The sequence below is a fragment of the Rhamphochromis longiceps genome, linkage group LG11 (genome assembly GCF_057381845.1).
Source record: "Rhamphochromis longiceps isolate RC_006_pf linkage group LG11, R_longiceps_female_GT1.1, whole genome shotgun sequence".
Lineage (NCBI taxonomy): Eukaryota > Metazoa > Chordata > Actinopteri > Cichliformes > Cichlidae > Rhamphochromis > Rhamphochromis longiceps.
The window spans coordinates 33,857,325-34,123,764 of record NC_140567.1 but is presented as its reverse complement, the minus strand read 5'-3'; the positions used below and the strand labels follow the sequence as shown (position 1 = coordinate 34,123,764).

The 266,440-nt window shown below is 41.0% G+C and overlaps 6 protein-coding genes, 3 long non-coding RNA genes and 1 pseudogene across 11 annotated transcripts; 7 read left to right on the top strand and 3 right to left on the bottom strand.

The window, feature by feature from the left end:
* Positions 1–22,904: 22,904 nt before the first annotated feature.
* LOC146659652 (uncharacterized) lies at positions 22,905–47,909 on the top strand. Of its 2 annotated transcripts, none has more exons than XM_085423769.1 (3): positions 22,905–23,884; positions 29,550–29,620; positions 46,202–47,909. In XM_085423769.1, exons 1-3 carry the CDS (start codon positions 23,131–23,133, stop codon positions 46,334–46,336), a joined length of 960 nt encoding a protein of 319 aa, XP_085279895.1. In that variant the 5' UTR covers positions 22,905–23,130; the 3' UTR covers positions 46,337–47,909. The 2 variants fall into 2 exon arrangements, with proteins under 2 accessions (XP_085279895.1, XP_085279896.1); XM_085423770.1 differs by lacking the exon at positions 46,202–47,909 and adding an exon at positions 30,394–30,659.
* Positions 47,910–58,501: 10,592 nt separating this feature from the next.
* tmem106ba (transmembrane protein 106Ba) lies at positions 58,502–68,877 on the top strand. Its single transcript, XM_085423768.1, has 8 exons — positions 58,502–58,659; positions 60,812–61,013; positions 61,782–61,845; positions 61,989–62,148; positions 62,405–62,545; positions 63,719–63,768; positions 63,854–63,907; positions 67,671–68,877. Exons 2-8 carry the CDS (start codon positions 60,824–60,826, stop codon positions 67,789–67,791), a joined length of 780 nt encoding a protein of 259 aa, XP_085279894.1. The 5' UTR covers positions 58,502–58,659; positions 60,812–60,823; the 3' UTR covers positions 67,792–68,877.
* Positions 68,878–71,929: 3,052 nt separating this feature from the next.
* Positions 71,930–75,820, top strand: seraf (Schwann cell-specific EGF-like repeat autocrine factor). The gene is made up of 5 exons (XM_085423767.1): positions 71,930–72,603; positions 72,837–72,932; positions 73,339–73,443; positions 74,536–74,631; positions 75,048–75,820. The coding sequence occupies exons 1-5, from the start codon at positions 72,183–72,185 to the stop codon at positions 75,158–75,160; spliced, it is 831 nt and encodes a 276-aa protein (XP_085279893.1). The 5' UTR covers positions 71,930–72,182; the 3' UTR covers positions 75,161–75,820.
* Positions 75,821–75,831: 11 nt separating this feature from the next.
* Positions 75,832–104,323, bottom strand: vwde (von Willebrand factor D and EGF domains). 2 transcript variants are annotated; one of them, XM_085423766.1, is made up of 31 exons: positions 103,952–104,323; positions 102,287–102,477; positions 100,200–100,431; positions 99,637–99,711; positions 98,696–98,925; positions 97,996–98,085; positions 96,709–96,856; positions 95,632–95,843; positions 95,467–95,540; positions 95,095–95,368; positions 94,780–94,976; positions 93,515–94,320; positions 93,114–93,250; positions 91,633–91,797; positions 90,220–90,324; positions 87,522–87,636; positions 85,887–86,143; positions 84,510–84,729; positions 83,545–83,682; positions 83,270–83,467; positions 82,615–83,010; positions 82,151–82,246; positions 81,946–82,041; positions 81,743–81,838; positions 81,513–81,608; positions 81,189–81,284; positions 80,421–80,516; positions 80,239–80,334; positions 79,316–79,411; positions 78,567–78,664; positions 75,832–76,473 (listed from the first exon to the last, which is right to left on the bottom strand). In XM_085423766.1, exons 1-31 carry the CDS (start codon positions 104,025–104,027, stop codon positions 76,459–76,461), a joined length of 5,217 nt encoding a protein of 1,738 aa, XP_085279892.1. In that variant the 5' UTR covers positions 104,028–104,323; the 3' UTR covers positions 75,832–76,458. The 2 variants fall into 2 exon arrangements, with proteins under 2 accessions (XP_085279892.1, XP_085279891.1); XM_085423765.1 differs by having other exon boundaries at positions 75,834–76,473; positions 95,632–95,846; positions 103,952–104,318.
* A 1,919-nt stretch (positions 104,324–106,242) lies between these two features.
* On the top strand, positions 106,243–200,151 carry LOC146659648 (uncharacterized). Its single transcript, XR_014913672.1, has 3 exons — positions 106,243–106,349; positions 106,525–106,556; positions 200,044–200,151. It is a non-coding gene; the product is annotated as an uncharacterized LOC146659648 (long non-coding RNA).
* Positions 200,152–200,273: 122 nt separating this feature from the next.
* Positions 200,274–202,414, top strand: lg11h7orf78 (linkage group 11 C7orf78 homolog). Its single transcript, XM_085421914.1, has 4 exons — positions 200,274–200,626; positions 200,799–200,883; positions 201,020–201,159; positions 202,278–202,414. The coding sequence occupies exons 1-4, from the start codon at positions 200,441–200,443 to the stop codon at positions 202,362–202,364; spliced, it is 498 nt and encodes a 165-aa protein (XP_085278040.1). The 5' UTR covers positions 200,274–200,440; the 3' UTR covers positions 202,365–202,414.
* Positions 202,415–224,723: 22,309 nt separating this feature from the next.
* On the top strand, positions 224,724–225,974 carry LOC146659646 (uncharacterized). The gene is made up of 3 exons (XR_014913670.1): positions 224,724–224,800; positions 224,871–225,523; positions 225,598–225,974. It is a non-coding gene; the product is annotated as an uncharacterized LOC146659646 (long non-coding RNA).
* A 598-nt stretch (positions 225,975–226,572) lies between these two features.
* Positions 226,573–227,298, top strand: LOC146659645 (uncharacterized). Its single transcript, XR_014913669.1, has 3 exons — positions 226,573–226,648; positions 226,803–226,908; positions 227,135–227,298. It is a non-coding gene; the product is annotated as an uncharacterized LOC146659645 (long non-coding RNA).
* A 6,500-nt stretch (positions 227,299–233,798) lies between these two features.
* LOC146659644 (uncharacterized) lies at positions 233,799–236,132 on the bottom strand. The gene is made up of 4 exons (XM_085421912.1): positions 235,400–236,132; positions 234,719–234,916; positions 234,328–234,538; positions 233,799–234,060 (listed from the first exon to the last, which is right to left on the bottom strand). Exons 1-4 carry the CDS (start codon positions 236,130–236,132, stop codon positions 233,799–233,801), a joined length of 1,404 nt encoding a protein of 467 aa, XP_085278038.1.
* Positions 236,133–248,966: 12,834 nt separating this feature from the next.
* Positions 248,967–250,087, bottom strand: LOC146659643 (uncharacterized; annotated as a pseudogene).
* Between the last annotated feature and the right edge of the window lie 16,353 nt (positions 250,088–266,440).

The following is a 266,440-nucleotide window of genomic DNA, read 5'->3' as shown; positions in this document are numbered from 1 at the left end:
AAGCACCTCTATAAAAGCAGAGGTTTTGGCAGGTGGTCTTGAGCTTTCAGGTGAGTGTTAACCCAATCCCACAGTCTTCCTAGGAATGGCTGTCCCAGGAAATTCGCCCTGTGGTCAGACTGTGCAATGCCCAGAGAGACGGGAACAAATAATAATAATAATAATAATAAAAAGATTTTTTAAAACCCAGCTCATGTCATCACCTCAGCTATACCCCAGATGCTGCAGGACTCAGCATGTTAAGTATTAAGGTTCATAACAGTACAATAAGAATAAGCCAGGAGAAAGCCTCTTCTCTATAAAAAGAACATGGTAGCACTACTTAGGTTTAGAGAGTTGCATCTGAATAAACCACAAGACATTTGGAACAATGTTCTTTGAACAGACAATACCAAAGTAGAGAGGTTTGACTATAATACACAGCTCCACATTTGGAGAAAACTAAAAACAGAAAATCAGTCCAAAAACCTCACAGCTGTGATTATGCAGCAAAACAAAATCTTAATTGAAACTCAATGAAACCAGGAATCAGAAACTTAAAACACCAAAACAGCAAATCAATTGAAGTAGGGAGCTAAAAAAAACAACAACAACAAATTAATATAAACTACAAGCCAAATAAGTCCATAATAACTGAAGCTAAACATTAGTAGAATGATCATAAACCTCCTAAGACCCGAACTCTTCCACGGCATGCATTTTTAATCTCTCTTTGATATTTGGGCTGAATGGGACCTGATGAATGTAAAAACAAAGAATTACCAGATTTTCTTTTTTTTAACCTAATTTTTGTTTCTAAGAAAAATGAGAGCCACATATGAGGATATTCATTTAAAATTTCGATTGAACAGTAGCAGTATAATAATAATAATAATAAGAAGAAGAAGAAGAAGAAGAAGAAGAAGAAGAAGAAGAAGAAGAACTTTATTTATAAAGTGTTTTCAAACAAAGTGCTGTACAACTAAAGAGATGAATAAAATAAAAGCGATACATAGCAATACAGGTAAAAGACACAATACAAGTTAAAAACAATAAAAATTTAAAAACTAAAAGCCATAGAATTAAGACATGTAGGATAAGGTGAACAAATGTGTCTTCAACTTAGTTTTAAAATCCTCCACAGAGCATGCCTGCCGAATATCTTGAGGGAGGTTGTTCCACAGAAATGGGGCACGAAAGAAAAAGCACGCTCTCCAATTGTCTTTTTTCTGGCTCTAGGAACTTTTAGAAGGCCGGAGTCCTAAGATCGTAGAGCACGAGATGAAACATAAAGGTGTAAAAGGTCGGAGAGGTATGTAGGTGCCAATCCGTTTAAAGCCTTGTAGGTGAGCAGCAGGACCTTAAAATCTGCTCGAACCTGACAAGGTAGCCAATGCAGAGATCTCAGAACAGGGGTCCTGCTCAAATTTCCCAGTTTTTGTTAAAATGCGAGCAGCTGCATCTTGCACCATCTGTAGACCTCTAAAACTTTTCTTTGGTAGGCCAGAAAAAAGAGCATTGCAATATTCAATACGGGAAGACACAAATGCATGGACAAGAACCTCTGCAGTGTCGCTTGACAAAACTTGTCTGATTCTGGCTATGTTCCTCAAATGATGAAAGGCGGTCTTTGTTATCTCTTTTACATGAGATTCAAAGGAGAGCACCATGTTGAACCACACACCCAAGTTTTTTACCTTGTTCCTGCAATTTATGACACTGTCATCAATTTTCAAGATGAAATTTTGGGACAAGTGCTGAAATTTGTGTGGCCCAATGACCAAGAAATTATCCGATAACCAGCCCTTAATTGCAGATAAACAACATTCTAGTTTAGAGACTTCAACACAATTTCCAATGGTTAAAGCAACATAAAGCTGCAGGTCATCAGCGTAACAATGAAAGGTTACATTAAAAGAACGTAAAGGAACACCAAGAGGCAGCAGGTACATAGAAAACAGCAATGGTCCAAGTACGGAGCCCTGAGGGACCCCATGCCTCACTGCACAAGTCTCGGAAAAATCATTTTTAAAACTAACAGTCTGAGACCTCCCAAACAGGTAAGATCTCAGCCATGATAAAACATTTCCTGTAATTCCAATAAAATGTTCAAGCCTATCCAGTAAAATGCAGTGATCCACAGTGTCAAACGCAGCACTTAGATCCAGCAGTAATAAAACTGAAGTGCGATCATTGTCTGCATTTACCAGCAGATCATTTACCACTTTGACTAAAGTTGTTTCTGTGGAGTGATTCGGTTTCCAAGCCTGGAGAAATATTTCTAGTCTGGAAGATCTCCAGTGACGCTCTGCTTTTCTACAATTTCTTCTCAGGTTCAAGAGCTCCTCATTTAACCAAGGCATAGGGTTCGTTTTTTTTTTTGTTTTTTTGACATTTCAACTTCCTTACGGGAGCAACAGAGTCCAGTAGTTCAAGAAGTGTATTATTAAGATTCGCAGTCAAGGTGTCCACACGTAACTCCTGGGTAAAAATAGGGTTCAACACATCAGGTAGATGTAATTTAACTCCAAGCAATGCTTCAGGGCTAATATAACCCCTCTCAGAAGCTGGAGATTTAGGGATTAAAATATCAAATAAAATTGCTGAGTGGTCTAGAATAGGTAAAACACAATTTTCAGTCATTGATACATTCAGCCCGTAGCCCAAGACAAGGTCTAGGGTGTGGCCCTTACGTGTTTGCCTAGACACAAATTGTGTGAAGTTTAAGGAATCAATTACATTTAAGAAATCTTTGACCAGGGCTTTATCCTCACAACACAGATGAATATTAAAGTCCCCCACTATAAGAATCCTTTCATAGTGAGTGATAAAACATGTCAAGAAGTCGGAAATAAACAAGTCATTATATTTAGGTGGACAATAGATGACTATAATTAGAACCACGGGACAGCCTAAAGTCAGGAGTTGGGGCTCAAATGAGGTAAAAACACCAGGACTTTGTATTAGTTTGCATTTAAAGCAGTCTTTGATGATAGAGGCTACCCTGCCTCCCCTCCCAGACAACCTGGGGGAGCTGAAGAAGCTGGCATCGGAGGGGCAAAGTTCCAGCAAGGGTGCCACTTCACCAGCGCGCAGCCATGTCTCAGTTAGGAGCATGACATCCAGCTTATGAGTACCAAAAAAGTTCCGAAGAACGTGAGTTTTATTTGATACAGATCTTGCGTTTAAGAGAGCTAATTTAACTCTCTGTCCATCCGTGGTAGCAGGCAGTATTTGTAGGTTGTTCATATTTGCTCCACCTCACATAGAACATAAAACATAAACATTGCAGAACCAAGAGATGGCGTGGGGATGGTGTTCGCTCTGTGTTGTAGCGTCCTAATGAGACCCAGTTTGTGCTCCAGTGGATGATGAGAGTCAAACCTTAAATACTGATTCGTATGCGTAGGTTTACAGTACACGTCAGCTTTTAGATGTCCCCCATTACTGATGGAAATCTCACAGTCTAAGAACCTGCTACTTTTCATATCCTCCCTGGTACATCTTTCGCCATCTTACAATGCTGTGATTGCAGCCATTCCCCAACTCTCTGTGAATGGTACTCATGGCCATTGATCAGTGGGCTTTGATCAGTGGGTTTTGGTCAGTGGTTGTTGATCAATGGTCATGAGAATTTGCATAATTATGATTAAGGAACTGACCTCCCAGCCCATTGTTCCTTCAGTGGGCTGGTTTCAGTCATTATGCCAATGTACTGTTTATAAGATTGGGGAAACCTACAGTCAGCTGAGACTGAAGAAGTCACTTGGATGAGTGACGAAACGTTTCTCCCACAAAACGCTACGTCCAGATGAACAGAATCAACTTTTGGAGATTTATTTACCTGGATGATTGAGCATGCATCAAGACGAAGACAAAAATTAACAACTTCAAGCACTAGAAAAGTCATTAAACACATTAAAAAAGAAGCAAAAACAAATTCAGCAAAATCCAAGACTATGACTATGTACGTCAGTATCATGGTAAAGAACCACTTGAGTGGCATTTTGCGAATTGATGTCCCACTCTGCTTTTAAGGGTAGGTAAGGTTAAGTCCCCAGATATCCAAAGGAGGTCAGAATACAAAGATTGGTCTATCAGGTCCCAGGAACCACGCTGAGATGGTTCAGTGATTTGGAGGGATGTCCAATCTAGACTGATATCTCTCTGTACGGTCATCTGGGGCGCATCCACCTGGTTTAGGGACCCAGAACATGCTGGAGGGAAAAAATATCTAACCTCACTTAGCAGGCACTTATTGAAATTACCAAGGAAGATCTAAAGCATGAAGCAGAAGGATATTTAGGCTAACCTGCTTATCCTGAGGACATAACACTTGTGTGCCAACTCTCTTTGCTGAAGTTGCACAGAACAGTAATGAGATTTCAACGTGTAGTACAGTTATGTGAAAATGATGCAAAGCAATCAAAATTATCTATTCTTTGTGACAATGTTTGAATGGGAAAATATATTAGAAGATACCATAACTGATGATACTGACTAATACAGTAAATAACTAATAAAACGATCAAAATCTGTGTTAAAACCTCTTTCCGATATCAGACAAGAGGGATACACGATTATGGCCAAAATAATTATCACAGTTATTCTCATCCATTATTCACTGATTTTTTTCGCCTGCAACGTTTTACATACAGCATAGGTGGTGCCATTTATGCGCACACACACACACACACACACACACACACACACACACACACACACACAATGTGTTTTTAGACCTGTGGTCAGTGGTTTAGGGGGCACTCGATTTTTCTTTTGTTTCACAATTTTAAATTACTTGAATGCAGTTATTTTAAGCTGCAAATATTTTGCCTTTGTTTCTGGCATTAGACAATTGCTTCTACAAAGGTTTTCATTCTTTATTGACACTGAAGGTCATACTTCTTGGTTGTTTCTGTGCTTTGTGTTTTTGCTCTTTGACTGTAGTTAACGAGCGTATGGATTTGTATGTGTATGTGCTATTAATTTATGCAACTTATGATGAACTTATGTACTTCTGTCCTTCTTTGCCAGGACACTCTTGTGAAAAGAGATTTTTATTTTTCCTTGTTAAATAAAGGTTTAAAAAAATGTCTATTAGCATAGCATGCAATTTTAAAATCTTGGTAGGCTAAAATCGTGATCAAGTTTAAAATGTGATTAAATACGCAGGTGTAACTGATGGATATGGCTTGCCACCATGGTATTGTCAGCTCAAAGTGGCAAACTGTGGCTAAAAATGAAGCCATGGCATACACTGTAGTTCCACCATGGCTACTCGAGGTCTTTGCTTTGCTTTGAATATTTTTTATCTATATTATCTGAGCAATAACATAACAAGCTATAAGGTAGAGAGAGTCCATTTTAGCAATCTGTCATTTTGGAGTAATTCAGCAATTGGAGTCTGCAAACCAGGCCTGCTCCAATCAGCCAACAACTCAGCACTCCACCCTCTCACTCAAATATGGTAACATGGTGTTCCAAAAAGTCCAGAAACCCGTGGCTGATGTATAAGTTCATGGTTATGTCCATCTTTTATATACAGTCTATGGTCAGCTGGTAGCAGGCCTTAGAGGAATGCACATCGGTCTGACTGACAACCAAGAGGTGGTGAGAAAATCAATAAATAGAGCTTGTATAGATGCACAGACAGGTCTTTGTAAGGCATCCTGCCCCGTAAGCCCTGTGTTATCTTGAAACATGTCAAAAGAAAACATTTCTGCATAGTCACAGACTAAATGTTGCATCCTATGTATAGGTTTTTCTCACAAATAATATCTGGATGTAACAACACTGTAATCAGCATTTAAATTAGCAACTGAAATTTATTAAATACATTTCACAGTTATTCCAACTAATTACAATTAAATTGAGTTTATACTTGAGACTAGTATATAAATAGAACTAGTTGTTGCCCAACACTATCATATCACTTATTTGAGTATAGGATGCATGTAAACGTATATAGCACAACAATTGTTACCTGGTTTAAGAAGAAGAAGTAAAACCTAGTCTAGTCTATTTACCACAAGGAATAATGACACTTGAGCTGTCTGCTCCTGTTTGCCAGATAAGAGCCACAGAAATGCAACATTTCAACCAGGAATTAACTAAATACAATGATTTTCCACATTATGGTCTACAGTATGTTTCTTTTTCTCCGTCTGCTTGAGTTAAAGACATTTTTTTCAGTGCATAATAAATGTCAAATCTTAGCAGATAGTGGGACACATGACAGGGAACTTTAGGGGACAGTGCAATGACTTTTATTGTACTCAAGTTACATAGAGTAGACTTTTAGGTGTTTAAAATAAGTTGACAGCATAACAGTAGCGTTCAAAGTGTCAGCTATGACGTAGCCCCTGTCACTGCTATTGCCATTAAATGTCAGCTGTGAGCTGCGCAGTGGAATCAGTCAGCCAGATGGAGAAAAACAGATAAGATGGGGCAGATGTGTGTGAAACTGGCAGGCTGAAAATTCACCACCAGCCACCACCTAAAGGCTGCCAGACTAATCTTCATCAGTAAATGACAAATGCATCTACTCTACAAATCAGATCTGTCATTTATCTAATTACTGACGGGCCATCCTTCCATCAAAAAATCTCATTTGTAAAGTAGACAGAGTAGTGAAAGTAGCAACCTTTATCTCCAATCCACCCTCACAAAAAAAAAAAAAACAGCCTGCAGAAAGTAATCACAGGAAAACAGCAGCCCAGCAGTCTGACAACACATGGCTCAACACATCGTATCACAACACAATCAACACTTAGCTTCAGTAACTTGCCAAGGACAGACGCTGACTGAAATTTGAATGGCTTGTCAGACCATTATCTAGCTGCCAACTTCAATTGAGGCGTGCCTTTAAAAGACGCTGGATTCCCCCCTCCATTCATCAATAATGGCTGTCCTTATTTGAGACTTCTTTTCAATGACTGACATTAAAATAATGCACGGTGTGTCCTTACTTCATTTTTCTATAGGTCTATTTGGTCAAGGCTCTGCTGTCATGAGAAAACAATAGCAGGCATCTATGTAGTTCTCTCTGAATACAAATGATTCTTTATGATGCTGGTGGGTTTGGGGTTAAGTTCGTTCAGAGCTCTTGGTCAGATGTGGGTAGGCATGAGAATTCGATTCTTTTATCAATTCTCATTGGCTCCCCTTTACGAGTCATCACAAAGACTTTGCAGCATATCAAAGACATTACATTTCTGCAAATTAATTGCATGCTGTGTGGTCAAATGTTTGTGCATGGAGGTATTTCCCCTCTTTGTTGTGATCAGTGTTGGGGTCAAAAGTAGTAATGTGCAAGTACACAGTAGTAATTATTCAGCAATATGGCAGCTGCCAAAACATTCCAACATGTAGGTAACATGTTGGAATGTTTTGACAGCTGCGATAGTAGTTTTTTGGGCCAAAGTTTCAATACGAGAGTGGATTTATCAGCTAATGCTAGTTAGCTTGGTTAGCAAATACAATACTCACCAAATCTGGAACTCAACCTTCCTGGATGATCTATCTTGCATCAAGACATGATGTTTTATATATATATTATCCATTACAAATGATAATATAGGTAAAAAACAATCTCACATTGACTTACATCAGGGGTGGGCAATTCCAGGCCCTAAGGGCCGGTGTCCCTGCAGGTTTTAGATGTGTCCTTGAACCAACACATCTGATTTAAATGGCTAAATTAGCTCCTCAACATGTCCTGAAGTTCTCCAGAGGCCTGGTAATGAACTAATCATGTGATTCAGGTGTGTTGACCCAAGGTGAGATCTAAAACCTGCAGAACACTGGCCCTCGGGGCCTGGAATTGCCCACCCCTGACTTACATTATACATTTATAAATATAGAATTATTTAAGCTTTTTGTTTGTTTTTTAAGCAGTCACGGATTAATTTGATTTTCACTTCGTTTGCTTCCTCTTTAGCACTGGACCTTAACTGATTAGGTTCTGAAACTAAGAGGTTCTTTGTTAGACTAGACACTGAAGACCACCTGATTAGGTTTGTTTTCTAAAAACTACCTTGTTAGATTAATGGAAAGAAGGTGGTTTAGGTTAAAGCATGCCTCATTTACATCAGTAACCCTGTACTGAAAATGTTGGCAGTGACAGCGCTGTCTCACAGATGCTATTAATGTGGTGCATCATGTACCTTTGATGGCAGTACCCTTTCATGTAACTGAGACACACCACCTGCTTTGATAAAACAGCATTGGACACCCCAGGAATGGGAATGGGCAGATCTGACTGAACAATTAGTTTTTGGAAATAATGAAAAGACAGATGAACAGTGAGGAATTATGCTGTTTGAGGCACGTTTATTATGAGACATTTGTAATTATTTGTTTTGACATATAAATTTTGAAACTGACCCAAAATATATCTTTTTAAAAAAAAAAAAAAAACAAAGAGCATAAAACGTTGCTTTTTTCTAAACATACTGAGTTTTCAATACCAAAAAGATACATTTTTGACAGAATGTCCCTTTAAAACAAAAACAGAGCGCACATGGTGTACTTTAATGTTCTTCCAAAGCAAAATGAGAAGGCAAAATGAGAAGCAATAACAGAACTGCATGAGTAAGAGACTGAAGCCATTATGAATAAATCCAGCATTCACAATAATTCACCTTTCAGTTAGATGAGGTATTTTTGTCATAATTTCTTCACTCAAGGCTGTTATCATATGTTCTAGTGTCATCTAAAGAACTAACCACTGTTTGAGTAATTTTTTGATGAAGCCTTTTTTATTCCTATCATCTTGTCAGGTATTATGGACAAATTGCACCATCCGGTTCTTATAACTGTAAAATAATTGAAATAACTTAGATAATCAAAATAATAATAGACAATTTGTTCTGCATAAACCTGTTTTTCTAGATAAGAAGGGCACATGGAATCAAAGGAGACCTATAATAATTTTCCTTATTTTCTGACATATGTATAATAATATATGGTGGACATTCACATTAAACCAAAGCTTAAAATGTAAGTAATCACCATGAGCCAATCAGGATAATGTTGGTTTAAAGAGAGAGGCACTAAACATGCTTGTTTTAGTCAGAAGATGAACTGAGGTGCTGAGGGTCCAGTGTGAGATAAATAAAGATTTTTCAAAAAAGGGGAACCATATAATCTAATCTTGAAGAGTCCAAAAATAAATATATGGAATTAGAAATGAGCATATTTGGTTCCCATATAAAGCAGCTTATTCTGTGCACATGTTACTGTGCCTGCATCTGAAATTAAATATATTGACACGGTATATTTATATAATGTACACCCACATACAAAAATCACTTGTGTGCATGTTTATGGCCATCCGTAGGCTTAATGTGGCAGATTTTTGCATGAGGTGCTCCTGACGTGACAGGTGCACACTGCATTTTTTTTTTATATAGTGGTTCTTTTATCTTAAACTCAATATTAAATGTATTTATAAGTTAACATTTATTTATATCAATGTATATAAATTATAATTATAATAATTGATATAAATCCATAAAATAATTACTTCTAATCCACATATGGAAATAATTTGGCAAAATGTGCATTACTCTCAGATCACACAATACTTTTCTACAACAGACTACCTTATTCAAGCTGTATTGTTCAATCTGCTGTTAATTCACCATTAACTCAGTGTTTCTTAAAGTTATGTTTAATTATTCCTACAGTATTTGTCTCAACACCGTTTCCTTATCAGGATTTGGGGTTTTCCTCAAGAGAAAGCACTGAAAAGAAAGCATCAGTACTGAGGCCACGTGTGCGGGTGGGTGATTATATTTATTTGCAATATAAGGCTTACTGCATGCGATATAAATTTGGAAAAAAAAAACACGTGTAACACATTTCTTTATAGGTGTTTTCTTTTATGATTTAATTGCAGGTATAATTTATTCTGTGAGGAGATAAATATGTTTTTTAATTGTGGAAACTCAGCCTGCCCCTTGCTGCAATTTGACAAGCAGCAGGTATACGTGGAGAAGAGAGGAGATGATTGAGATAATGGCAGAGAAAATAAAATCTCTCAGCAAGAGATTACAACTATTAAAATTGATTTATCAAAAACAATGCACCAAAAAAATATTGTTGCACTTCTGGTAGTGAAAAATCATTACTCGAGGAGTCCATGCAGCAGGTTATTTGGGAATCAGGGTGAAGTACAAGATGAGGATTTTCATAACAGTATGACATCATCAGGTTACAGACCCCCGTCAGTACAAATGCTTGATGGACCCTCGCCAGCTTGTTTTGAGGATCAGACTTTTTTTTTCCTTTCTTCAGTAATCAGATATATCATACAGGAATGTGTGCATACATGTCTACAGAGTAGTTCAAAATTGTGAGACACTACAGTCCAATTTCACTAAAACCTTTAAAGTACCTTATATTAAATGGAAAATTAAGCTATCAGAGCTTCATTAAAATAGCTTCAATCAAACAGACTAAAAATGATGCTGAAACTAAAGTGAAACTTTCCAAAAGTAAAGATTAAACTCAGATCACAAGCTGACATTAAAGTCAATTATAAACAAAATAAAAGTGAAAACTAACTGGAAAATAACTGATTTAGAAATGAAAATCAATTACTATTTGGGATTATAAATTAAAGCAGTACTTTTTAAACTTTTTTGTTAGGTCCCCAACCGACCGGTACCAGTCCGTGAGTCGTTTGGTTCCGGGCCACGAGAGTTGAGGCTCGGGTGTGAAATGTATGGTTTTCAGGGTTTTTATCGTTAACTCTGTTTCCCTGGGTCTTTTCCCGTGTTGTAGTTGTGTGTCTTATTTTGAAAGAAATATTTTCACGCTACCATAGCGACCAGAGAGCATGATGTTACTCTCAATGTTGTTGCCGTATTTTAGGAGGACGCTGCTAATAAAGTTACACAATTACACAGTGAATTTGCATTTATTATTATATTTACAAAATACCACAGTTTTTGTCTTGGTCGTATCATTTTATTTTGTTGTATTTATCTGCGACACCTTAAAGGCTGGTCCGTGAAAATATTGTCTGACATTAAAGCTGTCCGTGGCGCAAAAAAGGTTGGGGACCGCTACTCTAGACCATTACACGACCAGCAGCCTGATGTTGTGTTCATAAGACAAAGCGTTATACAAATAGAGGCCATAACAGGCAGAAAGGATCCATGCTTTCACCTTGTTTACTCCAAATTTGGACCCTACCATCTGAAAAAATCTAGACTCAGTAGATCAGGCAAAAGTTTTTCAGTTTTCTCTTATTCAGTTTAGGTGATTCTGTATGAAGCCTCTGTAGTGTCAGTTTCCAGTTCTTAGATGATGAGAGTGGCACCTGGTGTGGTGTTCAACTGGTTGTGTGCTCAGAGATGCTCTTCCAGATACCTTGGTGGTAACAAGGGGTTATTTGAGTTACTGCTGCCTTCCTATCACCGCAAAGCAATCGGCCCATTCTCCTTTGGCATGAACAAAGCGATTTTTCACCCAGAGATTCGCTTCCCTCTGGATATTTTTTTCTGATCTTTCTCTATATAAAATAAAGATCTTTGTGTGGAAACCAGTAGATCAGAGGTTTCTCTAATACTCAGATCATCCATTCTGGTTCCAACCATGTCCAATTCAGAGTCACTTATCATTCTGATATTAACTTCAGCAGGTCATTGATACAATGTTTAAATACCTTAATGCGTTGATTTGACTGGCTGATTAGATGGTTGCATTAACGAGGAGTTAAACAGGTAACCAAATAGAGAGGGCGCTGAGTGTAACTGGTAGCCACTAAGCACTTACTGAGGCAATAACGCAGATTTTAAAAAACACAGTAACGGAGGAATAGACTGAATTCAGCTGTTGCCATGAGCTGGTGCAAAATTTTAATACCAGAAAATCTTATTAGGATATCAATCAACATAGTTTCATTTAATTATTGATCAAGATATTAAATTTTAGCTGTGCATAGATTTTAATCAAATTATGCACAGATTTAATTACATTTTTCAAGAAATAATAACATTACTGGGTGCTACAATCCAATATTTGGAAAAATCTAACAGTACAAAGGTGGCTTTGATCAGACCATCAGTTCTAACTGTTAACATTTTAATGAATGATAAAAATGAAAAACAAAGGCAATAGATTTAAAAGCTGAAGCTTGAATATGTGTTTGTTTTAAAATAGGTTGATTACTTTATTTGTAAATTTCAAAAAACACTATTTTATAACTATTTTATAACTATTTTTATAAATTACAAAAAAAGGTAATATTAAAGATATTAATATCACCTAGTGACATTTTTCTAAAATAAGTAAGCGTTTTAGATGATTAAAGCTGATTTTCAGGCTGGAGTGCTTAAAGGTTACTGGTTTTAATACACCTCAGCTGTGTAGCGTGAAATTAGAGCATTATTATGGTGAATTTGGGTTTGTTTACATCCACAAACAGAATACATTTATATGCCAACAAAAAATTATCTAGGTTATGCAAATAAGTATTCCTGCATTACAGAATTGTCCTGTCTATCAATGGGGTTTCATCCTCTCAGTCAACATCTTGCAGAGTTGGGAAAACAGCCTCCAACTGAGTACAAACCGAAGGGCAGAGAAAATGGACTTTCTATAAGTATAGTTATTAGTGCTAATCTCTGTGTTTTCGCTGACACTGAAACATGCCTATAATGCTGTGCTAAGCAAGTATTCAGAGCTGGTCAGCCATTTAATCTTCTTATCTGAGTTGTATTTGAGTCAGAACAGTTAATTTTTATGTAACTCACCCATTTAAATTTACTTAAGGCTACTCAATGCATTATTAAGCATTTAGTTGAACTAAAAAACACTACCAGGCAGGGATTTCAAAGTTAAGGGAAGTGCATAACGTTAAAGCCCACACAAAGAAACATAAAAAAAAAAAAAACTACCACCAAAAAAGAGATCCACCCAGCATGTTTTGCTTCCAAGGAGCCAGACACTTTTGTAATGTTTTAAAATGGTGTAGAGCAATAGTTTTCCAGGCTTTGTCTTTGGTTTTTTTTTTTAACATTGGCTGCTTTTTCATTCATTTTCAGCCCAGTCTTTCCAGTATTTTTTTTAAATCACTTAACACAGACCTATGACTGGATGCACACTGGATGAACCAGGGTATGAACGTATTTGTATCTTTAGACACTTTATTACAGCCTGACGCAAAGCATGCAATTTGTTATTTGCACAGACAACACAGTTTGATCAACAAGATGATTCCCAAAGAGCCATTACCCAAACACTTTGGCATACATCAAAGTTCATTGCATATCTGCACATACCTACCATGGATTTACCTCCCCAAAACACAAGTCTCAACATTATTGAATGAGTGTGGAATCATCTTGACAGAGAACGGAATAAAAAGCAGCCAAACTCTTAAGAAGAAGAGCTTTGAATGTCCTTCAAGAAGTCTGGGGAGCTATTCCTGAAGCCTGCTTAAAAATTACAAGAAAGTGTGCCTCCTACACAGCCTGAAAGTCCAAGTTCACGCTGTGTTAGAGAATAAAGGTGGCCATACCAAATATTGTTTTTCAAACTTTTTCAAAATGAACAAACTCTGTTTTTGTCTTATATAGTATGTTGTCATGTTTTTTTGCACATTTTTTTTAATTTTACTAGATTTTCCTAGCAAAATATAAATAAATAACAAGAGGCTCAAGTATGACGGACTATTAGTGTAATAAATGTGGGCTATAGATGCCTGTGATTTATATATATATATATATATATATATATATATATATATATATATATATATATATATATATATATATATTTAGGTATGGTATTTTGTTTTGTTTTTTTAAAACATATGAGCTCTTGCCAAAAATACTGCACTGCTATATGTTTTTTTTGTTGTTTTTTTTGTTTCGTTTCGTTTTTTTTGTCCCGTTTGGATCTATAGCCATCAGAATTGTTGTCTGAAGGCCAAGAAAGGTGCCAAGCGGATTTACTTTACCAATTGGATCATCATGGCCTTGCCATATTGGTCCATTTGATTGACCTTCATTATAATTATGTATTTATTTTATTTTATTTTCGGGACAGACATGACTGGGGGATCGGACAGTGAGAAAGAATTAAAGAAAGAGAGGAAAAGAAAGAAAAAGAGGGGAGAAGAGATGGTGAGAAAGGGGGAAAAAATAAAGCAACCCCCCCCCCCCAAAAAAAAAAAGAAAAAAAACACCTGGATCACCTGTATGGGGATAAGAAAAAACAGAACAGAAAACAAATAAAAAAGAGCAACAAATAAATACAACACAATCACAATAAACTAGCTAACAGTAGATAACAGTAGATACTAAGTATTACATGTTATTGTGCAGTATGCAAGATCGACAGCGCACAATGTGCTTTGAGGTAGCAGCCAAGAAAGGTGAAGTTTGTGTCTGTGAACACCCGTGTGTACACCTGTGTGCACACAGTTGTGCATCAGCATGCTTGTATTCAAAAGGTTTCTCCATGTAACGATCAGCTAGGGAGTGTGGGGAGCCATAGCCCCATTCCCCAGGGAATGAAGCAGGTATGGAGGAGATCCAGGCCCCAGACATCCAGAGGCCCCAGAATACAAGGACCCAAGGAGGACCACCAGGGGGGCAACCGTGCCACCCTACTGGGAAGAGCTGAAGGAGAGCCCCAAACGAGAGGTCACCCAGCAGCCACGGAGCCAGAGCGGGTTGCAGTGACGTGCCCACGGGCTCTGCACTGCTATATGTTAATATGAACTCAATTTTATCATTTGGTGCCTTTCACCTAATGTTGCTCAAGTACTCACTGTGGTTTATAAGAACTGGATATTTACATTTTGTTTTAATTATTGGTGTTAATTCAAATTAAATTTTGTATTACCATTGAATTACCACTGCAAATTACCAATTCACCTGGCTTATCGAGCTAGCGTTAGCTGATAACTTCCCAATTTCACCCTCTTGTCCAAACATGATTACGTCAAGTATAGAAAAAAGAAAAAAAGACAGCAATGCCCAAAATAGCAACTGATGTCAGACAAAGACACAAACTCTGTGGTTTGTTACACCAAAGTTCATCTCACAAGAACAACTGACAATCACGTATACCGATTTAAGAAACTACACAAAGATTCATCTCATTATTTTTATTATTATCTACTCCAGTCCAGGGTAGATTTTGTGTGGGTGATAGCATGACTCACAAAGCAGAGGACAGTGACAGTGACATCAAGGCTTATGTCAAACGCTGCAGCAAGGCTAGGGCTCCCTTAAAGCTGGGCCTGGAGAGGATGACTCAGGAAGCGGAGACGGGACACAATGTAAGAACACTTTGAATTGTCAGAATACGGTTAACTCTGAAATTCATAACCATGATGCAGTATGTGGCACAAGGCATGAGTGCATCACTTGTGACACAATGAGATCAGTTTACATCACCGACTGAAAGACAGAAACGAGCTCTGGGATGTGAACTTGAATACTCTCAGCTTTGTTTTAGCAGCTCTGAGTGGAAACGCAATAATGAAACACAATAACAAAAAGTCTTTCAGTGAAGTTATTATTGCAAACCAGCTCAGTAAGCTGCACCACAGTCTATTGCCAGCATTAGAAGCTGAATACACTTATATCTCTTTTCAAATTTAAAGTAATTGAAACTAACTAATTGTGCTGATTATTTTATTGGAAAAGCAAGAATTTTTGTTTCTGTTTTGTTTGGTAGAAAATTAATTCAGTCAAATCTGGTATTCATTTTTATAAAAGTTTATATTTGGCAGCAACAGGCATCAGTGGCAACAGACCTTTTAATTTAGTTGAGGTGAGGCGGGACGCAAAGAAAATGTGCAGCTGATGTGGACAGGCCAAAGAAGCTTAAAAAGAGCACCTTAGATGAGATTAATCAATTGGATGTATAGACAGCTGAGCCATCAGCTGATGAGGCTGGCATTGTGATCGCCTGATCTGCTGGGATTTGTTGACTGCCTGAACAAACACTAAGCTCCATTTATGTCTTTGTGCCTGATATTATGAACATTTTGAATGGTTTATGTTAATGAGTAATGTCTACATAGCTGCTTTGGCACTTGTGTTTTGATATTGTCACTCCCACCAGGGATAAAAACAGACTGGGAGAATAATAATTCCCTGTGGGTGAGCTGAGACTCCTACCCGTCAGCTGCAATCCTATATAAGCAGCAGCCACAATAACAATAAGTAGCAGCAAGTGACTGCTAATATTACATCTAATTTTTGCTTCAGCACCACAAAAGGACACGTTCAGCACTGTAGATAAAGACATCGTTCTACGTAAAGTTAGATTCAGAGTTTCAGTTGGTTTATTGTATTTCCTTTGTTGGTTTCCTGGCCTTTGCTTCCTTCGGTAGATTATTCACCCATCTGTGTGACCTTTTAAGCAAACTTTCCAATACAATATGCTCAGTAAGACATCTGTTCAGCAAATCAGCTAGAGCTGACACTACTTAAAGCCATGTCATTGTTGTGAAGATAAGATATGAAACTTCATTGATTGTGACCAGAATTACATTTGTGCTTCTCCAAAAGCTAGATCATGTGTTCTAATTAAGGAGACCTAACCGGCTTGAAGAGGTGTCCTTTCCAGTGGCAAAGCCTTCTCTTCTTTAGTTAACCATGCCTGGGTCATGACAACTTTCCTCCAAAGACCTCAGTGGTCAATGATCTACAATAAGACAAACTGTCTGCAGGAAGAAATTCAGGCCTCCTCCTACTCATGTACAGATCAGGCAGTCCTGAATAAGAGCAAAGGGTCAAAGCAACAACTTGCTAAAATCAATGTTTATGTGACTACTGTGAGAAAAAAAAAGAAAACAAACAAAATATCTCTATCTACACATACATATACACACATATACACACATATATATATGTGTGTATATATATATATATATATATATATATATATATATATATATATATATATATATATATATATATATATATATGCTGCTAAGGTATACAATACAAGCGCCACTGCAGAAGTCTTGAGAGACCCCTCAGTTCTTTGAGAAAGAGCTATGAAAATAGGAACTAAGTGAAGCAATTTATTGAAACATATGCAAACATACACAGATATACACTATATAAAGGCAAAAACAGACTTGGTACAATTGTAACAAGCTTGAAATATTTGATATGACGACCTTCTCTAACACAACCGGAACTCTTTTAGGCCTGGACTCTGATGTGATTAAGCCTTTAAGCAGACTCCAGGAATTGTTCTTTGGGCTTCCTGAAGGACATTCAAGCTTTTCTTTGGATTTTGGCTGGTCTTTGTTCTAATCTCTCTCAAGATGATCACACAGTACTTCAAAAAAGCTGAGGTCTGTGCTCTGAGGAGGTCAGTCCATGACTGACAGTGTTCCACTGTGTGTTTTTTCTATCCAGGGATGCTTTTGCTGCGTTGGCAGTGTGTTTGGGATCATCGTCATGTTTAAGAGATAAGTGGCTGACAATCAGATGTTTTCCAAATAGTATTGCAAGGTGGATCAAAATTCCAGATCCCCGTGACCACTCGCTGAAAGGCAGCATCAAATCATGGCATAGCCTCCACCATGTTTTACAGATGGCTATAGACACTCAGTGATGTCACTCTCTACCAGAGGTGTGGACTCGAGTCACATGACTTGGACTCGAGTCAGACTCGAGTCATTAATTTTATGACTTTAGACATGACTTGAAAAAATGTTCTAAGACTTGTGACTTGAATTGGACTTGAACCGGTTTACTTGAAAAGACTTGATATTTTACCCCAAATATAAAATTTAACATGCATATTATATAGAGATTGAAAATGTGACGTCATTCACGGGTAGAACCGCAAAGGATTCTGGGAACTCGTGGCAAGCGGTACTAGCGCACGCAGGCTTTCAATTGAAATCAGTTACACAGCGATAAAAAGAAACACAAAAATGTCAAGAAGCTGTTGTGTTATTAACTGCAATAGCCGGTCGCATGACAGCCACGGGAAGCCGACGGGTAAAGAGATCGGTTGTTATCGGATTACGTCGTTGAAGAGAAATTGTTCGAGCCATGTTTCCGAAGTAACAAAGACGCGACGGATGGCCTGGATTGCAGCCATTCAAAGACAAAATATAACGTCCCAGAACACTCCAGCTCACAGGTTAGTCTGCTCCAAGCATTCCCACAAAGGTCAGAGTTTTGTAGTAGTTAATACGTCATTTTTCTTAACATAATTGGTGATATAGGTTACAAGCAAGTCTGGCGCTGAACAGAAATTGTCGCGCTATGCTCCTTTGTTTATTGTGCATAAATAGTGAATTGTCCTGACACAATATTGTGTTTCGCTTCTGTTATTATGGTACATTGACAAAAACATATACTTTTATTCACAGGATAAAACAGGTTTTTTGTATCACTAATTGCCCAGTACAATTACAGCATACAGTATTATTGTCACTGCTACATTTCTGTGATGCTACCAGAAATTATTTCCACTACTAATTAATTACCATTGAGCTCAAAGGTCCTATTAATAAACGGTTAACGAATGTGTATTTATGACGACGATTTGTGAGACTGGTAAACTTATGATACGTACGATGGTCTTTACTTTCTACACGGTGCATTTCAAGGTCCTGCACCCATCCGGCGGTAAACTGTACCTGGGCTTGTTGCAGTGACCTGAAGTTACTAAACTTCATGAGTGTACAGTGGGGCAAAAAAGTATTTAGTCAGCCACCGATTGTGCAAGTTCCCCCACTTAAAATGATGACAGAGGTCAGTAATTTGCACCAGAGGTACACTTCAACTGTGAGAGACAGAATGTGAAAAAAAAAATCCATGAATCCACATGGTAGGATTTGTAAAGAATTTATTCGTAAATTAGGGTGGAAAATAAGTATTTGGTCACCTCAAACAAGGAAAATCTCTGGCTCTCACAGACCTGTAACATCTTCTGTAAGAAGCTTTTCTGTCCCCCACTCGTTACCTGTATGAATGGCACCTGTTTGAACTCATCATCTGTATAAAAGACACCTGTCCACAGCCTCAAACAGTCAGACTCCAAACTCCGCCATGGCCAAGACCAAAGAGCTTTCGAAGGACACCAGGAAAAGTATTGTAGACCTGCACCAGACTGGGAAGAGTGAATCTACAATAGGCAAGCAGCTTGGTGTGAAAAAATCAACTGTGGGAGCAATCATCAGAAAATGGAAGACATACAAGACCACTGATAATCACCCTCGATCTGGGGCTCCACGCAAGATCTCATCCCGTGGGGTCAAAATGATCATGAGAACGGTGAGCAAAGATCCCAGAACCACACGGGGGGACCTGGTGAATGACCTGCAGAGAGCTGGGACCAAAGTAACAAAGGTCACCATCAGTAACACACTACAACGGCAGGGAATCAAATCCCGCAGTGCCAGACGTGTTCCGCTGCTGAAGCCAGTGCATGTCCAGGCCCGTCTGAAGTTTGCCAGAGAGCACATGGATGATATAGCAGAGGATTGGGAGAATGTCATGTGGTCAGATGAAACCAAAGTAGAACTTTTTGGTATAAACTCAACTCGTCGTGTTTGGAGGAAGAAGAATACTGAGTTGCATCCCAAGAACACCATACCTACTGTGAAGCATGGGGGTGGAAACATCATGCTATGGGGCTGTTTTTCTGCCAAGGGGACAGGACGACTGATCCGTGTTAAGGACAGAATGAATGGAGCCATGTATCGTGAGATTTTGAGCCAAAACCTCCTTCCATCAGTGAGAACTTTGAAGATGAAACGAGGCTGGGTCTTCCAACATGACAATGATCCAAAACACACCGCCCGGGCAACAAAGGAGTGGCTCCGTAAGAAGCATTTGAAAGTCCTGGAGTGGCCTAGCCAGTCTCCAGACCTCAACCCCATAGAAAATCTGTGGCGGGAGTTGAAAGTCCGTGTTGCTCGGCGACAGCCCCAAAACATCACTGCTCTCGAGAAGATCTGCATGGAGGAATGGGCCAAAATACCAGCTACTGTGTGTGCAAACCTGGTAAAGACCTATAGTAAACGTTTGACCTCTGTTATTGCCAACAAAGGTTATGTTACAAAGTATTGAGTTGTATTTTTGTTATTGACCAAATACTTATTTTCCACCCTGATTTATGAATAAATTCTTTACAAATCCTACCATGTGGATTCATGGATTTTTTTTTTCACATTCTGTCTCTCACAGTTGAAGTGTACCTCTGGTGCAAATTACTGACCTCTGTCATCATTTTAGGGGGGGGGACTTGCACAATCGGTGGCTGACTAAATACTTTTTTGCCCCACTGTATGCACTCACTCCAAGAACCGTATGATTATAAATATGCATATAAATATGCTACGATGAGATAGCTGACTTCATCTAACTAGCAAATGTTTTCCAGGCTACGTTGGTGATGCAGTTTTTTTTTAAATGATATTTTAAAAAAAAAAAATCATTTATTTATGTATGATATTTTTGTCATGCGATTTTAAAGCCGGTCCTACAACCGCATCCAAGAATAACATGCAGCTTATCTCAGAACTGTCGGTGAAAATTATTCTTGGAGCTAGGTTTAATTGAGCTGCATTTTAAAGAGGTGCAATTTCACAATTTGTGTATATTTTCTAAGTTCACTATTTTGTCATGTGTTGAGAAAAACACAGATTTAAAAATTACATGGTCTAATATTTACATTTAGCATATAACTGCAACATGCTTTTTTTCGTTTTTTTTTTAAAGACTCGAAAGGACTTGAAATTCAAAATTTCAGACTTGTGACTTTACTTGGACTTTTACACCAGTGACTTGAGACTCGACTCTGACTTGCCTGACATTACTTGAGACTTGACTTGAGACTTGAGGATAAAGACTTGAGACTTACTTGAGACTTGCAAAACAATGACTTGGTCCCACCTCTGCTCTCTACTGACCTCCTTTGTATTTAATGATGAGGATTTGAAACATACATTTCAAATTTGTATTCTCAATAAGAGCTGCTGCCACTGATTTTCAGTCCAGGGCCTGTTCAAATTGGCATACTTCATGTTTCTTTTCCTTAAGAATGGCTTCTTGACAGTCAACCTTCCACTGAGATTTCTGGTGAGGCTTCGGCAGAGGTACCACTTGCTGGCCAGCCATCTGCTTAGGGAACCAGGCCAGCAAGGGGGCCCGGAGGGCTGAAATAACAGGAGGAGAGAGCTGACCGCCCTAAGGGGGCCCAACTTGACTCTATGCTCTTCTGTTGCAAGTGACAAGGATGATTTAGTTAAAAACAAACATAACGGCAACAAAGAAAGCCACACAATGGAAATGACGTGGAGTTATTCTTCTGGGAGAAAAAAACGTGAGAAAAAAATGAGAGAGAGGATAAAAGAAAAGGAATACAGATATGAGTAGGGATGGGTATCGTTTAAGTTTTATCCGATACCGGTGCCAAACCGGTACTTTTGAAACGGTGCCGGTGCATAAACGGTGCTCAAACCGGTGCTTAAAGAATGGAGAACACAAAATTGGTCCAAAAACCTCTCATGTTCAGCTGTTTTTTTGTAAAATGATAACAATGTTAGCCTTTTCTGCAGCTATGGGGCATATATGGTATCACTCTTGGCTGGAAGCAGTGCTTAAACAATGGAAAAACACAAACTTTGTCCAAAAACCTCTCATGTTTAGCTGTTTTCCACTTTTTCTTTGGTCATTTTAACCTTTTTGGCCAGGGTGAAGGGAGCATCTGCCATCAAACAAGAAGACAGCCGCATGTAACTACTACGGTGTTTGCTAGTTCACCTTACATGCATTAATTTAATAACGTGGTTAGCCTACTCAACGTAAATTACACACGAACAACATTAAGCTAGGGCTGCTCGATTATGGCAAAAATGATAATCACGATTATTTTCACTGAAATTGAGATCACGATTATTTGACGATATTTATTTAACCCTTTAAGACCTACCATAGAACCAAGTCCACCAGAGCTTATATTATTTTTTTTTTACATGTTGTAGTGCCATTTGTGGGAGCATTTCAAGTTGCTATACATCAATACAACTGTTATAGCCCATATTTTAATAATATGTATGCATTAAGTCCATAGTAATTACATAAATTGCAAAAAAGTGCAATAAACTACAAAAAAAATTGAAAATCGCTTTTGTTTTGTTTACATATATTTCTACTTGGAGAAATTTAAGAGGTTTATCCCTCAAAACTTTAAATACAATAAAGTTGCAAAAAAATAGTTTCCCACCACAGGAAATTTATTTTGAGTGTCTTCATAGTTTTATTTTGGAGATACAGCAATTTTTATATACTGCAGGAAAAACAAAAAACAATCCTATGATGCAAATTTGCAAAGAAAACAGCATGTGCATCATTTTACTGTGGGAAGTGTTACGAACAGCTGATAGGAACGGCAAAGCGTGTTTCTGGAATATTATGTTTTTGTTCCTGCAAGCGCTTTTTATGCAATTTTTGCAAAGCTATATGTGGAACGAAACCGTGACCTAGGACAAGCTGATGGCATCAGATGTAAGTACAACTCCTCCGGTTTCATATGCAAAACAAATTATTGCGCTAGCTTACACGGTTCAGATTCTACAGGGATTTAAAAATAGTTACGCAAAACGGAGCATGCTGCTCTGACCGGCTTTAAAGGGTTAACAATAACTTTTAAAAAAATTATATAAAATGGTGTGCAACACCACTGAAGTTTTTTGTTTTTTTTTTTAAACTCTCTTTTCAACCAACGGCAGTCACTCTCCAAATAACTTCTGCTTAGCTTTCCGAGCTTCCCTCGGGTCCTCTTAATCAGCGGTCTCCACCCTTTTTTGCGCCACGGACTGGTTTATGCCCGACAATATTTTCACAGACGGCTGTCATGTATTGATATGGCTATGTCTTAAGGTGATGACCTTTGAACCGGATGTTGTTGTCCGAAGGAAGCCCCGTTAAGCGGCTAGTTGTAAGATGGACAGTGTTCAATAAAGCAACATAAAGACCGTGCTTTATGTCCTGATTCAATTCAGAGTGCTCTGCCTAATTTAGTAATAAGGTGAGCATACAACAATGGCGACGAGGACGACACGGACCTGGATTTGTTTTTGTGAGAAGTAGACCCAGCGGCGGCACGGGGTTAGCGAAAAAAAAAAACTTGTGGGCTAACATGGAAAAGTCGGGTATTCAACCGTTCGCCTGCTACACGGATCCAGCTACGCTCGGACCGAGATGGACGCGCTGGTTAACATCCTTCGAGTTGTTTGCTGATGGGAAAGGTCTTATTTTGACGGATGATGCTACAGACGCGATCAGACAGCGGAGACGCGCTCTTCTACTGCACATGGCCGGACAGGACGTGCAGGACGTCTTCTCCACTCTACCACAGACGGGAGAGGCAAAGGATTACAGCGCTGCGGTGACTGCGCTCAACACTTACTTTGTTCCTCAAGTGAATGCAGCATATGCACGCCAAACTTTCCACAAATTGTCCCAAACACCAGGTGAGACTGTGCAACAATTTTGTACACGTTTGAGGCGAGCTGCAAAAGACTGTGACTTTCAAGCTGACAATGATAACCAGATACGGGACGCTATCCTGAGTAAATGCACTTCTGAATATGTACGGAGAAAGCTGCTTGAGGAGGGTCCAGGCTTAACTCTAAATCGCACGTTAGAGGTGGCTTCACACTGTGAACGTGTGGAGGAGCAGATGGCGGCGATGAGCGTCACCGGGGAAAAGAAAGGAGAGGACACGGTCAGCCGGATTTTTACAGCAAAGAAAGAGAAGAACAACAGACCAAAAGGAAAAATGAAAGATGATAATAAAACAGAAAGACAGTGTTACAGGTGTGGTTATACTGACCACATGGGCAAAGATCCCAAATGCCCAGCACGAGGACAAACATGTCACAAGTGTAATGGTAAGGACCACTTTTCAAAAATGTGTCGTACAAAAAGACAAAAGAAACAAAATGTGAATGCTGTTGAACAAGATGATTATGCATTTACTGTAAATGATGATAATATACCTGAGAAACTTACCTTTTCTGTTGGGGGAATAGAGTTGAAAATGTTAGTTGACTCTGGAGCTACAAGTAATGTGATGGGAGAAAACATATGGGAAAAGCTAAAAGCTGAAAAGATAAAATGTCACTCATGTGTACCCAAAGAGCAGAGGAATTTATATGCATATTCCTCAGCACAGGCACTCACGGTTAAAGGCGCATTCAGATGTGAAATCAAGATTGGTGACAGGACTGAAGAGGCTGAATTTATTGTGATTAGAGGTAATGGTGAACCACTCCTGGGGAAAAAGACTGCCATAAAGTTAGGAGTGTTGAAAATAGGTGAAAATGTGGCGGCTGTCACAGATTTAAAGCACACTCTTAAAGAAAAGTATCCAAAAGTGTTCAAAGGAGTAGGAAAACTAAACACCAAACAGATCAGCCTGTACATTGATCCAAATGTGAAACCAGTAGCACAGCCACTGAGGCGCATACCTTATCATTTGAGGGATGCAGTGGAGAAAAAGATCAATGAACTAATTGACATGGACATTATAGAACGTGTAGAAGGACCTACACCTTGGGTAAATCCTGTAGTGGTACTCCCAAAGAAATGTGACAAAGATATCAGAATGTGCTTAGACATGAGAAAAGCAAATGAGGCAATAATCAGGGAAAGATACCCCATACCCACTGTGGATGAAATCTTGCAAGGACTAAACGGCTCTGCAATCTTCACCAAACTCGATCTCAAGTGGGGATACCATCAACTAGAGCTTACCCCGGAGTCAAGAGAGATAACTACATTTGCAGTGCACAACGGAGTATACCGGTACAAAAGGCTAATATTTGGAGTCTCATCAGCTAGTGAGCAATATCAGCATGAGATTGCCAATGCACTAGCTGGCATTGAAGGAGTTGAGAACATTTCAGATGACGTAATCATACGCGCGCCAGACCAAGAAACACATGATAAGCGCCTGCATGCTGTGATGAAGAGACTCTCTGACTGTGGCCTGACACTAAACTCAGAGAAGTGTCAGTTCAACATGGACAGACTCGTGTTCATGGGAATACTGCTGACACAGAAAGGCATCGGCCCGACTGAAGAAAGAGTGAGAGCTGTGGTGGAAGCCCGAGAACCGAAGAATGCTACTGAGGTGAGAAGCTTTCTTGGACTGGTAGGCTTCAGTAGCAGGTTCATACCACAGTTTGCTACACTCTCTGAACCACTAAGACGTTTAACTCGAAAAGAAACTATGTTTACATTCGGGCCAGAACAAAAGCAAGCATTTGAAAGACTAAAGACTGAGTTAGCCAGAGCAGGTACCCTAGCCTATTTTGACAAAGAAGCCCCAACCAGAGTCATAGCAGATGCAAGCCCTGTAGGCTTGGGCGCAGTGCTAATACAAATACAGAACGGAGAAGAGGTACCAGTGTGCTACGTAAGTCGGAGTTTAACAGACTGTGAGCGAAGATATTCTCAAACAGAAAGAGAAGCCCTAGCACTGGTATGGGCATGTGAGAGACTACATCCATATGTGTATGGCAGGAAGCTTGACCTCATCACAGACCACAAGCCATTAGAGGTCATATACAGCCAGAAATCTAAACCTTGTGCACGCATAGAAAGATGGGTTCTCAGACTGCAACCATATGACTTTAAAGTAGTGCACATTGCGGGAAAGCAAAACATTGCGGATTCACTGTCAAGACTGCTGGCTGACACCACATCAAAAGAGATACATAAGCATGAATCTGAAGAATACGTGAGATTTGTTGCAGTTAATGCTACTCCAAAAGCACTCACGACAAGAGAGGTTGAAGAAGCCTCTGCTACAGACTCAGAATTAACAGAAGTGCGAAGAGCTATTGAAAACGGACACTTTGAAAAATGCAAAACATATGCACCCATTGCAAATGAACTGTGTGTCATCGGCTACATAGTTTTGCGGGGAACTCGCATTGTATTGCCAGAAAACCTCAGAGCTCAAGCACTGTCACTAGCTCATGAAGGACATTTAGGAATTGTTGGAACCAAACAGCATCTCAGAACAAAAGTTTGGTGGCCAGGGATGGACAAAGCTGCAGAAAAGTTTTGTAAAGCTTGTCACGGATGTCAAATAGTAGCCAGACCAGATCCACCTGAACCACTGAGAAACACACTTTTACCAGATGGACCATGGCGAGATGTGGCGGTAGACTTACTGGGACCACTACCTTCGAACCACTCAATACTTGTACTGATAGATTACTACAGTCGGTACTATGAGTATGATGTAATGTCATCTACAACTGCTGAAAAAGTCATCGACTCTATTGACTGTATATTTAGCAGACATGGGCTACCAGTTACAATCAAATCTGATAACGGCCCACAGTTCAAATCTGAGCTGTTCAGAGAATATTGTGAAACTAATGGAATCAAACATATAAGAACTACACCAAAATGGGCTCAAGCAAATGGAGAAGTGGAACGGCAAAATGCATCATTGATGAAAAGAATCAGGATCGCACAAGCCGAAGGACTTGACTGAAAGCGAGAGCTAAGAAAATATGTAACAGTGTATCGCAGCATTGAACATCCAACCACGGGCAAAAGTCCAGCAGAACTACTGTTCAACCGCAAAATGAGAGGAAAGTTACCGAACATCAGTGAGGCAAAAACAACGGAGTTGGACGTGCGTGACAGAGACGCTGAACAGAAGGGAAAGTCAAAGACTTATGCTGATGAACGAAGGGGAGCTGAGTATTCAAAAGTTGACTCGGGAGACACAGTGCTGGTTCAACAAGACAAAGTGGACAAGTTTACAACACCATTCAACGCAACACCACACAAAGTTGTAAGCAGAACTGGAAACCAAGTCATTATTGAATCACCAACAGGAGCTCGCTATCACCGGAATACCACACATGTGAAGAAATACGAGACGAATGAGACCAGAGAAGGACACTATGACACAATACCTGAAAGGGAGGAAGGTGAAACACCCACAAAGACTGACACCTTCACTCCAACACCACAAGAGGGCTCCCAGGGGCCAGAGAGACCAAGTAGATCACAGAGGGCTAAAAAGATACCCGAGAGGTTTCGTGATTTTGTGGTGAAATGAACTATAGTATGTTAAGGTGAAGAGGTAACTTAAAGTTGGCAAGTTTCAAGTTCATATGTGTATTTTGACATGTATATATTGAAAAAAGAAAGGTACATGTGTGGTGAGACAGTTAGATTATATACTTGTTAGAAAGTAAGACAAGAAGAATGTTCAGTGTTGAAAAAAAAAAAAAAAAAGACATCAAAGTTATTACAACTAAAGTTTGAGTCTAAGGAAAAGGGGGATGTCATGTATTGATATGGCTATGTCTTAAGGTGATGACCTTTGAACCGGATGTTGTTGTCCGAAGGAAGCCCCGTTAAGCGGCTAGTTGTAAGATGGACAGTGTTCAATAAAGCAACATAAAGACCGTGCTTTATGTCCTGATTCAATTCAGAGTGCTCTGCCTAATTTAGTAATAAGGTGAGCATACAACAACGGCCTTTAAGGTGTCGCGGATAAATGAGGGAGGGGCTAATAATCGGCTCAGTCATTTTTAATGATCGTTGAAAGCCCAGATCGTAATCGTGATTAAAATTCGATTAATTGAGCAGCCCTACATTAAGCTACTCACGCAGAGATGAACGGCTGCTGCTGCCATCATCATCCGTCATCATTTCTGCTACACTGGCAGGGCTAGGGGCCAGGACTCTCCTCTTCGTGTTTTTGGGGGATGTTGCTAACTCCGGGTCCGATAACAGGCAACCCACCCGGAGTAGATGTGCACGGTGTGAGGTCTCGCAGCAAGCTATCAAATACGGCGCATTTCTCGGCTTTAAAAAAAAACGCTATGCGTCGCCAGGTGTTTCATCGAATTTGAGGTGTTACCTCCTTTGACAGTATCACAGTATCAGCTTAAAGCACTTGTTGCAGGCTGCTGAGTTTGCATATTTTGCTGTGAAGTACAGCCAGAATTTTGACCGCTTTGCCTTGGGCATTTTTAATCTGTAGCTCTGCTCTAAAAGAACGTACGTACCTGGCCCCGCCTACTATCCTCGGAAACGTAAAATGATTGGCTAGAATCTAAAGTGTATCACAGCTCAGGAAAAAAAAGCACCGAAATGTGCGCTGCTTTTCGGTCTAGTTACTACCGTTTATGTCAGAACCGGTGCCATAATGGCACCGGATACCGGTACCCATCCCTAGATATGAGGGAAGCAAATAATAGCAAATAAATATATTGCTAAATAACTAAATGCATCTAATTTAGCTTAAAATGTGGGGGAGAAATGTTTCAAGGATATTTCAAAAAGCATCGCATCATTCTTTTGCTTTCCTCTGACATTAAACATTAGTTAATTTAGCCTGCAGAGCAGCCTAAATTAGTTAAGTTACATGGCTGTCACATGACCCGTCACAAGACCCAGTTAAATGCAAGTGGCCAAGACTCAGAGTTGGGACATAAGCAGTCATCTCTGCAGTATAATTGCCAGGTTGAAACAATGTAGACATTAGTTTTATTAGCATTAACACTTCACAATACTTTTTCTTGGGGATTGTTAAAATAACCATAGTCGTCTCTGGTGTGGTCACAAAAATGTTTTACTTCTCATTTTATAGGACTTTTGTTCTTGGGGTGTCAGAATATTTTTAACATAATGGTGATGAATGCTAGTTGAATGGGTGCCTTGTTTAGACCCATCAGATCCTACATCACCACTGGGAAGGAACAAGCACAGTGAGAGAAGCCGTCACAGTGATGAAAAGCATTAAAAGAAATAAGATTACCGGTAATAAAGAAATCAAAAGTACAACTGTTTGTGTTCTCACTTTAATCAGAATCTGTTGTTATATTTGTGGTTTAGGCAAAGACTAGAACACAATTTCTATCTATCAATGGAGAAATCAAGGTCGTTCCCAAGGATTCGAAAAGATGTTTTTACAATTGAAATTCTGTTCTGTTCTTGTCCAAAAAAAGTATTAAAAATTAAAAATGAAAACATGCAGCTTGAAAAACAAAAACCTATCTTAGCTCAGTAGATTAGTCCTGTCATGACTTGATTTCAGGTTTGTTGGAAGTGACCCAGTCATGGTTAGTAGGAGTAGCAATAGTTGTGTTGTTAACATGATGCTGACCCCAATGAGCAGCATGCACATGGACAGGTGGTTGCAGAGAAACAGATCTCATTCAAACTTCTCTTCTGAATTTACTTGAGCCCACAAAGCATAAAATTAAATTGTACTTAAAATTTCAGCTCAGCATCTGTCATAACGCACAAATACCCACATCCTACATTAAACACAAAGACTAAATGGCTCGTTTACAGTTACAGTATACAGAGATACAACGAGCCCTTGAGTAACAAAAGATTAAACTGAGCCAGACAGATTTAAGTTATACACACCAGTGACCTACCAAATGGATGTAATACTGCAATCCTCTGCAGCTGGGGGGGGGGGGGCTGTGTTTGATTTAATGATCTCAACTTTATGAAATTGATTAAATGCATTCTGTGAAATGATGCCTGTGCATTTTTGCCCCTCAGACAAAGCTCCTGTACTCATTGCCTGGGGCAGAAGGAAGCACCAGAATCACCAAGGAGAGTGTCACACTGAGGTATCCAACATTAACATTGACACAGTGAAGTTTTTTTTTTTCTATCAGTGACTTTAAGCAGCAGAGCTCAGCTAATGATAAGACCAAAGAAGAATTTGCTACTCAGGAAATTGAAGGGCAGAAATGCCAGAAAGGGAAAATCTAACATTATGATAATAACAGTTCCCTGATTTTCATAGTATAAAGTTGTTCTTTAAATGCCCAAAAAAGTTAAGGTGTAGTTAAAATGTGCAGATATGCAAAGCGCTTTTATAGAATTGGACGTAATTTATCTGAATTTCAGAAGCGGGACCACACCTCATACATTTTCCTTCTGGTTTTATGCCTACATATGCCTTCCTGCAGTGCAGACTGGTTGTTGTCATTTTTGCCGTCTCAGTCCCAGATCTGTTTTTATTCCGTCTTTCTCTTTCAATCTAATCAACGATGTAGTCCCTGCTAGTGAATTGTATTTAATGTAGTTAAGCCCCACGATTTGGCCTTCTTTGCACATGCTTACTGTTTCTACCTGACCACTGCATGGTATTTATTTCAAACAGCTAAGAAAGAATGGATGAATGTACTATATCTCAATTTAGCAGGTTCATCCATATTTCTTAAGCTGACATCTGAGATATTTAGACAAACTATCTCTATAAGTCTCATCAAAATAAGTCGGTCTCTGATTAGTTGACCTGTAATCCATCCTAAAGAATGTCTTAGTTAATGGCTTAATAAGATGAATCCTGAGGTCAGAGCACTTCCTAGGATTTTAAAGGTTTTTTTTTTCCTAGGTGGATCACAGAGGGGGACATGCCAGCAGGGAAAAGAGCAGCAGATATGTCTAAACATTTGACTAACAGCCATATGGCAAGATAAATCTTTGGGTTCAATTTCATAAAAATAAAAAAAAAGAGCATCTGTTGTGATAAACATGCACAGCAAGCTAGATGATATCGACACTAATTTTTCTTCCTCTCTGGCTACAAATTGTGTGCATGCTTTGGCATCTCTTACACATACTTTTCTTTCCTCATATACACCCCAAACCTTTGCAGATATTGATTATGTAACAGTGCCAAAATGGTCAAGCAATTACTTTTGTGTCATTCACAGATGTGCCTTTTTAGAGCTACAGTAAGACATGACAGCACATTTACAGAAAGCTATGCTAGCGTGATATTTAGCACCAGCAGCTCTTAGGCATAGAGGGAAATGTTATAAGATGATGGTGGCTGTCGTAGTGGCTCCCTCCATTATGGGTTCACCTCAGTAAGGATGAGCGTGAGTTTGTTATTTGCACACTTAATTCTTTATTATCAAAATTTTCTATACACAGTTTATCCTTACTCCACTTAATATGCCCGGCCATGGAGCATTGACTGTTCGTGAATGCACGCAGCCCTCAGTTGTGTCTCTGCCTCCATCTCTGTACCTACTATATAAGAAGAGAGCAATATTAGCTGAAAAGACACCCTTCTCAGCTGGCACTGCTCCCAAACCACACACCTCCACATCTACAGCAAAGCCAGGAAACCACACCTCACTGTCACAGTGACTTATACTGGTTTTCCTGGCTCAAACCATACTATGCAAACCAATTTTTCTATGCAGTAAAAACCCTGCTTGTATGAGGTGATGTCATGAAGTACCAGGACTCCAACTATAACAATCAGAAACCTTAACTGATTTGAATTTGATCGTTTCTTTAAGGTCATCACATCTGGGCTAATTTTAGTCCTGTTCAAGTCCTGTTCTATCACCATGCACTTTTGAGTCTGTAATAAGTGCTGGATTTCCTCTGATATGTTAAACAGCTCTTAATTATTTATTATCATTATTATTTTTAATAATTTCAGGAAAGGAACAGGATGACAAATCTGGTGAGAAGGGTGGATGGTAATGGAACATTTTATATGTTTGGCGAGAGAACTTTCAATTTCATGCACAGCATGATGGAAAGCTGGCATGAAGTGCAGTTCATCTAGTTTCCATTGCATGTTTTTCAGGATGTTACAGTAGAATCCTATGTTAAGACTCGAGGTGTGCCACCAAATAAATGTTAGATAATAGAATCAAAGTCAAAGTCAACTTTATTTGTCAATTCTGCCACATGTACAGGACATACAGAGAATAGAAATTTCGTTAATAGAATAAGCATGCTCCAGTAGCCAAACAGCTGTTGCAACTGGTAGTCTCTTGAAACAGCAGCAGCACCACCCTGAAGGTTAGATTGGTTAAATTGAAATCAGGTAATGTGGTTATGATTTCTTTAAAATGGCAGAGTCCCCTAACTCCAAGTTCACATCCTCCCTCAGGCAGTTTCACTGATGATTTTAGCACTGCCTTTACAATGTTACAAGTGATCATCATGACAATAAAGGAAGCTGTTTGCTACTTCTATCAGTGAGATTGGTACACATGTTATCATTTGTTGTTTTTGACAGCAAAATCTGCTCCCCACCCCCCGGCCCCGCCACCCCACATCACAGCATGCACATCTTCCCACTTATTTTCCAAAATTATTTCCATAATTTTTATTTTGTTGAAAAGTGAGTTTATGCACAAGAGCTGAAGATTGAGATAGAAATTCATTGTATGAATGTCTGAGGGTGTTGCTAGACGTAGACTCTTTCTGGGGTTTTTACCTACAGACTGTAGGTTTTCACCTGCAGCGTTCACAATAATCTATTTCCATTTGCTTCAGACTTATTCTATATTTAAAGTGATACCAAAAAGTTACTTTGTTTAAGCTAATGTGACATTTACAGAAAGGAAGTTCCACCATATCCATGGCTCACATGTTAGTTATGTGGTCAAATTAAAAAAAAATTAAGTTTAAGACATCTAAGAGGAGCAGGGAGTGTGCCCACACACACATTGTTGCTCAGTGCAGCAACATAACAGACAACAGTAATGTCATAGTGTGAGAGGAGAAAGGGTGAATCTTTGCTATGTGAACGTTTACCTATTTGAAATTGTTTTGATTAAAAGGGAGCAGTATTACAAAGTACTACTTCCAAAGAGTCAAGAGACTCAGAAAGATGCAAGCACAACAGAACTAAGTCAACAGATAGCTCCAAAGTAAAGAAACAGTCTATGATGTTGAACAAAAATCAAATAAACAAAAAAAAATACTGAAAAATCTGAAAGCATATCTTACATTTAAGTATACTCCATCCAACTGTTGTTTAGAGATTTAACTAATTGTCTTGCTACCTGGTTTAAGGGTATAATGATAGCCATTATTGGTGAAGGCCATCTTGGTATTGTGGAACTGGATTTGATGAATGACGTATGGATCAAGAAACTGCTCTAGCATACACTGCTTTAGCTTTCATTTTCTATTTTAATTACATAATCCATCCACTTTCGATGTGAAAGAGTATTCAACAGCTTCGTTTTCACTCTCAGCTCTCTCTTTTAACCACAACAGACTGACACAGGATCCAAATTACTACAGATGAGTTTGAATCAGCGTAATTGTTACTCTTTGAGCAAATTTAAGGTCACTAAAAACTCATTGCTCCAACCTTTAGGGACAAATAATGTCCATTAATGTCAGTAAACTCATGGACTGAACATACACACACACACACACACAATGGACAACTGTACCCTCAAACACACAATAATAACATGGAGTGAACCACCACTCACAACCACTAGCACTTTATATAGCCTCTGTAGAAACTATCCTCACCCTCACTTACCTTAACTGCACTACTGTATAGCTCTGTAATAATCATTCTGTACATACGATAATTTTTAACCCTACAACTGTTTACAACTTGCATAGTTCCCATTTCTGTATAGCTGTATATCTCAGATTCCTGTAAAGTTATTTATTTCATATTCTGTATAGTTTTTCATATTTATATCCTGTCCATATCCTGTACATAGCTTGTACTCACTACAGCCTGTACATACTTATAGTTATAGAATATTCACAACATACTTCATACCGTGTACATTATAACATACCATAATAGACCCATTTCTGTAATATACTTACATATCTATATTATTGCTAATATATATTGTAATATATCTATATCACTAAGCACTTCTGGATGGATGCAAACTGCATTTCGTTGCCCTGTACCTGTGCATGTGCAATGACAATAAAGTTGAATTCTAATTCTAATTCTAATTCTAATTCTAATTCTAAACTCAGTTACTGGATGGCTGATGGACCAGCCAACCGAGAAGCTGACTTCAATACATTACTAGGATACTAACTCTGTATATACTGAAACCAGTTTCCACATTTCTCATAATGCTGTATAATAATAATACGACACAGACCAGACCTTCAAATGCATTAATTTCCATTTTAATAATGGAAGCGTCCTTTTAAACTTAAATGTGTAGGTGGCAGGAACAGGTAACATGTTACTGTTTAGTTTGGTTAACTGCTTTGAACCTGGATAGATGATAGGGCAATTAATAATTGCATCTCCTTCCCAAGTTTTGAAAGTGAGAGTTAAACCCAGTGTTTGTTTGTGCTACAATGTTAGCAGCTAGCTGTTTATGTTCCAGACAGCCAGTAAGGGCTTCCCTGCCCTCAGACTTAAAGACATTTAGGTTTGGTCAATATCGTTCCATCTCTGGTTTTAGACAAATTAACATTTGCTGCCAGGAAGCTCTTGTTTCACTTACAGTAAGCTAACATGTTCTTCTGCCCATCTATACTCTGCTACTGTGTTACATGCACCACTCCATCTCTTCCCACTCAAACACATCCATCTATCTCCAGTTGAATTGACAGTATCCTAAGGAGAATATGCCCGAGGTCCATTTCCCAAGCAGATATATAGATATATATATATCCAGATATATAATCTCTCCAGTGAGTGCTGCATCCACTCCAGGGTCACCTCCCAGTTGGTCATATGAACCCTTAAAGTAAGGCATCCAGGAGGCATCCTGATCAGATGAAGCAACAGAGGTTTGACTCTAAAGTCCTCACCCTAACCTAAAGCTGAGCCCAGATATCCTATGGAGGAAACCAACTTTGACCCCTATTACCCCAAACCCCATTTTTTCAGCCTCTACCCAGACCTTGTGACCACAGGTGAGGCAAATTGAAAGCTTCCTCTTCAGAATGAACTCTCTCTCTGAGCTCACTGCAGTGTAGGCAAAGAAGAGAAAACTAATATGACCACAAATGAGCGCAAACTGCAGTAGAGACTCGTACACTGTGCTGAAATGAAAATGTGCATAAATTAGGTAAATAAATTCATTCCCCCCCCCCCCCCCCCCTTTGGTTTCTTGAAAAGGTGAGGGGTTTCATTCCCAGCCCCCCGTTCTTCAGCAATCAGGAAATGTCAGCATGTGTTACAACCATCTGAAGCTCCAAATACACACCAGAGAGTATATTTCTATATGAGTGCATTAAAACCTCAAGACTTTTGTGTGAAATGTTGATAGACTCTTTGGACCCAGAATACAACCTAAACAGGAATGAAGTAGATACTTATGGTTAGGAAAAAAAATCTTAAAACAACTGAGGAAATAAAGAATTCAAAGTAGGCTGACATTTTTAAAGTAAACAAATTCCTTATACAGTAGCAGTGGATGAGGATTCATCTGTCTACACGTGTAATAGTCCTGGCTGGTCTAAAACCGGGACATGGGACAAGATATGTAGAAGCAAGAAATCTTTAAGATGAAGGTTTTACTCATTCCAGGCGATCAGTTGCTGTTGACCTCATCAAGCGGTTACCGGTCAAAGCCAATTAGTCTGATGACACACAGGAAGACGAAGAATTTCCATCACAGGGTTGTCACTGTGTAAAAGGCTGATACTTTATTTAGCTTGACATTGATTAGGTGCAGTGTTCCACTCAGACTTGACTTTCACCTTCCTATACGAGACACAACAATTTAATCAATTGATGAACTCCCTGATGCGCAATAAAGCCTCAGCAGAAAAGCCGGCATATTAATGCAATCACTCATTTAGAGACATTTATTTAAGACTCTTCTTTATAAATAAGGGCTGTTAATTTGTTAGAAGTTACTAAAACAAAAACACGGGCAAGACAACACTAGTAGAAACCCTGTATATGTATAATCTGTGAAACATTACAATATGAATTACTCAAATCAGAGTCCGTGTAACTGTGAGTGAAGTTCAAAGGAAGCAGCTTTTTTGTAAGCTGAAAGTAAAAATACATCTAAGCTTCTAAATTAAAAACATGATGCTCGTGTTTAAGATCAGTAAGGAAGACCTGTCCCTTATTTTCAGTCTCTGTGGTCTCCTGGTGATATAGGCTTTGCTCGCTGGTCTCTTTTAATCAATTTCCATTTTCCCTCACTGTCAAAATCACCTCATCTGAAAATTAAACATCACTACTCTCTTCCTGCCAATCAGCCTCACAGCCCTTGTTCTATAATTTTATTGTAATCATCCATCTTCTTGTCTTCTGGGTTGTCTGGGACATTTAATAATCTGCTTACTTTCTAGACCAAGGTCATTACAGTTAAGTTAAACTCAACTAAAAGTGGGTGTTAAAGCATATTTAACATTTGAGACAGAGAATGAACTAGCATTTATATAGCGTTCCCCTAAGCTTACTCCCCCTAGGAGCACTTTAGCATACAAGCCATGCATTCATACATTCATACATAAGATGTTTATCTGCGCTAACAATTCTAGCAAACTTAGACTCTCCAAATATGACATAAAGTATCTCTAATAAAGTAAATAGTTCACAAAAAAGACATGCAAACCAGACGCCAAAAGCGGTGTCTGAAACACGCCTGAAACCGCATTCTCTGGACTCAACGTGTATACTATCTAGAAACACATTTCTCAGTAATATGTATTTTTTCACTTGCACTACTTACATCAGAATCACTTAAAACAAAGAGATTTGCACAGTGGGATATTTCTGCTTGTGCAGTGTAAAATGGTTGCACAGGCTTATAGTATGTAGAAGCCATATGATAGAATACTTATTGAGGTTTTGGACACACTCAAAACACTTGCATACTATTTTAGTTTGAGGTTTGCTACAAACAAATCCTTTTTTTTTTCATTCTATGTCAGTTGAACAAAAATGTAACATTAAGACAACATGATAAAAGCAACGAAATGAAAAGGAAAAATTTAAAGAACACAATCGCTATGATGTGCTGAATACACTCAGGTCTATCAAACGTGTGAAGAAGTCCATGTTTTTCAGAAAAGTGCATTTGCTTTTCTTGTGAGGTATCAGCATTATTGCACAGGCATAAAAATGCGTAGAGAAAATTAAAATTATTTCCAGATCCAGACAAATTATAAAAATGATAAAGATTAAAATCATGTATTTGTGAAAGTTTCCTGCTTTTGTAGATCCACTGTGATCTGTAAGACATGTCTAACGAGACATATGTTGAAATAGCACTTCTTTTTTAAGCTATCCTGGGTTGTTTATCATCTTTTATAAATAGATTGTTCATTAAATGTAAACATTTACTTTTACATGTACTTTTTACCATTTAAAAGAAAAAAAGAACACATGCAATCATGCCTACTTGAAATCAGATTGCATTATATATTGCCCATTAACTAAAGCAAGTTTGACACCACTGCATTAGTTAGTGTCTGTGTGCATGAAAAAGTTCTCTGTTGAATGTACCCTGCTCTTTTAGAGAACTTTTTCTGCAGTAAATGATTTGGCAAAACCAGCATGTGCAGCTGGAGACACAGTTCAAGCTTCTCTGAAAAGGGCATATGAATTAAATATTGAGCACGAGCAGAATTTTTCTGTAATTAATTTGATTAGAATTAAAGATATCTCATTCTGGTGTGTCAATAAAGTGGGTCTGATTTACAAACAAGATTTTCCAAAACTTAATTCATTCATGTGGGTGTAAAATAAGCCAGTTCAAACAGCAACCCTAAACACGACTGTCTCACGTTCACGAAGCACATCTAATTGTCTAATCTAACAGCTGCCTACCCTGTGAAGCTACAGCCTCTTCCTCTTCATACAAGCATAATCATCCAAGTAAGAAAATCCCAGCAAGCTGATTCTGTTCATCTGGAGAATCAACTTTTTGAAAACACTACATCCAGATGAACTTTCTGGTACAGGCTGTAAGATTTTTAAAATTTTTAATATCTCACTTTTCAGATTTTTTAGCCAAATAAGCTATTTAAAAGAACATGCTATAGTGAATCAAAGTGTGTACAAAAATGGGGGAAACATCAATCATCAATCATTAATTCTGCCAGTTCAAATGCTGATTTATAATTACTAAAAAAAAAAGTTCATCAGTGTTTCATTAATTTTTATCAAGCTTGAAATGTAGGTACTTCTTTGAGGTATGCACTGGAAGTCTTACTGTATTTGATTTCCAGTGGCAACCTTTCTATTAGCACTCCAAACAAACTCCTATATGAGGAGTCACAGCAAATATGGGTCAGTGTCGTTATCAGAAGCAACCAAAAAAAGGGGGCTGAAGCAGAACGGGGTCAGATAGGACTGCTTTTTTGGTGGCCACTCTGTCAAGCTACTCAAAATAGAGGAAAGAGTAAATAAATAACTAAAAATCGACCCACATGCCCAATCTCTGCCTCTGCGTCAAACCAACATAGGTTCCTGGCTGCTGATAGAAGAGCTTCTACAACACAGCAAAACTGCACCTATTATCAATTATATACTAAAAATGTAGGACTAGGGCTTTACAGCTGCCTGGAATTTATGACGTTTTATGTTAACAGGCAGTGCAGGGTGAAATACAATTCCTCTTATGAGCTACACCAGACTGAGGGTTTTATAATTTTCAACTCCACTCACACTCACTTTGTGGTAAACAACTCTTGCTTTCGGGGTGTGGCAGAAAGACTTGGCACATTGCAGTTGACATCAGAGCAGAGAGAAAAACTTGGCAACCGCACGTTGTCTATAACATTATTGGAAAAATTTGACCTAGACAGATACTGATGATACTAATGTAATTAGACTGGAGGAATCCAGAGGGTATAATGTATTAAGAGGACCATATGTGTGACTTTAGAAAGCTAACACTCAATTCATAATTAACTGGAGCAAACAAGAAATTTGCTGTAAATTTCTTAATAGCTTATCATTCAAGACAACTGGCATGGGGTCTCTTCAAAATATCCCTGTTTTGAAAAAAGATCACGTTTTATCTTAAATAAATAACTAAATAATTACTAATTTTTAAAGCTATCTACACAGATAAATTTAAACAAAAAAGACTTGCGGTACAGTCACACAAACCAAAAAGCCAAAGCCTTTTACACAGTGCCAAAGTCCAACCAATAACTCACAGGAAGGTATTTTCAGAATTTAAAGTCCTGCAAATTAGCCCATTCTTCTCAAAGCTCTCTCCTTGTCTCTATTAAAGCCCAGTTCTTGGGGTCTGATGTTGTTAACTATTTGCTAATTTAATGAAAAATTTAAAAAGTAAAGAAGAGACATGAGAAACACTCTTCAATCACATTATGAATGTTAATGCTCAATATTTTTTACCACCACCGGGAACTCTGCAACGCACCTGATGATGTTGGGAACGGTCAAACTCCACAAACACGATGATGAGCAGAGGCTTGAAAAGCATAAACTAGTAAATAAATGATTAAATATACATATAAAAAAAGAATCTGTTTATGTTTTGTGTATCTGAAACAAAAAACTAAATATCAGCTGATATATTGGATTTTACATTAAATCACTTTGAAATCATGTATCTGGATTCTAATATATCTAGTCAGCAGCGTAATGAGAATCCCAGCTGATGGGTTATCATAAATGAGAGTATGAGAGTGACGTGAAATATTTTATCTTGCACAAATTTATATTTTGTTTAAATTTGTACCACTTGTTGTCATTGCACAGATTTTGTATCAAGTGCACCATGCAAAAACATTGTTGTGCGTCTGGTGTTGATGCACCAATACTGTTCTTGCTCTAAGAAATGAACGTTATTCTCTAAAGACCAAAACAAAAAAAGAGTTTTTCTTGCAACAGTATGTACGACTCCCTTTCTAAGCCAGCAGTATGTGGCACATCAGGTTGAATTTAATAAAGGTCAGGACCCCTGAAACATCCATTTCTCGATCACTAGAGATGTACTTCTCATGCATTTTTGCTGTTGCTCAGTTGCTGCTGTTTGCACTGTTCTGTGAAGTGAGCAGTGCATACCATTGTATGCAATGAAAAGATCAATGGAGTTGATACTAAGATGTTAATGTCCATCGCTCCTGCGTTCCAGTGGGACAATGTGTTACATAATGCAAATATACCATGGTAATGGCTGAGAACTGCATTAAAAAGCATCAGCTTCAGTCTAGAGTCAGGAGAATGACTCTTTGTGAGTTTGCTTGTAGTCTTGAAATGAGCTGACCTTTTCTAGGGAATAACAGCTATTTCATGCAGGTAACTGCTCAACAAACTCAAGTCTCCATACAACAGTATGTACTACTCCCTTAACAAATCAGAACAATTTGCCTCCTACAGGCATGATATAACAAAGGTCAGGACTTGTGAGGCATCTGTTTTTCATAAGAGATGTATTTCTGATCTGCTTGTCCTCTTGCTCAGTTTTGCACTGGAGCTTATTCATTTTCTCTGGTCAGAAAAAAGTTTGGGCTGTTCTGTGAAGGGAGCAGTACATGCCATTGCAGGAAATGTTCAATTCAGCAGAAAAGTAGATGCATCTAGTAAATGATGCAAGTAGTAGATGAAAATTAATATTGAATTAGACCATTAATTGAAAAACATTGCGATTTTTATATACTGAATATCTATATGGGTTCGTTATTAGCAACCATCATTCCTGGGTTTCACGGACTCACTGAATGCAAATGTATAATGTTAAATAACAAACTGATTTTTTTTAAAAAGCTGACAGCTGCTGAATAAAAGGATCATTAAATTTCGCTAGTCTGGTTTCTGAAGGAGTTGAGGGTTTGAAGTTTAAAAACTAGTATACTTTCTCTGAGAAAGTTTCAACAGAAACTGAAGTTTTCAAGCAAAAGTACTGCTCCTTTCATCAGCTTGCACTTGTATCTGTCTGATATGAGTCTCACGTTAATGAAGCTCAATTTTAAAATTGACTTCCTGTTCTTGTTAGACACTTTGTGTTGCTCTGTGTGCACAGGACAGCGATTTAAGTGAGATTTCTTATTCCCCCACATGGAAAAACATTTCTTAGAACACAACTACTCTAACAAGGTTCAGAAAAAAACCGTGGTCTGAACAGTTTCATAGCATAACTGGAAAAAGGGTTTTCTAAGGTATCGGGTAGTACAGTGGACCACTGGAACACAGTGCTGACCTCCATGTCTCTGCTAGATATTCCATTAAAAACTATGAATGATTTTTTCATTGTTATTGGCATTTAGAGAATTTTGGCCAATTTCATGTTATATCAGATGAAACAAAAATCAATGTTCTTCAAATAACAAGCCCATCTCAAAGAGACCAAAACTTCCGAGCAGTAATATTTTAACAAAGAAAACTGAAATGGAGACAAATATGTTAGGCTTCAATTTTCCAAATTGCTTTACGAGCTCACCCTGGTAACCCCAGTGAGAAATATTAAGAAAGTGAACTTAACTTTTTACTGCATAAATGTGGAAGCCTAAAAGGTTTTGAGCCCTTTTTATGATACCAAATTGAAGTAATTTCACATATACCAACAGCACTTCAGTTATTCATGTAGTTTTGAGTCACACTCTTACATTTCCTACACTACAGCAGCGGGGAGCAATCTCTGGTAGTTACACCAATCTTGCTGCTGCAGCCCTGTTGTTTGAAACGCCTGTAGGAGCGACCCAGAGACCCTCTCGCTGCTGCCATAGCAACTAGCTAAAAAAAAGCAGCCTGACCTGATGCTAATATGATTTGACAGGCAAGAATGTGTGTGTGTGCATGTGTGTGCATGTGTGTGGGAGGCCTTTTTTTTTTATTATTGAGAGTACATACTTTCCTGTGTGTGCATGTTCTCTGTGTGTTTCAGTGTGCATGCATGCCTGTGTTTGTATGTAAAGCTCATTAACTCCTCAATGTGCCGTTGCTATGCTTCTTAGCTGAGACTTAAGCAAAAATGAGAGCGGAGACAGCCCTTAGTCCTAGCACTCACCCACGAGGTTAGTGTTTGTGAATATGCTGCACTTAATACTCAATCGCTGCAATTTTCTGAAGTTTTTTTGTTCATGTTTTAAAATTATACAGTATGGAAACCAGTGCTTCAGCACAAAATGACCCAAATGTATCCCCAGTGATCTGATAGTGCTGTTGATCAATAATTACCCCCACTCCAACTGTGGACTTATTATTTTTAAGCTTTGATTAATGGAGAGCATACCAATTGCCCATAGGCAGTGTTACAATATACTTTGGTCCTGTGTTATATTTATCTACATTTTGTTACTTTAGTTGCCATAAACAACCACTTAGAACCAGTTTATTTACTGCCTGCCAAACAAATAAAAGCGAGACTCCTGTATTTCTCAAGCAGGGCGTTTGCTTCATGAAAGTGACCCTTTTGACAGTGCATGACACTAAGCCTGCACTCGCACCTCTTTTGAACCACCCTCATGAAGCAATCCCTTCCCCCAGACATAGATCCCCATGCAGCTACAGCAGTATACATTTGCTAATCCAGGGGACTAAATTACTTTCTGAGAGACAAGCAAAATAATTTCAGTAAAAAGATTTTAGAGGCCATGGCTGCTTACCCGGGTAAACACTGTTTTCCTGTAGTTGCATTCCTCTAATCTTTATGGAGCAAATCTAAAGTTGATGCGATACACACTCACAATGTCCACAATTACAAGAAATGCCATAATTTCTCCTCTGTAAATTCCCCATTTTCTAATATATCCAATATTACTTGTTCTTGTAAAACTGCATGCTACATTAACAGAGCAAATGCTGTGAAACAAATAAAAGATTACTCCCACGAATAAGTGTGAATCAGTGGATGAAGCAGAGTGGACGCATAGTGCATTTCACTTTTGGTTTTAGACTTTTTTTACCCATTACTACAGATAGGGATCTTATTTTCTTTTTTTCTCCCAACAAACTGCTGCCAAAGCAATACTTCTTCCATCTGAATTTTACATGAGATCTTCTAAAAACTGCTGTGAAAACCTTGTTAAGCATTTAGATTTGCCAAGAAATCAGGTATCAAGACAAAATTCTCGCTTCGTTCTCTGTGCCTGTGTAATCCCTGATCCCTATTAAGGATGGTGGATCTTTACTTTACAGGATATTTTTAAAAAAAAAAAATAAAAATTGTGGTTACAGGAGAGACATGACAATAACAAGATTACATAAATGCATTTGAATTGGCTGTAGGTTACAGAACAAGACAACTCTGTGCACAAAAACCCAAACATGACCGACAGTTACCCAACCTGCTTTGCAGCAGTGCTGTGTTCTGTTTCGCCTCCCCCTCTCCTGTTCCCAGATCGAGCTGCAATTTGGTAAATTAAAAGGTGATCAAGGGGATTAGAGTAACTACAGACTGTCACATCCCATTTGCAAAACTAACACCAAAATAGCCCCACAGACAGAATAAAGAGCCTTTTATTGAATGTTACTAAACCAGCTGATGTAGAAACAGTATTCTACTTCTTGATCTTTAAGCTATCTTCTCTCTTATGTTTTACAGTAAATCTATACTATAAAGAAAATATGTCACACTTAATTATTACAGTGTGACATGCAGGAGCACACTTGTAAAATGAAAGCAGTATTTTTTCCCCACAGTCTTAATACAGAAATCTTCAAGATTTCAGATCTCCACCAAAACCAACAGGATTCAATTTGTACCCAATTTTTTTTTCAAATACATATAAATACAAAGAAAACTTTATCAATGAAATACTTTTTGTGTTACCTGTACTTAATTTTATAATAACTTTCTTTTTCCCTCCCCTGATTGGGACACCAGCGGTGGATGATGAAGTCAGTGTCTAGCTCCACTCTGGGTACTTTTTCAGGCAACTGAAAATGAAATTTATTTTAAGTAATATAGTCAGCTCAGAGTTTTGTAAGTTGGTGCAAACTTTGTGTGCTTATTATGAATTTCTCCTTGACCACAATTTGCAGTGCAGTCAAAAGTCTGGAGCTTTCTCTGTGTTATTCTAGCAGCAGTTGTGTAGCTTTCAATGTTCCACAGCAAGAGTAATGCAGTGCAGACTGGATGATTGGCTGGGTAATTGACCTTAACCTGTGTAGGAACCTAATTAGACTACTCTGCACTTGTGATTGCTCCCTAGAGCACTGAAAAACAGCTTAAGACAGGAAATGATATTACTGGACCATTTCCCCCTTTGATCAGGTAATTTCTAGTTCTTAATACAGTACACACAATCCAGACAAACATCAAAACCTCCCAGTTTAGAGTTGGTAAGTCTGTAGCGTGGCACCAAAAACCAAAAACAAACAAAAGAATGGCACTTCTAACCCCCCTGGGTCTTGGACATAAGGTATCTGGTGGTGTCAGGTAATGGCCATAGTAGACAGTAGACAGGGTTTACTGCACTGTGTCACAAATATGTGTTGAACCAGACTGGGCTCTGGGAAGTTTAGAAGCTGGCCAACAAACAATTATCATTTGACAGTGGTTGTGATGCCGAAGGTGGCAGTACTTAAAGTTTGTCAGGTTTAAATGAGAATGGCTACTGGTGTGAAAGGGGAAATGATCTAGCTCCAAATTTAACTAAGCAGCTTTAAGTCTATGAACCTGAATGAAAATGACAATTAAACTAATAACGAGGCAAAAAAGAGAAAGAAGTGATGCAAGTGCAACAAAAAGGGCCTAATGGAATATGAACCACTGGATTGGGTTGTGGCGATTTTTAGAGACTAAAGATTTGGAAGCGAGCTGTTTTCCAGGTGTGGAAGAAAGGCTGCATTGTAAAAATGATCAGGACACAGAAGCTTTCCTTTGACCATGGTGCTTGACATATGCGGTTATGGCTCGCACTCCCAACTCGCCATTGGGAGTGAGAGCTCCCAAGACAGCTGTCTTTTGCTAAATCTAACCAAGTAGCTTTTAGTTTGTGGTGCAGTGGATAAAAGTGACCTGAACAGGACACAAACAGTAGTCTGCCACTCTTCCAACCTCCTTACATCAACTTTGTAAGTCTATCAAATAAAGATTTTATCTCTAAATGCCCAGCATTGCTTCTCTCCCCAAAAGAAACCCTGTGTAAAGTCTGAAGAGAAAAAAAATGTGTTAAGTGTGCATGTTCTACAAAAAGGTTTTTGGTAGATGTAGACATGAATACCAGTAATCAAGATTCCCCAGTATTGCATGAAAATGATTATCAGTGTTAGTGACTACACCTTTCAGTTGTTAATTCTGTGGCTGATCAAGAATAACCTGCAAACATACTGCAATTTAGACCCATATTTACATTCTGACTAAAGCCTTGTCCAGCAGAGATGAGAGTATGTGCTAAATTTCTTCTTTCCCCCCCATCTATCACCTAACCCTCATAAAAATATCTTTCTGATATGGAAATATTTTTAGCTGTATTCTTGCCAAGATGTTTTCTGTTTTATAAACTAAACCATCAGATTGGACTCCAACACCAGTTAATCAGAAATGCTGCATGCAGCTCAAAGATGTCATGCTCTATAAGTGAGATGGAAAATAACCATCAGTCTCCAGCCTCCAGACAAAATTCCGGCAAATTCTGACAGAAGCTGGTACGCAAATCAATCAGCCACTTTGGCAGGCACCCAACCATTATATGATACCATTCCTGATTCTAAAAATCAGGACAGTCAGCTTGATAATGCATTAGTGGTAGGAGGATGAAGTTATGCACTTCATGCTCATGAAATATTAGTGCCAACTGCAACACGGCAGGACTGGTCCCTTCAGTGGGTGTAAGAAGGATGTTTTTTTTGCCAGAGTGGGACAGATGTGATCACTGCTGGCTGAGCTGGCCAGAGTTGAATCAGAGGTCAGCTGCGCAAGACAACAGCATCAAAATGATGGTATAAATTGCCCGACTAGATTGCCTTCGAATTATTTGACAGACTCCCTGCTGGGGTGTAGCTGGCCTCTGAGGTGTCACAACACTGGCACTGATGAGAGTTGGTTAAGCGCCTGGAAGCATGCAGTAGCCCAGTTGGAGCCTATTATTCAATCAATCTTCCCCTGGGTTCATAATAAAGAAATTATTCTGATAAAGAAGGCAGGAGTCCCTTGTTCTCAGATATGAAAAAAATATAAATTGCATAAAAAAGTATCCAAGTTTTTGTTAACTGAACTGTTATGAACGTGTGTGTTTGTTTGTTTGCACAATGAATGTTTTTACATCTTATTAAATTTTCAAACAACAATGGCAAAGATATCAAGAAAGCTCAACTGGAAACTAGAGGCAACAAATGTTTGTTAAATGTAGCCTCGTAAAAACATTTTGCTTCAAATTTGCCATGTAAAAGATTTCCCATTTTACAATGTAGCAAGAAATAGATTGTCCTCAAGAACAAGAACCTTCCCAAAACAATAACCTGACACTACACTGATATTGATTTCTTGTGTGAACCTTTTTCTTTGATTCTTCTTTGCGTTATTATTTTATCTGACCTCTTGTATTTCTGTGCTTAGGTGGGAGTGGAGAGTTTGGAAATAGGATGCATCTGTTTCCTGATGGACAGCATCTGTATTACATCCCATGTCAGAAGAAAAAACAGGAACCATTTTTATTCCAAAATTCCTACTAATTCCATTCATGGTGAATGAAATTACACACACAGTGTGTAGCTGAATCAAACATTGTGCACAGATGCAGGGCCTATGCTTCAGTTTATTTCTATGTGGTTACTGCATAATTAGCATCCCTACCAAGAATCCATTTCAAAACAGCATGATTTTGTGTTGAGTAATCCCACTTTATGGTAATTATTGAAATGTGTCACCTCAGGCTGTATACACCAGTCACTCCATTAGTTACAACTTGCTAGTACCAGGTTGGACCCCCTTTTGCCTTAAGAACTGCCTTATTTCTTCATGGCATTCATTCAACATGGTGCAGGGAACATTCCTTAGAGATTTGGGTCCATATTGACATGATAGCATCACACAGTTGCTGCAGATTTGTTGACTCCAAATCAATGATGGGAATCTCCTGCTCCACCACATCCTGAAGGTGCTCTATTGGACTAAGATCTGGTGACTGTGAAAGGCATTTGATTACAGTGAACTCAGTCTGGGGGGAGTTCTTTTTTTCTCCTCATCTTTCCTCATGTTGTGTATTTTCCATTGTTGTACCTCTCTGACCTGTCTTCCCCGTGTGATGTTTGTGTAATGTATGTATGGTCGGAAGGGTAAGATGGTGCTGGCACAGCTGGCAGCCTTAACCCAATTTCCCTCGGGATGAATAAAGTATGATCAATCAATCAACACACTGACATGTTAAAGAAACCAGTTTGAGATGATTCAAGCTTTATAATGCAGCAGCCTCAACTGTTAAAAGGCAAAATGAATCCATGTTTTATGTTGTTTAAGCCAAACTCTAACCCTACCTTCTATATCTGAAATCCAGAGTCAAGAGACCAGTCAATATTTTTCCAACCTTGTGTTGTTCAACTTTCACGAGCCACAGTCAACTGTAACCTCAATTTCCTGCTCTTAGCTCACAGGAGAGGTACCCAGTGTGGTCTTCTGCTGTGGCCCATTGGCTTGAAGGTTCAATGTGTTTTGCATTCAGATATGCTCTTCAGCATACTTTGGAAACCGCATACCAACTGATGCCTTCCGATCAGCTCAAAGCAGTCTGGCTATTCTCCTCTAATCTCTGAGATTAACGAAGCATTTTCATCCAGAGAACATCTGCTCACTGGACAGTTTTTCTTTTTTAGACGGTTCTTTTTAAACCCCAGAGATTCTTGTTCAGGGAGATCCCCAGTAGATCAGCAGTTTGTTAAATACTCAGATCAGCCTATCTGGCACCAACAACCAAGCCATGTTAAAAATAATTTAAATCACTTTTTCAACGTCAATGGGTTACTTTGACAATGTCCGCATGCCTAAAGGAATTGAGATGCTGCTATGTGATTGGCTGATTGGCTGTTAACCAGCAGCTGAACAGATATAGCTAACAAAATGACAGCAACAATGGTAATGCACAGAATCCTTTTGAATAAGGTACCACAACTCCTTGTCTTAACTACTGTATGTGTGTACTTAAATACAAATACCCATTCTGAGCCAGGAAGTGTTTTTTTTAACTCAGCAATCAAGACATGGTTATTCGAATAAATAAATAAATAAATAAAAATCCCCCATAGCCTTGTTTTGAGTAGTTTCATGCAGGAACTGTATATGTGGAAAAAAACCTCCATTTACCCATGACAAGAGGTTCATGCTTGTGACAGTGTGACAGGATGTAGACATTAATGGTACCCCCTGCAGCTCAGCTGTAATGTTAGCTAGCTGCATGCTGCCTTCGGGTGGTGAATGCAGACAGCAGAAAGAAAGTACTCAATGCGCGAACCTTTCATAACAATGTTTTTGGATTTTGTTGAGTAAGCAGGTTATGTTTTATGGACAGATACATTGCTGCTGATTTTTTAAAAGCTACTTTTTGATGCTTCAAGCATTGCAATAAAAGTGTTGTTCCATCATATTCTAGAGATGTTAGACATCTGTATAGCTGATCTCCAAAACTTGTCAACTCACAGTAAAACTATATAAATGGTTAAGTAACAATTTAAGTAAAGTGGGAAAACTTGCTAATTTTATTTCGAAGCTGTTTGGAGGCATTTATTTTCTTTGCATCTGTTTTGTTATTGTCCACAGATGTTTCATCACATCATTACAATGTTGCTGACTTCTGAAGTTTGTCCCTAAACAATTTTTATTATTATTGAATCTGCTTTAAAACAAAATCGATACTTTTTAAAGGTACACATATATTGGAGTCCGAGGGAACAGAAACTTTCAGGGGCAGATGTTATTTATCCAGTTTTTAATGGATTGAACTATTTACTGAGGTCACAGTGGAACTAATTTAGCCTCCTAAGACCCGAACTCTTTCATGGCATGCATTTTTAATTTCTCTTTGCTATTTGGGCTGATTGGGACCTGATGAATGTAAAAAGAAAGAATTACCTTATTTTTGTTTCTGAGAAAAATGAGATCCACATAAGAGGACATTTGTTTTAAATTTCAATAGAACAGTGGCAGCATAATGTCCTCGTAAGTGGATATCAGGCCCTTGTAGAGAAAAATGTACTATTTTGTCTAGACAACCAAAAATGTGATGTCCACATACACTCAACAAAAATATAAACGCAACACCTTTGTTACTGCTCCCATTCCCCATGGGATGGACGTAGAGACCTAAAATTCATTCCAGATACACAATATAACCATCCCTCCCAAACAGTGGTCACAAATCAGTCCAAATGTGTGGTAGTGGGCACATCTGCTATATTGAGATAATCCATCCCACCTCACAGGTGTGCCACATCAGGATGCTGATCTGACATCATGAGTAGTGCACAGGTGTACCTCAGACTGCCCACAACAAAAGGCCACCCTGGAATGTGCAGTTTTTTGCGCTATTGGGGGTCTGGGGACCCAGAACCGGTCAGTATCTGGTGTGACCACCATTTGCCTCATGCAGTGCAACACATCGTCGCATGGAGTCTATCAGATTGTCAATTGTGGCCTGTGGAATGTTGGTCCACTCCACTTCAATGGCTGTGCGAGGTTGTTGGATATTCGTGGGAACTGGTACACGCTGTCGTATACGCCGGTCAAGCACATCCCGAACATGCTCAATGGGTGACATGTCCGGTGAGTATGATGGCCATGCAAGAACTGGGACATTCTCAGCTGCCATCTGCCCTGAACAATGTGAACCATGATTCATCCGTGAAGCGCACACCTCTCCAACGTGCCAGACGCCATCGAATGTGAGCATTTGCCCACACAAGTCTGTTACGGCGACGAGCTGGAGTCAGGTCAAGACCCCGATGAGGACGACGGGCATGCAGTTGAGCGTCCCTGAGACGGTTTCTGACAGTTTGTGCAGAAATTGTTTGGTTGTGCAAACCAATTGTTCCAGCAGCTGTCTGGGTGGCTGATCTCAGACGATCTTGGAGGTGAACCTGCTGGATGTGGAGGTCCTGGGCTGGTGTGGTTACACGAGGTCTGCGGTTGTGAGGCCGGTTGGATGTGCTGCCATATTCTCTGAAACGCCTGTGGAGACGGCTTATGGTTGAGAAATGAACATTCAATGCACGGGCGACAGATCTGGTTGACATTCCTGCTGTCAGCATGCCAATTGCACACTCCCTCATTGCTTGTGGCATCTGTGGCATTTTGCTGTGAGACAAAACTGCACATTCCAGGGTGGCCTTTTGTTGTGGGCAGTCTGAGGTACACCTGTGCACTACTCATGATGTCAGATCAGCATCTTGATGTGGCACACCTGTGAGGTGGGATGGATTATCTCAATATAGCAGATGTGCCCACTACCACACATTTGGACTGATTTGTGACCACTGTTTGGGAGGGATGGTTATATTGTGTATCTGGAATGAATTTTAGGTCTCTACGTCCATCCCATGGGGAATGGGAGCAGTAACAAAGGTGTTGCGTTTATATTTTTGTTGAGTGTATGTGGACGCCAGGTCCTAGAAGGTTAGCATTACACACTTTCAGGAGGGGTGTCTCAGACATTTAGAAGGACGTTCATGCATTCAAGCATGATATATCGATGCATGTTATACTCTTAATTCATGTATTTTTGTCATGACAGTCTATATAACCTTATCAAAAAGTGGCATTTACTGTATTCATGTAGGCTTTATTTGGGGAGGGGGTCATACTGAGACCAAACTATTTACTTTTGAAGTGAAAGATAAATAAAATGTAAAAATTATAGTCACTTTCAGTTTGTCTTTCTCCCTACGATAAACCCCCAGTTGATATCAGCATTTAAACATACGACAGATAACATTTTAAATGATTGAAAGTTAAATGATCCTAGAATCAAAGGATGCTACATGAATGCAAATGTTAATTGCTCTGGGCATTTCAGTTTGTATGCAAGAAAAGTATATACATATTTTCCTGTTTTACACCATTTGAATTACTAGCAAGTTTCCTAAAATAACAATGAACAATTCTGTTGTTTTTGTCAGATTATATTAAATGCATAACTAATAATGGATAATGTTTTATGTTTTAGGAAATAAGATTTTATTGTGATAGTTGTTTCTCCCAGTAGTTTATTCTTGGAGTCCTCTGGGATGCCACTTGGTGTTCCTCAGAAATTAAATGAGATTTAACATTTCAGTGTTTGTTGTTTATTTCTGCTGTCACTGTTCAGTGTTTCACCCTTACAGCAGCTCATAACTGTAATCGTGTAAGCTGTAAGATTTCAGGAATTTATCCCATTATCTGTAGAACAGACTGGCATCATATGTTCAATCATGTCAAATAACTAAAGTGGCCTATTGTTGTAGGGTGCTGTCAGCCAACAGGGTGTATGTTTTGACATGCTGGATGAAAAGACACAGGAAGCTTTCAAGAGCAGAAATCCACAGAGTAACTCAAGGATTCATTTTTCTTTTTCCTTTTTTAGGTTAAGAACAAGTTGACACTGGACATCAAATACTACAAACTCAGAATATCCTCTACTTCACCTCTGCAAGATGGAGTTTTACACATTCCCTGTGAAGCCATGCTTCTAGTTTGAAGTGCTGACACCTGAAGTAGGCTGACGTGTCCTCACCACTCGCTCCCCCTTATCGGGGACACACAGGCAGCTTCCTCACACAGCAGCCTGGACCAGCACTGCCACTTTTAACCTGCTTCCTCAGACTAGCACAGCAGTGTTTTCATATTCCTCACGGTGATTCTGAATGAATTAGTCCTCTCTGTGTACTACACGACTGTATTGGTACTGTGAGTTGCAGCTACAGGAGAGGACTCTAAGATTAGGGTAGACAGACTTCTGCATCAATAGACAGGGCAGGATGTTGACCTGTTTGCCCATTAGCAGGCATCAAACTGATAATAAGAATGTTGACAGCACATCTTCTTATTAGCTTAGATTGTTGGGTATGTGATGGTATCACATTTTTTTACAATCATGCCTGGTTTGGTTTGTTAATCAGAAAGTGACACAAGCTATCTGCAAGAAACAATCATGCCACACAAGCAGAGGAAGACTGACATCTAATAACCAGGAGTTACCCACACTTGGAACGCAGAGTACAATAAAAATTAAACCACAGAGTAACACAGCGTGCAGTTATGCTCAATTTGTGGCATGTTCCACTATCATTTGTAAGTGGAATGAACACCAGAGGAGATAGGAGTGCTTTTCATTATGCCAGGCTTCAACATGAGCTAGTGAAAATCAAAATTTAAACATGCCTAACCTGGTGAGATGAAAGATTAACAAACCTAGAAAACTATTCCGCAGTGGATCGGATCAGAGACAAAATAAAAATGCAGTGATGGCCTCATTTCGATGCAACTGGAGCTCGGAACAATGGCTGATTTCCTGCCAAAGTGCCGAGTGAGTTGACAAACCCACCACCACCTACTGGCACAGAGAGTAGCTGGTGGTAATTTCTAACCCAGTTAATAATAGAAGAGGAAGTATTCTGATTCCAAACTCTTGTATCAGCAACAGCAGGAGATCTGCACTCCAATTTCTTGAGGACATTTATTCCAGTCCTCAGCATTAAGTTAACGTTGTCTCTTGCTGTACATTGGCTGCATAATTATTGTGGAAATCAGGGGGATTCACAGCCTAGATGGCTCATAGAACATTTAGAAAATAGACATGAATGCATGTCATTAAAAACATATTTTCTCTAAAACAGCAAATCCGTATTTAGGCGGATATTCAGGGCCACTGTTGATGCTGATTTCTGTCATTTAGCGCTGGCATTATGGTAAACTTGCTGATGATGCCAAGTAGGTCGTTGTTAAAGCCAACCTGTGTCAAACAGTATTTGCTGCTTATTTTTAGCACATTTTGAATGTGACTAGCAGATGGTTGCAGCACACGGCACTGTACAATGACTCATAAGTGTCACTCAGTTAAACAATCAGAGAAAAGTGTGCAGTACAAGCACGGAAACAATATGTGGAAAATCTGTATTGTCCTAAAATCAGTAACCCAGATCCAGCTGGTATTCAAAACAAAGACTGACTGGCATTTGAAACCTTGACCCAAGTCAGTTTGCAGCACAACTGGTGCAAAAGCATTCATTTTTACTGCACATTTCTGAAATCTCCCTCACTTTACCAGGTTATGTGTTATTCAGAGTGGATGCTCTGAACTCATGGAGATTAAACAGATTAAATAAAATCTGTTATCACTATAATTTGATGTTTGCTCTCTGGCATTAATAACCATGTTGTTGACGAGAGGATTCACCAGCCTCACTATTGCTGAATCATACATTCACACGTGGCAGCACAGTGCCATCATCTGGTTGACAGAAGTGCTGTAAAATCACTGAATGTGGTTCATGAGGCGAGTTTAGAGTCTGGATACAGGAGACGTTTCATCATTTGTTCTTTGATGTCCAGCAGAGTTATATTTCAAGTTTCCACTGAGACCATTATTTCAGGTAATTGGTTTTTATGTATTTGGAATGAGGCTGCAGGGATCAGAATAACCAAGAGGGGATTTTTTTTTAAGTATTTGGGCCACTGACAGCCTTCTCCATCAATCAAGCTCCCCATTGAAGAAAACAGGGTGAAGCACACCTTGGCTAACAAGTGGATTTTTTTCTGTCTTGCAGTCAGTAATTTTAGAATAAAGAATTTAACACTGGAGGAGGATGTTCATGGGGGTGGAGGGCTCAGCTAAAAAATACTTTTCATGCAGACTGTAAAATGTAAAATTTAGGAACACGGGGTTCTAACAATCAGCTCAAGACACTTCTATTTTTGTTTAGTAAAAATGTTCACAACACAGCAGTGAAGACGACACTGTCATCAGGGGTGTTGTTTATGGTGGAGCTGCTGCCTCTCCTCTCTGGTACACAGCAGCCAGCAAAGAGGTGGCACCACGATAAAGACACCAGTGAACCCGGGTGGAGCGAAAGATGTTCTCCTGTAGTTAACAGCACTGCACGCTACTTACAATCAAAACCTTCATGGTTAAAAGAAGATGTTTTTCATGTTCTCGAGTTACTGCATTCACAAACGTAGGTGTGCACGCCATCTGCCTGCCTGCCCAGTAGGGTGACGACAGTACCCCTTTAGCCTTTAGTGGCTGATGGTTAAAAACAATCTTTTCACCTACAGCAGAGTACAAAACCATTTCAGTTTATCTGTAGATGTTGGCTGCTTTTTCACTCATTTTCATTCCAGTTCTTCTATATGACCATTTTCAGATGAACCATTATATGGTCAGTTCTTGCTCATTAAGAGTGACAGTCTTGACTCTTGAGGGAAAAATTTCTCACAGAACCTCATTTACATTTTCCAGGAACTCGATCCACATCATCTGAGTCACTGTGTTTGGAAAAAGGGTTCTGGGATGGCTTTTCCTCAGACCACTTGTGCTAAATTTGGACTGCATAGTGTTTAAACAGGTTATGCATTAATGTAAAAAATAATTCTGCCTGGTTTGTAAAATGAAAATTATTCAAAGCAAAGTCTACGTATTATAGATTTTTACATTTATTTATATACATATATACACACACACACACACATTAGTGGTTACTGGGATTAAATACATTTACTGTAGTGCTGCACTTAGAAGCATCTCAAATTCATACTTTCTTCATTCTATGTCAACAATACATAACATTAACATTTTCATGCTGTAAGACAAAACATTCAAAAAGATGAAAACAATCAAAGGAAAAAAAAATACTAAACTAAATAAGGTTAGAAACACAATCAATAGTGGCACAGAGATGCCTTACATTATAATTCTGCAATCATGCTCTATGGCATCTATTAAAAATGCTGAACAGACCCAGTTGATTCTGATTTTGAGTCAAGATGGCAAGAGGAAAAGATCTAAAGAGCTTTGAAAGAGGGCTCAATGTTTTATCACAAAAGCTTCAGTCACAAAGACTGCTCAGCGTGCCACTGTTTCAATAGGAACAGTGATTAATGTGACATCTGCACTTAAGATGAAAGACATCAAACATCAGCTGTGGCCGACAGCAGACATTTGATCACAGTGATGCACTTGCATGAGTGCAAAAATGTGACGGGGGGGGAAGCAACAGTTTCTCTAGCCGACAACAATGTTACTTAAACTCAAAGTTCACTATTCTGTATGGAATACTATTCAAACAATTTCATACATATACATTTAATTATGTAATATTGCAGGAACAGGACTTTCACTTGCAGCATACTATATTTACAGCTTGGCAGTAGCATAAGTGAAAGGATTCAGATGTGTCTTCTGTAACATAATTTTCTTTACATTATATTTTTTAAAAATGCCCTTATTTTTTTATACTTAAACTTAAAGTATCTAATAGTACTACTTGTTCCTATGGAGAGCATAGATTGTGTTGCAGTAATATTACTGTGAAATTTGTTTTCCCTTTTAAAGTTTGCCTAATCAACTTTAATACATCTGAAATAAAAATATAACATTATTATCATAAAAAAATATATATAAAAAATTATGTTTTTATATTAAATAAAAACAATTTTTCTGCCTTAGTTTTACTCTTCTGACATTTTGGTTCATTATATGCAGTGGATGTTTTATTTTTTAAATTTTAGATTTCTAGTAATAGATACTATTACTTTAGGATGGACGGGAAAGATGTCATTCTGCCTAACAAATACTGTTACCTTAATAGACTTCAAATGAGGCGCTACTGAAATAATAAGTTTGCAAAATGCTCTTAACTTCAGCCACTTAATACTATAAAATGCAATTTCAACATTTGCACATCCACAATAATAAATGTTTATACAAAACCCAGCCTCTCTGATTACCACAGTCTGAGAATGAAGTGCTCTGTTGGGATAATATGAGGTCTTAAAGATTTGATGGGCTTAATTGTGTAAGACATGTGAGGAGAAGGATTTGAAATTCAATTCAGTGAGACAATGAAGAGAAGCTATTATGGGAGAAATATGGTCTCTCTTTATCATCCCTGTTAGTACTCTGGTTGACCAACTGGTAGTTTGAATTTCAACAGTCCAGCCTATAACTAGCAGCATCACTCTAAGTCAGGATGTTTATAATTTCAGAGCCACTGAACAGATGAAAGCAGTCTGACATTTTTGTTTAATATGCACTTTGAAGGACACATCCTGGTCAAAAATGACTTCAAGATTTCTAACAGTGTTAACAGAGGTATTCATATTATGTGGTTAGCGCTTCTGTAAATTTTGTTACAGCCCTTTCATATGTAAAAATAAATAAATAAATAAAATAAATATGTAAAAATTGTGTAGTTTGTTTGTATATGTGTCTTTCTTGCTGCTGTTACACCCAAATTTCCCCTTGTGGGACAATTAAAGGATGATTCTATTCTATTCTTCTATTCAGAAAAGCATCTTTTCCCCCACTGCTATGTAATCTATTATTTTAAAATTAAATGTTATTAAGAAATGTTCAGACAAAAGACGGTTTTCTGGGGGAAAAGTGGTGGGTGGGCTCATTTACATCTTGAGAAAAGCCAATTGAATCTAATAATGAATTGATTACAGTGTTAAGGCTGTTATTTTCAACATCTATGTGAATGTTAAAATCACCCACTGTAATTATTTCATCGGAACTGAGTAATGAATCAGATAAAAAGAGAAGACAAACTCTGAGTAAGGATGACAGATAAAAACAACATGTATTCTTGTAGGATCTCTTCCTTATAATATAAAGTGACTTGAGGTGATTGCTAATTTGGTGCTGAATTAAACTGAACAACTGTTTTTTGAGAGAGAGTTAGGGTGTGCAGGCTTGGCTATGACTATCTAGATCCTTGGTTTATTACTTTAAAAAAATAAATTAAAAAAAAAAGCTGGTGAAAAACTGCTACCACTCCTCCTCACCCTGTGCTTTAAGGTTGGCAGTAAGAATGACTCAGGGGTGTTGATTTATTTAAAATAACATTTTTATCTTGCTGGAAAATGTTTGACTATTTATTTGTTGAAGTGAATTCTTCATTAATAGAACACATCTGTTCGAGTGCTTGTTAATGCAAGTATCTAATGAGATGCAACACTTAGCCACTTGATGCATAACACATACAGACACAATCAAGAGGACCTGTTGAAATTCAAACTGAACATCACAATCACAGGTGATATAAGTGACTTTGATTGGGGCATTGTTGTTGTTGGTGCCAGATGGTCTGAGTTTCGGAAACTGCTGATCCACTGATTTTCCTAAACAGCTCTCTTGGGTTTGTCCAGGGGGCCTGTAGGGCAGTACTTGGATGTGGACCCAAGTGCAGAACAGACACGGAGACAGCAAATTGATTCTCACAAGCCTTATTATTAACACGGGGATAAACTTGAAACACGAGGAAAGTATGCATGGCGTGGCGAAACTGAACAAATGAGAATACAATTAGCAGGGAAACAGAAGAAGCTGGAATCTTGGAGATTACTGGGTCAGAGTGGCTTACTTGGAGACAGACGGTGGCAGGAGGACAAGCTTGCGTGTGCAAAGGGGAGTTATTCCTGAGCGGAGGTGCGTGAATCCTGTAATCGAGACCAGTGTCCAGAGAATGCGAGTGGCTGAGGAGTGGGATGGTGACGTGCCGAGAACACTGCAGGCACAAAGAGTTAGTTGACGAGCTGGAGGAGAAGAGATGGTGACGCTAGTCTTAAATACCGTCTCGCTTATCACTGAGAAACGGGGTCAGGTGAGTTGCACAGGTGAGACGATGAGGGCTCCGCCCCAGGGCGGATTCTGCAGTCATAACAACAACAATGGAAAGGTACCGGAAGCTTACCCAGACTATGACAGGGTTTACAGAGGATGGTTCAAACAAATTAAAAATATCCAGTGAGCAGCAGTTCTCTGGTTGGAAATGCTTTATTGATATCAAAGGCCCGGTAAGAATGACCAGGCTGCTTTGACCTGCAGGCAGGCAAGAGCAACTCAAATAACCACTCGTTACAACTGAGGTATGCATAGCATGTAAAATATGTCAAACATTGAAGCAGATTACAGATTACAGCAGCAGCTTGTCAGAACAGAACAGAACAGTGAGCTTACAATTCACAGACTCACTAAAACGGCACAACCAAAAAGTAGTCGGGTCTGATGACTCATGGAACGGTCAAAATTTGGGGTAAACAGGATGAAAGAATAGATCCATTCTGCACGATTCAGGCTGCTGGTGGTGGTGTAAATGTGTGGGGGATACTTTCTTGGCATGCTTTGGGCCTGTTAGTGCCAACTAAGCATTGATTATACCATGTCAATCTATGCCACAAATAATAGAGGCAGTTATTAAGGCAAAAAAGGTCCCAACGCAGTACTAGCAAGGTGTAACTACTGAAGTGGCCAGCGACATGATGGTAAACAAGTCAGAAAATAAATATAAAATGTTTTTTGGTTTGTTTGTTTTTTAAATTTCAGGGATTTTGTTTTATTGTTATTGTTGTTGTTTTTTATTTAAATATTGTACAGCGATGGTAACGACTATTAAATCTCAACTAAAATGTTTTTTGCAACTTTTCACAGTAAGTTGCAGTATCTTCACGTCCTACCAGGGGGCGCAGTTTATGCGTTGTAACTGACATTTTTGTCACTAATTGTGGAAGTAACTGCTGTTGCTGCAGCAGTATACCAGAAGACTTCTTCTGGTATAATGACCTGAACAAAGGCAGTTCATAGTTCATAGCATTACACAAAGAACAAACATGTGTTATTTGAGTAATGACTGGGTGTGGCCCAGTGCAGCTTCACCTCCAGCATCCCGTTTGTTTGAACACAACAGTGCAGACGGATAAATCCACCATCATCGGCTTGCCCAATGAGAAGAGCGGGGGGCGTTCCTGGCGTTATTTCTCCGCTGGCGAGTGAACCACAACAAACAACGGAGATACACCGGATGGCAAGTAAAACAGACTAAAACACACATCAGGTAAGCGGTTAGCGGAATGTTAAACGAACGTCTGTTGGATATTTAACGACTTCGACGACTGGCGAACCGTCGATCCGGTTTTAATTAAATGTCTGAATTACGTTTGGCAGCCTACAGTCGACGCAGAATACGGGTTTTCAGAGTGTGTTTACATTTTTAAAAAAATGTATAAGCTAAATGTGCCTATTGTTTGTAAAAATAAAGGCGTAAAAGCCGCTTTCCACCGGCCGGTACTGTGTGTCCTCGGCTAGCCTTAGCAGCTCAGCAGTAGCAGTAACAGCATGGCGGCCTTTGCTGTGTGTCGTGTATGTAGACAACAGCCTGGGTGAGTCTGGAGCATTTCTTTATAGTTTTATGTTGAGCAACCCTCAGATGAAACAGCGTGAATATCCAACGGTGTGGAAAAAGGCAACTCAAACATGACGGTGCTATACGTGTTGAGAAACACCGGCCTACTTTACGGTTTAAAACAAATACCTAGAGTTCTTTACTATGAGGATATTAGTTCAGGCAGAACTGCCAGTTACTGGTCATTTACTTAAGTGTACTCACATGAAATCTTAGTATATTTGAAACTATAGCTGGCGTATTAATACTTCAGCAGTTCTTTGATATTAGTGTATGACAGACCAATATTAACCACTTTATATAACACGTTTTCTTATATTATTATACTTGAATATGGCACTGTGCTTATTTACATTACATTATTATTTACAACTGCTGAGTAAGTAGTGTTTTAAATACCAGAGAAACACATGGGCCTAAATTCCAACTATTTTATCATCAGTGAGACCGAACACAATACAGAGACACAGAGCAGGCAGATAGCAAGTGTGTGACTTGCATGTCCAAAGCCCCCACTGGATGCCATTGTTTTGACAATACATAGTCAGAAAGCCATGCCAGCACTGCTAAAATGAGCAAATAACCTAAGAGAGCTGGACAATTTGAAACTGGTTGTACTGGGAAAAAATAAAATGCACCGGTACCAGTGCCCAGCAGCATCTGTTTTAAATGAGCACAGCCCTAAAAATGCCTCACACTGCAGTAAATGTACTTTGGAAAATATGGAGCAGATTTTTCCTGTTCAGTGAACACGTCTGCTAGTCATTAGAGTCAGATTGATTTGACAAAGCAGTCTTAAAGCAATAATATCATTAAAAAAACAGATTGCTCACATATTTATAACCTTGAAGAAACACATCACACAGCAAAGCATATTTATGAGTCCTCAAGTTATGTCTGAATTATGACTATTAATTCCTAGTTATGGCATTCTATGAATGTAAAGCTGTAGTACTATGCAAAAGTTAATTTGCCCATCACTTCTTCATATTTTGTTGGAGAAATAGGAAATAGGTAGAGCAATTAATAGGGGTTTCCAGTTACATCATAGATTTCTCACTGTAGTCCAAATCAAGCATAACTTGAGGCAATTTACTCTCTCAACGGTCTCATGTACTAAGTTTGTTTCAGTCTATACAAGTTAATATTTTATACTTTAAAAAGAGCAAGTAGGTCAGTATTTAGAGGTTGGAGAGGTAGGTGCTAGACACCATAGTTTGCACCAACTCCCGTTCCCTCCTCCCCCGACAGGAAAGACTTGTTGTATCAATTTGATTGGATTATTATCTATGTATCAGTATCTATTAGAAAGTACTCATTTAGGGTTGGGTTTTAAAAACTACTCATTAGATTTAGGAAAAAGACTGGTTTGAGTTAAAATACAGCAGTTCCCGCTTCTTTTAAAACTCTGTTACTCTGTCACTGTGACAGTAAAGTCGTACTGACGGTGGAGAAAAGAATGTGACAGTTTGTCTGCGTGACCATGAGCAATTCAATTACTGTTTCATTCCTGTCACATTTTGCCATGAGAGTGGTCTAAATATTTAACTTACAAATGTGTTAGTTAAATGTATTTTATACAACATTGAAAAATAGAGAAGAATAGAGTCTATGTTTGAATTCCAACAGATTTACAAAAGACTTTTGTGATGAAGTTTGTTTCCCTGGGAAGTGTTTACTGGGATACATCCAGATCTAATTTTACATCCAAATGGCTCTCTGGCATGTGGTTAGTCAGCATGGCGTGCTGAACTTGTGCAGAAGTTCCTCTCTCTGTATGTTCTTTTTTTTCTGCTGATTACAGACAGCTGCAGCTATGGGCAAGACCCAGTCACTCTTAGCTAAGCAAAAAGACGAGAGTCAAGATGCTCTGACGGAGTATGGGGGGAGTCACACAGAAGAGGATGGAAAGAATGGAGATGTGTCTCAGTTCCCCTATGTGGAGTTCACTGGACGGGACAGCGTTACCTGCCCCACATGCCAGGGCACTGGCAGAATCCCTCGTGGTAAAGCTTAGCTGTTAAATGTTTAACTGTTAAGAGTTTTTTAAAAGCAGAGATATTAAAGTACCCATCTGTACAAAATACCCATGAATCAAGTTGAAATTTACAAGAATACCATCCCAATTTATTATAAACCTTTAGTAATGGCTTAATGAATGCTGTATGCATTTGGTTTTATCAAGTTTGACTGACAACTCTGCATTATAAGGAAACATGCAATCCAACTGCTTGCACATTTTCATGCAAGTGTTGCTTGCATTTGCATCACCCTTTTCCACATGTCACCTCAATTTCCAACCAGTAAGAAAAGCAAGGACAAAAACGGAAATATTGCTTACAAAAACTGTTATAACTTAAAGTCGAAAGTTATAACTTAAAGTCGTAGTTATGTTCTTAAGACCACAGTTCTTTTCTTGGCAACTATTAAAACTGGCTTGGCCTGCACTTGCTTATCACTCATACTTAAAACCAGATCTGGAACTCAGGACTGCACATTTCTGCCAAGGCCAAGTTTTCTGGATCAAGAGGAATATACTGATCTAAATTAGTTTATTGATATTATCAAGTTGTCTCCCATTTGATATGCCCTACTTCAAAGAGGTGGTTTAATTACTTAGGTGCCACCATTAGAAATCGAGTTAAGACCTGAAAATTGCAATTTTAAGTGAGAAAAATAAACTAGGCGAAGATTCTTCTTTGGATGTAGTTTTAAAGCAGTGATGCGAAATCGATTCCAGCAGTTACACTTTTTTTTTTAAACTCATTCAACAGGTCAAGAGAATCAGCTTGTGGCTCTGATTCCATACAGCGACCAAAGGCTCAGACCAAGCAGGACGTAAGTCTGCATTGTGTGCTCTTTTTATAAATTAGCTGCCTTAGCTGTGCGTGTGATGAAACTAAATGAACACACAGCAGCACAACAGACTTTGAAGCCAACAGCTGTTTCAGCTTTTGACTTCTCCTTTCAATCTCCTGCAGAAAGCTGTATGTCACAATATCAGTCGCTCTGTGCCTGCTGCTGTCTGGCCTGGCAGTTTTCTTCCTATTCCCTCGCTCCATTGATGTCTCCTATGTGGGAGTGAAGTCTGCCTATGTCTCCTATGACCATGACAAACGAATTGTCTATCTCAACCTTACAGTAAGTGTGAGCACTTTATAATAAATGATACATAAAATATATACAAAATAAAACGTAATTAATAATCTAACTGAATTTACTGATAGTATTGCATCAGTAGAATGCTGCATGGTTTAATTCTTAATTTTGAATTACGCATTTTTTAAAAATATTTAAATTGATGCTAGCATGCTTAGACAGGCAATGACCAAGGACAGCTCTAAATCAATAATGTTTGCTAACAAGTTTGCCATATTAACTACCTTCTTTTCTCTAGAACACACTGAACATCACCAACAATAACTACTATGCCATAACTGTGACCAACATCACAGCCCAAGTGCAGTTCTCCAAGACGGTGATAGGGAAGGCCAGGCTTAGCAACAGCACAGTGATCATACCACTGGATGAACAGCAGGTAGGTTGATATATGTTTTCTGTGTTTAGACCACTTTTCTCACATATTTTCTCCGATAAAATCTGGGTTCTCCTAAATGTTGAAATCCTCTTGAATCAAATATGATGCGTTTTTCTCTCAGGAAACTCACATGATTTGCACTAACCTCAAACTTTATTATGCATAAATGGAATTTGTGCATCAGTCGGCTTTGTGTGTTTTTCTGAATTTTCCAGGTTCTATGAAACAGCCTACATACACAAACACTCATAAATATCTTACATACAATTTCCACTTACCACAACTTGGCAACCCACAAGCTAATTCGAGGTGTATGTGTGCATCTAAGACCAGGTTGATGCTAAAGGCGTCAGTTCACTATGTCATTCCTATTGTACTACTGCAGCACCTTCTTACTGTGAAAACACAGTACAGGGTGAGGCTTTAAAAACATGGGGAAATAAAGTAAAGGCCTTTGTGTGAGATGAGTGTGCAGAGGTCATCTACAAAGTTCAGCTCTGGAAGATGCTTCAAAAATATACAATTCACCAAAACCATTTCACACATTACTGGTTTGTTAGTTATGGTAGAAAATACATTTTTTTTAAAAAGGGGGGGGGAAGGCTAAATCATTAAAATCACTACAGCATTGGTGTTCTGATAGATATACCATAGCAGGCCATGTAGGAGGTTACCATTTTTCTGCACCCCAGTGTCAGTATTATAATGTTGCAGTGTAGTTTGGAGATTGTCTTGATCACTTGGCTCAGTGAGCCCTAAAAATGTACAACTGAGTACAAAGTATCCCTCGCAGTTTCTGTTTGTTTTTGTTTTTTTCTTGACTTTCTTTATTTTGCTAGTGAATTTGAAACGTGTCCAGCTGCGGCTTTTCTGTGTGCAGTTTGCATGCTCTCTCTGTGCTCGTGTGGTTTCTCTCCAGATGCTGTAGCTTCCTCTCACAGTCCAAAAACATGCATAGGTTTAGGTTGACAGGCAAGTCTAAATTAGCCATAGTTGTGAGTGTGAGCGTGAATGTTATCTCTGTGTTAGCTCTGCGATAGACTGGCGACCTGTCCGGGGTGCACGCTGGTTTTCCTCTGTAACAGCTGGGATAGGCCCCAGCCCCCCGCTGGATAAGTGGCAGAAAATGGATTTTCAAATCTAATATCTTTTCTCTCTGAATTGTGTTTACAGATTGATTACATGGTCCCCACCATCATCGCTGATGAATTGAGTTACATGTTGTGAGTATCTTATTTGAAGTCCTATTAATAAGGCATTTTACACTCAGATCAGTATCATGTTTAATCTTACTTGTCTCTCTTTCAGTGACTACTGCACCTTACCAACAATTAAAGTTCACAACATAGTGGTCATGATGCAGTAAGTATGACAAGATATTGAATATTTTTCTTTTTATGTCTGATACTGTGCTCAGCTGAGCATCAGTCTTTACTCTCAGCTCCCTCCTCCACACTTGCATAACTTCACCCACACACCCACACACACTGAAGATCTGCCCAGAGCAAACAGCCTTCTGCTGTGGGGCACTGTTCAGATCAGCAGAAGCCCCGGGCCTTTGGGTGCTTTGCTCATTTACACGTCAAATCTGACTTGGAAGCAGACTGTAAATTTAGCAGTTAACATTTCTCCTAATTAATTCTCTGAATCGAATGTCGGGGAAGGCAAACCGCTGGTCTCTAGCAAAGTATCATCAGTATCATTGCACTGATGAATGCCAGTAAAAATGAGGATGAGAAAAGCAGCCAATATCCTAAAACCTAATGTAGCCTTTCAGTGGTTTTATATCTGGACCATGATACAATAAAGGTCAGTTGTGACTATCTAATCGAGTGTCTTGTTGCAATTGAGTGTATTCATTTGCCTCTAAAAAGACTTTTATTTTTAAAATCCCTTCAGTCTGTCTTGAATATTTTAGGAAGATGAATCAAACAGTTGGATTTATAAGAATAACTATAGTATACATAAGAGAAAATTATATTATGTCGTATACACTTGTAAAAATGGGGGATGGGTCAGTTTCAGACAGATTTTCTTATGTTAGTGAGGGAAGATGTCACTAATACTGTATTTTTTTTTTCTTTTTCTGCGTTTGCAGCCAGTTACAAGAAAAGGGTGATCTTAAAGAGTCGGGTGCTACAACAGCCTAAGGCAGAAGTTCAGTATAAGCTAAATAACGCCCCCACCCCCAAGTGTGAAGAATGCAGAATGACTCTAAAAGAGTCCAAGAATAGATTTTCTTTAAAAAGTCAGTTCTGACAGAAGTAATGATGAGCAAAGTTATTCAATCCCCCCCCCCCCCCCCCACACACACACACACACACACACACACACACTTCAGTGTTAGGACACTGCCGCTCACAGCTGACAGTATGAAAATGATGCCGTGTCTTTGTGAGAAATTATTTGCTTGCACTAGTAATTGACTCTCTTCAAAAAATTAGGAAGCAAGTGGATGTTAAAACTGGTTTGATAATCACTTCTGCTATTTAAACAGACAAGCATACCAAGCAAATAAGTAATTATATTAATACCATGCAGTGACATGCAGGGGGAAAAAAGCTTGCGTCTTGCTGCAGTCTGGCAGAAATGTCTTAAGCTAAAAGCAGCACTGTTCTGTAGCACTCCCGTACACCTGCGAGTGTTTCTACAGCTCCATGAGGCTGCTAACCTCATTGATCACATTATTATAAATGTCAGGCCAATGAGGTAATGTCAATAAAAAAATTTATAAAGCTTTTGGCAATACCAGATTTTCAGATGGACTAATTTAAGTTTTACCTCTAGGAAATTTTAAAATCCATGAAACTACAGTCTAAACGTGCAGAGGAAGCAGGGCTCTTATCAGCTTTATTTGCAAGATTTGCGACACCTTGGCAGCAACTACAGCTTTCTAACGATGCACCAATGCAACTTTTCCCAGCTCTGATACGACACAGATCTGTTGGCTTCATGCATTTTTCAATGTCAAGTACTCATCTGATACTAATGTTAAATGAATGATCTGTTTTCACAGTCACTCTGAGGATCAGACTGGAAGTTAATTTTTTACATAAGACAATGTCAGGCTTTGCTTCACTGTTTTGTTTAAATAAAATGTAATAAATCCAAGAATGTAAATTTAGTTGATTGGCATTTCTTAGTAAAATTAAAAAATCCCAGTGAGACCAAAGCAAATACAGGCGAAGGGGGGGTCACTGTTTTCATTGTTTGCACCAATCTCTTTTCAGCTCACTGTGCGACTCTTCACAACTACTGTTTATTCTAGTTTCTCCTTTGCCTGCTCTCAATGAGACTTTTCTTACTATCATGCAAACTTGTCAAGTGAGGAGTGGAACTGATAGCTGTGAAGTCATATTCCTAGGAGTCGATTTTGTGATGTTATAAGTACAAGGAAAGCCTCCCAACCAGTTTTTGACTGTAATAAGAGCAAGAAAGAGAAGTCAACAGGGTGTTATCTGAGCTTTTCAGCATGACTCACCTGAAAAGCTGTGGTTGGCTGTTGGTGTAGCTAACTGCTGACACTTTGCTCCATGCTATCTCAGATCTCCTGCTGCTGATGCATGTTGTAGTAAATGCAGAATAACATAGACCTGAGGCCTGCACTATGAAGCCAGATTAATGACTTAGTGAGCAGGTCCAGGCTAAAGGTTTCTGTGTCATAAAAGTGGATTTCTTTTTATCTGACTAAGTCACTGTGGTAACTTAGACTGAACAGATAACCTGCTTCTGATCAGATTATGTTTCATGGTTTCACTGATTCTTTTATTTACAGCATGTATTAAATGTTATCTAGATTATCTACTGGGGGAATATGTTTTATATGTCCAAGTCGTTAAGCCGTACCACCGCTTAAACCACTGAAGCACCTGAAATGTATACTGATTTATTTTGTTATGCAGAAATTGTATAAACCTTGTTGTACTTGATTCTAATCTACTGCTTAGTCTCCTTTACACTGCTGGACGCTACAAGAACAGACAGCAGGAATACCTGTTCAATCCATAAAATAGTTTTCACTTTGATCTGCTGACAAAGTGCAGCAATTTTAATTTAGTTTTAATGTTAAAATGGATCCAGTTTACAGTTTCAGAGCAGCTAAACAGCAGCACAGAGAGCGTGCTCAGAGATAAAATAACTTGAATTCAAATGTTTTGGACTACTCTGTGCACGAAACCACCAGATTAATGATTTTCTGCAACATTATATAATTTTTTTTTGTTTTATTTGCAGTGATGCATTTTGCTGTAATGTTTTTTATCTTCTTAATCACAATTTTATCATCATCATCATCAGTTGATAATGCTTCTGATTGGAGTAGACAGCACCTATTATGATTCTTTCATGCAGAAGAAGAGTCACATGACTTGCAAAATGCCCAGTTTGGTTTGAGCACGCACAGAGCCTGATGCATATACCCCTGCCTGATAGAGGAAGCTGATAAACCCTGTTCTTAACTGTGATAACAGTTATCTCCAACTGAGGTTTGGGGTTTTGTTAGGACAGCTAGCATAAAGAAAGCCTGGCTGTGTTGAATTTTGTTTGTAGTCTACCCCTCAAGTGAGGATCAGAACAATAAGCTGTCCAAACCCAGCAGTCAAAAAGTCAACTTCAGAAGTTGTTTGTTTTGAAGATAAAATGTGTTGTTTCTTATTGATTTTTACTGTGCTGAATCCAGATTGATCAGATTTGTTACTATTTTCAAGATATTTAATCTTTTTAGCTGTTTATAGGTACATGGCTGTGATAGTTAACTTTTAATCAGAAATTGTAAGCTCTTCATGGACGCTTCATATGATAATGTTTCCCCTTTCTTTAATTTTCGAATAACTATGAAAAACTGCTCTGTGCAGAGAAGACTTGATATGCCACATAGAATAACATAGAGGTTTATTCCACTTCAATTCACAAGAACGCTGCACAGAATTTATTTAGAGCTTAGGCCAGAACAAGATGTTGAGTCTAGGTGTGATAGATCTATAGATGGAGGAAATGCACTGGTGTAAGTTCTGAGCTACAGTACTTTCAACAGCAAATAATGATAGCAGTGATATCAGACTGCTGCACAACTATTTCCACTGATCTCTTGCACTTTGATCATGTTTGACTCTTGTTTGCTTTTCAGGGTGATGGTGACAACGTCTTACTTTGGCCACACGGAGCAGGTCTCCCAGGAGATGTACCAGTATGTGGACTGTGGGGGGAACACCACCTCGTTGCACGGGCATGTGCAGGTCTACCAATAAGGGAAGCAAAAGAGCTTAGGCATCAGATACTGCTGTTGACCTCCATACAAAACATCTTTGCTTTTAATTTAGTCGTAGTGGCTCATCAGTTTTTAAGTCCTGAATAGTTTATTCTGTTTAGAGGACAAACATGATGTTTAGAATAGACGTTTTGCAATAAAACCACCAAACGATGGTTTATCCCTCGTGAACCAGACCTGTAAATCCTCCTCATGGCCCATAGACGAGAGGTTTGTAGTTTTTCCAGGCTGGTAAAAACAGAGCACATTATTCAATATTCAGTATCACTCCTCCTCTGTATTTGAAATACTGGAAGCAATAGCTTTACTTACGATGCACTTTAGCTGGACCTTTTGAAGAGAAGGTAATGTCAATATTGCTTAAATAGAAGGGGAAAGCTGCTCACAGCCCCTCTCATTCTACACCACTTTATGAAATCGTTTCTAAAACGTGTGAGAGAGAATTGACTTTTGAAAGTAGAACTACTGAGGTGTTCCTAATCATTCCTTTCTGCTCTTATTTGACTCCTTTCTACAAACAGCCTCTCTCTTTTTGTTTCATGAATTTTGTTAGTGTGTAGAGCAGTACAGCAGACTCACGTCATCACTGATTTATTCTAAACTTTTAGTTTTTGTGCGGTGTGTGTGTGTAACTCTGTTAATCATCAGGTTAAAAGCGACGCGTGACTACTCTGAAGACCTTAATGAGCATATTTTACTGAAAAATAAAATACATTTTTCACTTGATAAGAAAATAACTTATAATAATATTTTTATGTCATAGGCTTATTCATACAAATGTCACCTTTTTTTAAAAATTTAAATTAATCCTATTTTTGTGGGCCATGGTGTAATTTGCTGTTTTGATCACATAAATATAATTTCTTAAATCAACATGCAAAGTTTCACAGTTTAAATCGCTGCAAAATCTCCACATTTCTACACGTCATTTTGAAGAAAGTAAACCGAAATCAAACTGTTCGTAATATTCCATAAATGTGAAAGTTTCCCAGCTATTTTCTAACATCTAAACAGTGGTTTTGTGTTTTTCATGCATGCCGGTGACAATAAAATCTATTCATTTTGAGCGTTTCTTGTGTTTTCTTGGTGTGCTTCTAATATACTGTGTACACACAGAGTGGTGCCAAATGTCTCACTCAGCTGAAGTATGAAGGCCTCCAAATTCTTACCTTTTCATTACTCCATTGTTATTACTGCACATTAATACTTGAAACTGGACGTTTAAAAGACAAGAAAAAGTAGGTCTTCATGTTTTCAAACATCTGCATCCAGTCCATTTCAGTGGACTGGATGCAGATGTTTGAGCAATGAATAGGAGATAAAATTTGCAGGTTTCTTACAAATGTGCGAAAACAAATTTCATCTGATCATAAATTAGTTGTCCATAAATGATTTTGTCTAGAAAATGTACCCGACATAAACATCTTCCTTTTATTGAGGATAACAGGGTTTTATTGTATTACACCAAAAGAACTACACCTGCAGTATCCTCACAACCCACCAGGGGGCTGCAGCTATTGTAGGGTGACCAGATACTGTACTTTTATCTGGAACTTGTTCTTTCTTCTCACAAAATGAAATAGTGTCCCATATTCTGATCTAGTTCACGAGCACATGTCTCCAAATAACGTTTTCTCTTTGACATTGTCTGTGCATTCCTACTGAAACTCAGAGATGAAATTTGGAAATAAGATTGCAAATTTGCAGTAATATTGCAGAAGACCAGTGACAAACTTTAGCATAACTGTCCTTCATATTCCTCATGCCAAATCTGTTTATCTGCCTCTTAGCATTAGTACGGTGTCCCACACAAACACACTCATTAATGTTGTTGGGATCCTGTCACGAACCTATTCACTCCAGCAACTATCCACAGAGCTGACGCACACACATAAAGCAACATCTATTAACTTCCATTTATGCTCATAATAAATTAGAATTGAGGATGTGGTTGTAAAGCTGTGTGTGTTTAAGCTATTTATTAATGATAATAGTAATATTTATTACTATTTTCAAAGAACCTAATTTTGTTCTCTGCTTTCAAAACTTCTTTCTGGTGTTATCCATCTGTTTGTTTCCTAAAGCGAGAGGCACAGGCCCCTTGTGTATCATGGTATGTTCACATCTGTTGCAGTCATTAAACCACCAGCTCACTTCCACTCCGGGATCCAGGTCACAGGTCTAGACCAGAGCTGCACTGGAATACATACAACAGAGAAAAAACCCTCTTGCCCCCATCGCTAATGTATTTTGCTTACTGATTGTACTTTAGTTGTTGCCAGTAGAGTGTTAGTGGGGCAGCACTGTACTTTTATTTTTGCTTCTGGAGGTACTTTATTACTAAATGAGTGATTTCCCCTTTGGATTTTTAACACGATGGCATTCATCTTTGTTGTTATTCTTTATCTTTTTTGGTGGTTACGCAGGCTAACTGCTGATTAGCAGGTTGAATATAGTGCATTATCAAATAAACCACATGAAGATATCACTCTGCAAATAAGCGACAACCTATTATTTTCTCCCTACAGGACTATATTGATTTAAAGTGACTCAACACATTATCACCAGTTTCAATGAAAATCTTATTACCAAAGAAATCCACCCAGATATGAGTGAAACTCACACTTCTAAACTGGCCACAGAGGAAACCCATTTAAATCAAGTTAAAAGGTCAGACTCACTGTCCCGACACTGCTTAGTATAATGCTGATTCTTGATTTTTAGATGTTTGGAATATTTGTGTGTTGTGCCAACTAAATCTACATAACTGCATTTGTTGTGAGCTACTTCAGTTCAGATTGTTTGGGAAGAACTATGCTAAGGTCTTCATAAAGTCCAGTTGTCTCTCTTCCAGCTGGACTCTGTCATGCACGACAAGTCTGATGTGGTGAGTCCAAGGAAAGACTCTGACTGCTTGTCCAGAGAAGCTTTCCGTGAATAAGCAGCAGAGCGACTCCATACCGTTTATGGAAATTTAAATCTTGTACTTGGAGTAGTCCAAGTATTATGCAAACTCTGTTTATTCTGAGCTCACAGAACTCAGAATAAAGAAACACTGTTCACTTTTACTGAAAAATGCAAAACGCAGAGAATCAAACAGAAAGCTACTTTGCCTGTTTGGTCTCTGAACAGCTTTAAGGGAGCAGAGAGAAGAACCACATCCGCTACTGATTGGTTGTGTTATTGTCATTACAACAGAACTTCCCCCTCACCCCGTCCTTCATACAGGCCCAGGGTTTCTTTTCACCAAACAAGAGGAAATGGTTTTTCCATATGTGCTCTACATAGACTAACATCACAAACTCTGTCTTTCTGACAAATATAATCATAGACATTTAAAGTGATTCTACAGTCTTTTAGATATAGTTTGTCAACATCGCTGTGAAATATGTACTCAGTATAAAATACTGCACTTTTCTTTTGTTGCATATTTCACAGCAGTTTCTTTAAACCAAAATAAAACCTTAGATGTGTAGCCATGAAAAATAATACTTTGCACAAATTATGAATTATGTGCCTTAGAAATCAGTCCTTGCTGTTATAACAGAAGTGAGTAAGATGTTGTTTAAATACCACTAGTTATAGATGCTATGTAACTTTAATAAAGTTAAATATTTGGGTAAAGTGAGCTTCCTGAATGTGTGTAGATATATTAGGTCAACTGATGACCTTCAAAATCAGTTGTGCATCTTTTGTGTCTCATTTTGTGGAGCAAATGTTGTACTAGAAGATACCAAGTATAGTGAGTATAGTTACTCAACAAATGTGCATATGTACCAGAAACTTGTCCATTTATTTCATCCAGCCACCTTATGGTAGACTGTCCCAAACATGTAGCACAGGATCAGTGAGGATTAAACAGCAGGTAGCAGTGTTTCATACAGTTCATACAGGTGAGCTCTTACATTTGTTGAAACATTTTTATTTTATGGTTAGCAAAAAAACAAAACAAACTACACTACAGATTTTTATTTATTTATTAGACATTCTGGAGCAGTTATATTACTCTCTTTGTGGGTGCTACATATAAACTACATATGAAACACAACCGCTTTAATCTAAGCAACAATAAAAATACTTTTTATGTTACCACTTGTAGCATTCCTTAGATAAATTATTGCACAATGAACAGACTGCAAATACAATCAGATTACTCTTAAATCCTTCTTTGGAGTATTTTGCTATAGAGCAGCATGGTGAAGCTGTGCTATCCACATGTTTTAGGCCCTAATTTAATTAGTATCTTGAGCATCTCTGTCATAACTCCAGACAAACTATTGGGAAACCTCATCATTATGAATCTGTTGTGGCAGAGTCAAACTTTTACTTCATGTAACCCCACTGCGTAATCTGCGCGGTGGTCTAACCTATATGTTTCATGCAAATATGGACTGCATAGATTTGATCCAAAGTCTTGAAAAACAGCCCCAGCCCCCACCCCAGGGCGCTCTCCCTGCTCCGCCTCACCACCACCATCCTGGCCGAGAAGTTTTCCCTGTTTCTTCAGGAGACTTTCTCCTCCTCCATCCGTCCACCGCTTCGCTTCTTTTCACTCTTCATTTGAGCAACAAAGCACATCCGGCCATGTTCTTTGCACCTCTCCTGTTTGCCTCTTTGATGTCGCTCGCCGGTGTGTGCTCCGGAGGCTCGGACGCGCCCCGGGGTGTCGCGGTCGGCTTCGTCTTTGACCTGAAAGCAAAGTGCGAGCCGCCGTGCGAACACGCCGGAGTCTGCATCCGCAACAACACATGCTTCTGCTCCCGGGGCTACGAAGGAGAGACCTGCCAGTATGGTGACGTGACAAACCTTTTATCTGCGCGTAATTTCAAATTCTGATGATGGCACAGGGAAGACCTCGTGCCAAGCTCAGCTATGAATAAATGGTTTAATGTGCCACTTTATTTATTGACCCAGTTTATGACTAACTTATTTTGTTGCAAATTAATTTAAAGTGACGAAGACTTCTGAGAAAGAAGGTCAAAACTTTGAAGCCTATTAAAAAAACTGTGGTGGATAATTTTGCAGCCAACTGTGATCCCAAATGTAAAAATGGAGGAGTGTGTCTTCGCCCTGGAAAATGCAGATGTCCTCCTGGATTTGGAGGAAGATATTGTCACAAAGGTAAACGAGTTCATGGGAGCGGGACAGTTCTAATACATTAAGTGTATTAACACGTGTGTGCGTGTCATGATGACAGTTATTCTTTGCTTTTGGTGTATTTTCCTGCTCTATTCATTTGTATTCAGTTTACTATTATTCAGAATACTACACACAGTTTTCAGCTGTTGCTCACGTACTGCCTCATTTGTTTGTCTAAGTTCTTAAAACATTTTATGGATTAGATTTTTTTAAATGTGTTTTATTAAGTTTATGAATGCATAAGTCAATGCATTCCAACAGAATGGTGTGTAGTGAAGAATTTCCTGGGTGCTTTGGGGAGTTTATACCCAAATTAACTTAAATCTTTTGTGGTATGGTAAAAATATCTCATGAACAGTGTGTGTGTGTGCGTGTGTGTGTTTTGCAGTGACGTGCGATGGGGGATGTTGGAACGGAGGAGAATGCACCGCTGTCAACGGCGTGGCCAAGTGTATCTGCCCTTCAAGCTGGGCCGGATCAAAATGCCAGGAGGGTTCGTGGCTGTATCTAATTACCCAATTAACACAGGAGGTCAAAGGTGCCAAATGGAGCTGTTCATCAGCTGCAGACATTAGTGGATGTTTAAGGCTTTTTATGGCTCCAAGAAGCTGTCACCAAGGGAAGCAACAGTCAGTCTGACTTAGTGGATGAGGCAGACATGCAGGTGTAACAACTGGAGAGCTGTGGTGAAGTTTGTAATATTGGCAGAAAACTGCAGTTCAGTTTGAACTGGAAAAAAAAAAACAGCAAAGATTGAAAAGCCAATTTTTTATATGTCTACCAAGATTTTTCTTCAAATGAAACTCAGACTTGACTTTTTAGTGATGAAAATCTGTTGTTAGACTGCTTCCACTAATGCATTCTCCATGTGAAATTAAGGATCTGTTGGACTAGCAATCCGTCTTCTGTGGTCTAGATGAAATATTCAGCCTTGCTGCTCTTCTAGGATTAAAGCTGTTTCATTCATTAGCTGACTCGATGACTTCCTACGCTCATTTTCCATATTTGCTAACATACACATTATACACATTGGGTCATTGGCACCGGGAGGGCTTAAATCTAATATGAACTCCTTCTCTTATATGCATGGCACTAATTTTACAAGTACACCATCAACATAAAACCACAATTAACTTAGCAACCAACACAACAGACCAATCACTTGCTAAACATAATGTCATAGGATAGTTACATATGTAGTTAAGCAGGAATCATAAAGGCCAGGATGATGCTTGAGCAAGTGAACCATATGCTGAAGTGCTGCAGGGACCTGCAAAGCTCGGTGGGGTTTGTAGATAATAATAGTGAAGGCCTGATCTCTGCCTGTCCACTCTTTACTGTCACCGTCCAATAAAGGCTGAAAATGCCTGAAAAACGTCACGTGCATGTACCAATGGTACATTACAGCCGCTACTGCCACTGTATGGTCTGACCAATGTCAAATTTTCACATTTGACTTTTGCCTGAATTAAATAAAAATATGTTCACATGTGTTCACAAAGCACAAACTTTTATTGTAAGTTTTTCTTTTTCATATTTCTGTTCCACGCTGAGCAAACCCCTCTATGGTTTGTTTCCCATGCAGCAATTTGTCCCCAGGGCTGCAGGAATGGAGGGCTGTGTGTGGCTCCAGGAATCTGCAGCTGCACGGAGGGATGGTTGGGTGGTGCCTGCCATATGGGTGAGTACACTGTTCCCAAAGACCGATAACGTTTTGCTGTGATGAGACTGGGTTAAATAATCGAGGAGTCTCAGATGTACGGAGTCGTGTTATGACCCCAATTCTGATGCTGGCCCTTCACTGGGAGCATTTATTCCTTATGATAAAGTCTTTTTCATTTCATCCAGTTCCGGTACTTTCTGCTCTCTTGACTACATTGCACCATTCTCACACCAGTGCATTTTACATACCCGATTTTTCTCTTTGCACCTTGGATTTGCTTTTCAGCTTAGTGTATTTCCAGATGTCACAACACTTCACACCTTTGAGACCAGCTGCTGGAGTTTATGATGCTAGAATTTACAAGCTCTTCACTCATTTCCCATTCCCCTGGTTTTACAAATAGTACCTGTGCTTTTGTTTTCTTTTGTCCGTAGCTGTATGCAGTCAGCCCTGCTTGCACGGAGGGAAGTGCGTTTCTCCCAACAAATGTCGCTGTCGACCTCCTTTCTCTGGACCTCGCTGCGAGGAGAGGAAAAAGTCCCACTAGTGCACCCAAGGATCAAACAATGTTGTGGGGGTGATTATGTTTTTATACTGGGACGTAGTTAGTTTTACAGCAACTGTGTGGAAAAGATGGATGTAGCCACTATGATGTCACCCTTAAAGTTAGTGAAGACCCATCTTGGGAGTTTTAGAAACAGGCTGGAAACACCATAAAACGTACCCTCTTTCTCACCTATTTTACTGTAAATGTGAATATAACTTGCAAATTTGACATCATGCTGTAGGCAATAAATCTTTTTATAGACTTATACACAGTCAGACCGTGGGATTTGTGGTCTCAGTGATCTCTTTTAAAAAGCAGCTAAGAAGTCATCTTTTCAAACTTCCCTTTGGGTATCATTTATGTCTTTATTTCTAGTGTTTTGTTGTGAAGCACTTTGTAATGTTTATCTTGAAAGTGCTATATATAAAAACAATTTTACTTTAACTTTTGCAACCAGTTGGCCCCTGCTGTTCATTAGAAATGAGGCTGGTTTAAGGTACATCAGCAGTGGTTTCACATTTCAGACAAAACGTTCATCCCTCTTTTTATATAAAGTGTACCGTTTTAGTTTGTTTTTATTTTATTTTTAAATATTGAATGTGTTTTATGTTGTATAAACACACAATATACTGTAATTTGTCATTAAATGAAGAAAAAATAGACATTGTTTTTATTATAGTACCACCGTGTAATGTGGAACAAAATATAGGGCTTAATATATAGTACAGAGAGCGTAGAAAACAAGCCCTATATACAACCTCAACACCAGCGTTGCTTTCATCCATATTTGCCAATAAATGTATAACAAACTCAAACAGGCCTGATCGGGCAATATATTAATGACAGCAAATAAAGAAAACAAAACAAATGCAACTTTTGTTAATATGCAACATATTCATATCAAAGCCTTCATTATGCTTACTCAAGAAGCAGGCTCAAGCTGTTTTTTCCCCCTCATAAGATAGAAAGAAACAGTGCAAATCTAAAATGTGTGATGGCAATAACCTCCACCACGTTATTTTTCTTAACCAACTACTGTGTACGGCACACAGGCCTGCATAAAATACACTGTTAATACATTTAACAGATGGGTGTTACTTTGAGCCTTGAGGTAGTGATCTACACAGACAGGAAAAGACAAGTGCATATATCAAATCGCTCTGTTACAGTTCTAATGTGCACACAGCCACACATTACAGCACATGCCAGTATCCAAAGTCTCACTCATACACACCACAGGTTATGGTGCTTTCTTTGTTCTTTGTGGCTTCTTTAGTACATTCCCGATTTGTTTGCCATCATGCCTGTGATGCCTGTGAAGTACAAAAAAATTTTTTTCATTTGTTTGGTGCCATTTTATTTGATGCAATGTCCCAAAATGTAGCCTGCAGCCCCCTAGTGGGCCAAGAAAGTACTGCATGTGCTCCATGGGGCTATTTGCAGTTAAAAAGTAAATTTGAAATAACCATAAAATACATATGATTAAATTTTTTTTTAAATTTTTCAAAAGTAATAAGAGGTTATAAAATAAAAGCAGTGTGTTAAATTCAAGGTTTTTCTGATGTATATTTGATCTGACTTTTTAAAAATATATCTTAACATTAGTAGAAAAAGACTGAATTGAATAGTGGTTATCAGCAGTCAGAAAGAATTAAACAGATTTAAAAAAAAAAAAAAAAAAAAGGAACAGAAGATAAAAAAAATCAAAAAAATAAATACTGAGTTGTCCATTTTTTGAGATGCACAAAAGGTGCCTAATAGTTTTTTGGTGTGTCATTAATAGAGCTGGGCGATATGAGATTTTTTCATATCACGATATGTTTTTTTCATTTCAGGCGATAACGATATCTATCACGATATAAGCCAAATAACTATATTTGTAAGATTTAAATGTGCCGTTGCTCACAAGTAAAATGTGAAATAATCAGCAGCTTGTTTTTAAATATTTATTTCCCATAATAAGTTCAACAGGGTAGATGTACTTAAGGAACATGAGACTTTTTCAGATAAATAAAGGCAAATATTGCAAACTACACAAAAGGCAGCCGCTAAAGCGTTTAAGTTTCAAAATAGAACAAATGAAACAGACTAAATTGTCAATTCCACTTAGAAACAAAATATTAATTCTAAAAATAAATCTTAGTTTGTTTTACAGAAGAACAGACAAAACTGACTAACTTTTGTCAATATCAAATAAACTGAGAACTAAAAGGAAATTCTCAATCTCTCCTTGTTGTATAGCTGAGCTTTTCAAACAGTTTTAACAGTTACTTTAGTCTGACAAAAGCCGAATGACGAATTAGCGCTTCCAGTCAGAGACTGAGGCTACGTCCACACGTACACGGGTATTTTTGAAAACTGAGATTTTCCGTTTTCGTTTTAAAAAATAATCCCGTCCACACATAAAGGCAGAAATGAAGGAAAACGCTGCTATGAACATGCCAAAGCAGCAGGTGGCGCTAGATTCCTAACCGTGCAGAAATGTTGGCCAATCAGAAGTCTAGAAGCCTCGGTGGGAAAAAGTAAACAAAGCTGGGGTATAGAAGCAGAACCGAGTCGTATGTGTGGAGGGACAGTAACTGTGTGTATATGTAAGCATTTAAACACTGCAGAGAGTACAATTAACAGTATTGTAGAAATTCATTTCACCCAAACAATAACGTGGCGCACAGTGTGACGCATGCACCAGTTTATTGTATTTCCAGACTTGCTTTCGGCACAATTTACAGTGAACGCTACTCTGTTTTTTGTCAGACTTGAAATAGCCGAAATACCTTCAAACTACGGAACTTCTATGGCTCTTCCGTTCGACAATCTCTCCGGCGTTGGAACCATCATCTGTTTTCTCTTCGGTCACGCTCGGTTGATTTTTCTAGTCGGCACACTCATTTCCTCCATTATGCGCTGGCTCCATTACCCGCTGGCTGCTTCCCAAACAAACACACGTGCGGCTTGGCACTTGTGCTGTACGTAACAAGTCACGCGACGTGACGCTGCGGCTGTGATTGGTTCGGCTCTGCGCTACTGAATTTGGATTGGCTGACCTTTTTTTTTTTTTTTTTTTTTTTTAAGAGAACAAGAGCGGCGAGGTCTATCGCGATAGCTTAATTTCTCTATCGAGTAAAAGTTATATCGCGATACATATCGTTATCGTTCTATCGCCCAGCTCTAGTCATTAATATCACATTTCTCTTAAAGACACTATATATTTTTTGATTTATTTTTTAATAGCCTGAAATATTAAACAGAACTAAACATTTCAGTCATCTAGACCAACAATATTCATCTAATGAAGCTTTGTTCTATGACTCTATTGTAAATCTTATAAATCTATAAATCCTGGAGTTATCAGTGTTCTTTATGACTTTTCCCACCGGGATATGTTAACCATGACCCCATTTCTCACCTTTATTGCACAAGTCAGTCCGTTGTAACCTTTCCGACAGTGGCAGTAGTCAGGCAGCACACACCTGCCTCCGTTCAGACACCGCTGTTTACACACCGCTGGAGAGAAAGTCACAATTAAAACATTTGATCTATTATTGTTTTTCTTTTCATGGTCAATTCCTGTTAAACTCTACAATCAGAAAAGAGTCTTTTATTATAGTTCAGGCTGTCTGTTTGATTGTCATTTGGAAACACTTGAAACACATGATCAAAACAATTATCTGCAAAAAAGAACTTGAAGGAAAACCAGCGATCATGTCTTCTACTTCATTATTTTAAACAAAGTGATCTCAGTCTGCAAACTCTCCAGGCCAGACTGCCTCTTGCCCTGTGACAGCTGGGATTAGGCTCTAACCTGCCCACGACCCTGAATGTGATAAGTGGAACGAAATGGATGGATGGATGGATGAATTTCAATCTGCATGAAAATGTCTGTTTTTCCTTTGCTTGAGTTCATCTCTCCAAGAAGTATCCTGTAATGTGGTACAGTAGTTTTTGTGTATTTGTCCTGAGAGTTAAGGAGACAGCAGTTCTCCTTTTGGCAGAGGAACAGTTTAATTTGGTTCAGCAATAGTTCAGGAAAATTGGTTATAAAGTAGTCCTAGTTAAAGTATTTGGTATGTACCCTTTGCCAGATTTTACCTAAGAAAAAATTGAGCTGTTACTGAAGCTGTTAGTGATATTATTACATCTGAGGAACAGACTCACCTGTTTGACACTGAAGGCCTTCCCAGCCAGCGGGGCAGTGGCAGGTATTTGGTCCTACACACTCGCCACCATTTTTACACTTTTGTAGACACACAGCTAAAATAAGAACAGTGAGGGAGGCATGAACACCAAAGCAGCTTCTAAAAGGTTTTATCTCAGAAGCCCGACTGGACTGAACAGATAGGTAAAAGGTTAAAACCCAAAGTGCTGAGATTAGGCATTTGCAGGTCAGCCAGAAAAGATCTAGCCTCGCCTCTGTCAGTGCGCCCCAGGGCGGCTGTGGTTACACTGTAGCTTGCCATCACCAGTGTGTGAATGTGTGTGTGAATGGGTGGATGATTGTGTATAGTGTAAAGCGCTTTGGGGTCCTTAGGACCAAGTAAAGCGCTATACAAATACAGACCATTTACCATTTAGCTGTGCTACATTAAAACGAAAAAATAGGACTTTCTAGCCACTAAAATAATTTTTAAGAACCAAAAAATAAATAAATAAAGAAATAATGTTTGCCTGGAAGCCTGAATTCAGGGCAGAAAAGCTAACACCTTTTGGTTTTTAAGTATCTCATCTTCCTTCATTTTATGTAGTTCTTGTTAAAAGTGGATGCCGTCTTGAGGGCAAGATGATTTAAAAGATTTGCATGAATAAAAGTCATGCATATGCATATTCATATGAATATTAAAATATAAATTGTGCACTGTTATTAGGAGACAATATGTAAACTTTTTAGAGAATTTCTTACAACAACTACTGTGTATGACTTCTTGTTAGTTCTTGTGAGTGCTATTACCCAACCCCACCTAAACCTAAACCAAAGTATAAGAAATGAAGCTGATTGAATTACATGTTTTTTGGAGCTATAGCTGGTAATTTTTTATTTGTTGTGTATTTTATGTGTATCAAGACATCCATGCATCACTCACGTATGTTACACCTCTTCCCTCTCCATCCAGAAGCACAGGAGCAGGTGTTGGGTCCCACACACTTGCCTCTGTTCATGCACATAGGCTCACACACACCTGGAACAAATTAAAACCCAAATGTTTAAATTGTGAGCTGTTACTTTGAACAGTACTTCAACTATTTAGGCTGTGATATCACTTACTCTTTTGACACCTTTTTCCTGTGTAGCCTTCAGGGCAGGAGCACACGTTGTTTCTCATACATTGACCTCCATTCTTGCAAGGAGGATTGCAAACAGCTAAAAGACAGCAATATTAAACTGTGAGGAACCCAGAAAATGCACATTTCAATCAGACTGAAGCTTAGAGATTGGATTTTATAGCAACATTGATATGACTTAAAAGAGAGGAAATGCAACATTTAGGTGTGTTTTGTTGAAAAAGCATCACTTCACTTCTTTCAGGCATTCTCAACAGATGTTAGCTATTATGAAAGATAAACAGAGTCAAGAAACTATTTGAAACCTCAGTAAGCTGAATATGTTTGTAACTAGGGCACAGCCTGTTCACAGAGATTGCAACCCCAGTTACTTTCTACCATGGGGCAGCATTTTGCCAGTGGGTGTCCTAAATGTGTAAAATATGTATGCCGCTGTTTGAAATATTAGCAAAAATATGCTAATCATTGACTTAAATGATCTCACACTCTGCACAGTTCTCACTCCTGTCTGCAAGTTACTAGTAGATGCCATTAACATTACTTGCAATGTGCAGAGAAGAGAGACAAACCTACAGAGATTTCTGCAGTTTAATAAATGTATGCCAGTGAGTTTTGCTGTTTCAAACAGAAAGCAGCCTCAGGCTTTTGCTAGTTTTAATAAAAATGAAAGTCAGTCTGTACAAATTGCTGGAAATATTTGACTATAATTCCTCATTGTATTAATCATTGTATGTATTCATCACAAGCTTACCAATTTGACACTGGGAGCCAAAGAAACCACTGGGACAGGCACATACGTTAGGCTTAACACAGGTTCCTCCATTCAGACAGACGGGTTTACAGAGAGCTGCAGGTGACGTAAGGTACAAAAAGCTTTATTAAGAGCCAACATATGTACTTTTAGATTTACAGTATAAATAAGAGAAAAGGTTCCTGCAGTACTGATATATTTTGAGTACTTATGTGCAAGTCAGATTGAGTTTTGTGCCACTTAATTATGCTGTCAGAATTAAACACTCTAACAGAAGGAAGCTGCAGTCTGAATGCATGCTTAGCTACAGGTCGTGTTTCTTGCCTGAGTTGCACGTCGGTCCGTACCAGCCAGGTTGGCATTTGCAGACATCGGGAGAAACGCACACGCCTCCATTTTCACAGTGCCTGTTACACACCACTGACAGACATAAATCATGTAGTGCAATCCTAGATTAAACCGACCCACTTAAACAAAAGGGGTACTGATCGATGCATTGTGGAGGTTTATGTAAAATGTAAAAACGATGCAAAAACACTTAAGTCACATCTCACTGATTTCACATCGTGGTCCCACGTAGCCGTAGGAGCAGGTACAGAGGTTTCTAGCCAGGCAGGTACCTCCATGCTGACAGGGCGGCTCACAGCTCGCTGAACACAAACAGTGACACTCCTCAGTGTTCTGCGAGCAATTCAAGTATGTAAGCAATGCAAACCAGTCGGCAGTTTTGACTGGTTTGACTATGACTCCAGGTTACCTTCCTCACAGGTGGGCCCTCCGTAGCCTGCAGGACATTTGCACACATTTGGTTTCACACACTTCCCCCGGTTTTTACAGTCAGGCCGGCAAATGGCTGGGATGAAAGGAAACTGTCAGCTTTAAAAAACACAACTAGACCCTGAGATATAAGAGCCAAATCCAGAGGCGAGTGTGATTTCATTAGCTCGCGCTCTGTTTCTCACCTATGTGGCAGCTGTATCCAGTGTAGCCGTCTTTGCAGGTACAAGTGTTTGGTAGAGTGCACTCCATGTTCTGCCCACACGGATACCTGCAAACAGCTGAAAACAAAGTACATTTATGAGTATGTTTCAGTACTCAAAAAGTTGCCCAATTGAGGATTCATTTCATCATTTCAGACCAAGACCACGCAGAGCTAACCAAAATCCACCATGACTATAAGGTACAATTGTGCGATAACATTAAATACTGAAGCACTTTGTGGTACAAAATATCACTTTTTCACCTTTACTGAAAAATGTATGCCCCTTGCAAAAGTTTTTTTTTGCAAGAGCCAAAGTTGCAAGAGCTTTTTCACCAGAGCCAAAGGAAAATCAATCAACATTGTTATCAAAATCATTTCTTTAGCACTTTTGTTGTCAGTTTAATTTATTCAGTCATGAAAAGTAGAAGTATAAGACCACTTTACCTTTACATGTGACTCCATCTCCGGTGTAACCGTATGGGCAGCGGCCACAACTGAAGGACCCAGATACTTTGGGCTCACAAGAGACACCCGGGAAGCAGGGAGAGTCAGCACAGGTCACGTGGGGAGCTGCTGACCCCCATCTGATCCCCGTGGAGAGGTCAGGGGTCAAATCCACCCCACTGGGCTGACCCCTGTGGACAGTGGGAGCAAATGTTCTGACTGTGGTTTGATCCTGTGAAGTCGCTGTGCTTTTTCTGTCAGCAGGAGAAAGTCTCCTGATATTTGTTGCTTCTGGTCTCGTTCTCCTGTCAGGAGGTCGTCTGTTTGAGGAGGAAGTGGAATTTGATCTGGTGACGTGAAAATAACTGTCTGCTCCACTGGTGACTGTCCCCTGAGCTGTTAGAGGACATGACTTACAAAGTCATAGAAATACAGGCTTTATTGTCAACATTATTCAAAACATTCCACTTATATATTGCTGGATAATAGCCAGAAAAACTTTAGACTTGTCTTACTTTCACAGACAAGCATTTAAACAATTTTGTAAACAAAATCAGATGAAGAAATGGAGGCAAAATATACACATATACCCAGCTTATTTCATTCGTTTACAAGGTGCACAAAGCCAAAGGTGCATAAATTGCTCCACTCTCACCTGCTGATGTACATTTCTGGCCATTTCCTTGCAGACCAGCAGGGCAGGGTCCACAGACGAAGCCTGCTGAAACATGGATGCTCTCGAAACACTGCACTCCTGGGTAACACGGCCCTCTGGAGCATGGCGACGGTTTGGACCTCAACGAAACCTGTGGTATCCTCACTGGTGTCACCACCGCTTCAACCACAGACTCTCCTTCAAAACAAATAGAATGTATAAATGTTCTCTAAGGCAGAACTACACATAACTATACAAATAAAATGTAGACTTACTCATGCAGTTTTTCCCATCACCGCTGTATCCTTGTGGGCACGATCCACAAAAAAAAGAGCCTACCGTGTTGTTACAGCCCACCCCAGGGAAACAAGGCTGTGAGACACACTCGTCTATATCCTCTCTGCATGTACGCCCTGACAACACATGAAACAGCAGACCTTATGAGGAAACACGGAATCAATTTCAATAAATAAACAAATATTTAAAATCATAAATTTGCTAAGAAGAGGAAAACAGGAGAGTAATTATACGGCAAATTTGTAAATTGTTTGCATCGTTTGGTTTGGTGCTTCATTTGGGATCATTTTTTATCATAAATAAAGCTGTTCCAAGTTTTTTCTGATGAAAACTTGTTTCTCTCTTGCAGGCATTTAAGAATTTTACACAGATTGAACTGCATCTGACAACACAAATCACACATTAAAAAGTCTTTAACCCGCCAGCTTCCAACAAAGTCCTCAGCTTCAATATTTTCCACTGTTTATATGTGTATACAGCTTACATGTGGGCCTCCATCTCGAACACAGTAAGCTCACGATGTGACTAAACCTGAGCTCCAGTGACTAATTTAAAGCATTTATTTGAATGTAATAAGTCACTCAAGTATAAACACAAAGTCAAAGCTGTAACCAAAATATGGCTCTATCTTTAAAGGAGGTTCTCAAAAGAAAGTCAGCACAAAACTCAAGTATCTGCATTCAGTTTATAGTATTTCAGGACAGATAGAGTTTTATTGTGAGCACTCAGAACTGTAAACCATCTATTTAGTTACGCAGTTACACCCAAAGGAGTGTCTCGCAGTCATGTTACAACATTTCTCAGTACTGGACTGAATGAGTGGAATGCAATACAAAGGCGTCATAATTATGCAGGAATTACAGTACAGTTAGTGCCGTAAGGACCACAGGTAAAATAATATTCAAAAGATTAATCCTCCGTGTAGTTAAAGGAAACAGCTGACCTGTCATTCCAGGTGGGCATACACAGGAGAAGGAGTTGAGCCCATCTATACAGAAACCCAATCTGCAGGGATTTGGTTTACAGTTGTCTATGTCCACCTCACACCTCCTCCCTGTAAATCCATCAGGACACACACACACATATTCCCCACTGCCGGCAGGGAGGTTGACACTGGCGACACATGAAGCAGCATTCAGGCATTCACAGGAGCGCACAAACACCTAGAGAGGAAAAGGTTTCTTGTCATTTAGACATCTGAACTTAAGTCACACAGGTTTATGATCTTAGACACACTGAACAAGACACATGAATGTAGTTACAGAAATCAGAAAACAAAAACTCAGAGTGTACAGAGACACTCAGGGTCCAGTCAGTATAATCAAAACGTGTAGCAAAAGTTAACTAACAATTAACTTTGCATGATTAACAGTTATATGCATAAAGCCGTGTGTATATTTTTTCTACTCCAGCACATTATTGAAGGCTTGTCCTATTTGTGGACCACCTGCTTTTCAAGGATGCTTGAAAAGATGCTTTATTAGATTAGGAGGCTTAACCTTCCTGACCATGGATCCCAAATGTTTATTTGATGATTCCTGTGACTGTAGTACAGAACACATGGCTTGACACATGAGGGGTATTTTACTCGTATACTGCTAAGAGCAATGATACAACGTGTCCCGAGAATGGAAAACGCTCTATCCAAAGATTATAGCTTTAGAGCATTTTCGTGATATTGATAAATCAAAACCACAGTGATATATTTTTGCATCTGTGAGCAGTTATTCTGTGTACGCTGAATTGTGCAACATCATATTAAAAAAGGAAAAAAAATGATTTAGTCTGACAACTTTGTGCAGTTTTTTGGTGGAAACACTTGCCGAGTGTGTACTGCAATGACACCTTACAGAGAAACCTCAGGCCCCAAACTACATACTGTATACCAGTATCTCCCTCTAGTGGGAGAAGGCAGCAATAACACCACAATAACTTCCAAAATTTTAACATCTTATAGCAGAAAAAACACAGGCGATAAAGACTAAATGTTGCTTGTACTTGCTTACTGTCATGGCTTAATGGCACGTCTTCTGTAAAAAAGCAAGTGAAAAACCAAATGCAAGATGATATGATCAACACCACAACTTTGTGTTATTTGAAACTGGACTACAGATCAGAATGTTTCTGTTTGAAATTCATAAAGGACGAATTTAAGCATTGGCATCAAATCTACGCTCAGTTATAGAGCTAAACCAGCTTTAAATGAAATTTAACTGAATATTTAATTTAAATTATTAAATGAATAATTCTTTTGCATGACGTGCATGTAGATCTGTACTCACCAGCAACACTACATTTACATTAATAAGCCGAGTCTTACCTCTACAGAGGCTCTGGTCTCAGCGTTACAGTCGTCGGTCACAGTGAATTGGAAAGTGTGTCTGTTGGTGGGTTCAGCTGTGGCCTTCCACATCAGCAGACCAGCTGGAGACAGAGATGCCCCTTCAGGGCCTGATAGCAGGGTGAAAAGAACCGTGGAGCCCTCGGGGTCTCGAGCATTTAGCTGGTAAATGAAATTCTCCCCCTCAAATGACTGCAGAGGCAAAGTCAGCGACTGGAGCAGAGGAGGTTCATTGTCTGAGGGAAAATAGAAACGAAGGGAGTCGAAATAAGATACTAAATAAACCTACGTGTGACTGGTTCAGAGTGGGTGAAAGGTGGGTGTGAAAAGGTGGTGTGTAGCTGGAAGGATAAAAAAAACGTGCAGGTAAAATTCATAAAATTCATAACTAATTTGGAAAGACAGTTTGGTTTGATGATGCCAGACCAATAGATACGTCATATTACAGCATTTCTGCGTGCCAGAGTTTAGACGTTTTTATGGGAAAACATTTTGGGAAATACATATTTTTCCATATAATATAAACATAAAAATGTTTTATGTTTATAATATGTTTTGATAACAGGTCCACATCACTGCTGCTGGATTTGGAAACTGTGGATTTTTGACAACAGCTCTAATCAGCAGCTATGACTCTTCATTCAACATGAGGACACTGTTAAATAGAAGTTGATGTTTATTTTTTGTGCAAGTTTGAGGTCCACGGTGGAATCACAGTCGAACACGGAAGTTTTCTGTACATGACCCCGAAGGTTACCTTGAATGGAAAATTGGCCAAATTCAAAGCAGATTAGAACTTTTTGATCAAACCTTTTTGTAACCATTACAAGATCTCCAGCTTGATTACAAGAGGAGACACAAGTCCAGGAAGGGCATCTGGGGTAAAAACCCAGCAAATCAAACATGCCTGTGAAAAAGGAAGTAGCCTTTATAAAGAGGGCATTTTGTGCACCATTTACACCATTTATCTGCATGAGTGGGCAGCTTTAGCTTATGTCAGACCAAATTTTCATTCAGACAAATCTCTCAAAGTCTCTCTGTGTTTGTGTTTGGGCACAACGAGATTTAGATTTAGACATAAAGTTAAAATTCATATATAATGATGAACTAGTTACCGTTGATAGAACATATTAACTATTTAAAAAAATCTTTTAAAAAAAGATTTTAAAAAATCTGTTTTATGTTCTTGTTTCATTGTGTTCACAGATAAATGATTGATGAATTGGTGGAATCAGCGTAATGAATAATCAACACATTGACTCCTGTTTGGTTATTTTGTCAGTTTGTTTGAGTGGAGCTGAGCTGCTCAGCTGCGTCTGACCTACTTTAAGCTGAAGAAGTGAAGTTGGTCTCAAAGCGTAACAGTGAGGTAAGCTGTCCTTGTATCAGTGCTGGGGGACAGAAGCAACTTCAGTGGATCCAATCTGCTGATGAAGGATCAAAACTGCCCCAAGTGACAACCAGCTACAAAACTCAGTGAAGAGTATCCAACCTCAGCTCTTATGAGGAGTTTCAGTCTAACACTGTGTTACTGTACCTCACCATCAGAGTAGACACTGATAATTTATAGAATGTGAACAAATTGAAAAAAAAGTAAGAAAGAAAAGCAGATACTCTCTGCAATGGACCAGGTGTGTTTGGATGAGTCTGGACGGCATGCGAGGCAAGGGCTGCTGGGAAGGGACTCCCCCTCATTGTAACACAGGCCATCAATGTTACAGGTTTTCTCCTGGAAAGCAACAAACATATATTATTTACATTAAAAATGCCTTTCATAACACACAACATGTTGTTTAGAAGACCCTTATCCAAAACTACTGGTAGTGAGGAATGTGTGTGCATGTCCAAAACACCCGTGGTGTCAGATTTAGGTTCAGAGTTTTTTCTTTTTGTTTAGTGTACTGTGTTTCTGACATTATCCATCTCTGCGTCCTGTCTTATTTGCAATTGTTTGTCAAGCCCTAATTGTGTCTGCCCAAGCCTGTGACAAGAGTAACTTTACATAGTCGCACAAAAGACTGAAGGTCTCTTAATTAAAGGCCTTTTTGTAAATGAAACAGTGGCTTCTAATCAGCATATTTGGTGTTTTACATCACTATCAGATCATGAACAGCATGTATTTGATGATGTACCCACTGGAAAACACATCTATTCCATGTCAGTTAAAATTAAGCTTTTACAACATTTCCAAAAACACACTGACTTGTCTTCATTCTCTTCTTCATTATTATTAGAATTTCTAAAAATGAAATAATAGATAATTAATGAATTAATGACAAAACAGCCTGAACAACAAAGGGAAGCTTAAGGGACTAAAACAAAATGCAGGATCAGACAAACAACAAACACCAAATTAAAACAGAAATAAAAGGATGGGAAATTAAAAATTAAAAAACAAGGTCAAATGAGAGAGAACACGTAGGCTGGTAACAGTAGACAGGACCATATATACACAGCCATGATTGAGCACAGGTAAAAACAACTGATCAGGTGAACATAATGAGGGTGGAGCAGAAATCACAAAACAGGAAAATCAAGAGAAGGAGAGAGAGACACAAAGGGTTTTTCCTATCTTCTGTCTTATTGCCTGTGACCTGGACATCAACCCATGATGACTCAATTCTGACAATTCTGAAGGATAGAGAAAGCTGCCAAAGGATCTATAACTGTGTACCCACCTTAAAATTATTTATACCTTTGCTAAACCATAGCAGGAGAAGGACTCGTCTTTTATATCGATTTGTTGTTTCATTTAAAGATGAGCAAACTTTCTGTCCTTCATTGTCTGTGTTACTGTGTTAACAAAGGTATTGTCTGGACTTCAAGTCTGCTTTTCTAAATGGTATTTTTCCAAATATCTAATTAGAGATATTTTATTGGCTGAAGTTTCAAATTAGTGTTTTATTAGTGTATTGTAGTTGTATAAGTAATATCAAAGCACAGCAGCAGTTAAATTTCCTCTCCAGGGCTTGGATGCTTGATTTCAGCATCTTTCTGCTTCACACCCACATTCACATAAGGCTGAAAGTTTGAATGTAATGGTTGTTGGCAGGAGCGGCTGCAGGCATAAGCAAATGTTTGGGAGCCCCGGGGTACTACAGAGTGCACAACAGCCACAGGAAATAAATGAATAGATGAGAAATCTGCAGTTATAGGTGCAGATTGCAGAAGAAAATCCTCCCTACATGTTACCAGCTGGTGGGTTTTCCCTTTTTTGCACCTGTTTAGAGCACCTGTTCGTTGGCTTGTTGGAGAGAGGGATTCTAATTTCTAATTTCTAATGTATAGAAAAAATGTTTTTTGGATTTCTGCACATTTTAAAATAGATATGAAATTACACTAGTGAAGTTTTTTTGAGATGTTGATCATGTAGATAGAAAAATTGCTTCAAAGACATTTAAAATAACTAAAAATTATGTAAATAACTGTAAAATTATGTGAGCAACTAACTAATATTGAAAAAAAAGGCTTTGGTTTTAGCAATACGAAACCCATGTGTACAAAAGATCTGCCTCTAACAACACGTGATAATTAAGTTTCCTTAAATCTCTATTAACAGATTTCCTCACATGCATGTGCAGAATCTGAGGTCTGTTGGCCAATCACGCGTACACTAACTTTGTGTCCATGCAGGTAAAGAGCCTGTGTGGAGAGCAAAGCAGGGACTGCATTAGATGAAATACAACTGCAAAGCTATTGCCTATCAAGTGATGAAATGTTACCTTTTAAATTAAAAAATTATTGCATTTGTAAACAATGGCTGCTGCACAGAGCAGGAAGTCTTCAATCTGTGATGTGCTATCTTAAAGCTGATATTGATTCTGGCAACACAGAAGCCCTATAAGTTAGCTGTTGCCTCTAAAGGTTTCCGTCAGCAGACTAGCTGATGTGTTTCCCGGCTGTTTTTGTTTAGTGCTGAATTATTGAGCCTATAAAGTGTTCAGTTTAAAAATAAGAAAGAAAAACGGGGGGGGGGGGAGCTTAAAAATTAAGTAGAGCAGTTTTAATTGTTCATGTTAATACCTTTAAATACTTGCAGTGGTTTAAATAATGCTTATTCTATAAGCGGCTGCTTAATAGTTTATTTTATGTACACATCATAAAAGCCGCAAGCATGTGCACGTCATCTATAGTCCACAATTTCTTGCATACCAGGCAGACTCTGTAGGCCATGCTACACCTGGATCTGTTCTTGAGCTTTGCTAGAAAGAATTTGTTCAATTAGAAGTTTCACAGTTAACATATAAAGAAGCCTATTTCACTCCTTGTCCAACTATAAAGTAAATTATAAAAATAATTTGAGATATCTCACCCTCAGGGTACAGACAACTTCAGTCCTGAGGCTGCACATCTGGCAGGCTCCATCGTAAAGAGTTAGTATCTTTGCATTGCTGTAGCTGTAACCGTCATTGGAAACCTGTCATCAGCAGAAGCTTGATTACTGAGACTCACTGGGAAAAGGCGTTAAACAGGCTGAAAAAGGTGAACGGTCATCACAAACACTGGGTTATTTAGTCAAAAGGCCATTTTCCTCTGAATTTTCCCATAGTTCTCACCATGGGAAAACCACAGATCTGGGAATTCTATCAGGGGATAAAGCTGGCCTCTCCTGAGTTTGGTACTTCTGAGTGATCCTAAAAATATCATGTTTGGACTTGACAGTGTTTGTTTAAACTCAGAGAAGACAATCCCAACATGTGCCAGTTTAAAAACCTAGCAGAAGCCAGACGAAGAAGAGCGGACCAAACAGAAAAAAGATTTAAGAAAAAAAAACAGAGAGCAAACAAGACACAAACAGAGTGAGTCTGTGGTGATGGTCAAGCTAGAAAATGTATAAAAAGAGGAAGATGTCTCAGCGAAAACACAAAGTGGTGAATCTAAGAAATAAAGACACTAAAAAAAAATGTTGTTTCCAATCAAAGCCATTACATTTGAAAGCACTAACAAATGCACCCGTACATTCCTGCAGGTATGCACTGCATTGTCACGTTTTGCAGCCAAAAGAACTGGCTTTCACCGTGTCTCCTACGAGTACTGTGAGAATGTGTGTGTGGGTGTGTATTTGTCTTTGCACCGGTCACCCTGACACAAAGAACAGAAAAGTGAGTACAAACAGATGAGTCAGTGGACTAATTGGTCTAATCTTAGTAGATCTTCACTGCAGTGGAAATGCAGACAAACAGCGGTCTGAATGATACGATGAGCTCCCTGGAAAAAAAGGCTTTTGGTAGTCTGAATGGAAAAATAAATATTTCCAGTTTAGACTAAGAATAACGTCTTCTGTGATCTCATTGTAGTGTAAATGCTAAAGTACTCTGTAATACATTTTCACTAAACGTAACTGTGGAAACATATTTGTCAGTTGTGTAACTCAACTATTTTTTTTATTCCACTGGGTTCATTTTCCTTTCTAAGCCAAACAAAAATTGGAGAAAAACCTCCAGCTGCACTCAGTGCACGCTTTCTATTACTGCATCCATGCCATTTAAACATCCTACTGCAAATTTGCTACTGATGCATTGTTAGATTGTTATATATGTCAGAAAATAAGCATATAGTTTCATATTTATCATTAGTTTTGAGAAGCGGACAGGAGCATGAGAGAAAATGATAAACAAATGCTGTAAGAGAGGCAGAAGATGAGTTTGAAATGTGTAGACAGGACCTAATGAAATGTATAATTTCACAGTGTGCTCTTTATAAAATGCCTGGAAACATGACTTACTTTAATTTGCCAGCGGGCCAGTGGTCTGTTTGTCACCGTTTCCAAGTCCACACCTGCAGAAACCCAGCTGTCCTCCAGGGGGAGCTGGCACTCCAAAGCTGTGTCATTCAGAAAGGTGGCCAACACAAACAGAGGCTCGTCCAGAACCCACTCCCCATCCACAAACTAAAAATGAGACAAACAGGGGAAGAAGAATTAAGGTAGAACATGGTAGGATGTGTAAGGTAGTATGGTAATGTAGAAAAAAAACAGATGTATGGATAAAAAGATGAAAACAACATTAACTTGGTATAAATATATATTAAAAAAATCTACTGATAGAGGTCAGCCGAATTCTGCAACATCTGGCTGTAATTCGCATTCTTACAGTCATCAAAATGTGCAGCTTTGCCACTTTTTATTGATCCGGCAATATTCACCAGCACATTTAAAGACAAATATCAGATCTTTTAAACTTATGGTAAGATGCCAAGAGGTGATGGATTATTGGACTTGCACTACATATATGGATGTGTTAACAAGCAACTGTTCCAGTGCCATTGTTGTGTTTACAGCTTGATACATCTTATTACTGTATGTAAAATTAAATTGATTACATCCATGCACACTATGGTTAGCTTGTTAATGTCAGTTTAATACAAAGGACATGAATGTGTCTCACTTCCTGATTAGACTCAGGGAAACAAACTGGATCTCTGGACTTCATGTTATTAATTCAGTTAAAGATCTCTGTGATTAGTCTTTGGTCAAATGGAAACCTAATCACTCAGTTACAGGTTGGTGGGATTTATGGGAGCATGACAAATCTAAAAGTTCTGAACAACAGTGAGGAGGATTAATTCAATCACGGAGGGAAATATAGAACCATTTCTAGTGTGGAACAAACCACAACTAACCAACAGTAAGAGCCATCAACAAAAGGAAAGAAGAAGAAAAATAATATCAGAAAGCAATGCTAAAGCTACCAATCTCATGGTTTCAGTGGACTTTGGAAGTTAGTGGCCCTCTGCTAATGTTAAGCAATCTAAAGAGGCTTTCAGAGAAGCGGCTTCTTTCAGAGAAGAGTTTTTACTGCTTGCATTTGTGATTGACTTCTTGTAATCTCTAGCTCTCTTCCACAGCATGTCTTTTGTCCTGTCTTCCCTTTGTCACCCCAACCGGTCGCAGCAGATGGCCGCCCCTCCCTGAGCCTGAGTTCTGCCGGAGGTTTCTTCCTGTTAAAAGGGAGTTTTCCCTTCCCACTGTTGCAAGTGTGCTTGCTCATTGGGGGTCATATGATTGTTTTTCTCTGTATGTATTATTGTAGGGTCTACCTTACAATATAAAGCACATTGAGGTGACTGTTGTTGTGATTTGGCGCTGGATAAATTAAATGACGAGACAGAGAAAAAGTATATTGTGGTATTTTGTAAGGTGGTACTACAGAAAACAAGATGTACATCAACTAAGGAATAAAAGGAAAAGAGAAGCAGGAAAATTACCTTTTCTTTAACAAACTCACACTTGAGCTCGTAGGAGTCCTTGAAGCCTTGACCATGGATGTTGACGGTGGTGCAGTTTCCCTGACGGACATCGCATAGACCATCCTTCTGCAGCGTAGTGATCTCTGGGATCTGGTCTTCACAACATTAACAAAAAGTGCAGATGAACATGAAATGTTACCCTTGGGAGTTCAGTCCAAATCATAAACCACATGTCTGACGATCATAAGTCTGTCATCATGGACATCCAATGGAAGATTAATGTATGTAACTAATAACTATATTACAACTATGCTATAAACATAGGGATACCTTACAATATCGTGTTGTGGGAGTACAGCATTATCACAAGACTCTGATCTGTCTACTATATGTAAGTGTCTCATGTGGATATATGTTACCAGAAAGCGCACTGCAGTCATAGGAGCTAAATCCTGGGAAGCAGACACAACCCCAGTTTGAGCACTGGCCGTTCCCGTTGCAAAGATTTGGACACTTCAGGATGGCCACAGCATCCTGGTACTTCTCTTCTCCCTCCCCCTCCTCCAGCAGCCTCCTCTCACACTCGTTCTCTAGCAGCGGTATAGTCGCATTCAACCACGACTGCTCGTCCTTTAGCTGTAGGTCAGTAACACACATGGTCACGGCATGGTTAACAAATAATTCTTTCAGCAGGTGCCTGCAACCCATCACTATGCTCGAGTTTGCCACAGTCTGCCGGCACTGGGCCTGGGCCTGCTGCTCAGTGAGGCCAGAGGGTGTGGGCCACGTTAGGGGAGATTCTGGCTGAACTGCAGGTTCATGGTCTTCTGGGAAAAAGTAGGTAAGGCCTTCCAGATCCGACTGGCTGAGACTTTGATGTGGGGAGTTAGAAATGAAACGTTGGGCACTGCGCCTGCCTCTGGGTTGTTGATAGGCTGAGGTTGAAACTCTTGAGGCTCTCGAGGGAAGTGGCTTTCTTTCATTTTCACTGAGTAGTTCCACAGAGGTGATGTACTCGGCTGTGACGTCCAGAGTTGGGACGACACTGGGGAAATGCATGTTGCCATGATTAGAGCAGCTGGGGTCGGATGAGCTAGTTGGCTGAGACGGGGCTCTGGGAGATGAGAAGCGGGGCATCTCTTCCTGGCAGGTACAGTGCCTGCGGGAGTTCAGTGTACTAATATGGGATGGCACAATGTCAAACAGGCTATTGCCTGGGGGTAACCTGAGAGAGAAGGAAACAATGTCAGTAAAGAGGTAACAAATGTTACTAACTGTTTTTCTGCATGGTCGTAATAAATTGTTCATAGTGGCAATTTCAGTATTGTGGTCCCTGCTGGCTGCAGTGTTTTCAAGTTTATTTAATCCTTTGGGACGTGAAGTCCAAGTGAAATAATCCAAACATACATTCTCTAACCTAAACCAATACTACTAAATACAATCCCACAGTGGGTCTCTTTAATAGTTTTGGCAATATTCATGGTCAAACATTGCCTTTCAATGTGTGAAAAATGGGCTGAAAATGAGTGGACAGGCCTATTTAAGAAAAAAAAAACTTCTAGAAAAGCATTTGATATATGGAGCTGTATATATAGATTGAGGATTTCTTCTTCCTGCATAGCTAGAGCACTACGTAGCTTATAAGCTGTTATTGCTTACAGCAATTAGAACATGAATGCCTGACCTCCATTCGGAGATAAAAGCATGTAGATCCTCCAGTTTGGCACCCCCTGCTAAGTGGAAGTCATTTTCTGATTGCCCATCATAGGTCCCACACAGACCCTCAGTGTGCCTCCAGTCGGAAATGGGGGCTCTCAGTGTCAGACTCATTCCCCAGTCAGATACATCAGCACGAACAAATGCTCCAGAAGAAAAGGTCATCTGCAAAAAGTCAAATATTGACAAAAGAAAATATAACTTTAAAACCAAGAAAGGCAAGAAGTTTACCAGGTAGCTTAAATTGTGAAATTATTTAGCTTGTGTACTCATTTTCACTCACAGTGACTTTGCGTCCTTGGTAGGACTCTGTGATCCGAATGCCGCTCTTACTCAAGTCTCTGTTCTTCACAGTCAGTTGAGGCTTGGTTTCACCCATTTCCCCATTGCACATGTCAAAAGCAATAACATTTCCCGCATCCCTCGCCACAAATCCACACACACACGAGGCGGCATGCACAACGCTGCCGCACTCCCACTGACGGACGTGAACCTCGAAAGGCCAAAAGCTGCTCTTATACAGGACAAAGGTGCCTATTTGGGAGTTGTCATAGTATCTGTATGGTGCAAAAACAGGAAAGAAAGCTCATCTTTTATTATGGACAATTTAAAACTTAATACAGAGTAAGCTTCCTTATTAACTGAATTAAAGTACCTGCCATCAAATGTGATTATGTGAGGATCAGTGAAGGAATAGCAGTAGGCTGAGGGAACATCCTTAACCGTTATCTAAAATATAGAAATCAATTTCATTCTTTCTTAAAAGAAATTATACATGATGAGGTGAGGGAGTGTGAGTTTAATAGTTTGACGTGTTCACCTGGACAGGTTTTGGTGAGTATCCATTCCAAAGAAAGTTTTGTGTGATGATGGGTTTAACAGTGATCTCAGTTGTCCTGTTGCCATCTTTAACAAAGTCTGTTACAGGACTGAAGTGGATCACAGCCCGGCTACAAATGCCCTCGCGACAGGCACCCTGAGACAGATCCACGACACAGGAAGACAGGGACAGATCTGCACCCAGCAAACCATCTTCTGCAATACAAGGAGTTATTTTCACTTCATTTGAAGGATTAAAGAACACCAAAAAAGTACTGCACAGACATTTCTTTATAGCTAAATAGCAATAACACAGCATTTAAATGGTCCTGCCGTTAGAGACATTTACAAAGATTTATTAACATGTAATCAGCCCCTTCTCCTTTCATTTATTTCTACAGATTTATACAAAAAAAAGTGGTGGAGACTTTCCTATGGGCTAAAATAAATGAAGCATAGTAAATTTGATTAAATATGCCTTAAACCACAATTAAAGTTTCTCCAAACACTGACTTAATTATTCTTATGCACATAGATTGAGGGAGGGAGCAGCCCTTCACTGATCCCAAACAACAGGCACAACATATTTAGCATCTCTGAACACAAGAACAAACGCTTTACTAGATCACAGCTGTAAAAAAGTTTTATGTGACATCAACCTGAAATGCATTTGTATATCTGTATATCTGTATATCTATAATATTTTTCAGTGGGTAATTTGATATTTTTATAAAAAATATTTATATTTAAATGTTATACAACATCATACAGGTACAATACCTTTTAAGTATTGCAAAAAAGTAATCAAATTACTATATATATCATATTTTTTTATTTGACCCTGATGTTAGGCTCACTGCACAGCATTGAATTAACATGGCATCATATGCTATATTTGATAATCAAATCCACATATTGGATCATTTAAGAGATTACTGCAAGTTAATAACCTGCTGTTTAAAAATGCATTTTAAGCATAAAATCTGCATTAATGTTCCCTGTAAACTGCCTACAGTACAGCCTGTGCTATTAGAAAGCAACAGTACACACTGTCATTTTTACAGATCAACCAGGTCACCTTCACTTGTTGTGCTGAGCTGCAGGGACAGAGTGCACTGCTCTGCAGAAGCTGGAGACCCTTCTGGACATGGAAGAGGAACCGTGCTCTCGACCACCATCTCATACAATCTGCCATCCTCAGATACACTGCTCGCCTCTGGTCTTAACTGCACAAAACATGATTTTAGAAAGAGAGGGTGGTCTGGTCTTTTATACCGAGTGTTTATCCACAACTCATCTAGAAGAAGACAGTTACGATAAGCTGATATTTAAGTGATCTGAGTCAAAATAACAACCAAAATCTAAATGAAAGCATAATCTTGTCTTTTTTAATATGTTTTATGTCTGTGTACACGTCTCTTAATTTTTATTTACATGGACATGTGACAAAGTGGATGAGCAGTTGTAATACTCTCCACTTGTCCCAGAAGTATTGACTTTTTGCACATTATGCACATTATTCACTATATATATTTATTTGCTATGATTTGGTATTGTCAAAGTAACATTGCTCACTGACTATCCCGGGTTTGTTTGCGTAAGCATTACATTGCCAGCAAACCAAACATTCAGAAATTAAAGCAAACACTCAGTTACATGTTGCATTGTATTTTATTATGTTGCAGAATTAAGTCATTTGTGCATAATTACATTGTTTTTTTTGTTTTCAGTCTTCATGTAGGTCAGGTGTGGGGAAAGGCCCGCCCAGCATTTTCTGATTTTTAAAGTACTGATGATGTCATGTCTGACATCAGCAGGTTAAACAAAGAGGAGGGGTTTCTTTTATCATAGGAATGCTTCCCCTACAAAAGGATTTGCTGAATATTTCTTCTTATATCGGGCCATTTAGTTGTGTAAATGTGTTAATCAGAAGAGTGGGGAGCTTTATTTAATTCTCAGTCATTTGTGTTGAGTTTTAGATTCCTCAGCTCAAGCTAGTGGTATTGGCTAGACTAATTGAAAAGAACTTGACAGCCTTATATATAGTCAGTCTCTGCTTGATTCAGAGAAGGGAGGAGAGCTGAGTTGTGTTGCTGTGTTTGACTTTTGTTACTTAAGTTAATTTGGGGGAGTTTTGTTAAGTTTCACTGTAAATAAATCGCTCATCTATGGGAACCCAAAATGTCTGCTGAGTCTGCTCACCTAACACCTTCCTTGACGCTGGAGTCAGACTACCTCACAGGACAGAAAGCTCAAAACACTGTAACTTATGTCTAAACCTGTACATGTCTGCAGACTAATGACCAACAAAAAAATTACTAGAAAGAGAGATCACAAATATAAATGTCAGATAAATATTATTTACCCTGATCCCAGCAAAGAACTCCTGACTTTCCACCGAAATACCCCGGACACTGGGCGAGTCCAAGAAGAAACTGGAGCTGGAGCAGTAAATCTGAGCCAGAGGGAGGGAGATGCACATATATTACTTCCATTTTTGTTTATTTTTAAAGATGAAGTATTTAATATAGTGTGCTATATTGCAATTTCCAGGCAGTCTTTCCTTATTTTAAGGGTATTATGTCATAGTCTTCATACAACAGGCCTTGACAGCACCACACTAAGCAAATGTTATGGTAATAAAGAAAAAATGAATTGAACAAAGGAGAGTAGAGATGGGAAATAAAAGCAGAGAAAAACTCCAGACTGTGTTGAAGGCTTTTGGCCCAGTTAAACACATGAGCAGCTCACAGTAAAATAAAATGACATGTTGACAGGCATTGGTAATTCCTTCAGTCCCTGCTGCCTTAGAAATCCAGGAACCTCGTCTTTGTTTATATAGCAGATCTTATTTGCAGAAGACTGACGAGTGGAAGGTTGCATAAATTCTCAAAAAGTAAGAGAAGCCCACCCAGCAAAAACCTGCTGAACAGTTTCTGAAGGCATACTTTGTTAGATTTTTGAATCATTTTGAGATTTGGTTTTAAAAAACTCCCTCTAACACAGAGTGGCTAAACAGCAGTCCCACTACGCTCTTTAAAGGACTAGTTCACCCACATGCACACCTTGTCTCCTAATCGCAGGTTGAAGCCGTCGAGCTCGATAAAGGCGAAGGTCTGGATTGTGGTCTCTTGTTTGAGCTCCTCCTTCCGGCCCTCAGGTGAGAGGCGGGACCAGGCCACCACATAACCCAGGGAGCTGTTAGACCTGCTCTCAAAGCTGCACTTCAGGTAGATGGTGTTACCTGTCACCTCTGAGACGATCACTGGCACTGACGGAGTCGGGGGCTGATTAGCTGTTGGGGGAGGAGCAGAAAGATGAGGCAGGTTATTGAAGCTTAATGGGCACTTTTAAGGTCCTCTGAAAAATGTGGAGGTACTTCTATCCACATTTTTATCATCATTCTCTAATTTTAAATATTTTTGAACATACGCCACGTGTCATCTCAGATATAGAAGACACACCCACTTACTCTTTAAATCTGCTGTTATGAAGGGCAGCCAATCAGAAGATGGTTGATTTAAAGAAATCAAGGCTAAATAGACAAAGACAAAAGTATGCACTGGTATTCTATGTGCTCCATTATTTACACGGGATGCCTGTTGGGTGCGAGTTCTTCAAGGCAAGAACAATTGCAGACATCCCACAACAGCAAATAATTAAACAGGAAGATGAATTAATTTAGCAATTCTAAATTCTCTTAATTATCAGAAATCTGAGCTTTATACTGGTTTTTGAAGCACACTAATGAACATTTTCAGTAGTCTGTAATTATTTCTCTCCCTAATTTCCACCTCTACTTCCTGAAGCCTGGCTTGGCATAATTCACAGTCTGAGTCACTACTGGAGACCGGGACCAGAGGACAGCAGGACACAGGCTCAGGTCATTAAGAGGAGAGGTGTGTTCCTGACCATATGACCTCCCTGACCTCCAAAGTGTTTTGGTATTTAATCTAACATGAGGAGACAAGCGAGAGCCATAAAAACACAACAGCGGGGTCCTCACTTTTACAAGATCCACCGACGTTCACCTCACCAGGACCGCAGAGCAGCGATGATGTGGGCAAAGTGTCTGACATCTCTGTTAGGGAGACAGGAGATTTATAACAGATAATTATAAAATAGCATGACTTCAAAACGATTATGTTTCCGCATTTCATTTCTTCCCCTTTTCATTTTTCATTATAAATTAGCACGTAATGTAGAAATCAAAGGACAGTGATGCCTATGCCAGCTGACACTGTCTGACACTGGGTGGGAGACAGTACACCCTGGCCCATCACGTTCACAGCTACAGCAAATTTAGACTGAGAAATTATGTCTGTGGACTGTGGAAAGAGAAAGAGAAGCCACGAAGGCACAAGGAGAACAAACTTCACACAAAAAGCCTCCAGCTATGCAGCATCCAGCATCCGTTCCCTGTTCTTTAAGCATCATACGGCCACTAATACTAAACTGAATTACTGTTATGCTGCTATGATTCAGTCTTTCCTTGATTTTTTTTGAGCAGTGTATCGGCATAAGAATCATGCTTTACATTACAGTCATACAGTAATTACTGTTACTTACCCTGTGCACAGTAACCCATGCAACCCTGTGTGGGCTGGAGCAGGTAAACATAGAAGTCTCCACAGTTTCGGACAGTGACTGGGATGCGAAACATGCAGCACTCTTTGCTGCTGCTCGAGAAAAACTGCCATGCAGCGCAGGCTGTCAACTGCCTGACCTCCAGTGGCCCCGGCAGGGACTCACCCTCACCCAGAGACAGCCATACCGGGGCCTGAGTCCCACAGTGGTTTACCTAGATGTTTGGAAACAGAGGGGGCAGGGGGAATCAGTATGTATGGATGTATTATGGTCATTCTTTCACAAAACTAATCCTCCAGAATGGAGGAAAACCAGTAAAAGCTATTTTGGAATAAAAAGAAATAGAAATTTTCTACTAAAAACAACAAATGCCAGAAAGTAAGCACAGTACTGCCACACATGCCCTGAAAACCTGAGTTTGAAACATCCACAGACACCAAAATTAAAATCAATCAATGAGTGAAATGGTTTAAATAACTTTGCAACTGAATAATTTAGAAAATGTCCAAAAGAAGATATCTGATAACATTACAGATTATACCCTGGTTCTCCTTAAAAGGTTCTTGGCTTTGACACATCTAACTCTTTATTTGCTAACATCATCAAAAAGACATTGCCTTGTTATGTAACACATGTTCACAGCAATCGTCTCTTCCTTCCTCCGTCCACTCCTGTAGTTATCCATCACCCAGGGAGAGCAGCGATGCCCCGGGAAAGCAGGAGGCTGAGAGGGTGACACTTTAGATGGATCCTGCAGGCTCACAGCAGGCCAACCACAACACATGAGACATATTCCAACTCTCCTTTCATTCTCCTTCATAAATATGTGTATACACACAAACACACAACTCGCATGACAGGCAGACTACCTCAGAGTTTCCCCTCATGAGGACATGGATAGGGTCTCAAGGGCTTTCACATCTTATCAGGTTATATTTGTAATTAAACAAGCATATAATTTATATACATATACATTTAAGTTTATCACATGAATATAAAACAAAGAAATGGAAGCAATTCTATTTTATTTTTTATGACCTTTAATAGAGGTCACAATGAGTGACTGAATTTGTGCAGTATACCTGTGAAATTGTTCTAAAAATTGGTGAAAAATTCCTACATTGGTTAAAAAAATGACTCATCTTGAATTCAAGCCTCAAAGTTAGAAAAATCAATGTTTTAACAAATTATACAAGCTGATAGAGAAATAGAAAGGTTACGATTCAGCAAACCTAAACTAAGTTCAGTTAATTACTTGCAGTAGATGGATATGGGGACAGTTGGAGTGTTTTTACAGCTTCTCATTGGTATATTTGAAGTTTTTATTGGAAATTTTCAAATGCAGCTAATGATTTTGGAGTTTTAGCTGCAGTCTTTTAATAAAGCTGATTTACCTCAGTTCTATACAATGTGAAAAAAGATTGTGCACTTGAGTTATATGCAGTTTTTATGATTGACCTTACATGATATCTATAAATTTCTAAACAATGACTGTTGCTCATAATGACGATATGTCAAATAATTAGGCCAGTGTACATGCAAGTAATCCCTGGGAGCCTGAAGCTCACCCTTCAAACTGCTCGAAATGCTTAGTTTTATATAGTTTTCCTGACTTGGATCTCTATGATGTCACTAAAAGTGGATATTTCGAGGCAGGTAATAAACATGCATGCACCAAAGCCCAGTGAAGCATAAACAAAGATTATTTTGAACTTTGACTCACACAAAGCTACTTTATTAGAATGCAAGAATAAAAATATGGATTTTGAAATGAGCATATAGGCCTCCTCTAATGTACATTTAACATATCTTATAGTATGTTGACACTACTGGACTATGTGTAACTCGAACAATGTAAGGAGTCAGCTAAATGGTTTGAATAACAAAATCAAATTAATGGAGTTCCATGGGAAGGTAGTAGATGAAGGAAATATAATTTATAGTCAGATAAAAAGAATAGAATAGTTCCTCACAGCATCAACATCCTTGGAAGCTCATTTATAAGAAACACAACACTTGTAAACAGATCTCACTCTCTTTGAAAAATCTTTTACAAAAACATCATTTACCTCCACACACTGGGTGGGCATACTCGCTGGCTTGTCAAAAATCTGAAACTGGTACCAGCCCGGTGTGAGGGAGTGGTCACAGATGAAGTCCTGCAGGGATGACTGCTGCAGCCAGCTGGAGCTGAAGGTGGTGCTACGGTAGGGGTTCTGGAGGACCGAGTGGCCTCCTGGCGCACACTCTGGAGGAAGCACTGAAGGCACAGCCAGAGAGACAACATAAGGACTGGATTCTCACCAAGACTGTCAGTAGCAATATTCAAATACTGTATACGGAAAGCTTTCTGCTGGCCAAATGTTGTATTGTGGACATCAACTCTCCAGCTGGCCTGTGTTCAACAGAAACATTTCAAAGTGAATCTGAAAGGTGATAACACACTCACTAAACTCTATGGACATCTTGAGCCAATGTAGGATGAGAAGCCAGTGCTTTGCTGTCTTGTGAAGTTTAGACCAGATGCCCACAAAACAGAGTTCATCATAAACTGTTATGCATGGTTACAATTATGTATGTGCAAAGTCCACTTTGCAAATGTAGCTAGTTTAAATGACATAGTGTCCAGTTTTGGAGAGATATTTTCCCAAGGTGCACTGGTGGATTGCTGACCTCAACACACACAAGGACAGCTGCAGTAAACATCTGTGAATGCAGAATCTCCAAAACCAATTCATACTTCATAGGTCATACTTTAAGCTGATGACTGGCCCCTCTTTACTTTCAAAGATGGGTACTTCTATAGGCCTGTTCAAAAATCACTGGGGTACATGTCAGCTGCCATTAGACTTGAATGTTACTGCAAACACCTAATGGCAATGGTAAATATTTAGCTCTTTCCCAAGCAAAACATTTCAAAAGATAATAAAGACATTTCCTTTTAAATATATATAGTTGTGTCTATAGGTTTTTGGACAATTATTTTTTTTGTAATTTTGACTTCACCACACTGGATTTTAATTCAATCAATTTGTGTAATTATTCATATCACCTTACAATCTAAAGCACTTTTAGAGACTGCTGTTGTGAGACACAAACAGAGACAGCAAGTTGAAATTCAGCATGTACTGGTGTTCTGGCTTCTTTCATATCTTTACTGGGAGGCAAAATAGACCAGACAGACAAAGCTTGGGGAGGGGGCTGTAACCATGAAGAGCTAGCTTGTTTTTGGCACCGTAAAGTTTCCTGACCTGAGAGGTCAAAGTGAAAGGTAATATCCTCAAAGAGCCTGCACAGCAGTGACAGGCAGACAAGCTGCCGAAAGCCAGGACAGCAGCTTTCAAAGCAAGCATCCTTTCTAATCAACACCTGGTCACTACAGTCCTCGTCAGCTGAACAGGAACTTAGAGAATCCACATCCTGTTTGCCTATTTGAGGGGAAGCCTGAGAGCAAAATACGTCATGTGGGATATTTGGAGGTTATGTGACCTTAGATACCTTCATGATAGATGGAAAGGCGTCAGCTTATTTTTGACACTGCTAAAGAAGTCATGCAGCAACAATAAAGCTAGCTGTCTTTATATTAACCCTCCTGAAAACCTCCTGCATCCCCCTAAACCGAGAATAGTCTTAAAAGTTATTTGTATGTGGCAATATGAAATGACAAAATGACACTTAAATACTTTAAATACTCAAAGACGGTGTCTCTGATTACCTTAGAGCTGTGAGCTTACCTGTTTGAACGTGCACTGCGTTGGGCAGTGAAAATGCAACACAGAGAAGAAGTTTGGGAAGAGTTTCAGGTCTCATCGTCCCTCAGTGTCCAGCACGCGACTCTGCCACCAAACAGCGCGAGCGCTCAGCGCGATTGGCCCCGTTGTTGTGCCAAAAGACCTCTCTCTCCCCCCCACCCCTCTCTCTCTCTATCGGCTTTCAGGCCAAAAACGAACGGACCAGCAGGAAATCCGGAGGTGCTTCAGGCTGAGGGAAGAAGAAGAAGCTGACCGGAGATGCTGGACTGCAGCGGCTGACCTCAAACTGCTGCACGCTGCACTGCTACAGTGTGTTAGGAGGAGCAAACCTACTGACGACCCAAACCTCTGCACATATCCGCACGAGTGGAAAAAGAGTTGTTTCAGATGCTGAAAGATCCAAATTAATCGTAATCGTGCTGCAACCCAAAACTGATGCATTGTCATATAATCTTCTAATGATTTCCCCTCAAGAGGTATCATCTAACATCAGGAAATATTGAGAAATTAAACATGAGCATAAAATGTAAGCCACAGCATGTGCGTGTTTTTTTTCTTCTTCAAATCCGAAACAATTGATTATTTCCGATAATTGAGCTGATGACGTGCAGCTCGGGAACAGCAGTGAATACTGTAAAGAAGACAAACAACACAAAAATATTTATCTCTGGTTTGAACATCATTCCATGACCAAGGCACAAAACAGGAGGGCACTGTTCACCAGGTTCTGGAAAAACCCTGGGCACCCTCAAGTGGATAAATGCAGAGGAGCAAAACCCATCAATGTTTCTAAGTGATTCTGAAATAAGAAAGGTTGTAGACAATAAGGCGGTTCAAATAAAATCTAACAATACAGTTTTCTCATTGAGCTTAATGAATTCCAAGAGAAAAGCTATCAAAGTATAACAAGTTATACTAACCACTGAGAATTTCAGCTAATAGTAATTTTTATACTAATTTTACCTACCTTTAAATTTAAAACATCATAAGTCTGAATTATTTCAACTAACTAACTAGATATTAACTTATTTTAACTAACAAATGTTAGGAAAATCCAACAATATATATATTTCCTTGGGTAAGCGTTAAAGGTAAACCTTCATCAGTCTAACTGCTGTTATTCAGGGATGGAATCCTTCCCCAGGATGTTTTGTGGTTCAGAAACTTTTGCTTTTTTTTCTGCAACAATTTACGATGGAAAATTAACAAAGACAGCAAATGAAATTCAACTTGTTTTTGCTTCTTTCATATTTTTATTTGAAGGGAAATGCATGTTAACAATCAGTAATCTCAGTCAGCTCAAGCTTCTAAAACTGCCTTCACCACATTTTTTTCTTGTCTTTCTAAATGGGAAGAAAAGGACCAAAGGACTAATCACGAGAGGTTTATTACTGGCCAGTCAGTGGTATTTCATTAGTCACAACTCCAAACTGCTAAAACAGATGGCCTCTGTGCTCAATTTTTCAGGGAACTGATCCTCGCCAAATAGTGGGATTTTGTATAAACCAGATATCACATTAACATCTTTTTTCCAAGCTGCTTGTTTCCATTCTCATGCTTTTACTGCAGCTGTGTGCCTCAGATATTGTTTTGCCGGCAGGAGCTGAGAAGATGTTTGCTCTGTTAAAAGACCTGAAACTGATCTGTTCAGGGGAAAATATGAAAAAGAGGAAGTGATAGCTCAATTCTAGTTGTTAAAAAAATGGATGGCTCTCAAAACAAAATATACAAAGAAGACATAATATAAGAAAAAGAAAATGTAGGGGGATTTGTGTTGTTGTTGTTTTGTTTTTTTAACATTTAAGAGCATCAAGAAACGAAGTGATGCTGCAATTCCTTCTTCTATAAAACTGTTGAAGGACATCTAGAAATGTGTTCTTGATCCACCCTAATTTAGAAAGGTTAAGATTACAATCTTACAAATTAGTCCCACCAAATGATTGATATATCAGCTTGAAGAGTTAGACAAGTTATTAATCAAACAAAACTGTTTGTTTCAGTTCCTACTTTCCTTTCTAAAAGCAGTTTAAGCTGTTAAACTAAGTTATTATACATCTGCAGGACTGCTATGGTCTCACATTTTTAACATTCAAGTATCAGCAGGAAGGTTATTTCCAGATTAAATAAACTGTAAAGTCTCACTAAGAGCAGGAAGACAAAGGTCTGTGATTAATTATAAGTAAACTTGCAGAGCCAACCAGAAGCAGTGGATACCTAACAGCTAAGCAGGTTGTGGACCGCACCTCCTCCTCTCTTCCCCCTGAGCAACATGAAGCTGCCCGACTGTCTTGTTGAGACGCTCGTCTGTTTGGAGGACTTAAGACCTCCCTCATAAATCTCCTGGACCATCAACCTGGTAAAAGCCTGGAAAAGCCATTAGGTAAAAACCCACTTACTTTCCTTCCTGGTCTTACACAACCAGCGATTAAACCTCAATACAGAAGCCGAGGTTGTTCGTGACTGTTATAATGATAGTGGGTTTTTCTCACTTTGGCTTTTTGGCTTTTAATTACAATGAAAGTTATGATCTTTGGCTCTTTTTTTTCTTTTTACAGATTTTGAAGCAAATTTGCCTCAGCTCAATCAGGTAGGGAAAACCTGTATCAGTGTCAAGCATACATATATACTTGCATGATATGTTGTATTGTGTAACTGCCAAATTACATCCAGGCAAGAAAAAACTGAAAGGAAAATTGGCATAATTGCCTAATAGCTTAACCTAATCATACAAGCTAATTGTGTCCAATTTTCTCTCATTACAATCAGTAATAATGCAAAAATGGCTGCACTGCAGTGTCCCTTTGAGAACTGTGATATACACTATGCAGGTAAACTAAATAATTACTGTAACATTCACCACTGATGGGAAAAACATATGAACAAATATGAGACAAATATAGTTAGTCATAAACAGCACAACATCAGGAGTTAGTGAAATAAGACAGAGTAAAAAGGAAGAGGTAAGTTTGTAAGTCTGTGCTCTGATTTACAGCCAGGGTGAGAGCGAGGCTGCTGACTTAGGCCCGAGCATATGAGTTCTATTAATCACCCTGTTGGTACAATGCATTAATATGCTGGGAAAAAAGATGTGTAAGTCAAAGGCTTACATTCACCTTCGCGAAATGCGCATTTGAATCTTAATCTAAGAATCAGTAAAAAAATAATCAGTCACAGCCAAACAGAGCTATAATTAACAAAACATTTGGGTAAAAAGTTTAAATTTCCTGTTTAACAGTGTTAGCTTCTCAAACAACAGTGTACATGATAGTAACTTTTTGTGTGGTGCCTGTAAAAACACATTTTACAAACAAAAGCAGAAAACTGAAATCAAAGAGTCAGATATTATAGACAAAACAAAAAAAGATCACATTAAAGAAAAAAGAACACACTGCAGATTCAATACACAGATTGTCCACGAGGTTCATAAATATTTGCAAAGCCTTGTATAACAATAGATTTGCTGTAATTGCTCATGCTACAAAGGGAGCTGCTTTGTGAGGAACAGATGCGACCTTGGAGCAGCTGCGTCACGATGACACAAGCTATTCCTGCTTCAGCTCCCGACATCCAGCCTCCCGTCGCATTCCCCGACCAAGGCGGAGCAATCAACACCACCCAAAAAACAATGCAAATTAAAGCTGCAAGCAGCGTTATGAGGGCCCTCGCACCCCCGGCGCGTCGAGCCACGCCCAACACCTAAAACCAGCACGTCCGATCGATGTCACATTGATGGAATTCATGCATTTAACCACCAGCTAACATTTCAACTCATTCATTCATGATTAGCTAGTCGTTCCACTAGGTGGCACTCTAACCATTATGTACAAATGGCATAACAAACATTTCCGAACTCGAGTCTCATTATGCCTGCGACCTTTGGGTGAGATTGGACATTGTGTTTTTGAGTAACAGCAGATTACTGCGTTTTGGCGAGTGATTGAGAGTCTACGTGCCGCCATAACCACCCCGTTTCCCTGAACGTAAAAAGCTTCGCAATTTAACAACACAAAGGTCTTTGGATTCCACACACTGAAGAATAGTGCAATATGATGAAATCCCTTGGAGGAGTTCGTCAAAGAACGATGCCTGAAAAGAGGGGAAAATGTTGCCAAAATTGCACATTAATTTTAAAATGGCTGACTTCCTGTTAGATTTGGGATATTGCTCCAAGAGACTTTTTTGTACATCTTGATATCTCCTATAAGCTTACCAGGTTTCAGACTCATACATAAAACACAGAGCAGGGGCTGTGATTTTGAAATTTTGTAGGGGGCGCTGTGGAGCCATTTTGGGATATTCAATGAAAATGATCACATAACAACAAAGCCTTAACCACATTGGAGGTGTGCGCCAAATTTCAAGACTTTTTAAACTTTCCAAGCCCCTCAAAAGCCACTTCATCTTTCATGGTGAACCGCGTTGCCACCAGGGTGCGGCGTTCAGTTTAAAGTCACAATTTTTGCACTGAAGCATCACAAGGGACTGATGGTGATATTCACCGCTTTTGAGGTGGCCACGATGAACCTGTGAAAATCAGTACAACAAAATTAAAGCCATGACATTTCCTGTTCCCACTAGGTGGCGCTGTCCGTATTCCCGACAATGGGCACATCAATCTGTTCAGGGCGGGTCTGACATCATGCCTGTAAAGTCTGGTACTGATCAGACTGGATTTCATTGAGTTATACTAATTTGTTTCTTCATGGCGTGACATCAAAGTTCGCCATGCTGCTGGGGTCACACCCTTTTGCGAAAACTCACAGTTTTCACTGTAACCCAAGACCAACTCCTTAAGGCTTTTCTGGAGAAATTTGAGGCTGCAGATGTCACCCATCACTATACTGTACCCCAAAGTGTAAAACATGACATTTCCTGTTCCCACTAGGTGGCGCTGTCCTTGATGTCAAATATGGCAGTTGAAATATGTTCAGGGGTGGAGCCTTATCATATGTGTTCACTTTGGTCAAGGTCAGAAAATGTATGACAAAATGAGAGGCAATAAGATTTTCATGGCGAGTCATCGAAATTCGCCATGGCGCCACGGCCTCATAGTATTGTGAAAACTCAAAAGCTCCGCAATTTAACATGGCACAAGGGTGTAGTTGACACTGTCCAAATTTGAAGGTTACGAAATGAAACCCCAAGGAGGAGTTCGCAAAAGTTCGAGGCATGGAAATGGCAAAATTAGAGCCAAAATGTCACCTTCTCTTCCAAATGGCGGACTTCCTGTTGGGTTTGCGTCAATGGGCCCACAGACTTTTTTGTTCGTCTTGGCAAGATACACATGTGTGCCAAATTTCATACATGTAGCTCAAACGATGTGGTCGTAGGGCTGCATTTAACAAGGCATAGGTGGCGCTGTAGAGCCATTTCCCAGTGCTCATATGTAAAACCATTAAAATACAAAATTTTTCACCAGACCTGGCATGTGTGCAAAATTTCATGAGTTTTTGAGCATGTTTAGGCCCTCAAAAAGGCCCTTGTTTGGGGTGAATAATAATAATAATAATAATAATTAAAGCTGCAAGCAGCGTTATGAGGGCCCTCGCACCCCCGGCGCGTCGAGCCACGCCCAACACCTAAAACCAGCACGTCCGATCTGATGTCACATTGATGGAATTCATGCATTTAACCACCAGCTAACATTTCAACTCATATATTCATGATTAGTTAGTCGTTCCACTAGGTGGCGCTCTAACCATTATGTACAAATGGCATAACAAACACTTCCGAGCTCGAGTCTAATCACACCTGAGACGTTTGGGAGAGATTGGACATTGTGTTTTTGAGTGACAGCAGATTACTGCTTTTTGGCGAGTGATTCAAACTCTAAGTGCCGCCATAACCACCCCGTTTCCCTGGACGTAAAAAGCTTCGCAATTTAACATCACAAAGGTCTTTAGATTCCACAAACTGCAGATCGGTCCAATCTGATGAAATCCCTTGGAGGAGTTCGTCAAAGAACGATGCCTGAAAAGAGGGGAAAATGTTGCCAAAATTGCACATTAATTTTAAAATGGCTGACTTCCTGTTGGATTTGGGATATTGCTCCAAGAGACTTTTTTGTACATCTTGATATCTCCTATAAGCCTACCAGGTTTCAGATTCATACATAAAACACAGAGCTGGGGCTGTGGTTTTGAAATTTTGTAGGGGGCGCTGTGGAGCCATTTTGGGATATTCAATGAAAATGATCACATGACAACAAAGCCATCGTCACATTGGAGGTGTGTGCCAAATTTCAAGCCTCTATAAACTTGCCAAGACCCTCAAAAGCCACTTCATCTTTCATGGTGAACAGCGTTGCCACCAGGGTGCGCCGTTCAGTTTAAAGTCACAATTTTTGCACTAAAGCATCATCAAGGACTGATGGTGATATTCACCGCTTTTGAGGTGGCCACTATGAACCTGTGAAAATCAGTACAACAAAGTGTAAGACATGACATTTCCTCTTCCCACTAGGTGGCGCTCTTCATATTCCTGACAATGGGCACATCAATCTGTTCAGGGCGGGTGTGACATCATGCCTGTAAAGTCTGGTACTAATCAGACTGGATTTCATGGAGTTATACTAATTTGTTTCTTCATGGCGAGATATCAAAGTTCGCCATGCTGCTGAGGTCACACCCTTTCGTGAAAAGCCACAGTTTTCACTGTACCCCAAGACCAACTCCTTAAGGCTTTCCTGGAGAAATTTGAGGCTGCAGATGTCACCCATCACTATACTGTACCCCAAAGTGTAAAACATGACATTTCCTGTTCCCACTAGGTGGCGCTGTCCTTGATGTCAAATATGGCAGTTGAAATATGTTCAGGGGTGGAGCCTTATCATATGTGTTCACTTTGGTCAAGGTCAGAAAATGTATGACAAAATGAGAGGCAATAAGATTTTCATGGCGAGTCATCGAAATTCGCCATGGCGCCACGGCCTCATAGTATTGTGAAAACTCAAAAGCTCCGCAATTTAACATGGCACAAGGGTGTAGTTGGCACTGACCAAATATGAAGGTTATGAAATCAAACCCCAAGGAGGAGTTCGTTAAAGTTCGAGGCATGGAAACGGTAAAATCAGAGCCAAAATGTCACCTTCAATCCAAAATGGCGGACTTCCTGTTGGGTTTAGGACATTGCCATAATAGACTTTTTTGTTCGACTCTGAACGTTATATAGGTGTACCGACTTTCAAACATGTAGGTCATACCCATATCGGGGGCTCGCGTTTTTCATTTTTCTAGGTGGCGCTACTGAGCTAATTTTCCCTGGCCATGTCTGAGAACATTAAAATACGTAAATTTTCACCAGACCTGACGCGTGTGCAAAATTTCATGAGTTTTCGAGCATGTTTAGGCCCTCAAACGGCCAATTCATTTGCCGAAATAATAATAATAATAATAATAATTAAAGCTGCAAGCAGCGTTATGAGGGCCCTCGCACCCCCGGCGTGTCGAGCCACGCCCAACACCTAAAACCAGCACATCCGATGTGATGTCACATTGATGGAATTCATGCATTTAACCACCAGCTAACATTTCAACTCATTCATTCATGATTTGTTAGTCGTTCCACTAGGTGGCGCTCTAACCCTTATGCACAAATGGCATAACAAACATTTCCGAGCTCGAGTCTCATCACGCCTGCGACCTTTGGGAGAGATTGGACTTTGTGTCTTTGAGTGACAGCAGATTACTGCTTTTTGGCGAGTGATTGAAACTCCACGTGCCGCCATGACCACCCCGTTTCCTTGAACGTAAAAAGCTTCGCAATTTAACATCACAAAGGTCTTTAGATTCCACACACTGGAGAATGGTTCAATATGATGAAATCCCTTGGAGGAGTTCGTCAAAGTATGAAGCCTGAAAAGAGGGGAAAATGTCGCCAAAATTGCACATTAATTTTAAAATGGCTGACTTCCTGTTGGATTTTGGATATTGCTCCAAGAGACTTTTTTGTACATCTTGATATCTCCTATAAGCTTACCAGGTTTCAGACTCATACATAAAACACAGAGCTGGGGCTGTGGTTTTGAAATTTTGTAGGGGGCGCTGTGGAGCCATTTCGCGCTATTCAATAAAAATGATCACATGACAACAAAGCCTTCATCCATTTGGAGGGGTGTGCTAAATTTAAAGCCTCTATATACTTTCCAAGCCCCTCAAAAGCCACTTCATCTTTCATGGTGGACCGCGTTGCCACCAGGGTGCGCCGTTCAGTTTAAAGTCACAATTTTTGCACTGAAGCATCACGAGGGACTGATGTTGATATTCACCGCTTTTGAGGTGGCCACGATGAACCTGTGAAAATCAGTACAACAAAATTAAAGCCATGACATTTCCTGTTGCCACTAGGTGGCGCTGTACGTATTCCCGACAATGGGCACATCAATCTGTTCAGGGCAGGTCTGACATCATGCCTGTAAAGTCTGGTACTGAACAGACTGGATTTCATTGAGTTATACTAATTTGTTTCTTCATGGCGTGACATTAAAGTTCGCCATGCTGCTGGGGTCACACCCTTTTGCGAAAAGTCACAGTTTTCACTGTAACCCAAGACCAACTCCTTAAGGCTTTCCTGGAGAAATTTGAGGCTGCAGGTGTCACCCATCACAATACTGTACCCCAAAGTGTAAAACATGACATTTCCTGTTCCCACTAGGTGGCGCTGTCCCTGGTGTCAAATATGGCAGTTGAAATATGTTCAGGGGTGGAGCCTTATCATATGTGTTCACTTTGGTCAAGGTCAGAAAATGTATGACAAAATGAGAGGCAATAAGATTTTCATGGCGAGTCATCGAAATTCGCCATGGCGCCACGGCCTCATAGTATTGTGAAAACTCAAAAGCTCCGCAATTTAACATGGCCCAGGTGTGTAGTTGACACTGACCAAAGATGAAGCTTATACAACCAAATCCCAAGGAGGAGTTCGCAAAAGTTCGAGGCATGGAAATGGCAAAATTAGAGCCAAAATGTCACCTTCTCTTCCAAATGGCGGACTTCCTGTTGGGTTTGCATCAATGGGCCCACAGACTTTTTTGTTCGACTCGGCATGATACACATGTGTGCCAAATTTCATACATGTAGCTGAAACGATGTGGTCGTAGGGCTGCATTTAACAAGGCATAGGTGGCGCTGTAGAGCCATTTCCCAGTGCTCATATGTAAAACCATTAAAATACAAAATTTTTCACCAGACCTGGCATGTGTGCAAAATTTCATGAGTTTTCGAGCATGTTTAGGCCCTCAAACGGCCAATTCATTTGCCGAAATAATAATAATAATAATAATAAACAGAGCAATTACAATAGGGCCTTCGCACTGTCAGTGCTCGGGCCCTAATTAAAGCTGCAAGCAGCGTTATGAGGGCCCTCGCACCCCCGGCGTGTCGAGCCACGCCCAACACCTAAAACCAGCACATCCGATGTGATGTCACATTGATGGAATTCATGCATTTAACCACCAGCTAACATTTCAACTCATTCATTCATGATTTGTTAGTCGTTCCACTAGGTGGCGCTCTAACCCTTATGCACAAATGGCATAACAAACATTTCCGAGCTCGAGTCTCATCACGCCTGCGACCTTTGGGAGAGATTGGACTTTGTGTCTTTGAGTGACAGCAGATTACTGCTTTTTGGCGAGTGATTGAAACTCCACGTGCCGCCATGACCACCCCGTTTCCTTGAACGTAAAAAGCTTCGCAATTTAACATCACAAAGGTCTTTAGATTCCACACACTGGAGAATGGTTCAATATGATGAAATCCCTTGGAGGAGTTCGTCAAAGTATGAAGCCTGAAAAGAGGGGAAAATGTCGCCAAAATTGCACATTAATTTTAAAATGGCTGACTTCCTGTTGGATTTTGGATATTGCTCCAAGAGACTTTTTTGTACATCTTGATATCTCCTATAAGCTTACCAGGTTTCAGACTCATACATAAAACACAGAGCTGGGGCTGTGGTTTTGAAATTTTGTAGGGGGCGCTGTGGAGCCATTTCGCGCTATTCAATAAAAATGATCACATGACAACAAAGCCTTCATCCATTTGGAGGGGTGTGCTAAATTTAAAGCCTCTATATACTTTCCAAGCCCCTCAAAAGCCACTTCATCTTTCATGGTGGACCGCGTTGCCACCAGGGTGCGCCGTTCAGTTTAAAGTCACAATTTTTGCACTGAAGCATCACGAGGGACTGATGTTGATATTCACCGCTTTTGAGGTGGCCACGATGAACCTGTGAAAATCAGTACAACAAAATTAAAGCCATGACATTTCCTGTTGCCACTAGGTGGCGCTGTACGTATTCCCGACAATGGGCACATCAATCTGTTCAGGGCAGGTCTGACATCATGCCTGTAAAGTCTGGTACTGAACAGACTGGATTTCATTGAGTTATACTAATTTGTTTCTTCATGGCGTGACATTAAAGTTCGCCATGCTGCTGGGGTCACACCCTTTTGCGAAAAGTCACAGTTTTCACTGTAACCCAAGACCAACTCCTTAAGGCTTTCCTGGAGAAATTTGAGGCTGCAGGTGTCACCCATCACAATACTGTACCCCAAAGTGTAAAACATGACATTTCCTGTTCCCACTAGGTGGCGCTGTCCCTGGTGTCAAATATGGCAGTTGAAATATGTTCAGGGGTGGAGCCTTATCATATGTGTTCACTTTGGTCAAGGTCAGAAAATGTATGACAAAATGAGAGGCAATAAGATTTTCATGGCGAGTCATCGAAATTCGCCATGGCGCCACGGCCTCATAGTATTGTGAAAACTCAAAAGCTCCGCAATTTAACATGGCCCAGGTGTGTAGTTGACACTGACCAAAGATGAAGCTTATACAACCAAATCCCAAGGAGGAGTTCGCAAAAGTTCGAGGCATGGAAATGGCAAAATTAGAGCCAAAATGTCACCTTCTCTTCCAAATGGCGGACTTCCTGTTGGGTTTGCATCAATGGGCCCACAGACTTTTTTGTTCGACTCGGCATGATACACATGTGTGCCAAATTTCATACATGTAGCTGAAACGATGTGGTCGTAGGGCTGCATTTAACAAGGCATAGGTGGCGCTGTAGAGCCATTTCCCAGTGCTCATATGTAAAACCATTAAAATACAAAATTTTTCACCAGACCTGGCATGTGTGCAAAATTTCATGAGTTTTCGAGCATGTTTAGGCCCTCAAACGGCCAATTCATTTGCCGAAATAATAATAATTAAAGCTGCAAGCAGCGTTATGAGGGCCCTCGCACCCCCGGCGCGTCGAGCCACGCCCAACACCTAAAACCAGCACGTCCGATCTCATGTCACATTGATGGAATTCATGCATTTAACCACCAGCTAACATTTCAACTCATTCATTCATGATTTGTTAGTCGTTCCACTAGGTGGCGCTCTAACCCTTATGCACAAATGGCATAACAAACATTTCCGAGCTCGAGTCTCATCACGCCTATGAGCTTTGGGAGAGATTGGACATTGTGTTTTTGAGTGACAGCAGATTATTGCTTTTTGGCGAGTGATTGAAACTCCACGTGCCGCCATGACCACCCCGTTTCCCTGAATGTAAAAAGCTTCGCAATTTAACATCACAAAGGTCTTTAGATTCCACACACAGGAGATCGCATCAATCTGATGAAATCCCTTGGAGGAGTTCGCCAAAGAACGGTGCCTGGAAAGAGGGGAAAATGTTGCCAAAATTGCACATTAATTTTAAAATGGCTGACTTCCTGTTGGATTTTGGATATTGCTCCAAGAGACTTTTTTGTACATCTTGATATCTCCTATAAGCTTACCAGGTTTCAGACTGATACATAAAACACAGAGCTGGGGCTGTGGTTTTGAAATTTTGTAGGGGGCGCTGTGGAGCCATTTCGCGCTATTCAATAAAAATGATCACATGACAACAAAGCCTTATGCACATTTGGAGGGGTGTGCTAAATTTAAAGCCTCTATATACTTTCCAAGCCCCTCAAAAGCCACTTCATCTTTCATGGTGGACCGCGTTGCCACCAGGGTGCGCCGTTCAGTTTAAAGTCACAATTTTTGCACTGAAGCATCACGAGGGACTGATGTTGATATTCACCGCTTTTGAGGTGGCCACGATGAACCTGTGAAAATCAGTACAACAAAATTAAAGCCATGACATTTCCTGTTGCCACTAGGTGGCGCTGTACGTATTCCCGACAATGGGCACATCAATCTGTTCAGGGCGGGTCTGACATCATGCCTGTAAAGTCTGGTACTGAACAAACTGGATTTCATTGAGTTATACTAATTTGTTTCTTCATGGCGTGACATCAAAGTTCGCCATGCTGCTGGGGTCACACCCTTTTGCGAAAAGTCACAGTTTTCACTGTAACCCAAGACCAACTCCTTAAGGCTTTCCTGGAGAAATTTGAGGCTGCAGGTGTCACCCATCACTATACTGTACCCCAAAGTGTAAAACATGACATTTCCTGTTCCCACTAGGTGGCGCTATCCCTGGTGTCAAATATGGCAGTTGAAATATGTTCAGGGGTGGAGCCTTATCATATGTGTTCACTTTGGTCAAGGACAGAAAATCTAAGACAAAATGAGAGGCAATAAGATTTTCATGGCGAGTCATCGAAATTCGCCATGGTGCCACGGCCTCATAGTATTGTGAAAACTCAAAAGCTCCGCAATTTAACATGGCCCAGGTGTGTAGTTGACACTGACCAAAGATGAAGCTTATACAACCAAATCCCAAGGAGGAGTTCGCAAAAGTTCGAGGCATGGAAATGGCAAAATTAGAGCCAAAATGTCACCTTCTCTTCCAAATGGCGGACTTCCTGTTGGGTTTGCATCAATGGGCCCACAGACTTTTTTGTTCGACTCGGCATGATACACATGTGTGCCAAATTTCATACATGTAGCTGAAACGATGTGGTCGTAGGGCTGCATTTAACAAGGCATAGGTGGCGCTGTAGAGCCATTTCCCAGTGCTCATATGTAAAACCATTAAAATACAAAATTTTTCACCAGATCTGGCATGTGTGCAAAATTTCATGAGTTTTTGAGCATGTTTAGGCCCTCAAAAAGGCCCTTGTTTGGGGTGAATAATAATAATAATAATAATAATAATAATAATAATAATAATAATAAGAAACGGAGCAGATACAATAGGGCCTTCGCACTCTCAGTGCTCGGGCCCTAATAATAATAATAAACAGAGCAATTACAATAGGGCCTTCGCACTGTCAGTGCTCGGGCCCTAATTAAAGCTGCAAGCAGCGTTATGAGGGCCCTCGCACCCCCGGCGTGTCGAGCCATGCCCAACACCTGAAACCAGCACGTCCGATCTGATGTCACATTGATGGAATTCATGCATTTAACCACCAGTTAACATTTCATTTGGTTCAACCATGAGTATAGTCGTCCCACTAGGTGGCTCTCTAACCATTATAGACAAAGGGCATAACAAACATTTCCGAGCTCGAGTCTCATCACGCCTGTGACCTTTGGGAGAGATTGGACTTTGTGTCTTTGAGTGACAGCATATTACTGCTTTTTGGCGAGTGATTGAAACTCCACGTGCCGCCATGACCACCCCGTTTCCTTGAACGTAAAAAGCTTCGCAATTTAACATCACAAAGGTCTTTAGATTCCACACACTGGAGAATGGTTCAATATGATGAAATCCCTTGGAGGAGTTCGTCAAAGTATGAAGCCTGAAAAGAGGGGAAAATGTTGCCAAAATTACACATTAATTTTAAAATGGCTGACTTCCTGTTGGATTTGGGATATTGCTCCAAGAGACTTTTTTGTACATCTTGATATCTCCTATAAGCCTACCAGGTTTCAGATTCATACATAAAACACAGAGCAGGGGCTGTGGTTTTGAAATTTTGTAGGGGGCGCTGTGGAGCAATTTCGCGCTATTCAATGAAAATGATCACATGCCAACAAAGCCTTCATCCATTTGGAGGTGTGTGCCAAATTTCAAGCCTCTATAAACTTGCCAAGACCCTCAAAAGCCACTTCATCTTTCATGTTGAACAGCGTTGCCACCAGGGTGCGCCGTTCAGTTTAAACTCACAATTTTTGCACTGAAGCATCACGAGGGACTGATGGTGATATTCACCGCTTTTGAGGTGGCCAAGATGAACCTGTGAAAATCAGTACAACAAAATTAAAGCCATGACATTTCCTGTTGCCACTAGGTGGCGCTGTCCGTATTTCCGACAATGGGCACATCAATCTGTTCAGGGCGGGTCTGACATCATGCCTGTAAAGTCTGGTACTGATCAGACTGGATTTCATTGAGTTATACTAATTTGTTTCTTCATGGCGTGACATCAAAGTTCGCCATGCTGCTGGGGTCACACCCTTTCGCGAAAACTCACAGTTTTCACTGTAACCCAAGACCAACTCCTTAAGGCTTTCCTGGAGAAATTTGAGGCTGCAGATGTCACCCTTCACTATACTGTACCCCAAAGTGTAAAACATGACATTTCCTGTTCCCACTAGGTGGCGCTGTCCTTGAGGTCAAATATGGCAGTTGAAATATGTTCAGGGGTGGAGCCTTATCATATGTGTGCTCTTTGGTCCAGATTGGAACATGTATGACAGAATGAGAGGCAATAAGATTTTCATGGCGAGTCATCGAAATTCGCCATGGCGCCACGGCCTCATAGTATTGTGAAAACTCAAAAGCTCCGCAATTTAACATGGCACAAGGGTGTAGTTGACACTGTCCAAATTTGAAGCTTATACGACCAAATCCCAAGGAGGAGTTCGTTAAAGTACAAGGCATGGAAACGGTAAAATCAGAGCCAAAATGTCACCTTCAATCCAAAATGGCGGACTTCCTGTTGGGTTTGCGTCAATGGGCCCACAGACTTTTTTGTTCGTCTTGGCATGATACACATGTGTGCCAAATTTCATACATGTAGCTGAAACGATGTGGTCGTAGGGCTGCATTTAACAAGGCATAGGTGGCGCTCTAGAGCCATTTCCCAGTGCTCATATGTAAAACCATTAAAATACGTAAATTTTCACCAGACCTGACGCGTGCGCAAAATTTCCAGAGTTTTCGAGCATGTTTAGGCCCTCAAAAGGCCGATTCATTTGCCGAAATAATAATAATAATAATTAAAGCTGCAAGCAGCGTTATGAGGGCCCTCGCACCCCCGGCGCGTCAAGCCACGCCCAACACCTAAAACCAGCACGTCCGATGTGATGTCACATTGATGGAATTCATGCATTTAACCACCAGCTAACAATTCATCTCATTCAATCATGATTATAGTTGTCCCACTAGGTGGAGCTCTAACCATTACTGACAAATGGCATAACAAACATTTCCTAGCTCGAGTCTCATCACACCTGAGACGTTTGGGAGAGATTGGACATTGTGTTTTTGAGTGACAGCAGATTACTGCTTTTTGGCGAGTGATTCAAACTCTAGGTGCCACCATAACCACCCCGTTTCACTGAATGTAAAAAGCTTCGCAATTTAACATCACAAAGGTCTTTAGATTCCACACACTGGAGATTGGTTCAATATGATGAAATCCCTTGGAGGAGTTCGTCAAAGAACGGTGCCTGGAAAGAGGGGAAAATGTTGCCAAAATTACACATTAATATTAAAATGGCTGACTTCCTGTTGGATTTGGGATATTGCACCAAGAGACTTTTTTGTACATCTTGATATCTCCTATAAGCTTACCAGGTTTCAGAATCATACATAGAACACAGAGCAGGGGCTGTGGTTTTGAAATTTTGTAGGGGGCGCTGTGGAGCAATTTCGCGCTATTCAATGAAAATGATCACATGCCAACAAAGCCTTCATCCATTTGGAGGTGTGTGCCAAATTTCAAGCCTCTATAAACTTTCCAAGACCCTCAAAAGCCACTTCATCTTTCATGTTGAACAGCGTTGCCACCAGGGTGCGCCGTTCAGTTTAAACTCACAATTTTTGCACTGAAGCATCACGAGGGACTGATGGTGATATTCACCGCTTTTGAGGTGGCCAAGATGAACCTGTGAAAATCAGTACAACAAAATTAAAGCCATGACATTTCCTGTTGCCACTAGGTGGCGCTGTCCGTATTTCCGACAATGGGCACATCAATCTGTTCAGGGCGGGTCTGACATCATGCCTGTAAAGTCTGGTACTGATCAGACTGGATTTCATTGAGTTATACTAATTTCTTTCTTCATGGCGTGACATCAAAGTTCGCCATGCTGCTGGGGTCACACCCTTTCGCGAAAACTCACAGTTTTCACTGTAACCCAAGACCAACTCCTTAAGGCTTTCCTGGAGAAATTTGAGGCTGCAGATGTCACCCTTCACTATACTGTACCCCAAAGTGTAAAACATGACATTTCCTGTTCCCACTAGGTGGCGCTGTCCTTGATGTCAAATATGGCAGTTGAAATATGTTCAGGGGTGGAGCCTTATCATATGTGTGCTCTTTGGTCCAGATCGGAACATGTATGACAGAATGAGAGGCAATAAGATTTTCATGGCGAGTCATCGAAATTCGCCATGGCGCCACGGCCTCATAGTATTGTGAAAACTCAAAAGCTCCGCAATTTAACATGGCCCAGGTGTGTAGTTGACACTGACCAAAGATGAAGCTTATACAACCAAATCCCAAGGAGGAGTTCGCAAAAGTTCGAGGCATGGAAATGGCAAAATTAGAGCCAAAATGTCACCTTCTCTTCCAAATGGCGGACTTCCTGTTGGGTTTGCGTCAATGGGCCCACAGACTTTTTTGTTTGTCGTGGCATGATACACATGTGTGCCGAATTTCATACATGTAGCTGAAACGATGTGGTCGTAGGGCTGCATTTAACAAGGCATAGGTGGCGCTGTAGAGCCATTTCCCAGTGCTCATGAGTAAAACCATTAAAATACAAAATTTTTCACCAGACCTGGCATGTCTGCAAAATTTCATGAGTTTTTGAGCATGTTTAGGCCCTCAAAAAGCCAATTCATTTGCCGAAATAATAATAATAATAATAAGAAACAGAGCAATTACAATAGGGCCTTCGCACTGTCAGTGCTCGGGCCCTAATAATAAACAGAGCAATTACAATAGGGCCTTCGCACTGTCAGTGCTCGGGCCCTAATTAAAGCTGCAAGCAGCGTTATGAGGGCCCTCGCACCCCCGGCACGTCGAGCCACTGCCAACACCTCAAACCGGCACGTCCGATGTGATGTCACATTGATGGATTTCATGCTTTTAACCACCAGCTAACATTTCATCTTATTCAACCAGGATTATAGTCATGCCACTAGGTGGCGCTCTAACCATTATTGACAAATAGCATAACAAACATTTCCAAGCTCGAGTCTCATCACACCTGCGACCTTTGGGAGAGATTGGACATTTTGTTTTTAGTGACAGCAGATTACTGCTTTTTGCGAGTGATTGAAACTCTACGTGCCGCCATGACCACCCCGTTTCCCTGAACGGAAAAAGCTTCGCAATTTAACATCACAAAGGTCTTTAGATTCTACACACTGAAGAATGCTTCAATATGATGAAATCCCTTGGAGGAGTTCGTCAAAGTATGAGTCCTGAAAAGGGGGGAAAATGTCATCAAAATTACACATTAATTTTAAAATGGCTGACTTCCTGTTGGATTTGGGATATTGCGCCAAGAGACTTTTTTGTACATCTTGATATCTTACACAAGCTTACCAAGTGTCAGACTCATAGATGAAACACAGAGCAGGGGCTGATGTTTTGAAATATTGTAGGGGGCGCTGTGGAGCCATTTTGCGCTATTCAAGGAAAATGGTTACATAACAACAAAGCCTTCGTCCATTTGGAGGTGTGTGCCAAATTTCAAGCCTCTATAAACTTTCCAAGCCCCTCAAAAGCCACTTCATCTTTCATGATGAACCGCGTTGCCACCAGGGTGCGCCGTTCAGTTTAAAGTCACAATTTTTGCACTGAAGCATCACGAGGGACTGATGGTGATATTCACCGCTTTTGAGGTGGCCACGATCAACCTGTGAAAATCAGTACAACAAAGTTAAAGCCATGACATTTCCTGTTGCCACTAGGTGGCGCTGTCCGTATTTCCGACAATGGGCACATCAATCTGTTCAGGGCGGGTCTGACATCATGCCTGTAAAGTCTGGTACTGATCAGACTGGATTTCATTGAGTTATACTAATTTGTTTCTTCATGGCGTGACATCAAAGTTCGCCATGCTGCTGGGGTCACACCCTTTTGCAAAAAGTCACAGTTTTCACTGTAACCCAAGACCAACTCCTTAAGGCTTTCCTGGAGAAATTTGAGGCTGCAGATGTCACCCATCACTATACTGTACCCCAAAGTGTAAAACATGACATTTCCTGTTCCCACTAGGTGGCGCTGTCCTTGATGTCAAATATGGCAGTTGAAATATGTTCAGGGGTGGAGCCTTATCATATGTGTGCTCTTTGGTCCAGATTGGAACATGTATGACAGAATGAGAGGCAATAAGATTTTCATGGCGAGTCATCGAAATTCGCCATGGCGCCACGGCCTCATAGTATTGTGAAAACTCAAAAGCTCCGCAATTTAACATGGCACAAGGGTGTAGTTGACACTGTCCAAATTTGAAGGTTATGAAATGAAACCCCAAGGAGGAGTTCGCAAAAGTTCGAGGCATGGAAATGGCAAAATCAGAGCCAAAATGTCACCTTCAATCCAAAATGGCGGACTTCCTGTTGGGTTTAGGACATTGCCATAATAGACTTTTTTGTTCGACTCTGAACGTTATATAGGTGTACCGACTTTCAAACATGTAGGTCATACCCATATCGGGGGCTCGCGTTTTTCATTTTTCTAGGTGGCGCTACTGAGCTAATTTTCCCTGGCCATGTCTGAGAACATTAAAGTACGTAAATTTTCACCAGACCTGACGCGTGTGCAAAATTTCATGAGTTTTCGAGCATGTTTAGGCCCTCAAACGGCCAATTCATTTGCCGAAATAATAATAATAATAATAATAATAATAAACAGAGCAATTACAATAGGGCCTTCGCACTGTCAGTGCTCGGGCCCTAATTAAAGCTGCAAGCAGCGTTATGAGGGCCCTCGCACCCCCGGCGCGTCGAGCCACGCCCAACACCTAAAACCAGCACGTCCGATCTCATGTCACATTGATGGAATTCATGCATTTAACCACCAGCTAACATTTCAACTCATTCATTCATGATTAGTTAGTCGTTCCACTAGGTGGCGCTCTAACCATTATGTACAAATGGCATAACAAACACTTCCGAGCTCGAGTCTTATCACACCTGAGACGTTTGGGAGAGATTGGACATTGTGTTTTTGAGTGACAGCAGATTACTGCTTTTTGGCGAGTGATTCAAACTCTAAGTGCCACCATAACCACCCCGTTTCACTGAACGTAAAAAGCTTCGCAATTTAACATCACAAAGGTCTTTAGATTCCACACACTGGAGATTGGTTCAATATGATGAAATCCCTTGGAGGAGTTCGTCAAAGAACGGTGCCTGGAAAGAGGGGAAAATGTTGCCAAAATTACACATTAATTTTAAAATGGCTGACTTCCTGTTGGATTTGGGATATTGCACCAAGAGACTTTTTTGTACATCTTGATATCTCCTATAAGCTTACCAGGTTTCAGAATCATACATAGAACACAGAGCAGGGGCTGTGGTTTTGAAATTTTGTAGGGGGCGCTGTGGAGCAATTTCGCGCTATTCAATGAAAATGATCACATGCCAACAAAGCCTTCATCCATTTGGAGGGGTGTGCCAAATTTCAAGCCTCTATAAACTTGCCAAGACCCTCAAAAGCCACTTCATCTTTCATGTTGAACAGCGTTGCCACCAGGGTGCGCCGTTCAGTTTAAACTCACAATTTTTGCACTGAAGCATCACGAGGGACTGATGGTGATATTCACCGCTTTTGAGGTGGCCAAGATGAACCTGTGAAAATCAGTACAATAAAATTAAAGCCATGACATTTCCTGTTGCCACTAGGTGGCGCTGTCCGTATTTCCGACAATGGGCACATCAATCTGTTCAGGGCGGGTCTGACATCATGCCTGTAAAGTCTGGTACTGATCAGACTGGATTTCATTGAGTTATACTAATTTGTTTCTTCATGGTGTGACATCAAAGTTCGCCACGCCGCTGGGGTCACACCCTTTTGCGAAAAGTCACAGTTTTCACTGTAACCCAAGACCAACTCCTTAAGGCTTTCCTGGAGAAATTTGAGGCTGCAGATGTCACCCATCACTATACTGTACCCCAAAGTGTAAAACATGACATTTCCTGTTCCCACTAGGTGGCGCTGTCCTTGATGTCAAATATGGCAGTTGAAATATGTTCAGGGGTGGAGCCTTATCATATGTGTGCTCTTTGGTCCAGATCGGAACATGTATGACAGAATGAGAGCCAATAAGATTTTCATGGCGAGTCATCAAAATTCGCCATGGCGCCACGGCCTCATACTATTGTGAAAACTCAAAAGCTCCGCAATTTAACATGGCACAAGGGTGTAGTTGACACTGTCCAAATTTGAAGTTTATAGGACCAAATCCCAAGGAGGAGTTCGTTAAAGTACAAGGCATGGAAACGGTAAAATCAGACCCAAAATGTCACCTTCAATCCAAAATGGCGGACTTCCTGTTGGGTTTAGGACATTGCCATAATAGACTTTTTTGTTCGACTGTCAACGTTATATAGGTGTACCGACTTTCAAATATGTAGGTCTTACCCATACCGGGGGCTCGCATTTTTCATTTTTCTAGGTGGCGCTACTGAGCTAATTTTCCCTGGCCATGTCTGAGAACATTAAAATACGTAAATTTTCACCAGACCTGATGCGTGTGCAAAATTTCATGAGTTTTCGAGCATGTTTAGGCCCTCAAAAGGCCAATTCATTTGCCGGAATAATAATAATAATAATAATAATAATAATAATAATAATAATAATAATAATAATAATAATAATAATAAACAGAGCAATTACAATAGGGCCTTCGCACTATCAGTGCTCGGGCCCTAATTAAAGCTGCAAGCAGCGTTATGAGGGCCCTCGCACCCCCGGCACGTCGAGCCACGCCCAACACCTAAAACCAGCACGTCCGATGTGATGTCACATTGATGGAATTCATGCATTTAACCACCAGCTAACATTTCAACTCATTCATTCATGATTAGTTAGTCGTTCCACTAGGTGGCGCTCTAACCATTATGTACAAATGGCATAACAAATATTTCCGAGCTGGAGTCTCATCACACCTGCGACCTTTGGGAGAGATTGAATATTTTGATTTTGAGTGACAGCAGATTACTGCTTTTTGGCCAGTGATTGAAACTCCACGTGCCGCCATGACCACCCCGTTTCCTTGAACGTAAAAAGCTTCGCAATTTAACATCACAAAGGTCTTTAGATTCCACACACTGGAGAATGGTTCAATATGATGAAATCCCTTGGAGGAGTTCGTCAAAGTATGAAGCCTGAAAAGAGGGGAAAATGTCGCCAAAATTACACATTAATTTTAAAATGGCTGACTTCCTGTGTGATTTGGGATATTGCTCCAAGAGACTTTTTTGTACATCTTGATATCTCCTATAAGCTTACCAGGTTTCAGACTCATACATAAAACACAGAGCTGGGGCTGATATTTTGAAAGTTTGTAGGGGGCGCTGTGGAGCCATTTCTCGCTATTCAATGAAAATGATCACATGACATCAAAGCCTTCGTCACATTGGAGGTGTGTGCCAAATTTCAAGCCTCTATAGACTTTCCAAGCCCCTCAAAAGCCACTTCATCTTTCATGGTGGACGGCGTTGCCACCAGGGTGCGCCGTTCAGTTTAAAGTCACAATTTTTGCACTGAAGCATCACGAGGGACTGATGGTGATATTCACCGCTTTTCAGGTGGCCACGATGAACCTGTGAAAATCAGTACAACAAAATTAAAGCCATGACATTTCCTGTTGCCACTAGGTGGCGCTGTCCGTATTCCCGACAATGGGCACATCAATTTGTTCAGGGTAGGTCTGACATCATGCCTGTAAAGTCTGGTACTGATCAGACTGGATTTCATTGAGGTATACTAATTTGTTTCTTCATGGCGTGACATCAAAGTTCGCCATGCTGCTGGGGTCACACCCTTTTGCGAAAAGTCACAGTTTTCACTGTAACCCAAGACCAACTCCTTAAGGCTTTCCTGGAGAAATTTGAGGCTGCAGATGTTACCCATCACAATACTGTATCCCAAAGTGTAAAACATGACATTTCCTGTTCCCACTAGGTGGCGCTGTCCTTGATTTTAAATATGGCAGTTGAAATATGTTCAGGGGTGGAGCCTTATCATATGTGTTCACTTTGGTCAAGGTCAGAAAATGTATGACAAAATGAGAGGCAATAAGATTTTCATGGCGAGTCATCGAAATTCGCCATGGCGCCACGGCGTCACCGTATTGTGAAAACTCAAAAGCTCCGCAATTTAACATGGCACAAGGGTGTAGTTGACACTGACCAAATATGAAGGTTATGAAATCAAACCCCAAGGAGGAGTTCGCAAAAGTTCGAGGCATGGAAATGGCAAAATTAGAGCCAAAATGTCACCTTCTCTTCCAAATGGCGGACTTCCTGTTGGGTTTGCGTCAATGGGCCCACTGACTTTTTTGTTCGTCTTGGCATGATACACATGTGTGCCAAATTTCATACATGTAGCTCAAACGATGTGGTCGTAGGGCTGCATTTAACAAGGCATAGGTGGCGCTGTAGAGCCATTTCCCAGTGCTCATATGTAAAACCATTAAAATACAAAATTTTTCACCAGACCTGGCATGTGTGCAAAATTTCATGAGTTTTTGAGCATGTTTAGGCCCTCAAAAAGGCCCTTGTTTGGGGTGAATAATAATAATAATAATAATTAAAGCTGCAAGCAGCGTTATGAGGGCCCTCGCACCCCCGGCGCGTCAAGCCACGCCCAACACCTAAAACCAGCACGTCCGATGTGATGTCACATTGATGGAATTCATGCATTTAACCACCAGCTAACAATTCATCTCATTCAATCATGATTATAGTTGTCCCACTAGGTGGAGCTCTAACCATTACTGACAAATGGCATAACAAACATTTCCTAGCTCGAGTCTCATCACACCTGAGACGTTTGGGAGAGATTGGACATTGTGTTTTTGAGTGACAGCAGATTACTGCTTTTTGGCGAGTGATTCAAACTCTAGGTGCCACCATAACCACCCCGTTTCACTGAATGTAAAAAGCTTCGCAATTTAACATCACAAAGGTCTTTAGATTCCACACACTGGAGATTGGTTCAATATGATGAAATCCCTTGGAGGAGTTCGTCAAAGAACGGTGCCTGGAAAGAGGGGAAAATGTTGCCAAAATTACACATTAATATTAAAATGGCTGACTTCCTGTTGGATTTGGGATATTGCACCAAGAGACTTTTTTGTACATCTTGATATCTCCTATAAGCTTACCAGGTTTCAGAATCATACATAGAACACAGAGCAGGGGCTGTGGTTTTGAAATTTTGTAGGGGGCGCTGTGGAGCAATTTCGCGCTATTCAATGAAAATGATCACATGCCAACAAAGCCTTCATCCATTTGGAGGTGTGTGCCAAATTTCAAGCCTCTATAAACTTTCCAAGACCCTCAAAAGCCACTTCATCTTTCATGTTGAACAGCGTTGCCACCAGGGTGCGCCGTTCAGTTTAAACTCACAATTTTTGCACTGAAGCATCACGAGGGACTGATGGTGATATTCACCGCTTTTGAGGTGGCCAAGATGAACCTGTGAAAATCAGTACAACAAAATTAAAGCCATGACATTTCCTGTTGCCACTAGGTGGCGCTGTCCGTATTTCCGACAATGGGCACATCAATCTGTTCAGGGCGGGTCTGACATCATGCCTGTAAAGTCTGGTACTGATCAGACTGGATTTCATTGAGTTATACTAATTTCTTTCTTCATGGCGTGACATCAAAGTTCGCCATGCTGCTGGGGTCACACCCTTTCGCGAAAACTCACAGTTTTCACTGTAACCCAAGACCAACTCCTTAAGGCTTTCCTGGAGAAATTTGAGGCTGCAGATGTCACCCTTCACTATACTGTACCCCAAAGTGTAAAACATGACATTTCCTGTTCCCACTAGGTGGCGCTGTCCTTGATGTCAAATATGGCAGTTGAAATATGTTCAGGGGTGGAGCCTTATCATATGTGTGCTCTTTGGTCCAGATCGGAACATGTATGACAGAATGAGAGGCAATAAGATTTTCATGGCGAGTCATCGAAATTCGCCATGGCGCCACGGCCTCATAGTATTGTGAAAACTCAAAAGCTCCGCAATTTAACATGGCCCAGGTGTGTAGTTGACACTGACCAAAGATGAAGCTTATACAACCAAATCCCAAGGAGGAGTTCGCAAAAGTTCGAGGCATGGAAATGGCAAAATTAGAGCCAAAATGTCACCTTCTCTTCCAAATGGCGGACTTCCTGTTGGGTTTGCGTCAATGGGCCCACAGACTTTTTTGTTTGTCGTGGCATGATACACATGTGTGCCGAATTTCATACATGTAGCTGAAACGATGTGGTCGTAGGGCTGCATTTAACAAGGCATAGGTGGCGCTGTAGAGCCATTTCCCAGTGCTCATGAGTAAAACCATTAAAATACAAAATTTTTCACCAGACCTGGCATGTCTGCAAAATTTCATGAGTTTTTGAGCATGTTTAGGCCCTCAAAAAGCCAATTCATTTGCCGAAATAATAATAATAATAATTAAAGCTGCAAGCAGCGTTATGAGGGCCCTCGCACCCCCGGCGCGTCGAGCCACGCCCAACACCTAAAACCAGCACGTCCGATCTGATGTCACATTGATGGAATTCATGCATTTAACCACCAGCTAACAATTCATCTCATTCAATCATGATTATAGTTGTCCCACTAGGTGGCGCTCTAACTATTACCGACAAATGGCATAACAAACATTTCCTAGCTCGAGTCTCATCACGCCTGTGACCTTTGGGAGAGATTGAACATTTTGATTTTGAGTGACAGCAGATTACTGCTTTTTGGCGAGTGATTGAAACTCCACGTGCCGCCATGACCACCCCGTTTCCTTGAACGTAAAAAGCTTCGCAATTTAACATCACAAAGGTCTTTAGATTCCACACACTGGAGAATGGTTCAATATGATGAAATCCCTTGGAGGAGTTCGTCAAAGTATGAAGCCTGAAAAGAGGGGAAAATGCCGCCAAAATTACACATTAATTTTAAAATGGCTGACTTCCTGTTGGATTTGGGATATTGCTCCAAGAGACTTTTTTGTACATCTTGATATTTTCCATAAGCTTACCAGGTTTCAGACTCATAGATGAAACACAGAGCTGGGGCTGATGTTTTGAAATTTTGTAGGGGGCGCTGTGGAGCAATTTCGCGCTATTCAATGAAAATGATCACATGACAACAAAGCCTACATCCATTTGGAGGTGTGTGCCAAATTTCAAGCCTCTATAAACTTTCCAAGCCCCTCAAAAGCCACTTCATATTTCATGGTGAACCGCGTTGCCACCAGGGTGCGCCGTTCAGTTTAAAGTCACAATTTTTGCACTGAAGCATCACGAGGGACTGATGGTGATATTCACCGCTTTTGAGGTGGCCACGATGAACCTGTGAAAATCAGTACAACAAAATTAAAGCCATGACATTTCCTGTTGCCACTAGGTGGCGCTGTCCGTATGTCCGACAATGGGCACATCAATCTGTTCAGGGCGGGTCTGACATCATGCCTGTAAAGTCTGGTACTGATCAGACTGGATTTCATTGAGTTATACTAATTTGTTTCTTCATGGCGTGACATCAAAGTTCGCCATGCTGCTGAGGTCACACCCTTTTGCGAAAACTCACAGTTTTCACTGTAACCCAAGACCAACTCCTTAAGGCTTTTCTGGAGAAATTTGAGGCTGCAGATGTCACCCATCACTATACTGTACCCCAAAGTGTAAAACATGACATTTCCTGTTCCCACTAGGTGGCGCTGTCCTTGATGTCAAATATGGCAGTTGAAATATGTTCAGGGGTGGAGCCTTATCATATGTGTTCACTTTGGTCAAGGTCAGAAAATGTATGACAAAATGAGAGGCAATAAGATTTTCATGGCGAGTCATCGAAATTCGCCATGGCGCCACGGCCTCATAGTATTGTGAAAACTCAAAAGCTCCGCAATTTAACATGGCACAAGGGTGTAGTTGACACTGTCCAAATTTGAAGTTCATAGGACCAAATCCCAAGGAGGAGTTCGTTAAAGTACAAGGCATGGAAACGGTAGAATCAGAGCCAAAATGTCACCTTCAATCCAAAATGGCGGACTTCCTGTTGGGTTTAGGACATTGCCATAATAGACTTTTTTGTTCGACTCTGAACGTTATATAGGTGTACCGACTTTCAAACTTGTTGGCCATACCCATACCGGGGGCTCGCGTTTTTCATTTTTCTAGGTGGCGCTACTGAGCTAATTTTCCCTGGCCATGTCTGAGAACATTAAAATACGTAAATTTTCACCAGACCTGACGCGTGTGCAAAATTTCATGAGTTTTCGAGCATGTTTAGGCCCTCAAAAGGCCGATTCATTTGCCGGAATAATAATAATAATAATAATAATAATAATAATAAACGGAGCAATTACAATAGGGCCTTCGCACTATCAGTGCTCGGGCCCTAATAAGAAACAGAGCAATTACAATAGGGCCTTCGCACTGTCAGTGCTCGGGCCCTAATAATAATAATAAGAAACGGAGCAGATACAATAGGGCCTTCGCACTCTCGGTGCTCGGGCCCTAATAATAATAATAATAATTAAAGCTGCAAGCAGCGTTATGAGGGCCCTCGCACCCCCGGCGCGTCGAGCCACGCCCAACACCTAAAACCAGCACGTCCGATCTGATGTCACATTGATGGAATTCATGCATTTAACCACCAGCTAACATTTCAACTCATTCATTCATGATTAGTTAGTCGTTCCACTAGGTGGCGCTCTAACCATTATGTACAAATGGCATAACAAACACTTCCAAGCTCGAGTCTCATCACACCTGAGACGTTTGGGAGAGATTGGACATTGTGTTTTTGAGTGACAGCAGATTACTGCTTTTTGGCGAGTGATTCAAACTCTAAGTGCCGCCATAACCACCCCGTTTCCCTGAACGTAAAAAGCTTCGCAATTTAACATCACAAAGGTCTGTAGATTCCACAAGGTGCAGATCGGTCCAATCTGATGAAATCCCTTGGAGGAGTTCGTCAAAGTACGGTGCCTGAAAAGATGGGAAAATGTCGCCAAAATTGCACATTCATTTTAAAATGGCTGACTTCCTGTTGGATTTGGGATATTGCTCCAAGAGGCTTTTTTGTACATCTTAATATCTTCCATGAGCTTACCAAGTTTCAGACTCATAGATAAAACACAGAGCAGGGGCTGATATTTTGGAATTTTGTAGGGGGCGCCATGGAGCCATTTTGCGCTATTCAAGGAAAATGGTCACATAACAACAAAGCCTTCGTCACATTGGAGGTGTGCGCCAAATTTAAAGCCTCTATAAACTTTCCAAGCCCCTCAAAAGCAACTTCATCTTTCATGGTGAACTGCGCTGCCACCAGGGTGCGCCATTCAGTTTAAAGTCACAATTTTCGCACTGAACCATCACGAGGGACTGATGTTGATATTCACCGCTTTTGAGGTGGCCACGATGAACCTGTGAAAATCAGTACAACAAAATTAAAGCCATGACATTTCCTGTTGCCATTAGGTGGCGCTGTCCGTATTTCCGACAATGGGCACATCAATCTGTTCAGGGCGGGTCTGCCATCATGCCTGTAAAGTCTGGTACTGATCAGACTGGATTTCATTGAGTTATACTAATTTGTTTATTCATGGCGTGACATCAAAGTTCGCCATGCTGCTGGGGTCACACCCTTTTGCGAAAAGTCACAGTTTTCACTGTAACCCAAGACCAACTCCTTAAGGCTTTCCTGGAGAAATTTGAGGCTGCAGATGTCACCCATCACTATACTGTACCCCAAAGTGTAAAACATGACATTTCCTGTTCCCACTAGGTGGCGCTGTCCTTGATGTCAAATATGGCAGTTGAAATATGTTCAGGGGTGGAGCCTTATCATATGTGTGCTCTTTGGTCCAGATCGGAACATGTATGACAAAATGAGAGGCAATAAGATTTTCATGGCGAGTCATCGAAATTCGCCATGGCGCCACGGCCTCATAGTATTGTGAAAACTCAAAAGCTCCGCAATTTAACATGGCACAAGGGTGTAGTTGGCACTGACCAAATATGAAGGTTATGAAATCAAACCCCAAGGAGGAGTTCGTCAAAGTTCGAGGCATGGAAATGGTAAAATCAGAGCCAAAATGTCACCTTCAATCCAAAATGGCGGACTTCCTGTTGGGTTTAGGACATTGCCATAATAGACTTTTTTGTTCGACTCTGAACATTATATAGGTGTACCGACTTTCAAACATGTAGGTCATACCCATACCGGGGGCTCGCGTTTTTCATTTTTCTAGGTGGCGCTACTGAGCTAATTTTCCCTGGCCATGTCTGAGAACATTAAAATACGTAAATTTTCACCAGACCTGACGCGTGTGCAAAATTTCATGAGTTTTCGAGCATGTTTAGGCCCTCAAACGGCCAATTCATTTGCCGAAATAATAATAATAATAATAATAATAATAATAATAATAATAAACAGAGCAATTACAATAGGGCCTTCGCACTATCAGTGCTCGGGCCCTAATAAACAGAGCAATTACAATAGGGCCTTCGCACTGTCAGTGCTCGGGCCCTAATAATTAAAGCTGCAAGCAGCGTTATGAGGGCCCTCGCACCCCCGGCGCGTCGAGCCACGCCCAACACCTAAAACCAGCACCTCCGATCTCATGTCACATTGATGGAATTCATGCATTTAACCACCAGCTAACATTTCAACTCATTCATTCATGATTTGTTAGTCGTTCCACTAGGTGGCGCTCTAACCCTTATGCACAAATGGCATAACAAACATTTCCGAGCTCGAGTCTCATCACGCCTATGAGCTTTGGGAGAGATTGGACATTGTGTTTTTGAGTGACAGCAGATTACTGCTTTTTGGCGAGTGATTCAAACTCTAAGTGCCACCATAACCACCCCGTTTCACTGAACGTAAAAAGCTTCGCAATTTAACATCACAAAGGTCTTTAGATTCCACACACTGGAGATTGGTTCAATATGATGAAATCCCTTGGAGGAGTTCGTCAAAGAACGGTGCCTGGAAAGAGGGGAAAATGTTGCCAAAATTGCACATTAATTTTAAAATGGCTGACTTCCTGTTGGATTTTGGATATTGCTCCAAGAGACTTTTTTGTACATCTTGATATCTCCTATAAGCTTACCAGGTTTCAGACTCATACATAAAACACAGAGCTGGGGCTGTGGTTTTGAAATATTGTAGGGGGCGCTGTGGAGCCATTTCGCGCTATTCAATATAAATGATCACATGACAACAAAGCCTTCATCCATTTGGAGGGGTGTGCTAAATTTAAAGCCTCTATATACTATCCAAGCCCCTCAAAAGCCACTTCATCTTTCATGGTGGACCGCGTTGCCACCAGGGTGCGCCGTTCAGTTTAAAGTCACAATTTTTGCACTGAAGCATCACGAGGGACTGATGGTGATATTCACCGCTTTTGAGGTGGCCACGATCAACCTGTGAAAATCAGTACAACAAAATTAAAGCCATGACATTTCCTGTTGCCACTAGGTGGCGCTGTACGTATTCCCGACAATGGGCACATCAATCTGTTCAGGGCGGGTCTGACATCATGCCTGTAAAGTCTGGTACTGAACAGACTGGATTTCATTGAGTTATACTAATTTGTTTCTTCATGGCGTGACATCAAAGTTCGCCATGCTGCTGGGGTCACACCCTTTTGCGAAAACTCACAGTTTTCACTGTAACCCAAGACCAACTCCTTAAGGCTTTCCTGGAGAAATTTGAGGCTGCAGGTGTCACCCATCACTATACTGTACCCCAAAGTGTAAAACATGACATTTCCTGTTCCCACTAGGTGGCGCTGTCCCTGGTGTCAAATATGGCAGTTGAAATATGTTCAGGGGTGGAGCCTTATCATATGTGTTCACTTTGGTCAAGGTCAGAAAATGTATGACAAAATGAGAGGCAATAAGATTTTCATGGCAAGTCATCGAAATTCGCCATGGCGCCACGGCCTCATAGTATTGTGAAAACTCAAAAGCTCCGCAATTTAACATGGCCCAGGTGTGTAGTTGACACTGACCAAAGATGAAGCTTATACAACCAAATCCCAAGGAGGAGTTCGCAAAAGTTCGAGGCATGGAAATGGCAAAATTAGAGCCAAAATGTCACCTTCTCTTCCAAATGGCGGACTTCCTGTTGGGTTTGCATCAATGGGCCCACAGACTTTTTTGTTCGACTCGGCATGATACACATGTGTGCCAAATTTCATACATGTAGCTGAAACGATATGGTCGTAGGGCTGCATTTAACAAGGCATAGGTGGCGCTGTAGAGCCATTTCCCAGTGCTCATATGTAAAACCATTAAAATACAAAATTTTTCACCAGACCTGGCATGTGTGCAAAATTTCATGAGTTTTTGAGCATGTTTAGGCCCTCAAAAAGGCCCTTGTTTGGGGTGAATAATAATAATAATAATAATAATAATTAAAGCTGCAAGCAGCGTTATGAGGGCCCTCGCACCCCCGGCACGTCGAGCCACTGCCAACACCTCAAACCAGCACCTCCGATGTGATGTCACATTGATGGATTTCATGCTTTTAATCACCAGCTAACATTTCATCTTATTCAACCAGGATTATAGTCATGCCACTAGGTGGCGCTCTAACCATTATTGACAAATAGCATAACAAACATTTCCAAGCTCGAGTCTCATCACACCTGCGACCTTTGGGAGAGCTTGGACATTGTGTTTTTTAGTGACAGCAGATTACTGCTTTTTGCGAGTGATTGAAACTCTACGTGCCGCCATGACCACCCCATTTCCCTGAACGGAAAAAGCTTCGCAATTTAACATCACAAAGGTCTTTAGATTCTACACACTGAAGAATGCTTCAATATGATGAAATCCCTTGGAGGAGTTCGTCAAAGTATGAGGCCTGAAAAGATGGGAAAATGTCATCAAAATTACACATTAATTTTAAAATGGCTGACTTCCTGTTGGATTTGGGATATTGCTCCAAGAGACTTTTTTGTACATCTTCATATCTTACACAAGCTTAGCAAGTGTCAGACTCATAGATGAAACACAGAGCAGGGGCTGATGTTTTGAAATATTGTAGGGGGCGCTGTGGAGCCATTTCGCGCTATTCAATGAAAATGATCACATGAAAACAAAGCCTTCATCACATTGGAGGGGTGTGCCAGATTTCAAGCCTCTATAAACTTTCCAAGCCCCTCAAAAGCCACTTCATCTTTCATGTTGAACAGCGTTGCCACCAGGGTGCGCCGTTCAGTTTAAAGTCACAATTTTTGCACTGAAGCATCACGAGGGACTGATGGTGATATTCACCACTTTTGAGGTGGCCACGATGAACCTGTGAAAATAAGTACAACAAAATTAAAGCCATGACATTTCCTGTTGCCACTAGGTGGCGCTGTCCGTATTTCCGACAATGGGCACATCAATCTGTTCAGGGCGGGTCTGACATCATGCCTGTAAAGTCTGGTACTGATCAGACTGGATTTCATTGAGTTATACTAATTTGTTTCTTCATGGCGAGACATGAAAGTTCGCCATGCTGCTGGGGTCACACCCTTTGGCGAAAAGTCACAGTTTTCACTGTAACCCAAGACCAACTCCTTAAGGCTTTCCTGGAGAAATTTGAGGCTGCAGATGTCACCCATCACTATACTGTACCCCAAAGTGTAAAACATGACATTTCCTGTTCCCACTAGGTGGCGCTGTCCTTGATGTCAAATATGGCAGTTGAAATATGTTCAGGGGTGGAGCCTTATCATATGTGTTCACTTTGGTCAAGGTCAGAAAATGTATGACAAAATGAGAGGCAATAAGATTTTCATGGCGAGTCATCGAAATTCGCCGTGGCGCCACGGCCTCATAGTATTGTGAAAACTCAAAAGCTCCGCAATTTAACATGGCACAAGGGTGTAGTTGACACTGTCCAAATTTGAAGTTTATAGGACCAAATCCCAAGGAGGAGTTCGTTAAAGTACAAGGCATGGAAACGGTAAAATCAGAGCCAAAATGTCACCTTCAATCCAAAATGGCGGACTTCCTGTTGGGTTTAGGACATTGCCATAATAGACTTTTTTGTTCGACTCTGAACGTTATATAGGTGTACCGACTTTCAAACTTGTAGGCCATACCCATACCGGGGGCTCGCGTTTTTCATTTTTCTAGGTGGCGCTACTGAGCTAATTTTCCCTGGCCATGTCTGAGAACATTAAAATACGTAAATTTTCACCAGACCTGACGCGTGTGCAAAATTTCATGAGTTTTCGAGCATGTTTAGGCCCTCAAACGGCCAATTCATTTGCCGAAATAATAATAATAATAATAATAATAATAATAATAAACAGAGCAATTACAATAGGGCCTTCGCACTATCAGTGCTCGGGCCCTAATAATTAAAGCTGCAAGCAGCGTTATGAGGGCCCTCGCACCCCCGGCGCGTCAAGCCACGCCCAACACCTAAAGCCAGCACGTCCGATCTGATGTCACATTGATGGAATTCATGCATTTAACCACCAGCTAACATTTCAACTCATTCATTCATGATTAGTTAGTCGTTCCACTAGGTGGCGCTCTAACCATTATGTACAAATGGCATAACAAACACTTCCAAGCTCGAGTCTCATCACACCTGCGACCTTTGGGAGAGATTGGACATTGTGTTTTTGAGTGACAGCTGATTACTGCTTTTTGGCGAGTGATTCAAACTCTAAGTGCCGCCATAACCACCCCGTTTCCCTGGACGTAAAAAGCTTCGCAATTTAACATCACAAAGGTCTTTAGATTCCACAAACTGCAGATCGGTCCAATCTGATGAAATCCCTTGGAGGAGTTCGTCAAAGTACGGTGCCTGAAAAGATGGGAAAATGTCGCCAAAATTACACATTAACTTTAAAATGGCTGACTTCCTGTTGGATTTGCGATATTGCTCCAAGAGACTTTTTTGTACATCTTAAGATCTTCCATAAGCTTACCAAGTTTCAGACTCATAGATAAAACACAGAGCAGGGGCTGATATTTTGGAATTTTGTAGGGGGCGCTGTGGAGCCATTTTGCGCTATTCAAGGAAAATGGTTACATAACAACAAAGCCTTCATCACATTGGAGGCGTGGGCCAAGTTTAAAGCCTCTATAAACTTTCCAAGCCCCTCAAAAGTAACTTCATCTTTCATGTTGAACAGCGTTGCCACCAGGGTGCGCCGTTCAGTTTAAAGTCACAATTTTTGCACTGAAGCATCATGAGGGACTGATGTTGATATTCACTGCTTTTGAGGTGGCCACGATGAACCTGTGAAAATCAGTACAACAAAATTAAAGCCATGACATTTCCTGTTGCCACTAGGTGGCGCTGTACGTATTCCCGACAATGGGCACATCAATCTGTTCAGGGCGGGTCTGACATCATGCCTGTAAAGTCTGGTACTGAACAGACTGGATTTCATTGAGTTATACTAATTTGTTTCTTCATGGCGTGACATCAAAGTTCGCCATGCTGCTGGGGTCACACCCTTTTGCGAAAACTCACAGTTTTCACTGTAACCCAAGACCAACTCCTTAAGGCTTTCCTGGAGAAATTTGAGGCTGCAGGTGTCACCCATCACTATACTGTACCCCAAAGTGTAAAACATGACATTTCCTGTTCCCACTAGGTGGCGCTGTCCCTTATGTCAAATATGGCAGTTGAAATATGTTCAGGGGTGGAGCCTTATCATATGTGTGCTCTTTGGTCAAGGTCAGAAAATGTATGACAAAATGAGAGGCAATAAGATTTTCATGGCGAGTCATCGAAATTCGCCATGGCGCCACGGCCTCATGGTATTGTGAAAACTCAAAAGCTCCGCAATTTAACATGGCACAAGGGTGTAGTTGACACTGTCCAAATTTGAAGTTTATAGGACCAAATCCCAAGGAGGAGTTCGTTAAAGTTCGAGGCATGGAAATGGCAAAATTAGAGCCAAAATGTCACCTTCTCTTCCAAATGGCGGACTTCCTGTTGGGTTTGCGTCAATGGGCCCCCAGACTTTTTTGTTCGTCTTGGCATGATACACATGTGTGCCAAAATTCATACATGTAGCTCAAACGATGTGGTCGTAGGGCTGCATTTAACAAGGCATAGGTGGCGCTGTAGAGCCATTTCCCAGTGCTCATATGTAAAACCATTAAAATACAAAATTTTTCACCAAACCTGGCATGTGTGCAAAATTTCATGAGTTTTTGAGCATGTTTAGGCCCTCAAAAAGGCCCTTGTTTGGGGTGAATAATAATAATAATAATAATAATTAAAGCTGCAAGCAGCGTTATGAGGGCCCTCGCACCCCATCGCGTCGAGCTACGCCCAACACCTACAACCAGCACCTCCGATCTGATGTCACATTAATGACATTCATGCATTCAACCACCAGCTAACATTTCATCTCATTCAATCATGATTATAGTCGTCCCACTAGGTGGCGCTCTAACCATTACTGACAAATGGCATAACAAACATTTCCGAGCTCGAGTCTCATCACGCCTGCGACCTTTGGGACATATTGGACATTTTGATTTTGAGTGACAGCAGATTACTGCTTTTTGGCGAGTGACTGAAATTCCACATGCCGCCATGACCACCCCGTTTCCCTGAACGTAAAAAGCTTCGCAATTTAACATCACAAAGGTCTTTAGATTCCACACACTGGAGATTGGTTCAATATGATGAAATCCCTTGGAGGAGTTCGTCAAAGAACGGTGCCTGGAAAGAGGGGAAAATGTCACAAAAATTACACATTAATTTTAAAATGGCTGACTTCCTGTTGGATTTGGGATATTGCTCCAAGAGACTTTTTTGTACATCTTGATATCTCCTATAAGCTTCCCAGGTTTCAGACTCATACATAAAACACAGAGCTGGGGCTGATGTTTTGAAATTTTGTAGGGGGCGCTGTGGAGCCATTTTGCGCTATTCAATGAAAATGATCACATAACAACAAAGCCTTAAGCACAATGGAGGGGTGCGCCAAATTTCAAGCCTCTATAAACTTTCCAAGCCCCTCAAAAGACACTTCATTTTTCATGGTGAACAGCGTTGCCACCAGGGTGCGCCGTTCAGTTTAAAGTCACAATTTTTGCACTAAAGCATCATCAAGGACTGATGGTGATATTCACCGCTTTTGAGGTGGCCACTATGAACCTGTGAAAATCAGTACAACAAAGTGTAAGACATGACATTTCCTGTTCCCACTAGGTGGCGATCTTCATATTCCTGACAATGGGCACATCAATCTGTTCAGGGCGGGTGTGACATCATGCCTGTAAAGTCTGGTACTAATCAGACTGGATTTCATGGAGTTATACTAATTTGTTTCTTCATGGCGAGATATCAAAGTTCGCCATGCTGCTGAGGTCACACCCTTTTGTGAAAAGCCACAGTTTTCACTGTACCCCAAGACCAACTCCTTAAGGCTTTCCTGGAGAAATTTGAGGCTGCAGATGTCACCCATCACTATACTGTACCCCAAAGTGTAAAACATGACATTTCCTGTTCCCACTAGGTGGCGCTGTCCCTGATGTAAAATATGGCAGTTGAAATATGTTCAGGGGTGGAGCCTTATCATATGTGTGCTCTTTGGTCCAGATTGGAACATGTATGACAGAATGAGAGGCAATAAGATTTTCATGGCGAGTCATCGAAATTCGCCATGGCGCCACGGCCTCATAGTATTGTGAAAACTCAAAAGCTCCGCAATTTAACATGGCACAAGGGTGTAGTTGACACTGTCCAAATTTGAAGCTTATACGACCAAATCCCAAGGAGGAGTTCGTTAAAGTACAAGGCATGGAAACGGTAAAATCAGAGCCAAAATGTCACCTTCAATCCAAAATGGCGGACTTCCTGTTGGGTTTGCGTCAATGGGCCCACAGACTTTTTTGTTCGTCTTGGCATGATACACATGTGTGCCAAATTTCATACATGTAGCTGAAACGATGTGGTCGTAGGGCTGCATTTAACAAGGCATAGGTGGCGCTCTAGAGCCATTTCCCAGTGCTCATATGTAAAACCATTAAAATACGTAAATTTTCACCAGACCTGACGCGTGCGCAAAATTTCCAGAGTTTTCGAGCATGTTTAGGCCCTCAAAAGGCCGATTCATTTGCCGAAATAATAATAATAATAATAATAAACAGAGCAATTACAATAGGGCCTTCGCACTGTCAGTGCTCGGGCCCTAATTAAAGCTGCAAGCAGCGTTATGAGGGCCCTCGCACCCCGGCGTGTCGAGCCACGCCCAACACCTGAAACCAGCACGTCCGATGTGATGTCACATTGATGGAATTCATGCATTTAACCACCAGCTAACATTTCATTTGGTTCAACCATGAGTATAGTCGTCCCACTAGGTGGCGCTCTAACCATTATAGACAAAGGGCATAACAAACATTTCCGAGCTCGAGTCTCATCACGCCTGCGACCTTTGGGAGAGATTGGACTTTGTGTCTTTGAGTGACAGCATATTACTGCTTTTTGGCGAGTGATTGAAACTCCACGTGCCGCCATGACCACCCCGTTTCCTTGAACGTAAAAAGCTTCGCAATTTAACATCACAAAGGTCTTTAGATTCCACACACTGGAGAATGGTTCAATATGATGAAATCCCTTGGAGGAGTTCGTCAAAGTATGAAGCCTGAAAAGAGGGGAAAATGTCGCCAAAATTGCACATTAATTTTAAAATGGCTGACTTCCTGTTGGATTTGGGATATTGCTCCAAGAGACTTTTTTGTACATCTTGATATTTTCCATAAGCTTACCAGGTTTCAGACTCATAGATGAAACACAGAGCAGGGGCTGTTGTTTTGAAATTTTGAAGGGGGCGCTGTGGAGCAATTTCGCGCTATTCAATGAAAATGATCACATGACAACAAAGCCTACATCCATTTGGAGGTGTGTGCCAAATTTCAAGCCTCTATAAACTTTCCAAGCCCCTCAAAAGCCACTTCATCTTTCATGGTGAACCGCGTTGCCACCAGGGTGCGCCGTTCAGTTTAAAGTCACAATTTTTGCACTGAAGCATCACGAGGGACTGATGTTGATATTCACCGCTTTTGAGGTGGCCACGATGAACCTGTGAAAATCAGTACAACAAAATTAAAGCCATGACATTTCCTGTTGCCACTAGGTGGCGCTGTCCGTATTTCCGACAATGGGCACATCAATCTGTTCAGGGCGGGTCTGACATCATGCCTGTAAAGTCTGGTACTGATCAGACTGGATTTCATTGAGTTAGACTAATTTGTTTCTTCATGGCGTGACATCAAAGTTCGCCATGCCGCTGGGGTCACACCCTTTTGCGAAAACTCACAGTTTTCACTGTAACCCAAGACCAACTCCTTAAGGCTTTCCTGGAGAAATTTGAGGCTGCAGATGTCACCCATCACAATACTGTACCCCAAAGTGTAAAACATGACATTTCCTGTTCCCACTAGGTGGCGCTGTCCCTGATGTAAAATATGGCAGTTGAAATATGTTCATGGGTGGAGCCTTATCATATGTGTTCACTTTGGTCAAGGTCAGAAAATCTATGACAGAATGAGAGGCAATAAGATTTTCATGGCGAGTCATCGAAATTCGCCGTGGCGCCACGGCCTCATGGTATTGTGAAAACTCAAAAGCTCCGCAATTTGACATGGCACAAGGGTGTAGTTGACACTGACCAAATATGAAGGTTATGAAATCAAACCCCAAGGAGGAGTTCGCAAAAGTTCGAGGCATGGAAATGGCAAAATTAGAGCCAAAATGTCACCTTCAATCCAAAATGGCGGACTTCCTGTTGGGTTTAGGACATTGCCATAATAGACTTTTTTGTTCGACTCTGTACGTTATATAGGTGTACCGACTTTCAAACATGTAGGTCATACCCATACCGGGGGCTCGCGTTTTTCATTTTTCTAGGTGGCGCTACTGAGCTAATTTTCCCTGGCCATGTCTGGGAACATTAAAATACGTAAATTTTCACCAGACCTGACGCGTGTGCAAAATTTCATGAGTTTTCGAGCATGTTTAGGCCCTCAAACGGCCAATTCATTTGCCGAAATAATAATAATAATAATAATAATAAACAGAGCAATTACAATAGGGCCTTCGCACTGTCAGTGCTCGGGCCCTAATTAAAGCTGCAAGCAGCGTTTTGAGGGCCCTCGCACCCCATCGCGTCGAGCTACGCCCAACACCTAAAACCAGCACGTCTGATCTGATGTCACATTGATGGAATTCATGCATTTAACCACCAGCTAGCATTTCAACTCATTCATTCATGATTAGTTAGTCGTTCCACTAGGTGGCGCTCAAACCATTATGTACAAATGGCATAACAAACATTTCCGAGCTCGAGTTTCATCATGCCTGCGACCTTTGGGAGAGATTGGACATTGTTTTTTTGAGTGACAGCAGATTACTGCGTTTTGGCGAGTGATTGAGACTCCACGTGCCGCCATAACCACCCCGTTTCCCTGGACGTAAAAAGCTTCGCAATTTAACAACACAAAGGTCTTTGGATTCGACACACTGAAGAATAGTTCAATCTGATGAAATCCCTTGGAGGAGTTCGTGAAAGTATGAGGCCTGAAAAGAGGAGAAAATGTCGCCAAAATTACACATTAATTTTAAAATGACTGACTTCCTGTTGGATTTGGGATATTGCTCCAAGAGACTTTTTTGTACATCTTGATATCTCCTATAAGCTTACCAAGTTTCAGACTCATAGATAAAACACAGAGCAGGGGCTGATATTTTGGAATATTGTAGGGGGCGCCGTGGAGCCATTTTGCGCTATTCAAGGAAAATGGTCACATGACAACAAAGCCTTGATCCATTTGGAGGTGTGTGCTAAATTTAAAGCCTCTATAAACTTTCCAAGCCCCTCAAAAGCCACTTCATCTTTCATGGTGGACCGCGTTGCCACCAGGGTGCGCCGTTCAGTTTAAAGTCACAATTTTGGCACTGAAGCATCACGAGGGACTGATGGTGATATTCACCGCTTTTGAGGTGGCCACGATGAACCTGTGAAAATCAGTACAACAAAATTAAAGCCATGACATTTCCTGTTGCCACTAGGTGGCGCTGTCCGTATTTCTGACAATGGGCACATCAATCTGTTCAGGGCGCGTCTGACATCATGCCTGTAAAGTCTGGTACTGATCAGACTGGATTTCATTGAGTTATACTAATTTGTTTCTTCATGGCGTGACATCAAAGTTCGCCATGCCGCTGGGGTCACACCCTTTTGCGAAAACTCACAGTTTTCACTGTAACCCAAGACCAACTCCTTAAGGCTTTCCTGGAGAAATTTGAGGCTGCAGATGTCACCCATCACAATACTGTACCCCAAAGTGTAAAACATGACATTTCCTGTTCCCACTAGGTGGCGCTGTCCCTGATGTAAAATATGGCAGTTGTAATATGTTCAGGGGTGGAGCCTTATCATATGTGTTCACTTTGGTCAAGGTCAGAAAATCTATGACAGAATGAGAGGCAATAAGATTTTCATGGCGAGTCATCGAAATTCGCCGTGGCGCCACGGCCTCATAGTATTGTGAAAACTCAAAAGCTCCGCAATTTAACATGGCATAAGGGTGTAGTTGGCACTGACCAAATATGAAGGTTATGAAATCAAACCCCAAGGAGGAGTTCGCAAAAGTTCGAGGCATGGAAACGGTAAAATCAGAGCCAAAATGTCACATTCAATCCAAAATGGCGGACTTCCTGTTGGGTTTAGGACATTGCCATAATAGACTTTTTTGTTCGACTCTGAACGTTATATAGGTGTACCGACTTTCAAACATGTAGGTGATACCCATACCGGGGGCTCGCGTTTTTCATTATTCTAGGTGGCGCTACTGAGCTAATTTTCCCTGGCCATGTCTGAGAACATTAAAATACGTAAATTTTCACCAGACCTGACGCGTGTGCAAAATTTCATGAGTTTTCGAGCATGTTTAGGTCCTCAAAAGGCCGATTCATTTGCCGAAATAATAATAATAATAATAATTAAAGCTGCAAGCAGCGTTATGAGGGCCCTCGCACCCCCGGCGCGTCGAGCCACGCCCAACACCTAAAACCAGCACGTCCGATCTGATGTCACATTGATGGAATTCATGCATTTAACCACCAGCTAACATTTCAACTCATTCATTCATGATTAGTTAGTCGTTCCACTAGGTGGCGCTCTAACCATTATGTACAAATGGCATAACAAACACTTCCGAGCTCGAGTCTAATCACACCTGAGACGTTTGGGAGAGATTGGACATTGTGTTTTTGAGTGACAGCAGATTACTGCTTTTTGGCGAGTGATTCAAACTCTAAGTGCCGCCATAACCACCCCGTTTCCCTGGACGTAAAAAGCTTCGCAATTTAACATCACAAAGGTCTTTAGATTCCACAAACTGCAGATCGGTCCAATCTGATGAAATCCCTTGGAGGAGTTCGTCAAAGAACGGTGCCTGGAAAGAGGGGAAAATGTCACAAAAATTACACATTAATTTTAAAATGGCTGACTTCCTGTTGGATTTGGGATATTGCTCCAAGAGACTTTTTTGTACATCTTGATATCTCCTATAAGCTTACCAGGTTTCAGATTCATACATAAAACACAGAGCTGGGGCTGTGGTTTTGAAATTTTGTAGGGGGCGCTGTGGAGCCATTTTGGGATATTCAATGAAAATGATCACATGACAACAAAGCCATCGTCACATTGGAGGTGTGTGCCAAATTTCAAGCCTCTATAAACTTGCCAAGACCCTCAAAAGCCACTTCATCTTTCATGGTGAACAGCGTTGCCACCAGGGTGCGCCGTTCAGTTTAAAGTCACAATTTTTGCACTAAAGCATCATCAAGGACTGATGGTGATATTCACCGCTTTTGAGGTGGCCACTATGAACCTGTGAAAATCAGTACAACAAAGTGTAAGACATGACATTTCCTCTTCCCACTAGGTGGCGCTCTTCATATTCCTGACAATGGGCACATCAATCTGTTCAGGGCGGGTGTGACATCATGCCTGTAAAGTCTGGTACTAATCAGACTGGATTTCATTGAGTTATACTAATTTGTTTCTTCATGGCGTGACATCAAAGTTCGCCATGCTGCTGGGGTCACACCCTTTTACAAAAACTCACAGTTTTCACTGTAACCCAAGACCAACTGCTTAAGGCTTTTCTGGAGAAATTTGAGGCTGCAGATGTCACCCATCACTATACTGTACCCCAAAGTGTAAAACACAACATTTCCTGTTCCCACTAGGTGGCGCTGTCCTTGAGGTCAAATATGGCAGTTGAAATATGTTCAGGGGTGGAGCCTTATCATATGTGTTCACTTTGGTCAAGGTCAGAAAATGTATGACAAAATGAGAGGCAATAAGATTTTCATGGCGAGTCATCGAAATTCGCCATGGCGCCACGGCCTCATAGTATTGTGAAAACTCAAAAGCTCCGCAATTTAACATGGCACAAGGGTGTAGTTGACACTGTCCAAATTTGAAGCTTATAGGACCAAATCCCAAGGAGGAGTTCGTTAAAGTTCGAGGCATGGAAACGGTAAAATCAGAGCCAAAATGTCACGTTCAATCCAAAATGGCGGACTTCCTGTTGGGTTTAGGACATTGCCATAATAGACTTTTTTGTTCGACTCTGAAAGTTATATAGGTGTACCGACTTTCAAACATGTAGGTCATACCCATACCGGGGGCTCGCGTTTTTCATTTTTCTAGGTGGCGCTACTGAGCTAATTTTCCCTGGCCATGTCTGAGAACATTAAAATACGTAAATTTTCACCAGACCTGACGCGTGTGCAAAATTTCATGAGTTTTCGAGCATGTTTAGGCCCTCAAACGGCCAATTCATTTGCCGAAATAATAATAATAATAATAATAATAATAATAAACAGAGCAATTACAATAGGGCCTTCGCACTATCAGTGCTCGGGCCCTAATTAAAGCTGCAAGCAGCGTTATGAGGGCCCTCGCACCCCCGGCACGTCGAGCCACTGCCAACACCTCAAACCGGCACGTCCGATGTGATGTCACATTGATGGAATTCATGCTTTTAATCACCAGCTAACATTTCATCTTATTCAACCAGGATTATAGTCATGCCACTAGGTGGCGCTCTAACCATTATTGACAAATAGCATAACAAACATTTCCAAGCTCGAGTCTCATCACACCTGCGACCTTTGGGAGAGATTGGACATTGTGTTTTTTAGTGACAGCAGATTACTGCTTTTTGCGAGTGATTGAAACCCTACGTGCCGCCATGACCACCCCGTTTCCCTGAACGGAAAAAGCTTCGCAATTTAACATCACAAAGGTCTTTAGATTCTACACACTGAAGAATGCTTCAATATGATGAAATCCCTTGGAGGAGTTCGTCAAAGTATGAGGCCTGAAAAGGGGGGAAAATGTCATCAAAATTACACATTAATTTTAAAATGGCTGACTTCCTGTTGGATTTGGGATATTGCTCCAAGAGACTTTTTTGTACATCTTGATATCTTACACAAGCTTACCAAGTGTCAGACTCATAGATGAAACACAGAGCAGGGGCTGATGTTTTGAAATATTGTAGGGGGCGCTGTGGAGCCATTTTGCGCTATTCAAGGAAAATGGTTACATAACAACAATGCCTTCATCCATTTGGAGGTGTGTGCCAAATTTCAAGCCTCTATAAACTTTCCAAGCCCCTCAAAAGCCACTTCATCTTTCATGGTGAACCGCGTTGCCACCAGGGTGCGCCGTTCAGTTTAAAGTCACAATTTTTGCACTGAAGCATCACGAGGGACTGATGTTGATATTCACCGCTTTTGAGGTGGCCACGATCAACCTGTGAAAATCAGTACAACAAAATTAAAGCCATGACATTTCCTGTTGCCATTAGGTGGCGCTGTCCGTATTTCCGACAATGGGCACATCAATCTGTTCAGGGCGGGTCTGCCATCATGCCTGTAAAGTCTGGTACTGATCAGACTGGATTTCATTGAGTTATACTAATTTGTTTATTCATGGCGTGACATCAAAGTTCGCCATGCTGCTGGGGTCACACCCTTTTGCGAAAACTCACAGTTTTCACTGTAACCCAAGACCAACTCCTTAAGGCTTTCCTGGAGAAATTTGAGGCTGCAGATGTCACCCATCACTATACTGTACCCCAAAGTGTAAAACATGACATTTCCTGTTCCCACTAGGTGGCGCTGTCCTTGATGTCAAATATGGCAGTTGAAATATGTTCAGGGGTGGAGCCTTATCATATGTGTGCTCTTTGGTCCAGATCGGAACATGTATGACAAAATGAGAGGCAATAAGATTTTCATGGCGAGTCATCGAAATTCGCCATGGCGCCACGGCCTCATAGTATTGTGAAAACTCAAAAGCTCCGCAATTTAACATGGCACAAGGGTGTAGTTGGCACTGACCAAATATGAAGGTTATGAAATCAAACCCCAAGGAGGAGTTCGTCAAAGTTCGAGGCATGGAAATGGTAAAATCAGAGCCAAAATGTCACCTTCAATCCAAAATGGCGGACTTCCTGTTGGGTTTAGGACATTGCCATAATAGACTTTTTTGTTCGACTCTGAACATTATATAGGTGTACCGACTTTCAAACATGTAGGTCATACCCATACCGGGGGCTCGCGTTTTTCATTTTTCTAGGTGGCGCTACTGAGCTAATTTTCCCTGGCCATGTCTGAGAACATTAAAATACGTAAATTTTCACCAGACCTGACGCGTGTGCAAAATTTCATGAGTTTTCGAGCATGTTTAGGCCCTCAAACGGCCAATTCATTTGCCGAAATAATAATAATAATAATAATAAACAGAGCAATTACAATAGGGCCTTCGCACTATCAGTGCTCGGGCCCTAATAAACAGAGCAATTACAATAGGGCCTTCGCACTGTCAGTGCTCGGGCCCTAATTAAAGCTGCAAGCAGCGTTATGAGGGCCCTCGCACCCCCGGCGTGTCGAGCCATGCCCAACATCTGAAACCAGCACGTCCGATCTGATGTCACATTGATGGAATTCATGCATTTAACCACCAGCTAACATTTCATTTGGTTCAACCATGAGTATAGTCGTCCCACTAGGTGGCGCTCTAACCATTATAGACAAAGGGCATAACAAACATTTCCGAGCTCGAGTCTCATCACGCCTGCGACCTTTGGGAGAGATTGGACTTTGTGTCTTTGAGTGACAGCATATTACTGCTTTTTGGCGAGTGATTGAAACTCCACGTGCCGCCATGACCACCCCGTTTCCTTGAACGTAAAAAGCTTCGCAATTTAACATCACAAAGGTCTTTAGATTCCACACACTGGAGAATGGTTCAATATGATGAAATCCCTTGGAGGAGTTCGTCAAAGTATGAAGCCTGAAAAGAGGGGAAAATGCCGCCAAAATTACACATTAATTTTAAAATGGCTGACTTCCTGTTGGATTTGGGATATTGCTCCAAGAGACTTTTTTGTACATCTTGATACTTTCCATAAGCTTACCAGGTTTCAGACTCATAGATGAAACACAGAGCTGGGGCTGATGTTTTGAAATTTTGTAGGGGGCGCTGTGGAGCAATTTCGCGCTATTCAATGAAAATGATCACATGACAACAAAGCCTACATCCATTTGGAGGTGTGTGCCAAATTTCAAGCCTCTATAAACTTTCCAAGCCCCTCAAAAGCCACTTTATCTTTCATGGTGAACCGCGTTGCCACCAGGGTGCGCCGTTCAGTTTAAAGTCACAATTTTTGCACTGAAGCATCACGAGGGACTGATGTTGATATTCACCGCTTTTGAGGTGGCCACGATGAACCTGTGAAAATCAGTACAACAAAATTAAAGCCATGACATTTCCTGTTGCCACTAGGTGGCGCTGTCCGTATTTCCGACAATGGGCACATCAATCTGTTCAGGGCGGGTCTGACATCATGCCTGTAAAGTCTGGTACTGATCAGACTGGATTTCATTGAGTTATACTAATTTGTTTCTTCATGGCGTGACATCAAAGTTCGCCATGCTGCTGGGGTCACACCCTTTCGCGAAAACTCACAGTTTTCACTGTAACCCAAGACCAACTCCTTAAGGCTTTCCTGGAGAAATTTGAGGCTGCAGATGTCACCCATCACTATACTGTACCCCAAAGTGTAAAACATGACATTTCCTGTTCCCACTAGGTGGCGCTGTCCCTGGTGTCAAATATGGCAGTTGAAATATGTTCAGGGGTGGAGCCTTATCATATGTGTTCACTTTGGTCAAGGTCAGAAAATGTATGACAAAATGAGAGGCAATAAGATTTTCATGGCGAGTCATCGAAATTCGCCGTGGCGCCACGGCCTCATGGTATTGTGAAAACTCAAAAGCTCCGCAATTTAACATGGCACAAGGGTGTAGTTGACACTGACCAAATATGAAGGTTATGAAATCAAACCCCAAGGAGGAGTTCGCAAAAGTTCGAGGCATGGAAATGGCAAAATCAGAGCCAAAATGTCACATTCAATCCAAAATGGCGGACTTCCTGTTGGGTTTGCGTCAATGGGCCCACAGACTTTTTTGTTCGTCTTGGCATGATACACATGTGTGCCAAATTTCATACATGTAGCTCAAACGATGTGGTCGTAGGGCTGCATTTAACAAGGCATAGGTGGCGCTGTAGAGCCATTTCCCAGTGCTCATATGTAAAACCATTAAAATACAAAATTTTTCACCAAACCTGGCAAGTGTGCAAAATTTCATGAGTTTTTGAGCATGTTTAGGCCCTCAAAAAGGCCCTTGTTTGGGGTGAATAATAATAATAATTAAAGCTGCAAGCAGCGTTACGAGGGCCCTCGCACCCCCGGCGCGTCGAGCCAAGCCCAACACCTAAAACCAGCACCTCCGATCTGATGTCACATTGATGGAATTCATGCATTTAACCACTAGCTAACATTTCAACTCATTCATTCATGATTAGTTAGTCGTTCCACTAGGTGGCGCTCTAACCATTATGTACAAATGGCATAACAAACATTTCCGAGCTCGAGTCTCATCACGCCTATGAGCTTTGGGAGAGATTGGACATTGTGTTTTTGAGTGACAGCAGATTACTGCTTTTTGGCGAGTGATTCAAACTCTAAGTGCCACCATAACCACCCCGTTTCACTGAACGTAAAAAGCTTCGCAATTTAACATCACAAAGGTCTTTAGATTCCACACACAGGAGATTGGTTCAATATGATGAAATCCCTTGGAGGAGTACGTCAAAGCACGGTGCCTGAAAAGAGGGGAAAATGTTGCCAAAATTGCACATTAATTTTAAAATGGCTGACTTCCTGTTGGATTTGGGATATTGCTCCAAGAGACTTTTTTGTACATCTTGATATCTCCTATAAGCCTACCAGGTTTCAGATTCATACATAAAACACAGAGCTGGGGCTGATGTTTTGAAATTTTGTAGGGGGCGCTGTGGAGCCATTTTGGGATATTCAATGAAAATGATCACATGACAACAAAGCCTTCGTCACATTGGAGGTGTGTGCCAAATTTCAAGCCTCTATAAACTTGCCAAGACCCTCAAAAGCCACTTCATCTTTCATGGTGAACAGCATTGCCACCAGGGTGCGCCGTTCAGTTTAAAGTCACAATTTTTGCACTGAAGCATCACGAGGGACTGATGGTGATATTCACCGCTTTTGAGGTGGCCACGATGAACCTGTGAAAATCAGTACAACAAAATTAAAGCCATGACATTTCCTGTTGCCACTAGGTGGCGCTGTCCGTATTTCCGACAATGGGCACATCAATCTGTTCAGGGCGGGTCTGACATCATGCCTGTAAAGTCTGGTACTGATCAGACTGGATTTCATTGAGTTATACTAATTTGTTTCTTCATGGCGTGACATCAAAGTTCGCCATGCCGCTGGGGTCACACCCTTTCGCGAAAAGTCACAGTTTTCACTGTAACCCAAGACCAACTCCTTAAGGCTTTCCTGGAGAAATTTGAGGCTGCAGATGTCACCCATCACTATACTGTACCCCAAAGTGTAAAACATGACATTTCCTGTTCCCACTAGGTGGCGCTGTCCCTGATGTAAAATATGGCAGTTGAAATATGTTCACGGATGGAGCCTTATCATATGTGTTCACTTTGGTCAAGGTCAGAAAATCTATGACAGAATGAGAGGCAATAAGATTTTCATGGCGAGTCATCGAAATTCGCCATGGCGCCACGGCCTCATGGTATTGTGAAAACTCAAAAGCTCCGCAATTTAACATGGCATAAGGGTGTAGTTGGCACTGACCAAATATGAAGGTTATGAAATCAAACCCCAAGGAGGAGTTCGTCAAAGTTCGAGGCATGGAAATGGTAAAATCAGAGCCAAAATGTCACCTTCAATCCAAAATGGCGGACTTCCTGTTGGGTTTAGGACATTGCCATAATAGACTTTTTTGTTCGACTCTGAACATTATATAGGTGTACCGATTTTCAAACATGTAGGTCATACCCATACCGGGGGCTCGCGTTTTTCATTCTTGTAGGTGGCGCTACTGAGCTAATTTTCCCTGGCCATGTCTGAAAACATTAAAATACGTAAATTTTCACCAGACCTGACGCGTGTGCAAAATTTCATGAGTTTTCGAGCATGTTTAGGCCCTCAAACGGCCAATTCATTTGCCGAAATAATAATAATAATAATAATAATAATAAACAGAGCAATTACAATAGGGCCTTCGCACTGTCAGTGCTCGGGCCCTAATAATTAAAGCTGCAAGCAGCGTTATGAGGGCCCTCGCACCCCATCGCGTCGAGCTACACCCAACACCTACAACCAGCACCTCCGATCTGATGTCACATTGATGGAATTCATGCATTCAACCACCAGCTAACATTTCATCTCATTCAATCATGATTATAGTAGTCCCACTAGATGGCGCTCTAACCATTACTGACAAATGGCATAACAAACATTTCCGAGCTCGAGTCTCATCACGCCTGCGACCTTTGGGACATATTGGACATTTTGATTTTGAGTGACAGCAGATTACTGCTTTTTGGCGAGTGACTGAAACTCCACATGCCGCCATGACCACCCCGTTTCCTGAATGTAAAAACCTTCGCAATTTAACATCACAAAGGTCTTTAGATTCCACACACTGGAGATTGGTTCAATATGATGAAATCCCTTGGAGGAGTTCGTCAAAGAACGGTGCCTGGAAAGAGGGGAAAATGTCACAAAAATTACACATTAATTTTAAAATGGCTGACTTCCTGTTAGATTTGGGATATTGCTCCAAGAGACTTTTTTGTACATCTTGATATCTCCTATAAGCTTACCAGGTTTCAGACTCATACATAAAACACAGAGCTGGGGCTGATGTTTTGAAATTTTGTAGGGGGCGCTGTGGAGCCATTTTGCGCTATTCAATGAAAATGATCACATAACAACAAAGCCTTAAGCACAATGGAGGTGTGCGCCAAATTTCAAGCCTCTATAAACTTTCCAAGCCCCTCAAAAGCCACTTCATTTTTCACGGTGAACAGCGTTGCCACCAGGGTGCGCCGTTCAGTTTAAAGTCACAATTTTTGCACTAAAGCATCATCAAGGACTGATGGTGATATTCACCGCTTTTGAGGTGGCCACTATGAACCTGTGAAAATCAGTACAACAAAGTGTAAGACATGACATTTCCTGTTCCCACTAGGTGGCGCTCTTCATATTCCTGACAATGAGCACATCAATCTGTTCAGGGCGGGTGTGACATCATGCCTGTAAAGTCTGGTACTAATCAGACTGGATTTCATGGAGTTATACTAATTTGTTTCTTCATGGCAAGATATCAAAGTTCGCCATGCTGCTGAGGTCACACCCTTTCGTGAAAAGCCACAGTTTTCACTGTACCCCAAGACCAACTCCTTAAGGCTTTCCTGGAGAAATTTGAGGCTGCAGATGTCACCCATCACTATACTGTACCCCAAAGTGTAAAACATGACATTTCCTGTTCCCACTAGGTGGCGCTGTCCTTGATGTCAAATATGGCAGTTGAAATATGTTCAGGGGTGGAGCCTTATCATATGTGTTCACTTTGGTCAAGGTCAGAAAATGTATGACAAAATGAGAGGCAATAAGATTTTCATGGCGAGTCATCGAAATTCGCCGTGGCGCCACGGCCTCATGGTATTGTGAAAACTCAAAAGCTCCGCAATTTAACATGGCACAAGGGTGTAGTTGGCACTGACCAAATATGAAGGTTATGAAATCAAACCCCAAGGAGGAGTTCGTTAAAGTTCGAGGCATGGAAACGGTAAAATCAGAGCCAAAATGTCACCTTCAATCCAAAATGGCGGACTTCCTGTTGGGTTTAGGACATTGCCATAATAGACTTTTTTGTTCGACTCTGAACGTTATATAGGTGTACCGACTTTCAAATGTGTAGGTCATACCCATACCGGGGGCTCGCGTTTTTCATTTTTCTAGGTGGCGCTACTGAGCTAATTTTCCCTGGCCATGTCTGGGAACATTAAAATACGTAAATTTTCACCAGACCTGACGCGTGTGCAAAATTTCATGAGTTTTCGAGCATGTTTAGGCCCTCAAACGGCCAATTCATTTGCCGAAATAATAATAATAATAATAATTAAAGCTGCAAGCAGCGTTTTGAGGGCCCTCGCACCCCATCGCGTCGAGCCACGCCCAACACCTAAAACCAGCACCTCTGATCTGATGTCACATTGATGGAATTCATGCATTTAACCACCAGCTAACATTTCAACTCATTCATTCATGATTAGTTAGTCGTTCCACTAGGTGGCGCTCAAACCATTATGTACAAATGGCATAACAAACATTTCCGAGCTCGAGTCTCATCATGCCTGCGACCTTTGGGAGAGATTGGACATTGTGTTTTTGAGTGACAGCAGATTACTGCGTTTTGGCGAGTGATTGAGACTCCACGTGCCGCCATAACCACCCCGTTTCCCTGGACGTAAAAAGCTTCGCAATTTAACATCACAAAGGTCTTTGGATTCGACACACTGAAGAATAGTTCAATCTGATGAAATCCCTTGGAGGAGTTCGTGAAAGTATGAGGCCTGAAAAGAGGAGAAAATGTCGCCAAAATTACACATTCATTTTAAAATGGCTGACTTCCTGTTGGATTTGGGATATTGCTCCAAGAGACTTTTTTGTAGATCTTGATATCTCCTATAAGCTTACCAAGTTTCAGACTCATAGATAAAACACAGAGCAGGGGCTGATATTTTGGAATATTGTAGGGGGCGCCGTGGAGCCATTTTGCGCTATTCAAGGAAAATGGTCACATGACAACAAAGCCTTGATCCATTTGGAGGTGTGTGCTAAATTTAAAGCCTCTATAAACTTTCCAAGCCCCTCAAAAGCCACTTCATCTTTCATGGTGGACCGCGTTGCCACCAGGGTGCGCCGTTCAGTTTAAACTCACAATTTTTGCACTGAAGCATCACGAGGGACTGATGGTGATATTCACCGCTTTTGAGGTGGCCAAGATGAACCTGTGAAAATCAGTACAACAAAATTAAAGCCATGACATTTCCTGTTGCCACTAGGTGGCGCTGTCCGTATTCCCGACAATGGGCACATCAATCTGTTCAGGGCGGGTCTGACATCATGCCTGTAAAGTCTGGTACTGATCAGACTGGATTTCATTGAGTTATACTAATTTGTTTCTTCATGGCGTGACATCAAAGTTCGCCATGCCGCTGGGGTCACACCCTTTTGCGAAAAGTCACAGTTTTCACTGTAACCCAAGACCAACTCCTTAAGGCTTTCCTGGAGAAATTTGAGGCTGCAGATGTCACCCATCACAATACTGTACCCCAAAGTGTAAAACATGACATTTCCTGTTCCCACTAGGTGGCGCTGTCCCTGATGTAAAATATGGCAGTTGTAATATGTTCAGGGGTGGAGCCTTATCATATGTGTTCACTTTGGTCAAGGTCAGAAAATCTATGACAGAATGAGAGGCAATAAGATTTTCATGGCGAGTCATCGAAATTCGCCATGGCGCCACGGCCTCATGGTATTGTGAAAACTCAAAAGCTCCGCAATTTAACATGGCATAAGGGTGTAGTTGGCACTGACCAAATATGAAGGTTATGAAATCAAACCCCAAGGAGGAGTTCGTTAAAGTTCGAGGCATGGAAACGGTAAAATCAGAGCCAAAATGTCACATTCAATCCAAAATGGCGGACTTCCTGTTGGGTTTAGGACATTGCCATAATAGACTTTTTTGTTCGACTCTGAACGTTATATAGGTGTACCGACTTTCAAACATGTAGGTGATACCCATACCCGGGGCTCGCGTTTTTCATTTTTCTAGGTGGCGCTACTGAGCTAATTTTCCCTGGCCATGTCTGAGAATATTAAAATACGTAAATTTTCACCAGACCTGACGCGTGTGCAAAATTTCATGAGTTTTCGAGCATGTTTAGGTCCTCAAAAGGCCGATTCATTTGCCGAAATAATAATAATAATAATAATAATAAACGGAGCAATTACAATAGGGCCTTCGCACTGTCAGTGCTCGGGCCCTAATTAAAGCTGCAAGCAGCGTTATGAGGGCCCTCGCACCCCCGGCGTGTCGAGCCATGCCCAACACCTGAAACCAGCATGTCCGATCTGATGTCACATTGATGGAATTCATGCATTTAACCACCAGTTAACATTTCATTTGGTTCAACCATGAGTATAGTCGTCCCACTAGGTGGCTCTCTAACCATTATAGACAAAGGGCATAACAAACATTTCCGAGCTCGAGTCTCATCACGCCTGTGACCTTTGGGAGAGATTGGACTTTGTGTCTTTGAGTGACAGCATATTACTGCTTTTTGGCGAGTGATTGAAACTCCACGTGCCGCCATGACCACCCCGTTTCCTTGAACGTAAAAAGCTTCGCAATTTAACATCACAAAGGTCTTTAGATTCCACACACTGGAGAATGGTTCAATATGATGAAATCCCTTGGAGGAGTTCGTCAAAGTATGAAGCCTGAAAAGAGGGGAAAATGTTGCCAAAATTACACATTAATTTTAAAATGGCTGACTTCCTGTTGGATTTGGGATATTGCTCCAAGAGACTTTTTTGTACATCTTGATATCTCCTATAAGCCTACCAGGTTTCAGATTCATACATAAAACACAGAGCAGGGGCTGTGGTTTTGAAATTTTGTAGGGGGCGCTGTGGAGCAATTTCGCGCTATTCAATGAAAATGATCACATGCCAACAAAGCCTTCATCCATTTGGAGGTGTGTGCCAAATTTCAAGCCTCTATAAACTTGCCAAGACCCTCAAAAGCCACTTCATCTTTCATGTTGAACAGCGTTGCCACCAGGGTGCGCCGTTCAGTTTAAACTCACAATTTTTGCACTGAAGCATCACGAGGGACTGATGGTGATATTCACCGCTTTTGAGGTGGCCAAGATGAACCTGTGAAAATCAGTACAACAAAATTAAAGCCATGACATTTCCTGTTGCCACTAGGTGGCGCTGTCCGTATTTCCGACAATGGGCACATCAATCTGTTCAGGGCGGGTCTGACATCATGCCTGTAAAGTCTGGTACTGATCAGACTGGATTTCATTGAGTTATACTAATTTGTTTCTTCATGGCGTGACATCAAAGTTCGCCATGCTGCTGGGGTCACACCCTTTCGCGAAAACTCACAGTTTTCACTGTTACCCAAGACCAACTCCTTAAGGCTTTCCTGGAGAAATTTGAGGCTGCAGATGTCACCCTTCACTATACTGTACCCCAAAGTGTAAAACATGACATTTCCTGTTCCCACTAGGTGGCGCTGTCCTTGAGGTCAAATATGGCAGTTGAAATATGTTCAGGGGTGGAGCCTTATCATATGTGTGCTCTTTGGTCCAGATTGGAACATGTATGACAGAATGAGAGGCAATAAGATTTTCATGGCGAGTCATCGAAATTCGCCATGGCGCCACGGCCTCATAGTATTGTGAAAACTCAAAAGCTCCGCAATTTAACATGGCACAAGGGTGTAGTTGACACTGTCCAAATTTGAAGCTTATACGACCAAATCCCAAGGAGGAGTTCGTTAAAGTACAAGGCATGGAAACGGTAAAATCAGAGCCAAAATGTCACCTTCAATCCAAAATGGCGGACTTCCTGTTGGGTTTGCGTCAATGGGCCCACAGACTTTTTTGTTCGTCTTGGCATGATACACATGTGTGCCAAATTTCATACATGTAGCTGAAACGATGTGGTCGTAGGGCTGCATTTAACAAGGCATAGGTGGCGCTCTAGAGCCATTTCCCAGTGCTCATATGTAAAACCATTAAAATACGTAAATTTTCACCAGACCTGACGCGTGCGCAAAATTTCCAGAGTTTTCGAGCATGTTTAGGCCCTCAAAAGGCCGATTCATTTGCCGAAATAATAATAATAATAATAATTAAAGCTGCAAGCAGCGTTATGAGGGCCCTCGCACCCCCGGCGTGTCGAGCCACGCCCAACACCTAAAACCAGCACATCCGATGTGATGTCACATTGATGGAATTCATGCATTTAACCACCAGCTAACATTTCAACTCATTCATTCATGATTTGTTAGTCGTTCCACTAGGTGGCGCTCTAACCCTTATGCACAAATGGCATAACAAACATTTCCGAGCTCGAGTCTCATCACGCCTGCGACCTTTGGGAGAGATTGGACTTTGTGTCTTTGAGTGACAGCAGATTACTGCTTTTTGGCGAGTGATTGAAACTCCACGTGCCGCCATGACCACCCCGTTTCCTTGAACGTAAAAAGCTTCGCAATTTAACATCACAAAGGTCTTTAGATTCCACACACTGGAGAATGGTTCAATATGATGAAATCCCTTGGAGGAGTTCGTCAAAGTATGAAGCCTGAAAAGAGGGGAAAATGTCGCCAAAATTGCACATTAATTTTAAAATGGCTGACTTCCTGTTGGATTTTGGATATTGCTCCAAGAGACTTTTTTGTACATCTTGATATCTCCTATAAGCTTACCAGGTTTCAGACTCATACATAAAACACAGAGCTGGGGCTGTGGTTTTGAAATTTTGTAGGGGGCGCTGTGGAGCCATTTCGCGCTATTCAATAAAAATGATCACATGACAACAAAGCCTTCATCCATTTGGAGGGGTGTGCTAAATTTAAAGCCTCTATATACTTTCCAAGCCCCTCAAAAGCCACTTCATCTTTCATGGTGGACCGCGTTGCCACCAGGGTGCGCCGTTCAGTTTAAAGTCACAATTTTTGCACTGAAGCATCACGAGGGACTGATGTTGATATTCACCGCTTTTGAGGTGGCCACGATGAACCTGTGAAAATCAGTACAACAAAATTAAAGCCATGACATTTCCTGTTGCCACTAGGTGGCGCTGTACGTATTCCCGACAATGGGCACATCAATCTGTTCAGGGCAGGTCTGACATCATGCCTGTAAAGTCTGGTACTGAACAGACTGGATTTCATTGAGTTATACTAATTTGTTTCTTCATGGCGTGACATTAAAGTTCGCCATGCTGCTGGGGTCACACCCTTTTGCGAAAAGTCACAGTTTTCACTGTAACCCAAGACCAACTCCTTAAGGCTTTCCTGGAGAAATTTGAGGCTGCAGGTGTCACCCATCACAATACTGTACCCCAAAGTGTAAAACATGACATTTCCTGTTCCCACTAGGTGGCGCTGTCCCTGGTGTCAAATATGGCAGTTGAAATATGTTCAGGGGTGGAGCCTTATCATATGTGTTCACTTTGGTCAAGGTCAGAAAATGTATGACAAAATGAGAGGCAATAAGATTTTCATGGCGAGTCATCGAAATTCGCCATGGCGCCACGGCCTCATAGTATTGTGAAAACTCAAAAGCTCCGCAATTTAACATGGCCCAGGTGTGTAGTTGACACTGACCAAAGATGAAGCTTATACAACCAAATCCCAAGGAGGAGTTCGCAAAAGTTCGAGGCATGGAAATGGCAAAATTAGAGCCAAAATGTCACCTTCTCTTCCAAATGGCGGACTTCCTGTTGGGTTTGCATCAATGGGCCCACAGACTTTTTTGTTCGACTCGGCATGATACACATGTGTGCCAAATTTCATACATGTAGCTGAAACGATGTGGTCGTAGGGCTGCATTTAACAAGGCATAGGTGGCGCTGTAGAGCCATTTCCCAGTGCTCATATGTAAAACCATTAAAATACAAAATTTTTCACCAGACCTGGCATGTGTGCAAAATTTCATGAGTTTTCGAGCATGTTTAGGCCCTCAAACGGCCAATTCATTTGCCGAAATAATAATAATAATAATAATAAACAGAGCAATTACAATAGGGCCTTCGCACTGTCAGTGCTCGGGCCCTAATAAACAGAGCAATTACAATAGGGCCTTCGCACTGTCAGTGCTCGGGCCCTAATTAAAGCTGCAAGCAGCGTTACGAGGGCCCTCGCACCCCCGGCACGTCGAGCCACTGCCAACACCTCAAACCGGCACGTCCGATGTGATGTCACATTGATGGATTTCATGCTTTTAATCACCAGCTAACATTTCAGCTTATTCAACCAGGATTATAGTCATGCCACTAGGTGGCGCTCTAACCATTATTGACAAATAGCATAACAAACATTTCCAAGCTCGAGTCTCATCACACCTGCGACCTTTGGGAGAGATTGGACATTGTGTTTTTTAGTGACAGCAGATTACTGCTTTTTGCGAGTGATTGAAACTCTACGTGCCGCCATGACCACCCCGTTTCCCTGAACGGAAAAAGCTTCGCAATTTAACATCACAAAGGTCTTTAGATTCTACACACTGAAGAATGCTTCAATATGATGAAATCCCTTGGAGGAGTTCGTCAAAGTATGAGGCCTGAAAAGGGGGGAAAATGTCATCAAAATTACACATTAATTTTAAAATGGCTGACTTCCTGTTGGATTTGGGATATTGCTCCAAGAGACTTTTTTGTACATCTTGATATCTTACACAACCTTACCAAGTGTCAGACTCATAGATGAAACACAGAGCAGGGGCTGATGTTTTGAAATATTGTAGGGGGCGCTGTGGAGCCATTTTGCGCTATTCAAGGAAAATGGTTACATAACAACAATGCCTTCATCCATTTGGAGGTGTGTGCCAAATTTCAAGCCTCTATAAACTTTCCAAGCCCCTCAAAAGCCACTTCATCTTTCATGGTGAACCGCGTTGCCACCAGGGTGCGCCGTTCAGTTTAAAGTCACAATTTTTGCACTGAAGCATCACGAGGGACTGATGTTGATATTCACCGCTTTTGAGGTGGCCACGATGAACCTGTGAAAATCAGTACAACAAAATTAAAGCCATGACATTTCCTGTTGCCATTAGGTGGCGCTGTCCGTATTTCCGACAATGGGCACATCAATCTGTTCAGGGCGGGTCTGCCATCATGCCTGTAAAGTCTGGTACTGAACAGACTGGATTTCATTGAGTTATACTAATTTGTTTATTCATGGCGTGACATCAAAGTTCGCCATGCTGCTGGGGTCACACCCTTTTGCGAAAAGTCACAGTTTTCACTGTAACCCAAGACCAACTCCTTAAGGCTTTCCTGGAGAAATTTGAGGCTGCAGATGTCACCCATCACTATACTGTACCCCAAAGTGTAAAACATGACATTTCCTGTTCCCACTAGGTGGCGCTGTCCTTGATGTCAAATATGGCAGTTGAAATATGTTCAGGGGTGGAGCCTTATCATATGTGTGCTCTTTGGTCCAGATCGGAACATGTATGACAAAATGAGAGGCAATAAGATTTTCATGGCGAGTCATCGAAATTCGCCATGGCGCCACGGCCTCATAGTATTGTGAAAACTCAAAAGCTCCGCAATTTAACATGGCACAAGGGTGTAGTTGGCACTGACCAAATATGAAGGTTATGAAATCAAACCCCAAGGAGGAGTTCGTCAAAGTTCGAGGCATGGAAATGGTAAAATCAGAGCCAAAATGTCACCTTCAATCCAAAATGGCGGACTTCCTGTTGGGTTTAGGACATTGCCATAATAGACTTTTTTGTTCGACTCTGAACATTATATAGGTGTACCGACTTTCAAACATGTAGGTCATACCCATACCGGGGGCTCGCGTTTTTCATTTTTCTAGGTGGCGCTACTGAGCTAATTTTCCCTGGCCATGTCTGAGAACATTAAAATACGTAAATTTTCACCAGACCTGACGCGTGTGCAAAATTTCATGAGTTTTCGAGCATGTTTAGGCCCTCAAACGGCCAATTCATTTGCCGAAATAATAATAATAATAATAATAATAATAATAATAATTAAAGCTGCAAGCAGCGTTATGAGGGCCCTCGCACCCCCGGCGCGTCGAGCCAAGCCCAACACCTAAAACCAGCACCTCCGATCTGATGTCACATTGATGGAATTCATGCATTTAACCACCAGCTAACATTTCAAGTCATTCATTCATGATTAGTTAGTCGTTCCACTAGGTGGCGCTCTAACCATTATGTACAAATGGCATAACAATCACTTCCGAGCTCGAGTCTCATCACACCTGAGACGTTTGGGAGAGATTGGACATTGTGTTTTTTAGTGACAGCAGATTACTGCTTTTTGGCGAGTGATTCAAACTCTAAGTGCCACCATAACCACCCCGTTTCACTGAACGTAAAAAGCTTCGCAATTTAACATCACAAAGGTCTTTAGATTCCACACACTGGAGATTGGTTCAATATGATGAAATCCCTTGGAGGAGTTCGTCAAAGAACGGTGCCTGAAAAGAGGGGAAAATGTTGCCAAAATTACACATTAATTTTAAAATGGCTGACTTCCTGTTGGATTTGGGATATTGCACCAAGAGACTTTTTTGTACATCTTGATATCTCCTATAAGCTTACCAGGTTTCAGAATCATACATAGAACACAGAGCAGGGGCTGTGGTTTTGAAATTTTGTAGGGGGCGCTGTGGAGCCACTTCGCGCTATTCAATGAAAATGATCACATGCCAACAAAGCGTTCATCCATTTGGAGGTGTGTGCCAAATTTCAAGCCTCTATAAACTTGCCAAGACCCTCAAAAGCCACTTGATCTTTCATGTTGAACAGCGTTGCCACCAGGGTGCGCCGTTCAGTTTAAAGTCACAATTTTTGCACTGAAGCATCACGAGGGACTGATGGTGATATTCACCGCTTTTGAGGTGGCCAAGATGAACCTGTGAAAATCAGTACAACAAAATTAAAGCCATGACATTTCCTGTTGCCACTAGGTGGCGCTGTCCGTATTTCCGACAATGGGCACATCAATCTGTTCAGGGCGCGTCTGACATCATGCCTGTAAAGTCTGGTACTGATCAGACTGGATTTCATTGAGTTATACTAATTTGTTTCTTCATGGCGTGACATCAAAGTTCGCCACGCCGCTGGGGTCACACCCTTTTGCGAAAAGTCACAGTTTTCACTGTAACCCAAGACCAACTCCTTAAGGCTTTCCTGGAGAAATTTGAGGCTGCAGATGTCACCCATCACTATACTGTACCCCAAAGTGTAAAACATGACATTTCCTGTTCCCACTAGGTGGCGCTGTCCTTGATGTCAAATATGGCAGTTGAAATATGTTCAGGGGTGGAGCCTTATCATATGTGTGCTCTTTGGTCCAGATCGGAACATGTATGACAGAATGAGAGGCAATAAGATTTTCATGGCGAGTCATCAAAATTCGCCATGGCGCCACGGCCTCATACTATTGTGAAAACTCAAAAGCTCCGCAATTTAACATGGCACAAGGGTGTAGTTGACACTGTCCAAATTTGAAGCTTATAGGACCAAATCCCAAGGAGGAGTTCGTTAAAGTTCGAGGCATGGAAATGGCAAAATTAGAGCCAAAATGTCACATTCTCTTCCAAATGGCGGACTTCCTGTTGGGTTTGCGTCAATGGGCCCACTGACTTTTTTGTTCGTCTTGGCATGATACACATGTGTGCCAAATTTCATACATGTAGCTCAAACGATGTGGTCGTAGGGCTTCATTTAACAAGGCATAGGTGGCGCTCTAGAGCCATTTCCCAGTGCTCATATGTAAAACCATTAAAATACAAAATTTTTCACCAGACCTGGCATGTGTGCAAAATTTCATGAGTTTTTGAGCATGTTTAGGCCCTCAAAAAGGCCCTTGTTTCGCCTGAATAATAATAATAATAATAATAATAATAATAATAATAATAAGAAACGGAGCAGATACAATAGGGCCTTCGCACTCTCGGTGCTCGGGCCCTAATAATTAAAGCTGCAAGCAGCGTTATGAGGGCCCTCGCACCCCCGGCGCGTCGAGCCACGCCCAACACCTAAAACCAGCACGTCCGATCTGATGTCACATTGATGGAATTCATGCATTTAACCACCAGCTAACATTTCAACTCATTCATTCATGATTAGTTAGTCGTTCCACTAGGTGGCGCTCTAACCATCATGTACAAATGGCATAACAAACATTTCCGAGCTCGAGTCTCATCACGCCTATGAGCTTTGGGAGAGATTGGACATTGTGTCTTTGAGTGACAGCAGATTACTGCTTTTTGGCGAGTGATTGAAACTCTACGTGCCGCCATGACCACCCCGTTTCCCTGAATGTAAAAAGCTTCACAATTTAACATCACAAAGGTCTTTAGATTCCACACACAGGAGATCGCATCAATCTGATGAAATCCCTTGGAGGAGTTCGTCAAAGAAGGGAGCCTGAAAAGAGGGGAAAATGTTGCCAAAATTGCACATTAATTTTAAAATGGCTGACTTCCTGTTGGATTTGGGATATTGCTCCAAGAGACTTTTTTGTACATCTTGATATCTCCTATAAGCTTACCAGGTTTCAGAATCATACATAAAACACAGAGCAGGGGCTGATATTTTGAAATATTGTAGGGGGCGCTGTGGAGCCATTTCGAGCTATTCAATGAAAATGATCACATAACAACAAAGCCTTCATCACATTGGAGGTGTGTGCCAAATTTCAAGCCTCTATAAACTTTCCAAGCCCCTCAAAAGCCACTTCATCTTTCATGGTGGACCGCGTTGCCACCAGGGTGCGCCGTTCAGTTTAAAGTCACAATTTTTGCACTGAAGCATCATGAGGGACTGATGGTGATATTCTCCGCTTTTGAGGTGGCCACGATGAACCTGTGAAAATCAGTACAACAAAATTAAAGCCATGACATTTCCTGTTGCCACTAGGTGGCGCTGTCCGTATTCCCGACAATGGGCACATCAATCTGTTCAGGGCGGGTCTGACATCATGCCTGTAAAGTCTGGTACTGATCAGACTGGATTTCATTGAGTTATACTAATTTGTTTCTTCATGGCGTGACATCAAAGTTCGCCATGCCGCTGGTGTCACACCCTTTTGCGAAAAGTCACAGTTTTCACTGTAACCCAAGACCAACTCCTTAAGGCTTTCCTGGAGAAATTTGAGGCTGCAGATGTCACCCATCACAATACTGTACCCCAAAGTGTAAAACATGACATTTCCTGTTCCCACTAGGTGGCGCTGTCCCTGATGTAAAATATGGCAGTTGAAATATGTTCAGGGATGGAGCCTTATTATATGTGTTCACTTTGGTCAAGGTCAGAAAATCTATGACAGAATGAGAGGCAATAAGATTTTCATGGCGAGTCATCGAAATTCGCCGTGGCGCCACGGCCTCATGGTATTGTGAAAACTCAAAAGCTCCGCAATTTAACATGGCATAAGGGTGTAGTTGGCACTGACCAAATATGAAGGTTATGAAATCAAACCCCAAGGAGGAGTTCGTCAAAGTTCGAGGCATGGAAATGGTAAAATCAGAGCCAAAATGTCACCTTCAATCCAAAATGGCGGACTTCCTGTTGGGTTTAGGACATTGCCATAATAGACTTTTTTGTTCGACTCTGAACATTATATAGGTGTACCGACTTTCAAACATGTAGGTCATACCCATACCGGGGGCTCGCGTTTTTCATTTTTCTAGGTGGCGCTACTGAGCTAATTTTCCCTGGCCATGTCTGAGAACATTAAAATACGTAAATTTTCACCAGACCTGACGCGTGTGCAAAATTTCATGAGTTTTCGAGCATGTTTAGGCCCTCAAACGGCCAATTCATTTGCCGAAATAATAATAATAATAATAATTAAAGCTGCAAGCAGCGTTATGAGGGCCCTCGCACCCCCGGCGTGTCGAGCCACGCCCAACACCTGAAACCAGCACGTCCGATCTGATGTCACATTGATGGAATTCATGCATTTAACCACCAGCTAACATTTCAACTCATTCATTCATGATTAGTTAGTCGTTCCACTAGGTGGCGCTCTAACCATTATGTACAAATGGCATAACAAATATTTCCGAGCTGGAGTTTCATCACGCCTGCGACCTTTGGGAGAGATTGAATATTTTGATTTTGAGTGACAGCAGATTACTGCTTTTTGGCCAGTGATTGAAACTCCACGTGCCGCCATGACCACCCCGTTTCCTTGAACGTAAAAAGCTTCGCAATTTAACATCACAAAGGTCTTTAGATTCCACACACTGGAGAATGGTTCAATATGATGAAATCCCTTGGAGGAGTTCGTCAAAGTATGAAGCCTGAAAAGAGGGGAAAATGTCGCCAAAATTACACATTAATTTTAAAATGGCTGACTTCCTGTGTGATTTGGGATATTGCTCCAAGAGACTTTTTTGTACATCTTGATATCTCCTATAAGCTTACCAGGTTTCAGACTCATACATAAAACACAGAGCTGGGGCTGATATTTTGAAAGTTTGTAGGGGGCGCTGTGGAGCCATTTCTCGCTATTCAATGAAAATGATCACATGACATCAAAGCCTTCGTCACATTGGAGGTGTGTGCCAAATTTCAAGCCTTTATAGACTTTCCAAGCCCCTCAAAAGCCACTTCATCTTTCATGTTGAACAGCGTTGCCACCAGGGTGCGCCGTTCAGTTTAAAGTCACAATTTTTGCACTGAAGCATCACGAGGGACTGATGGTGATATTCACCGCTTTTCAGGTGGCCACGATGAACCTGTGAAAATCAGTACAACAAAATGAAAGCCATGACATTTCCTGTTCCCACTAGGTGGCGCTGTCCGTATTTCCGACAATGGGCACATCAATCTGTTCAGGGCGGGTCTGACATCATGCCTGTAAAGTCTGGTACTGATCAGACTGGATTTCATTGAGTTATACTAATTTGTTTCTTCATGGCGTGACATCAAAGTTCGCCATGCTGCTGGGGTCACACCCTTTCGCGAAAACTCACAGTTTTCACTGTAACCCAAGACCAACTCCTTAAGGCTTTCCTGGAGAAATTTGAGGCTGCAGATGTCACCCATCACTATACTGTACCCCAAAGTGTAAAACATGACATTTCCTGTTCCCACTAGGTGGCGCTGTCCTTGATGTCAAATATGGCAGTTGAAATATGTTCAGGGGTGGAGCCTTATCATATGTGTTCACTTTGGTCAAGGTCAGAAAATGTATGACAAAATGAGAGGCAATAAGATTTTCATGGCGAGTCATCGAAATTCGCCATGGCGCCACGGCCTCATAGTATTGTGAAAACTCAAAAGCTCCGCAATTTAACATGGCACAAGGGTGTAGTTGACACTGTCCAAATTTGAAGTTTATAGGACCAAATCCCAAGGAGGAGTTCGCAAAAGTTCGAGGCATGGAAATGGCAAAATTAGAGCCAAAATGTCACCTTCTCTTCCAAATGGCGGACTTCCTGTTGGGTTTGCGTCAATGGGCCCACAGACTTTTTTGTTCGTCTTGGCATGATACACATGTGTGCCAAATTTCATACATGTAGCTCAAACGATGTGGTCGTAGGGCTGCATTTAACAAGGCATAGGTGGCGCTGTAGAGCCATTTCCCAGTGCTCATATGTAAAACCATTAAAATACAAAATTTTTCACCAGACCTGGCATGTGTGCAAAATTTCATGAGTTTTTGAGCATGTTTAGGCCCTCAAAAAGGCCCTTGTTTTGCCTGAATAATAATAATAATAATAAGAAACGGAGCAGATACAATAGGGCCTTCGCACTCTCAGTGCTCGGGCCCTAATTAAAGCTGCAAGCAGCGTTATGAGGGCCCTCGCACCCCCGGCACGTCGAGCCACTGCCAACACCTCAAACCGGCACGTCCGATGTGATGTCACATTGATGGAATTCATGCTTTTAATCACCAGCTAACATTTCATCTTATTCAACCAGGATTATAGTCATGCCACTAGGTGGCGCTCTAACCATTATTGACAAATAGCATAACAAACATTTCCAAGCTCGAGTCTCATCACACCTGCGACCTTTGGGAGAGATTGGACATTGTGTTTTTTAGTGACAGCAGATTACTGCTTTTTGCGAGTGATTGAAACTCTACGTGCCGCCATGACCACCCCGTTTCCCTGAACGGAAAAAGCTTCGCAATTTAACATCACAAAGGTCTTTAGATTCTACACACTGAAGAATGCTTCAATATGATGAAATCCCTTGGAGGAGTTCGTCAAAGTATGAGGCCTGAAAAGGGGGGAAAATGTCATCAAAATTACACATTAATTTTAAAATGGCTGACTTCCTGTTGGATTTGGGATATTGCTCCAAGAGACTTTTTTGTACATCTTGATATCTTACACAAGCTTACCAAGTGTCAGACTCATAGATGAAACACAGAGCAGGGGCTGATGTTTTGAAATATTGTAGGGGGCGCTGTGGAGCCATTTTGCGCTATTCAAGGAAAATGGTTACATAACAACAATGCCTTCATCCATTTGGAGGTGTGTGCCAAATTTCAAGCCTCTATAAACTTTCCAAGCCCCTCAAAAGCCACTTCATCTTTCATGGTGAACCGCGTTGCCACCAGGGTGCGCCGTTCAGTTTAAAGTCACAATTTTTGCACTGAAGCATCACGAGGGACTGATGTTGATATTCACCGCTTTTGAGGTGGCCACGATCAACCTGTGAAAATCAGTACAACAAAATTAAAGCCATGACATTTCCTGTTGCCATTAGGTGGCGCTGTCCGTATTTCCGACAATGGGCACATCAATCTGTTCAGGGCGGGTCTGCCATCATGCCTGTAAAGTCTGGTACTGATCAGACTGGATTTCATTGAGTTATACTAATTTGTTTATTCATGGCGTGACATCAAAGTTCGCCATGCTGCTGGGGTCACACCCTTTTGCGAAAAGTCACAGTTTTCACTGTAACCCAAGACCAACTCCTTAAGGCTTTCCTGGAGAAATTTGAGGCTGCAGATGTCACCCATCACTATACTGTACCCCAAAGTGTAAAACATGACATTTCCTGTTCCCACTAGGTGGCGCTGTCCTTGATGTCAAATATGGCAGTTGAAATATGTTCAGGGGTGGAGCCTTATCATATGTGTGCTCTTTGGTCCAGATCGGAACATGTATGACAAAATGAGAGGCAATAAGATTTTCATGGCGAGTCATCGAAATTCGCCATGGCGCCACGGCCTCATAGTATTGTGAAAACTCAAAAGCTCCGCAATTTAACATGGCACAAGGGTGTAGTTGGCACTGACCAAATATGAAGGTTATGAAATCAAACCCCAAGGAGGAGTTCGTCAAAGTTCGAGGCATGGAAATGGTAAAATCAGAGCCAAAATGTCACCTTCAATCCAAAATGGCGGACTTCCTGTTGGGTTTAGGACATTGCCATAATAGACTTTTTTGTTCGACTCTGAACATTATATAGGTGTACCGACTTTCAAACATGTAGGTCATACCCATACCGGGGGCTCGCGTTTTTCATTTTTCTAGGTGGCGCTACTGAGCTAATTTTCCCTGGCCATGTCTGAGAACATTAAAATACGTAAATTTTCACCAGACCTGACGCGTGTGCAAAATTTCATGAGTTTTCGAGCATGTTTAGGCCCTCAAACGGCCAATTCATTTGCCGAAATAATAATAATAATAATAATAAACAGAGCAATTACAATAGGGCCTTCGCACTGTCAGTGCTCGGGCCCTAATAATAATAAACAGAGCAATTACAATAGGGCCTTCGCACTGTCAGTGCTCGGGCCCTAATAATAATAATAATTAAAGCTGCAAGCAGCGTTATGAGGGCCCTCGCACCCCATCGCGTCGAGCTACGCCCAACACCTACAACCAGCACGTCCGATCTGATGTCACATTGATGAAATTCATGCATTCAACCACCAGCTAACATTTCATCTCATTCAATCATGATTATAGTCGTCCCACTAGGTGGCGCTCTAACCATTACTGACAAATGGCATAACAAACATTTCCCAGCTCGAGTCTCATCACGCCTGCGACCTTTGGGACATATTGGACATTTTGATTTTGAGTGACAGCAGATTACTGCTTTTTGGCGAGTGACTGAAACTCCACGTGCCGCCATGACCACCCGTTTCCCTGAACGTAAAAACGTTCGCAATTTAACATCACAAAGGTCTTTAGATTCCACACACTGGAGATTGGTTCAATATAATGAAATCCCTTGGAGGAGTTCGTCAAAGAACGGTGCCTGGAAAGAGGGGAAGATGTTGCCAAAATTGCACATTCATTTTAAAATGGCTGACTTCCTGTTGGATTTGGGATATTGCACCAAGAGACTTTTTTGTACATCTTGATATCTCCTATAAGCTTACCAGGTTTCAGAATCATACATAGAACACAGAGCAGGGGCTGTGGTTTTGAAATTTTGTAGGGGGCGCTGTGGAGCCATTTCGCGCTATTCAATGAAAATGATCACATGCCAACAAAGCCTTCATCCATTTGGAGGTGTGTGCCAAATTTCAAGCCTCTATAAACTTGCCAAGACCCTCAAAAGCCACTTCATCTTTCATGGTGAACAGCGTTGCCACCAGGGTGCGCCGTTCAGTTTAAAGTCACAATTTTTGCACTGAAGCATCACGAGGGACTGATGGTGATATTCACCGCTTTTGAGGTGGCCACGATGAACCTGTGAAAATCAGTACAACAAAATTAAAGCCATGACATTTCCTGTTGCCACTAGGTGGCGCTGTCCGTATTCCCGACAATGGGCACATCAATCTGTTCAGGGCGGGTCTGACATCATGCCTGTAAAGTCTGGTACTGATCAGACTGGATTTCATTGAGTTATACTAATTTGTTTCTTCATGGCGTGACATCAAAGTTCGCCATGCTGCTGGGGTCACACCCTTTTGCGAAAAGTCACAGTTTTCACTGTAACCCAAGACCAACTCCTTAAGGCTTTCCTGGAGAAATTTGAGGCTGCAGATGTCACCCATCACTATACTGTACCCCAAAGTGTAAAACATGACATTTCCTGTTCCCACTAGGTGGCGCTGTCCTTGATGTCAAATATGGCAGTTGAAATATGTTCAGGGGTGGAGCCTTATCATATGTGTGCTCTTTGGTCCAGATCGGAACATGTATGACAGAATGAGAGGCAATAAGATTTTCATGGCGAGTCATCAAAATTCGCCATGGCGCCACGGCCTCATAGTATTGTGAAAACTCAAAAGCTCCGCAATTTAACATGGCACAAGGGTGTAGTTGACACTGTCCAAATTTGAAGTTTATAGGACCAAATCCCAAGGAGGAGTTCGTTAAAGTACAAGGCATGGAAACGGTAAAATCAGACCCAAAATGTCACCTTCAATCCAAAATGGCTGACTTCCTGTTGGGTTTAGGACATTGCCATAATAGACTTTTTTGTTCGACTCTGAACGTTATATAGGTGTACCAACTTTCAAACATGTAGGTCATACCCATACCGGGGGCTCGCGTTTTTCATTTTTCTAGGTGGCGCTACTGAGCTAATTTTCCCTGGCCATGTCTGAGAACATTAAAATACGTAAATTTTCACCAGACCTGACGCGTGTGCAAAATTTCATGAGTTTTCGAGCATGTTTAGGCCCTCAAACGGCCAATTCATTTGCCGAAATAATAATAATAATAATAATTAAAGCTGCAAGCAGCGTTATGAGGGCCCTCGCACCCCCGGCGTGTCGAGCCACGCCCAACACCTAAAACCAGCACATCCGATGTGATGTCACATTGATGGAATTCATGCATTTAACCACCAGCTAACATTTCAACTCATTCATTCATGATTTGTTAGTCGTTCCACTAGGTGGCGCTCTAACCCTTATGCACAAATGGCATAACAAACATTTCCGAGCTCGAGTCTCATCACGCCTGCGACCTTTGGGAGAGATTGGACTTTGTGTCTTTGAGTGACAGCAGATTACTGCTTTTTGGCGAGTGATTGAAACTCCACGTGCCGCCATGACCACCCCGTTTCCTTGAACGTAAAAAGCTTCGCAATTTAACATCACAAAGGTCTTTAGATTCCACACACTGGAGAATGGTTCAATATGATGAAATCCCTTGGAGGAGTTCGTCAAAGTATGAAGCCTGAAAAGAGGGGAAAATGTCGCCAAAATTGCACATTAATTTTAAAATGGCTGACTTCCTGTTGGATTTTGGATATTGCTCCAAGAGACTTTTTTGTACATCTTGATATCTCCTATAAGCTTACCAGGTTTCAGACTCATACATAAAACACAGAGCTGGGGCTGTGGTTTTGAAATTTTGTAGGGGGCGCTGTGGAGCCATTTCGCGCTATTCAATAAAAATGATCACATGACAACAAAGCCTTCATCCATTTGGAGGGGTGTGCTAAATTTAAAGCCTCTATATACTTTCCAAGCCCCTCAAAAGCCACTTCATCTTTCATGGTGGACCGCGTTGCCACCAGGGTGCGCCGTTCAGTTTAAAGTCACAATTTTTGCACTGAAGCATCACGAGGGACTGATGTTGATATTCACCGCTTTTGAGGTGGCCACGATGAACCTGTGAAAATCAGTACAACAAAATTAAAGCCATGACATTTCCTGTTGCCACTAGGTGGCGCTGTACGTATTCCCGACAATGGGCACATCAATCTGTTCAGGGCAGGTCTGACATCATGCCTGTAAAGTCTGGTACTGAACAGACTGGATTTCATTGAGTTATACTAATTTGTTTCTTCATGGCGTGACATTAAAGTTCGCCATGCTGCTGGGGTCACACCCTTTTGCGAAAAGTCACAGTTTTCACTGTAACCCAAGACCAACTCCTTAAGGCTTTCCTGGAGAAATTTGAGGCTGCAGGTGTCACCCATCACAATACTGTACCCCAAAGTGTAAAACATGACATTTCCTGTTCCCACTAGGTGGCGCTGTCCCTGGTGTCAAATATGGCAGTTGAAATATGTTCAGGGGTGGAGCCTTATCATATGTGTTCACTTTGGTCAAGGTCAGAAAATGTATGACAAAATGAGAGGCAATAAGATTTTCATGGCGAGTCATCGAAATTCGCCATGGCGCCACGGCCTCATAGTATTGTGAAAACTCAAAAGCTCCGCAATTTAACATGGCCCAGGTGTGTAGTTGACACTGACCAAAGATGAAGCTTATACAACCAAATCCCAAGGAGGAGTTCGCAAAAGTTCGAGGCATGGAAATGGCAAAATTAGAGCCAAAATGTCACCTTCTCTTCCAAATGGCGGACTTCCTGTTGGGTTTGCATCAATGGGCCCACAGACTTTTTTGTTCGACTCGGCATGATACACATGTGTGCCAAATTTCATACATGTAGCTGAAACGATGTGGTCGTAGGGCTGCATTTAACAAGGCATAGGTGGCGCTGTAGAGCCATTTCCCAGTGCTCATATGTAAAACCATTAAAATACAAAATTTTTCACCAGACCTGGCATGTGTGCAAAATTTCATGAGTTTTCGAGCATGTTTAGGCCCTCAAACGGCCAATTCATTTGCCGAAATAATAATAATAATAATAATAAACAGAGCAATTACAATAGGGCCTTCGCACTGTCAGTGCTCGGGCCCTAATTAAAGCTGCAAGCAGCGTTATGAGGGCCCTCGCACCCCCGGCGCGTCGAGCCACGCCCAACACCTAAAACCAGCACGTCCGATCTGATGTCACATTGATGGAATTCATGCATTTAACCACCAGCTAACATTTCAAGTCATTCATTCATGATTAGTTAGTCGTTCCACTAGGTGGCGCTCTAACCATTATGTACAAATGGCATAACAAACATTTCCGAGCTCGAGTCTCATCACACCTGAGACGTTTGGGAGAGATTGGACATTGTGTTTTTGAGTGACAGCAGATTACTGCTTTTTGGCGAGTGATTCAAACTCTAAGTGCCGCCATAACCACCCCGTTTCCCTGGACGTAAAAAGCTTCGCAATTTAACATCACAAAGGTCTTTAGATTCCACACACTGGAGATTGGTTCAATATGATGAAATCCCTTGGAGGAGTTCGTCAAAGAACGGTGCCTGGAAAGAGGGGAAAATGTCACAAAAATTACACATTAATTTTAAAATGGCTGACTTCCTGTTAGATTTGGGATATTGCTCCAAGAGACTTTTTTGTACATCTTGATATCTCCTATAAGCTTACCAGGTTTCAGACTCATACATAAAACACAGAGCTGGGGCTGATGTTTTGAAATTTTGTAGGGGGCGCTGTGGAGCCATTTTGCGCTATTCAATGAAAATGATCACATAACAACAAAGCGTTAAGCACAATGGAGGTGTGCGCCAAATTTCAAGCCTCTATAAACTTTCCAAGCCCCTCAAAAGCCACTTCATTTTTCACGGTGAACAGCGTTGCCACCAGGGTGCGCCGTTCAGTTTAAAGTCACAATTTTTGCACTAAAGCATCATCAAGGACTGATGGTGATTTTCACCGCTTTTGAGGTGGCCACTATGAACCTGTGAAAATCAGTACAACAAAGTGTAAGACATGACATTTCCTGTTCCCACTAGGTGGCGCTCTTCATATTCCTGACAATGGGCACATCAATCTGTTCAGGGCGGGTGTGACATCATGCCTGTAAAGTCTGGTACTAATCAGACTGGATTTCATGGAGTTATACTAATTTGTTTCTTCATGGCAAGATATCAAAGTTCGCCATGCTGCTGAGGTCACACCCTTTCGTGAAAAGCCACAGTTTTCACTGTACCCCAAGACCAACTCCTTAAGGCTTTCCTGGAGAAATTTGAGGCTGCAGATGTCACCCATCACTATACTGTACCCCAAAGTGTAAAACATGACATTTCCTGTTCCCACTAGGTGGCGCTGTCCTTGATGTCAAATATGGCAGTTGAAATATGTTCAGGGGTGGAGCCTTATCATATGTGTTCACTTTGGTCAAGGTCAGAAAATGTATGACAAAATGAGAGGCAATAAGATTTTCATGGCGAGTCATCGAAATTCGCCGTGGCGCCACGGCCTCATGGTATTGTGAAAACTCAAAAGCTCCGCAATTTAACATGGCACAAGGGTGTAGTTGGCACTGACCAAATATGAAGGTTATGAAATCAAACCCCAAGGAGGAGTTCGTTAAAGTTCGAGGCATGGAAACGGTAAAATCAGAGCCAAAATGTCACCTTCAATCCAAAATGGCGGACTTCCTGTTGGGTTTAGGACATTGCCATAATAGACTTTTTTGTTCGACTCTGAACGTTATATAGGTGTACCGACTTTCAAACGTGTAGGTCATACCCATACCGGGGGCTCGCGTTTTTCATTTTTCTAGGTGGCGCTACTGAGCTAATTTTCCCTGGCCATGTCTGGGAACATTAAAATACGTAAATTTTCACCAGACCTGACGCGTGTGCAAAATTTCATGAGTTTTCGAGCATGTTTAGGCCCTCAAACGGCCAATTCATTTGCCGAAATAATAATAATAATAATAATAATAAACAGAGCAATTACAATAGGGCCTTCGCACTGTCAGTGCTCGGGCCCTAATTAAAGCTGCAAGCAGCGTTATGAGGGCCCTCGCACCCCATCGCGTCGAGCTACGCCCAACACCTACAACCAGCACCTCCGATCTGATGTCACATTAATGACATTCATGCATTCAACCACCAGCTAACATTTCATCTCATTCAATCATGATTATAGTCGTCCCACTAGGTGGCGCTCTAACCATTACTGACAAATGGCATAACAAACATTTCCGAGCTCGAGTCTCATCACGCCTGCGACCTTTGGGACATATTGGACATTTTGATTTTGAGTGACAGCAGATTACTGCTTTTTGGCGAGTGACTGAAACTCCACATGCCGCCATGACCACCCCGTTTCCCTGAACGTAAAAACCTTCGCAATTTAACATCACAAAGGTCTTTAGATTCCACACACTGGAGATTGGTTCAATATGATGAAATCCCTTGGAGGAGTTCGTCAAAGAACGGTGCCTGGAAAGAGGGGAAAATGTTGCCAAAATTACACATTAACTTTAAAATGGCTGACTTCCTGTTGGATTTGGGATATTGCTCCAAGAGACTTTTTTGTACATCTTGATATCTCCTATAAGCTTACCAGGTTTCAGACTCATACATAAAACACAGAGCTGGGGCTGTGGTTTTGAAATTTTGTAGGGGGCGCTGTGGAGCCATTTTGCGCTATTCAATGAAAATGATCACATAACAACAAAGCCTTAAACACAATGGAGGTGTGCGCCAAATTTCAAGCCTCTATAAACTTTCCAAGCCCCTCAAAAGCCACTTCATTTTTCATGGTGAACAGCGTTGCCACCAGGGTGCGCCGTTCAGTTTAAACTCACAATTTTTGCACTAAAGCATCATCAAGGACTGATGGTGATATTCACCGCTTTTGAGGTGGCCACTATGAACCTGTGAAAATCTGTACAACAAAGTGTAAGACATGACATTTCCTGTTCCCACTAGGTGGCGCTCTTCATATTCCTGACAATGGGCACATCAATCTGTTCAGGGCGGGTGTGACATCATGCCTGTAAAGTCTGGTACTAATCAGACTGGATTTCATGGAGTTATACTAATTTGTTTCTTCATGGCGAGATATCAAAGTTCGCCATGCTGCTGAGGTCACACCCTTTCGTGAAAAGCCACAGTTTTCACTGTAACCCAAGACCAACTCCTTAAGGCTTTCCTGGAGAAATTTGAGGCTGCAGATGTCACCCATCACTATACTGTACCCCAAAGTGTAAAACATGACATTTCCTGTTCCCACTAGGTGGCGCTGTCCTTGATGTCAAATATGGCAGTTGAAATATGTTCAGGGGTGGAGCCTTATCATATGTGTTCACTTTGGTCAAGGTCAGAAAATGTATGACAAAATGAGAGGCAATAAGATTTTCATGGCGAGTCATCGAAATTCGCCGTGGCGCCACGGCCTCATGGTATTGTGAAAACTCAAAAGCTCCGCAATTTAACATGGCACAAGGGTGTAGTTGGCACTGACCAAATATGAAGGTTATGAAATCAAACCCCAAGGAGGAGTTCGTTAAAGTTCGAGGCATGGAAACGGTAAAATCAGAGCCAAAATGTCACCTTCAATCCAAAATGGCGGACTTCCTGTTGGGTTTAGGACATTGCCATAATAGACTTTTTTGTTCGACTCTGAACGTTATATAGGTGTACCGACTTTCAAACATGTAGGTCATACCCATATCGGGGGCTCGCGTTTTTCATTTTTCTAGGTGGCGCTACTGAGCTAATTTTCCCTGGCCATGTCTGAGAACATTAAAATACGTAAATTTTCACCAGACCTGACGCGTGTGCAAAATTTCATGAGTTTTCGAGCATGTTTAGGCCCTCAAACGGCCAATTCATTTGCCGAAATAATAATAATAATAATAATTAAAGCTGCAAGCAGCGTTATGAGGGCCCTCGCACCCCCGGCGCGTCGAGCCACGCCCAACACCTAAAACCAGCACGTCCGATCTGATGTCACATTGATGGAATTCATGCATTTAACCACCAGCTAACATTTCAACTCATTCATTCATGATTAGTTAGTCGTTCCACTAGGTGGCGCTCTAACCATTATGTACAAATGGCATAACAAACACTTCCGAGCTCGAGTCTAATCACACCTGAGACGTTTGGGAGAGATTGGACATTGTGTTTTTGAGTGACAGCAGATTACTGCTTTTTGGCGAGTGATTCAAACTCTAAGTGCCGCCATAACCACCCCGTTTCCCTGGACGTAAAAAGCTTCGCAATTTAACATCACAAAGGTCTTTAGATTCCACACACTGGAGAATGGTTCAATATGATGAAATCCCTTGGAGGAGTTTGTCAAAGTATGAAGCCTGAAAAGAGGGGAAAATGTCGCCAAAATTGCACATTAATTTTAAAATGGCTGACTTCCTGTTGGATTTGGGATATTGCTCCAAGAGACTTTTTTGTACATCTTGATATCTCCTATAAGCCTACCAGGTTTCAGATTCATACATAAACCACAGAGCAGGGGCTGATATTTTGAAATATTTTAGGGGGCGCTGTGGAGCCATTTTGCGCTATTCAATGAAAATGATGACATGACAACAAAGTCTTCATCACATTGGAGGTGTGTGCCAAATTTCAAGCCTCTATAAACTTTCCAAGCCCCTCAAAAGCCACTTCATCTTTCATGGTGGACCGCGTTGCCACCAGGGTGCGCCGTTCAGTTTAAAGTCACAATTTCTGCACTGAAGCATCATGAGGGACTGATGGTGATATTCACCGCTTTTGAGGTGGCCACGATGAACCTGTGAAAATCAGTACAACAAAATTAAAGCCATGACATTTCCTGTTGCCACTAGGTGGCGCTGTACGTATTCCCGACAATGGGCACATCAATCTGTTCAGGGCGGGTCTGACATCATGCCTGTAAAGTCTGGTACTGAACAGACTGGATTTCATTGAGTTATACTAATTTGTTTCTTCATGGCGTGACATCAAAGTTCGCCATGCTGCTGGGGTCACACCCTTTTGCGAAAAGTCACAGTTTTCACTGTAACCCAAGACCAACTCCTTAAGGCTTTCCTGGAGAAATTTGAGGCTGCAAGTGTCACCCATCACTATACTGTACCCCAAAGTGTAAAACATGACATTTCCTGTTCCCACTAGGTGGCGCTGTCCCTGGTGTCAAATATGGCAGTTGAAATATGTTCAGGGGTGGAGCCTTATCATATGTGTTCACTTTGGTCAAGGTCAGAAAATGTATGACAAAATGAGAGGCAATAAGATTTTCATGGCGAGTCATCGAAATTCGCCATGGCGCCACGGCCTCATAGTATTGTGAAAACTCAAAAGCTCCGCAATTTAACATGGCACAAGGGTATAGTTGACACTGTCCAAATTTGAAGCTTATACGACCAAATCCCAAGGAGGAGTTCGTTAAAGTACAAGGCATGGAAACGGTAAAATCAGAGCCAAAATGTCACCTTCACTCCAAAATGGCGGACTTCCTGTTGGGTTTAGGACATTGCCATAATAGACTTTTTTGTTCGACTCTGAACGTTATATAGGTGTACCGACTTTCAAACTTATAGGTCATACCCATACCGGGGGCTCGCGTTTTTCATTTTTCTAGGTGGCGCTACTGAGCTAATTTTCCCTGGCCATGTCTGAGAACATTAAAATACGTAAATTTTCACCAGACCTGACGCGTGTGCAAAATTTCATGAGTTTTCGAGCATGTTTAGGCCCTCAAACGGCCAATTCATTTGCCGAAATAATAATAATAATAATAATTAAAGCTGCAAGCAGCGTTATGAGGGCCCTCGCACCCCCGGCGTGTCGAGCCATGCCCAACACCTGAAACCAGCATGTCCGATCTGATGTCACATTGATGGAATTCATGCATTTAACCACCAGTTAACATTTCATTTGGTTCAACCATGAGTATAGTCGTCCCACTAGGTGGCTCTCTAACCATTATAGACAAAGGGCATAACAAACATTTCCGAGCTCGAGTCTCATCACGCCTGTGACCTTTGGGAGAGATTGGACTTTGTGTCTTTGAGTGACAGCATATTACTGCTTTTTGGCGAGTGATTGAAACTCCACGTGCCGCCATGACCACCCCGTTTCCTTGAACGTAAAAAGCTTCGCAATTTAACATCACAAAGGTCTTTAGATTCCACACACTGGAGAATGGTTCAATATGATGAAATCCCTTGGAGGAGTTCGTCAAAGTATGAAGCCTGAAAAGAGGGGAAAATGTTGCCAAAATTACACATTAATTTTAAAATGGCTGACTTCCTGTTGGATTTGGGATATTGCTCCAAGAGACTTTTTTGTACATCTTGATATCTCCTATAAGCCTACCAGGTTTCAGATTCATACATAAAACACAGAGCAGGGGCTGTGGTTTTGAAATTTTGTAGGGGGCGCTGTGGAGCAATTTCGCGCTATTCAATGAAAATGATCACATGCCAACAAAGCCTTCATCCATTTGGAGGTGTGTGCCAAATTTCAAGCCTCTATAAACTTGCCAAGACCCTCAAAAGCCACTTCATCTTTCATGTTGAACAGCGTTGCCACCAGGGTGCGCCGTTCAGTTTAAACTCACAATTTTTGCACTGAAGCATCACGAGGGACTGATGGTGATATTCACCGCTTTTGAGGTGGCCAAGATGAACCTGTGAAAATCAGTACAACAAAATTAAAGCCATGACATTTCCTGTTGCCACTAGGTGGCGCTGTCCGTATTTCCGACAATGGGCACATCAATCTGTTCAGGGCGGGTCTGACATCATGCCTGTAAAGTCTGGTACTGATCAGACTGGATTTCATTGAGTTATACTAATTTGTTTCTTCATGGCGTGACATCAAAGTTCGCCATGCTGCTGGGGTCACACCCTTTCGCGAAAACTCACAGTTTTCACTGTAACCCAAGACCAACTCCTTAAGGCTTTCCTGGAGAAATTTGAGGCTGCAGATGTCACCCTTCACTATACTGTACCCCAAAGTGTAAAACATGACATTTCCTGTTCCCACTAGGTGGCGCTGTCCTTGAGGTCAAATATGGCAGTTGAAATATGTTCAGGGGTGGAGCCTTATCATATGTGTGCTCTTTGGTCCAGATTGGAACATGTATGACAGAATGAGAGGCAATAAGATTTTCATGGCGAGTCATCGAAATTCGCCATGGCGCCACGGCCTCATAGTATTGTGAAAACTCAAAAGCTCCGCAATTTAACATGGCACAAGGGTGTAGTTGACACTGTCCAAATTTGAAGCTTATACGACCAAATCCCAAGGAGGAGTTCGTTAAAGTACAAGGCATGGAAACGGTAAAATCAGAGCCAAAATGTCACCTTCAATCCAAAATGGCGGACTTCCTGTTGGGTTTGCGTCAATGGGCCCACAGACTTTTTTGTTCGTCTTGGCATGATACACATGTGTGCCAAATTTCATACATGTAGCTGAAACGATGTGGTCGTAGGGCTGCATTTAACAAGGCATAGGTGGCGCTCTAGAGCCATTTCCCAGTGCTCATATGTAAAACCATTAAAATACGTAAATTTTCACCAGACCTGACGCGTGCGCAAAATTTCCAGAGTTTTCGAGCATGTTTAGGCCCTCAAAAGGCCGATTCATTTGCCGAAATAATAATAATAATAATAATAAACAGAGCAATTACAATAGGGCCTTCGCACTGTCAGTGCTCGGGCCCTAATTAAAGCTGCAAGCAGCGTTATGAGGGCCCTCGCACCCTGGCGTGTCGAGCCACGCCCAACACCTAAAACCAGCACGTCCGATCTCATGTCACATTGATGGAATTCATGCATTTAACCACCAGCTAACATTTCATTTGGTTCAACCATGAGTATAGTCGTCCCACTAGGTGGCGCTCTAACCATTATAGACAAAGGGCATAACAAACATTTCCGAGCTCGAGTCTCATCACGCCTGCGACCTTTGGGAGAGATTGGACTTTGTGTCTTTGAGTGACAGCAGATTACTGCTTTTTGGCCAGTGATTGAAACTCCACGTGCCGCCATGACCACCCCGTTTCCTTGAACGTAAAAAGCTTCGCAATTTAACATCACAAAGGTCTTTAGATTCCACACACTGGAGAATGGTTCAATATGATGAAATCCCTTGGAGGAGTTCGTCAAAGTATGAAGCCTGAAAAGAGGGGAAAATGTCGCCAAAATTGCACATTAATTTTAAAATGGCTGACTTCCTGTTGGATTTGGGATATTGCACCAAGAGACTTTTTTGTACATCTTGATATTTTCCATAAGCTTACCAGGTTTCAGACTCATAGATGAAACACAGAGCAGGGGCTGTTGTTTTGAAATTTTGTAGGGGGCGCTGTGGAGCAATTTCGCGCTATTCAATGAAAATGATCACATGACAACAAAGCCTTCATCCATTTGGAGGTGTGGGCCAAATTTCAAGCCTCTATAAACTTGCAAGCCCCTCAAAAGCCACTTCATCTTTCATGTTGAACAGCGTTGCCACCAGGGTGCGCCGTTCAGTTTAAAGTCACAATTTTTGCACTGAAGCATCACGAGGGACTGATGTTGATATTCACCGCTTTTGAGGTGGCCACGATGAACCTGTGAAAATCAGTACAACAAAATTAAAGCCATGACATTTCCTGTTGCCACTAGGTGGCGCTGTACGTATTCCCGACAATGGGCACATCAATCTGTTCAGGGCGGGTCTGACATCATGCCTGTAAAGTCTGGTACTGAACAGACTGGATTTCATTGAGTTATACTAATTTGTTTCTTCATGGCGTGACATCAAAGTTCGCCATGCTGCTGGGGTCACACCCTTTTGCGAAAAGTCACAGTTTTCACTGTAACCCAAGACCAACTCCTTACGCCTTTCCTGGAGAAATTTGAGGCTGCAGGTGTCACCCATCACTATACTGTACCCCAAAGTGTAAAACATGACATTTCCTGTTCCCACTAGGTGGCGCTGTCCCTGGTGTCAAATATGGCAGTTGAAATATGTTCAGGGGTGGAGCCTTATCATATGTGTTCACTTTGGTCAAGGTCAGAAAATGTATGACAAAATGAGAGGCAATAAGATTTTCATGGCGAGTCATCGAAATTCGCCATGGCGCCACGGCCTCATAGTATTGTGAAAACTCAAAAGCTCCGCAATTTAACATGGCACAAGGGTGTAGTTGGCACTGACCAAATATGAAGGTTATGAAATCAAACCCCAAGGAGGAGTTCGTCAAAGTTCGAGGCATGGAAATGGTAAAATCAGAGCCAAAATGTCACCTTCAATCCAAAATGGCGGACTTCCTGTTGGGTTTAGGACATTGCCATAATAGACTTTTTTGTTCGACTCTGAACATTATATAGGTGTACCGACTTTCAAACTTGTAGGCCATACCCATACCGGGGGCTCGCGTTTTTCATTTTTCTAGGTGGCGCTACTGAGCTAATTTTCCCTGGCCATGTCTGAGAACATTAAAATACGTAAATTTTCACCAGACCTGACGCGTGTGCAAAATTTCATGAGTTTTCGAGCATGTTTAGGCCCTCAAACGGCCAATTCATTTGCCGAAATAATAATAATAATAATAATAATAATAATAATAAACAGAGCAATTACAATAGGGCCTTCGCACTATCAGTGCTCGGGCCCTAATAAACAGAGCAATTACAATAGGGCCTTCGCACTGTCAGTGCTCGGGCCCTAATTAAAGCTGCAAGCAGCGTTATGAGGGCCCTCGCACCCCCGGCGTGTCGAGCCACGCCCAACACCTAAAACCAGCACATCCGATGTGATGTCACATTGATGGAATTCATGCATTTAACCACCAGCTAACATTTCAACTCATTCATTCATGATTTGTTAGTCGTTCCACTAGGTGGCGCTCTAACCCTTATGCACAAATGGCATAACAAACATTTCCGAGCTCGAGTCTCATCACGCCTGCGACCTTTGGGAGAGATTGGACTTTGTGTCTTTGAGTGACAGCAGATTACTGCTTTTTGGCGAGTGATTGAAACTCCACGTGCCGCCATGACCACCCCGTTTCCTTGAACGTAAAAAGCTTCGCAATTTAACATCACAAAGGTCTTTAGATTCCACACACTGGAGAATGGTTCAATATGATGAAATCCCTTGGAGGAGTTCGTCAAAGTATGAAGCCTGAAAAGAGGGGAAAATGTCGCCAAAATTGCACATTAATTTTAAAATGGCTGACTTCCTGTTGGATTTTGGATATTGCTCCAAGAGACTTTTGTACATCTTGATATCTCCTATAAGCTTACCAGGTTTCAGACTCATACATAAAACACAGAGCTGGGGCTGTGGTTTTGAAATTTTGTAGGGGGCGCTGTGGAGCCATTTCGCGCTATTCAATAAAAATGATCACATGACAACAAAGCCTTCATCCATTTGGAGGGGTGTGCTAAATTTAAAGCCTCTATATACTTTCCAAGCCCCTCAAAAGCCACTTCATCTTTCATGGTGGACCGCGTTGCCACCAGGGTGCGCCGTTCAGTTTAAAGTCACAATTTTTGCACTGAAGCATCACGAGGGACTGATGTTGATATTCACCGCTTTTGAGGTGGCCACGATGAACCTGTGAAAATCAGTACAACAAAATTAAAGCCATGACATTTCCTGTTGCCACTAGGTGGCGCTGTACGTATTCCCGACAATGGGCACATCAATCTGTTCAGGGCAGGTCTGACATCATGCCTGTAAAGTCTGGTACTGAACAGACTGGATTTCATTGAGTTATACTAATTTGTTTCTTCATGGCGTGACATTAAAGTTCGCCATGCTGCTGGGGTCACACCCTTTTGCGAAAAGTCACAGTTTTCACTGTAACCCAAGACCAACTCCTTAAGGCTTTCCTGGAGAAATTTGAGGCTGCAGGTGTCACCCATCACAATACTGTACCCCAAAGTGTAAAACATGACATTTCCTGTTCCCACTAGGTGGCGCTGTCCCTGGTGTCAAATATGGCAGTTGAAATATGTTCAGGGGTGGAGCCTTATCATATGTGTTCACTTTGGTCAAGGTCAGAAAATGTATGACAAAATGAGAGGCAATAAGATTTTCATGGCGAGTCATCGAAATTCGCCATGGCGCCACGGCCTCATAGTATTGTGAAAACTCAAAAGCTCCGCAATTTAACATGGCCCAGGTGTGTAGTTGACACTGACCAAAGATGAAGCTTATACAACCAAATCCCAAGGAGGAGTTCGCAAAAGTTCGAGGCATGGAAATGGCAAAATTAGAGCCAAAATGTCACCTTCTCTTCCAAATGGCGGACTTCCTGTTGGGTTTGCATCAATGGGCCCACAGACTTTTTTGTTCGACTCGGCATGATACACATGTGTGCCAAATTTCATACATGTAGCTGAAACGATGTGGTCGTAGGGCTGCATTTAACAAGGCATAGGTGGCGCTGTAGAGCCATTTCCCAGTGCTCATATGTAAAACCATTAAAATACAAAATTTTTCACCAGACCTGGCATGTGTGCAAAATTTCATGAGTTTTCGAGCATGTTTAGGCCCTCAAACGGCCAATTCATTTGCCGAAATAATAATAATAATAATAATTAAAGCTGCAAGCAGCGTTATGAGGGCCCTCGCACCCCCGGCGTGTCGAGCCACGCCCAACACCTAAAACCAGCACGTCCGATGTGATGTCACATTGATGGAATTCATGCATTTAACCACCAGCTAACATTTCAACTCATTCATTCATGATTTGTTAGTCGTTCCACTAGGTGGCGCTCTAACCCTTATGCACAAATGGCATAACAAACATTTCCGAGCTCGAGTCTCATCACGCCTGCGACCTTTGGGAGAGATTGGACTTTGTGTCTTTGAGTGACAGCAGATTACTGCTTTTTGGCGAGTGATTGAAACTCCACGTGCCGCCATGACCACCCCGTTTCCTTGAACGTAAAAAGCTTCGCAATTTAACATCACAAAGGTCTTTAGATTCCACACACTGGAGAATGGTTCAATATGATGAAATCCCTTGGAGGAGTTCGTCAAAGTATGAAGCCTGAAAAGAGGGGAAAATGTCGCCAAAATTGCACATTAATTTTAAAATGGCTGACTTCCTGTTGGATTTTGGATATTGCTCCAAGAGACTTTTTTGTACATCTTGATATCTCCTATAAGCTTACCAGGTTTCAGACTCATACATAAAACACAGAGCTGGGGCTGTGGTTTTGAAATTTTGTAGGGGGCGCTGTGGAGCCATTTCGCGCTATTCAAGGAAAATGGTTACATAACAACAAGGCCTTCATCCATTTGGAGGTGTGTGCCAAATTTCAAGCCTCTATAAACTTTCCAAGCCCCTCAAAAGCCACTTCATCTTTCATGATGAACCGCGTTGCCACCAGGGTGCGCCATTCAGTTTAAAGTCACAATTTTTGCACTGAAGCATCACGAGGGACTGATGGTGATATTCACCGCTTTTGAGGTGGCCACGATCAACCTGTGAAAATCAGTACAACAAAGTTAAAGCCATGACATTTCCTGTTGCCACTAGGTGGCGCTGTCCGTATTTCCGACAATGGGCACATCAATCTGTTCAGGGCGGGTCTGACATCATGCCTGTAAAGTCTGGTACTGATCAGACTGGATTTCATTGAGTTATACTCATTTGTTTCTTCATGGCGTGACATCAAAGTTCGCCATGCTGCTGGGGTCACACCCTTTCGCGAAAACTCACAGTTTTCACTGTAACCCAAGACCAACTCCTTAAGGCTTTTCTGGAGAAATTTGAGGCTGCAGATGTCACCCATCACTATACTGTACCCCAAAGTGTAAAACATGACATTTCCTGTTCCCACTAGGTGGCGCTGTCCTTCATGTCAAATATGGCAGTTGAAATATGTTCAGGGGTGGAGCCTTATCATATGTGTTCACTTTGGTCAAGGTCAGAAAATGTATGACAAAATGAGAGGCAATAAGATTTTGATGGCGAGTCATCGAAATTCGCCATGGCGCCACGGCCTCATAGTATTGTGAAAACTCAAAAGCTCCGCAATTTAACATGGCACAAGGGTGTAGTTGACACTGTCCAAATTTGAAGTTTATAGGACCAAATCCCAAGGAGGAGTTCGTTAAAGTACAAGGCATGGAAACGGTAAAATCAGAGCCAAAATGTCACCTTCAATCCAAAATGGCGGACTTCCTGTTGGGTTTAGGACATTGCCATAATAGACTTTTTTGTTCGACTCTGAACATTATATAGGTGTACCGACTTTCAAACATGTAGGTCATACCCATACCGGGGGCTCGCGTTTTTCATTTTTCTAGGTGGCGCTACTGAGCTAATTTTCCCTGGCCATGTCTGAGAACATTAAAATACGTAAATTTTCACCAGACCTGACGCGTGTGCAAAATTTCATGAGTTTTCGAGCATGTTTAGGCCCTCAAACGGCCAATTCATTTGCCGAAATAATAATAATAATAATAATTAAAGCTGCAAGCAGCGTTATGAGGGCCCTCGCACCCCGGCGTGTCGAGCCACGCCCAACACCTAAAACCAGCACGTCCGATGTGATGTCACATTGATGGAATTCATGCATTTAACCACCAGCTAACAATTCAACTCATTCATTCATGATTAGTTAGTCGTTCCACTAGGTGGCGCTCTAACCATTATGTACAAATGGCATAACAAACACTTCCAAGCTCGAGTCTCATCACACCTGAGACGTTTGGGAGAGATTGGACATTGTGTTTTTGAGTGACAGCAGATTACTGCTTTTTGGCGAGTGATTCAAACTCTAAGTGCCACCATAACCACCCCGTTTCCCTGGACGTAAAAAGCTTCGCAATTTAACATCACAAAGGTCTTTAGATTCCACACACTGGAGAATGGTTCAATATGATGAAATCCCTTGGAGGAGTTCGTCAAAGTATGAAGCCTGAAAAGAGGGGAAAATGTCGCCAAAATTACACATTAATTTTAAAATGGCTGACTTCCTGTTGGATTTGGGATATTGCTCCAAGAGACTTTTTTGTACATCTTGATATTTTCCATAAGCTTACCAGGTTTCAGACTCATAGATGAAACACAGAGCTGGGGCTGATGTTTTGAAATTTTGTAGGGGGCGCTGTGGAGCAATTTCGCGCTATTCAATGAAAATGATCACATGACAACAAAGCCTACATCCATTTGGAGGTGTGTGCCAAATTTCCAGCCTCTATAAACTTTCCAAGCCCCTCAAAAGCCACTTCATCTTTCATGGTGAACCGCGTTGCCACCAGGGTGCGCCGTTCAGTTTAAAGTCACAATTTTTGCACTGAAGCATCACGAGGGACTGATGGTGATATTCACCGCTTTTGAGGTGGCCAAGATGAATCTGTGAAAATCAGTACAACAAAATTAAAGCCATGACATTTCCTGTTGCCACTAGGTGGCGCTGTCCGTATTTCCGACAATGGGCACATCAATCTGTTCAGGGCGGGTCTGACATCATGCCTGTAAAGTCTGGTACTGATCAGACTGGATTTCATTGAGTTATACTAATTTGTTTCTTCATGGCGTGACATTAAAGTTCGCCACGCCGCTGGGGTCACACCCTTTTGCGAAAAGTCACAGTTTTCACTGTAACCCAAGACCAACTCCTTAAGGCTTTTCTGGAGAAATTTGAGGCTGCAGATGTCACCCATCACTATACTGTACCCCAAAGTGTAAAACATGACATTTCCTGTTCCCACTAGGTGGCGCTGTCCCTGGTGTCAAATATGGCAGTTGAAATATGTTCAGGGGTGGAGCCTTATCATATGTGTTCACTTTGGTCAAGGTCAGAAAATGTATGACAAAATGAGAGGCAATAAGATTTTCATGGCGAGTCATCGAAATTCGCCATGGCGCCACGGCCTCATAGTATTGTGAAAACTCAAAAGCTCCGCAATTTAACATGGCACAAGGGTGTAGTTGACACTGTCCAAATTTGAAGCTTATAGGACCAAATCCCAAGGAGGAGTTCGTTAAAGTTCGAGGCATGGAAACGGTAAAATCAGAGCCAAAATGTCACCTTCAATCCAAAATGGCGGACTTCCTGTTGGGTTTAGGACATTGCCATAATAGACTTTTTTGTTCGACTCTGAAAGTTATATAGGTGTACCGACTTTCAAACATGTAGGTCATACCCATACCGGGGGCTCGCGTTTTTCATTTTTCTAGGTGGCGCTACTGAGCTAATTTTCCCTGGCCATGTCTGAGAACATTAAAATACGTAAATTTTCACCAGACCTGACGCGTGTGCAAAATTTCATGAGTTTTCGAGCATGTTTAGGCCCTCAAACGGCCAATTCATTTGCCGGAATAATAATAATAATAATAATAATAATAATAATAAACAGAGCAATTACAATAGGGCCTTCGCACTATCAGTGCTCGGGCCCTAATAAACAGAGCAATTACAATAGGGCCTTCGCACTGTCAGTGCTCGGGCCCTAATAAACAGAGCAATTACAATAGGGCCTTCGCACTGTCAGTGCTCGGGCCCTAATAATAAACAGAGCAATTACAATAGGGCCTTCGCACTGTCAGTGCTCGGGCCCTAATAATAATAAACAGAGCAATTACAATAGGGCCTTCGCACTGTCAGTGCTCGGGCCCTAATAATAATAATAATAAGAAACGGAGCAGATACAATAGGGCCTTCGCACTCTCAGTGCTCGGGCCCTAATAATAAGAAACGGAGCAGATACAATAGGGCCTTCGCACTCTCGGTGCTCGGGCCCTAACTATATGTGTAGTCTCTGATCCAGCTAATCAGAATCCTAAATCCCATCATGGACAAACATGCTGTAAGTTAAGACCAGTTGATATAGGAGCCTAAAATGCTAAACATACATAAACAATCAATAATATCTATAAAACAAGATATTTATATATTTTTTTGTGTGTGAGCCCACCTTTTGAACTGATAAACAAACATTACATGGCCATAAATACAGGATTTTGCTCCTTTCGACCTCCACATTATCATTCATAAATTCAAACCTTTTCTAATTTTCTGACTGATTGTATTTAATTTGACATTTTTTATTCACTGATTTGCCTCCACATTAACACACTCCTCACCCTATTATTCTATGTGAACAAAGATAAACACAAACAAGAAAAGGAGGGAAGAGAGACTGATCATATGGGACAAGCAGCAATGTAACCTTAACCCTTGTATGGTGTTCGGGTCTGTGAGACCCGTGTTCAGTTTTTTTCAAAAGAAAAATTAAACAATTAATTATTTTTTCACGTGTAAATGTGTTGTGTCTTTCCACTCACTCCACCTGATTATAACTGATTTATTTATAACATTTTATATAAAAGAAAAACGAGAAGCACATTAATTCATAAATGTGATCTAACAAAGGTAAAGGGAAAAAATTAACCATGTTTGCTGTTCATATGTCTTGTAATTGGGATGAAGTAAACATCTGTTGAGTAATTTAACATAAAATTGTTTGATAGTGTTAATTTGGAAAGCCAAAACTCTAGCGGGTCCACCAGACCCATGAACACTGGCTGAGTAACAAAAATACGAACACCACACAAGGGTTAAACTCCTGCTTCAGCTGCAGTGCTCGAACAAGCATAAAAACAGATGGAGGCCCTGAAGGTCAGTCAGACGTTGGGATGGGAACATGAGAAACTCCATGTTACATCAGTATTTTCCTTAAAAGCAATTACACATCTGTCATCTGCAGGCTTCTCTCTCTGAATTTATCTGTGCTACATCTTCTCTTGGTGTTAAAACAACGAAGCCATATTGTCTGAGTGACTTGGAGATAAAGGGTGTCATGTCTGACCACCGGATCCTGTAAGTGTTTCTTTGGAACTCCTGATTACCTGACAGGTGAAATGTTACTCGGTTCAGTGGTCGGGCTGTTCAGAAACAGGACTGAGGGCCTGCAGGTCGACCGGAGCCTTTGAAGGTGGCAGCTCCTGATTTTACAGGCTCAGTGAGGTCAGTTTCCTTCACAGGCGCTGTTTGGTCTCAGCTCGGGTTTCCTGTTGCCTTTGCTGTCTGATGTCAGCTGTCCAAGCTACAAACAAAGTGACTGCTGCAACAACTGTGGTGCTGCATACAGATCAGTGTTTACACGACGGGATCGCTTCTACTTACTGTCAGCCTCTTCTAAAACACAACAGATGTTATTTTTTCTTTTTTGTTATTGTGAAAATAAAATAAAATGGGTATTTTATTGTTATGATGAGTTAATTTTGAAATATGGGGAAAAAAAAATCTTTCAGGTTTTGGGTTTAAACAATAATTATTTTGGGGGATTTTAACATCCATGTGGACATCCCTCAGGACAAAGGGACTAAAGACCTGAGTAACACTCTGGGCAACTTTGGGCTGACTCAGCATATAACAGAGGCCACACATAATAGAGGACACACTCTTGACCTACTGATCTCCAAGGGCCAGAGCATTTCAAAGGTTACTGTGTCTGATGTGGGCCTGTGTGATCATTACTGTGTTTTCTTTGAAAGTAAAATTTCAGCCCACACAAATATATCAACAGCAGTGATCACAAAACGGTGTATAACTGAATACAGTAGTGAGATCTTTAACCAGGTCTTCCCATTAACACCTGACCTGTCCTGAGGTTCAGTCAATGAGCTCGTCAATAGCTTCAATGCTAAAATGTTAAATCTCATGGACACTATTGCTCCCATTAAGGTGAAGGTTATCTCTGGAAGGAAAAAGTCTCCATGGAGAAACTCCACACTAGTGAAAAATGAAAAAAGAGAGTGTAGTAAAGCTGAGCGCAGATGGAGAAAAACAAACCTCCAGGTTCACTATGACATCTATAAAGAGAAACTTCACAATTATAATTTACAACTGAGGAGTGCAAGAAGGTCCTACTTCTCTGACATCATCACTAAAAACAGCCATAATGCTCGGGTCTTATTTTCTACAGTTGACAGGCTAACAAACCCTCCTGTGTCAGTGGCAGCTGAACTTCATTCGACCATGGCCTGCAATGACTTTGCCAAATTCTTCACAGACAAAATCCAAAAGATTAGACAAGCAATTGGTACATCAACAGCAGATCCAGGATATGTACTGTGTCCACCGAAAAACTGTTTAAACTGTTTAAACACCATCAAACAGTTTCACCCTATTAACGGCAAAGACCTGGAGGACATCTTAGGTCAACTAAACTCCTCCTCTTGCTGTTTAGATGTCCTGCCAACAAGTTTTTTCAAAAAGGTCTCAAAGACTTTGGAGTCAAACCTGTTACAGATCAACTTTTCTTTAATGTCAGGTGTGTTTCCAGAACCACTAAAAACTGCTGTAATCAAACCTATACTGAAAAAGGACAATCTTGACTACAGGCCGATCTCAAATCTCCCATTTTTAAGTAAGATCATTGAAAAAGCAGTTTCTCAACAGTTCAATTGCTTCTTAAAACAGAATAACTGCTATGATGCCTTCCAGTCAGGTTTTAGACAGAACCACAGCATGGAAACCGCTCTGACCACAGACAGTGGAAAAATGTCAGTCTTAGTTTTACTGGATCTCAGTGCAGCATTTGATACAGTTGACCACAACATATTACTGAAACGACTGGAGAACTGGGCAGGTCTTTCAGGAACTGTACTAAACTGGTTCAAAACATACTTAGAAAACAGGAAATACTTTGTATCAATAGGTAACTTCACATCTGAGCAGACAAGTATCACATGTGGAGTTCCCCAAGGTTCCATCTTGGGACCCCTTCTGTTTAACATTTACATGCTCCCACTGGCACAGATTATAAAGAAGAACAAAATAAACTATCACAGCAGATGACACACAGATATATATCACAATGTCACCAGGAGACCGAGACCCTGTACAGGCTCTTGGTAAATGCATTGAGGAAATTAATGACTGGTTGTGCCACAATTTTCTCCAGCTAAACAACAGTGCTATGTACAAAAGGTGAGGGGGGCAGGGCTCCGGGGAAAATCCAGGGGAACATGCTCGTCTCTCTCCACACAATCCAAACACGAATCCACTCGCACACCAGGGAAACAGTCCAGGGAATCTGTACACAAAGAAACGCTTGTTAGATGCTAAACACACACTGCAGGGGAAAATACTTGCTGGGACGCTCGACTTTCACTGACGCGATTCTCACAACGATCCAGCGAAGAACAGCCGTTGCTTCCTGTCTTAAATACCACACTGATGAGGCACAGGTGTTTCTTCCTCCGAGGGCGTGGACCAAGGGCGTGAACCCATAATGAGTTCAGCCCTGGCGAGAGAGAGAGAGAGAGAGAGAGAGAGAGAGCTGATCAGCGACCAGCTGAACCCCCAGGCCGTGACAAAACTTAGAAAAACACATTAAGACAATAACAAAATCAGCTTACTATCACCTCAAGAATATATCAAGGATAAAAGATCTGATGTTTCAACAGGACCTGGAAAAACTAGTCCATGCATTCATCTTTAGTAGACTTGATTACTGTAACAGCATCTTTACAGGTCTACCTAAAAAAATCAGTCAGACAACTACAGCTCATTCAGAACTCTGCTGCTCGAGTCCTCACTAAGACCAAAAAAGTGGACCACATCAGTCCAGCTCTGAGGTCTTTACACTGGCTGCCTGTCCGTCAGAGGATAGACTTTAAAGTTCTGATGCTGGTCTATAAAGCTCTGAATGCTTTAGGACCAAAATACATCAGTGACCTCCTGACCCAGTATGAACCTTCCAGATCCCTCAGGTCATCTGGATCATCTTGCCTTGCCTTGCCTAAAGTTATAAACATATATGTTGGAGTAAGTTTTCAAATATTTTAGAGCCACAAAAGTAGATTTTTGTTTTTGGTATCTCTTACCACTATTATTACACAGTAGTATGAAATTTTCCATTTATTTTTAAAAAATAAAATTAAAAAAAAAAAACCATTTGCTTTAGTTTTAGATGTTTTTGGATGGATCTGGATTTGCTTTTTTCAGTTCAGTTTTTATTAGTTCGCTGATAATCATAGTCCTTTTAACTTTGTCATCTTGGTTTGCTTCTTCTAACACATTAAATCTTTCCCTGATGATTACCCTCCAAATCTAACTATTTTTTAAAACATTTTTATTTTATCTTAGTGAAATCTATAGATATACAATACTGTTTCAAGAAGTTTATTTTTTAAAGTATAGTTTGAGTTTAATAGAATGTTTTTTTTCTTTTTCACATCCAGTCTCACGTTTCATTTTCCTTCAGAAAAGATCCTCAATTACACTTATTTTCACTTCTTGGTCAAATAAATATTGAAAGATTAAACATGAAACGTAATAACAACAAAAACATCAAAATAATAATAATAATAATAATAATAATGAAACAGACATTTTGATAAGAATTATATTCAAAACCTTTTGAATAAAGAAAAAACAACAAAAATGAAAGCAATAATTTAATCTAATATTATTTTTATGTACTGAGATGTGGTCACTTTGGGAAGTCTGGTGTTATGGTTCTAATAAACTAAACGTCTGGCATGAAGGAAAAAGAGTGGGCTTCCTTTCCACTGTGTGGTTCAGTCAATAAAAATCTGCTGTGTAGCAGCTGTAAACTTTCAAGCAGTATTCTCTAACAGACTGACTGCACCTTGAATCTGGAAGATGCATCACTGTTTGTCACATCCTGGCTTTCCTCTAACTCTGTATGTGCTCTAAGCCATCTGAACGGTTTATACCACATTGGTTTGTGTTCACATCTCTGAGTTTCTCTGAGGATGAACTTTAGTACTTCAGGACAGGAAATGAAAGATAGGGATGAAGAGTTTGCTCCTAATAGAAGAATGAGAAAGCATGTCATACCTGTGAACTTCAGTTGTTCTCTGCTTCTCGGCTGCAGGATGACAATATCTGCTGCCATCTAGCGGTCACTCAGATATCACACACCATTATTTGTGGTAGGACTTTTTGAGAAATATAAGAATATCTGTGCTTTAAACTCTTTATATAGTAACAGTTTCAAATTGTAAAATAATGTGATTTTTAATTCCTGGTTAGTTGAAGTGAGCTTAAAGTAATAATAAATAATAATAATCTGCAATCAAGTACTCTTGGTTTTCATGCACCTTTATGTCCTCTACATTTTACAAAATTGACAAAGTTGAATTTGACTTTAAAATACTGTATTTGAGGGGGGGTCACGTGGCCAAGCATTAAGATGGCAGCTTAGCGAGGTCGCTCTCAGGACAGTGTACAAACTTTCTATAAAAAACCCTTGCATATGCTGTTAGTGTGGTCTGGAATATACGGCACTGACATGTCAAAAGCTTCATCTGTGAAACAGTGTGACATCTTTACCCGAAGACGCAAGACAGGCGCTATACCATCAACGTCCGACACAGATGCTAACATGGCTAGCATAGCCGAGGTTTTGGATGAACTCAAATCACTCCGGTCGGATTTTGGAGCCAAGTTGAACAGCATCGATATAAGACTGACTGGGATGGCGAGCGCAGTGACTGCACTGGAGGGTAAAGTCTCGGAGGTAAAGCAAGACATATTGAACCAGGGGGCTCATATCGAAGAGGCCGAAGCCCGCATTGCCGAAGTTGAAAGCACACTTGAGAAAACAGAAACGTCACTGAACTCGGCTATCAAACGAATCGCACTTCTTGAAGCCAAAACAGATGATTTGGAAAACCGCGGACGACGAAAGAACCTGCGCATCTTCGGCATAAAAGAGGGAGCAGAGGGGCAACAATCACTCTTCGACTTTATTAACATCATGCTACCTAAGTGGCTGGGGCTAGCGCCCGACAAGTCATTCACACTGGAGCGAGTGCATCGCACGCTTGCCTCCGGGAAACCAAACCAGAGCAGAGCGGTGCTTATTCGTTTCTTAAAATTCCAAGAGAAGGAACTGGTATATCGGGAAGCAAGAAAACAACAAATTACACATGATGGGGCCAAGATCACATTTGCACAGGATCTGTCTGCGGAGACGGTTCGGATCCGACGGGGATTTCACCCGGTTGTCAAACTGTTTATTGATATCAATGCCTTCCGTGGATTCCAGCACAACCCATGCAGACTCAGAATCCTGTACGGTGGGAAGATCCACCTCTTCTCAACACCTCAAGAAGCCGAAAAATTCTACAAGAATCTGCCGAAGGAAACAGCAGAGGATGCTCATCACCAGTGAGTTGGTTAAACAACAGGTTAACCATTAAGACACTCCATAAGACTGCCTCTGCTTCAACATAACCGACCAGTAATTGAGTCACTGATAAGAGACAGATAAAATTTTGAGCTCGAATTTATGTGGGACTTATGTTACCATAACTGGGCGTTTTTAAGCGCATATTCGTTCTAAGTTTGATTGCAATCGTTTTTGGGTTGTAGATTAACAGCTGAACCTCACCTAAGTCTTTTTTGTTTTGTTTTGTTTTGTCCTACCAAGGGTAAACTTTGCTTTATTGTGGGGGAAGAATCAGTATCATTGTATGGTTAGTGTACACTGTCTGATTTATGGGGTTTTGGAGAGGTCGCGTTGACTAGTTACTCCTCAGTGATGTGGATTAACGCCCTCCAAATAATTTGTTCAAGGGAGGGGGGAGACATTTCTAACAAGGAAATGCAAATGTTCAATCAGAAATTGTTTACAAGTTCTTTATCTGGTATGTGTGAGTGTGTGAATGTATGTGCAAACCTGCTTCTTCAATTTTCCCTTTACTTTGTTTATTTAAGTGAACAGTCTGACAATATTTTATGGAGAGGACAACTAAAGAGAACATTTTGAAGGTTAACATTACGACCTGGAACGTTAGGGGGATACGGAAGTTAGCTAAACTGAAACAAGTATTAAACCGACTAAAACATTTTAACTCTAGGATTATTTTCCTACAGGAATCTCATCTTACTGCATCAGAGATACATTTATTAACCAAAAGATGGCAGGGTCAGGTATATTTCTCTTCTTTTACTAGACATGCCAGAGGAGTCATTACTCTTATACATAAGTCAATCCCATTTCAAACTACGAGGGTGATTACAGATCCAAACGGGAGATATGTAATTGTGCAGGGCCGTATCTCCATGTTAGAAATAAACCTGATAAATATCTATGGCCCCAACGAGGATAACCCATCCTTCTATGAAAATCTATTTCTCACAATATCAACCTTGGAGGGCCTTTATATCATAGGAGGGGACTTCAATTGCGCCCTGGACCCTAACCTGGATAGGTCGTCTCAAACTGACACTACTCATACCCAGACTAGAAAAATACTTTTTAACTATATGAAAGATTTGAGATTAAATGAGGTCTGGAGAACAAGGAATCCAAATAACAGGGAATTTTCATGTTATTCTAGTTCGTATCAAAGTCATTCGCGGATAGACTACTTTCTTATCTCTACAGAGTTATTACCTTGTGTTGAGAACTGTTGGTATAACAGTATTGTGATTAGTGATCACGCAGCAGTATGTCTATCAGTTAGATTGGGCGAAGTTGATCAAGGTGTAAAGCGATGGAGGATGCAAACATTTTTGTTAAAGGACCCATCATTTGTCAAATTTATAGAAACTTGCATTGATCAATATTTTCAAATAAATAAAGATGAAACCACAGCTAGTATTAGGTGGGAAGCATTTAAAGCTTACATAAGAGGGGAAATTATAAGCTACAGTAGCAACAAGAGTAAGCAATATAACCAAGAATTAAAATCATTAGAAAGGCAAATTAAATCTAATGAAACAGAATTTTACCAGAGCAATGATCCCACTAAACTAAACAATCTGACTATTCTAAGAGCCAGGTATGATAAATTAACAGCAGAGAAAGTGGCAAAAAGTTTAATGTGGACCAAACAATTATTTTATGACCAAGGAGAGAAGGCAGGAAAATTATTGGCCTGGAGGATAAAAAAGATGCAAGCAGAAAAGGCCATCACCCACATAAAGTCCAAATCGGGTATTATAACAACAGACCCTTTAAAAATAAATGAAAATTTCAGAGAGTTTTATCAATCTTTATACCAATCTGAATATACGGGAAACAGAGAAACACAAGATGCATTTCTTGATCAGTTAAAATTTCAAACCCTCTCAGAAGAGGATAAAACAGCCCTTGATAGTCATTTAACAATAAAAGACCTGTCAGAAGCCATAGACGACCTGAATAGCGGTAAAACGCCTGGTCCTGATGGACTTCCAATGGAATTCTATAAAACATTTAAAAATAAATTAATACTGCCACTTCTTAACATGTATGAGGAGTCATATAAGTCCGGAATACTCCCAGACTCACTGAGATTAGCTACAATAACCCTTTTATTGAAGCCAAATAAGCCTCCGACTGAATGCTCCTCTTATAGGGGAATTAGTCTTATGGGATGTGATACGAAGATTTTGTGTAAAGCACTCTCTAGAAGACTAGATAAATGTGTGCCTAATTTGATAACAGACGATCAACAAGGTTTTGTTAAAACGAGACAAGGCTATCATAATATAAGACGTGTCCTCAATGTACTTTATGAGAAAAACAATAGGGAGGACACTGCGCTGCTATCACTAGATGCGTGCAAAGCCTTCGATAGAATAGAATGGAATTATCTCTTACAAGTGCTCCCCAGATATGGACTAGGTGAAACATTCCTGAAATGGATCCGATTATTGTATACACATCCAACAGCACAAGTTTTAACTAATAATAACGTATCAAAACCCTTTAATTTACAGCGATCAACCAGGCAGGGCTGCCCTCTGTCACCAATTCTCTTTGTGTTAGCAATAGAACCTCTGGCCATAGCTGTGAGAGCAAATGCAGGAATATCAGGGACAAGAATTGGAGGAAGAGACCATCTAATTTCTTTATTTGCAGATGATATTATATTTTTTTTTGACTAATCTGAAAGATAGTATCCCTAATTTAGTAACATTAATAAAAACATTTGGAGAATTTTCAGGATACAAAATTAACAATTCTAAATCAGAATTAATGTTTCTTAATGAGGAAGAAAGAAGAAGCCCTGTGGTGGCCACCCCATTTAAGACAACTACAACAGGCTTTAAATATTTAGGCATTAGGATCACTCCAAGCCTCAAGGACATAACCTCAATAAATTATGATCCCCTTGTAGGAGAGGTCACGGAAATGCTAAACCGTTGGACAAACCTGCCTGTATCTATGATAGGCCGGATAAATATCCTAAAAATGACAATTTTACCCAAATTTTTATATTACTTCCAAACACTTCCGTTGCCTCTACCAACTTCATTTTTTGACAGTTTAAACAAACTATTTAACCAATTTATTTGGAATAATAAGAAGGCAAGGCTCCGCTTACAACTACTTTACTTGCCCTATGAAAGAGGAGGTCTCCAAGTCCCCAACCTCAGATGGTATTATATGGCTGCCCAACTAACATCAGCCACCCATTATTTCTGCCCAACAACACCTCCAGCCTGGGTTGACATCGAGCAAAAATCTGTTCCAGATCTTCCCTTACACACTTTTCTATATTCTTCAGACACTAAGATATTAAAAAAAACTACAAGGAACCCTTTCTTGAAAAATACAATTATAATTTGGCATGCAGCTCATAAATATGTGGGCGATCCTCCATCGCTTTCGCAATTTACCCCTATTTGGGGAAATGAAAAGTTCACGCCTGGTAAAAGTGATGGGGGATTTAAAATATGGAAAAATAAAGGCATTCAAAAAATTAAAGACCTATATGCAGATGGCATACTGCTCACATTTGATCAGTTGTGTAAAAAATATTTAATACCCCCAAAGCATTTTTTTAAATATTTACAATTGAAAAACTATTTGTCATCAAAACTGCAAAGGATTGCTGAACTTCCACCATTGACAAAAATAGAGGAGGTATGTGTTAAGAATACAAAAGGGAAAGGTTTTCTCTCTATATATTATAATTTACTGGTGCTTTCCTCCAAAGACTCAGCAGCAGATAAACTGGATGCTTGGAGAAGGGAGATCCAAGAGGACATAGATGAAAATGACTGGAACCAGGCTTGCTTAAAAGCACAAAAACAAACAATAAACACACGCTTTAAACTACTGCAATATAAATGGCTCATGAGAACCTATATAACACCTGTCAAGCTTCATCATATGTCCAATGATATTCCGGACATCTGTACTAAATGTCTAGTTGAAAAAGGAACTCTTCTTCATTGTCTATGGGAGTGTCCTAAAATCCAGGACTTTTGGAAAGATGTTATCAAATATCTGTCTGAAGTGTTTAAGGTAAAAATCCCTTTAATAGGAAAACTCTGTGTACTTGGAATATATCCAAGGGAATTTAAGCAATCGGGGGAAAAAACTAAATTACTGGACTACGGACTACTTCAAGCCAGAAGAGCCATTGCGCTATGTTGGAAGAGTATGGATGCTCCCTCCATGGGACTCTGGAAGAAGGAAATTGCAATCTCTCTAGGCCTGGAAAGACTGACATATATTGCCAAGGGCAAACAATGGGACTTTGTGAATATGTGGAAGCCATATATGACTATTTTAGGGAGTGGAGGTGAAGGACATTTATGAACAAAAAGGAAAAGAAGAAGGAAAGGAGGGGAGAATCTTGTCTATCCAAACCCATTGTATTTTTGTATTGCTGTGAGAACTATGCTCATTTCTACATTTGAATGTGATGTAGGCAGGTTTGATGTATGGATGGATGTGTGAATGTGAGGGTGTTCAACATTTGTTTGTATTGTACTATAAAAAATTTCAATAAAAATATATGGGAAAAAAAAAATACTGTATTTGACAATGTAAAACTGAAGGTTTACTGCATTATAGAAAACAAATAAAATGGACTGCAGGGTGCCATGGTCTCTGTAATCCAGAGGCCACATTGTTTGCAGCGTTGCCAAGTTCCTGTTTTCTGTTTTGTTGAATGTCCTGCTGAGCTCAGCCCAGTTCTTTTTGTTAAGAAGGCTAAGGCCACTGGTTACCAAGCAGCTTGTTTTATGTGTCTGCAGTTAGCCTTTCTGTTTCCTTCTTCTTAGGCTAAAACTGGGTTCTGGACATCTGCACAACCGGCACAAGGACATTACATTCAAACTCAGAGGATTCATATTTTAGGTCTGCAATGAGAAATCTTCCTGAAATTCAGGGTAAGCACCTCCATTATTATTTGGACATCAGCAAATAAAAATGATTCCAACCAAGTTGTTACAGCCATTGTCCTCAGTTTCTTTTGAAAGACAAACACAATTTGCTGCGTGTCAAGATCTCTCCTTTGCAAGAAACAAATATTTTAGGCTTAGAAACACAGACAGGAAGTGTGATGTGCAGAGCATCGGGCCACCAGATTTCTCAGTGAAACTGTACAGCAGTCTGTCTACTTCAGAAATAAGGGAAAGAAAGAAAAATATAAAGATAGTTGCACCTCAGCCCAAAGAAATGAAGAGGAGATATCAGACGTTTCTACCAAATTCTCTGTCCTCGTGTCCAAAGAGAAAAGAACCTCCAAAGTTCATCACTTCACACAGGCCTCCTGATGCTCTGGAGACTGAACTGATGTTTGTCAAGATTGGAAAGTATCATTCTGGGACGTACAAGAACCACAAACCTCATGACTTCAGACCAGTAAGTGTCCCCAAACAGTCCATGGATTTAGTACCTTTTTGAAACACAGACACATGCAAACTGCAGACAATACAGTGTGTTTTAGAGCACAATATCTGGTTTAAACACAGGAGGAAGATGCAGACAAAACATTAACATGATCACTGGACTTGCTTTAAATCACTGATTTCAGCTTGATGAGGAGCTTCCAGACATGATAACTGCACATGAGAGAGATCCTGGCAACTTGAAGTTAAAATTAAAGCATTTGGACACTTGTGAGTTTTTTTCTATGAGCTTGATTTGCAGCGTTATCTTGCTTTTCTATTTAGGCAGCAACATTTAGTGAAACAAATTGATTTGTGACAACATCAAAAGCCTCTTTTCTCTTGATTAATATTATTTCTCTTCTAGTGAAGATCAGGTCTGAGACAGATTTTAGTTTACGAGACACCAAGACACGGATGGATACCTATAAACCTGCAGAACCAAAATGGGATGCCCAACTGTTTCTCCCTCCACTGCCCTGGCCTCCAAAATCAGCTTCCTACACTGTCAGTAGAGTTTCTTGATTTTAGTTCTGTAAAGTAGTTAATTTTATTAAGTCTCAGGGGGCTGTTATCTAAAAACAAACCCAAATCATGTAATCGTTACACAGATTATGTTCTGTGGGAAGGCTTAAAGGCCATGTGAGTGCAACAAAGTATGAAAATACAATTTTTCTTTAGATTACAGCCCTCTGCAGGAGAAGTTTAAACTCGATCAGGGGTCTCAAACTTAAATGATCTGTGGGCACTGTCATCTCATGTGAAGGTCACTTTAGTGTTCAAGCAGCACAAACAAACAAGAAAACACCCACAAATATTTACTAAAATGTAGTGTTTTGTTTCTTTTTATTTCAAATATTGTATAACAAGCCAAAACTGCAAACGTGAATGCAATTTTTCCCTCACTTTTAACTAACTGAAGCCTTTCATTGAACTACCAAACAAACAAATTGGTCCTCTCTTGCTGGCCAGACACGTGGGACCACATCTGGTTTAATTTTGTTCTTATTTAACAAAATAAAAATGCAGACATAAGTGTACACAGTAGTTTTTGACTTCTAGTAAAACTTGTTTTCTTTCTAAATACTTCTCTCACTGAACTAAGACAGCCAATCCCTCAACATGTTTGTGCTCTCTGCTCATATTGCCTTCATATTAAATTATTTTTTGCTTTTTAAAGAACTTATTTTAACATTGAACTCAAAAACAAACAAATCCTCCTCAACAAGAAAAGTAACTTCAAGGGCCAAATCATATTATATTTCTTCATATCAATGTACGGGCTGCAAGTAGGGGTGAGGTGGGCTGCAAGTGGCCCCTGGGCCGTGAGTTTGAGACACCTGATCTAGACAAATGGTGGCTTGACTAACAATAACATTAAAACACATAGATGCATTAAAATAATGATTTGATAAAAATACGTAATTTTTAATTTTTAACATGTTGGGGGAATTTATAATTTCATGTTGACTCTTTCTCTTGATTAAACTATTTTTATTTCTTGTGTTACATTCACAAAAACGCTGTGTCAAAGTTGATCAAATGTATGAAAGATTTTATTTCTTGCAACAGTTTAGAGGGTGTAAAGTTCCATCTTTATTATTGCTTCTTCTCTTCATTCACAGAGACACAAACAAAGAAGAGAAGCGTACAGTGCTTTCCTCGACCGTGTGGAAGAGAAACTTGGGAGAACCTGGAAAAATAAACTGTGACTCTCTGTCGTCCTTTAGCCCTGTAGCTCTGAGGTTTTGAGACTTCTACATCATCAGTGTGATTTTACTTTTTACAATACATTTTTAAGCAATTAACTACACACAAAAGCCAGATGTAGCAAATGTTATGTTTTCCTATTTACTTATCAGAAGGTTTAATAAACATTTGAATAAACAAACCAGTTTCAAAAAGTTTGAATTTTCTTGCAATGATTTCATGGTTTAGGCTTCACAGGTTTCAACACATTTGCTTCTTTCTCTAAATCCTCCCTCGGTCATGCTGCAATAGACTTCGGCTGCTGGGGGCTTCCCATGATGCACTGAGTCTTTAACCTTCTCTCACCCTTTTTCACTCACTGTGTGTTTACACACCACTCTGCCTTATTGCTTATCTCTGGCTCTCTTCCACATGTTATCCCCCTGCCCTCACCCCAACCAGTCACGGCAGATGGCTACCCCTTCCAGAGCCTAGTTCTGCCAGAGGTTTCTTCATGTAAAGAGGGAGTTTTTCCTTCCCCCTGTTGCCAAGTTAAGTGCTTGCTCATGGGCATCCTTGTGATTGTTTGGGTTCCTCTGTATTACTGTCTGATGTAATTAGCCTCACAACAAACGTCACCTGTCTGAGGCGACTTTTGTTGTGATTTGCCGCAAAAAATTGAACTGAAATAATTTGAACATTTTTCCACAGTTAGACGTGAGCGTCACACTGATAATGTCTTACTGAGCCTGAGTGAAGCTTTCTATACAGCGACTTTAAGGTCTGTATTTTGATTTGCAAATTGTTACATGAAATTATAAACTAAATTTAAACTGAAATAAAGTGAAAAACAATAATGCAGTTCTTTATGAAACTAGTTTTTATTTGATCAAAAAACAAAATAAAAATTTATAAATGCTCACACAACCAGAGAATTTCTCATTGTAACATGCTTGTAGCAATGCATTCAAAAATAATACTGGAATATTTCAGCATCACATCGTTTTATCCATGTGTAAAATTTCTCTGCAGCAACAAAGCAGCAGCTTCTTTCTTTGACCTTCATTTATTTTAAAGATAGTGTTGCACCCATTGTGAGTCCTTGGGGTGATACAGATGTTTAAAGCTGCTATGGTTCCTCATGGTAACCACTACTGAACTGAGTACCTGCTGCATCTACATGAGTCCATATCACTGAGGCACTGGAGAGAAAAAAAAAAACTGTGTAATAACATCATTTTACTGTATTGTTCACTTTTCACTGCTCAGGATTAGAATTGTGTTTCCTCTCTTTCCCAAATGCAGTCACATTCTTGAAAAATGTCCCTGCGTAGTCATGATGCTGAACCTGTTCTTGGAGATCTCCTGCAGCTCCTTGATCAGTCCCTCCAAAAATGGAATTTTTGCTTTAAATCGCTGATTTCAGCTTGATGAGGAGCTTCCAAATATGATAACTGCACATGAGAGAGATCCTGGCAACTTGAAGTTAAAATTTAAGCATTTGGACACTTGTGAGTAGTTTTCTTGAGTTTGATTTGCAGCTTTATCTTACTTTTCTATTTAGGCAGCAACATTTAGTGAAACAAATTGATTTGTGACAACATCAAAAGCCTCTTTTCTGTTGATTAATATTATTTCTCCTAGTGAAGATCAGGTCTAAGACAGATTTTAGTTTTCGAGACACCAAGACACGGATGGATACTTATAAACCTGCAGAGCCAAAATGGGATGCCCAACTCTTTCTCCCTCCACTGCCCTGGCCTCCAAAATCAGCTTCCTACACTGTCAGTAGAGCTTCTTGATTTTAGTTCTGTAAAGTAGTTAATTTTATTAAGTCTCAGGGGGCTGTTATCTAAAAACAAACCCAAATCATGTAATCGTTACACAGATTATGTTCTGTGGGAAGGCTTAACAGCGGCCTCCCATGGACGAACGTGATAGAGCCTGCCTGAAACTTTGAAACGGGAGTGGCATTCAGGGAGGGAAACGTGGGTGTACGGGGCGCGGGAGCCAACCCTGATGCGCGGCCTGTGAAATGCGACCCAGGGGTACTCTGGGACCCCCGGGGTCTGGGGCTGCCCCGAAGGGGAGCACAAGGGTTAAACAGCTCTGATAGGAGAAAGTCAATGAGCACGCAATAAAGTGGACTTGTTAGGGCCAGTTTACCATCAGCCTTGCTAAAGTTGAACTTCATTTGTATTTAAAGACAGACTTTGAAGAAAATTCTTATTTGAAACTGGTGATAAAATCCAGGTCAGATAGTTACATACAAACATACAGTACACACTACTGCTCAAAAGTCCCTGATTTTAAGAGAAAATTGGCTTTAATGTAATATCACATGAAGTTTATCAGTAATGTTTTCACAGCTTTAATCAAATCATTCATCATCCATAAGTTGTGATGGAAAAATGTCTGCAAGTGTGCAGGAGCCCATTTTTAGAGACAATCACTCCTGTGTTATAATGTTAATTGAAGTTTTTTTTTTTTTTTGGCCTGTCCCGTTTGGCTCTTTTGCCATCAGAATTGTTGTCTAAAGGCAAAGAAAGATGCCCAACGGATTTACTTTACCAAACTGACCATCCCAGCCTTGCCGTAATGGTCCATTTGATTCACCTTTTATTGTTTATTTTATTTTCACTTACTGAATACGGGACAGACTTGACTGGGGGAAAGAAGGGGAGAAAGAAAGAGGGAAAGAGAAACAGCTGAGAAGAGGGACGGGGGAGAAGGGCAAAAGACAAAAACCAACAGAACGGGCAGAGAAAAAAAAATGCATATATCAATCACCTGGATCACCTGCTGAGAAAGAAAAAAGAAAGCAAGCAGAAGAGAACAAGAGTAATAGAATAAACAACATCACAATGATATGCAAGTGTGCAGGAGCCCATTTTTAGAGACAATCACTCCTGTGTTATAATGTTAATTGAAGTTTATCAGGTCAGATGACCAATAGATGATAAGAAATATACTCTTACTAATTATTAGAGTTACAAGTACTTTGCTAAGCAAAATTAAATGAGGTTAGGTTGGAACTTGAGACGTTTACATAAAAGGTTCAGTTGGTGATGCATGAAAGAAAATAATCTTCTTTTAAAAATCTTTTGGAGAATTCTGATGGTAAGAAATGAAAAATATTCAAAGAGTGAAAGTGTTAAAAAAGTGAAGGTTTTGTGCAGCTGGGTGTTGTAGCCCCTTTAGAGGAAAATGTAAACTTGGTTTAATGAGGTTAAAAACAAAACCTGGGATGATCCAGACACATTTATTTTTTCTTTAATTTAAGTCAGTGAGCACGCAATAAAGTGGACTTGTTAGGGAGAGTTCGCTGTCAGAGTTAAAACACTCCAACTCAATTTTGGTGATAGAGACAGCTAAAAAAAATGAGCGTTTTGTTGACACTGATGACATAATCCTGATCAGATACAGACAGACACATGCATACAACACACACTACTGCTCAAAATTTTGTGGTCAAATTCAAACATTCTCCTTTTATTAATAATTTACATTTACTTTAACATAATATAACAAAAAGGTTATCAGAAATGTTTTCACAGATGTGTGTTTAATGAATCATTCATGTTAAATCACCCATGATATTAGGAAATGTCTACACAGTTATACATGGGCCCATTTCTAGTAACAATCACTCCTATGTTGACAGATCACATGGTTCTAAACCAGGAACACATCTGATTTAATCAGATTACAAACATCATCCATCACAAACTTCGACAATTTACTGTTTTTAATCCGCACAATGATTTCGGTTTGTGCTGATATCTTTGGAAAAAGGTTTCTTGACTGACAAGTTGAGATCTAACATTACAAACTGACATCTGGTAACACGATGTACCAAATGAAAATGGGCTTCTGTAGATGTCATGGTTCCCTTGCCCTCTTTTGCTGGCCTGCTTCTTTCTCTCTCTCCTCTTTTGGTGTATGCCTGTGTTGTTGTCTGTGTGCTTGTCTTTTTTAGGGGATGCTCCTCCACCTTCCTGTCGCTCAGTCACTTGTGAACAATCAGCTGATTACTCGCCTGTTCCTCACGAGGTCTTCATGCTGGCTTCTAAACAACCAGATCATTGCATTACCAAGGTAACGGATCATGCCACAGTCTTGTCACATTTTCCATCAGTTCTTGCTTTTGCTCACTCTCTGTTTCTGTGCAGACCTGTGCAAATCCGCCACCATCTCCTCATTGAACGACTGGCGACCTGTAGCCCTGACCCCCATTGTGAGCAAATGCTTCGAGAAGTTGATCAGGGACTTCGTTTGCTCTGCACTACCCGACTCACTGGACCCTTTGCGGATGACACTACAGTGGTGGGTCTTATCACCAAAAGTGATGAGACGGCTTACAGGGAGGAGGTCAGCACCCTGACCCACTGGTGTCAAGACAACCATCTCACCCTCAACGTCGCAAAGCCAAAGGAGTTGATAGTGGACTTCCGGAGGTGCAGAGAAGTACAGATCTCCATCACCATCAATGGCGCTGCTGTGGAGAGAGTGAGTAGCTTCCGGTTCCTTGGTGTACATCTGGCTGAGGATCTTACGTGGTCAGTACACACAAACAAAACAGTGAAGGCGGCGCAGCAGCGCCTCTTCTTTGTCAGGAGACTGAAAAGATTTGGCATGAGCCCCCGCATCCTCAGAACCTTCTATTGCTGTGCCATTGAGAGCATCCTCACTGGATGTATGGCAACAGCACTGCTTGCAACCGCAAAGCTCTCCAGAGAGTAGTGCGGTGCTCTGAACGGATAATTGGAGGTGAGCTTCCCTCCCTCCAGGACATCTACAGGAAGCGGTGCCTGAGGAAAGCGGGGAGGATCATCAAGGACTCCAGTCACCCCAGCCATAAACTGTTCAGACTACTTCCACTAGGAAGGAGGTTCTGCAGTATCCGGTCCCGTACCAGCAGACTGAGAGACAGCCTTTTCCACCAGGCCATCAGACTGCTGAACACTTCATAGACACCTCAGCTTCACTACTGGAACTTCAACATTATGCACTCCACACTGTATATAAATGCCACTTGTTTTGCACATGTCCAACTACCAACCTCTGTATATTTTATATATTTTATTGTTTACTCTATTTAATTTGTAAAATATGTACACACACACACACACACACACACACACACACACACACACACACACACACACACACGTAGAAAAACACATTTAGTATACACATTCAGTAATGCATACACTCTTATATTGTACATATATTTATTCATATAACTCTCAGATTTAGCCATTCTTATATTTTGCTTGTTCTTATGGTATTGTATTTTTGCACACCTCTGTTCCTTGTGAAGCTCGCACACAAGAATTTCACTCGCATGTATTGTACCAGTGAACCTCCACATGTGATGTGACAATAAAAGTGATTTGATTTGATTTAAAAGGAGATGGGGGTCAGGGTGTCAGCACCCCTGGCCACTTTACCAGTGTTTTTCCAATGTGGGGGGTTTACTGTAGAAATTGAAGACCAGAGACTATAACTTTAACTGTTGTGTGAAAGTCTTCAGATCAGCCTTTAGAGTAGGACTGCACAGGATGCAGTGTGCTAATCTCCAGATGCATCTGTAAGGAAAATGGGTAATAAAATGATTGTGTGAAATTTGGAAACATCTCTGCGTGATCTCTACCAAGACAAAAAGAATCGGAGAGACCAACGTTGTCTCAACAACACTTGGTAGATATTCCACTAAATCTCATTTGTGATTTATGATAAATGTTACCATTAATTATTTATATTTCTTTACGCTTCTGAATAATTTAGTAAAACATCAAAAAGATTTTTACTGTTGTCAGAAATAAGACACTTCTAATTCTCTACAAACTTTTGAGCTGTAGTCCAGATTGCAATAATAGTGTATGGTTATTGTTTATAGCAGATGAAATAGAAGTATCAGGACAAGGTGTGAATAAAAGTTGTGAGTTGTGTTGCTGCAGAGAAAGTTGTTCACTCTGGTGAGGTCTAATGAGTCTAATGTGAGGCTGAGCCTTCAGCTTTCCTGTCCCTGTCCTGTTTAACCAGAAACGCTCTCGTCTTTTAACATTAAACTCATAACTTTCCGTTTTGATCAATCTTAAAACTACAGCTGGATCAGCTGACCCTGTCCCATCCTTTAGTTATGCTGTTATAGGCCACAACTGCTGATTAACTTCCCATCATACACTGAGCACTTCTGTCTTTTACTCTGTGTGTTAATATATCACTACTGCGTGTCAGTAACGTTGGTCCTCTTCCTCCCATCATGTGTTTTGTCCTGTCCTCATATGCTCTTGATTTGTTTCTTATTTTGTCTTTTCTGTCATCCCTAACCCGTTGCTCGTCCTTGAGCCTCATTCTGCCAAAGGTTTCTTAAAAAGGTTTTTTTTCCATCCCACCATCCCCAAGTGCTTGCTCATAGGGTAGCTCCAACTGTCAGAAAAAAGGGCTTTCACATTGCACAGGTTTCTAAAACTCTGTGCCTCTGTTTCCTGTCACACTGACTGTGAGCCTTTACTGTATTTCCAATGTAATTTAGAGAGAGAAACATATGTCAATACTAAGCTGTTAAGAGGCTACTTACAATAATCTGTCTTCTTGAACTGAAACCTGTATACAGTCTGTGATCAGCTGATCTTGGCCTGAGGTTTACTGCTTTTTGTGGATTTACACATCTGAATCCAACAAGATGTACACAGATGTTTCATGATTTCCATCCCATACACTGTCTTTACACTGTTTAAGCCACAGATGTTAAACTGATTTTTACATCGAGGGCTACATACATGCCACCAGTGAAAATCTCCCGTGTAAAGTAGTATAACTGCACATTTCATTTCTGAGCTATCTCAATATTTGAAAAAGAAGTGCAATTTCAACAGTATGTCTCAGTTTTCTCTACATGATAAAAAAAAAATGCTGTGGTTGCAAATGAAAGAAATCTCTCTTGTCCTTTTGTGCAATACAAAAAAGTAATTTCAATATCCAGGCTGTATACTGCACTACCATTTTCCTCCCCTGGTGCCTGAAATCAGCTGGTTGTAGCTAAAATGCAAGTGGAACCGGTAAGCAGGTATTAAATGTTTTTGTTACTACAAAGTCAAAATGTTATGATGGTTTCAGTATTTTAATGATGATGATGGTAGGCGTGTTTTATCATCATTCATATGATGACGGATTTTTAGGCTAATAGTTAGGCTAACACACTTACCTCTCCTCTGTTTCTTTCCAAAACTGATAGATCCTCCACTTCTTTTAAGTGTCTACCAGCGCAATTCTTAGCATATTTTGGTTCCTGCAACTGGTCCGTCGGATTATTGTCTCCCCAGAAACACTTCCCTTGTGCTTTTGGAAATGTTTTTTCCTATTTCTGCTTTGTTTCTCCTATTTCTGTTGTCATTTTTCCTATTTCCGTTGTGTTTTGTGTGCTTTTGTAGGGCTTTTCTTATTGCTGGTGTTTTCTTAAGTTGCAGTCCGTTTAGCCTCTCAGGGCCACCGCAGTGCAGTCCCAAAAAAAGTTGTTTTTTATTTAACCCAACAACATAGTTGGTTAAATTATACAAAAAAATCAAAATCTTGGGCCCATAAAAGAGGTCAAAATAACAGAACTCTACTCAAAGTTAACAGCAACCAATACTGATACCTCAAACAAACTGACCTCACTAAACGAGCCAAAGGGGGAAACTTAAAAATCACAAAAAGGGGTAAAACACCCAAAAACCTAACGTAAATAAAAGGACGTTTATTTACTTCACAGACCCAGTGACGCCCATTCAGTTTCATTATCCAGGAAATAACAGCTGATGCTCACACTTCTGTTTAAGACACAGTCCAACACAGTTCCTCACCCTGAGTGGAACAATGGGTCTATGTGAGTACAGCTGCCTTTTTCAAATCATCTCTACATCATATGAGTTCATGATTCTAGCATTACATAAAATGTCTTTTTTTTTTTTCCCCATTTGATTCACCCTTTATTGTTTATTTTATTTTCACTTACTGAATATGGGACAGACTTGACTGGGGGAAAGAAGGGGAGAAAGAAAGAGGGAAAGAGAAACAGCTGAGAAGAGGGACGGGGGAGAAGGGCACAAGACAAAAACCAACAGAACGGGCAGAGAAAAAAAAAATGCATATATCAATCACCTGGATCACCTGCTGAGAAAGAAAAAAGAAAGCAAGCAGAAGAGAACAAGAGTAATAGAATAAACAACATCACAATGATATATGGGAATATGACAGTAAATACTAAATGTTAAACATTATTGTGCAGCACATAAGATCAACAGCACACAGTGTGCTTTGAGGTAGGAGCCAAAAAGGGTGTAGTTTGTGGGTGTGATCACCCGTGTGTACACCTGTGAGCATGGACGCGTTTGTTTTTTAAAAGGTACCTTCATGTAATGATCTGCTAGAGGGTGTGGGGGGGCCACAGCCCCGTCCTCCAGGGCATGAAGCAGGTATGGAGGAGATCAAAACTCCAGAGATCCAGAGGCCCCCAGAACACAAGAGACCAAGGAAGACCAACAGAGGGGCAGCTGCGCCACTGTCCCAGAAAGAGCTGAGGAGAGTCCCAGATGAGGGCTCACTCAGCAGCCGCGGAGCAGAAGCCAGGGGGAGTTGCAGTGACGCGCCCGTGAGCTCCGCCGGCAGCCAGCCGTGCCTGAGTGACCGAGCCCCAGGCCGAGAGGCCGGGGGCACCCCACCTCCGAAGTGGCCCGAGCAAGCCCCAGGCTCCAGGCCCTGATAAGCGGCCGCCAAGGAGTGAGCCGGTGTGTACCTGGACGCCCATCCACGGACACAAAGAACCACCAACGCACCGATGTCTGAGGGAGTCCGCCACTGGCAGGGGAAGTGGTGGTAGGGGGAGATAGGCCTCCATACCTTGGAGGGCCTAAGATGTCCCCAGAGAGGTGGCGCCTGACACCCAACCTGACATATAGACACAGAAATACAGGCACACACATATACAAACATCCATTCCCACCCTCATGCTCTCATATACACTTACTCCACACTCAACCAACGTGGAGACAGACATAAAGAGACACTGTACACACGATCACACTCCCCAAGCGTACTCTAAGCCCCGGGTCTAGGTACCCTTGCCCCTGGAGGGGGGGAACTGCACCCAGACCCAGGTGGTGTTACCCTTTTTCCCTGCGGTGGGGGGGAGGCAGACCGCCCCGACTCCGCAGCAGCAGGGAGGCCCCACACTCCAGACCGCAGTCGGACGGCCAACTCCTCCTCCTAGCCCCCCCGCTCCAGCAGGTCGCAGAGAATGGGGGTGAGAGAAGACTCCAAACCTCCCTCCACCCGCTCATTGTAGTGTTGATGCATGTGTGTTCTAAGGTGCATTTAAAACCCAGGAGGGCATGGAGCTACCTGCCAGAGAGCAGCAGGTAAGCGCATGGTCCCTCCTGCTGGCCCTCAATGTCTACGTGTATTTAACATTGAGAGGTGGGCAATGACGCCAGGGGTGGGGGGTACACCCTGCTGGTACTTTGGATTCCGTGTATCGTGCCCACCCCCAAGATCCTATATGTATGTGTAATGAGAGTGTGAGTAATGTGAATGTCTAAGTTGTGGGATAAAATTGAGGCAGAGGCAGCCAGAAAGGGGACGGGGGGGGGGCCTCCTCTGCACCCTGGTGACATACCCCTACTCCAAGGTCCTGCATGTGTGGGTGGTTGTGGTGGAGCGGGAAGAGGGAGGCAGCTGGAGATGGAAGGGAGGGGCAAGTGACCCCTCCCTGGGGCCAGCTCCCCCGCTGACCCCAGTAGGCACCCCCACACTCCGCGACCCACCAGGGAAAGGGGGCCCAGGTCCATCCAGACCGGGGCCCAGCGCAGCAGCGCCTCCCGGCCCCACAGAACCCAGGACAGTCCACCCAACCCCACCACAGAGAAAACTGCACCCACCCCACCATCCACTCTTCTTCCAGACTACATAAGACAATAAACACCCAGGCTGAGATCTTCCTCCACCTCTCCTGTATCTCCCCCTCCTGTAGAGAGAGCCCCTGAGGAGAGGAAAGCTCCTGCAAGATGTGACAATCTTCCCCACCAGTTGAAGAGCCCCCCAGGTGGCTCGATGCACCGGCGGCACCCTGCTCCAGGGCTGGGCCCCCATGCACCCACCCGCCCACAACCCCGGCAACACATCAACCAGGACCCAAGCCCCCGAGGCCCGGCCCGGGCCCAGCCCAGAGACGGAGCGCCCCCAGAACCTCACGCCCATCCCGGACCCACCCAGGGGCAGCCAGGCTACCAGGTCAGTAACCCACGTCCGTCAGCACAGACCCTCCCCTAGTCCCGCTGCACGCAGCCGCGAGGAAACAGTCACCTGAGAGCCAACAGAGCCCCTAACCGGACATGACCGCTACCCCGGGTTGAGCCCCCAAAGGAAAATGCCTCCGGGGAACCCCCCGATGCCCTAAGCCTGTCCCTACCCCCACACCAATCACAACAGTGAAGGCGGGACCAAACTATGACCCCCCACCCCCACTAGGTGATGGAGCTGATCAAAGCAGTCCAGAGCAATTGATCTGATGTGGTGGCAGAGGCTGTATCAAGACTAATGTAATCTAATAGATAATTTCTATATTGGTTAGAATTAAGATTATTTTTATTTTTCCAGTTCATGACTGTTTTCTTGGCTATGCATAGGGCAGTGAAGACCATATGGGCGATATTCTTTTCTGAAGTGACATTATCTAAGCTGCCCAACAAACACACTAAGGGGGAAGTTGGAATGTTACATTTCAGACACTTCGATAAGTCTTCACATATCTCGCGCCAAAACTTCTGAACTGGTGGACAGAACCAAAGAGCGTGGATATAATTGTCCGGTGAATTAGTTTGGCAGTGTGAGCAGTTGTTGGTAGACGTAAAGCCCATCTTGAACATCCGATGACCTGTATAGTGCACTCTATGTAATATTTTGTATTGAATTAATTGAAGACTGGGATTTCTAATTAGATGAAAGGTTTTTAAGCAAATCTGAGACCAGAAGTTTAGGTCTAAGTTAACTGATAAATCCGCTTCCCATTTTGCAATAGGAAGTGATATTGATTCATCTGTTTTAGAAAGCATTCTGTATATTTTGGATAGTAATTTGGGGGTTTTAAGAGTAAGAAATTGAACCACACTTGGTGGTGTTTGTAGTTCAACTTGACCCGGTTTAAATTTCTTTTTTACTATGGATTTAATTTGTTGATATTCTAAAAATCTTTTCTTGTTGATCCCATATTGTGTAACTAGTCCGTCAAATGAAATAAATTCTGTTCCTTCTAGTATATGTTCTAAATATTTGATTCCTTTACCACTCCAATCTGAAAAGTTTATCATATTATTGTTTTGTAATATGTCAGGGTTGTTCCAGATAGGTGTACGTTTGCATGGGATTAATGAAGACGCTGTCAATTTTAGAAACTCCCACCATGCTGTCAGAGAAGCGCTGATGTTGATGCTTTTAAAGCATTCATGTCGTTGGATGTTTGAGCTGATAAATGGTAGGTCTGAGATCTCTAGATTATTGCAAAGTGCTTGTTCTACATCTAGCCAAGGTTCATCTAAGAGGGTGTGTTTTAGCCATCCTGAGATAAACTGAAGCCTGTTGGCTAAGAAGTAGTGCTGAAAGTTAGGCAGTTCTAGTCCTCCTTTATCCTTGGTCTTTTGTAGTGTTTTTAAGCTTATACGTGGGGGTTTATTTTTCCAAAGGAATTTGGACATACATGAATCTAGAGATCTGAACCAATCTTGTGGCGGTTTAGTTGGGATCATTGAGAATAAATAATTTATTTTTGGTAAGACCATCATTTTTATAGCGGCAACCCTTCCCATGAGTGATATGGGTAGATATTTCCATCTAGCCAGATCATCTTCTACCTTCTTTAAAAGTGGGATATGGTTTAATTTAGTTAGATCTGCAAGCTTGGGAGAAACATTAATACCTAAATATTTTATATTTCCCGATTGCAGTGGTGTAGAAGAGGAATTATGGAGGGAGCAATTAATCGGTAGAACTGTAGATTTTGACCAGTTAATTGAGTAATCTGATATTCTTGCAAAAGAGTTTATCAATTCAATCACCCCAGAGATATTAGTTTGTGAATTTTGGAGAAAGAGTAACACATCATCCGCATAAAGGCTGATTTTATGTTCCACGTTCTTGCATTTTATGCCCTTAATTACTGAATTCTGTCTAATTGCTGCTGCTAGTGGTTCAATAAAAATTGCAAACAGTGAAGGGGAGAGTGGGCATCCCTGCCTGGTGCCCCTCAAGAGACAGAAGCTGGAGGATGTCTGGTCATTTGTTCTAACACAAGCTGTTGGGGAATTATATAATATTTTTAACCAGTTTATGAAAGAGGATCCAAAACCAAATTTGTGTAAAGTTGCAAATAGAAATTTCCAGTTAACTCTGTCGAATGCTTTTTCTGCGTCTAAAGAGAATATTGTAGTTTCTAGGTTTTTACTGTATGAGTAGTCTATCAAATTAAGTAATCTCCGTGTATTTGTTGATGAGTGCCTACCTTTTATGAAACCAGTTTGGTCAGGATGAATTAAGAGGGGGGTTATTTTCTCCAGTCTCTTTGAGAGAGCTTTGCAGATTATTTTAAGGTCTACGTTTATAAGGGATATTGGACGATAGCTTGAGGGATATACAGGGTCTTTGCCTGGTTTTAGCAGGAGATTAATGTTTGCAGAATTCATATTTGATGGAAGTCTGCCCTTTTCTTTAATTTCCAACAACGTTCTGTAGAAAACTGGTGCTAGAATCGACCAGAATTCTTTGTAGAATTCTGCAGGAAAGCCGTCTGGACCTGGAGCCTTATTATTGGGCATACTTATCAGAGCTTCCTGGAGTTCACCTGGTGTCACTGGTGAATCCAGTGCCATTGCTTGAGTGTCCAATAATTTTGGAAGAGTTATGTTGTCCAAAAACTGATCAATTTCTTTTTTAGATGGGTTTATTTGTGGTGAATACAACGTTTTATAGAAATCCCTGAAAATGTTGTTTATTTGTATCGGATCATATATTGTGTTCCCAGATGAATCTTGAACAGCACATATAGTTGTTTTTTCTTTATTTATTTTTAGCTGGTTTGCTAGAAATTGACCGGATTTATTACCATGTTCATAATTTTGTAGGCGTAGTCTTTGTACTAAGAATTTTGTTTTTTTATCAATACATTTTTACATAAAATGTCTTCATAGGGCTGGGCGATATATCGAGGTTTTTTTTTTTTAAATATCGATATATTTTCATACGAGATATAAGATACAATATCGTTTATATCGATATAGTATATGTTACGTTATAATTATACTTGTGGAGCCGCAGGTTTGCCTCTCTTTCGTCCACTTTTGTCTCTACGCAACGTTACTCGGCCTTGGCTCTCCTTCACTGAACACAACTCCTCCTCCCCCATAGCTTCACCTGCAGGCAATGACAAGATGAACGCGGCAAATCTCCGTTAGCGAGTTACCGCGGATCGCCCCGTGCGTGGGGCTGCACGGCGGCAACACGTTAGCGAGCTAACCGCGCTAACGAGCTAACCGCGCTAACAACATGCAGCCCACAGGGGCTGCACGGTCTAAAATCCTTTGATTTTCTCAAAAATTGACAGTGCGCCTTTTGTATGAATTCTGGTTGTGCTTACTGACCGCGAACCGATTTTATGTGGTACACGGCGCTCAGCAATCTGTCAAAAAATGTTTTAGTACAACTTTGGTAGGCTACAGGGCTGCACCGCTTGATGGACTGTTGGAGCATTACGGCTACCGTAGTCTGGAGCGATACATACTGTGCTTCAATGTAATATTACCATATTGTGTGTGTATAAGGGCCATAAATGGCACCTGTTCAGAGACATAGTTTCAAAGAGGATTTCAAACTCAAGGCTGTCAGTCACGCAGTAGATGACGCACTTGGGAATAGAGCAGCTGTGAAATCTGTCTCTTTGTTATTATGCTCAGCGTCTTTTAGTTTACATTTTGACTGCACAATTGTGCTTTTTGTTATGCACAAAAACATTGTTTTCTTTTATTTATGGAGCATGATTATTTAATAAATGCTGATAATTTATTTTTGAGTAATTTCTTCATGTACATCTACGCCAGGGGTCGGCAACCTGCAGCTCCGGAGCCGCATGCGGCTCTTCAGCCTCCTCATTCACCTGTCTCTACTGAGGGTGGGGTACTCTGGGACCCCAGGGGTCCGGGGCTGCCCCGAAGGGGAGCACAAGGGTTAAGTGTCCCTTATAGTGCAGAATATACGGTAGATCAGGGATCTCAAAATTACGTGGCTCTCACATTAGATGACAGTGCCAGCTATATAACAAGTATAACAAAACTGTGAATGTGAACACAATTTTTTTTCTCACTTTTAACGGTTCGTATTTAACAAAATAAAAATGCAGACATAAGTGTACACAGTAGTTTTTGACTGCTAGTGAAAATTGTTTTCATTATAAATACTTCTCTCACTGGACTAAGGCTACGTTCACACTGCAGGTCTTAATGCTCAATTCCGATTTTTTGATCAAATCTTTTTTTTCTGCTTGTTCACACTACAAATAAAATGCGACAGCAAACGCGCTCTAGTGTGAACCCTCAAAGCGGCCCGCATGCGCAAAAGAAGACGTCACACACAACGTGCTGTTTAGACCCAGAGCAAACAATATTGTTTGACTGATGGCCCTTAATATAAAGACTTCGGACTTTACGTTTCCCAATTTTTGCTTTAAGTTATTTTGTTATTTACATAATAATGTAACCTAATAATTATCCTTATTGCTGTTTTAGAGGAGCGGTGCTTCAAAGGATAGTTGCAGATTTCTGTCAGAATCTGCAGATTACACAGTATAAATAAAACGTCATGTTTCTCCAACGTTGTCTTCCCAACAGTTTCACTGGATGGCCAGGAAGCGTTCGGATGTCTTATCGGGCGCTGATAATTGGCGTCTGTCTTGTGTCAGTGACGTAAAAGACGGATTTAATGCGACTTGATTATTCACACAGCAGTCGCTTTCTAAAACATCGGGTATGTATTGGATTCAGTACCACATACAAAAGTGACCCAGATCAGATTTGAAAATATCGGATTTGTGCCGTTCACACTGTCATAGCATGATTGGATATGGGTCGCATAGGGTCAAAAAAAAAAAATCGTATTTGATGCGCTTTTGCCTGCAGTGTGAACGTAGCCTAAGACAGCCAATCCCTCAACATGTTTGCTGTTGCTCTGCTCATAATGCCTTCATATTAAATCATTTTTTGCTTTTTAAAGAACTTATTTTAACATTGCACTCAACAACAAACAAATCCTCCCCAACAAGAAAAGTAACTTCAAGGGCCATATTGCATTTTATTTCTTCACGTAAATATATGAGCCGCAAGTAGGGGTGAGGTGGGCCGCAAGTGGCCCCCAGGGCGTGAGTTTCAGACACCTGATCTAGACAAATTGTGGCTTGACCAAGAATAACATTAAAGCACCAGTTATACATACAGCGGGGAAAATAAGTATTTGACACATCAGCATTTTTATCAGTAAGGGGATTTCCAAGTGGACCATTGACACAACATTTCCACCAGATGTTGCCATCAAGCCAAATATTGACGTCATACAAACAAATCAGAACATATAAGTATACAAGTTAAACCACAATAAATAAAGTGAAATGACACAGGGAATAAGTATTGAATACATGGAGATAACAAGGGGCAAAATGACATAGAAAGCCAGGAGATCACCTGAAATCTGTCAGTATTGATAGAGAAATCCTGTCCCCTATCAGTACTAATTGATATCAGCTGCTTTAGTCCTAATTGATGGCCTATAAAGGCTCCTCATTACCCAGAAGGCACACAGGAAAGACTTCATGATGGGTAAAAGCAAAGAACTCTCTCAAGATCTTCGTAATCTTATCGTTGAAAAGCATTTTGATGGGAATGGTTATAGGTGCATTTCCAGAATGCTGAATGTTCCTGTGAGCACTGTGGGGGCCATTATCCGGAAATGGAAAGTGCATCAGTTCACCATAAACCTGCCACGATCAGGTGCTCCACGCAAGATCCCTGTCCGAGGAGTCCAAAGAATAATCAGGAGGGTTCTCCAAGAGCCAAGAACCACTCGGACAGAACTTCAGGAAGACCTTGCATCAGCAGGTACTGTTGTTTCAAAGAAAACTATAAGCAATGCACTGAACCGCCATGGCATCCATGCACGCTCACCACGCAAGACTCCATTGCTGAACAAAAAGCATGTCAAGGCTCGGTTAAAATTTGCGCAACAGCATTTGGAGAAGCCTGTGGATTATTGGACGACTATAGTATGGTCAGATGAAAGCAAAATTGAACTTTTTGGCAGTCATTCTACACACCATGTTTGGAGAAGAAATGGCACTGCTCACCACCCCAAGAACACCATACCAACAGTCAAGTTTGGGGGTGGAAGCATCATGGTTTGGGGCTGCTTTTCAGCAAGGGGTACTGGCAGACTTCATATTATTGAAGGCAGGATGAATGGAGAGATGTACCGGGACATTCTGGATAAAAATCTGCTGCCATCTACCAGGAAGCTAAAAATGAAAAGAGGGTGGACATTTCAGCAAGACAATGATCCCAAACACAAGGCCAAGGAAACAATGAAGTGGTTTCAAAGAAAGAAAATCAAGTTGCTTGAATGGCCCAGTCAATCACCTGACCTAAATCCCATAGAAAATCTATGGAGAGAACTGAAGATTAAAGTTCATAAAAGAGGCCCAAGGAACCTTCAAGATTTAAAGACCGTTTGTGTGGAAGAATGGGCCAGAATCACTCCTGAGCAATGCAGACGACTGGTCTATCCATACAAGAGGCGTCTAGAAGCTGTAATCACCAACAAAGGCTTTTCTACAAAGTATTGAATAAAGTGTGTTCAATACTTATTCCCTGTGTCATTTCACTTTATTTATTATGGTTTAACTTGTATACTTATATGTTCTGATTTGATTGTATGACTTCAATATTTGGCTTGATGGCAACATCTGGTGGAAATGTTGTGTCAATAGTCCACTTGGAAATCCCCTTACTGATAAAAATGCTGATGTGTCAAATACTTATTTTCCCCGCTGTATATGCATGAAAATAATGATTTGATAAAAATACGTAAAAAATAAAAATTCGTAAATACTTAATTTCACAGAAGTTATCGCGTTAATTGCGATTAATGATTTGAAAAAAAAAACAACCAAATTTTAAAAAAAATACGTGTCTCACAGGGCTCTAGACTAACTTTTTGCCATGGGCATACCGGTACGCCTAACTTTAAAAAGTTAGGCGTACCGGCATAAAAGTTAGGCGCACACAAATTTTATAATAATTTATATAATATAATGTGTTTTTCTGGATACACTGTGCTTTTTCAGCATTCAAAGATTGATGACACCGTGTCAGAGCACTGGCTATGAATTTCTGAAGGATCAGGCCTTAACAGAAAAGTTAGCAATAGTTCTTTTCCTATTACAGCTACATCCACTTCTGTCATGCCTAGGCTGCTCACTAGGGCTGGGTATCATCACTGATTTCTATAATCCATTCGATTCCGGTTTTCAAAGTCCGGATTCGATTCAACTTAGCCTCAGACAGTCAGAAATATTATAATTCTCATCATTTATCAGTGACTTCATCAGAATTGTGAACATCACAGCAGATGCCTTTGTGTGAAAGTAACTGAGAATAAAACAGAAAAACATGAAGGAGATTTTCCTGGTCTGGCTTTTTATAGCAGATAACCTTAAAAATATTCTACAATGTTCTGCATATAAAGTTTGAATTTCTTCAGTATTGAACAACAGAAAAAATAGGCTTTCTTGTCCGAGGTCATTTAAGTGAAAAAAAGAAAAGAAAAAGAAAAAGACAGCAGCCAACAGCGCTGTAAACAACAGTAGACTGGTGGGTAATAAGCGAATGAATAATACAGAAAACAGAGATTGGAGACGGGAAACTGTTCTTGAAGTACAGAGAGAGATAGAGAGAGAGCTAGCTGTGCATGAAGTGTGATTTTAATAGTTGTGGAAGCAAAACAGCAAAATTCATAACGACATTGATCAAATGTGAAGCGCAGTTTGCTGCTTCTTTTGCTGCTGGCTCGGTGAATTTTGGTTGGAGAGAGACAAAACCTGCAGCTCAGAATCAGCGCAAAAAGATGTAAACACAACGCGTACTGGACGCATCAGAATCCCTAAGCTCCGACAGCATGTCCGTCTACGGGCCGTCGGGTGAGAAAGCTGAGAAAGAAAGTTGATTCTGATGCGTCGGTCCGCTCTGTGTTTACGTGTTTGTGTGGAATCCGTGTACCTGCTCTCATTTGCTGTTTGGTTGTTGTTGAAATGGTTTTGTGAGCTTTAATCTGAGAATCTGGCGTTTCTGGCAAAACAGTTATATTTAAAAGTTGATTCAGGATTTAATGAATTGATATCGCTTTATTCAAGCTACTCACCTCCCACTTCCACCTGCACTTTCAACTGGACCACGGCCAATCAGAGAGGTCCCGCCCCTGACTATCTCTGATTGGTTTAGTCCACGATAGGGGCAAAATGCGTGTCTGTTGTTGACCACAGGGAAGGTTGCAGATTTTTTTTTTTTTTTTTTTTTTTTTTTTTTTTTTTTTTTTTGCTACCCGAACATTTGGTCGCACAGGTGCAACCAAATTTTTTTTTTTTTTAGTCGTACCACTGAAAAATTTGGTCACATTTGCGACCAAATTGGTCACACTCTAGAGCCCTGTCTCACTTTGCATTCAAAGTAAAGGGGAACGTTTGTCAATGCACGATTTCCTGGTTTACCGATTGCACTGATGAACACCTTTCACTTTACAAAGAATCAGAAGAAAGCACGTTGCTAGGACTAATCGGAGGCAAATTTTATTTCAAAAGACTACCCAACGGAAGCCTTGATAAAAGCATTGTTTTGTGCAAATTGTGCAAAAAGGAGTTTACATACCACTGAAGCACTTGAACCTTACAGTACCATCTAAATGTAAAACATGTTGCAGTGAGCGCAGAAACTGTGGGAGCTGTTAGCGCTAGCAGTTCGAGTACCAACAAAAAGTGTCGGGAGCCCAAACTTGATGAAATGACTGGCTTCAGGACCAAAATTAGTAAGTCAACATCAGACAAACTTACAAATTCTCTCGCAATTCTCTGGATTGCTCTGGACCGTTTTTTCCTGTGCGGCCGGTGTTCCAGATCTACTGGCGTTTAGATCTACTGGCGTTGGTCGAACAGATGTGTGGCAGACTTGCGTTTCAGGAGCTGCTACCGACAAACCAGTCTCTGTGACACTTGTAAGGTTATCTCAAACACACTCCGTCAGTCTTGATGCTGTTGAACAACAAAATGTTTAAAAATGTCGCGAGTTTACCTGGTGATATCCTCAATGATCGGGAGACTCTTGTCATCGTTATCATCCCCCCTCGCACGTTTTATTTCTCCGGTTTCAGCGTTTTTGCTGCACAACTACAGCGTGCAGTTTACTTTGTGCACTAACATGTACTTGAATCAACCAGCGCCACCTCTGGCCAAGTGCCACAACCTACAGCCAGATCAACTTGTGACACAAATCTGCACCACGTTTGAATTCGTTTCATGCACAATACATTTGCACCTTTCAATTGTGTCTGTCTGTGCATCATGCAAATAAACCTTTGAAATGAATGAAATGATATCATGTATGTAATATCAGCCTACATTTGTACAAAATGCCAAATTATGTACACAAAGTCATAAGAATCACCACCCTTGTTCATCATGATATCAATACTTTTGCCCATAAGAAAAATGTCGTGAACAAATATATGACACACTAATATTTCACCAGTGTTGTAATTTCACATGTCGTTAGCATAGTCTGCGTGTGTCTTTTCTCTGCAAATGAACATTTTAGAGTTGCTTGTTATATACAGTCTGTATAGGTGTGGTCAATCTAATAACAATCCATAAGGAGATGGCAGTTACGCTGAATGTACAGCAGTTACACAGTGATCAGTAATAAACAGTCTCCAAAACTTGGATATAATCCTCAATTTGGAACCCATCTACTGACTACCACATAGCAGCTGGACCAGTCTCCAATGCAGGTCAGTCCACTGCTGCCACCTGTGGCCAAGTACCATAGCCTACTACTAGATTAACTTGTGACTAGGGATGGGTACCGGTGTGTTCTGACATAAACGGTAGTAACCAGACCGGTGCTTTTTTTTCCTGAGCTGTGATACACTTCTAGCCAATCATTTTACGTTTCCGAGGATAGTAGGCGGGTCCAGGTACGTACGTTCTTTTAGAGCAGAGCTACAGATTAAAAATGTCCAAGGCGAAGCGGTCAAAAGTCTGGCTGTACTTCACAGCAAAATATGCAAACTCAGCAGCCTGCAACAAGTGCTTTAAGCTGATACTGTGATACTGTCAAAGGAGGTAACACCTCGAATCCGATGAAACACCTGGCGACGCATAGCGGGTTTTTTTAAAAAGCCGAGAAATGCACCGTATTTGATAGCTTGCTGCGAGACCTCACACAGAGCACATCTACTGCGGGTGTGGTGCCTGTTATCGGACCCGGAGTTAGCAACATCCCCCAAAACACGAAGAGGAGAGTCCTGGCCCCTAGCCCTGCCAGTGTAGCAGAAATGATGACGGATGATGATGGCAGCAGCAGCCGTTCTTCTCTGCGTGAGTAGCTTAATGTTGTTCGTGTGTAATTTATGTTGAGTAGGCTAACCACGTTATTAAATTAATGCATGTAAGGTGAACTAGCAAACATTATCATAGCTACATGCGGCTGTCCTCTTGTTTGATGGCAGATACTCCCTTCACCCTGGCCAAAAAGGCTAAAATGACCAAAGAAAAAGTGGAAAACAGTTAAACATGAGAGGTTTTGGACAGAGTTTGTGTCTTTTCCATTGTTTAAGCACTGCTTCCAGCCAAGAGTGATACCATATATGCCCCATAGCTGCAGAAAAGGCTAACATTGTTATCTTTTTACAAAAAAAAACAGCTGAACATGAGAGATTTTTGGACCAATTTTGTGTTCTTCATTCTTTAAGCACCGGTTTGAGCACTGGCACCGTTTCAAAAGTACCGATTTGGCACCGGTATCGGTATCACAATACATTTGTGATTGTCAATGTTCTCTTTTCTGTCCCATAAACCATGCAACCACATGAAACACAATTGTGTATCCATTTACATCTCATCATATACATGAAGTTTTAGACATCACAACTCCTTTTGTTTATGTTCTTACACAACAAAAATATGTACTTCACACATAGATTACAGAAATATGTCATTAGTGTGCTCACAACACACCTTGTCAGAGTAGTCTGTCTATTTCTTTACTGTGATTTTGTATCTTTCAATTGTGCAATCATGTGGTGTTTGCTAGGAACACTGGTAGCCAATATAGGTAATTAAGCAGCACAGCTGGAGAGAATTGGTAGTTATATGCAGTCTATATAAGCATAGTGAGTACAACCAACATTTGCGGGTTTTGTGAGGCGATAGCAGTTAGTGAATTTACAGCAGTTAGACAGTGATTAGAAGGCAACTATAGCCAGTGTGGTTGAGAAGATCTTGTGGGAGAGTAGACTTCTGAAAGTGAGTGACTGAGGTGTGCTAGTAGGTTTGTGTGGTGTGTCTTTGAGTCTGTGTTTGTGGTACAGTGGAGTGGGTAGATAGGTGGACAGGTGTAGGTGAGGGAAATGGATCCCAAAATTGTGAGGGAGCTTCTGGAGTTCAAACTCCACAATCGCTATCCTGAAGGATCAACCAGCAGGGAAAGATATACAATCAAGAGAAGAGCTGAGACCTTCAGGATAAATGGTGAGTACAATGGATAATGTCATGTAAACCATCAGAGTGTAGTATTGTGCTGTAATGTGACCATTTCTTTTTTTTTCTGTTTGTTCTTGTCTTGCCTTACATGCTTAATGTAGCTGGAGACCTGTATTATGTATGCAGGCAGAAGAAGAACAAAACTGAGAACCTGGCAAAAGTGGTCTGCTCTGCCAAAGAGGCAAATGACATTTTTGAGGAATTTCATTCCAGCCACTTTGGCGGACACTGTGGATGGGAGAAGACCCACAGTGCTATCATGGCACGCTATTACTGGCCTGGCATGGAGGGGAACATTAAAAAAAATGGGTGAGCACATTTTGTCTGAATGAGCCTCAAACTCATTTTGAAAACCCCAAAACTCCCCCCCCCCCCCCTTGTTTGTTTTTCTGTTGTTTGTTTTTGTCTTTTGTTTGTACTTTGTTGCTCCTGACTAACCCATATCACCTACAGCTCTAAGGCATTTTGCTGATTATTAGCATGTAACGTTACTTCATTTGTCAATAGGTTGCTCAGTGCCCACAATGCCAGTGTAAGCGGGCCAATATTAAGGAAGAGAAAGGATACATTCCAATCAAGGTACAGTAACACAGACAGAATATTTGATACTGTACAAATCAAATGTAACATGTTCTTCCCCCCCTCACAGGTCACAGAGCCCTTTGAGCTCGTTAGAATGGGTCTTGTGGGTAAACTGACCTTAACGGATGGTGGTAATCAGTACATTTGTGTAATGGTTGACTATTTCACCAAATGGGCAGAGGCCTACCCACTGAAAAACAAAACTGCAGATGAGGTCACCAGTTGTATTCTGGATTTTTTTCAACAAATTTGGTGCACCTAAAAGACTGCTAACCAGGGCTCAGAGTTCTGCAACAAGGTAAGGTATTAATAGCTCAAGCAAATATGTAATGTAAGCTTGGATGACTAATGTGATCCCCCTTTCAAGGTCAACTATGGCTTGTGTAAAACCCTGGGCATCCAAAGAAGCCTCTGCTCACCATACCATCCCCAAACCAATGGTGGAGAGATTAAATGGCACAATCCAGAGATACAATACTGTCATTTATGTTTTGTGCTGTAACTATGTCACAACGCTGGCTATTAAGTATATTGTTCTTATGCATTCACCTTTCAGATCCCTCAAACTGGTGAGTGACAAGCCCAAGAACTGGGACAAATTTCTGCAGTCCACCATGTTTGGACTGAGGACAAAAAAGCAGCTGACGACAAAATACAGCCCATATTTCCTCATGTTCGGCAGAGGCAAGGTATCCATCGGAGATCCCAAAGGAATACAGGGTAAAATGATGTAATTTACAAGAAAGAAAATGTCTCAATCCTAATCCAGTTACTCAGTCATTCTATTTTGGCAGATCACAGAAGACATGGTCACTAAAATCATTTCAAATGAAGACGTGTGTGAGGGCCTACAATCCCAGGAGGTGGTATACGCTGAAGTAACCAAAAATGTTAAAACCACCCAAGACAAAATCCGCAGGGGAAAGACAAAAAGGGGAGAGGAAGATGGCTTTCAGGTGAGAGACCTGGTTTTTTGCAAAAATGTGAGGCAAGAACAGAGAAAAGGTGGCAAACTGGATGCTGATATGCTGGGACCCTTGAAGATTGTGATGCTGGATGGCAAAAGTGCTGACTTGGTGTCAGAGAAGGGCAAGAGGACTCTGAAGGTCAACATCGACCAACTGACACACTACTTCCAGCCTGAGGAGAGGGTCCCAGCAAAACTGAAGAACTTGTCTGCTTCCTGCGAGGGCCCATCGGCACCACCAGTGTCACCGCCTCCCTGCGAGGGGCCATCGGCGCCACCGGTGTCACCTCCTCCATGCGAGGGGAAAGGTGCTGTGGTCCAAAATTGGGCCTTACAAGCTATTTTCGGAAAACATTGCCGATTTGGCCCCTGGGAAAGAGTTGGAAAGTGAGGTATGTAAATGTTTTCCACATGAGTGGTCGCCTCATTGGAAGGAAATGACAATGTACCGTTTGTGCTCCTAGATCATAAATGCCTATTTGACACTGGTGGGGCGACAACACGCTGCATTGATTATGGACTCCTATTTCATGACATCAGTTTGGCAGGGGTCCACAAACTGTTTCAGAAAGGTGAGTTGGCTTTGACATTTAAACATCCTCATTTAAGACTATTCATGATTGAATTCCAAATTTCCACTTCACTTTGTAGCTAGATCTGCTGAATTATGACGTGGCAGCTGGAGCAGTCTGTGACAACAGACACTGGACACTCATTGTAAGACATCACACAACCATGAGAATTTGAAGTGAAATTACTAGGTTTAACATGATCTCCATTTGTTTTTCAAGATAATGTATCTAACAGATGCGGGTTGCGTTTGTTGACCCATTTGGGGCAACACAAGCACAAATGGATAAGTGCAGGGATATAACAAGGTAAGCAAAAAAGGCTAATGTTAACCACAGCAGTCATTTTTCTAACTTGTACATGTGAATTATATAAGGCTGCTGCACTGAATAACATTCAGTACCTGTGGTTTTTTTTTTTTTGTTTTGTGTTTTTTTTTTTTTTTTTTTTTTCCCTTTCCAGAGCTCTTGTTAGGAGAAAATGTCCAGCCATCGGCAAATGGATGTGCTCAACTGTTGCCCATCCATAACAGCAGGACCTAACATCCTGTGGCGTCTTTGTATGCAAGGTAAGTAAAGTGCTCATGGTGTATTGTACCTGAATACAATACACCCCTGAATAGGGGTGGGATTTAATAAGTTTTCTTCGTCCCACTCCTTTTTCAGGCAAGTTTTGTTTTTTGTTTTGTGTATTTTATGTTCAATATAGGTATTTGTTGTGCCTGAAAATGAATAAATAAATGAAAGGAATGAATGAAATGAATGGACAGATTCTAATGAGTAGACAATGTTCAGCTTGCAGAACAAATACTTTCGGGGACCAATATACTCTACCCTGTTGACGAGGAGGGGGTTACCAGGCTCAGACAGGACATAGCGCTCTCTCTGATCCAAAACTCAGGTATACCCGAGAAACGGCATTTGGAACTCCATTTAAAATATTTCTGTGTATATCCTCATTGTGACATATGTGGATTAATTGTTTTTGCTGAGCCTCGTTACAAACAGACTCTGTGTGAAAGGAACAGGAGAACCACCGCCCGGGATGGCAGCATGCTATGCAGCATCGGCAGAGGAGCAATGACAGGAGGTGGAACATGACGCTTTGTTCCCACAACGCCGGAGAAAGCTGCGAGGACGGGAGAACCCACCCGACAGGTTGGGATCGGGCTGGCACGCGCAGGACATCACAGGTGAGCTCACCGGTAATTTAGTTAGATCCTATAATGAATTGGGTCAGAGGGAAAGCCCAGTGCAGACTGGTCCGGGAACGCGCAAGGTGGGGCTGGGAGGGACGGGACAAATTGAAGTACTGGTGAGGCCAGACAAGCCTGTGGTGAAACGGTTTAGGAGTCGGAGAGCCGATGTGCCACCTGCTAGAATAAACCATGCACCCGATATTAACACCAGACAGTGCGCAAAAGACACCTTCAACCTAATTCAAGCTGTACATCATAAAAATGTGGTAAAGGAAGCATTGGAAACGGGCATTTACCCACGGGCCATGGTAAAGCAGGCCACCAGACTTTCTGATTTTATTAAACCAGCAGCACCGAATGATAAGGTTAAAGCGCAACTAGCGGATAACACAGACTCCTGGACGAAGAACAACATGAACATTCTGTATGCAAATTATGAAGTTGTGATACAGTCTTTGAAATATGTGAAAATGAACAAGGTGTCACTCGATATTGCAAAAGGGTGGGCAGGGAAGAGATATGGGGCCCGGTTGAAGGCCTCCACTTTTACAATTGTGGAATCACTTTTGGTTTTGAGAGACGACGAGCGTGGGAAACAGTTGGAGGGCGGGCATCCACAGGCAGAAAATGGAGAGGGAGGAGAGGGGATAGCGGTTGAAGCACTAGGAATAGATTTAAATGATGAGGAGCAATTTCCAGCGTTGCCGACTCAGGCACCCATAAAATTGAATTTTGCTAAAAAAACAAAACAAACAAACAAAACCCACACGCTTTCTCTAGGCGAATGGAGAACGCTAATGGAGTAGATACAAGAAGTAAAGAAATATGGGGAGGGGAATGCCCGCACCTCGCTTGGGGAGGGTGGGGAGTTTAGTTTTAAGGCGAAGTTGAAGGCTAAGGAGGGAGGGAGGAGGACAGTGGGGAGGGAGGGTCTGATTCATCCCAATAAGATGGTTTGCTCTAATGTGGCTGTAGATTTGAATACAGGGATTGAGGAGTTACCTGCATCTCCCTCTGCTTCCTTTTTGGCACACTCAGGGGCAGGGGTGGATTTCGCCCGGTCACCGGCGCCTCCTATATTGACGACGCCTCATTCAGCCCCTCCGCGCTCCCGGCGTCCACCTAGCGAGCTTTACCGGCCTGCAGCTAACCAGCTCCGAATTTAAAAAAAAAAAAAAAAAAAAAAATTTTTCTCACACACACACACACACACACACACACACACACGTACGTGTGTGTGTGTGTGTGTGTGTGTGTGTGTGTGTGTGTGTGTGTGTGTGTGTGTGTGTGTGTGTGTGTGTGTGTGTGTGTATATATATATGAATGAGGTGGGGGAAATGACGATAGAACAACGGGAAAAAGAGGAGTAGAGTCTCGCTTGCCCGCTCTGATCCCCTCCATCCTAATTTTAACTGTAACCTGGACCTGAATGAACATAACAGCGGTGATAATAGTACCGCTAGTGTCAGGAGCTGATCAAGCTGCAAAATCTGGAGCAAAAGCTTGAGCCAATAAAGAGTCTCTTGCTGGACATTGACTTTAGGTATGCTCAGTTCTACGAGCCGTAGGGTCGGACGTGCGATGATCAAAGGCCTAGGCAGTTTTATTTGTTACCAAAAATACATAAACAACCAGACACTTGGATGGTCCCTTATGAGATTCCACCTGGGAGACCGATTGTTTCTGACTGCAGTAGCTCCACCTACAACATATCGCAATACACAGACCTCTTTTTGGGACCTCTCTCCAACTGGCACCCCAGTTATCTTAAGGACACTTATCACTCTTTGCAGACGATACGTCCCAGGGTCATGCCTGAACAAGCCTTTCTATTCACTATAGACATTGATAGTTTACATACTAATATCAATACACAGATGGGTCTAGCGGCAGTAAAAAACATCTTTCTGAGATACCCGGACGCTAAGCGCCCAGATACGGAGATTCTCCAACTGCTGAAACTCTGTCTTACCAATAACGATTTTCAATTTGACAATAATTATTACTTACAGGTTGAGGGCACGGCCATGGGGCAGAGATATGCACTGTCATATGCTACTATTTATATGAGCGAGTGGGAGAGGGAAGCGTTGGCCAAATGCGCACTGCAACCCATATTCTATCTCCGGGTTTTGGATGATATTATAGGCGCGTGGGCCCATGGAGAGGAGAGTTTTAAAGTGTTTGTGCAGGTCTTGAATACACACCATCATTCAAACATGAGACAAATCATTCACAAATTAATTTCCTAGACAGTGTTTTTTGAAACAGTGAATGGTCAGAAAAGAATGAGAACGAAGGTGTATTTCAAACCCACGGATACGCACGTACTCATGCATCGTACCAGTTACCACCCGCCTCATACATTTCGTGGCATAATTAAAATCCCAAATCCTCAGATTTCACCAGATTTATTGAAAAGAAACAGACTTGCATGAGGTGATAACAGTACTATTTAGGAGCCTGAGGAGGCGGGGTTACTTGCGCTCCTTTTTAAGGAGAGTACGCAGGGAGACATTAGCTTCTCTCCTCCCTTCTCCCACTCGCCTTTCCCAAACTAAAGGTATGAGTCGATCGAACGTGGGGACAGGGCAGCGGCTGTTTGAGACTGAGACCCGACCTCCTACAGAATTAGGGGCAGAGGATATGGTGGAAGAGAAGTTACTCCTCCCTTTTGTCTGTACCTTCCATCGAGATTACACCGTTTTTAAGTGGCATACAAGAGCATTTTAGAGTAATGCAACCGGGCTGGGAGGTACCCAGTCAGGCGCGGGTAATTAGAGCTCCCAGGAAGAATCCCAGTCTTGGGGACATTTTGGTGAGGGCGAAACTAGAAGGTAGGGTTAGAACACCTCCAGAAAAGTTGTTGTGCCATTTGGCACATAGATACATGGTGTCTAACCATGTATCTATCTTGTTCATTTGTACGGATCACGTACGGACATCATGATTGCTGTACCGGACTTTATTTTTTTTGCAAGCCAGCCTGAAGAAGGTTCATTGTAACCGAAACGTCGCGTTTTGGCTTGCAAGTATATTTGACTTTTGTAATTTTGAGTTACGCTAAAATAAAGCACTCAGTTATCTACTCAGTCGCAGTTTGTCTCATCCATTAGAAGAGAACGGCTTGACGCTGCTTGTTTTGAATTTTAGCAGCAACGCAGCTAAACAAAGTTTAGAGGCATTGTTCCAATCATGTCCACATGGGAGACAGAGGACAACTGGACCGTGTTTCGCCGGAGAAGAGGCCGGAATGAGGATCGCTACTGGTCGGCCGATATGAGTAGACAAAGGACGGCCCGACACACCAGCTACCCCAGCCGCAACAGCCCGAGGACCTACGCGTCAGTTGTTAGAGGACGGGGACAAAACAATGATTATCGCCCTTTCCAAACACGGGACCGAAATTCGAGAAGGGAACGGCCGGCTGTGAATCACTTTGTGACCCGACACCGGGGAGGGAACTTTCAGCAGAGACCAACCCAAGATAATCGCTATTTAAAACCCACTCGTTCGGAGCGAGCTGGGCCGCCTGAAGATAGAATACAATCAGATGACCCAGATTTTTCTGCCAAGGTCCGTATAATTCACAGACTCATTAAAGCGATCCATCATCTTAAGAATGTATCAAATGACATTTATCCTCCGTCTTTGAATAAGTTACAAATAGAAATCCCTGATGAAGCCTTCTTGTTTTCTATTGATATTGACAGTCTGTACACAAACATTGACATCCAGGAAGGAATTAACTCAGACGAATTTTCCAAAAATATCTGGACAAAAAAAGAGACCGGACAAAGAATTAATACAATTGTTAGAAATCAACCTTACAAGAAATGATTTCAAATTCAACGGGGATTTCTATTTACAGGTAAAGGGTACAGCCATGGGTAAAAAATTCGCTCCAGCTTACGCCAATATTTTCATGGCTGAATGGGAGTCTGAAGCCTTAAGCAAGTGTGTTAAAAAGCCACTATATTATTACAGGTTCCTGGACGACATTTGGGGAATATGGCATCACTCTGAGCAAGATTTTGAAGGGTTCCTGAATACCCTAAATGGCCATAATGCCTCAATAAAGCTTAAATCCACATTTCATAAAACCAAGATTGATTTTCTGGACACGACAACATTCAAGGGCCCAAATTTTCTAACTGACCACAGATTGGATGTAAAAGTGTTCTTTAAACCCACGGATACACATGCCCTACTGTTTAAAACCAGTTTTCACCCAAAACATACATTTGCTGGGCTTATTAAATCACAATTACTCCGTTTTCACAGAATCTGCACGCAGCAATGTGATTTTAAACAGGCCACCAGAATCCTATTTGCGGCACTCGCCACTAGAGGGTATAGTCGCTCTTTCTTAAGAAAGTGCCTTAAATCATTTCTAATAACCAAACCAAACCAATTGATGTGTCCCCCCCATGCTCCCAGTATGGGTGACATATTCCCCTGCGTTGTGCAAATTGGTTGGAACGATTAGGACCCATTTTCAAAAATCTTCTTCAAAGAAACCAAATCTTGACTGACCACAGAATAATCGCAGCCTTTAGGAGGAACAGGAACCTGGGTGATTTTCTTATTAAGGCAAAGGTGCCACCGCTCTCTGAACCTAAGTCCAGAGACCAAGGAAAACAATTTTTTTTCACCACCAGAAGTGGGTACAGAGTCTCTCTCCCTCTCTCTAATAAAAGAAATATTGATATCAGATGGACTAGACAGTTTCCTCTGGCACTGATATTGCATGTACACTTTAGAGATTGTTAGTTTTTATAAAACACAATTTGTTTACAAAGAATTGTGTGGTTATGTTGATTACTGCACAAAAGCACTCAGTGTCTTGTGGAGGCTAAATCCCCTCCACAATTTAATGCAGGAATCTGTCTGCCTTTCTTGTTTTAATATAGTGTTTTTAGTTAATTTATTAGAATTTATATTTTATTATATCTACCACTCTTCCCGTTAGCTCAGAAGCTGAATATTTTCACAATCATTTAATACAAGAACCAGTCAGTCATAAGGGATCGACTACAGTATATTCCAAAGAGGACCATCGAGGGAAGGAGAAGAGGAGCAGAGAAGTTGAACAGGAGTCTCAAAGAAGAAATCTGGATGATCCAGCGGCCCCTAGGACCGTGCAATAAAAACTTTAACGAAAGAGAACTAAATCAAACTGTGACAGGGAGAACATACTCTTTATCTCTGCCTGACCCCATCACACTCAATTAACTGATTTTAATTAGTAGGCCTTCTCTCCACATCATGTCATAGGCTTTTTCTATATCCAAAAAAAAAAAAAAAAAAAAAAAAAAACTGCCACGACCCTCTTTATTTGTGCTTTCCTGACTTTGTGTTCCAAACACAACACCGGATCCCTTGAATTTCTCCCTCTTCTGAACCCACTTTGATTTATCATTTGCTCCATCATTTTACAGATACTCGATGTTAAAGCTATAGGTCTGTAATTTCCTTGGTTTGTATCAACCTTCCCCTGTTGCCCGCCACTGCCTCTTTCCACCTTCTGAAGTGTTCAAGTGAGCTCTGGTCTTAAATCCCTGTAGACATTGATTACACACAGGTGTTGCCAATCCGAGTAGACAACACGCCTTCTTCCCAAGGTGGAAACACTGGTACAATGGAAAAAAACAGCACTCACCTGGAACATGACAGGGTTGTTGTGATTGGGTTTCTCTGTATTACTGTCTTTTTTTGCTGAAAAAAATTTTTTTTGAACTGAACTGAATTTCCACAGCTAGACATGAGCGTGACACTGATAATATCCTTCTTAGAAGGGAGGCTTTCTATACAATCAGTTGAAGGTCTGTATTTGATTTGAAAGCTGTTAAATGAAATAATAAACTAAATTCACAGAAAAACAATAATACAGTTCTTTATGAAAACTAGTTTATTTGATCGAAAAAAACCAAACATAAACACTCAAACAATCATAAAGAACCAGAGAATTTCTCATCGTAATATTGTTGAACCAAACCTTTAAAAAAACAAAACAAAACAGTAGAATATTTCATCACATCATTTTAACTATGTGTAAAGTTCTCTGCAGCAACAAAACTTCTTGCTCTGACCTTCATTTATTTTAAAGGTGGTGTTGCATGCATTGTGAGTCCTTGGGTTACTGACAGTTACAGAACTGAGGACCTGCTGCATCTACATGAAAGTCACATGAGGCACTGGAGGAAAACTGTATAATAATATAATTTTTGTTTGTATAGTTCACTTTGCACTGCTCAGGGTTAGAATCGTGTTTCCACTCTTTCCCAAATGCAGTCGCATTCTTGCAAAACGTCCCTTTCGGGCATTGTGGTCATGATGCTGAACCTGTTCCTGGAGATCTCCTGCAGCTCCTTGATCAGTCCCTCCACAGATGGACTGGGCCAAGTTTTGTTTTCGTCACTTATAAGAATGTATGTCTGTCTCTTGATCAGCTCCAGTCGCTCCAGGTGTCGCAGCTTGTTGAGGAACAGCAGGTCTCTTGTTGGTTCCTCACGGTGGAAGCTACAGAAGACAAGACAGGAAAAAACGTCAGCTCTAGTTGCGTGTTGGCAACGATAGACCCATAATGGGAAATTGTTGAGACGATTTTCTGTAGTGTTTCAGTTGTACTTAAGAAATCAAGACAGAGAAAAGCTTCATTTGCAGCAAAATGTAAATGACGACACTTTTTTCAAGTGAGATGATTTGATGCTGCAGGTCACACATAAACCATCAAATGGAACTTTTACTTTGTAATAGTAATAAAAAATAAAAATCTGCTGGGCATACCGTATCCTAAGAGTCTTGAGTTGAGGAAACAGTGTAGGAAGCCGTTTGCAGAGACTGTCAGCAAAGCGGTTCTTATCTATGTCCAGATGCTCAAGTCGCTGGAGTTGAGATGCAATGGAGCTCATCTGGCATGCGCATATGGATGTTCGCAGTGTCAGACTGGTCACCTGGGATGGAAGGTCTTCCGTATAAGAGGCAAGAAAATTCCCTCCTATAAGGAAAGAAACGACAGGACAGAAGTTACAGAAAACAGTTTTGGCCTGGAGCTTCACACAGCTTCACTTAAAAAAACAAACAAACAAACAAAAGGATGCATGCAAGACAACAGATTTTTGCTTACTACACACACTTACACACACAATACAAAGATTAAATGCATGTTTTGACTCACCAATGATTGAGAGTGATTCCAGCTGTTGCAGATGACTGAGCCAGGAATAGAGGTTGCACTGGAGACCATCCCAGGGGTACCTGTAGTGGACAGCAAGCGACTTGAGTGAAGTCAGACCCCTCAGCGCATCCTCCGACAGGATGATTTCTGTGTAATTGACTAACTCCAAAGAGATCAGTTCTGGGCCGCCGTACTCTCCTACAGGATAAAAGAGGTGGTTAGTTAAACATTTAGTCTCTGTCAGTTAAGTTTAGCATAGTCACACAATACTGCACAACAGGCTGTGTGCTCACAATACTAATCAGAATAATATGTATTTATGAATGTAATCAGAATAATAATTCCTAAGGAAATTATGTGGCTTAGACAGTTGGTCCAAGATAGTAACAGTAATAGACTAAACCAATTAAATAATACAATATATTACAAGAAATAGCACTAATATATACAAATCGCTCAATTATAAACATCAAGAATATTACAGAGGTGAAATATATATAATAATGCAGCATGTGTGCAGCTCAACTGACTTCAATATGATGGGTTTTGTTCCAATATTAAGGCATAATGTCAAGAAAATATTGTATTTTCTTGATGAAAAGCTCTTGTCAAAGGTGTAAAAAGTGACTGTATTGGTTCTGATGCTTGCAAGTGTAAAATATAATCAGGAGACTGGCTTACCTGGGTTTTCTGGGTCCAGTGGGTAGAAGTAGTTGTTGGGCAGTGGCACTGGTGGCTCCCCTTTCATTCCCCAGGATAAGTGTTTGAGTTTCTTCAGGCTTAGCAGCAGGTTGTGGAAGATGCAAGAGGGCACTGGCCTCATCCTCTCAAGCCTTTCACTTTCCTGCTGGTGGAACAGCAAGTACTCCAGGTTAACCAAGTGTGACACGCTATTGATGAACGCCACAGTGTCGTCGCAGGACATCTGAATGTTGCAGACGCTGAGGTGAGTCAACCGCTCGACTAGTTGCTGACTCTGACACTGCACCACGAACGGCCCAACCCAGGTGGCGTTTCGTACCCCAAGACTCGTCAGGTTGGGGAATTCACACAGGTTGTCTAAGTATTTCATCTTGTAATATCGCCGTTCCCTCACACAGACAATGGTGTTGAGCGATGGGAGGGACTTGCTGAGGATTTTCCAATCTTTGGGTCGTAAATGTCGCACTGTGGCACGGCTGACCCCACGGCACTGCACGGTGTCCCAGAATCCAGATGTGTAGCGGGGAAAGTTGGAGAGTCCTGCTGTATAATCCTTCCACAGGGACGGGTGGTCGATGAGATCTCTGAAGTGTCTGCAGCAGAGGCGGGCTGTGTGCTTTTCCTCAGTGTTCAAGTAGCCGAACACCAAAACCCAAACTTCAGGTGGCAGATATGGTAGCTCCTGGACCTTCATGTTGACTGTTTGAGCCATTGCACTTCAATTCCTTACACAAATTCAACCAATGCAGAGGCAGCAGACCTACAATTAATAGTCCTTTGTCCCTGAGTAATCACACTGATTCGCTGAAATGTGAATTTAAAGAAGCTTGTTGAGGTGAAATTTGCTTGTGCCTGTGAGTCACTGAAAACAAGGCCTCCTTGTATTCATCTCCAAACAAATAAATTAATCTCTGACTCAGTCTGGCTTCATGAAACGTGGATATAAAAAGTCATATTATTATTACAATCCTAGATTATTTTCACAAAGCATTTCATGCACACGTTAATTCCCTACAGCCAGCCAAAAAGAAACAAATGAAGGATAATCTGAGATGTGTTTTAACAGAAAAACCACTTTCACTCCCAAAATTACTTAAAACAGGTCAGTAAAGATCTATCCATACTTTAAATGCTTAACTTGACGAAAACAGCATTGCAGTACATCTAACCAGCAGAGATGCTACAACAGGTAAACTTGAACTACACAGCAAATTATAGTTTGTGGCAGAGAATAATCCTTACCTTGCAGGAGTTTCTGAAAAGTGATGAAGAAGCTCTTCCAGCCTGCACACACACTGGGCCAAAGCAGAGTGACCATCCCTGGTCTGTGACCCTTAAAAAGCTTGCTGGTACTTAATTAACATATGACTTTGTCAATAAAATAATCCCTGTATATCCTCCTATTTGTCTGCTGTTGACATCAGTCAAGTGGGGTGTGTCAACGACTCCTTTTACACCTCAAAAACTCTCGATAGGTCAATCAAAGGTGCTTGAGCTCAGGTGGCAGAGCAGGTCAGCCACTAATCAGAAGGTCGGTTGTTCGATCCCAGGCTGCCTCCTGGCTGCATGCCAAATATCCTTGGGAAGATACTAACCCCATGTTTTTGATACAGACCACTGGTGGTGGTCAGAGGGCCCGGTGGCGCCTGTGTCCAGCAGCCTCGCCTCTGTCAGTGCGCCTCAGGACAGCTGTGGCTACAATGTAGCTTGCTATCGCCAGTGTGTGAATGTGTGTGTGAATGGGTGAATGACTGAATGTAGTGTAAAGCGCTTTGGGGTCCTTAAGGACTAGAAAAGCGCTATACAAATGCAGGCCATTTACCATTTACTTGAGGCTGAAGCTCATCACTCCATTGTTGTGTTCCAGACTGCTTGATCACATCACTTACACCCACTAATTTCATGTCCCTTCTCTTTCTCATATGCATCTGAAAGCTCACCATGACATATTGCTGTTGCATGTGTTCATGCAGAATTCCTGTGTAAAACGTCTAAACTAGCACACTTAGAAAACAACACCAGTCACACTGCGCCACCCATTTTTGTCCCTTTTTCTTAGCTAAATGTAAATCAAAGTAAAGAATATTTTCAATGTTTCATTTAAAAGAGTTTATTTCAAGCTTGTAATAACTGAATGTTCTACAGCACCAAAGGTTTTGTAATCACATCAGAGTTACACAGATCTTATCTGCAGTCCATCACTGTATATCAGCTAACTCAGAGGCCAGCAAAAATCTGTTTTTAGCATGTTATTTTCAGCAGCCCAAAATCTGCATGGAGCCACATAAACGTGTGACTACTCTGTAGTAGGTTATTTTTTTTATGCACTTTAACTTTATCCATGATCACTTACAAAAACAGTCCAATTAAAGTAAGAACTGATCTAATCGGTGCGTTGGTGGTTCTTTGTGTCCGGGGATGGGCGTCCGGGTACACACCGGCTCACTCCTTGGCGGCCGCTTATCGGGGCCTGGAGCCTGGGGCTCGCTCGGGCCACTTCGGAGGTGGGGTGCCCCCGGCCTCTCGGCCTGGGGCTCGGTCACTCAGGCGCAGCTGGCTGCCGGCGGAGCTCACGGGCGCGTCACTGCAACTCCCCCTGGCTTCTGCTCCGCGGCTGCTGAGTGAGCCCTCATCTGGGACTCTCCTCAGCTCTTTCCGGGACAGTGGCGCAGCTGGCCCTCTGTTGGTCTTCCTTGGTCTCTTGTGTTCTGGGGGCCTCTGGATGTCTGGAGTTTTGATCTCCTCCACACCTGCTTCACGCCCTGGAGGACGGGGCTGTGGCCCCCCCACACCCTCTAGCAGATTATTACATGAAGGAACCTTTTAAAAAAACAAAAAACAAGCGCGTCCATGCTCACAGGTGTACACACGGGTGATCACACCCACAAACTACACCCTTTTTGGCTCCTACCTCAAAGCACACTGTGTTCTGTTGATCTTATGTGCTGCACAATAATGTTTAACATTTAGTATTTACTGTCATATTCCCATATATCATTGTGATGTTGTTTATTCTATTACTCTTGTTCTCTTCTGCTTGCTTTCTTTTTTCTTTCTCAGCAGGTGATCCAGGTGATTGATATATGCATTTTTTTCTCTGCCCGTTCTGTTGGTTTTTGTCTTGTGCCCTTCTCCCCCGTCCCTCTTCTCAGCTGTTTCTCTTTCCCTCTTTCTTTCTCCCCTTCTTTCCCCCAGTCAAGTCTGTCCCGTATTCAGTAAGTGAAAATAAAATAAACAATAAAAGGTGAATCAAATGGACCATTACGGCAAGGCTGGGATGGTCAGTTTGGTAAAGTAAATCTGTTGGGCATCTTTCTTTGCCTTTAGACAACAATTCTGATGGCAAAAGAGCCAAACGGGACAGGCCAAAAAAAAAAAAAAACTGATCTAATCTTTAGATGATGATTAATTTCTTCCAAATCCTTTTGGAGCAGCTAGAGCGGGGGTGTTCAACTCCAGTCCTCGAGAGCTACACACCTGAATCAAATGCTAGCTTGTTATCAAGCCTTTGCCAAACTTGATGGCACGCTGAAGCACATCTGATTCAGCTGTGTTGGAGTAGGGATGCGTCTAAAAGCTGCAGGACAGTAGCTCTCGGGGAATCTAGTTGAACATCCCCGCTCTAGCTGCTACAAATGGATTTGGAAGAAATTTATCATCATCATCATCTAAAGATTAGATCAGTTCTTACTTTGATTTGACTGTTTTTGATACAGTTAAAGTGCATAAACAAATAACCTACTACAGAGCTAGAGGATCGTTTCTACAGACTGAAGAATGGCAATAAAGATCTTCACGTTTCCTATCACAGTTAATACATGCATAAAATTTGTGCCAAATATTTTATGTAGAGTATGTCAGTAAATTTCAGCTGAGGGGACTCTGTGATCATTTTGTACAGGTCTGGAGGATTTTCATTCAACAGTGAATAAAAGTTCTAAATAGAAATACGATAACAAGCTTAATGCTCTCTAATTAATTTCCCCCATGAAACCATACAAAAGTATTACAAATAAGATAATAACAAAATAACAGTTTAACATTATAACACACATCTAACTGAAAACTGATTCTCCCCCGCAGAGCCAGTTAGAAAAAAGTAAATGACGGGAGAATGTGAGATGGTTTTAACAGAAGTATCGACCACTTTCTCCCACCAAAACCACTGCAAACATCTTTTTAATGATGCACTAGCATAACAAAGAAACAGAGAAAGCAGGGACGAGAGGGCGTCGTACAACTGTGAATTAAACAAAACCTGCATAACCTTTATCTGCTGTTTGCAATCTACATGTATTCGTCTCAGGGCTGGCTGGGTCAACGAGTCTCAACAGCTCTCTGTAGCTAAAGACCTCAAAAGAGGGGTTAAAGTTCATGCCTGGTCTAAACCAGTCAGCCGTTTTCAGACATGCAAAAAAGCTACACACTGTTCTACACATTAAAGGACAGAAGTGCATGTGAGAGTGGGAAAAACTATGGGAAAACATAGGTGCCACTTAAAGGAAACTATTAAAGAAGCAGCACCAGAGTCAGAAAAAAATCAAATGTATTTAAGTGTTATTTAATAAAAATCACTTGTGGCTCAGAATCAGTATTTATGGGCAATTCTATCCTCTTAAGCGTGAATGATCGGTCTACTAGAAAATTAATCAGTTACCTGAAAAAATACCTGAAAACAAATTTTAGTTTAAATGAAACAAAATGGTTAAAATAATTGTAATATTATCTTTTATTATTAAAATCTTAATCACAGTCAGTTTGTTAAAATGTTTTTGGGGGCAACAAAAAATATATTCTATATGAAAAAATCTTACAGCATAAATTTAGCTTAATTCAAATCTCTACTGGCTCAATGCACCAAAATAGATTTGTCACATGAAGATGCCCAAAGACTTTGAAACACAAAGAATAAACTCGTGCATAATGTTGAATCAATCATTGATGATAAGTCATATCAACTTTTTAAAAGTGAATATGTAATGTTTGTAAAAACTTTGTTTTTTGTTGTTTTATCAAAGAAGTGATGAGCAGTTTGCATCAGCATAATCAAAAATCAACACTTTAACTCTAGTTTGGTCATTTTTATTCATTTTGTTTGAGTGCAGCTGAGCTCCGTCGGATCTATTTTAAGCTGAAGAAGTGAAGCTGGCCAAGAAGCGTAACAGTGAGGTAAGCTGTCCTCATATCACTGTGTTACTGTACATCAACATGAGAGTAGACACTGCTGATTTTTAGAATGTGAATCAGCTGTGAGACAAGCCAGGAGAGAAAAGCTGGTCATTATGTGGACTTACTCTCTGCAATGGACACATAAATACCAGAAAATGCAACTCTTCGATTTCCTTTCCAATTAGTTTTTCTAAAGACTCCTAAAAACTTTCATTCTTGTGTATTGTAAGAATTCCTAAGCAATGCAAATAAAGTATTTAGTGACGAAAGTAACTTGAAAAAATATACAAAATGCAAAGAGTTGATAAAAATAAAAACATGGGTAAACATGCACAAGGAGAACAGAGTGATAAATGATAAGGTGGAGACCATATGCACCAGTGATTGGACACATGAAAACAACCGTGAAAGGTGAAAACAATCGTTAACAACCTTTAACACCTTCAACAGCTCGACCCTCATTAGTGTCACCTGTAGTTGTCACACTAATGAGGGTGGAGCAGAAAAACCATAAAAGAGGGAAACAAAGGAAACAGACACACAAAGAGACTTCTTACATAAACAACAGAGTGTCACACTAACAGTTTTTTTTTTTAGATTTAATTTCTGAACCTAACAGAATGTAATGCAATAACAGGCTTTGAGTTTTTTGTGATGTGGCTAAAATCAATGTTTTACATGCAAGTCTGCTTTAAGTTTAACATCCTGCAAGATTCCGCTGTTTTCTAACAGGTTATTTTCCCAGTGTCCAATCATTATATTACGTTACGTTAGGGTGGGCAAGTCAAGAACGGTGAGATAAAGACCAAATGAACCAATCTAAAGAAAATGTTGCACATACATTGTCAGAGCAATTAATATCTTTATCAGGCTTGTCATAAAAATGCCTGGAGGTCAGAAACTATCCAGCACCCTGAACGGCTTTTTATCCTCTCTCTCTCTCTCTCTCTCTCTCTCTCTCTCTCTCTCTCTCTCTCTCTCTCTCTCTCTCTCTCCTTTTCATTAACAACAACTTGCTATTGAAATTTCACTTATCAGTGCTGGGGCATATTTATCCCTCTCCAATTTTCTTCCAATATATATTAGAAAATCAGTTCGGTTTAAATGCTCAGTTTGTTTTTCCACAAGTTAACAGGACTTCATGACCATGGTGAATAGGTCAGATAAATCTTCAAATTAAATAATAATAATAATAATAATAAAGTATTGTGCAGGGTTTTCACCAAGTAGGCCAATAACTACAAAGACCTAAAATAAATTCATGTTCTAAGTTAGATGTATTCAGGGCTGGACTGGGCCAAAAATCGGCCCGGGCATTTAGACTAGAGACCAGCCCACCAGGTACTATAGGAAAAACCATAAAGCCTTTGAATGAAAACAAACGCTGTTGTCACAGTGATGTACACTGTCTTGTTGGTATATATGTATCAATCTAATAAACTTAAACCTACACCATCCTAAACAGTACCCGAAAGTAGACTGCTTGGTCGAGTTAACCTCCTGAACTATCTACAACACAGGGTGAAAACCTGAAATTAAGACAGAGAAGACTAGAGGTGAGACGTGATCATTACTGATGACAGATTTAGATATATTTTCATAAACCATTCATTTGCCACATCAATAAACAGTATGGCAGGGCAAAATATTTTTTCTAACATGGCAACCTTTAAAAAGTGAAAGGAGACAGAAAGACAGGTGAGAAAGAATACAACTTAATTGACTTTTTGATGGCATTTTACACACAGTACTGGTACAGTATCTAGAAAATGTGGGAAAATACTGGCATCATATACAGTACTTAGCTACTTCTGAAGAAAATATGATGGGACCCTAAAAAAAATTACTATGTACAGTAATGGATTTCTATACATTTTACATCAGATGAAAACGTTTGCTGTAAGATTCAGATAACTATTTGTTAAAAGCGAGACATGAGAATAAGAAAGAAAAGTATATCTTTGTGTTCCCCTCTCCCTGTTAATGCCCTACCTGCCCCCCTGGCAAAACTTTGCTAGATCTGCCCCTGCACAGTTACCAGCTGTCAGCTACCTAGAAAAGGATCCTGGTGTTATTTCTCTCTCAGAAACAGTTTATAACTTCCCTTCAACTCATTCATGTCACCTAAAAGGTAAACCTGTTTCTCCATCACCTGTTCAGCTCTGATGATTCAGTAAGGACATCTCCTGGGCCCTATTTCAGGAAGCCGGTTTAGTGCAAACTCTGAGTAAGTATACCCTGAGTTAACGAAAACTCTGGGTTTTCGGTTTCACAAAGCGAGTTTAGATTAATTCTGAGTGAGTTACTATGACGACACACTCCGTGAAGCTAACCTACCCCCTAGCAGGTTTACTTCAACTAACCCTGACCTTCTCCGCCTCTTTGTCGGAAACCTGACTGTAGGAAGTGTCAGACATGGCCTGCCCCTTCCTTGAAGAGCCAGTAGATGTTGAAGCCCAAATTCTCCGCAGAGCTCTCCGCCGGGAGAGAGTGATTAGAGCGCGTTCGGACATTTTATCATTTCCTGATGATTTCCTGTGTGAACGTTACCGTTTTTCAGCACAATCTATAATTTATTTGAATAACCTCCTCAGGCCTAATACTGCTCATGTGACACATCGCGGACATTCTCTCAGTTCTGTACATATTATTTGTATTGCACTTCGGTTTTTTGCAAACGGGAGCTTTCTGTATAATATTGGTGACGCTGAGCACGTTTCCAAGGCTGTTTCCGTCTGTCGGGCAGTCAGGAATGTTACAGTTGCACTGAAACGTCTCCTGTACTCGTTTGTGGTGTTCCCCGGTCATAGACCCACAAGATTCATCAAAGAGGGATGCCACAAAATTGCAAGTATCAGGATGAACGAAACTTAATTCATGATGTGGTGATATTTGAACTACTACTTAAATTTTACATTTATGTTCACGGTTCCCAGGCGTGATTGTCTGTATAGATGGCACTCACATTCCAATCATTGCTCCTTCAGTAAATGAAGGAGACTATGTGTTAAAGATATTCTATTTTAACAAGTACTCAGATGCAATGAAATATCACTCAGACACTTAGAGCAGTTTTAAACGTGCACGGGTGAGAGACTCAGGGAGAGACTCACACACCTCCTTGGTGCAGTCTGGCTTTATTTATACACATCATGAAGCATACAAAAAAGGAAATATCATCCTTATCTTGTCAAGAACGCAGGTGTGGTTTCTCAAAAACTTTGTGTTTTCTACTAGTGATGGGATTTCCGGCTCTTTTTAGAGAACCGGCTCTTTCGGTTCGGCTCACTAAAAAGAGCCGGCTCTTTCGGCTCCGAACCGGCTCTTCAGGTTGTTTTGTTGCTTTAATTAATTTATTATTAACAATAATATAAAATTATGCACAAAAGGAATTACTAACGTAAAAACAAGTGGTTTTATTTATATATGTTTATATATAAATATATGCGGTGGCCCCTAGAGACAAAACACGTACAAACTCCAAAACACATTTCTAGCATGAACTGAACTTCCAAAGCAGAGCTACTAGATCACTTAAATGACACAATTGAAAGCATGTGTGTATTGTTTGTGTATTTATACACAGGCACTCATATATATATATATATATATATATATATATATATATATATATATATATATATATATATATATATATATATTCAAATAATTTAAAAAAAAAAGTTCATTTACCTGTTATTACCACACACCAAATCCGGTCATTGGTACTTGCTGGCTTGTGTAGCCACAAGATAACAAAGGCTCAACACTGCGCCCAGCATCCTGGAGCACTTCTGTTGTTCTTTTGTACGTGTTTTGAGTTTTTATGTGCTTCTGAGTTTTTATATGCTTCTGAGTTTTTACGTGCTTCGGAGTTTGTACGTGTTTTTACGTGTTTTGGAGTTTGTACGTGTTTTTACGTGTTTTGGAGTTTGTACATGCTTCAGAGTTCGTACGTGATTTGAAGTTTGTATGTGCTTTGTTTCTAGGGGCCACCGTAAATATACTTTTATTTATTCACTCCACATAAAATGTAATAAATAAATCATCTAATACAAAAATCAACTATTCACATTTCAAGTTTTAACTATTTACATTTTCAGCTTTTTCCTTTCACAAATTTAAAGTGAAAAGAACACAAAACACTGCAAACCACAACACAATTAAATATAAATTATAATATGAAAACTAAAAGAACATGCATATTCTCTGTCATATGGACCTGCATAAATAAACTTTCTCAATCCTTTATCATCTGCAACCGAAAATAGTTGTGGATGATTACTATACCTTTCTAATGTTGTTGTCCCTGCCTCTCTTTCTCTCTCTCTGGCTCTGTTCCTGTGCTACTGAGTGTAACTACCGCCCCTCCCCCCTCTGCCCAGCGTAAAGCACAAGGCTCGCGTGCAGAGTGAAGCGGAAAAAAAGTGCGAGAGAGAGGCTGAGAGAAAGGAAAAAAAACAAAAACAAAAAAAAACCACGTGACGGATCGCGTCGTTCACGTCAAAGAGCCGGCTCTAAGAGCCATTTCGTTCGCGAACGACCCATCACTATTTTCTACAAGGTTGTTTCTTACTCGTGGGTGGCGGTTTCCTGCTAGTGTGAAGGCAAACAGTGACAATGTGAAGGCAAAAGAGTGATTATGTGAAAGCAAACAGTTTCCGTTATAAAGTAGGGAGCAAGCAATTAAAATATACAGCTGGTTGAGTACAGAAGAGAAATATAAACACTCTTAGTTGATTATTATATGAATAATAAAACCTTTAAAAACAAAAATACTCTGACACTATGTGAACAGGAAGTCTTTCCACAGCATTCATGTACAGGTACATAGTTCCCTGTAGCATTTCAAACTAACAAATCATTTCATTATAGTAATGGATGCTAATTTGTGTTCTCTGCACTGTGAAGATCATATGTGATGCTGCCAACATTATCACAAATGTGGAAGCCAACTGCTCAGCCTCTGTGAGTGGTGGTGGTGGAGGACCCCCACCTGTTTTTCGGGCCTCCGCTTTTTTTTCTGTTGGCTATAACGGGTCACATTTGAGCATACAGAGTAAGCAAATATGTACTTGTAATGTGCTCAGATAATTTCAATAAGTGCTTACAGAAAGAAAATTAATGTAGCCTCTAACTGCAATTGATTTACATCGGACAAACAGACCAAGCACTATGGCTCATAATACAATTACACCTTACCTGTTTGGACTATATTTTTATATTTCATTTTTACTTGCTGCCAGGAACGTTTGGGGCCTGTTGGGTTGCACCTGCGCTCACATCACATCACAAAATAAAATGTATAAAATACAAAACAAAATAAAATATAATAAAATAACGTGTTAAATGGGTGGAAATCCCTAGATCAATGTTTAAATTAACACTCACGCATTGACTCTGTCGGCTATGTTTTGCCATGCATGCTCCCTTTCTTTTGCAGCTGAGGCTGTGTTACTTTTTTTCCGCAAAATTTGCATGTTATCGGCATATGCTGCCATCAGAATTTCGGCCTCAAGCGCTGTAAAATACATTGACCGCGCCTTTTTTCCCTCCGTCTCCATGTATCCTTTATGTATCCTCGTGCGCGTGCTTAATTTGGGGTTAAAGCAACTCCGCGTTGATTGAACTAATTGTTATCAGCCTTTCTGAAACCGAATATTCCGAGTTGGACAGTTCGGGGTTACTCAACCCTGAGTATCGTTTTTCACTCTGAGTTTTCTCCGCTGATAAACAAACAAGAGAGAAAAGCCGATCAGCTGATCATTGCTCAGTTTCATGATTGAAGTAGAAACAGGAGGGAGGGGGAGAGAATGAGAGAAGAAGAGGCAGCTGTGCAGCAAAGACAGAATAACTCCAACTTTGTCTTTTTCATTGTAGCTGAAGTCCGGGACAAACTGCGTTCCTTTTCACCTCAATACAAAATGCGCAATATTTTCTCTGAATACGAGACGAGTCCCTTTTTTTACCGGATGGTTGGAAACTCTAATAACTAACCTTACAAATAAAATAAGATAAAACAAGTTCAACATCAATAATATCATAGCACCCGCCCAGCAATATAGAAACTCCGTCATGCTCCGTCATTCGGAGGTGGGGTGCCCCCGGCCTCTTGGCCTGGGGCTCGGTCACTCAGGCACAGCTGGCTGCCGGCGGAGCCCATGGGCACGTCACTGCAACTCCCCCTGGCTTCTGCTCCGCGGCTGCTGGGTGAGCCCTCATCTGGGACTCTCCTCAGCTCTTTCTGGGACAGTGGCGCGGCTGCCCCTCTGTTAGTCTTCCTTGGTCTCTTGTGTTCTGGGGGCCTCTGGATGTCTGGAGTTTTGATCTCCTCCATACCTGCTTCATGCCCTGGAGGACGGGGCTGTGCCCCCCCCCCCATCCTCTAGCAGATCATTACATGAAGGTACCTTTTAAAAAAACAAGCACGTCCATGCTCACAGGTGTACACACAGGTGATCACACCCACAAACTACACCCTTTTTGGCTCCTACCTCAAAGCACACTGTGTGCTGTTGATCTTATGTGCTGCACAATAATGTTTAATATTTAGTATTTACTGTCATATTCCCATATATCATTGTGATGTTGTTTATTCTATTACTCTTGTTCTCTTCTGCTTGTTTTCTTTTTTCTTTCTCAACAGGTGATCCAGGTGATCGATATATGCATTTTTTTTTCTTTTTTGTTTTTCTCTGCCCGTTCTGTTGGTTTTTGTCTTTTGCCCTTCTCCCCCGTCCCTCTTCTCAGCTGTTTCTCTTTCCCTCTTTCTTTCTCCCCTTCTTTCCCCGAGTCAGGTCTGTCCTGTATTCAGTAAGTGAAAATAAAATAAACAATAAAAGGTAAATCAAATGGACCATTACGGCAAGGCTGGGATGGTCAATTTGGTAAAGTAAATCCGTTGGGCATCTTTCTTTGCCTTTAGACAACAATTCTGATGGCAAAAGAGCCAAACGGGACAGGCCAAAAAAAAAAAGAAAGAAAAAAAGAATGAAATGAAAATAATTTGAATGAAAACAACGGAATTAGAATGAACAGAACAGAATATGAATGAAAACAATGGAAGTTGAACGAAAGCAACAGAATTTGAATGAAAACAATGGAAGTTTAAAACAAACAACAGAATTAGAATGAAAACAACATAATTAGAATGTACAGAACAGAGTTTGAATGAAAACAATGGAATTAGAATGAAAACAACGGAATTTGAATGAAAACAACAGAATTTGAACGAAAACAACAGAATTTGAATAAAAAGAGTAGAATTAGAATGAAAACAAAATCATTTGAATGAAAACAACGGAATTTCAATAAAAAGAATGGAATTAGAATGAAATGAAGAAAAAAAAAAAGAGAGAGAAAAAAAAAAAGAAACTCCGTCATGCTAGCTAGTACACAGTACGAGTTATTGTAACTGACTGTAAAAAGTCAGCATAACGAAAATAAACTCCACCTAAACTTGGTTTATATCTGACCCAGATAGACTGCAGGTCATAACTTCTTACCTGAAGTTCAGTTCACCGCCTCGGGTCTCTGCTCCTCCTGCCTTTCCGTCATCCACCTGCCAGCGTGTTACATCTGCTGGCCTCCACCACTTGCTAATGTTACTGAATCTCTGGATTCAGTAACATTAGCAAGCAATTGAGTTATTTTTACACACCTCCCAGCATCTGGCCAATCCACCACCTTTCAGTGTTTATGAAGTACACTTCATGGCACTCCTGCTTGCATATCTCTGACATCTTAGTGGTGCAGCAGCCGTCGATAGAGCCAGCCCTGCAAACCTGTGGATGGACGTTGCAGTGGACAGTGGGAGGATGCATCCTTAAGCTCTCTTTGCAGACCACCCTATGTGATTCTCCACTTGCCGACTAGATGAGACAAACCGCAGGACACAGTTGCAGCACCCCATCCATGTCTGATCTATCTTCAGCAGATCCAGCAACACTGCCAGGGACTTCCTGGCATGTATTGGAGTTGTGACAGAAATGGTCCGGGAACAGGATACTCAGGTTAATCTCGTGTGGACACATGTACATAGCTGCAAACATTGTAGTCTTCAAATGCTGCTTATGCATTGCACATTTGTTTTTGTTGTTGTTTTTGTTGTTGCTGATATGTACTCTCTTTATTTGTAATTATGACTTGGCATCATGTCAATACCTGTTGATTAAATGGATTCAGTGACTATTACTGTTTGATTCCATTTATTGCGAAAATAAGACTTGTAACGTCCAACACAAAGGGCACAATGTCACCAAATGATTTAAAGGAAAGTGTCTGCAATGCAGGAAATAGAAGGTGTCTGGTGCCTGGAAAATCATCTCAACACACAAATGTCACAGAACTGTCAAAGAAAATTAGAGGGGCGCAGCAGTCATTTTGGGATCAGACGTTCCAGGATTGAAAAAAGTCTGTCCCTTCGCTCCTTGCTCTCCTGCGCCCTTCTCTCCTCTGCCTCCCTTTGTTGCTGCATGTCCTCCCTGATGAGGTTGAGCAGCTCGTCATCCCGATCCCATTTCCTCTTCCTTGCTGTTGTCCGTGGCTGACTGTCTCCCTCATCAGTGTCAGATTCTGCTACGTTCTGGTCACCCACTGCTGAACTTGGCCCTGGAGTGTCCTCAGGGAGAGTGGACAGTAGGAAAGGGGGCCTGATGGACGGCCTCTATCCTATTACTTCGTCCATGAGCGCATACCAGGGCCAAGTGGCAGCAGTGGGCTTCCCACTTACACCCTCGCCTGACCCTGGATACTTGCAGTCCTAAAGGCAGGGGAAATAAAAACACGACAGTTAACACATGATAACACCACAACACTTCTTAGCAGGTGTACATTTACTAACTTGTGTCCTCGTGACTTATCTGCTTGAGAAGAACATACTTTGTATTTTGTCTTGAGGTTATCCCACTTTTTCCCTGCCTGCAAGGGGGTGACTGTCCCCTGCAAGCCCATCTTCTCCAGTATAGTCCTGATCACACCTGAAAAATAAGAGCAGACAGAAACCTTTGCAACTATGTTGATCCCCACATCCGAATGTTTGCACATCAGCACGCCAGAGTGATACCGAATGGACATCACAGGTTCTGTGCAGCATGAGGGTTCATGAAATTACACTCATATATGGGTGTGAATTGATTTGTTCTTGTACCTCCATGCAACAGTGGCAGTATTCTTCACCCCAGTGAAGAGGTGGTTGCAATCTGATGAGGAGAGTTGTTTGCTCTTTGTTCCCTGCAACGTATCACAGACCGATTAATTAGCAAGATATAACGTAGCTGTATGTGAGTGGCAATGCATGACAAACTGCTGGGGCCACCATACTAGTTCACGTGTAATCTATCACGGGGATTCTATGGATTATAAGCTAAACACAGGCATATGCCCAGAGACTACCAACAGAACCGCTATGGGGTTTTCACTTTTGTAACACCAGATTTTCAAGTACTTACATTTGAATGCGGATTCCTCTCCCACTGTCACGCCCGGTTCGCCCGCCATTGTTCCGATCCAAAATCCTTCTACTGGTTCGGAATTTATGCGGCAGGTGGCCCGCAATGACTCCTGGGATATAGTAGGAAATGAAGGATACATCGGACCCATCCTTAGAATTCAGGGCAAAGTAGGACGCATTTGTCGCCACATTTTGAGTACTCTTTGGATTCGGACAGCCTTCGTCACGTCGCTGTGACGTCATTGCCTCCAAATGTGGCATTGGCGTATCCTTTCCCTGGTTTCAGACACGACTAACCTTCAAATTCGCAGAGAGGTAGGACGCATTTGTCGCCACATTTTGAGTGCTCTTTGAATTCGGACAGCTTTCGCCAAGTCGCTGTGACCTCATTGCATCCAAATATGGCATTTTAAGCATCCTTCCCCTGAATTCGGACACAGACAAAGTTGCAACATGTTTGCGTAGCTGTGTTGACCTAAGGAGTTCAGGACTTTGTGCACCACAGTCATTTGCATAAATCCTGAGACAGTCCTGTCCTCTGTAAGGAGTCAAACAGTTGGGTCTTGCAAAGAGGAAGGGGTTTTCTTCCGGGACTCCACACTCTAGTCTTCTGCTTATGAGCTGCGTTAGGGCTTCAAACATGTCTGGTGATAACAGTACAGCAACCTTTCGGCCTCTTTTACCCTTAATTTCAACACGATTGAAATGTGCACACAGTTGTTGCTCAAACTTAGAGAGGCCAACTGCAACATCCTTATGTAGGGCAGCTGTGTCCCTTTGAAGAAACGCTTCCAGCTGCATCTTTGAAACCTCTCCTCCTCTTCTTCGATTGAATAAAATAATTTTTGACAGAGTTATTCTGCAAAGTTCCCCATAGGCTTGTGGTGATGGATTATTTTTCAATTTCTCTGATGCTGAATTTGCCATCTTTTCAAGCTATTGGTGAAGACGCTGCACATCCTCAGTGAAAGGGAGTGTGGATGGCTTGTTAAAGTGCTTGTCACTCAGAGTTGTTAAAGCTCTGTGAAGGATAAGCTCAGACCATTTTGATGCGTACAGTTTTTTTTAAAGTCTGGGTTGACTTTTCCAGCTCATTGTCTTCTGCTGTCAGAGCCCTACACTGTATGATGTTAAATATCTTGTGCAATGAGTGACCCAACTTTAGAGCAAGACTTGGAGTTGTATAGGAGAGCCTGTCTTCATCAAACCCAGCCACCTCCTTGACAGCTTGGATAAGTTTATGAAAATTTGCAGGTCTGATCCCATCCTCAAGGTTGTATATCGAATCTTCCTTGAGAAGAATGTAAAAGTCACTTCGCACAGCAGCAGAAACTTCATCATCTTTCATCACAGTTAAAAGCTTCCATACACCTTGGGATATTTGTTGACACAGTGTTGAGTCCACCATCATGGACAAGGACAAGACTTTTTCTTCCTGCCTTTTCATCAGCCTCCATCGTTTTGAGAGACATTTACGAGGTCTCTCCGAAGGTACATTCCTTGACAATACATGCAGTGCACATTAGTGATGTGCGATGCCACTGATTTTCTTTCCAATCCGATACCAAGTAATATTCAGGGTGGTATCGACGATACTGATCCGATACCGATACTTTGTACAAAAAGTTATTTTATTCATTGTATCTCAAATCATAGCATCATAATGATTACAGGACATCAGATTACTTGTTCTTATCACTTAATAATGTAGGGTTCATCATATAGAAATAAAAAAACTGTGCGCTATTTGAACACCTTGCCTGCCAGCAGCACTAAAGGACTCCGTGAGAGATGTCTGTCTCGCCCTAGCAGCACCTGTCCCTCTCCTCCTCTTCAGTTCGCCTCAACATACACTCGTCATATTCTGTGATATGATTTACTCTAAGGTGTTTGACAAGGTTAGTGATATTGCCACAACCATACATGCCAACCCTCCCGATTTTTCTGGGAGAATCCTGAATTTTAGTGCCCCTCCCGAAAATCTCCCGGAGCCACCATTCTCCCGAATTTCTCCCGATTTTCCACCTGGACAACAAAATTGAAAAACCATATCGCAGAATTCCAGTTTCTGCGAGTTTCCAGCCAATTCCAGTTTCCAACAATGGCGGTAGCGACTTAGTTTTATTTCTCTTTCTGGGTCGCAAAAAAACTTTTAACATATTTTTAGGTGAGAATGTAGCTGTGTAAACTTCAAATATCTGAGCCGACCGACACATCGTTTTCAAACCCCCGCGGTCTTTCGCTACTCGGGTTAAACATCATGTATAAGTCACTTTGATAACTTAAAATTTTTATTGTTTGGCTTTTTCAGTGTTTTATTTGTTCGTGAGTAAATCGGCTTGGCTCAGATTAAAGTTATTAGATTAGATTAAATTAAATTTATCTTTATTAATCCCTCGGGAGGGTTCCTCTGGGGTTTTCACACAGCTGAATAAACGTCAAACAGAAAATGATTAAACAGAAGAGTTTACGTCAGTGCCCGGTTATATTTTAGATAGCAAGGAGCAGACAGCAGAGTTTCACTCCACCAAGGGAGCTCGTGACGTACTACCCGGCTTTCTTTAGACCGTGAAGGCCGGGTCCTCAGGTGGAAGCAGCCTCTGAATTTGGACACCCCCGCTGTTTCCAGGCCGGCCAATAATAACGGTGACATTTAACGTATTTTATCCGATAAATAAACCCTGTAAAATGTATTTACCCCCCCCCAACAGCCCTTTTGAATGTCTCCCTAATAATTCAAATCAAATCACTTTTATTGTCACATCACATGTGCAGGTATACTGGTACAGTACATGTGAGTGAAATTCTTGTGTACGAGCTTCACAAGCAAAAGAGTTGTGCAAAAATAAAATAACGTAAAACAAGCAAAATATGAGAATGGCTAAACCTGAGACTAATAAATATATGTACAATATATAAGATAAGATAAGATAGAACTTTATTAATCCCTCGGGTGGGTTCCTCTGGGAAATTCGATTTCCAAAAAGCACAGCACCGACAGAAGTTACAGTTACAGAATATTATATATACACACACACACACACACACACACACACACACACACACATAAATACAGAGACAAATATAAATAAAATATACAAAGGGGATAAATAGGAATAAAAAATAGAAATACAAGTGAATTGCACATTTCAAGTATTGAGGTCTATTGCACCATTGACTATTTACAAAAAAGTATTGCACAAGGTATTGTACAGTGAGGTGAAGAGGCACTACAGCTTAGTTGTTCCCCCCTCCTTTGTCCTCCTGTTTCCCCTCCCTCTCCCCTCCAGAGAGGAGTTAAACAGTCTGATGGCGTGTGGGACAAAGGAGTTTTTAAGTCTGTTAGTTCTTGTCTTGGGGAGAAGCAACCTGTCACTGAACAGACTCTTCTGGTTGTTAATGGCCGTGTGCAGAGGATGCCCAGCATTGTTCATAATGTCCAGCAGCTTTTTTAGTGTCCTTTTCTCTGCCACTGTCACCAGAGTGTCCAGCTTCATGCCGACCACAGAGCTAGCCTTCCTGATCAGTTTCTCTAGCCTGCATGAGTCCTTCTTTGCTGTGCTGCTCCCCCAGCACACCACAGCATAGAAAAGTACTCCAGCAACCACTGACTGGTAAAACATCCTCAGGAGCTTCCTGCAGATGTTAAAAGACCTCAGCCTCCTGAGGAAGTACAGTCGGCTTTGGGCTTTTTTATACAGGTGCTCTGTGTTGCATGACCAGTCCAGTTTATTGTCCACCCACAGCCCGAGGTACTTGTACTTGTTGACCACCTCCACCTCCTCCCCCTCTATCTGAACCGGCAGTGGACCTTCTCTGGACCTCCCGAAGTCCACAACCAGTTCCTTAGTCTTTGAGGTGTTGAGTTGCAGGTGTGACAGGGCAGTATGTAGTGTCAGGGCTATGGCACCATCAGTGGACCTGTTGTGGCGGTATGCGAACTGTAGAGGGTCCAGTGAGTTGGGTAGTGCAGAGCAGATGAAGTCCCTGACAAGCTTCTCGAAGCATTTGCTTACGATGGGGGTCAAGGCTACAGGTCGCCAGTCGTTTAATGAGGAGATGGTGGAGGATTTGGGTACAGGGACGATGGTGGCCATTTTGAAGCAGGCTGGGACTACAAACAGAGAGAGAGAAAGGTTGAAGAGGTGTGTAAACACTCTAGCCAGCTGAGCCGCGCATGACTTAAGGACTCGGCCGGGAATCCCGTCCGGACCAGTAGCTTTGCGCACGTTCACCTTCCTGAAGCACCTCCACACATCCTCCTCAGACACAGTGTGCGCACTGAAGTCATCCGCGGTGCGCACACTGTCCGGTCTCATGGTGTTTGCTGTGTCGAATCCAGTGTAGAATACGTTTAGATCCTCACACAGAGAGGCCGTGGTCTGCGGTGTGCTGGTTTTCCCTCTAAAGTCTGTGATTGTGTTTAGTCCCTGCCACATACTCCGAGGATTGTCAAACTGTTGCTCCACCCTGTCCCTGTACTCATGTTTGGCTGCTTTGATCGTCTTCCGGAGTTGGAAATGTGCTTGTTTGTAGTCCGATGTGTTCGCGGAGGCAAAAGCGGTGCTCCGTGCCACCAGTTGATTTGGGAAGGATTTAACTGTTCTGGATGGGACGACATCTTCCACGCATTTCCTGATGAATCCGCAGAGTAAGTCTGTGTACTCATCAATGCCATTAGCAGCCACGTGAAACATTTCCCAGTCCGCGTGATCAAAACAGTCCCGCAGCGTAGACTCAGATTGGTCCGTCCAACAGTGCACCGCCCTCATGGTTGGAGCTTCCTGTTTCAGCTTCTGCCTGTAGGCGGGCAGGAGCAGGATGGCGCGGGGGAGGGTTTTGTACGCATCCCGGAAAGAGGTTGTTACACCCCGGCCTAGGCAACCGCCGTGCAACACAGGAAAAATACAAAATAAGGGAAAAAGGCCCCCAAGCTCACTGCTCTTAAGGAGGGCGAACCCATAAAAAAGACTAATACGGGCTTCCACAAAAAAAAAAAAAAAAATCCCAAACTAAAGTATCGACAACTATTTTCTTTTAAGCAAAATATGATATTTATTTACATCAAAACACCAAACTATTTACAACGGGGGGAAGGTCGCGACCATGACACACTGAAACACAGGGTTTAAATACCTAGAGGGGGCAATCAGGAAATGGACAACAAGAGGGAAACACAGCTGGGGCAACTCAGAACTGACGAGACAGGGAAACGTAAACTGAACACACTAAGATAACACAGACTTTCAAAGTAAAACAGGAAACACATAACAGTCACGCCAAAACAAAACGCCTAAAACAATACACTGCCAACCCCAAATCGTAACAAGGTGTAGCAGTGGTCAAGTAGCCGGTCTCCATGAGTGTTGAAATGGATGTGTTGGTGGAGTTTTGGTGAAACTTTCTTCCCTTATTAACCCTTTAAGACCTACCATAGAACCAAGTCCGCCAGAGCTTATATTATATTTTTACATGTTGTAGAGCCATTTTTGGGAGCATTTCAAGTTGATATACATCAATACAACCATTATAGCCCAAATTTTAATAACATGTCTGCATTAAGTGCATAGTAATTACATAAATTGCAAAAAAGTGCAATAAACTACAAAAAAAATTAAAATCGTTTTTGTTTATTTAACATACATTTCTAGTTAGAGACATTTAAGAGGCTTATCCCTCAAAACTGTAAATATAAAAAAAGTTGCACAAAATAGTTTCCCACCACAGGAAATTTATTCTGAGTGTCTTCATAGTTTTATTTTTGAAATACACCAATTTTTATATACTGCAGGAAAAACGAAAATAAATATTATAAGGCAAATTTCCAAAAAAAAAAAACAGCATATGCATCAAAATAAACTATTTCCAGCAGTGCAATATGAGTCCTAAGCATCCCAGAAACAACACAGAAAGTCATAATGTCAAACATAAGTTTTAAAAACACCAGTATAGGCTCATGAGGCCCTGATGGTAAAAAACTACATTTCCGCAAAATGACGTCACTTCCGGTTTCGGGCAGGACATGGCGGACATGCGATAGTTCGTGCTGATGGACATAGGAAGTGTTACAAACAGCTGATCGGATCGGCAAAGCATGTTTCTGGAATATTATGTTTTTGTTGCTGCAAGTGCTTTTTATGCAGTTTTTGCAAAGCTATATGTGGAAGGAAACTGTGACCAGGACAAGCTGATGGCATAAGATGTAAGTACAACTCCTCCGGTTTCATATGCAAAAAAAATTATTGCGCTAGCTTATGTGGTTGCAGAGCTACCGGGATTTAAAAATAGTTACGCAAAAGGGAGCGTCTCCGCTCCGACTGGCTTTAACACTAGGAGTCCCAGGCTTCTACCTTTCTACCTTTAAAACCCACCACCAGCCAAATGGCTGGTAGGCTTTTAGCTAGGCTTTAGCTTCAGCCAAGTGGAAGCTAAATTGGCTAGTCATTCATATGTAAATTAGGTTGTTAGCTGGGAATTCTGGAGGGAGGGGAGTGGGGGTGTGTGGATGAGGGGGTGGGGGAGCTGCTAAAAGCTGTGAACTTCCTTTTGTGTTTCATCTTGATGCATTCTCAATCATCCAGGGAAATAAATCTCCAAAAGTCACCAACTTGGAGTGTTTCAGTTTGCCATCTTAGGGAGAAATCAACACACATGGGTGTAGGTCCTTTGTTGCTGAGATTTATTGATAAAAACAGTACAAAAAACCAACCATTTGTACACATATTTATAAATAATAATAAAAAGTGAGTGAGTACATTTCAACATTTTCAGCAATCACTCACAATCCTGGCACTGCCATGGTATCTGTAGTCTGCATTTACCACATGTGTATCTGTAGCAGTGAACACATCGCACAGTGGCATGATTGTTCTTGCATTTGTGTTTGACCTGACACATGGCTCTTTTTCCAGGACTAGGTGTGGAGTAGTGATGGGTCGTTCGCGAACGAAATGGCTCTTAGAGCCGGCTCTTTGACGTGAACGACGCGAGCCGGCTCCTTATCGCGAGCCGTCACGTGGGGTTTTTTTTTTTTCTTTCTCTCAGCCTCTCTCTCGCACTTTTTTCCCCCGCTTCACTCTGCACGCGAACCTTGTGCTTTACGCTGGGCAGAGGGGGGAGGGGCGGTAGTTACACTCAGTAGCACAGGAACAGAGCCAGAGAGAGAGAAAGAGAGGCAGGGACAACAACATTAGAAAGGTATAGTAATCATCCACAACTATTTTCGGTTGCAGATGATAAAGGATTGAGAAAGTTTATTCATGCAGGTCCATATGACAGAGAATGTGCATGTTCTTTTAGTTTTCATATTATAATTTATATTTAATTGTGTTGTGGTTTGCAGTGTTTTGTGTTCTTTTCACTTTAAATTTGTGAAAGGAAAAAGCTGAAAATTTAAATAGTTAAAACTTGAAATGTGAATAGTTGATTTTTGTATTATATGATTTATTACATTTTATGTGGAGTGAATAAATAAAAGTATATTTACGGTGGCTCCTAGAGACAAAGCACATACAAACTTCAAATCACGCACGAACTCTGAAGCATGTACAAACTCCAAAACACGTAAAAACACGTACAAACTCCAAAACACGTACAAACTCCGAAGCACGTAAAAACTCAGAAGCATATAAAAACTCAGAAGCACATAAAAACTCAAAACACGTACAAAAGACAACAGAAGTGCTCCAGGATGCTGGGCGCAGTGTTGAGCCTTTGTTATCTTGTGGCTACACAAGCCAGCAAGTACCAACGACCGGATTTGGTGTGTGGTAATAACAGGTAAATGAACTTTTTTTAAAATTATTTGAATATATATGAGTGCCTGTGTATAAATACACAAACAATACACACATGCTTTCAATTGTGTAATTTAAGTGATCTAGTAGCTCTGCTTTGGAAGTTCAGTTCATGCTAGAAATGTGTTTTGGAGTTTGTACGTGTTTTGTCTCTAGGGGCCACCGCATATATTTATATATAAACATATATAAATAAAACCACTTGTTTTTATGTTAGTAATTCCTTTTGTGCATAATTTTATATTATTGTTAATAATAAATTAATTAAAGCAACAAAACAACCTGAAGAGCCGAAAGAGCCGGCTCTTTTTAGTGAGCCGAACCGAAAGAGCCGGATCTCTAAAAAGAGCCGGAAATCCCATCACTAGTGTGGAGGGTTGTGTCCGAAGCAACTGTTCTTTTCTTGCCTTCTTCTCAGCTACATGAGCTAACTCTCTTGCAAGCTCCACCACATTTACATATGAATGACTAGCCAATCCACTAGTGGATTGAGGAATTTCCCTGCGAATCTTGTTGACTGTGCCGAGGATGGTGGTTTTCAGTCTAAGAAGTTTTTGCGCAAGTGAAAGCGATGTGAAAAAAATGTCCGTGGTAACATTTCTGCCCTTGTCTAGGAATGGTTCCATCAGCCTCATTACTACATTTTCAGAAAGTCTCTCCCCAGTGGGACGATTGGGGTCCTTGCCAAGATATGGGAAGACATTGCAAATGTACTTGGATTTTAGGTCGCAAGCCACCCAAAACTTGATCCCAAACTTGTCAGGTTTACTTGCAATATACTGCAGGAAACAGCACCGAGTCTTTGATGGGAAAAGCTGTTCATCAACGGTGATATGTAGACCAGGGTTGTAGCACGTGATGCAGTTGGTGACCAATGATCCCCACACACTGGAAATTGCAGCGAACTTATCAGTCTTTGCTCGATTTGCTCCATTGTGGCATCAATCAGACCACTGGTATAATGTTGAAATGTACTCACTCACTTTTTATTATTATTTATAAATATGTGTACAAATGGTTGGTTTTTTGTACTGTTTTTATCAATAAATCTCAGCAACAAAGGACCTACACCCATGTGTGTTGATTTCTCCCTAAGACGGCAAACTGAAACACTCCAAGTTGGTGACTTTTGGAGATTTATTTCCCTGGATGATTGAGAATGCATCAAGATGAAACACAAAAGGAAGTTCACAGCTTTTAGCAGCTCCCCCACCCCCTCATCCACACACCCCCACTCCCCTCCCTCCAGAATTCCCAGCTAACGACCTAATATACATATGAATGACTAGCCAATTTAGCTTCCACTTGGCTGAAGCTAAAGCTTAGCTAAAAGCCATTTGGCTGCTCTCCGGGTTTTAAAGGTAGAAAAAGCCAAATGGCAGTCCGTGGTGATGTAAGTGTTAAAGGGTTAAACTCTCCGGCTGTGATAAACGTCGCCTCTGGGTGTGCGGTTTCCTCACTGCTGATCGCGCTGTACAGTTCCATGAGTGCTCGGTCAGTGTCGGCTTGTGGGGGAATGTAAGCAGCCGTAATAATCACTGCTGTAAATTCGGTCGGTAGCCAGAATGGCCGGCACTTGATCATCAGGTACTCCAGGTCCGGTGAGCGTATGGCCACAACACCTCACTCTTGGAGCACTTTTTTGCCACATGTATTGCAAACCACGTCTCAGCTGTTTGTGGAGGTAAAATAAGTCCGCACATGACTCCGATTACGCTCAGCCATTGTTGTGAGTGCGCACGCCAAGGGGCTGCGAGACATTTATACAGCCGTATTTCGCACATGACTATGAAAGGCGGAAGAGGAAGTAGTTCCTTTGAATGTAGACAATCCAATGTTATAGTTTCTTTCCACTGTGTTCCTGTTAATGATAAACTACAAATTTACTCTAAATTACTAAAATATCGATATTTCAATGTGAGAATGGATTCTAGAACGTGAATGATTGGTATCGGAGGAATCAATATTTCAGGATCAATCCGCACATCACTAGTGCACATACTGTTTCACATCATAGTTTTTCTTGGATGTACGTTTTAGTTTTAATAGTCCACTACTACTTGTTAAAACATCTGTGTTGTGTTTAAAGTTACCCTTATTCCTCATTTTTTTCAAGCATCTTTTTACGATATTTTGAGGTTTTTTTTGGGAGTGCTAAAATTTGAGCAACTTCAGCATTCGTCTTCTCATGGGTCTTCAAGTGTCGGGCCAATTTTGACTGTGGTTTGTCACAGATGAAACAATAATTTTTTGGATTGCAAGTTGCAAGCAAGTTTTCACCTGCTTCTCTGTAGTATCTGCACCTTTAGACACTGACCCTTCAACCAAGACAATTTCTGTGCTGTCTCTGATTTTTTGAATTTCTGGCGAAAGTTCACTGCAATCCTCGACTATGAGCATATTTAAAGGTTTTGAACGTAGGGGGGTAATTTCAGCTGAACTGTCTGAGTAACTGCTAGAATGCGGTATATATTCTTCCCCTGACATCTCTTCACTTGAACTAGTTTCTTCACTAATCTTGAAAAAAAAAAATATGAAAAATAAGTCTACATCATGTATTTTAAGTACTAAAATTTAACAATATAAAATCTTACAATAACCTACCAGTTCAAGTCCAAACCTTGTGCTTTTGATGTAACAGGACTTGTGCCAGATACAAGATTACACGAGACAGATGAAAAACAGAACGTGTTTATGTATTTACATTACAAAAGATATTCCAGTACTTCCATGCAGCTTAATGATTTTAGGTTCCCAGAACAAAAGCAAAAATTACATATCATACAAAAGACATTTGTTTAGGGATGGTTTTTGAGAATTGGTAATTAACTTGTACATGTTCGAGACGAGTTGGTACTAAAGTATCAAAGTAGTGGAACAAATGGTGTCACAATATTTATTTTACATAAATTGATTTTAATGGTCCACTAATAATGACCACGTTGCATTTTTTTTAGTCAATGACTGAAGGTTAGATGGAGTTTTATTTTGCCGTAGTTTGGCAAACTGGTATTACTCCATTAAAAGGCCTGTAATAGCTGGTAATACTAAAAGCAGAATGCTGCTTGATGTAGTCAGGAAAGCAGAACTTAAAAGTTTACTTCTAAAACCTGTTTGTATGTCTTCACTGGTTACTGAATAACTTGTGTCATTAATATTTGACACAAGAATCAGATTAAAATTGAAATGAGTTGAATATTTCCATAAGAATTAGAAAGCTGCCAGCCTGACAATGTTTTGCTCATGAATGTGTTCACATTCTGTTAAGCAGAATTCACACACCGTACCCCAAGTTATTATACACTGGCAGATGACAGAATTAAAACAGACAAATGTAAGAAAGCTGGTGTGTAGTGTAGAGCAGAGCCAGTAACTTAAAAAACATAAGATAAGTGAATAAATAATGTGCCAGCAGAAACAATAAATTAAATATTACAGGTAATAACTTCCTCTTGTTAATAGAGTAATATCTTGACAATCATCTAAAATAAAAGGACAAGAATACTCACCTTTACATTTCACGCAAATCAACTTGAAAGCAGGAAAATGTGCATTACAAAAGGCACATTTTTTCAACATCTTCTCTGACGAATACACCACATCATGTTTGCAGTTCTGTTGAAAAACAAAGTTCCTTGAGTTTATACCATTCATTTTCAATTCTTTGATGCCATGCAGAAACTTCACTCATTTGCTGCGACCATGTGACATGAATACATACAGTAAGATCCAACATTTCAGGGTTTCCCCATCATGATTTAAGCATATTTTCTGATAGGCTGACTATACTTTTTGAGTAAAAGAGCATCTGTGTAACCACTGCTCATTGACTTTAAGTTGCAGTCTCAGTTAAATTCAAATCAAGTGGCTTAGCTGTTCATTTAAAACATTGGAAAACATCAGGAAATGTGTATTTTTACTACAGCTGCTGGTTTCCAGTTACCAGATCTTGGTATCGTGTCTTCAAAGAGAGTTGACTGATGAAAAGTGAGCCTCTTCAAGCATCTGGTTTGGTGAATCACCCTTCTTTCTGAACTCTTATTCACAGTCATTGCTGTGTCTTGGCTTACATAGGCCTGCTGCATCTGAAAAATGATGATCGACAAAGAAAAACAAGGTTACTTTAGCTCATCTAGATGTAATGTTCAGATTTGTTATGTAACAACTGGAATTTGGTGTTGTAATCGTAATGAGCTCATCGCCGTTTCCCTGTCCTGTACATATAACACACAGAAATGCAAGAAGAAGAAAAAAAATTATAAACCAGTTTCATGTTGGTTGTTACACCCCGGCCTAGGCAACCGGGGTGCAACGTAGAAAAACAAAGATAAGGAAAATAAAACCACGAAGGCTCTCCACCAAAATCCCCAAAACGAAAATATCCCATGACGAAAGTATTGACAAACCCATTCACAACTATTTACAACAGACTATTTATTTACAACAAAACACCAAACTATTTACAACACGGGGGAGATCGCGACCATGACACACTGAAACACAGGGTTTAAATACATAGAGGGAGCAATCAGGAAATGGACCACAGGAGGGAAACACAGCTGGGGCAAATTAGAACTGACGAGACAGGGAAAATGTAAAGTGAACACACTAAGATAACACAGACTTTCAAAGTAAAGCAGGAAATACATAAGTCATGCAAAAACAAAACACTGACACACCGAAACGTAACATGGTATTGATGGTTTTAGAAACAAATCAAACTGCAAGGAATGAACTTTAGCCCCCTATTTGTGAGTAAAATCATTTTGTAATAGTGCACCACTATAAGTGCCTGTGCTGATTTGTTAGCAAATAGTTTTTGGACCGTCCAAGTCCTCAGAACTCACTGCTGGTATTGTACATACACCAGCACGATCATTAGATTTACTGCAGCTTTCTACTCCTCCTCATGACCTCACTAAAAATGGACTGCAGCTAACTCACCTCTTCCTCAAACACATCTTTTCTGAATTGTCTTTGAATTTATCTGGTGAAGGTTTCCCATCATGTTCCATCCTCTTCGAATAAGCTGAGTTCTTCTTCTTCTGGTTCCTCCCTTTAGGGGTCACTACAGTGGATCATCTGCCTCCATCTTATCCTATCCATAGCCGCCTCCTCGTTCATACCAACCCTATCTATATCCTCCATCACTATATCCTTGAACTCCCTCTAAGGGCTTGCTCTTTCCCTCCTGCCTGGCAGCTCCATATGGAACAATATATTCACTATGCCTATTCTACATATGTCCAAATCATGTCAGCTTTGCCTCTCTAACTTTGTGTCCAAACCATACAACATGAGCTGTTTCTCTGATGCACTCATTTCTAATCTTCTCCATTCTGGTCACTCCCAAACAAAATCTTAGCATCTTGAGCCCTGCCATCCCCTGCCTGGCCTTTTGCACTGCTTGTTGCTTTGGATGCTTGACTCCAGGTATTTAAACTCATGTACCTTCAATACCTTTACTCCTTGCATATTTCATATGAGCTGACCATCTGACGTCAAAGAATACAAAGACATATTTTGTTGAATGCATTGAAACAGAGGACAATTTTTACCTTTTCCATGGCCACTTTGTGAATCATTTGTCCCAAATGTTCTGCTTCATCTTTAGATTCATCCTGTGTGGGTCTGCTATCATGTGTCCCATCCTCTTCAGATGCTGCCGCCATCTGTTTTCAGAGAAGACAACAATATGTTTGGCTCATTTTTGATGGATTGATTGTGGAAGCACCGAAACTGAGGATGAATTTCACCTCTCTTTGTGGCATAGGACACCCAGTTTTGTTTTTCATGGCTACCTTAGGAATCCTTTTACGTTCTTGTTCTTCCTCCTCTTCTGAATAGCCTTCAGATTCATCCTGTGTGGGTTTCCAGTCATCTGTCCCATCATCTTCAGATGAGCTAACAGACTGCTTTTAGAGCAGAAAAATATATATTTTACTCATTTTCATGGATGTTTGGAAACAAAACACTTACATCTTTAACTGCAGGAGAAGAAACTCTGCTGGATTTTTCCTGCCCACCTTAGGAACCCATTCCCTCGCTTCATCCTCCTCCTCCTCTTCTGGATTGTCTTCTTGTGTGAGTTTCCCCACATCTGTCCTATCATTTTTGTAAAAGACCACCATCTGATTTTAGAAAAGTAAAAGTAAAAAGCTAAAAGATTAGTAATCAGTGAAAACACTAAAAACAAGTACAAGAACATACATTACATACTTTTCTCTTGCGCAACTGGTATGTCACTTTTTGTAGATGCTCCACCCCCTTTTTCAAATCCTGTTTAGTTTCGTTTATTGTGGCTCCGGCACTACCGGCACCCTCACCCTGACCTGGGCTCACCATCTGTTTATGGTACAAATTAAATATGTTTTGTTCATGATGGAGTAAATGATTATATATGAAAGAAGTGCAACCAATCAAAACTCTTACCAAGGGAATCAGGGCACACATACCTTGTTACTGCTACACTGGAAGAGCGTTCTGTCTAAAAGCTCCTCTGTTCCTGATGACTGCTGCTCTTCCTTTTCAGATCCTTCACTGTCCTCGTCCTGCACAGATCCTCTGTCCTCTCTCCTTTTCCTTTTCCTTGCTGCATATGTTGCAATTGCATTGGTGGTCAGTGCTCGGCTCTGGAGTGTGTCCTCTGCAGGGTCCTCAGCTGTGCAAAGCAATATTACTAAATATGAATAAATGTAAGTGTATAGATAAATATATGACTTCACTTTAGCTTATTTAAATAACCTTGATAAAATCTTTTGGCTGTGATGGCATCATGGCACATAAATGTTGCCACTCTGTCGTAAAATTTACGTCCCAACTGTCGCTTGGCCTGAAAGAATAATGTTTTAAAAAGAAACCACATGAATAAAACCCATGACACTTTAACCTACTTCATTGGGTGTCAAAAAATAAAAATGAAAGGTTTTCTCACGTAAGTGGAGGAACGTAGCATGTTGAAGGTGGGGGGCAATCCCCAGATTCATCATCTCCCAGGCTGCCTTGAAAAATACTGGTAGTCTATGAAGAACACCTCCACTAGAACTGTGGAAAAAAGTCGGTTCCTCTGAACAGCCTTCAACATACTCTCTGATATGATTGTAATGCTGCAACCAGGTATACTCATTCTTGTACAGGGGGACAGCTGCTTGCCCATGGTATCTTTGAGTTTTGTGCTGTTTAACTTAATACATGAAAAGACATGTTTATTCAACTGAATAAAAAAATGTCTATGTATACTTAGATTTATATAGTTTTAGTACATACACGGATGATGCGGGCACCCTGCTTAGTTTTTTCTGCCATTTCAACCTCCTCAATAGTCATGTTGATGATCACTCCCTTTCGGTGACCAGTTATGGCAATAATATATCCGCCCAACAGTCCAAAAAACAATTTCAATATTGTTCTGCTCTGGGGTTGCTTCTCGAGGTCATCTGTAAAAACACAAAGAGAACACTACATGTATTAATATGCTATGCTAACACATACACTGCATTTACATTTCCAGTCCCTTGTGCAGATTATAGAGGGACTTTACAAGCACCATGTCTCAAGGACCATGCAAGCACCACAAAGTATCAAACAAAATTTCCAGACCAACCATACAAAAAACCCAGTTTCCAATTACAAAACCCTGTAATGTGTCTTAAGATAGAAAGAGATAAAAGTCTCACGCCCCTTGCCTCCTCTACAGAAAAAAAAGAAAAAAAAGAAGAAGAAAAAGGAAAACATCAGGAAAATTTTGTGGAAGAGATCATCTTTCAGTAGACTTACACATCCAAAACACACACAGTCCTCATAATGTAGGTATCTTACATTAACCAACACTATAGGACTTGTGTCTAACACCCTCACTCAACATCCAAACAACTCTGCTGTGTTCTTGTTGCAATAATAACAACAGCAGAAAATTAGTCACCTGCTCATCATCTTTAAGGGACGACGATGCCATGGGCACATCAGCTTGAGGACAGTCAGGGTGCTCTGAAACCTTGTGCAAGCAAACACAAAAGTACATTAACATCCATTCAACACAGATACGTTGAGACTATACAATACAGTTACGTAGCTACACTACGATAAATGTAAATATAAATATGTACCTTTACTCTCCATGGCCAGTCAGAGTCACTGTAGTTGTATGTTGTTTCTTCCCCCAGCTTGATGTCCTTTATGGCAAATAAACATAGATGAGGCTCTCCATTTACTGTGATTGTCCTCATTTTGCTGTTTGGGCTCACGTGATCGTCATTCACCAGTCTGCCCAAGGAGCCATCCCCTCTGGCTGCATCAATGCTGAAACAACAAAAAATGTAAGACACAAAATTACACAAGCTTTATAAAAAGGCTGAACAATTTGATTACATTTTTAATTATATGGATTTGTAACAAACTAGCAGTTTGTCTTAATGTGGTCGTCATAACTTTTTGCAAAAAGTAGGCTGAAAAATTAATTATTCTAATTTACATACCATAATTGTTTTCCATTGTACCGGGAATTCAAAAAGAAAAACCTTTAAGGCGTCATGGTACAATCTTGTTCTGTTTTCATATTCCTTCTGGGTTACAACGTCTCCTTTGTTATAGTTGCACCTAGTAAAC

Coding starts and splice junctions, on each gene's coding strand:
- tmem106ba (XM_085423768.1), top strand. CDS start 60,824: ATGGGCAAGACCCAGTCACTCTTAGCTAAGCAAAAAGACGAGAGTCAA. Junction 62,149..62,404: donor TTGTCTATCTCAACCTTACA/GTAAGTGTGAGC, acceptor TCTTTTCTCTAG/AACACACTGAACATCACCAA. Junction 63,769..63,853: donor GATGAATTGAGTTACATGTT/GTGAGTATCTTA, acceptor TCTCTCTTTCAG/TGACTACTGCACCTTACCAA.
- vwde (XM_085423765.1), bottom strand. CDS start 104,027: ATGAGACCTGAAACTCTTCCCAAACTTCTTCTCTGTGTTGCATTTTCA. Junction 95,369..95,466: donor ATAATCACATTTGATGGCAG/GTACTTTAATTC, acceptor TGCACCATACAG/ATACTATGACAACTCCCAAA. Junction 84,730..85,886: donor AGACCAGAGCCTCTGTAGAG/GTAAGACTCGGC, acceptor TTTCCTCTCTAG/GTGTTTGTGCGCTCCTGTGA.
- seraf (XM_085423767.1), top strand. CDS start 72,183: ATGTTTCATGCAAATATGGACTGCATAGATTTGATCCAAAGTCTTGAA. Junction 72,933..73,338: donor AGGAAGATATTGTCACAAAG/GTAAACGAGTTC, acceptor TGTGTTTTGCAG/TGACGTGCGATGGGGGATGT. Junction 74,632..75,047: donor GGGTGGTGCCTGCCATATGG/GTGAGTACACTG, acceptor TTTTGTCCGTAG/CTGTATGCAGTCAGCCCTGC.
- LOC146659644 (XM_085421912.1), bottom strand. CDS start 236,132: ATGGCTCAAACAGTCAACATGAAGGTCCAGGAGCTACCATATCTGCCA. Junction 234,917..235,399: donor ACTGGACCCAGAAAACCCAG/GTAAGCCAGTCT, acceptor TTTATCCTGTAG/GAGAGTACGGCGGCCCAGAA. Junction 234,539..234,718: donor GGAATCACTCTCAATCATTG/GTGAGTCAAAAC, acceptor CTTTCCTTATAG/GAGGGAATTTTCTTGCCTCT.
- LOC146659652 (XM_085423769.1), top strand. CDS start 23,131: ATGGAAAAGTCGGGTATTCAACCGTTCGCCTGCTACACGGATCCAGCT. Junction 23,885..29,549: donor AACATGTCACAAGTGTAATG/GTAAGGACCACT, acceptor TTTGCCCCTCAG/ACAAAGCTCCTGTACTCATT. Junction 29,621..46,201: donor AAGGAGAGTGTCACACTGAG/GTATCCAACATT, acceptor TTCTGTGCTTAG/GTGGGAGTGGAGAGTTTGGA.
- lg11h7orf78 (XM_085421914.1), top strand. CDS start 200,441: ATGAAGAGGAGATATCAGACGTTTCTACCAAATTCTCTGTCCTCGTGT. Junction 200,627..200,798: donor AACCTCATGACTTCAGACCA/GTAAGTGTCCCC, acceptor CACTGATTTCAG/CTTGATGAGGAGCTTCCAGA. Junction 200,884..201,019: donor ATTAAAGCATTTGGACACTT/GTGAGTTTTTTT, acceptor TTTCTCTTCTAG/TGAAGATCAGGTCTGAGACA.